The sequence below is a fragment of the Anguilla anguilla genome, chromosome 5 (assembly GCF_013347855.1).
Source record: "Anguilla anguilla isolate fAngAng1 chromosome 5, fAngAng1.pri, whole genome shotgun sequence".
NCBI lineage: Eukaryota > Metazoa > Chordata > Actinopteri > Anguilliformes > Anguillidae > Anguilla > Anguilla anguilla.
The window spans coordinates 17,597,603-17,885,960 of record NC_049205.1 but is presented as its reverse complement, the minus strand read 5'-3'; the positions used below and the strand labels follow the sequence as shown (position 1 = coordinate 17,885,960).

The 288,358-nt window shown below is 44.8% G+C and overlaps 11 protein-coding genes across 17 annotated transcripts; 3 read left to right on the top strand and 8 right to left on the bottom strand.

The window, feature by feature from the left end:
* Window positions 1-3,000: 3,000 nt before the first annotated feature.
* Window positions 3,001-14,019, top strand: psme3ip1 (proteasome activator subunit 3 interacting protein 1). 3 transcript variants are annotated; one of them, XM_035419939.1, is made up of 9 exons: window positions 3,001-3,129; window positions 5,584-5,654; window positions 6,416-6,544; window positions 6,692-6,790; window positions 7,921-8,042; window positions 10,897-11,027; window positions 12,087-12,157; window positions 12,913-13,074; window positions 13,650-14,019. In XM_035419939.1, exons 3-9 carry the CDS (start codon window positions 6,424-6,426, stop codon window positions 13,652-13,654), a joined length of 711 nt encoding a protein of 236 aa, XP_035275830.1. In that variant the 5' UTR covers window positions 3,001-3,129; window positions 5,584-5,654; window positions 6,416-6,423; the 3' UTR covers window positions 13,655-14,019. The 3 variants fall into 3 exon arrangements, with proteins under 3 accessions (XP_035275830.1, XP_035275828.1, XP_035275829.1); XM_035419937.1 differs by having other exon boundaries at window positions 3,003-3,129; window positions 10,894-11,027; XM_035419938.1 differs by lacking the exon at window positions 3,001-3,129 and adding an exon at window positions 4,054-5,252 and having other exon boundaries at window positions 10,894-11,027.
* Window positions 14,020-16,693: 2,674 nt separating this feature from the next.
* cpne2 (copine II) lies at window positions 16,694-64,164 on the bottom strand. Of its 2 annotated transcripts, none has more exons than XM_035418474.1 (16): window positions 63,509-64,164; window positions 48,896-49,098; window positions 43,896-44,075; window positions 43,250-43,324; window positions 43,081-43,152; window positions 42,618-42,701; window positions 41,736-41,825; window positions 40,111-40,209; window positions 37,559-37,645; window positions 36,951-37,010; window positions 34,809-34,942; window positions 34,164-34,218; window positions 31,746-31,797; window positions 29,375-29,508; window positions 20,867-21,103; window positions 16,694-17,245 (listed from the first exon to the last, which is right to left on the bottom strand). In XM_035418474.1, the coding sequence occupies exons 2-16, from the start codon at window positions 49,067-49,069 to the stop codon at window positions 17,138-17,140; spliced, it is 1,641 nt and encodes a 546-aa protein (XP_035274365.1). In that variant the 5' UTR covers window positions 49,070-49,098; window positions 63,509-64,164; the 3' UTR covers window positions 16,694-17,137. The 2 variants fall into 2 exon arrangements, with proteins under 2 accessions (XP_035274365.1, XP_035274364.1); XM_035418473.1 differs by lacking the exon at window positions 63,509-64,164 and adding an exon at window positions 55,999-56,077.
* A 1,309-nt stretch (window positions 64,165-65,473) lies between these two features.
* Window positions 65,474-98,583, bottom strand: nlrc5 (NLR family, CARD domain containing 5). The gene is made up of 49 exons (XM_035419350.1): window positions 98,442-98,583; window positions 97,019-97,323; window positions 96,422-96,463; window positions 94,954-95,016; window positions 92,378-94,124; window positions 91,793-91,876; window positions 91,480-91,563; window positions 90,472-90,555; window positions 89,623-89,712; window positions 89,027-89,086; window positions 88,462-88,509; window positions 88,204-88,287; window positions 87,671-87,760; window positions 85,886-85,948; window positions 85,576-85,611; window positions 85,319-85,402; window positions 85,087-85,170; window positions 84,555-84,644; window positions 83,840-83,887; window positions 83,643-83,714; window positions 82,779-82,862; window positions 82,143-82,226; window positions 81,154-81,243; window positions 80,907-80,966; window positions 80,170-80,253; window positions 79,273-79,356; window positions 78,795-78,884; window positions 78,371-78,436; window positions 76,953-77,036; window positions 76,528-76,611; window positions 76,183-76,266; window positions 75,732-75,818; window positions 75,484-75,552; window positions 74,772-74,822; window positions 74,126-74,209; window positions 73,919-74,002; window positions 73,648-73,731; window positions 73,295-73,378; window positions 73,062-73,148; window positions 72,572-72,655; window positions 72,033-72,137; window positions 70,481-70,564; window positions 70,142-70,225; window positions 69,814-69,897; window positions 69,274-69,357; window positions 68,858-68,935; window positions 67,914-67,997; window positions 67,446-67,529; window positions 65,474-66,655 (listed from the first exon to the last, which is right to left on the bottom strand). Exons 2-49 carry the CDS (start codon window positions 97,308-97,310, stop codon window positions 66,574-66,576), a joined length of 5,622 nt encoding a protein of 1,873 aa, XP_035275241.1. The 5' UTR covers window positions 97,311-97,323; window positions 98,442-98,583; the 3' UTR covers window positions 65,474-66,573.
* Window positions 98,584-102,928: 4,345 nt separating this feature from the next.
* On the bottom strand, window positions 102,929-114,073 carry cetp (cholesteryl ester transfer protein, plasma). The gene is made up of 16 exons (XM_035416973.1): window positions 113,672-114,073; window positions 111,494-111,608; window positions 110,556-110,687; window positions 109,864-109,934; window positions 109,484-109,571; window positions 108,910-108,979; window positions 108,416-108,476; window positions 108,086-108,177; window positions 107,673-107,852; window positions 107,219-107,269; window positions 106,357-106,512; window positions 105,927-105,994; window positions 104,696-104,738; window positions 104,550-104,619; window positions 104,226-104,311; window positions 102,929-103,377 (listed from the first exon to the last, which is right to left on the bottom strand). Exons 1-16 carry the CDS (start codon window positions 113,802-113,804, stop codon window positions 103,300-103,302), a joined length of 1,494 nt encoding a protein of 497 aa, XP_035272864.1. The 5' UTR covers window positions 113,805-114,073; the 3' UTR covers window positions 102,929-103,299.
* A 3,362-nt stretch (window positions 114,074-117,435) lies between these two features.
* herpud1 (homocysteine-inducible, endoplasmic reticulum stress-inducible, ubiquitin-like domain member 1) lies at window positions 117,436-128,725 on the bottom strand. Its single transcript, XM_035419165.1, has 8 exons — window positions 128,243-128,725; window positions 127,597-127,674; window positions 126,476-126,553; window positions 125,412-125,584; window positions 124,523-124,633; window positions 120,831-121,163; window positions 118,947-119,058; window positions 117,436-118,739 (listed from the first exon to the last, which is right to left on the bottom strand). Exons 1-8 carry the CDS (start codon window positions 128,399-128,401, stop codon window positions 118,521-118,523), a joined length of 1,263 nt encoding a protein of 420 aa, XP_035275056.1. The 5' UTR covers window positions 128,402-128,725; the 3' UTR covers window positions 117,436-118,520.
* Window positions 128,726-129,205: 480 nt separating this feature from the next.
* On the bottom strand, window positions 129,206-145,664 carry slc12a3 (solute carrier family 12 member 3). Its single transcript, XM_035416611.1, has 26 exons — window positions 145,317-145,664; window positions 144,507-144,650; window positions 144,005-144,080; window positions 143,169-143,264; window positions 142,718-142,857; window positions 142,393-142,503; window positions 141,855-141,966; window positions 141,428-141,558; window positions 140,652-140,736; window positions 140,088-140,245; window positions 139,175-139,282; window positions 138,946-139,069; window positions 138,125-138,226; window positions 137,267-137,422; window positions 136,752-136,851; window positions 136,287-136,398; window positions 135,969-136,106; window positions 135,328-135,434; window positions 134,930-135,012; window positions 134,769-134,834; window positions 134,347-134,448; window positions 133,751-133,862; window positions 133,109-133,195; window positions 132,393-132,528; window positions 131,588-131,655; window positions 129,206-131,240 (listed from the first exon to the last, which is right to left on the bottom strand). The coding sequence occupies exons 1-26, from the start codon at window positions 145,602-145,604 to the stop codon at window positions 131,099-131,101; spliced, it is 3,084 nt and encodes a 1,027-aa protein (XP_035272502.1). The 5' UTR covers window positions 145,605-145,664; the 3' UTR covers window positions 129,206-131,098.
* A 5,193-nt stretch (window positions 145,665-150,857) lies between these two features.
* nup93 (nucleoporin 93) lies at window positions 150,858-190,680 on the bottom strand. 3 transcript variants are annotated; one of them, XM_035417731.1, is made up of 24 exons: window positions 190,423-190,680; window positions 190,214-190,279; window positions 189,212-189,847; window positions 188,225-188,416; window positions 181,222-181,339; window positions 169,866-169,928; window positions 167,854-167,982; window positions 163,793-163,867; window positions 162,419-162,511; window positions 161,066-161,205; window positions 160,546-160,678; window positions 159,913-160,070; window positions 159,275-159,440; window positions 158,864-158,957; window positions 157,411-157,602; window positions 156,447-156,573; window positions 154,514-154,586; window positions 154,129-154,173; window positions 153,810-153,926; window positions 153,122-153,240; window positions 152,508-152,625; window positions 151,959-152,042; window positions 151,706-151,834; window positions 150,858-151,151 (listed from the first exon to the last, which is right to left on the bottom strand). In XM_035417731.1, the coding sequence occupies exons 4-24, from the start codon at window positions 188,401-188,403 to the stop codon at window positions 151,041-151,043; spliced, it is 2,463 nt and encodes an 820-aa protein (XP_035273622.1). In that variant the 5' UTR covers window positions 188,404-188,416; window positions 189,212-189,847; window positions 190,214-190,279; window positions 190,423-190,680; the 3' UTR covers window positions 150,858-151,040. The 3 variants fall into 3 exon arrangements, with proteins under 3 accessions (XP_035273622.1, XP_035273623.1, XP_035273624.1); XM_035417732.1 differs by having other exon boundaries at window positions 150,858-151,148; XM_035417733.1 differs by lacking the exons at window positions 181,222-181,339; window positions 188,225-188,416; window positions 189,212-189,847; window positions 190,214-190,279; window positions 190,423-190,680 and adding an exon at window positions 174,210-174,294.
* A 658-nt stretch (window positions 190,681-191,338) lies between these two features.
* Window positions 191,339-210,590, top strand: bbs2 (Bardet-Biedl syndrome 2). Its single transcript, XM_035417734.1, has 18 exons — window positions 191,339-192,407; window positions 194,221-194,349; window positions 195,766-195,993; window positions 196,617-196,742; window positions 197,046-197,108; window positions 198,162-198,239; window positions 198,393-198,497; window positions 199,375-199,461; window positions 200,161-200,296; window positions 200,813-200,952; window positions 201,315-201,459; window positions 202,156-202,327; window positions 202,893-203,022; window positions 203,795-203,914; window positions 206,891-207,028; window positions 207,765-207,877; window positions 208,447-208,595; window positions 209,968-210,590. Exons 2-18 carry the CDS (start codon window positions 194,233-194,235, stop codon window positions 210,072-210,074), a joined length of 2,154 nt encoding a protein of 717 aa, XP_035273625.1. The 5' UTR covers window positions 191,339-192,407; window positions 194,221-194,232; the 3' UTR covers window positions 210,075-210,590.
* A 90-nt stretch (window positions 210,591-210,680) lies between these two features.
* b3gnt9 (UDP-GlcNAc:betaGal beta-1,3-N-acetylglucosaminyltransferase 9) lies at window positions 210,681-218,537 on the top strand. The gene is made up of 2 exons (XM_035417735.1): window positions 210,681-211,208; window positions 215,297-218,537. The coding sequence occupies exon 2, from the start codon at window positions 215,641-215,643 to the stop codon at window positions 217,120-217,122; it is 1,482 nt and encodes a 493-aa protein (XP_035273626.1). The 5' UTR covers window positions 210,681-211,208; window positions 215,297-215,640; the 3' UTR covers window positions 217,123-218,537.
* A 4,559-nt stretch (window positions 218,538-223,096) lies between these two features.
* Window positions 223,097-238,384, bottom strand: c5h16orf70 (chromosome 5 C16orf70 homolog). The gene is made up of 16 exons (XM_035418789.1): window positions 237,321-238,384; window positions 235,629-235,711; window positions 235,072-235,155; window positions 234,107-234,150; window positions 232,860-232,939; window positions 231,968-232,062; window positions 230,640-230,704; window positions 228,522-228,634; window positions 227,128-227,261; window positions 226,701-226,784; window positions 225,945-226,027; window positions 225,664-225,707; window positions 225,116-225,159; window positions 224,690-224,748; window positions 224,299-224,371; window positions 223,097-223,930 (listed from the first exon to the last, which is right to left on the bottom strand). The coding sequence occupies exons 1-16, from the start codon at window positions 237,382-237,384 to the stop codon at window positions 223,841-223,843; spliced, it is 1,239 nt and encodes a 412-aa protein (XP_035274680.1). The 5' UTR covers window positions 237,385-238,384; the 3' UTR covers window positions 223,097-223,840.
* Window positions 238,385-243,443: 5,059 nt separating this feature from the next.
* Window positions 243,444-278,435, bottom strand: cbfb (core-binding factor subunit beta). 2 transcript variants are annotated; one of them, XM_035419187.1, is made up of 7 exons: window positions 277,968-278,435; window positions 277,117-277,203; window positions 274,623-274,739; window positions 250,617-250,733; window positions 248,846-248,941; window positions 247,787-247,834; window positions 243,525-243,633 (listed from the first exon to the last, which is right to left on the bottom strand). In XM_035419187.1, the coding sequence occupies exons 1-6, from the start codon at window positions 278,043-278,045 to the stop codon at window positions 247,805-247,807; spliced, it is 525 nt and encodes a 174-aa protein (XP_035275078.1). In that variant the 5' UTR covers window positions 278,046-278,435; the 3' UTR covers window positions 243,525-243,633; window positions 247,787-247,804. The 2 variants fall into 2 exon arrangements, with proteins under 2 accessions (XP_035275077.1, XP_035275078.1); XM_035419186.1 differs by lacking the exon at window positions 247,787-247,834 and having other exon boundaries at window positions 243,444-243,633; window positions 277,968-278,434.
* Window positions 278,436-288,358: the final 9,923 nt, after the last annotated feature.

The following is a 288,358-nucleotide window of genomic DNA, read 5'->3' as shown; positions in this document are numbered from 1 at the left end:
CACGTGGGACGCTGTCGGACTACGCCTCCCTGGACTTCCTCCAGTTCCTTGTCATCGCTAAGATGTCTGAGGCATTGGGGATCTGTGGCATAGTGTGACCACTTGATTGCATCTCTGCAGGCAGCAGCCGTTCTCCATTACCTGTCAGCCTATCTTTACAGTTGACACCAGGCCAGCCAGCGGAGGATGGGCTCCCCCTCTACAACCGGGTTCCTCCCGAGATTTCTTCCCATTGGGGAGTTTTTTCTCGCCAGTTTTGAGTGTTTTTCATTCCACTGGTGATCTTACTTGCTCATTGTCTTGGGGGTTCAGGCCTGGTGCCAACTGTCTGTAAAAATTGCAATTCAAATAAAATGGAATTTAACTGACAACTGCATTTTGAAAGTCTTTCAGTTGTGAGAGCATAACTCCCTTCTCCTTGGAGTGTGCTTTTACATAGCCTACACGCTGTCGCTCCAATTCCACAGAGCAACTCACAGCTTTGGTGTGACCACATGCACTCAAGTCAGGCTATTTTTCATATAGTTGCCATGTAGGTACTCTATTTAGTTCATTCAAAGTCTCAGTTTCAGTGAAAACCCGAAAGTATCTTAGTGGTGTTATCTCCTCAGAGTTTGAAGACTTATCATTTCTGTAACTCCAGCGTCCACAATTATTCATCCCCACCCTAAAGGTTGTATCACCTTCATCACATGATTGCAGTGAATTAATTTCTTGTGATACATGTTACATAATTTGTTTTCAATACTTTATTCCAAAATGCCCTCACGATACCAGAGAAATGAGCCGGGAACAGCAAGTTGCTAAAATAACTGTTTCGTTAAACCGCTATTTAGCTTAAATAAAATAAAGTTTTAGATATCTTGAAATACAATTTCTACTAGTGAGAATGTCATTGCAGATATCTCTAATTACCATTCTGACTAGTGAGAATACAATTTTGACTAGGAGAAATGCTGTTACAGATATCTACAGATAGGAGCGTGGTTCGGTTAAATGTTAAAACGGCTTGCCTTAGGACCACCTCTGACTTATTTGCCGGAACAGAAAGAAATCGCGAAAGTAGCCTACTGAAAAAATAACCACCAGGGGATAACAAGGACATTTTTCCTACATTTTTCCTTGCAACTTCCTATATAGTTGCAAATCAGTTTACGTTTTCCTGTCTGTCGAACGAAGGTGGTCGATAATAGGTGCTCTCACTCTACCGGGCGGAGTGTGGCTAAAGCCCACCTGCCCTTCTCCCTCTGCTGTTTGACGAATATTAATATCTGCCTATTTTGAACTGTTTGGTGTGTTGAAGTGCAGCGTGGTTTAAAATAATTTTTTAAGAATTTGTGTTGCACAATAAGAAATGCTTACAAGCAGACCTACAAAATGTGTGATTTGAAATGGTCCCCATTACCTGATTTGGCTACTACCACACGAGATGTCAGTCAGTATACTCATTCTGAGAACAGGCCTGGTTGTTCTGCTACTATGGAGGCAACTGTAAATTAATAAGACTAGCTTCTAGAAAAAAATTCTAATTGCATAATTACCCTGAAGCACAAAATCAACAACGTATGTAATGAATGCCAAGGTTTGTTATGGAAGCTGTGGTTGTTTTGTGGAGTCGTGCGAAAGTGCCAGTGTCGTGAAGCACATTTGTGCCCAGAGCAGCATGTACACATGGGCTTACTGCAGACCTAACTCACAGAAAAATTCTGAAATGTTCTGAAACAGCACCGTGTGCTTCCCAAAATAGGTGCTTCCTCGAGAGGCAATCGTTTCTTTCAAGGAAACGGTTTGATGTTTTGCAGCGCATGGGGCGGAAGTGCCCCTCTAAGCACGAACATAGGACCATCTTACTTGAACCCATCAAGAAAAAAAAGACGAAACTTGAGTTCATGCCATAGACTGTATAAAAATAGGTTCATGCATGCCAGCACTAACGGGGTCATCATTTACAGCTACATAGCAACAAGACAGTCATAAAACTATTCCAGCGTTGGGCGCGGCTAAGTCTTCAGTTCACAGTAAGCACATGTTTATCCACTAATCTTTAAACATAAAATGAATGGATCTGGTAAACGAACAATCTTCGTCTCGTATCAATCTTTCCTGACTATATTAAGATAAATGGTCTATATGTAATGCAGCCTACGTAAACAAGCAGATCATTTTGGATCGTTCGGTCTGAATTGAGTTCAAAGTGCACACATTGAGAAGCACTTCACAACCACGCAGATAATAGAAAGAGGTTCCCATTTCAAACTTTATTAAGTACAGCCATCTTTGAACGGAATCTTCCGTCAAGGCGTCTGGAATATTAACACACAGATTACTCAAGAGCAGCGGCTTTCATCATTTTCTTCTCCATAGACCCCCACCCAGGTTCAAAGGTATCCAGGGACCCCCAGCAAAATTTTAAAAAGTTGTTTTTTTTTTGTTAAAAAACGATTTTATATTTAGAAATATTTTCCCAAATTAATATATAGTCATTGCATATCAAGTCTGGACAGGGACCCGGGTAGCTTGGCATGTACCTGTAGCACGTAAGTTGGAAAATACAATGGGTATGAAAAAAAAAGTACAACATCCTGTTCAGATCCCAGACTGCTTTTGAATGACTGCAGTACAACTTAAACACGAGAACATTTGCAGAGAATGAAAATACAAACCTCAACCGTCAATGTCTAAAACATAGGCCTATCCATTTTGGCCGTCATTTGTAATGTGATTAGCCGGGGTTTAAATCTCAGCTTTAAACGCCTACACCTCAGAACTGCATTACAACTGGAACAACAAAACTATGGTGAAATTAGGATTAGCTGTTCCAGGTGGTATGCAGTTGTGTGGTCTAGAGCTTTAAACCAAACCTGCAGTTGAATCATACAGTTCCATATTGCGGATGTCAGTTTTCACACGTGCATAATTTTGTGCAGCTTATTATTATTATTATTATTATTATTATTATTATTATTATTATTATTATTATTATCATCATTATTATTATTATTATTATTGTTGTTGTTGTTGTCGTTGTTGTTGTTGTTTTTGGCCCAACACTACATTTCCCACAATACTTCACAAAATGACAGGAAGAAACGGACAGTGTTCACAGTGACACAAGGCTACTTGGATCAGGTAAAGCTGATGTTTAATGTATTTTTTTGTCTAGGATTAGCAACACAGCTGTTATTTATGAGTGATATAATACAATATTTGCACTTTACGATTGAATGCAATAACTGCTTTGATTAGCATTTAGGAAATAGACCTGGTCACTATTTTCTAATGTGTTTGACTGTCTATTAAGTTAGCTAGCTACTGTAGCTTGCTAATGGTTTGTAGCTACCTCGTTGCAAGAACGCAGCTAGACTAACACTGGTTAATACCGACCTAGCTAACGTTAGCTAATTTACACAACATCAAAATGGTGTTTGCTTTTCAGTAACCAGTTAATAGCTAACTAGATAATTAATTTATCTTGGGTCAAGGTGTTCTAGAAATATTGTCGTGGGCCCAAGATGAGCGATTTGGCAAGGCAGTCAAGTAGCTTGCAGCTAGCCACTAGGCAGGAGTGGGCCATTCAGATTATGTTAGCTAGCTACTTCTACTTGCTTGTCAATATAGGAATATTGCTAGCTGTCAAAAATGCACACACACTATTGGCCCAGTTATCTACAGTCGATACAGAATTTTACGATTCAGGTGGTTTTGCAGGGTAGAGATCGATCGCTGATCTGTTTTCTTGTGCCTTATGCAATTGACAACATCTAGCTAGATAGCTCGGTAATCCCACCGTGTTATTATTTTTTGGATAGCTTTATAAATTGTATTTTTTTAAATTAAGTTATTCTTCTAGCTATATAATTATCTAGCACAGATGTCCAGTTCTCTGGTCAGTAACGACATCAGATTGACATATTTGTTTGATGATAACAAAAATTTTAAAGCTAATAATACTCGTCGTCTCCAATGGATTTTATGAGAATTTGCGTCGTCTTAACATGAAACTGAAACCAATTTCTCATAAAAATCCATTGGAATATATGTATTGGCTTGTAAATCTTAGTTTAACCTACCAAAGTTCGAAAACGTATTCAAATTCAAAGAACTGTGACTACAGTGCTGTTAGGAGTTTAGCCTATTTCATATAAACATGGTTATTATTGTTATTACTCACTGAGAGTTGACTACTAATCCTGTGGACGTTTAGTGCATTGCCACCAGGCACAGGTGTTCATTTTATCTATACATAAAGATAATCTGTTTCGCGATTACTATATGTACATAATTTTACAACAGCTGGTACTTTCCCCCCATGTACAGCTAAAAGCGAACGTTTATTTCTGTTATGCATTTCCTAAATGAGTCAGGAGATGGCGACATACACCTTTAGATTGTATGGAGTATTCTGAGACTGATGCTGGGACAGGGTAGGTTATATTGCCTCATAATGACCATCTTCCATACAATATGTGTGTTTGCTTTGACGATACACCGGAGTATTTGCAGTTGTGGTGGGCTTCAAGAACTTTTGCTGGAACAATTGATTGCAGGCGCATCTGTCGATTGCAGTGTCCCAGCGCGCAAGAGATGTGGTTCATAGCCTCGGCCTGAGGGCATTCGAGAGACTTTAGCGTGCACGGGGGCGGTAGTGGGAGGGAAGGAGCGGGGAATCTGTACACCGCCGGCGTTGAACGCGGAGCCTGTTTGCCGCATATGCTGCAACAATCCTGGACCTGCTGAACTGTCAGGACCCCCGTTAGTGGGCGTGGAGAGCAGAGCGAGCGGGAAGGATCAGGTTTATTGATTTCATTTTTAGTTATCTCTCTAACAACAAAGACCTTTTGTGCCATGAATACAACTGTAATTTAGTTCTATAAAATGAAAATAATGCAAGTCAATTGTTACTCCCACAGTCTAAGTTAGGGGCGCAACATAAAAAGTGTAGGTGTGAATTCCCTCTCCCGTCCCAGCACCGACCAGACCAACAAAATTTGTATAAAAAACTTAACATTTTTATTTAATAAACAGAAAAGAGAAGCAATTCAGGTCTATGGGAGGGGGTAGGCCAAAACAAACAAAGCACCGCAACCTATTGAGGAAGGAATAAATAAAAAAAACCCTAACAAACCAAAAGCGCACAATAACAACAAAAATGTAACCCAGCTTCCTCCCTAACCAAGCACGGAAGAAAACGAAACATTCAAAAGAAATTGCTCCCGACTCCCTACTACAGCTTCCTTATTTAAAGTTAAAGGGTGAGTCATTTGCAATATTTACATACTTACAACCTTGCAAAGCAAATAAAAAGACTAAGGACTACGACTAATTATCATTATTATTATTATTATAAGAAGAATAAACAACATTGCGCCCTTGGATGTAACACAATTCATTATTCTTCTCTCTAAATGATAGAGCCTCTGCGATTTGTACAGCGATTTGTATGGTGAAGGAACAAGATTTTTAAGCCTGTTAAATGGGAACTATTAGGTGGGCTGAATGGATTAGTTACCGCTCCACTCTCAAACTGGCGAGCAAACTCTCGATGTCTTGTCTCTGATCTCGCCCCCTTTCTCACCCGGACAGGACGCCCAGATTCTGCATAGGACAGCGGACCTCATGAACAGCACCCAGTCGTTCTCATCGGCTTGACTCCAGTGAGTGTGTTTCTCCAGCTCAACTCAGAAACGCCCAAGATTCCAGTCCCACCTGTTAATTCGGAGTGGAGAGTTGCCTCTAGGGCAGTTATTGCACACTTGTTTCAAAGGGCAGTTCTCATGCGGTCCCCATACAGCCATTTATAACTGAAGACAAGTGATTTGAGGAAGGCAAATTGAGAAACAGCTGCGTTTGTACGGATGTCATGATGTATTGCATCTGTTAATGTAGGGTCTGCAGTTACACTGATAGCTGTAACTTAAGAGTTTGTAGATGCTCTCTGTTCCTCTCTTAAGTGGCATGGAGTTGCCAGGGGTCTCTCCTGCAATGTGCTGGTGTAGCTGCAAGCTTTGGCTTGAGCCTGGCACTAAAAAACCTGAATCAGCTAACCCTCTAATCATGGTCTTTTGCTAACCCTGGTTAGTCGAATCAAGAGCTTCATTGTTGGAACAAAAGCCTGAATCTTCCCTGACCTTTCTTGGCTAAGATCGGAGACCTAGTGTAGAGTTGCCATTTTGCAGAGAGAGATGAAGTACCAGTGTGTGTGTGTACAGGTGTGTGTATGTGTGCGTGTGTGTATGTGTGCTTGCGTGTGTATGTGTATGTGTGTACGTGTGCGTGTGTGTGTGTGTGTATGTGTGCTCGCGTGCGTGTGTATGTGTATGTGTGTACGTGTGCATGTGTGTGTGCTTGCGTGTATGTGTCTATGTGCCTGCGTTCGTGTGTGCGTGTGTACACATGCGTCTTTCATGTCTGCCAGGTGCTGTGATGGCTGAAGCGGGGGGTGTGGACTTTGGCCGCAAGTTTGTGTCAGAGTCGGAGATCGAGGAGAAGAGGAAGAAGAGGCAGGAGGAGTGGGAGAAAGTCAGGAAACCTGAGGACCCCGAAGGTTAGACCCCCTCTATATGAATGCCTGATCTCAAACCACTGTCCTACCCCTATGAAAACCCGTCCAGAAAAGCCTTTACTACCTTCTGTTTGTCCGTTATAACCTTTGCTGTTTGTGTGCGTCCCTGAATGTGGTCCCCCTGTGCAGAGGCTCCAGAGGAGGAGTATGATGCCAGGTCTCTGTTTGAGCGACTTCAGGAGCAGAAAGACAAGAAGCAGGAAGAGTATGAGGAGCAGTTCAAATTCAGTAAGTCTCTCTCTCCTTCTCTACCCTTATCTCCCCTTCCTCTCTCCCTCACCCTCTCTCTCACTCCCTCCCTCTCTCTCACCCTCTCTCTCTCTCCCTCACTCTCACCCTCTCTCTCACTTGTGAGACACAGACTGGACTCAGTCACACTCAGAATGACACCTTCTCTATCACGCCCACTGCACACCTCAGCTCCAGAGTGTGGAGACAGTGGCGTGACAGTAGGGCCTGAAGAGTGTGTGTGTGTGCATGCGTGCGTGTCTGTGTGTGTTTGTGTGTGTGTGTATACTGCAGAGGGCTGGTTGTGTCTATGTCTATCTGTGTGTGTGTGTGTGTGGGCGCGTGGGTGGCTTTGTGCGTGGGTGTGTGTGTGTATTGCGTTGGTGCATGCATGTGTGTGGGGGTGGCTTTGCGTGGGTGTGTGTTTTGTTGGGTGTCCGTGCGTGCGTGTGTGTGTGTTTGTGCGTGTGTGTGAGACGGAGAGAACAGATGGGGTCTGTGGCTGCCTCTAGATCAGCAACAGGTCTGTTCCTGTGAGCGATGACTGGAGTCTGGCTTGGTTACAGCAGCCTCCCTGTCTCCCTGGTGACCACCCCCCCCCCCCATCCCCCCATTTCTTTGCTTTCAGCTCTCCATACATGTGCGTCTGTATCCCCTGCAGGGTCCTTCAACTACCATTTTCTGGGGAACAGATTCTTTTTTTATGATGACGAAAATGCGGGTCTAATATTTTCCGTACTTTATTAATGAAACAGTGCACTAGTGTGATTCATGCGTGTAAACAAATTATGTGTCTTAAAATGTGCATTTAAAAATTTTTTTTCGCTAGTTGAAGGAGTGCTGATTCCTGTGCAGGCGGAGAACTCAAAGCAGTTGCAGTTTTTGACGCATCTTAATAGGTCCTGATGCCTCAGAACAGCGATTGGCAACGGCAGCCGTTGTCTTCATTCCAGTCCCTCGATCTCTCATTAGGAGTCTGACAAGTGAGGTGCTCCTGTTGCCAAAATAGTCAGCCTCGCTGTAGATTTCGCGGTACACCGTCTCCACAGCGAAGCGCTGGAGCGGCTGGTTAACCTGGTTCGTTTTTCTGCTTTTTAATTGTCGTTATTTTTTTTTTTATCACTGCGCAGAAAACATGGTGAAGGGTCTGGACGAGGATGAGAGCCACTTCCTGGACGAGGTCTCCAGGCAGCAGTCTCTGGTGGAGAAGCAGCGGAGAGACGAGGAGATGCAGGAGCTGAAGGAGTACAGAATATCCTTCCGCTCTCTTCCAGTCCTCATCGCCTTCATTCGCTCATTCGTTGCGTCCATTCAGGCATTCGCTCATTCACATTCAATCAACAAAGAATTCAGAGAGGCTTCATTCTTTGTCACAGTGAGAGGAGGAGAATTGCCTTCGGAATGCTGAGTTGATTAAAGTGAATGCGCGATAAAAACAGAGGGGAGAATTCTTCAGGTCCTCACTAGTACCTGAAAACGTAATCAAATTTAATCTGTGTTTAAAATGCGAATTTTACACGCGCGACAAAATCTCTCTCTCTCGGCATTCGGCATGGGATGCGGGCGCAGTGGGGAGGAGCCACGCAGCGCACGCGGGGGCTCATTAATTCGTTTAATTTCGCTCGCTCGCTCGTTCGTTCGTCGTCAGCCGGGCCGTCCGCGCGCGGGCGCGCCGAGTGAATCGGCGGGGCGCAGGAGGGCCCGTTCGCCAGCGCGTTCGCACCCCCGCGGACCGTTCACACGTTAATTTGCCGGTTCCTTTATTCATCAGTCTGCGCTTTCGCGCTGACGGGAGCCGCTGAAGAGCCACTGAAGAGCGCCCTTGGCCATTTTGCCGCTGTCGAAAAAGCGCAGCGCCTCTCGCTGCCGCCCGATTGGCCGAGCCCCGGCAGTGGGCGGAACAGCTTTTTTCCAGTCGGCTGTCGCCAGCCTCGCTACGGCGGGATCGTAGCAGAAGAGGCTTCGTGCCGGTTTGTTCTTGTTCGGCTCCATAGGAGGGGTGGAAAGCAGTCCTGCGTGATGTTTCACACTTGCATTCTGGGAAGGGTGTGCCCAGATTAGCATGGTCCGCGTGACTCATGCCTGTTTGTTCAGTGCTCCCACCTGTGCTTTTTGGGGCAATGTGTTTATTTGTTGTGTTTACAGAGGAAGATGGGACAGTCAGTATAATTAGCATTAGCCTGTCACCTGCTAGAATTAAACTGGAGATGATAACTCCACCCCCTAGAGTAGGGCATATCAGCGCAGAGTGCAGGCATGGGGTACAGCCAGAGCCCAGAGAAAATTAAGTGGGTAAAGCAAACACCCTCTGTCTCTCTCTCAGTCATTTTCCATTCTTGCTTTCAGTTTTTCTTTCTCCCATTTCTCTTTCCCTCGCTCTCATCTCATTCCTTTCCCCACCCTTTCTCAGTCTTCCTCCTCTTTCTCCTCCTTTCCCTCCCTCTGACTGTTGCTCCACCCCCTCCCCTCAGTCTCATACTCTCATACTGTAAGGATGCGAACAGACTCTCTCGTCTCCGCCTGCTCTGGGACCCGGAGGGTTCCGCCGTTACTATAGGAACTGATTGAGTCATGAAGAGCCGTACGATGCCCCGCCGCCCCGGAGACTCAGAGCAATTACCTAAGGAGGGGGAAAATGTACAGAATTAGAACTAATTAATTAGCCCTCTTTTTACAAGATTTTTTTTTGTATAAATAGCCAGCGTATGGTTCCCCAGATCTTATTCTAATTCTCACTGAAAGAGCTTTGATGGAGCCCAGATCTCCAGGCGTGGCAGCACAGCAGTTCCCGTACAGGCGGAGAGAGACCTTCCCTCTGATTTAACTGCTCTCTGCCTGCGCCTGCAAAGAATGGTTCCCTGGAGACTCGCAATTTATGACCACACCTCCCGCTCTCTGACCGGCCCTCTGCCTGGACCAGTGTAATGTCCTGATGGATGGGGGGGGGGGGGGGGGGGGGGGGGGGGGGGGGGGATTGGGGTTGTCAACCCTTCTCACACCACACAAGCCTACATGTACATTAATATTTAGGCAGTTTTTCAGTCGCCTGTCCAGATGGACTCGGACAGCTAAATACGGGAGTATCAGGGCAGCGAAAATGTTTTGGCTCTGTACTCCAGCACATTGCATGTGAAATAAAATGATGAATATGAGGTTCAAGTGCAGACTGTCTGTTTTAATTTGAGGGTATTTACATCCATATCTGGTGATCCGTATAGGAATTAAAGCCCCATGTAAATATAGCCCTTTATATACACGTCTATGCACAGTCCGTATCTGCGTCCATTTGTACATAACTAGGAGCAGACGTTGTCACGGCAACTACACCTCACGGACAGGCTGTCTGCGACGACGGGCAGGGAAGGTTAGTAATCTTGGCGCGGGCTTGCAGCAGTGAGCCGTAGTTTTTTTTTTTTTTTATCTCCCGTTTGTCTGCCTCGCTCTCTTCTGAGTCGCGTATCACCGTGTGCCCAGAAGTTGTCCGAAAACAGAGGGAGACACTTGGAAAATGAATGGTTCTGGTCCTTTGCATGTGCCTGCTTCTGTGTTGCTCATGCCTGCTTACAAGCTCTGTGTGTCTGTTTTTATGTGCTTTCAATGTTGTACTATGGCTTCTAGTCTGGTCTGCTTGTTATTAATGTGTTGACATCAGCCTGCCCAGGGACAACAGATGGAAATTAGCGATCTAGCTAAATCTGGCACATTTACATCACAGAATAGTGATGTTGATCAATGTGTATTGTCCCTGTCAAATAAATAAATACCAATAAATTAGTAAGGAGGATTGGATCGGTGGTTGTGGTTTAGTGGAGAGGGACGGGTGTTTTTGGATTAGGATGGCTCTGAATTTGCGGCAGCTGATTGGTGGTTCTGGTTTAGTGGAGGGTAATTGTTAGTTCTGGTTTAGTGGAGGGTAATTGGTGGTTCAGGGTGATTGTGTCAGCTTTCTGAGGCGAACACTTTTGTGAGTGGTAGGATAATGGGGACCCTTCTTTTGGAGTACGTGCGAGTATAGGTGTGCTATTCGGAGTGCGGTTGTGTCCGAGCGGCGTCGTGTCTGTGCTGCCCTTTCTGTGGTCCTCCCCTTAACCCCGCCTCCTCACAACGCCCGGAGCAGGCTCACGGCCCACAGCGAGAGCCGGAAGGAGCCGGAAAAGCGGGCGGCCCCCAAACCGACCGAACACAAGAGCCACCTGTCCCAGGCTCACCTGCTAGCCGGGGCGGTGAAAAGACGCAGGTGAGGCCCGCCCCCTTCTGCTGCAGATAAGGGCCCCGCCCAAAATCAGCATCCCCCCTGCCTCCCTCTGTCCCTCCATCCTTCCATCCCTCACTTCTCTGATCTTGATTGTTGTTGACTAGGAGATGTTTCTACCACGTTGCTTGACCTTGTCCATACTACATGCAGTGCTGTGCAAAAGTCTTAGGCACCCTAGATTTTTAAATATAATATATAGTATATATTTGGTCTTAGATGTTTATTTTTTGTTTTCTGCATTAATGTGTCAGTAGAAAAGACCAAATTTGAGATTTCCAAACATGAATTTTCCAAAAAATGAAATTTTACAGATACATTTTTGGATTTTGTTAAATAAAGTAATATTTTAAGTAACAGACTACTTTCCAGATAAAAACTTGATCAAGGGTCTCTGGGATTACCTGGAGAGACAGAAGCAAGTGAAACAGCCAAAGTCTGCAGAAGAACTGTGGCAAGTTCTCCAAAATGCTTGGAACAACCTACCAGCCGATTTTCTTATAAAACTGCAGGACAGTGTACCTAAGAGAATTGATGTAGTTTTAAAGGCGAAGGGTGGTCACACCAAACATTGATTTTATTTATAAATATAATTATTTATTGCTCTTTATATTATTTTTTCGATATTTATAACCTTTCATTTAATTATTTTTGAAAGCATCTTAGCTGTACAGCATTTTTTTTTTTTTTACAGGTGCCTAAGACTTTTGCACAGTACTGTAGGTCCGGTGAGGAATTAAAAGATGCAAGTTGATGGTTTTTGGATGCAACTGTAGAGCCACTACGGTGGCCTCCATTCTCTCCCCTTTCAAATTAAAATTCACATATGCTTTATTGGCACAGCTGTTCACGGTGAAACAATGTTTTCAAAGCAGTAAACATAAATGCACGATAATTGGAAAAATATGGAACATGATAACAAAACTAAATAAAAATGGCAACAATAATACAATGAAATAAATATTAATATTTTTATTGTCTGCATCCCTTCCTCCCTTCTCTCTCCTCTCTTCCTCTCCTTCCCTCCCTCTCGCTCAACTGAAGCTCCTCACAGTCGTCAGACAGCTCCAAGAAACAGAAGCAGGAGGGGACCGAGGTGATCGTTAACCGAACAGGTGGGTTGTAGGGGGCGGAGTCAGAGGTCTGAGGAGGCGGGGCAGTGGGGCGCCTATCATGCATTGGGTACTTTTCTAAAACCGTACACTCATGCTCAGATATTTATTAGCCGTCACACAAAACTGACACTACTGCTGTGGGAGTAAAACTACAGTAACACTAGCACAGGCACTTCAACATCCACACTGTAATGCAATATAACAGCAACGCTCATTATATTAATGACTAGAGTGGCTATCGGTTAAATGCAAACTACCGGACTATACAAATACACAAACTTTAAGTATTTGCTGGATAGACAAGTGTTGTGTAAATGGTGTATGCTGTTGCTGGATGTGGTGCTAGTGTTCATGGTTATATACTATAATAATTTATAATACATTTGCATGGTACCTTTCAGGTTCAGCAGCCCGGAGTTCCTTTAGTAACATTTAAAAGGTATATAAAATACAATTTAGTAACCAGATTTAGCTATAATAACAACAGGAAAATTTGGATGTGGGAAATGACACCAGTGTGAGAAGCTTGAGGTTTTGTGAACCCCGTGATGGCTGAAGCTCCAGCGAACTGTCAGTCGCAGACCTGTTAGAACGAATCAAAGACGTCGGTCTCCGCAGCGGCGCACAGCGATTGGTCCCCATCAGTGAGCGTGCGTTAGCTCCTCCTACTTTGCGCTGGAGGAGGCCCCGCCCGGCCGTCAGGGCCGGGTGAAGCGAGCTGTGTCACTGTATCTGCGTGTCTGTTGTGTCCTCAGAGCAGGAGGCGAGTGAAGGCGAGAGCAGGCGCCCCGTCTCTGCGGGCGCCGCCCGGCCGGGCGTGGTCCACCTGCCGTCGGCCGCCGTCTGCGTGGGCATACTGCCGGGGCTGGGAGCCTACTCCGGCAGCAGCGACTCCGAATCCAGCAGCGACAGCGAAGGTAGAGAGGGCGCGCATGCGCACACAAAAACACGCACACACATACATATACACGCACACACGTTCTTGCGTCCATGGTTACGTCCGTGTACACGCGCAAAAATACTGGCCTGAGTACATGGTAATAAGGAGTGAGAAGCGAGATTTGCACCCGTACCTCTCACTCGCCCAAAGGCTCCTAAGGCGAACACATTACCAGTCGGCTAAAGGCAAAAAAAATGGCTCTAGCAAAGGATAACGTTGTTATTCCGACCCTGAGGCTTGTGTCGCCTGATAGTGTTGTCATGGTAACCTGCTACAAGGCCTTAGCCTTACTGCACCTCACTGCGCTTACAAGCTAACTAGCCAAGCTACACCCAGTAAATACACACACAAACGCATCAGACATTACATTGGCACACACAAATTTCAAATGTACACAGTATGAGGCTACTTTAGGCAGCTGCAGTGTGCTTAACAGTTTGACATTTTTAGACAAACATGCATGAGCTCTTCTGAGGTTGAGGCTAACCCCCCCCCCCCCCGCCTGCCGTGTGATTTAACTCCGCCCCCCTTGCCGTGTGTTTAATTCCACAGTTTAACCCTCAGCAGCCCAGCCTCCAGCACGCAGTGCCCCGCCCCCTCCTTCTGCTCAGCCAATGAGCGAAGGGAAGACATGGGAGCGGAGGACCAAAGGATGACACCTCCCCCCTTCACAGAAAGACCTCGTCTTGCGCAGCACCAGATGATGCTGCGCAAGAAATTGCTGCAAAATGTTCTCTACTTTGGTTTTATTTTTATTTTGTTGGTGTTTTTGTTCAAACTGGGGGAAGAGAGTGTTTTGTTAGGCGAATTTTATCTTCTTTCTTCAAGAGTGTTCTCTCTGTGTGTGTGTGATGTGGAAATTTTATGCAAGTCAAGTTTGTGGTGGGGGGAGCTGAATAAAAGGAACAGTTTTCAGAGTGGCTTTGAGTTGTGCGTGTGCTTTTTTTGAAGACTCTTTATAGCGGGTTTCAAGCTGCAGTGCTGGGAAGGCAGCAGTAACACCCTGTGTCATCTTGATTTATTTCAGCACTAAGTGATTTGCTTAAGTCACTGACTGGCTAAAGAGTCCACACCTCGCGTTTCCAAGGCATAATCAATAGTCGCATTAGCTTTCCCCAGTGAAAAAAAAAAAGATGGGCGATCTAGAATCAAGTCTACAACCTTATTACTGTAGTCCAGTTCTCCGACCACTGCACCACCCGCCCTGCATATCTGAATCTTACCCAGAAGCACAGGTTGGCTTATTAACAGCAGTTACACCTGCTGTTTATTCAACATAATAAATGCATACTGCACAATAAAATTCACTCAGAAATGCAACTGCAATTTCAAATGCGCACATTACAAGAAATTAAGTTTTTGCTGACCTAGGTCAAATAAGAATTTGAACCATTTAGATTCTGGTAAAATGTGAAATGCTTCTGCAGTTCTTGAAAGAATGTTATTAAAACTGGTAAAAGTAGATGTATCCATTATATATTTACAGCATATATGTATATGTATATGTATATATATATATATATATATATATATATATATATATATTTACTGTGCTATGAAGTTAAAAGTACTTAAAATATATTTATTTGACCCTGGCCTAGTTTTCCAGTGTCATAAAGGGATTATAAACTGACTGGATAAGAACCAACCCTTTCAGCTGAGTGTATCGCAAATAAACGTTATGATGGCGGTGTGAAAAAGATCATATGCACCACAATGAGTGGGTCAAAGTTGTGCTAGTGTGTGGACTGACACAGCCAGAGGGGTTGACCATGTATGCCTGTGTCCATGAGTGTGTGAGTGTGTTACTCTGTAAGTATATTTTTGTGTTATTTTCAGACTTCGATTTAATATAGTTTCATAAGGGGTAATAGGCTAACCTGCTAGCTATACACAAGGTGATAAGTGGTTATGCATCTCCTCCAATCGGCACAGCCCTGGACGTTGCAGCTTATCCATTGGTCAGGTGCTCAGAGGGCGGCTTGCAGAAGTGTGACATTTCACACACGCCTCACGCTATTCAACCGCTTCCCTTTGTCTCACATTCTATGTCTGAATCGCAAGTTTGAATTCCCTTCAGCTTGCACAGAATTGATGCAATTGGTTTTAAAATTTTAGTTACATCCAAAAAAATGGGGCTGGGGGGGGCACATAACGCTGGCTCTCCTGTAGTATGCTGGGTGGGTTGTAGTATGTAAAAAATGCATGTCTGGAACTGGGGGTAAGTTTATCAGTTTATCAGAAGAGTGTGTGTGCTTCAGTACAAACCATGATTATAAAAGGAGTAAAAAGGTACAAAATAGAAGCGTATTTACCTTTCCAATCTGAGTGAAAATCTAACTGGTGTACTTACCAGTGTGGTCATAACAGCACCCGCTCCATCTGAATGGCTCCACTGTTGAAATGCACCACTGAACCTCCTGCAATGGTATTTCTGCTGAATACCAACATGTTATCACGGCATGGACACACGCTGTGCATGCTCAGTCTAGACCCACTATGCATATTCTCTAACACAGTGATTCCTGTAGACACACACACACACACACACACAACCTCACAAACTGCTGTCTTTATACAAACATTTGCTTACCCTCTAACCCACTGCTCTCACACATACAAACAAAAACATCTTTTCAGAAATACACACGCTGCTCTCTAATATAATAACCCCCCTATACACACACATGAAAGCATAATAGCTCTAGTATGGACACTCACACTAAAGCTTAATGACCTCTACACACACCAACTCAGTTTAAAGAATCTTCTGACTAACTCACAAAGTGGGTCACATGTCCATGTGTACGCAGACACACACTGGCACACACGAACACGGATAAACTTGCTCGCTCGCTTGTTTGTGTGCACATGCATATGCACACACACACACGCATTCACACTCTTACGGTGAAGTAGGAAGCTAACATACACATACACATTCACAAACACATGTATTTTATTATTTTTCTTTTGTTTGTTGTATCTTATCCTATATTTAGCAAACAATATTTCTTATTTATTTATGTTCTATCTATTTTTGTATGTTTTTGTTGAGTTGTCGTTTTATTTAGGGTGAGGCCATGTATAAGCCCCTTGGGTTTCTTGCCTCTTCCTGCACTATTTCACTGTTTTTGTAAATCTCTTCTGTTTAATATTTTAATTGTGCTAAAATCTAATCTAATCAAATCAAACTCTTTTTATGTACAGCACATTGAGTTGCACCCGCTGTCGGAAATGTGCTTTATAAATAAAGTTGATTGATTGAACTCACAGGCACACATAATGACCCCTATATACTCAATACACACTCTAAAACATAACAACTCAAGTACTTACATACACACAGACAATAACATACTGAAAAATATATATTTAAAATTCTCCATCATTTGCACATGCACGCGCACGCACGCACGCACGCACGCACGCACGCACGCACGCACGCACGCACGCACGCACACACACACACACACAGTGTCTATTCACACAGACACAGTTCCTAATATTTTAGTCTCTGTGGCTGATGAGTTTATTGACCTGAGTGTTAACAGAAACTAACAAAGTAAACCGTAGGAAATCACCAACGTCACACCTTGACAAGGGTACTCATTTTTTTATCACAGATTTTACAATGCACTACATAAGAGATACATAAAACATTATTAACATCATTTTATTATAAAATAAAAACAACAACGGTAATAAAACAGATAACATCAGTACAAAGGTACATTCAATACTTTTTTTCTTGTTTCTCTCTCTTTTTAAGCCTTGGAGCTTGAGTAGTGTTCCTTGTTTTCATTTTTCATTGTTTTCTAAAAAGTCTTGCATCTGGACTGGGCCGGGGTGGGGGGAGGGGAGGTGGTTAGCGGGGTTAGAGGGGTCGGTTTTAAAAATCGTACAAGGTATTAAAAACGTATTTAAATTTTTCATGCAGTTTGCTTTGTTTGTTTGCGTGTCTTTTTATTTATTTTTTTATTTTTGTAAACAGCGAGGAGATTTTGGCAACATGCAAATCAGTCCCAGGCCTCAAGCCTTCACTCTGGCGCTTTGTTGCTAGGCGACAGGTTCCTCTGCTTGAAATACTGTGTGACCTGCTGGGGCAACTCCGCAAGCACCGATTTGGCTAAAGTTTCCTTCGGCGCCTGAAAGACAGTAAAACCCACAAAAATACCAGTATCAAATTAAGCTTTTTTCTTTTAGCCTTTTCTATTGGGCTGGATTCCTTTTAGCTGAGTCGTGTAAACTCAGCTAGGGGCCGCATTCCATCGCTTTAAAAACACATTCCTTCTTTCCCTGTCCGGTTGCCTTGCTGTTGACCTTGCTGTGAAAGGGCTAACTGGTTGCTATGACCGTACGTTCAACTTGCAATGAATGATGAAAACCTAATCTGTCTTTGGCCAACGATGCTTCCTTTGTAAAAACAAACTGCACTGTGCATAACTGAAAGTCTCACAACACTTTGGTCTAAACATATAAGTGAAATAAATATCATTGCGTAAGTGTAAGTAAGGATGAAAAGAATGAACAGCAGACGCATTTTGTAAATGTCACAAATAAGAAACGGAAAGGTAATGTAAAATGAAGCTTAACGATACCGAATATAATAATGAGCCATTCAATTATATTTAAAAATATTATTTATATGCAGTTGTCCCAAAAAGATATTATAATTAAAGTCTTATCAAAGCAAAACAAAGTTAGAGTGTATAGGTGCTGAGGGTTTCACTCAAGAAAGATGTTGACTCAAAATTGTGACCTTCACTTCCTTGTTTAATTGTGACATGTTCAGAAGCAACTGAGGAAAGGAACAAGGAAAATTAAGATTTCAATGCTGCCGGATATAAGCATTGCTTGTCTTCATTCCCAGAACTCCTGCGATTGTTAACTGGAGATCAAAGTGTATCATGGCAGATTCCCTCATTAGTTGTGTTGCAGGGAAACCTGGCAGGGGCAAGCATGTTTTCTGCCACCCCGCACTTCCTGTATGAAATTAATTTCTCATTTCCTGTGGATGGGCTGGAGCCAGGCTTTGGTGTCTGCTCTCTCCTCCTGTTGAGGAAGTCACATGGGGCCCAGAACGCCCACTCCCACTCCCACTCCCACTCCTGTTCACACAAGCGCAGCAGAACTGTTGTGAGTCCAGAGCAGCCACCAGCAGCCTCGTCTCCAGGCACTAAAAGAGCTCTGATCATGTGATCTCTGACATCACAGAGCTGGACTCTGTGACAGACCTCAGACCTGTCCTCTTAAGCTTCAGCACTATTGTCAGAACTGTCCTCTGATACCACAACACTGATTCCAGAACTGCTCATAATCCATCCTCACAGGCCATATTATGTGTGATAATCGTGCCTTCTGTTTTCCTGTTGACCCGCCAGTCATTTCTATCACATATTTGACAGAATTTAGATTAAAGTGGCCAGGTTCCTGTGCAACTACATATGTCAGTATTATGTAAGTACTATGTAACTACATCTTAATACACAGTACTTACTTATGGAGACCCCTCAACACCTAATGATGTTGTATGTGTATATTTCAACAATGTATTACATACATTTAAAAGTTTTTTTATATGCATTATTTAGTATTATCAGTACTTATTCCAGATATTATCTTTCAACACAAAATTGTCAGTGGCAATTTCATGAGTTATGCAATCTCCATGCCCTTCCTGGGAACTATTCTTCAAACTAATGTTCATGCTATGCTGAAGAATGTCACAGTACACACTTATTTTCCCTTAAAATGTTAATTAAAATAAATGCTAAGCTTCATGGCAAATTGGTTTAGCTTTTTCCGGTCCATGTAAAGACGGAGCCAGGTGAATGACCTTAATAAAACTAGAAACACCGCCTCGCGGTTGTATGCCTCAGCCAACCAGTTTGGATATAAAATGTCATCACTTCACCAAGGCTTCATGCATGTGATAATTCACTCCTTCCTTGGTTCCTTTTCCTGGCTAGATCAATGACTCTTCACATATTATAATTTCTAGTCACTCAGGGTTGCTTTCCAATGGCTCTCAGCACCTAAGTCTCGGAGGAGAGCTTTTATTTGAAAGGGCACAGCTTAAGTACAATCTCTAAACAATGGGGTCTAGCCAGGAGGAAAGGCTTCATGCAAGTGATAATTCACTCCTTCCCTGGTTCCTTTTCCTGGCTATATTGACCGTTTGGATATAAAATGTCATCAAGTCATCATTTTATCCTATTAGACATCTGTGTGAAACTTTGTCATAATTAGCATATGAATTCTTGAGTTATGGCCAAAAATGTGTTTTGTGAGGTCACAGTGACCTTGACCTTTGACCACCAAAATCTAACCAGTTCATCATTGAGTCCAAGTGGACATTTGTTGCAAATTTGAAGAAATTCCCTAAAGGCAAAAACGTGTTTTGTATTCCCTCAAGGTAAAAATGTGTTTTGTGAGGTCACAGTGACCTTGACCTTTGACCACCAAAGGTCCTGAGATATTGCGTTCACGAGAGAATTTGGGACGGATGGACAGACGGACGGACGGACAACCCGAAAACATAATGCCTCCGACCGCAGCTGGAAGAGAACATCATGATCACTTGACCACACAACTGAGCATTCGAACCATATCTCACATAGTTTTCACCTCTCAACCTCTGAAGGAAAAATGAGGGGGAATGGAAATAATCTATAAAAGTGAATGGCAGAAGATCTTCCAGAGCACTGACAGCCTCTGAGCTCTAATTACCTCTAAAATGACTGACAGGATGAAGAGAGCACAGTGATTGGTCCACAGCTGTCTGTCTATTAATGAACCGGTAGGCCCAGACACTTTTAGTGATCGCGAAGGCCAGCTTTGATCCAGCCACAATCTGCCGTGTACCGTTAAAGAGTAAGACCATTAAAAATGTGCCGGGGGACAGGCCCCACTGCACTGGACACACTCCTATTGAACACTGGCTTTTGCCGAAGGACATTTCCAATGAAGAGGAACATCAGAAGAGTGGACGGACGCGGACTGATAGCTAGGAATCCAGTAGAATGCCAATAGAGTGAATGTACCTTGGGGAGCCAGAGACAATTACATTTACCTGTGGCAGACCGATGCGCTGACACTAAAAATTGTATGGCGATTATAGCCTTGCTCGCTGCGGCTGGCGAATACTGAAATTTATCAGATACAGGCGCGAAAGGCCGATTCTCAAATGTGACTAAGGTTGCAGAGTGAAGTTTTGTGTGAATTACAACTGCCTCTCCTTGCTATGCTGTGTACGACTAAACCAGTTTTAGACCATTTCTCATTTACCAAAAGCCGAAAAATGTGTGCCAACACTAATTTCTACAAGACACCTTAGTCACATAAAATTGGGAACAGAAATGCCTTTGTAGTATTTCAATTAAAATATGTATTTGAATCTGTCCACCATAATGTACGTAATACAACCTAGGTTGTTTGCCTGTTTTCCCGTATGGTTTCACACCTCTGTGCCATCATTAAATGAACTCTTAAATACATGCTCATGGGCTGCTGGGTGGCTCATTCAGTTAAAACGACATGCTGTAGTGCAAGGAGGAGCCCCGTACTTTCGAGTCTCGGATCGAATCCAGACAGTGCCAACATCGACTGAGGCTGGCAGATCCACAGAGCAATGTGCAATTGACAATTCTCTTTTCTATGTTTGTGTGGCTTTTTGTATGATAAGTTGCTGTAAAATAGTGCATTATTATTATTATTATTATTACTGAGACTGCGGAGGGGGGGAAAGTAAAGGGAGGGGGACTCACGTTGCGGAAGTCCCGGAAGGGGACAAACTGCACGATGTCCCTGACGGCCTCCTCGCCCGTGTACGACCGCAGCACGCGGTTGTCCCCGTCCAGGAACTCCATGGCGGCGAAGTCGGCGTTGCCCACGCCGATGATGATGATGGACATGGGCAGCTTGGCGGCCTGCACCACGGCGTGGCGCGTCTCGTCCATGTCACTGATCACGCCGTCCGTGATGATCAGCAGGGTGAAGTATTGCTGTAGAGGGGGGGGGAGGAGAGAGGAATGTACCATCAGAACAGACCGGGGGAGGGGGCCTACAGAGTAGTTACCATGAGGGGGGCACAGAGCAAGAGAGGAAGTGAGACTACAGACCAAAACAGAGAAACACTCCCACAAAGGGATGTTATGGAGCAGAAGTGAGTAGATGCCACAAAAAGGTACCAGTCCAAGTTTGTTAAATGAGCAAACAAACAAACAAACAAAAAAAAAGCTGATTTCCCATGACGCCCACGTGGGCAAACAGCAGCGTTCTCTGTAATTTCTCACCAATTTAAGGGCACAACCACAAGACTCCACACGAGAGCCTGCCTGCAAACCTGTCCCCCTTGCCCCCAAACCCTCCGTCTGCCCGGGACATATGGGACCCTGTCTCCAGGCAAGCTGAGCCCTGCAGAGCTTGGGCCGGAGTGGCGGTCGCACAGATGCAGATTTAGCAGAGTTAAAGAGTGACATTCGCATGCATGCAGCCAGCACTAATCTGGAAGGACAGAGTGCAGGTCTGTGCGGTTTCCTTTCAATCAGCAAGCCAATTTCACTCTTTAGCCAATTAATTATTTAAATGAGGCACTTAAGCGCCAAGACACTCTGAAGACCAGCAGGCACCGTGCGGCCATACAGGACTCAGCCTGAACTCCAAACCATCTAAACCGTCTGCCCCTACAGAACAGGTACAGCCATTCCAGAGCATTCCACGATATTCAGCACGTGTGCTGAAGTCCTGCAGGAGAGGGCGCGAACCGCAGGATCAGGGCTGAGCGCCTTCAAGGCCACATCCTTTCAAAAGATGAGGAGTGGAGTGGGTTTCGCTCGAGCGTGAGAATCCAGCGACGCGTCCCTGCGTAGTGGCCCCATTAACCAGGCTGTCTCATCAGTCCTCTCTGTTGACCTTGGTTTGCTCGCTGTAGGCAATGACTTTCAGGAAAGATCCTCGCTCAGTCGTTTTAAAATGAGATTCAAACATTTAGGCGTTTTGCTGTGTGCTGAAGATGGTCTTATATACCAAACTATATAGCGTCACCACAGGTGTACAAACTAATTTGAGAGGAACACTATCAGTCCCTCGATTACAGGCAGAATATTAATGAGTACTTAATTTAAGCTGGAAAAATCCAGAGTAAAAGACATTTTAAATTAATTAAAAATTATTTCAGCCCTTTGGGAGAAAAAAAAACAATTGACTAGAGCTAAAAAAATTTTCTCTACCAAAGAAATAATTTAATAATGTTTGTCTATCCATCGGTTTGTCCATCTCTCCTTGACAAAATACTTTTGGAAAAGTAATGGCTGGATTGCCATGTAATTTGCTGTTCACACTGATACTCCCAAGAGGAAGAAACCTATTGACTCTGGTGACCCCATGCGCTTTCCTTTAGCGCCACCATCAGGCTAACCATATCTTAACAAGTGATGACAGGACTGGTAAGATATTTACTTTCATGCGAGAGGACATTGTTGTACCTTGGCAGAAGTTGGCACTCTACTGAGTCCATTCTTTCTAGTTAAGGGCTGAGATAAGATGGCAGTCCAGTGCTACAAACCTACAGCCTCCTCAGTACCCATCATGTGTCCTAAGATGCTAAGTCTTGGGAATATGAAAAGGGAGCCAGGCAGACAAGAGAGAGAAATTTACAGGGAGAAAGAGAGAGAGAGTGTGAGAGAGAGAGAGATGGAGAAGGAGAGGGAGAGGGGGGTATGGGGACCTGGAGAAAGTGATGAGAAGAATGAGAGGATCAAGTGTATGTTTTTTTTCATTTTCTCCCTCTGTTGCTCTTTTTTGTCATGCCAAAAATGGTTTTAATTGAATTGAGCTACAGAGATAGCGAAACAGAGGGAGGAGAAAGAGAACAGATGGAATGAGAGTAGAGGAGAGCACAGAGGAATAGAGAAAGGGAAAGGCGAGAGAACCAGAGAGAATAGCAAAGCCAAAATAAGAAGAATTAGCTGCGCTAACCGCTTACCCCGCCCCCCCCCCCACCCCCCAACAACAGCTTGTCAATGCTAATTTTAACATGAAGAATATGCTCAGACCCGCAAGGCAAGTTGAACTGAACATCGCTGTGCCCCGCCCCACCACCGCCTGAGCAGCCACAGTGAAGCGCAGGGCTTTCATAACACCAAAAAATTTACACAGCTACAACATGCCAATCAGTGACTCACTGCTCTGGACCAACCACGATGCGCTGCGGTGGAGAGTCAGGCCTTTTCATTCGCTTGCTCAGACAAAGCCAGAGACTGACAGCTCACTGTAGCTCCGCCTATTATGGCATTCACAGAACTCCTTTTCCCATTGCTAGTGAACGATCTTCTCATTCTATCCTCTTTCCGGAATCATGCATTAGAGTGAACGGTGAATTGATAAGATCCGACCGCAGCAAAGTTGCCCTGACTTGACAGCTCTACATGAGCTGCCGGAGGACAGGAGGGGGAAGGCGAGGGGCGGGGGGAGGATGGGGGGGGGGGGGCTCTGTAACCAGCCGTGGCATGACAGAGTGAGGGCCCCGGGTGGCCTGTCTGACACGGGCCCTGGGCACTGAGTGTGCGCTAGCAGGGAGCTGCAGCTGCTTGTGTGCAGGGCTCTCCAGATACAGGTTGCATAGCGAGTGGCTAAGCTAATGAGACTAGAGCTCGGCTGCTCTTTCCTCCAGCCCATCACTGCTTTTTTTTTTTTAACTGAATCAACAACAGCTGGGTTCGGTGACTGGTAACCTAGCAGATTCCTGACCATTGTGATGACTGAGCTTATGATTACTGTGCCCTGCACAAGTAGATAGGATGTGTTGAATGCAAATTACCCCACTTGGTTCAGTACTGTATAACTTACCTACTTATTACTGTACCCTGTGACGACTGTGCTGGTGACTGTTGTGCTCTGTGCGCTGTGACTGCTTCTCATGAACGCGGTTACCCGTGCTGTTATCTGTGGCTGCTGTGCTCAGGAAATAGCATTACGCAAGAAGAGAACTCTTCCGTTGTTCAGACAGATCATTGTTCTAAATGGGAAGCAAGTTGATACCATGCGAGCACCAGAACAAGCCACAAGACATGGGCAGAACAAAAACAGGCCCAAATTCTACACTCCTGTCACTGGGGGGAAAGGAGTGTGTTCTGACAGGAGAATCTTACTCAGGGTCTACCACACTGACTCCCCAAACTCATTACCAGAAATCAGCATCAGTATGGTTTTACAGACAGAATTACGCTCTCTCTCTCTCTCTCTCACATATACAGACAAACACAAACATAAACACACACAGACACACACCCACTCCTGTGCAGACACACATACACACACAAACACACAGCCACTCAGTTATAGCCCACTGTTGCTTCCTTTGTGAAAGCCCAGTCTTTGCCTAGTGTACATGACAACCCGCCCCCACTCCCCATCACTGATTGGTTGGAGGGGCCAGCAGCACTAGCTGGTGTTTGATAGAGGCCCCTCCCTCCCCTGCTGTGCCCTCAGAAGTCTGTCCCTTTAATGTACCAACAGGCCTGCTTATTAGTGACTCATTAAGGGACAGGGACATGCACACACACACACGCACACAGACACATACACACCCCAGACTCTTCCCCGCTACAAATGCTCATTCCTCACCCTCTCATTAGTGTCTTTTATTGACACTAATTTTCATTCCATTGGAATTCCAGTATGACAATTCCTTTTCTCTCTCTCTCTCTCTCTCTCTCTGTCTCTGTCTCTCTCAAGCACTCAAAAGGCACCACACTATCGTAATTTCTCAAACGCGATTCCCAAAGATGCACTCTGCTGCCCGCCATAAAAGCACGGGTGGTGCAGTGCTGTGCCACCACAGCGGTGAGCTACGTGGACACCGTGCCAGTCAAGGCCTTCTCCCCTGACCGCTGACCTCTACGCTCACTGTGGGGGGCGCTAGTGCTAACATGGCTCCCGCCCCTATGTTAACACCTCACGACACGCGGCGCTTAATTAGAGACCTCGAAGGTCCGCTGCGACATCATCGAACGCGGAGAAAAGCCGCGACGCTCCCCTCGCCTCTGGAGAACACGAGAAGAGGGAGCCAACTGCCTCCGTCTGCAAGCTGACAGGGAGCAATTAAGGACAAAAAAGGCTCCGCGCTGTTTTCCCGAACCTTCAAAGGACGCGCTTAGTAACGGCACGCTATTATCTCCTCCGCCCAGGTTGGCTCGGCCTGTCTGTGCGCGGAGACAAGCTCAAGTATGCTAACCGGCTGGAAAAAATTCTGTTAAAGAGCCAGAAATGAAGAGTTGAGCTCATTAATTACCCCTCATATTCATCTTCAGGTGGTGAGTTTCGTATGCAAAGGCCAGCTTCTGTCTGCCTGCACTCTGAAAACCCCCCTTTGAGTTCTGCCTGACAGGCGGGGCATCAGCACCCCCTGGAGGAAGGGCGTGGAACAGTTTCCTCTGGCTCGGATCGAGCGGCAGTACAAAACGGTCCAATGAAAGTGATGATGCCGAGCAAGAACATGAATTTTTTCCCTGATAATGGAACTCGTCTTCGTAGCAGAACTCTTGTTCCTCTCCCCCTGTTTTAACTTCTCAATCTGTCTCTCTGTTGTTCTCTCTGTCACTCACCCTGGGCCTGCTTTCTTGCCAGTTAATTTACTCTGCATCTACACATGTGGAATGGGTTCCCATGACAACCTCCCAGACCGTAAAACGCAGCCCCCCCCAATCCCCCCATCCCCCACCTGCTCTTCTAAGATAATAGGGCCCCCATCAACCCCCTCTTCTTCCCCAGGGAAACTGTCAGTCCCATGGGTTGCCACCTTCAAGTTGGGCAAGGTCATTACCCCCAAAATCCCCCCCAATACAGTAAAAAGGTCACCCGAGTCACTAGAGCCCCCTCATCTTTTCACTGTCAAATCCTTCTCTGAGACACTTCTCTTAATGTCTTGCTGCAGGCAGGAGACCATGTTGGTTGTGCCTTTGAGCAACATCTCATTAGTGTTTAAAAACAAACGAGGGGAACGGGGGAAAAGGGTGAGAAAGGGAGAGAAAGAGAGGGACCATTTTGTGCGCTGAGCCTATTCTCTATAAATAAACCATAATTGGAAGGAAATTTTAATGGCTGCCTTTCTCCAGGCTGATAAAATGAGTGGAACAGCGAGTGTCTTTCAAAGCAGCTTCGGTACACTTTGAACTGATAACACGCCCGCCCATTCCTGCTCTTTCACATAGTACAATTAGGCCCCCCGTTTGCCCTGCTGTGTCTCTCTGTTCAGCCGGTTTCTGCCTGCGTCTCCCTGTGCAGCCTGTTTCTCCCTGAGTCTCCCTGTGCAGCCTGTTTCTGCCTGTGTCTCCCTGTACAACCTGTTTCTCCCTGAGTCTCCCTGTACAGCCTGTTTCTCCCTGAGTCTCCCTGTACAGTCTGTTTTTGCCTGAGTCTCCTTGCACAGCCTGTTTCTGCCTGTGCCTCCTTGCACAGCCTGTTTCTGCCTGTGTCTCCCTGCACAGCCAGTTTCTGCCTGAGTCTCCCTGTGCAGCCTGTTTCTGCCTGCATCTCCCTGTGCAGCCTGTTTCTGCCTGTGTCTGCCTGTACAGCCTGTTTCTCCCTGAGTCTCCCTGTGCAGCCTGTTTCTGCCTGAGTCTCCCTGCACAGCCTGTTTCTCCCTAAGTCTCCGTGCACAGTCTGTTTCTCCCTGAGTCTCCCTGTACAGTCTGTTTCTGCCTGTGTCTCTCCGTATAACCAGTTTCTGCCTGTGTCTCTCGGTATAACCAGTTTCTGCCTGTCTCTCTCCGTGCAGCCTGTTTCTGCTTGTGCCTGTGTGCCAGTGGACAGTGGAGGTGAGGAAACTGAGATGGGGTTCAGCTCTTAAAGTGAAATAGTTGGTGAGAAATCCTGCCACTAGGGGATGGCTCCTGTGCTGATTTGCAAAATGCTCATTCTCACGCATGCGAACATGTGTGCGAGGACAAGCATGCATTGTACACATGCACACACACTGTACACACATACACACACACGGGGCCCCACTCCCTCCCTCAGTTACTGTACCCTCCCACTGACACACTGGCCTGTATCCACAACAGCAAGGAGCCTCATTAAAGACTACATCCACAGAGGAGTCACACGGCAACCCCTGGGTGTGTGATTGATCGTAGTGCATGTGTGTGTGTGTGTGTGTGTGTGTGTGTGGGTGTGTTTCTGTGTGTGTCTGTGTGTTTGGAAGGGGGGTGGTCATATGCAAGGGAGTGGTCAATTCCATGACCACAGAAAAAATGTGAGCCACAGCACCATGAGTTGAAAACACTAAGGGTCTAATAACCCTTGACTGTGGTCAAATAACCCAACTGCATTTTAACCGCCTCTTCCTGCACCACGAAACCAACACAGAGCACCATTGTCACCGGCGTTGAAAAAAAAAACCAACTGGAACACGTTCAAGTAAAGTAGCACGCTTTTTCCATTTGAACATTTTTCTATTTTTGCGCTGCTTCTTCCGGAACCCGACGGAATCCCAGAGGTGATTCAGCTGAGAAGAGGGAGCGGCGAGTTTTGAGGAAACCTCTCTCCTTTACGAATGCGAAGGAACATTTTAATAAGCGCTTGAAAATCCATCAGCCATTGGCCGAGGAGCCCGCTGTCGAATGACCTCACCGCTTTCCCCTTTCCATCAGTGCAAAAATACGTAAGCCTTTCCTTCTCTCAGTGCGAAAGGCTTGGGATCGACTCATATTATGCAAAACCGTTGAGCTACTCACTGGCTGAGGGATTACAAGCCTGCTGTTAGTATATTTTCAGGAAGATGGGGATTTTTTTAACAACCTGGGAACCAGCTTTAAAGTTTAGAGCACAACAGCAGGTGTCTCAGCTGTATTACAATATCAGAACTCTTTCAAAATTGTCAGCTACAGAGCTACATAGTTCTTGTGGAAGATCTGGACTAAGATTAGAACTGTACCAGAACCCGTACGGTTCAGTCTGTTTGTTTAGCCCTATTAGTTATCTGGCTACCCTGAGATAGCAGAGATCACGTAGCAATTAAATATCCCGTTCACTTTGAGCAGATAAATGGTATTCCTGTCAGGTCGGATTATGGTAATAACTGCAGTCTGAAGGGATGGGGGCTGCTTTTTAAATGACACAAACGGGTCCCTCTTCCACTTGCCTAATACTGCTGTCAGAAATGGACAGGATTGTTGTCAATCTGGAAAGGAAAGCCATTTCTGATACTCCTGTGAGAACGGCAGCGAGTGCGTCACAATCGGCTTACCGTCACCATGGACGATGGCGTGCGCTGGTTGTTACGGTAACCGCAATAAACATTTCATTCCCGTGGGGGAGTGATGCTCTGAGTGTGAAGCCTGAACGCGGGTCAGATATGGAATTATGATCACGGTCTCAAAGGAGAAGCAGGAAACGAAGCGGTGCCCAATGTGGCATCGCAGTCGGCATTCCCAGTGGGAAAACGGCGTTCTGGCTACGGATCAGAACCTCGAGCCCTTTGTGCAGTGATCTTCATTCCTGGTCCTGACGGGCCGCTGGTCCCGGTGGGTCTGCAGATTTTTTTATGTTACTCGGCACTTAACTGATCGATTAAAGTAGTCGATTAACGCAGCGAACTCACCTTACCCGGTTTTTTGGGTCTGAAATGGTTGCGTGGTATTAAGGCGAAAACAAAGACCAGCAGACCCTGGGGCTCTCTAGGACTAGGAACGAAGATTGCTGTTTTAGTGGGTCAGAGGAAACTAGCCAGTCCTTCCCTTCAAGACCGGTTCATACTACATGACTCAAGGGAGCTGAAAGGATGCCTCTGCAATGTAGGCCGATGCCAAAGAGGCTGGCCACAAAGCCTGCAATCCAATCCAGCGCATGCAGTCTCAGTCCTGCTGCTGCACCGTTTAAAAATGAGTGAAATCAGCTGGCTGGTGTTCATGGGTGGAAGAAAGACATGGCAGGACCATTACTACCTGACCCCAGGACTTTCTGCTTTTTGTGGTGGCAAGTTATGAAGCATATTGTGATATGATGATATGACAACTGCACAATGTAACAAGACCAGGTCAAAACCTAGTATATGGCTGGACCTAACATACTTCATCCGGCCGACCAATGGTGTAACTTCATAACTCGGCCAACCAATGGTGTAACTTCATCACTCAGTCACTCAGTCACAGACATTTGCATTTATAGGGCTGGCCCCACTGTTGCGGTCCAGCCAAAAACATTTTGTTATGGTTTTTTATTACTACACCCCCACCCCCCAATTCAGCCCTGTTCCGTCTTCCCCCCCCACTTACAGCAGCAGTTGCCTGCTGGACGGCCTGCGAGGCGAATTTGGCCACGTGGTTGATGATGGGAGAGAAGTTGGTGGGGCCGTAGAAGCGGACGTGTGGCAGGCAGGTGGAGTAGGCCTGGACGATCCCTTCCACGCCTGTTGCCGTGTGGAAACAGGAAATGCGTTACATCACTATGGAAACATGCACATACCTCAACGTCGCACAGCCCCGCCCCTTCAGTCACTGGACCCTGGATCAGTTTATCCGTTTGTGACATAATGATGGGGGCTGAGATCTGGGTTGAATATGCTGATCCAGGGTCAGTCTTCGAGAGGCAGAAAGCAGCAGGAAGCTTAGGCTCTGCTTTACTCTGCTCTGCAGGGACTGTCCCAAACAATTAAACCATATCTTCAAACCGCCATTCCAGGAATCAGGAACGCTGCCCCTGTGTAAACAGACCCCTGACTCTCGCATTACCTATAGCATGCATGTTTTATTCTGGGACCCTCATCTGAAAACCCGGTATGCTGCATTCAGCTGCACTGCCAAGTGCTTGGCGTTGCATTCTGAAAGTCCAAGTTTTCGAATGCAAGTGTAAAATGAGAGACATTGCATTATTGACGACTGAGGAGAAGGTTTCAAATGAAAATTTGGAGGTAAACCAGTAAATGACGTGATGACGCAAAACTGTTGATTTTTCCCTTTCCCCATGATTTTTCCCTCTAATATTTTGCATATAATAATGCACTGAGCAAGGCCAGAGATTCACAGCTGTCTTCCATAGAGGGCCTGGAGTGTGTATTCTGTCTTTCATTCCAACCAGTTGTTCCGGCTTCATTTTCCAAACTGCTGCACGCACTGATGAAAATGGTTCGCTCCTATATTGGACCACAACAAATGAGCCTCTCCAAGGATACATGCGCAATCTGCAGGACGAATCAAACAAATGGCTGGAATCAAATCAACTCCGCAATCAAGCGCGGGATTTGGCAGGAAACCCGTGCGACGGCCCGGGTCTGGTCCCGCACCCCAGGAGCGGGGGAACGGCACGCGTCTCTCCCGCCCGCACGGCGGCGGCGGTAACGCCGGCCGGCCCGCCCAGCGCGCCGCCGTCGGCGTGTTCAGCCTCGCCGAGCGCGTCCCAATTACACGCCGTGACTCAACGCGGCGAGCGCTTAACGTCTTGAAAAGGGATTAAACCTTTGGACGGCAGGAGGTATTTAAAACCGCGTGTCTGTCAGCAGACGCGGGGCGCAGGGGAGGCGAAAAGCACATTTTCGCTCCGACAGTAAGCGGAGAGGCGCTTCTTCCTGAAGGCAGTTAAGACGCACAAGAGCCCGCCAGGCTTTGCGGCGAGCTCAGAGATCCGGAGATCTCTCCAGACGGAAGCCGACGTGCAGCGAGGTTTGGTGCAGATCGCAGCGATACGACACGCCACAGCCCGCTGTGGCCCCGCTGAAGACCGCACTCCTTCTGCTTTTTGTTTCCTCCTCTGTTTTGAAAGGGCAGCTCCTTTACACTGCCCGCACCGGTGTAAGAAGCACAGCATCTGAACACAAACAGAGCTTCTTTATTATTTCTATGTTTTGATTTGCTCAGCAAGTTACCCAAAGTGACCTGCACTGCTTAAAGTTTCACATGCTAACCAATTTATGCGACTGAATATTTAACAAAAGAATTCAGACTAAGTGCCCAAAGAGCGCAACAGCAGCGTCTCAAATGAGTCACAAGTAACTTTTCCAAGAATAAGACAATTACCCTACACTGCCACCCTGATGGTCTTCTCCAGCCTAACCATCTGCGAGCCAGCGGCCATTTTCTATGCAACAGATGACACACTGCTATAAGAAACCAGCAGTAATTAAAAAAGAAGCGCTATCTCTCACTGACAGCACTGGGTAACCTGTGGGCTCCTGGTGTATTGTTGAGCCTAGCGAGGCACACACTATCCTTGGGGGAGCCAGGTCTGCCCACCATAGAGTCCTATTGGTAGTCGGCTCAGTCCTGTCATCCTTAAGCTATGTGGCCAAGCTCATACATGCAGTGAGCACCCTAACCGACAGACAATTAGGAGCCTGTCATTTTCCCTCCCTCATTTCTTGCACTTCTGAAGGACTATTTACAGACTTCCTGTGGACTATTCACAGTCTTTGACTGTCAGGACAACTCCCACTGTAGACAATAAAAAACATTTTAATTAATCTACATTGTTTACAGACGTACATATTATTCATGCACTGGTTTATAAATAGTGTGATGAAAATGTTTGGCACCTTTGCACCATTTAAAGGTGCAACCCCCCCCCCCCCCCCCGGCCCCCCAGACAGGAGTAGAATGTGAACTATTTATGAAACCTTTGCTAAACCCCGCTGTGTCAAACTCACTCACTCACCTGAGCAGAAGGGGTTGGTGGGGTCGAAGTTGATGGCGAATTCGTGCGACACCTGCGGGGGCGGAACAAAACAGAGCGCCGACGGCGGCCGTCAGGGCGAAGGAAGCGGGTAGAGAGGTTGCCGTGGCGACGGCGAACGCTCACGACGCGGGGACAGATCGGCCGCGAGGCGCGGACGGACCGAGAGGAGCGGAGGCAGGGACGAGGGACCGCTCCTCGAGACGTTTCCCGACGTCTACAAGCACCCTATCCCCGTTCCCGTCGCCGAAGGCCTGTCATCACCGGAGCCGTCCGCGACAGAGCCATTTCATAGCAATTAATTACATGCATCCGACGAGGCTGTTAAGTGTACAGCATGTGGCAATAACAATTATCTGCATCACACAATAGGAGAAAACCACAGTGTTGTCAGTTAACGGTTGTGCCAAATCAATGCCACTTAAAAGACGGTTTAAAAATGTTCTTTTTTTACAGCCACGCGCTTGTACAGTCACAGGAATTTCCTGCGGGGAGGGCTCCTGCCACACTGTCAGTCCTGTTCCTCTCCCCCTTCTTTTCTTTGCTCTCCCTCTTTCCCCCTCCTATCATTTCTTTCCCCTCCCTCTTTCCCCCTCCTATCTTCTCTTTCCCCTCCCCTTTCCCCATTCAATCTTCTCTTTCCCCTCCCCTTTCCCCCTCCTATCTTCTCTTTCCCCTCCCCTTTCCCCCTCCTATCTTCTCTTTCCCCTCCCCTTTCCCCCTCCTATCTTATCTTTCCCCTCCCCTTTCCCCATTCAATCTTCTCTTTCCCCTCCCCTTTCCCCATTCAATCTTCTCTTTCCCCTCCCCTTTCCCCCTCCTATCTTCTCTTTCCCCTCCCCTTTCCCCCTCCTATCTTCTCTTTCCCCTCCCCTTTCCCCCTCCTATCTTATCTTTCCCCTCCCCTTTCCCCATTCAATCTTCTCTTTCCCCTCCCCTTTCCCCATTCAATCTTCTCTTTCCCCTCCCCTTTCCCCATTCAATCTTCTCTATCCCTTCCCTGACTCTCAGTGGCATGTTGTCCCATCCCTTTGGAAAACCAGCTTTTTTGTTTTCAGTATTAAAATAAATATTCTTGTTCCTTGTGTTCTTTCACAGTGTTTGGTACATTTTAGCAGTCAAATTTTGGTTAAAACTGTCAAACACTCCTCCACTCTAACCCTCCCATCCTTCTCCTCTTCCTGCTCTTCCCATCTTTTCCCCACTCTCCACCTCTCACTCTCCTCCCTCCGTCCTTCTTCTTCACTTCTCTTTATTTCACGCAGTTGTTCAGCCCAGTACAAAACTTCGCGGAGCAACACGTTCCTCTGTCGATTGCTGAGCCTCCCCTCTGTTCCCTTTCTTCCTCCTCACTTCCTGCTCTTCTCTCCTTTCTCCACGATGCGCTGCCATGGCAACCCAACGGAGACAATGAACCCATTGCATAATCATGGAAATACGGATATATTCGTTGCATTTTTCTCTTCCCTCTCTCTCTTTCTCTCTGCCCTCCCCCTCTCTCCCACCCTCTTCTCCTCCCCTCTGTCTCTCGCTCCCTCCATCTCCCTACCCCCGACTCTTGATCAGAGCCTGCGTTCTCTGCGAGCAAAGTGTGACAAAATGTACACAGAAGTGTGGTCCATATAGTACGCCGACATCAAACAGAGTGCCCTCAGGACGTCAGGGCGCGGTGATTAACGGATTTATGCCTGTAGGGCGTCAGTTATATGGAAGTGGGGAAACGTGCTCGCTCGGGGGGGGGGGGGGGTGTTGATCATGCCTAGCATTTATTCTGTTCCACTCTGGTTCCATGCTACAAATCAATACGGTGTCTCCTAGAACACCACAACAATAGTGTTTCACAGCACACAAAGAAGTACACCATGTTCACGTCCTCAGTTGTTATGTCTACAATTGAGTTAAAGCAGTATCGATGTGTTCTAGTGTAGTATTAACTGAGGTGGAAAGTCCAGGGGGTCAGAAAATGAAGGTCCTACCACGTGTTTCTTCCACCCATGAACACAGCCAGCTGATTTCACTAATTAGTTTTACCTCCTGGCTGAAGAATTCTCCTAATTAGCAAATCCACATGACTGGAACAAAATACTGGGGAGGACTTTTAATTTCTGAACCTGAATTTTCCACCTCTGAGTATTAATTATTAGTACAGTACATACTACTGCATATTACTTACTGCATATTATTGCACAACAATCATAATAATAATTGTTATTCTTTTCTGCCGTGGTTGGTTCTGCTAACTGGTTTCATTAGTTCCACATGGAACCCATATGATTCCTGCCTTGCCATGTAGCAAGTAGGTCATGAAAACTTGTGACTCGCTTTCTGAACATTATATCCAGCAGACCCTCATTTCCTGCTTATTATCCATTTCCTGCTCATGATACTGAAAGTATTTACCTTCCAGTCAGGAGGAAGCTGTGCACCAAACCCCAGGGCAGGAAACATCTTATCGCTGAGGAAGAGACACCATCAGGACGCGGGACGAGGGCGAGCCAGAGGAAAAAGAGGAAAAGTGAGAGAGGAGAAGGAGCAAAGGAGAGGGAATGATAGCGAGTGAGAAGAGTGAAAAAAGAGAGACGGAGAAAAAGTGAGGTGCACAGGTCAACAAAATGAGGCCTGAAAAGAACAAAATGTGCAGAATCTAGCATTCGGCAATGCTTAAAAGCCGGTGAAGTTGAGCTGCATTAGCAGTGCACAATGGAACTGAGTTCACAGATGTGGCATATAACTTTCAAATTAGTGTATATCCATAATGTGTCTGTGGCCTATAGACGGAGAATACAATCACAGTATAGCATGATGCTGTGGTGTGTCACTGTGGACTATAATCCCAGTGTACCCAGATGTAGCAGTGTGTTGCTGTGGATTATAATCCCAGTGTACCCAGATGTAGCAGTGTGTTGCTGTGGATTATAATCCCAGTGTACCCAGATGCAGCAGTGTGTTGCTGTGGATTATAATCCCAGTGTACCCAGATGCAGCAGTGTGTTGCTGTGGATAATAATCACAGTGTACGCAGATGCTGTAGCTATGAGCACTCACCTGTCATAGTCCTGGATGATCTGGCCCACAGCCCAGATGGCGGACAGGTACTCGTTGGTGCCCATGGGGTTGATGTAGTGCAGAGAAGACGGCTCTCTCGGGTTCCCGTTGGAGGCAGTAAAATCAATGCCCACCTGAGATTCACACAGAGATGAAATGAATGGAGGGGAAAAGGAAATATAGGCACGCAAGCACGCACACACACTCAATTATTCAACAAGCTGAAAGAGAATTGGGTTCAAAAAGATATAAGTTAATCCTTAGGCACAAAGATGTAACATGGCATTCTTACATCACCAATAGAGCAGATATTATTACTTCACACTGCTGCTCTGACCACTGCTCCACACTGCAGCTCTGACTGGTGCTCCACACTGTTGTTCTGACCACTGCTCAACACTGCTGTTCTGACCATTGCTCCACACTGCAGCCCTGACTGGTGCTCCACACTGCTGTTCTGACCACTGCTCCACACTGCTGCTCTGACCATTGCTCCACACTGCAGCCCTGACTGGTGCTCCACACTGCTGTTCTGACCACTGCTCCACACTGCTGCTCTGACCACTGCTCCACGCTGCTGCTCTGACCACTGCTCCAGACCACTGCTCAACACTGCTGCTCTGACCAGTGCTGCTCTGACCACTGCTCCACACTGCTGCTCTGACCACTGTACCACACTGCTGCTCTGACCACTGCTCCACACTGCTGCTCTGACCACTGCGCCACACTCCTCTTTGCTTGTAGGACCTCTGATCTCTGCATATGCTCTGGTCAGAACGGAGGGAGGCACTGCATTGGGAGCAGATTATTTCCTCCTTCTAACAAAGCCAGGGGGAGCACAGGGGAGAAGAGAGGCACGGAGAGGGGACAGATTTCAGCCTCAGCAAGGCCCCTTTCACAGGCTCAGCACCGCAGGAGAGGGACTGGCAGTCAATGCAAACGGGCACTCCAAGTTTGGAGGGGGAAAAAAAGGGAAAATGCATAAAAAAGGACAACTGATTAACGCATTCAGGCTTAGCCAGGAATGGTGCTGCATCAGAACCATCCAAAGGACTGAAACCAAACTTGGAGAGAGTGAACAGCTTCAGCAGTACAATGAGACGAAAACAACACCTCAACAATGGCATCTCAGATGTTAAAGAACTTCAATTTGGCTTTGAAGGACGGAACTGGATGTGTTAGCATTTGACAGAAACAGATACCCCCCTACTCTTGAAGAGGCTTCCCTCCAAAAAGGTAATGTGCACTGCTGCGTACTTGCACAGAGCTCCTCAGAAACAGACTCAGTGGAAGTGTGCCTTAAACCCAACATGCAAACACATACAGGCCACTCTTGACGCAGCTCCCACCTGTTAGCATTATGGCAGCGCAAGAACAAGCTGCAGTGTACCAGAATGATCTCAACAGGAGCTGTATAGACCGGCAATGTCTTCACAAGTGAGTTTTTGTACTCCCCCCCCCCCCCCCCAGTATCACCAAGGTCTCTCTCTCTGGTTTGTGTCTGAATGCTCTTTCTCTCCCTCTCTCGCTCCCTCCTCTTCAGACATACAAACCGCTTCTACACAGGCTGCGGTAACTATAGCAACCTCACCTTCTCTCTCAATCTGCGTCTTTCCGACAATCACGCAAGTAGAAGGAGAAAAAAAAAAAAATCTCCCGTGTTATATATAGATCCTGTTCACCAGGACAATGCCATGTTTCATAACTGGAAAAAATGAGCAAACATGACCATAAAAAACAGCACCGCGTAACTGGAGCAACAGGGAGCGCGCACGTAATGTGGGAGAAGCTTTGCGTCTGTTGTTCGAGGGCTACAAAAGAGCTCGCGTCGAACCGGTGTAAACAGGAGGGATCAAAAACGCGCCTCGCACTGCATTCGGATGATGTCACCTCCCTGGCCTCCGCTGTCGCGTTCGATCACGGTCGCCCCGTGTGACGGAGCCGCTGGCGGGGTCTGTGTGTGTGTGCGGCTACGTGCGTGTGCGCATGTGCTTGTGTGTGCATTTTTTCTTTTTTTTTTTTTTGCAAAACATATAGGAGTGGGCATACTGATGTTACTGAAGGGCCGGGGCGTAAGGGGTCGTGGTGAGGGCCAGGGGTCAAAGTTCACCGGAGAGGCAGGAGGGCTGAGTTCATACTTACTGTAAACATCAGCTGGCATCCTCCCAGAATGTAGTCCAAGAAGGAGTAGTCTCTCGCAATCTGAGGAGACACGACCAGCTGTGTCACACACCCGTTGCCCCCGTGACTCATGAACAAACGATTAGCGACGGCTCGGTCCGCCCCTGTGACGAGACTGCCACGCCTGTGCCAACTGGCTAATAATGACATTTTTAGCAGAAGGTGCCAGGCTTCGACGCGGCCCTGTGAAATAAAGGACTCTTGCTTTGCAGCTACACAGCGCACGCTGCCGACTCAGGTGAGTAAGAAACAATGAGAGAGCCGCAGGCCATTTCCCACCCAAAGTTATTGCTATGATAGATTTGGGAATCGAAGGTTATTACATTAATCTGGCGGCAAAAGGAAAATTAAAATCGCTTGCAGCAAAGCGACAATTACAAGCGTTTACTCCGTAATAACATAAAAAGAATCAATTAATAGGCAAATCAGCAAATGTACACATGGTGATTTGTCATGCATTTCTAATACACTTAGCGAAGGTTTGTTTAGCTTTCATTTCCTCTCCCATTTGCATAGCGAAATGCCTCATTAGGAAATGGGGGGGGGGGGGGGGGTGATGAGCCGCTTACCCTGCATGACTTCAGAATAATAATCCCAGAGTTTTTGTAGCTCTTCTTCTTCCTCTGCTTCTTGGGATTGATGCACTCGAATTCCACCTGGGAGGATCGGACGGCGAGGGCGTTACCACGGGAACACAAGAGAAATACTAAGAGGCTGCTCAAGTTAAGCCAATATCAGGCTCATCCGGCTAATGCACTGTTCTAGTGTGCGGATGGGCCTACCGGCCTAGTATTGAGTCCTGATTGGGGCATAGGCATAACTGGTCTTGCCATTTTCCATAGAGGGAGGGATTTAGATGGCTGGAGGGACCACATCTCATCTCTCTTTGGAGGAGAGCGTTTGCTTCTCTGCCAACCGATAATAGTTGCAGCAATGAGCACAGCTAGTCAATGCAACTGGGCATTCCAAGTTTGGAGGAAAAAAAAAATTGGAAAATGCATAAAAAAGGACAATTGATTAACGCATTCAGGCTTAGCCAGGAATGGTGCTGCATCAGAACCATCCAAAGGACTGAAACCAAACTTGGAAAGAGTGAACAGTTTCAGCAGTACAATGAGACGAAAATAACACCTCAACAATGGCATCTCAGATGTTAAAGAACTTCAATTTGGCTATGAAGGACGGAACTGGATGTGTTAGCATTTGACGGAAACCGACACCCCCCCAACTCTTGAAGTGGCTTCCCTCCAACAAGACCTCAAAACAACCAAAATCGTGTGAGTGCCAACCGTGATGTGGAAAACTTGACAAACTGTAAACCACTCTAGTCATTTTAGGGGAAGCGTACAACCATATTCACAAGGAAGTGGAGATTTGTAAAAAAACAAAAAAAAAACAAAGAGATAACAACGTGAGGGTGAGTTCCTGTTCCATCAAATGACTGACCATGATCTAACAGTACAGCAGAGAGACAGGGAAGCCTGCTAAGCAAACAGACAGTGTAAATGGTGCGAGAGAACGCATCTTCCATTTTGAAATGATCAACAGCAGTGTGCTGGGAGGCTGAATTGAGCAGCCTCGCGGCGAGGAAGGCCTTCTTTTGACAGTAACGCGACGCGAGGACCGCGTGAAATGCCGATCGGGAAAGAAAAAAACAAAAAACGTGTAAGCGCGCTTGTGATTCCGACTTCGACAATGAGATGCAAAACATTTCGTCGCAGCCACTGCACAACAAACGCACCGTTAAAAAAAAAAAAAAAAAAGAATTATTCCCGCCCCCACCCACAACACAGACCACCATCTCCACTGCACTGAAACGCATCCTAAACCCAGTCTTTGTCTTTTATTTAAATGAGTTCATCAGTTTACTTATCTGCGCTTCTGTGACAGGCGGCAACAGAAGTGCCAGAGCAGGAAAAAAGAGAGAGAGAACTGTGAAGCCAGAGTGATTTGCATCTCAAAGACAATGCTCTGCTTATCTCTCTTTCACCCTCTCTTTCTTTTCCAGCATCTCTCCCTCTCTCTCACTTTGTCTCTCTCCGTCGCTCTCTCAATTACACGTATTCTTGCCTTGAGGAGAACAGGTTTGCTGTCTAATTATTGGTCAACCGTTACAGGCTGACCAATACACTTTCCATCATGTACTGTGCAACATCACTCCTATTGACTAACTAATAACAGCCTAACAACAGCACAGCACTTCAATTTACATTAGATCATGAACTGAACCGCCAATCCAGAGTAATGAACAGAGAATAGGACCAGTCAACCAATCCAGAGTAAAGAACAGAGGATAGAATAGGTCACCCGATTCAGAGTAATGGAGTGTAGAGCAGGTCATCCAATCCAGAGAATTTGAGCATGATGTTACAAGATAAGTTGACCTGCATTACCTTGGGGGGAGAAACTGGACAAAACCGGATATAAGAACCAGCAAGGTGAGGAAGATTATTTTGGACTAAACGGAATAATTTTTGGACAAATGTGAGTTTCATTATGTATAGCCTATACCTTGGGGCATCAAAATTGGACCTGGCCCAGCTGACCCGATCACAGGCCCTGGGGGAATTGCCCAGCAGGAGGACTCTAGCTTGTCGTGAAACCAAGAGGACGTTGAACAATCCACTCAGAGGGGGAAAAAAAAAATTGAGGTGGCTATGCTCTGTCGCTTAGCAACGCGCCGCAACAACATTCTCAGAGAAAACCCAACACATTCAGCCCCGCTAAAACCACAACTGAACTGTGTGATTACAGGCAAACTGGGTGAGTGAAGAGTGGACTTTTCCACCAGCTACTGCGGGAGAACAGGGTTGTCGACAGGGGTGAGGGGTGGTGGTGAAACTGTGGACTCTACCACTGCCTACTACGGGGGGAGAACTGTAACGTACAACGGGCCCTCTGTGCAAATACTGGCAGCTCACAGGAAATGACTCGATAATCTCCTCGTGGCTGCGCTGCACAGACAGTCCGTAAAACCCTCAGCTCAGCCAGTTGAACTACACCACACACCAGTCAGTGGCAGAGTGCTCTACCCCAGCCCTCTGGCCCCACAGTAGCTGGTGACAGAGACCACTCTTCTGCCCCCACCCCACAGCAGGTCAGTGGGAGAGTCAGCTCTCACCTCCAGGGAGTTCTGGGCTTCGCTCATCTTGGCCACAGTGGTCTGGAACTCCCCGATGAAGTCGTGGCCTCCATCGTTGTCGTAGTCATAGCATAGCACCTACGAGAGAGGAAAGCAGGAGAGCAGGGATATAGACCACGCTCGAAAATCCCAGCACTATCCAAACAGAGCACAAAAAACAAAACTTTCTTCTATTCCATTCTACTCACATAGTCATATTACTCATTATTTACGTGCATTATTTAAGTACTCGACTTAGGTGCTTTGCAGCCACCCACCAGAGTGACTTACAGAGCTTACTTTTCTTGTTGGCGAATTATTCACTTATACAACTGGATATTACCCGAAGTACTTCATTCAGCACCTTGCTAAAGGGTAGTGCTTCACTTTGGAATGGACCCTGCAACCCGAGTTACAAACCCAGGTTCCTAACCACTACACAACAGTAACACGCAACTTTCATGCCACTGACTGAGAGGTACAATGTGCAAACTAAGCCGTGCCAAACAGCGTAAATGATCCCTGTGCAAACCTACAGTCCTACAGCCCCTCTTACGATGAAAGAGATTTTCATGGTAACAGCCCACAAACGCTTGTTTTGGGAAACTTTCAATTTTAAGTACTGAAAATTAGGAATAACAACAGTTATAAAAACAGGATCGACCAGATGCTGGTTAGTCAGGTGGAAATGTAAACGCGGATGTGGAAAACTTCCTGAAGGCTATTCTCGGCTAGCGTGAGACAATGGGCACACCAGCGGGTGACCGTGCGAGAGAGGAAGCGGTGGGCTGGCTGCCAAGAGGGTGCTTGTTGACCCTGTTCTACTTTGCAGCCACAGAGCAGCTCACATTATATTTGAGTGGAGGTTCATTTTGCCGTAATGGTATATATTTATTAATAATAAATTAATCTTATATGCGCCTCAGTATCACTTAACACTGAACATGCTATTAAGACCCTGCCTGCCATTCATTCCCCGCATAAGTAGCCAATCGCAGGGCAGGAAACAGAGACAGGAAAGCAAATTTTGATGTTCATTTCATCAAAGAGCTCTTTCTCCTGGGAGCTCTCACATCTGTAAATCTGCAAATAATGAGAAAAAACATACTGATGCTCCACAGCTGTGTCTGCGCTTATTAATTATTAAACTGGGGTTTTATTAATGTATCATCACCTATTATCAATTATGCAGTATTTTTCGATTATACTGAAGCTCTTTTTGCTTATTGCCCGTACCAGACTCCATGGCTCCAGACAGTGCCAACATCCCGACCACCCAAACAAACCTCAAAAGGGTCCGCAGCTAAGAAATTTAATTGAGCCCCATCAACCTTCAAAAAGACCAACAACATATAATGCACAGGTAGCCCCACTTCTCAGATCAGACACCCTTGAAAAGGCTCAATGACATACTTAGGAAGCCTAGCCCTCAATGACCCATGCTTAGAAAACCCCGCCCCTCAGTGACCAATCTTCAAGAAGCCACGCCCCTCACTGGCTTATCCTCAGAAGCCACACCCCTTGCTGACCAATTCCCAGGAAGCCCCGCCCATCAATAACCAATCCTCTGGAGTCCCAGCCCTCTATGACACATACTCAGGAAGCAGAGCCCCTGGGGGACCCACCTTGATGTTCCTGTCGACATCTCCATTGCAGAGGGAGATAAGTGGGATGGTGAAGGGTTTCCACACGGGATCCAGAGTGTTCTTAATCACCTAAGAGGGCACACATATATATATAGTTACATACAGACACACACAGGCACAAACAGACACATACTGTGCACACAGACACACACAGGGACACACACACACACACACACACACAGAAACATACTGTACACACAGACACACACACAGAAACACACATACTGTACACATACTGTACACACAGACACATACACATTCCAGTCGGAAAGAAAACAAGGTGGATCACCTAGGCTACAGCCACACAAGACAGTATCTCAGCTAAGTTCACATATGAACTCTGATCTCCTCCAGTCTACTCACATATTATTTCTCTCTTTAACCAATGGGCTCAATTCTCCCACTCCCCTTTAACAGTATACTTTAAACATTGTACAGCATTGTTAGAGGTGAGGGGCAGATAGGCTCTTAGACTGCTGAATCTACTAACAGTTAACTCTATCATAGATTAAAGCAGAAGTTTTAACCGGACGACTGTACCGTAATCGGTTTATCTATGAGAATGCGTGTGCGTATGTGTGCGTGAAAGAGAGCAAGAGAGAGAGCGTGTGTGTATGTTTTATGTGTTTGTGTGTGTGTGTGAGTGAGAGAGAGAATGAGAGAGAAACAAAAGATCTGAGCTGAAAGAGTGTCATGAGTATGCAGATAATTTGTTTCCATAATAAAATGAGGTGTGCTCACCTGTTAAACTTTGTCACTCCATAAATAAACTGAGCATACACTAGCAGGCGTTCAGGCTGTGGCATCCCTCCCCCACATCCCACACCCTCTCCACCCCCAACCCATGTGACAAACACTTACCTCCGTCCTGTGAACCAGCATCCACTTCCCGTCCTCCCCCTGCTTGTGAAACTCTAAATAAGGGTCTGATTTTCCAAAGAAATCCTGGAATCAAAAAAGTTTAAAAAAAGGAGGATCTGTAAATCTTGTTATTTGGGGGACAACATTTCACAGACACCTAAGTCTCTCAGTCTGCATATTGCAGAAATATTGTGTAAAAATGTTGTCACATACACTTCAACAACATGAAAAAAGGTTATATTCAGTAGGTATTGTAACAAAACACAAAGAAGATTTTGCATAAATTAATGAGTGAAATGCTGGGGGGAAGTAGAACTTTGTAGCAGAAACAGATTGAGAGATTAATACAGGGAAGCATTACCACTTAAAGTGACTGATTACACTATTCACTCAACTTTCGGTGCCAAGGGCTAAATACAGAAAGAGTCAATTTCAGACCCACGTGATCCATTTTGTCCCTCACCTTTTTGTCTAACTTTCTCCCACACATGTTCATCGTTATTATTCTGTTGTCTGACAGCTCCTGTGCAGTTATCTGCAATAGAGACCAAAGATGACAATGTCAGCAGTGTTTGAGCACGTGAGCGAATGCGTGCGTTCCTATGTGATGTGTTTTGCACATCATCTCTCACCGTGATAGTTCCTTTGCCCGCTGGCTTGCCATTGGCCAGTATGAGTGGCCGATGCAAGTTCTTACTGGACACGATCTGCGGGAGGGAGGTACCAGAGAGGTTAGACAGATGCGAGAGAGGGGCAAACTCAAACGGGCAGGAGACACATGAGAAGCACAGAACTCTAAGTCCTCTGAGCTACAATAAACCTAAACTGCTCCTCAAAGCCTGATTTCAGAGGAAATTTCACAGCAGAAATCCAAGCTTTCTAGCTGATTGTGCAAGCCCCACTATGCTAGATAAGGAACAGAGAGAGGAATGGAGTTGATATAAGTAGAGTGCAAAGGAGTACACAGTGCTGAAGACCCTGGGAATAGTGGGTAAGACACAACAGAGAAGTCATGGGCAGGTGAGAACCAGGTGAGATGTCAGGTCACTGACAGGTGACCCATGAGAAAGATCAGAGAGAACTGGAACTATTAACAGGCCGAAGCAGTCAGCTGAGAGTGGTCACAGGTTAAGGTGAAAGCCGGGTAGCAGAGGCCATGTACAGGGGAGGGAAGTTTGAGAATTGAGAACATGGTGTGAGGTCATAGAGCAGGGGTAACAGGTGAGAGACGTCAGAGGGCAAGGACAGGTGAGAACCAGGTGAGAGGGGACAGCGTACCACCCCCAATGTGCAGGTGAACTCTCCAAGGAAGTCGTGCTCGTACAGCTGAGTGCTGCACTTGTCCTCGTCGAACATGGCGAACTTGAGCTTCTGGATCTCCTCAAAGTGGTAGTCAACCTGGAACTTCACCCCAAACACTGGGTTCAGGTTGTTCACTGCTGTCTCTGTTCGCCCAATCTGGAATAAACACACACACACGTGCACAGGCACACACACACACAGGAGAGGACTTTAGTCATGTCTTCTGTCCCTTTACAAACTAGAATGCCTTTACAGGCATAACAAATCCATAAATCCAATAGCCCCAAATCTAGGTACAAATACACCCAGAAATACAAATGCACACATATGCAAGCAACAAAACAGAAAATCATGCACACAACAATGCCCAATCACACAAACACACAGAACCACATACAGCCGAGTGGGCTGGACCCAAACAACCCTTCTAGTGTTTCCAGCTCAGGATAAAAGCTGTGGGTGTTTGGTACTTGAGGTCATGTTGATGCTCCAGATATGTGGATGACATCACTTCAAACTCTGGGTTCTAAAACTACAGCCGGTGCCAAATATTGAAGTAGGACAGGCAGGTGATTCGTAATTTATGTTTTTGCGTCCTCTCTGGATCCATGCAAAATCATTATATCACACCAACATCAGTAAAAATAGAAAATGATATGACCTCCTCATGGTTTCAGGGTTAAATCAAAGCATGTGTCTATCAATTATCTAAAGCCCTATTGACATGGGACTAGTTTTACTCCTGGATGTTCCGTGACTGTATTCACTACCCATGCTAAACCTGTATGAACAGATAACATAATGATGAGAACAGGCCATTCAGCCCAGCAATGCTCACCATTGTCCTACCACTAATGAGTACCCAGTGCTCACCGTTTAGCTACAAACAAGACAGTTTCTAGCACCGTATCAAGTCTGGTCTTGAAAACGTGTAATCCTTCCTTATGCTTTTATTTCCCACATGTAGAACATTTAGCTATATTGAATTTCATTTGCCAGGTTTCCACCCAAAATATAGGCTAGGTACAGTTAACATACCATATCAATTCAAAAGCAAATTTCAATACTGGGGAGGCCTCATTATAGAGCACTTTTGCTTCTCTCCCAAATGAATTCAAAATGATACAGTAGTTTGTTGTATAGAAACTAATATGAAATAATATCAAATCAAATCACTGTTATTTGGAAGTTGACAAAAAGTTTAGATAGTGTAGATAACAAATTTGTTACACAGAGGACTGTTTTTCTCTTGTGAATGTTAGCAGATTCAAAATATTTAAAATCTACACTGAAATACATAGTCTGTGGAAAGATGTAAATAGTGATTTTGGCATTGAGTACAGATCTAAGACCCAGTTCACAGTGGCAATAAGAACAAGTGAGAACAAATGTAGACACTTCTCTTGCATAACGGGGATATCACAGACCAAAATGCACTCAATTTAAAATGAGTGGAAGTTGATGTCATTCACACAAACTTCTAACAGTCTTGAAAAGGTGTCAAGCCTGTAACTTCAACTGCACTTCAAATGTGTCTGCATGAAAGCTTAGGCCTACTTAAAAGCTGTGTGAATTCAAAACCATTATTCTCATAAAAATCAAACATGTTGCCATCAAAGTCTGAAAGCTACACAGTAAATTAACAGCTTTTAGCTTTAATGCATCTAGCAATTAGAATCATGAAATTGCATCCAATCTAAAAATAAATCAATAAGTGGTCTTGTTACATTTTCAGTGACAGTGTTCGTGCTCTTGAACCTGAAAACGGTGACTCATTCTGCAAGCAATCTTGTTTTGCACTGAGCATGTTTTGTATTGTTTTCACACTGTGTGCAACAACCACAACATAACTCCACCATACATACAATTTACGACTTCATTTTAACACTTTATGTGTGTATAATACCTCAGAAATGAATTAATAGGTCCCGGGAGGTTTTAGGCAGGGGAATAAGTTCAGGTCACATGGTTCACCACTTACAGTAGCAGCTTAGCTTGTACTAGATGGACTGTGAAGGACTGAGCCTGCAAGCCCACTCATGCCCTCAATGACAGAGGGAGAAGAAATGTGGAATCTCACAAGGCCTGTAACAGCACTCAGTGAACACAATGCAGCCCAAATCAGAAACAGCAGAACATTTCACAATAACTGCCATAATTATAACAGAATTATTATTTGGCACATTCTCATTTTCGTGCAGTGCAATTTGGCATGAATGGCTGTGATGATGTGAAGCCTGGGGTATGGGAGGGGAAACTGGGGTGGGCCCCGCCCAATTCATTGATAATGATAAAGGCAGTCAGTGGGTGACTAACGCATGGTCGCTCTGAACTGATTGTAAAATGTCCCTTTCCTCTTCTTCTTTCCCGTTTCACTCTCCCGCCGTGTGAACAGGGATGCGCTGCACATACGGCATCACCCCCCACTTCCTATTCATGTCCCACAACCCCCCCCCCCCCCCCCCCGAAATACCACCTCCTGACCACCAGTTACATCATCAGTAAGGTGTCATCACACTTCACTCTCTGTCCACAAGTGACACAATAAAAAAAAACACCTATTCTCAAGTAAGACACATGAAACGAGCAGTAAGAGACAAGGAGCCGTGTGGCTGTTCTGCTTCCCATTCAGGCTTGTGCATTTGAGGGATGAAGTGAGATTTCTCTGGGCCTAACCACCTCTCTGTGGTGCTCCATGGCTCAGAGGAACCGGATCCTGAGCCTGACCTTGCAGGCTCACGACTCCAGCAGCCCGGGTTTGGCAGAATGTTCACCAGGCCAGTGGCCTCATACAGCATTGGCTGGTTCTAGTTGCTTAGAGATGGCAGCGAGGATAGGGGTTACTGGTTCTGGTGATCTCTTAATGTTCTGGGCGAAGAGTTTGCAGTACACAGACAAGCAAATGCACACACACACACACACAGACACACACACACAAAAGCCACAGACCCAAAAACATGAAAAAGTTGAAAAAAGGACTTATACAGATGTACACTCTTTTAATCTCTCTCGTGGTCACATACACACAAGCTCACACACCAACTTAAAAAAGCTGCACACTCATACAGATGCAGAAACGGGGGTGCAGACAAACACACAAACAGACATACACAAACGCGCACACACACACACCGTGTGAGTCACACTCGCAGCCTGTGGGGCTGTCATAGAGACAGCCTTATGTGCAGAGCGTGGAGGGGCATTTCGAGAGCTCTTAGAAATGGGGGCAGGGATTAGACAGACTTCTGCCACAACAGGAATAGGAGAACGCACTGCAAGCACCACACATGCACAACACACATTAGAGTTAAATAGGGCTGTTTCTTCAAAATATCTGAACATACGTTGGACTACAAGGGATGGGTCACGGGGAATGTATTCTATGCATTCAGTGGGTTATGTAGCCAGGAAAAAGTGCATGACCCTAGCTGCACAGCCCTTATAAGGACATATTGCATCTTCATTGTGGTCTTGCTACATCATCGTGTTGTGCGCAAAATAACTCAGGCTACAGCAAACAGTAATTAAAATTTCCCTTTGTACGTTATGACGACAACTGTAGCGCAGACAACAGCTTGATAAATAGCTGGCAAAACTGTGTTATAATTTGTACTGCTTTTTTTCTTTGAAGGAATACCACTGGGTTTATTCTTAGAATGTTCAGACAATACATTACAATAGCACCAACATTTCACCCACATGCACTGGAAATGTCTGGTAATCTCTCTGCCTCTTTTTTCCTTACTCTTTCTCTCCATCTATCCATCTCTTTTTCTTTCCTTCCCCCCATTCACACTGTTCACTCACGGCCCGCCTGTCTCTCTCCACCCCCCTCCTTCCCTCTTCCCTGGGTGTAATGTCATTCAGATGAGTGACAAAGCTACCTTCACAGGGATTATTACACTGGCATCTAATTCATGCTAATTTATTTTTCCTTCCCCATTATCTTATCCCTTCTCTGTTTGTAATGACAGCACCCTCCTCCCATGTATGCCCACCCCACTCTCTCTCTCTCTCTCTCTCTCTCTCTATACACTCTATCATAGGCGGCTGGGATAGGTTTGAAAATTCAGAGTTTCAATAAATGAACATCAAAAGTCTCACGCTATATACACTACTCAGTGAAAAATGCAGGATTTTTTCTTTCTTCAAAGGACTTCCTTCCTGTTTCAGCGTTCTCGCTCTCGCACATTCTGTGCTTCCACCGTCACCCAGGCAACTGTGGCACCAGTTTCCTGTTCAGGCTTGCCCTATTGGCCAATAGCAGGAAACTGTAGTATTCATGCTCTGCATTCTTACAAATGACCCTGGGTCCCCAGCCCCAAATCTTACACTATTAGTTTCACAATCTCACAGAAGCTTATATAATACATAGACACTCATTTAAAAAAAAAACAAACAATCAAAAAAAAAATAAAACCTGCTGTCAGTTACATGTAGCCGAAAAAAATATGTATGTAAATATGTCCATGGGCACAAGCCCATAAGCATATTATGTAAGCTTTAAAGCATTTGCATTCCATAAAAATAATTGTTCATAAGAATGTCTTTAGGTTCTGTACACTGTTACTATACCTTTCATTTGTACAGTTTCAGTTTAATTTAATTGATTTTATTTGATTTTACTCTGACTCCCCCCACTCACCCTCAAAAATTCTCTCCCCTCTCAGCCTCACACAAATTTGTGCCCTTTTCACAGACCCCCCACTACCTCCAACCTCAACACCACCTCCCCTCACCCTGCCTCATCTCCACATCCTTCCTCCTCCCCTCCATCTATCCCTCACCACCACACCCTTCACCCTCTGCTCCATCTCTCCCTCACAGCCACACCCTTCCTCCTCCCCTCCATCTCTCCCTCACCACCACACCCTTCACCCTCTGCTCCATCTCTCCCTCACTGCCACACCCTTCCTCCTCCCCACCATCTCTCCAACACCTCTACCCCTTCCTCCTCTCCTCCATCTCTCCCTCACCTCCACCCAGTTGCTGTCCACCTCCAGGAAGAGCACGCAGAAGGGGTCGGACTTTGAGGTGACGTCCCGGTCCAGCAGGTTGGCGCCGCTGACGGACAGCTCCACCTTGGTGACGCAGTACTGGGTGCCGACGGCGGGCCCAGGGTCGGGCCCGGAGCCAAGGGTGTAGGCCATGGGGGCCACAGAGGCTGCCCTGCCACAGCCTGGGAACAGACAGACAGACAGACAGACACATATCAGCACTTCATCTTACATTCTTTATGATTATGGATTAACATTTCAGATCAGGGACCTGAGCTCCCAGAGGACCCGAGCGCCTGCACGATTCCGCAGTTTCCTTCCAGCCGGCAGCCACATTCAGCCTTGGACACATGCCATGTGGAATAGCCAGTTTAGCCTTTCCCATAAATGACTGAGATTAAGCACTTAAACTGACTGTAAACCAGGAGACACAGAGGCTCAGGGCTGCAGTCTCAGATCCTGACTTTAAGCTACACCACGCAAAGACACTCTGATGCACAGCAAAAGCTAAAAGAATACTTCTCTGTACCCTGTACAGTTCACTGTAAGGTCTGATACATTGAACACACAGTACTACACCCTGGAAAAAGCTCTAATACACAAACCTATTAGAAAACGACACCCAGCAAAGCTCTCTACACGTGCAGTATAGGGCCATATTTACTAAGTATGCCGCAAATTACCTTCAGAGCCACAAAATTATAAATCACCGCATGTTTTCAATTTAGCGGGGTATTTACTAAGATGGGTTATGTAAAGGAGCGCAGCCGCTGAGAGTTCATTTAAATGCGCTGGCGGTATTTAAGATGCGTCTTGCGCATGCAGGAAAGCAACATCGTTGTACTGCTCCATCTCGGGTGAAGTCGGGTTTTGGACAGGCGTCAGGATCCATGAATGCAATGGACAGGCACTGTCACCTTGAAATGTGAACAAAGACAAAGAACCCTTCAACTAGATAGGATTCTTCTATGGAGACACAGAGGAGCCTTGTGGAACCCTTGCTTCTGGGAGCATAACATTGGTATGTGCAGAAAAAAAACCTGCATGCACATTATAGGGCGTTTTAATTTACTGTTACAATTATCCAGGCCTCTGATACATTCATGCCGACTGGCATGAATGTAACATCAGATTGCATGCATCTCGGTTTTAATTGTATCCGACTCGATTAAGTTATGAATGTAATTGAAACGGCAAATGGCTAATGATATGACAAAATTTGTTTCAAGTAAAATTTCATAGTGCAAAGATAAATATTTTCTGAATAAATTAGCAAAATTTCGAAAACTTTACATTTATGGCGACTCTTCCCTACTCTAACACACCGATGAAGTCTCCTCTTAAGAAAAACAGATGCAATTACCGCAAAGACCACCAGCCATGATAAATCAGCTGCAGCAGGTCATGTGGATACATTTCCATCCCCTCCTCCAATATGTTTGTGCTTTACCATCAGAACGCCCTAAAACACACATGCATTAGCCTAACCCACGCAAGTACATTTTAGGGATGCTGAAAAATTACAATTTTCTCGTTAACATCTATAAAAGCCCCACAAGTCCATGGTCCATCTCTGTACATTCGACACATTACTCTGGAGCATGCAAGGCTCCTCTGCAGAACATCACTGCTCAATTACATTTTATTGGTACAGACGCTTTTGCAGAGCCACTGTCACGAAGAAGCAGAATTGATAAAGACAGGGAAAGACTGAGGCTGATGTAAAAAAGTGATGTGAAAGGTAGGAAGAAGAAACACCGAGTGCATTAGAAATGATAAATGGGTATTGCGACAGATAATTAATCTGAAAACACAGTCACACTTACTACACAAACTGTATCAGATAAAGACACTGAGATGAGGGAAGGGCTTCTTCTTGCTAAGACACTGCTGATTGCCTGATGTTCTCTCTGAAGGGATCCTTATTTCTTTTGAATCCAGAAACACCTTAGCCTTGCTTGCCAAGCTTTTTTCTATCCCTGCAGATATAACATCTGTCAATTTTATTTGAGGATAAGCCCACCAAAAAGTGCAGCCCAGCTGACCAACCTATGAACAATGAAATGCAACAAATCACAATTGGGGCAGGAAGTTCACAACAGGCTCGCTGGTAATTTCAGATTTTTAAAGTTTTGACTGCTCTTAAATTTGCCTGCAACCTTAGACACACTAAATTAACTACAGTAGATTCTTAGGCTACTCACATTAAAGAATGAGACAGACAGACTGCTAATGACCGTGTGCGCAACTTAGGAGTCAACCATACTTATCACTAAGTGATGTAATTGTACATACTGTAATCTCATGAAAATTTCAGAAATATGTGCCAATGGTTTATCTCTGGAATGAATGGAATGAATGGGAAATGGTTCAGGATTTGGCAAGTCTATGCTAATACCAGAATTATGCGATAATCTGTTAAGCAATTAAGTGGATTCTATCGCATTTACCTACACTGTTCTGTGCAGATTGAACTTCTGAAAAGCCCTTAATGTTGTGCAGGGTACAAGTAACACCAGTGACAAAAAGAAGGGTGCAAACATTCATTGAGTAAATGTATTAAAATAATCTCAATAAAGCAAGCAGGCATTTGCGCAGATTCATTAAGTTAAAAGGTTAATTCATATTTTCTCTTTAGTTTTAAAGTGACAAAAATGGAACCCATTTAAGACATATGACAATTCCAATTACTACTATACCTGTAGAATGATGTGATGTAGACTTACAATGTTTAAAGCATTTAGTATAGGCTGTAAGCCTTCAATAAATATTTACATTGTTCCAATTTATTTGTTTATGTTTGTCACACGTTTAAATTTTTTTCATATATCAATGCATTGTGGTGGTCTCTTGAAGACTAAAACTTTACATCCTTAATGAAGCTAAATATAGGCAGACCACGGGACAAGGTGACAGCTGTAAAGCCGAATCAACCACAGTCGCTGTCACACAAAGTCACCACCTAAGCCCTATTTTGAGGAAAACCCCTGGCTAACTTCACAGTTTATCAGAAAAGCAAGGCAACAGAAAACTGAAAACATTATGCCTGTCATTGCACCATTTTCACCAACCCCACCAAATGACAGGTGGAAAACAGGATTCAATACTACAAAGTAAAACCTCTGCATACTACGAAGGTCTTGAAACAGGTTCCCCGCCACAATGTTCTTGTCAAGGAGACGTATGCAACTTAACTCCTTGAGATTTCAAGCACTTCACAAGATCTTTTATGACTGACAGTAGATCACCAACAGGATAGCATTTTCTGGCCATTGGTACCGGTTGTGTCTTTCTAGAAAACTGTGAGCCACGCTTGGTAAATCAAAGCCAATAATGCTACGTCTAAATTCTACACAGCAGTGTTTTCACGACTGGATAGAGTGAACACTGCAAACCTGGACGAGAGCAGAAGCAAACAACTTCTTGTAGATGCTCATTTGCATCTTTATCGAGACACAGGTTAACCTACACGGATGGCAAACATGGATAAACTTTCAGGAAGTGAGAAAAATGAGGCGGTTCTTATTGAGCGACCTATCTGCAAGTCAATGAAAGTGCTTCAGAAGATGCTGAAGTAGTTATCCAACATTTCTGAACTAATTTTAACAGACGGTAAGCTGGCCCCTCAAAAACAAGACCAGAAACAACTTGATCTCAGTCCCTACTGCAAGACCACACCCTGAGAACGATAGCTTCTGTCCAATAAACCAGACAGATTAAAAAACCAGCATTGCATTACAAAGCCTGCTACTGCTGGTACTGCAGACTAGCTGAGCAGCTTCCAGCTGCAAGAGTAAACCACAAGCACCTGGAAGCTCTACTGAGCATTACACAGACACACAGGCATGGCTGTGACTGGTGCAGTGCACACCACTATTGCACAAAAAATATGATACCACAGTACAAGACAGCAGATTAAAGACAATGAAACACATTTCTGTATATTTCTTTTTCTTTTGATTTCTGTTCTTTCATTTTAATTCTTTTTATCATATTTCGGTTCAAACAGATAAAAAGTAAAGTGAGCCTGAAACACACTACAATGTTCCAAACGTTCAAGTTGAGTCCCCCCCCCCCCCCCCCCCGCCACAAAGAAAATCTAAACGCTGGTAAAAACATTAGCGCATTCATTCAGCTTTGCTGATTCACATCTGGGAAAGCCCATCTTGTCACAGTGTGAAATCAGAGACAAGGACTGGAGTCAAGGGGGAAAGTGGGTATCATGTTGGTGCACACCATGCAGACGCACGGAGAGAAAGATGCTCATCTCTTTTGCCTCCGTCAGCCAGGGCCCGCACTGCGGAACAGTGCGCTAGGGCTGAAATCTTCGGTGTTGGGTTTCAGCTCAACCACACCCTCGCTACACAGACTCTGTCATCTCTGGCTGTACAGAGAAAACAAGCAGGCCGCTCCCAGGAAAGTGGCATATCGCTCCCCCGTCACATGATACTCAGGTCCCAAAAGGACAGAGCGCAGTGCTTCAGTGCAGGTATTGATCAGGACAGATTCTGAAATGCCCTACAGGTACAGTCCAAAACACACAGCATTCCATCAGCTAGCGTGAATACTTTGTCCTTTCTCAACTGTAACTTGGTTATCAAAAATCACTGTTACAGCTTTATCATTCATTCATTTCTGTACCAACGCATGCTTACAAATAACTAACCTAAGCCTAACTCACCTAAAATTGATCATTCAGTAATACGTACATTGAGACTGAGATCATCCATTGGCACAATGTGTCAATCGATTTGAGATATTTACTCTTAAAATAAACAGCAATTTACTGAAGTAAAACAATAATGGTAGCTATCTATCCAACTCATATACTTAATTTATTGCCAGCAAGCTAAAAGAAATTTAGAGAACAAACTAACTAGATATTAGCTGAAAATATTAGGCTATTTCTGCTGTGATTGTTTTATCCTCAGTTAAAAAGCAAGCTTCTTGTCTGTTAAATTTGACAGCTGGTTTGTAATTAATTTTTGTCTCCACAGTTACATTTTTTTCCTGCACAACCATAGCTCTGTACATATTTACAGTATTTTGTAGTATACGTTCCATTTGTGAGAGAGCTATAAAACTACACAGGATGAGGAACTGAAGTGTATGGGAACAGTGAAGACCTGCATAGGATGCAGTAAGGCCATTCCACCTCAGATGCACATTCAACCAGGCTTCATTTCTAACCAATCAAATCCCTCCATTCTACACACAAGAGATTGAAGTGCCCCCTGGGCTGCAGGCTGTATGACTGCAGGGCTACAGCCATAAGCACTTTAAATAAAGTGGTTTAGTTCCCAGGCAGTGAACAGGCAGTGCCCACTAGCTACCAATGGGCGGCCCGCCATTAGTACAGCTGTTTTGTGAATGGCCCTCGCTGAAAGAGCCACAGACCACTTGGGGATCGTTCCCCTTCCTGCGGACTACCGTAGCAGCGATTTGCAAAATGCTGGCCAATCGACAGCTGGCACCAACAGTGGTCCGACAGGTGCTCGCTCTCTGGGTGGCTAGCTTCTGACAGTGCAGGGGTAACTCTCCAACGACAATCCCCCAATCCAGGGTTTTCAGAGCTGGTACATAATGTACTATAGGAACGGTTAAAGGTGGTTACACATAAAACATCTGAAGCGAGTCAAGATGGCCCAGTAACCTACTTCTGTAACAGAGCGAAGTCTCATATCACTGCCTGCTCCCGACTCCTTGGCCCCGTCTGCGGTTGTGCCATGCATGATAACTCTCACACAGACACTCACTCGCAAGTTCTCTCTCTCTCACACGCACTTATTTCACCCCCACTGAATACACACTGTTTCTCTTAGCGACAGGCCTACCCAAAAATTCACAAAAACGCGCTATCACAGACACAACCGCACATGCAGACAAAAATACACTTGCTCTCTTCTTCTCTGTCACTCTCTCTCTCTCTGTACCTTGCACACACACTCTCTCTCTCTCTCTCAGTCATACAAATACACCCACACACATCCACACACACACACACACACACACACACACAATTACACTCGCTCTCTCTCCCCCTCTTTCACCCACACACCGCCACAGACATGTGCATGCATGTGCACGTCTGAAACAGACTATAGGAGCTCATTATTTTACTCCTTTGTCATTATTTTCCCAACTGAGGAGTTTGAATGCATGAAGAAACTCAACCGCAGCATTGTAACAAAAAGCACGCTCCATTTTGTTCCATCACTGCCCGGGCTGAAATGAATGAGTCACTATCTTTTCCACAAAAGGTGGACAGTTCTTGGCAGGAGGACACAATGACAGCATTGGTACAAGGCGACAGTCTCATAGCTTTTTTTTAAAGTTGTGTAATCCTTTTCAGATGCCTCAACAGCACATGTTCTTAAATGATCAAATCTGGAACAACGTTTCCTGGGGCTAGGGAGAAAGCAGTTTGAAGCTGTCCCAAGCAGTACGTACACTGCGCGCGGTTCATTTCAATTATGAGCGCACGTCTTTTCTGCATTCTCATCGGTACATTAAAAATCAAATAACCATAGCTTTAATGAAATACAAAACACAAACAATCAAATTAAAAATACGCTAACAAAACTTTAAAAAGAGATTCAAATTCAACATTCAATTTCAAATCCGCCATGATCAAATGCACCCTTTGTACCCCCAGGGGACATGACCAGTGCAGACCTGATAGGTACCCCTACCTGGTCTGGACCAACAGGGTCCAGGTAAACAGAATTGAGTTTAAAAATGATGCTCAAACATTGCATTGTGATGAATGTTGAACTGGGATGCAGAAGCCAAAATAGCGATAAGATTTCAAGTAAAACAGGTCAAAACGCAGTGTATTCAAATCTAAATTTCAATGAATTTATTCAGTCCTTTATTAAATTTATTGTAATCAAAATGTATTACATTTTTGGTTGAGTGCAGTCCTATCTTCCTGGAATCTGGGTGAAAAGAACAGAGTGACCTGGCATATTTGTGTGCTGAAGCAAGAAAAAAAGTGTGAGAGTTGGTACGTGCGTGCAAGTGTGTTCGTATGTAAAATTTTATTTGCCGTAACAAGATTAAGGAGGCAGCTAAATACTCACCCCAAATCCCCCAGCATTCTCCCAACCCACGCAAGGTCAGTGTCCCTCCTCGGTCTCTCACCATCCCTGTCCCAAAGCCCGGCCCCAACCCCGCATATATACCCCCATTCCCGTAAGTGCCACCTGCGCCACGATAGCCACGTTCCATCCCGCTTGTCTCGAACCGTGAGCCTGACGTGGTGGAAAAGTCTAGCTCAGACACAACAGCCCGATTTGCTTTTAAGAAAAAAAAAAAAAAAAAAACCAGATACTAGTGGAAAGTCTGGCTCACCGTCATGTGACACAGTAAACACCACTTACCGGGGCAGTATTTTTAACGCTTAATTGCCTGTTACCTGTCTCACCAGGTGCGATAAAATGTGGTTGGGTTAGCGGAAACAGTCTGGTTTCCCGAGTGGGTGAAGTGTGGTGGGTCGCTGGGTGGGGGGTTTTGGGGGGCGGGTGTCTTTAAGGAGAGCAGCAGAGATTGGCTGAATTGGAATGCTTATCCGCCCTTCCACGTGAACCCCTGATGACTTGTATGTGGACCTCAAAAAAGCTCCACCCACAATTCATGTCCGACCATTAACATCATGCGCTGCCTATAGGTGCAGTTCCCCACTTGGACCAGGCGGGTAGAGCCAGGCTGCTGTCCGACTTTCGTGTCCACCATCAGGCGTCTAAGGAGCCAACATTGCTCCACATACCTCCCACACAACTTCTCCTTGGTGATGACATCATATTCCCGTTGAATGATGCCTTCCTGCCTTCCATGTTCTGCCTTCCAAGCTACCTGTTATAACCTTGCCCCTTGACCATGACCACACCCATTTACACCCATGACTGACCCGAATGAGGACCAAGGGGGTTAGAAGGGCCAAAACTGCAGGTTTGACACAACAAAAAAAACATGCAAACAAATAACCATCAAAGTCAGAAAGTGGCTGTGGAAAAGCAACAACTGCTTGGACTGGTTTGGCGAGCAGTGATGTCATCGGTTGTCAGGAGTCAGTGGCAGGCCTGCCCATTATATGACTCGTGAAACCTCTCTCTCCCGTCACTGTCAAAGGCAATGCCACACATGTTTCCATGACAATGCCTGGATGTGGTCAGGCAGAGTAGGTGATACAGTTCCACCTCAGAATCCACCTTTTCACCATGGCCTCTGAGTAGCCCTGAGACTCATGCAGACCCACACATATCTCTAAGTGCCTCAAACCCTAAAGCACCTGTAAATTAAACACCAAAGACAGCTGCAAGGCCATAAGCATGCCAATTTCACATTTTTGTATTTACAAACTAAAACTATGCAATTGTAACCTTTTGAGCTGTCTGGAAACCAGGTGCTGTAAAGATTTACCGCAGAACTCCAGGACCTTATCCAAGAAGTGCTGGTGTGTGTGCCAAGCACAAAAACCCCTGAGTCACCTAATGAACCTCTTGACTGATGACCACAACTAGTTGATTAGTTGACTTGGCTGTTTTCATGCCAAGCTACAGCAAAAGCCTGCACCCACGCCAGCCCTCCAGAGAAAAGACTCAAGACAACTGATCTTTTTTTTGCCTTCCAGCTTGATAAGATACCAAAAAAAGAAAGATCTAATTCTTGGAACATTTGAGCAATAGTGCAGCTGTGCTGTTAGGGTGCTGGAACATCACAGCAGCACTGTGAGATGATTATATGGTAGCGAAGTATTACTCTGATTTGAGTGAGTGTGCGTGCTTGTGTTTGTGCGTGTGTGTGCGTCATTGTGCGTTTGTGTGTGTTTGTGTGTGTGTGCTTGTGTCTGTCACCATTTCTACACAATCAGATACATTAACAACCAGCACGCAAACATCATTACCCATCAGCGATGCACACAAGTGCCTCACCCACATGCATCTCCTCCCACTCCTCAGACACACAACCAGCCTGGATATGGGTCAATAATTCTGGATGCTATAAGCCCTAGTTCATTACAGACCCTGCACCCTCCCCCCCCCCCCCCCCCCCCACACACACACACTCAGTCTCACAGACACACACACTCTCTCTCCCTCCCTCCCTCCCTCCCTCTCACTCTCTTTCCCTGCTTCCCTCCCTCACTCCCTCCCCCCTCCAAATCTCCACCATAAATATGGTATTTTTCTGCCAGCCCAGAATCCATGAAGATTTCCCATGCTTAGCGATTTGAGAGCCTGGTATTCTAGTTAAGTCAATAAATATCTTAAATCGGTTCTCATCCAGGGAACCATTTCCCCTAACTTCCCAAATTACAATAATATGGAAAAACTCCTCTATATACAGGAGGACAAAACAGAATGTGTAGCACTGAGTAGCATTATGTGGCCTCCTGTTACAAAATCAGGAACAACCAGAAAGGCATCGTCTCCATTATTTGTTTTGTTAGTAGTTTTTGTTCTTGTTAGTGTTTGTCACTCAACTTGTAGGTTGTCTGTTTTAAAATCATATATTTATTTTATTTCACTGTATTAATTATTTGTCTTGTGTATCATGTGTGAACTGCTTTGGCAACATCGTGTATGTACAGTCATGCCAATAAAATATTACTGAATTGAAAAACTGAATTGAGAGAGAGAGAGAGAGAGAGAGAGAGAGAATGTTTTCATACTGGAATTCCAGTGGAATCATTACAAAAAGAGATAGATCTCTATCTAGAGAAAGAGGGAAAGGGAAAAGGAAAGGAAGAGACAGGGAAGAGCCTGAGAATGGCCTCTTTCCGCTAGGAAACTCAGCTAGGAGGCCTCTGCCACACTGGCTCTGAGTGACTGAGCAAAAAAGCAAAAAAAAGCAGATGTGAAAAAGAGCAGGTGTACATGTGTGTGTACATGTGTGAGTGTGACAGAGTGAGAAAAACAGCAAGAGTGTGTGTGCGTGTGAGAGTGAGAAAAACAGCATGAGTGTGTGCATGTGTGAGAGTGAGAAAAACAGCATGTGTGTGCATGCATGTGTGAGAGTGAGGAAAAACAGCATGTGTGTGTGTGTGCGCATGTGTGAGAGTGAGAGTGAGAAAAACAGCATGAGTGTGTGTGCATGTGTGAGAGTGAGAGTGAGAAAAACAGCATGAGTGTGTGCATGTGTGAGAGTGAGAAAAACAGCATGAGTGTGTGCTTGTGTGAGAGTGAGAAAAAATGCATATGTGTGTGCGCATGTGTGAGAGTGAGAGTGAGAAAAACAGCATGAGTGTGTGCATGTGTGAGAGTGAGAAAAACAGCATGAGTGTGTGCTTGTGTGAGAGTGAGAAAAACAGCATGTGTGTGCATGCATGTGTGAGAGTGAGGAAAAATGCATATGTGTGTGCGCATGTGTGAGAGTGAGTGAGAAAAACAGCATGAGTGTGTGCTTGTGTGAGAGTGAGAAAAAATGCATATGTGTGTGCGCATGTGTGAGAGTGAGAGTGAGAAAAACAGCATGAGTGTGTGCATGTGTGAGAGTGAGAAAAACAGCATGAGTGTGTGCTTGTGTGAGAGTGAGAAAAAATGCATATGTGTGTGCGCATGTGTGAGAGTGAGAGTGAGAAAAACAGCATGAGTGTGTGCATGTGTGAGAGTGAGAAAAACAGCATGAGTGTGTGCTTGTGTGAGAGTGAGAAAAACAGCATGTGTGTGCATGCATGTGTGAGAGTGAGGAAAAATGCATATGTGTGTGCGCATGTGTGAGAGTGAGTGAGAAAAACAGCATGAGTGTGTGCTTGTGTGAGAGTGAGAAAAAATGCATATGTGTGTGCGCATGTGTGAGAGTGAGAGTGAGAAAAACAGCATGAGTGTGTGCATGTGTGAGAGTGAGAAAAACAGCATGAGTGTGTGCTTGTGTGAGAGTGAGAAAAACAGCATGTGTGTGCATGCATGTGTGAGAGTGAGGAAAAATGCATATGTGTGTGCGCATGTGTGAGAGTGAGTGAGAAAAACAGCATGAGTGTGCGTGCATGTGTGACAGTGAGGGAGGGGGAGCACCATGAACAGAAAATCTCATTACAACTAACTGTTCTAATTATTCAGTGTTCTCTCTGATTCTAAAGGGCCTGCACAAATTTTGTCATCACAACAAATTTTAGTGAAACACATTATGACAAAAGTGGATCTTCATATAAATGAAACACACATTTGCGTGCACACAGATAGATAGATATGTATACATCTGTCTATCTATCTATCTATCTATCTATCCATCAGGGTTCGGGTCAATTCAATTTCAATGCAGTTAATCCAGGAATTATTCATTAAAATTCAAATAATATTAATTCATAATTTGAAAAATTGACTGCAACCCTGACTGATTACCCTCTGTAGATATCTGGGATCCCCTTTGTTTGTCATTATTTGAAAGATCAATAATAAAAAAACATTAATAATAAGCCACTAGCTTTGTCTAGATGGCCACACTCATTTGTGTACAAATTTCAAAGACAAATCATACCTGATAAAGAATGCTGAATGCTGATGCATGCCTGTGTAATGTCCAGGACGGATTAGGCCTATCCAGCAGAATGCCTGATTTTTCTTTTTTGGGAAAGGAGTGGAGGGAGTGGTTCACAGAATCTACACTACAGCAGTTCCGGTTATTAAATTTGCACACACACACACACACACTGCTCGAAACACAACACCCTGATCACTTGTTCTCCGAAAAATTCAGGCTTGAATTCAGTCTTGCTTAACGACCGCAGTATAAATCTCTTCGCGGAGCTGTACGTTTTGTAGGAGGATCTGTTTGAGTCTTCTACTTCCTCGGGCGCTCTGCTGTACAGGAAAAGCCGATTTTCTTTGTGAATCCCACAGTCAGAATCACCAAAGAACAGGTGGGGGGAGAACTTTGAATTGTTCTGAAATCAGCGCCTTGTCTTCGGAATTAAACTCCAAGCCACAGGGTAGTTACAACTGAATACTCTTAATTGGTATAAGAAATAGCTTACCTGCACTTAGATACTTATTCCTCCGATTTGGTGCTTTCAGCGGATTGTGACTTTAATTCATGTTGAACATGTGCTACATAGCATCCTATGGCACTGTTGTTATAATACTGCTAGTGTGCTCTGTTATGATCTTCAGCATGTGTTTTACGACAGGCTATTTTATTCCACAAACAATATTTGGGCTGTATCGTAATCTTGCTTTTTCTTTTTAAAAGTTTACGCTGTAATGGCATAACTCCATTTGAGGCACTTGGTTGTGAAACTAGCTCCCAAGAAGATTTTTTGGGGGTAATCAATGAAGGGGGTCAAAAGTCCTAATATCGGTAAGTCCTGCATGCAGTAGGCTACATGACAAACGACAATAAACTAAAATATCTGTATGCATGCTGGTTGATATTTGGGTCTTTTATCAAGACGTCACTCTGACTGATGCGACAAGCCACAACGATTGGGCGGCGGGATTCCAGAGACTTCACCGTGGGAAGTGACCACGTTGACGTCGGTGACAAAGTGATCTGCTTCCGGAGCGACGGCAGTTGACAGTCTGACCCCCGGTCCACTAACGGCGCTCCACCGGACGGTCAATGGGAACGGAAACGCACAGCAGAACGTGCAAACAGCCACGAGACACACCGTGTTCACTGCCTCGCATGCGCTGTAGACCTAGAACAGATCAGCCTGTTCTGTTCAGCTACAGCAGCAACAGACAGCCCACAATCAGCTGTTTGTGTGTGTGTGTATACATGTGTGTGTGTGTGTGTATACGTGTGTGTGTGTGTGTGTGTATGTGGGGGGGGGGGGGGGGGGGGGTTACTTATCCCTTCTTTAAAAAAGGTCCTGTTTTGTGTTCTAATTGAAAGAAAGTTGAGCGCACATCTCTGCTGGCAAATTTGTTCACAGAGAGTACAAATTGTAAATTGAATGTAACAAAACCAAACTCTGATAAGAGAAAATTTCACTTGACAGACAATCTGCACCTGAGACTGTTTACAGCAGACAACAGGCATTCATGGCTACAGGCAGACATAGGCCTCTAATTCAATCAACATGCGTCCTTAACTTACAAGTTAAAGCAAGAACCTTTTCTTACCAAACTCGTTTTGGTGAGTTTCGTAATCTACTGAACTCGCCAAACAGTGTTTGTGAAGGAAAATGTTAATTCTGCTTTTAATTGATACTCATAGTTAAGGACATTTTATTTGTTGATGGAATTCCAACCCGAGACTTCAAAGTCGCAGGGTCAAGCAAGAGTATTCTACCCAGAATGACAGCTTATCATCTACTTATCTCCAGAATGAGTCCACATCATCTGCTGGACAGTGGTCCCCTCATGTAAAGCAAAATCTCACATTATCCAACTACCCTGCATATAATCATAACAAAGATGAGGCCTACATAACACTGGATGTATGAAATACTCGACTTCAAAAATATAACCAAGTCCCTTAGATCATTTAAAGTTAAGTCGCCACTGTATCTCGCCAAATATCCAAAAACTTGCAATCCCGTGAACAATATTTGAACATACTGTCATTTAGGACTACCGCACATTTTTTTCCCACTGCATGTCACAACAAGCTGTGACATTCGCATGCAAAAGCTGAATGCAAAGTTCACCTCCTGAAGCTCACTCGATGACAGTAATTCTGTTCATTCAAACCCTCAAAGTAGAGTAACACACATTCAGAGACATGTGCTATTGTGGGAGTGCGCTACGTCTTATCTGTATGCTCTCAGTACTTGGCCTACGACCAGCTAGTGCATTGCGAAAATTAAAGCGTCCCCACCCAAGCACTCAAGATTTGGAACGTGGCAGCGCAAAGGGTTCTTCTGACGTCACCTCGCCCCAACACCCTGTACAGAGAAGAGTAAACTAAACCATAGTGAAAGTACGCCGCGTGTGGCGCAAATGATCGAATTCAAAAGGACAATCAAGTTACTTAACAGTACTGAGGGGAAGAAACAGAAAATTAGTACTAACACTGCTCCGCCCGTCCGACTGACGCAAAGCATTCCTGGTTTTACAAATTCAACAACACGTTATCCTACCATCATGACATACGTGGACTTGGGGCTTAACTGAAAATAGCACAACAACGTTATATCGTTTTCCCACATCAAGCCTACGGAGACATTACCATGTATTTAATTAACAGACGGTATATTCCTCGCGCCGCGATTGCATTAAAGTTAACCGAAGTGTAATTACGCACGACTTGCAGTACCGCAGCTACTGGGATAGCAGAAGCCGTAAGGTGTTTACTTTCTTGCAAAACGAAGAAACTAGTGACCGAACCCAAGTAAGACAGCGATAATGGTACAAATCCTTCGAGAACGCTTCACCCTGGGAGACTTCTTTTAACAGCCATTTTACAGCAGGAAGCTTGCACTGAATCCCTGCATTATATACCTCGTTATTGTATTTTGCATATACAATCACTACATATACCCAATCCCACGAACTTTCATTTGTTTAAGAAAAAGCAGTTATACCGATTTCCACCGATATTTCAATCTATGCCACAGATACTGTCCGGCGACTATTTTAAACTACAATCAAGTACGAATTATATTCTGGAGTCATATTTCAAGATGTACATCGGACCAAAATCACTTACCCTATACTGTCGAGCGCTGTTCTGCTTCGAGTGCCTTTCCTTCTTCGAGTTTTGAACTCAAGTTCCGATGTTCCAAGATCGTGCACGGCGTTGTTTATATCCAATATAACGGTGCCACTACCAACCGAGACGAAGCTACGTGCTGATTGGGAAATGAATCCTACCTAGATTGAATCTACATTTGACAATGTCCTCTCGTGAGTAACGTGAAAATGGCTAGTCCAGCGACCCTTCACTTTCCAATCGGAGAACTCCGCCCTAATCGTGGCTATTCTGCCAAGCAGCGTACACGAATAAACGCACATATACTAGTCTACTAACACACTTTCTGAAATAGTTTCTTCGTTCCTGCGCACATGTAAGTGCAGCTGATGTAACCGTGCAGCGTAGACACACCCGCCTGAGAAGTGCTGTTTGCAAACAGAATCACTACCAATACCCGCACAGGCAACATCTCAACCACGTGGTTTTCTCTTTATGAAAATATAGATTGATCTCGTCACCCATGTCTTTGAACGCATGCTGTACTACGGCATTAAACTGTTGCATTTTCTGTTGTTGCCCTAAAGGCGCTGAGAACACGAATGTTCTTCCAAATCATTTACAAAACGTTTCTGAATATAATAAAAACGAGGATAATTCCGTGAAATAGACTAACCAAACGAGACATTGTATTTCCCGTATTACTATTTGCTATTTGAGATTAATTGCTTTAATGATTTGTTTCTTTTTTGTTGTTGTTGTTCCTCCCCCCCCCCCCCCCCCCCCGCAGAAATTACCTAACGCCGAGATTTTGGGTGTCTGGTTTCTACACGTGATTTAATTTTATGTTTATTGGAATGTGTTTGTGTATTTATGTATTACAGTATCAAATATTAATTATTAGAAGCAATGTCGTATTATTCATTGTTGACTACAATTGATTCTGTGTTTACAAGGGTAGGCATGAATGATTAGCTACGAGGAAAGATGGAGACAATAGGAGCAGCCAAATAAAATAAAAAAATAAAATAATTTAATTCAGGTGATTGTTCTCCATTTTAATTCGTTTTATTTTATGACGTAAATTTTGGACAATGTTCATATTTCTCAGTAGCAGTCGTGTGAAATATTTAAAATAAAATTTAGCGACAAACATAAAGCCGTTTAAATTATCCGTTCACAATACCAAAGACGCTGAAATGACCTAGATATCAGTCCCCATTTAATTCCACCTAATTCTGTATTTATTTACACAATTATTTATTTGGTGCGGCAATGGCTAAAGTGGGATTGGCGCTATGAGCTTTGGCTTTGTAATGACAAGAAGTGAAGTTTTGTCGAGCATTTGTAGTAGCTAGCTACACAAAATAGGCTATGCACAGTGGTTATCCTAAAATGTTGTTTTAGATGCACTGAGCTCTCTGACTATACACAACCTCGTGATATATATTTAGAAGAGACACATCCATCTTTTAGTAACATAACACGATAATATTTTACTGTATCTGCCCTAGGAAGCTGAAAACTTTTTCTCACGATCAAGATATCTTTATGAATATGTGCTACCATCTAGTGGCTAAGAACAGCAGTAGCAGCAGCTACAGTATTTCCAAATTCGGATCACATTAGTCATCATCATTTGTGCGTTATGAAAAGCATTCACACGTACTGTATGCCGTTTCTCTTGCACAAAAACACTTCTACAACGTGAAATCACATTACCATTATGCATTAAAGCAGACTGACCTCCCGTCGACCACTGACCCTCCAATACCTTCTTCTATGTATGTTGAAGATGTCATGGCCCACAAGACCACCCTCAAGGCACCACAAAAAACAAACAAACAAACAAAAAAAAACAGCAAGTATCTCTTGTAATATAAAAACAATATTTGTTTCACAAGATGTCGATCAAATAACCACGTAACTCACACTGATAAAAAAAAAGGTTCAAATCCCAAAACAGAAGACTACCACACAAAGTGTCAAGCAATATTTGGAATTTATTATCGCATTGCAATTGGCACAGCATACAGCATTCCAGAATGTAGAATGCTTACAGTTATTTAAAAAAATACAAAGAATGAACAAAAACAACAGGCACAGAAGGAAATACAATAGGAAAGCAGTCAGAGAAATGGATTATGGCTTCGAGTGACAATAGTATTGTCACTCAAAGGGGCCTGCTCAGTCCTTATGCATCTGTGTAGATGAGACTTCATCAGGCAGCAGCCATTACAGTATTGCCACTTAAATGGATTTGTCTCCAGGGTTAACAAAATTAGGTGAAAACAAGTGAAAAAAAAATGCATCAGACATTGATTAGAATTTTACTATACAGAACTCGAGATATAAAAATATCCAATCTTAATGCCCCAGCATTAGTTTTACGTCTTGCTTTGACAACTTTGGAACAGTGTACTGTACAGGTAGATCTGGAGACTATCCATAAGAGATGGCAACACTGGTCATTATCCTGTATGTCAATATGAGGATGTTGTTTCATCATAAATAACGGCAGAAAGAAAGGGAAGGGGGGGGGGTAAGGATTAAAAAGAAATGTCAGAAGGAAAACATTTTGATATTGCAGCTTTGCCTGCTTCTGCTATATTAACCACCTAACTGACTGTTTTGGAGGTCCACATTTTATTTCAATTTATATTGCATTTTCAGGGGATGTTCCATTGTTAGAAGTCAATGCTTCCTTTGTTCCCTTGTTACAAGGAAGCAAAATAGTGCTTCTTATCATACCTCTCCCAATCTTACCTTCTCCAGCAAGCAAGGACCTGTCTGACTGCCAAGGGAACTGATGTTGGCGCGTCAGTGGTCTGAAAATCGGCATTACGGCAGACCACCGGTGGCAGGACCATTCACCACCCATTTTGCCTTCACTTCACAGTTGGTCCTCATCTCCACAGCTTCACCTGAACAGTCCACCAGTGGACCGACGTAGTGCCGATTTGCAAACTCCAGCCATTGCTTTACTGAAAGACTGCACTTAAACGAGGTAGTGTGTCCCTCACTGCAGAGTTCCTCTGGGTTTAATGAGCGTGTTCTTTGTGTGGGCCTCAGCAGACTGCAGCCTAGGTGGAGGAGAAGTTCAGTCTCGGCTCCTTGGTCCCCAGACGTTCAGCAGCTTCACTGCCGATGTGGTTTTTCCAGAGTCTAAAATGCGCACACGGGGAACACAGGAATCAGAATGTGCCCACTGATCAAGTAAAACAGCAGAGACTAGTGAGAAGCGAGTGAGGCTTCATGGACTGCATAATGGGTGAAGTCACTATGAGCTGTCAATCACTGGCATGTCAATCACTGACAAAATCACAATCACACAGAAACACACATTGACTGGTTCGCATCGTCCATTTTTGGTTGTTTGAAACCTCATCATCCCAACACAATCAGTAACATGCAATTGCCAGTAAATACAAATTGTGTCATCTTTTTATTGAAAGCAATTTAACCCAAATATATTCTTTTTCATCCAATTATGATTATGATGATGATGATAATAATGATTATTATTATTATTAGTAGTAGAAGTAATAGCAGTAGTAGCAATAATAGTAGTAGTAGAAGTATTAACACAAAGAAAGAATAATAAGAATTGAGAATAATAAAAATGCTAATTTAATTTACAATGTGTTTTCATCTAAATGTTGTACAGAATACAAATGACCATCAAGGAACATAATCAGTGAATGTTTCTATATCACAGTTCCACTCTGGTCTCATCAGCGCATCTAAATCATGTGCTGCCAGCTGTGTCCTTACATTCACTCTGCAGTCCGACAGCTGAGCTGCAGTCTTCACAGTGAAGGAGAACACGTCATGCACAGCTGCCACAGACAGACAGCTGGTGCCCATTCTACCAATGTAATGCAATGCACCAGAAGCATGACCAGGGGTGTAGAATGGACAAACCCACAGGCTGAGACCCCACAATAGTATTTACCTGATAACTTCAACAGACGGGCAGGATCGTAAGCTTTTAGCCAGTTCCTCAGCTCCCGCTAAGCTAATCTTATTGCACTCCAAACTGTGTACAGAGATAAGACAAGACCGTAAACTCCAACACTGGGATTATACAATACATAAACCTGCAGAACAGAGATCATGTTGCACAATTCATATTTTAACCAACAAAGCAGGTTTTGCGCTACTGTAATTCTCCAAACAAAGATATAGATTTTATTACATAACAACCAACAAAAGGCGGGTCCTATTTCACTTCAGGAAGCAAATGCTAGAGATCTGAGCTGGAAATCTATCACAAAAATAAATTCACTGGTAATTTAAGAACAACAAAAAGCACTGCATAGTATATCACGAGGGGCAGGTTTTGGAGAAACTGAAAACGAAAGACTCCTCTGTAAATGGGAAGTGGTGGAAAGCGGGATTGTGGGAAAAAGTCGGAACTCACTCCAGACATTTCAGCTTCTGACACTGAGGCAGGACCTCTGCTAATTTCAAGGCCACCGAGTCATCACAGCCATTCCAGGCCAGACTGAGTGAGACAGAGAGAAAGAGAGAGAGAGGGAGAGGGAGAGAGAGAGAGACATTATCAGTCACAGAATCACTGTAAAAGTTGAATTAACCCTGAATTAACCTGTAACTCCGTACAGTAGTGTGGCAGGGCTCAGTCTGCGGGAGGAATTCAGGGCAATTAGAGGACCATGCCTACTGGTTAAGCAGGCACACACCTGGATGATATTACGTATCAGTCCAGGATTTAAAAGTGTGCTTCTTCCCACAGTAGACCGGGGATCCCCTGAGACACAGAGAGAGAGAGACCGAGCCGGAGCCGGAGTTTGCCGCCACTGAAAAGCGAAACTGTATAAGTTCCTTTTATTTTGTCTTTGTTGTTTTAGTTTGTTGTATTTGCCTAGATCCTGTGAGGGTGACGGGCGAAGGTTTTTTCATTAGTTTTTTCCGATTGCTCTCTCTCTCTTAACCGAAATAAAAACGCCGGAGAAATCCGTATATCCGAGCTCTTCTGTCCCTTCTGTCACGGCATGTGACAAGTAGAAATATAAATTTGTGCAAAATTACATTCCTTTTCTTTCAGTTCAGCAGTTTATTCTCTGAAGGGATTTGAAAGATCAGAATACAGAGAGAGAGAGGAAGGAGAGAGGAAAATGAAGGAGTGGGAGTGAGGTAGATTAACAAAGAGAGACTAGAGTCATCAATGCATACAGAATGGAGGGGGCGTGTGACCTTGTATTCAAAGAGGGGCGGAGCACAGCAAGATTATGGAAACTCGTGAGTTACACAATTTCCTTTCTGTCTGGGTCTGTAGTGTGGGGTCAGGCCAAAGGTCACTGTCACATCAGCCTCAGACTGCACGTACAGTACGTCTGCGCCCACCTGACTTCCTCTGCACAGACGCAGTGTCTCAGCGAGGCAGCCAAACCGGTAAGCTCCTGGGTCCCAATGGAGATCAGTCTGCAAAGCAGACGCAGAGCACAGGTTAAAACTGTACAGCCCCACGCGCAGCGACAGGTCTCCCCAACCACAAGTGTGCTCTGCACCCAAATATAAACACAAACATGCATGTACGCACACGCGCATACATACATGTACGCACACATACACTCACACATGCAAACATGTACGCACAGACACACATACACACAGAGACCAGAGGCCCTTGACCTAAGACATTTACTGTTTCTTCATGTTAGCACAGTCTAGGTCCTGGGAGCCCTGTTTGGCTCTCGGAAATTAGCAGGTGGTCAGACTTTTCTGTAAACTGTAGCCTATAGAAATTGGGCATATCTTACTTGAGTTTCTGTAAAGATTTCATCTGGACCAGAGACTCTGATAGTTTCACAGCTCCTTCTGCCCCAAAGTGGTTCTCTGACAGGCTGGGGGGGGGGGGGAAACAACAACAACACAAAAGCAACATTGTAAATCTAGAATTCAATGGACAAGAACGGAATGTCACATGAATTGGCTCAAAAAAGGGAATTACATATCCCCTCTTTTGTGAGACGTTAAACTGAGGTCCTGACTCACAGTGATCAATAAAGATCCACATGGCACCTTTCAAAAAAGTAGAGATGTTAACCCGTATGTTCTGGCCAAATTCCGACAGAATTAGCTCTCTACATCTAGCCACCAAATGACCCCTAACATTTGGCTACACGATCCCTGGCACCCTGACCCACAATGATGCTCCAGGTTGTTATCACTGCAAAAGATGATTGTGTACTCACTTGACATACCTGACTAAATAACAGCAAAATGAAATGTGTATAGGTACCCTATACCTTCAATTTATTGCAATGCATTCTGGGAAAGTGTAAAGGTATGTGGCTTACTCCAGAACTCTGAGCTGAGGAAGCACAGGGAGAACCTGACCCAGTTTGGCTGCACTCAGAACCCCAAGGCTGTTTCTGGAAAGACTAAGACACAAGGGTGGGGTTAGACTGGAAGAAAAAAATAAAATACAAAATAGCGCATTGCATTGTGACAAATACTCCTTGGATGTACTTTATAAGTATTGTGTCCGACCAGAAACCACCACCACGATTACCATCAGACCCACGCAGAACACCATATTTCTGCTCAATCTGAAAGGGATCATGAAGTGTCCCTCGGCTATTCTGCATAATATGTATGACAGGGGGTTGCTGGTTTGATTCTTACATGATTTCCTCCAGTGTGGTACAGTGGCCCAGGGTCTCCACAAGCAGCTCTCCTCCTGTATCACTCACAAAGTTCTTTGACAGGCTGGGAAGGGGGAGGCGGAGGGACAGATGGGGAGTGTTTAAACTGGGGGTTTCCAATCATATCCCAAAAGGCTGGTGAGGGTGTAGGATTTGGTTTAGCCCAGCACTATCACACCTGATTCAACTAATTAACTGATCATGGTATTCAATCAAGACCTTAAGAAGTAGTACCAGTACTGGGCTAAAACAGAAACCTGCATCCGCATTGGCTCATTTTGGATAGAATTCTTATCTTTAAAACGGTCGTAGATCGCACCTGATCCTCCTGAGCCTTAGCCAAGTTCGGAGGTGTCTGACCAGCTCCTGGACCCCATGGTCACCCATCCAAATCTCGTCCAGTCTGCAGGATGCCAGGAGAGAAGACAGCGGGTTCATGAGAGTCACACCGATGCATATGAGGATCCTGATCCATGGTTATTATATTCACTTACACTGACAAGTCAGTAATAATTTAGCCGATTTAGATTAGACAGAGATAACTAAGACCTTTCCTTTTCCAGGAAGGAAATTCCTTTGCAATTTAAAAAGTACATAACAAGGAACAGCCATCCCATAAAAAGACACTGAAACACCAAATAAGGAATAAAAAAATATACAATATGCAATAATGATGATAGTACTCTTTTTAAAGCTTTATTTAACCAGTAAAAAACCCCAATTGAGACTGAAATCTCTTTTGTAAAACACAAAGTTACACAAGAGAGTACACAAAGGAGTCAAATGGGGAAGGAGACAGTATTGAAACAGTAATTAAAAGGAAGAGCAGAAGTTAAAAACAGGAACATATTTCATGAATTACATACTTGAAGTCAGCAATTGAAATTAATTTGTCAAGTTTAAGATTTTTTTGAAGATTGTTCCAACTGTACGGTGCAAAATATCTGAAACTCAACTTTCCAAATTCATTACAGGAATGAGGGATGAGGGACTTTCAAGAGCATCACATCACTAGAGCGAAGGTGATAACGACATACGGGGGTGACATAGCTCAGGTGGTAAGAGCGGTTGTTTGGCAGTCGGAGGGTTGCCGGTTTGATCCCCCGCCCTGGGCGTGTCGAAGTGTCCCTGAGCAAGACACCTAACTCCTAATTGCTCCGAATGAGCTGATTGGTGCCTTGCATAGCAGCCCTTCACCGTTGGGGTGTGTGTGAATGGGTGAATGAGAGGCATCAATTGTAAAATAAATGCAGTCCATTTTAGTGAATTTCTAATTAGCAGATAGCTGAGGTAAGAAGGAAGTAGACCAATTATTGTTTTACAAATGAATATATACCAGTGGATAAATTTTTGCAAATGTTCACAGGCATTTTAGCAGACGCTCTTATCCAGAGCGACTTACATTGTATCCAATTATACAGCTGGATATATACTGGAGCAATGCAGGTTAAGTACCTTACCGGTACAACGGCAGTGTCCTACCGGAGAATCGAACCTGCGTCCTTTAGATTACAACTCCTTAGCCATTATATTACACTGCCGCAAAGCTCTATGGTAAACGGGGTCCAAGGCATGTAAAATAGTGAAGGAAGCATGCAAGTAAAGTATGTCTCCATAGTCTAAACTGTTAAAAAATCAGCTAAAATTAGTTTCCTCTTGATTTTATAACGAAAACAAGATTTAGCCCTAAAATAGAAGTCTAACTCTGTCCTCAGTTTACCAAGTGATTCATACATTTATGGCAATACATTAAAATACGTGTTACAACCACTTGATACATATTTGAAGCACTACCGATTCCTGTCTCGAGGTGAAACCTGGAGTGGATCTGAAGCAGGAGCAAGCAAGTGAGGGGGGGGTGGGAAACTCACTCAATCTCCTCCATCCTGTGGAACCCCTCCAGAGACCTCAGCAGAACCATTATGGCCTCACCCCCTTGCTCTGAGCTGCCTGTCGTCATGGCGATCTTGTTCAATCTGGGGTTCAAATGCATGGCGTAAAAAAAACAGCCTCAGTGAGTTGAAGATTCTGTATTACATTTTCGCAGGGTCAATAAATCCTCATGTTGTTAAATTTTCCAGAGGTGAAAGGATCAACAGTACATAATGAGATTATGATGACAGTGATGATGACAAATGCTGATGATAAGACAGTGAAGTCCTTATTGATGGACTTCTTGAATCAAAAATGGGTGTAGGTATCACCCGTTATCAGCAATTCTCTGACATGAACCAATCATAGTGTTTTCATATACTGAACAAATCTTTTTGATTGGTTCATATAGGACTGAGTGATTTATTCCCCATGGTAGCTCCTCCCATCCCCATCCCTACTAGTCAGGCCCATGGTGAGGTATACTACGTACAAGGAATGAGTGGAGCGTTGCGGTGTATCAGTAAACTGTACTCACATCAGTCTCCTGACAGAAGCCATGTGCTGGAGTCCAGCAGCCAGGAGAGAGATCCCCTCAGCATCCAGCTGAACTGAGTCCAGGCTAGCACCAGGAGACAGTCAGTTAATCAGTCAAAATTACTGTTCCACCGGGGAAATTCATTAGGCCACTTGTGTAAAACAAACTAAAATAAAACCATTCCACAGTGCCATAAGAAACATTCAAATGCAATATGAGAAATAAAACAGCACAGCACAGCACAGCAGTATGGGGAAACCTCTGTATCGCCATACAAATTCATAATTAAAACGGGCTTTAAAAATGAATATGGTCAGGTGTGGTGGGGGCTGCAAAGCACCAAGCCCCAGACTTCATACTGCTCATATATTTTTTTGGCCTTGGCAATTTTACCACATCACAGTTAGCTAGCACTGTTAGCACCATCTGCAACTACAGGTAGTGCAAAAAGAAAACGAACAAAAACTGAAATAATGACAGTGCGCCTCACCTGATGTCCTCCAGGGCGGCGCACAAGCGTAGCCCGTGGAGCAGGTCATGTGATCCCACAGTGGTGAGGACGGAGCAGTAGGACAGACTGAAGGACAGAGGGCGCAAGAGAGAGTGAAAGAAAAATGATTTCTCCGTCCATCCTTGCAGGAGCTGGAGGGGATTGCTGAGGCAGAACTACATTTTTATGTAATTTTGTTATTTTGAATGGAGGGGAAGGGACCGGATGCTTACTCGATGGCTCTGAGGTTCTGAAGTCTGGGCAGCATCCTGCTCAGGGTAGCGGCACCCCTGTCGTTGATCACATGATGAGCCAAGCTGAAGGAGAAAGAGGGTGGGTGGGTGAAGAACAGGGTTAGACAATAATTCAAAACATGACATCACACATAGCGTTTGTCCATCTCACAAGCAGTATGGGAACCCATCCATATAAGAAGCTGTCAGGAATGGGTGGTTCACAAAAGGAGCAAAATTTACTGCCATCTAAAAGAGTGTATTTAAAATAAGTGCTTGAGATTTATCAGCAGGCCACTTACAGTGAGTGACAGTTGTTACTGCAGTGAGAGGAGGAACAGGTCAGGGCTTACCTCAGGCTCTCTATGCTGTGACAGTGGGACAGGCCCTGTGTGAGAATCTCTACTCCATCCTCAGAAGTCTGTTTCGACCCTAACCTGAAAACATTAGCATACATAAAAAAATTAATGAATCACAATATTCTTGAGACTCATCTACCGAGAACTTCATTTTGCTTTGAGTTTTTGTTTGGTGACAGTTTTTGAGTGAATTATTATGGTTGATTAAACCTCGGCATTCCATTATTTAATCCAGAGGCAGTTGGTGGCAAGCATAACAACCCACCTGAGTCTCCTGAGATCGGGTAAACTTGGGAGGGTGGCGGAAAGAAACTCTGCCCCTTCCCTACTCATGCTATTCTGGGACAAACTAAAGGTGATGGAGAGGAAAAGATACATGAGTGTAAAACAAACACACATATACACACCACAAACACAATTGCACACACACACACACACACACACACACAGACACGTCTATGAGTGTTCTTACTCTAGCTCCTGCAGTACTGGGCAGTTTTGGCTGATGGCTTGTAGAAACTGGAGGTGATGACCTTGAAGATCACAGTCAACTAGGCTACAGGGCAGAGTAAGAGGATAAGACAGTGACATTTGCATATGAGAGACCTTCTAATGACTATACTGCTAGAAGGACTACATAAAAATACATTGTGAAATTAGCTCTCCAAAAACGAAATGAGGATAAGGTCTCAAAATAATATACGCTGGTAGGAACCCTCTAAAATACAAACCTCTAAAACAGGGGTGTCAAAACTGCCTAGAGGGCCACAGTGTCTGCAGGTATATGTGATTTCAATGAGCAGCCAATTACGGCATTGAGAAAAAGGTGTGAGTACTCCCTAGCCAATCAATGACTTGATTACTTTTGCTGAAACACCGAAAACCAGCAAACAATGCGGCCCAGGAGGACTGAAGTTTGACACCCCTGCTCTAAAATTACAGCACAAAAAAGTAATTTTCCAGAGACTGACTTACACCATGCCAAGCCTGGACTTGAATACTCTAAGGTGCTATCAATATAGCACAGCGTGCACTGGCTACCTTTTCATATAGCAGAATAACAAGCCCTTGGCTTTTCAGTTGATTTTCAAAATAAACTGCAAGGCCCAATCTCTTACCCAATGGATTTCACAGGAGACAAAGTTGAAGTTGCCTTCATGGAGTCATCTCTGGAAAACAAAGCAAGATACAACAGGAACTGTTTCATTCACTCATCGCACTGAGGCTGTTTTCTTTTTCTCCAGCAAGCCCAAAAAACTATGGTAACAGTAGAAACTCATTTGGTTTGTGCTAGCAAAATTCCTTACCAGCTAGCAGGAAACTTCAACAGTTCGCTACTTGCAAATCTCAACATATTGCTCCGGAGATACTCCTCCAATATGTATGTAAAGACAGGATCTTGGCTGATGCTTCTGTACTTGCAAATTATTGCATTTTTGCATTAGCTTGCTAGCTAACTACATTAGATAGCATTCTAGGAAGACTAAAAACTCCAGAACAGATTAGATAATAAATAATGTCTGTATGGACATTCCAAAAAGATATAAAACCTGCATCTTACCTACTGGATGCTATATTTCGCTCACTTATTTAGTGGTCACTCATACAGAAAGGTTAGAAAACAATCCGTTTCTGTCATATACCTCAATATCATCCGAAACACACCCCACATCAGTGCTGACCTTTTTTTTTTTTTACCATAACATACTTTCAGAGAACAAGTTACAAAATGTTACAGCTGTGGTTAACCCCACACACATGCCTCTGTCTAACTACGGTGGGTAGGCCACCCAAAGTGGGGCATGTGGGGCATGTAGTGGGGCATTTTACCGGGAAGGGAGCGGCGTTGTCATGGTGTCCTCTTTTTCCAGCGTGATGCTGACAGTTGTTTTATAGACTCTGCAGGAAAGTAAAGAGATTGTCATTTCAATGATTAACCACAAATTAAATCTGAAAGATAGCTGGGAAGACTTGCTGGACTATGGCCCTCCAGGACCAGGAACAAGTACTCCTGTTCGGAAGCAGGTCAGCCAAAGCTAATGATGTCACAAGGAGGGTATGGGCATATCATGAGACACCTGATCTTGGTTATGCTGGAATTCAGGTCCAGGCAGCTGGACACCAGCTGGACCGCTGCTTCCTCTTTGATCCAGGGCTCCTCGATTCTGAAAAGAAAATACACCATTACTGTGACATCATCAACCTTTGTGCATGCATCATTTATGCGACACATCATGCCCCTAACTCAAACCTAAAAGGACTGCACACATTTGTCGTTATGATGTAATCCATTCAATTTGATACAGTGAACATGAACAGTGGTCACAAACACCTTGTTTCCATATTTGTTTTCATCTCCAACATCTCCCTCCCTCTATAAAAACCTCACTTCTCAGAGTTGTCCCTCATTCCCAGAGTTGAGAACTCAGCCAGACCTTTGTAAGTTCATGGAAACAGTAAATTGGGAAACTGGTTTGACACCCTTAAAAGGTCATTGGGACCAAAGGGACACCTGAACCACGCCCTCACCTGATTTCCAGGTGGTTGGTAAGGCTGCCCAGTTCCTTCAGCAGTTCCTTGATCACCTGAGCACTCAGCCCATTCTTCCTAATCCTGAAGGGAGGAAATATCTGGCTGAATTAACCAATTTAAATCATGAGTCTGTTAGTTTTATAGAGCCACAGAGTATCTTTATGGTGAAAACATATTGACCATTTGCACAAAAGTCTGCGTAATGTGAGTTTGAGACTGGGAATGTGTATGCTTCACACTTCTTTTGTGTGTGTGCGTGTGTGTGTGTGAGCGAGGGAGAGAGAGAGAGAGTGAGAGAGAGAAAATACAGCGCATTAATTCAGTATATGTGAGTACACTAACCCCAGAAGCTGCAGAGAGGGAAGTCCGCTCAGAGCTCTCTGCAGAATCTGGAACCCCTCATTCGGCAGTGTGTTACAACACAACCTGAAAGAGGTCACCATTACCCAAGGAGATTAAAAACATTACATCACTATCACCACCATAATCACCATTATTACATCATTGTCATCATCAGCAGTGTCATTATTACAGTCTCAACACATTAACACTGTCATTACGGTCATTAGCAGTTTCATCTTCATTGCCACTACCATCCTCAACACTTTATGACCCAACACTTTATGTCATTATGACCCTCACCCATACTGTTGCTGTCATCACCCTCCCCACCACCGCCATCACAGTCATGAACACCCCGATCTCAAAACTGTCACCACGATAGATAGTGATAGATGTCAGGTAGGTAATTTCTCCCACATACTCACTCCAATCTGTGCAGATGGGGGCAGTTTTGGAGAATATCAGCCAATTTCTGAAGGTGGGAAGTTCCAAAGCAACACTCTCGGAGACTAAAGAGAGAAAGGGACAGAGAGAAAAAGAGAGGGTCAGAGGGAGAACTTCAAGGGCCCTGTTTCACAGTCATTATCAAACTCTAGTGGCAAACCAAACCACAGCCCTTTAATTATAACTTGTAGCAGGCCAACTAAAACTTTATAGACTGTACTACTTTTTTAAGTTTTTTCCACTTCAATTACATTTCACGGATGCACTTGTCATGCTGCTCTGCAACTAACAAGTCCATCACAGTCAACCGATCCTGTGAGAAATCTGAAGTAGCACCAGAATTATGCTTATCAATATCAAGCTCTGATGCAAAAAGATGGACATTAAACTGCAATGAACCATGAACCCCCAGAACCATAAAAACAGACAAAACAGCATGTCTAGGACTATTACTAAACAATACAATTAGGACATTAAGTTTGAAAGTGAAACAGTTTAAGTAGTCGTGAAATACCAGATGTATTTTTATTCAATTTATTTGAATATTAATCAGCTAACGGTACATAGTAATATTATTATTCATATGCATTTGCACTACCATTGCCACCAGAATAGGGCCCAAAGTGTAAAAACTGAATTTAAATAAATTAATACAGGTACACAACCATACGCATACACATACACATACAGAAGCATAAACATTGAGAATGACTCACATACGCATGAATACATGTATGCACACATATAGGAACTGTCAATGCTGACCCTGGAAAATAATACAATCTGTTGATTTTTGTTTTCAAAATAAATAAGCCACCAATTTAGCCCCAAGAAACCAGGAAAGATGAGTTAAATGCTTAATCATCAAATTTTTGCTAATGTCTGCAAATTGTTTAAATTTCTTTAATTAAGTGCTGAATAACACCAAAAAGAGGGCACACTCTGTCTACCCCGGTTGAGTGTTGGCCAACCCAAGTGCACATAATAAGAAATTAATTCTTATTTGCTATTTCCTTGCAGACCTGGGTCAAATACATATTTGTTTTGGATTCAAATACCTTTCTAAGCTTTACTGATCTTGTCTGGTGTATTGGAACCAATTAAATACTGTCAAAAAGTGCAAACCCCACCTTCTGGTCATATTGGCAGGCTCAATTACACCAGGCAAGATCAATAGAGCACAGAAAATAATTTGAATCCAAAATAAATACGTATTTAACCTAGGTCTGTTTCCTTGACACAATTCCAGCATTCATAGGGTGAAAGAGAATTGTGAATACTCCTGCATTGTACTACAGACATTCAATTTCTCAGTTGCTTGCAGACTGTGTAGGGAAGGATGTGGTTGTTTAAATAGAATAGTTATTTCTCTTCCAGGAGGGGGTTTCGCCGAGCTTACCTGAGTGCTTTGCCACTGTCGTTGTCCTGTATAAACCGAATGAGAGACTTCATCTCCAACCCTAGGCTACAAGACAAAATTATGAAACTGTGTAAACTGGAGAAGCCTTGCATGGAAACCTTGGTGAAAGCAATGTAGTTCAAAGCTATGGACCTGCAGGATGCAACCCACATTTTCTATGAAAATCACATGAATTCAGTGAAGGCAGAGCTAAAGTTTATGCAAGCTAATTGAGGGGCTGACCATTGTCTAAGTAGGCACATTCCTTGGCATGGCCATCTCTTATATGGGCAAAAGCGTCTTGAGATCTCTTGAGATCTAAACATTTCTAGACTATGAAGAGTGGCTCTTAGCAGAGAGACAGCCTAACTGACAGGTATTTTGCCAAGGTTGCATGTTGTTGATTGGTAGCTGATGGCCTCACCTCACTTCCACTGCCATGACACGCTTGCATACGGTTATGGAGTTCGCCAAGCAGAGAGCCCCAGTCTGGGTCAGTCTGTTGTCATTGAGCCTGTGGAGAAAAATTCAGATACCACCTGAAGAAAGCCAAAGCCATAACTGTGTTACATTTTTCTTGGCTGTCTTCTTGACATTCTGCCAGGTCACAAACACATCTTTAAAATGTTTTCCAGTGGAACAAGAAAGTATGTGAGAATCTGAGAATCTGGAGTTGTGGTTAGGGGGAAGGTGGTGATGGTAAAAAAAAAAAACTGTAAAAATCTTGCTACGACACTCTTTACCACCGACACAACCTAAGTTCAATGCTGTAAACAGCTACAATAGATATTTGTGTCAGATGAGATGCTGCTTCAGTACTTAGGAGACATAAGAGCAATGCTTTGCCAGCAGAAATCACATGCACCGTGCTCTCCGTGGAAACTTCTGGAAAGCCTGCTTACTTCACAGAGTTGGAGATCTGTAACTTGGGTAAGAACTCCACAAAGCACCGCACGCCTTCGTCTCTCAGCAGGCTACCAGACAGACTGAAAGTTAAAAGGAGATCAGATGAGCTCGCGCAAATACATAAATAAGCAAGAAGCTTTCGATGGCATGATGCCACAAAACTGGGACAGGTGTTTCTGTAATGATGAACCACGTTCCAAAAATATCAGTGTCTACCCACACATCTGATAGGTGTGAGGAAACAGAGAGAACACCTGACACAGAGAGACAGAGAGAGAGAGCGAACTACTGTAGTGCAGAATGAGAATTACGAAGCCCCGTTCACATCAAAGCTGCAACAACAGAACAAGTCATGAATGAACATAGATAGTCACTGAGTAAAGACAACATGTAAGTGATGGTTAGCATACTAAAAGTTTTCCCTTAGAGAAGGGCTCATCCCTGTTCTTGGAGATCGACCATCCCGTAGGTGTTCACTCCAACCCTAACAAAGCAGACCTCATTCACCAGCTAGAGACCTTTGTGAGTTGTTGCTATTAGTAGAATTAGTAGAATCAGGTGTACCAAATTAGGGTTGAAATGAAGACCTACAGGACTGTAGATCTCCAGGAACAGCTGCTGCCTGCCTTAGAGCTGTTGGAGAAGATCAAACTCACTGTTAACTCTGGACTGAAAGATTTGACACATTGCATCTCACAGACCACAACATGAGCAGTCCACAGTGAACAAAATTTTCCAGTGAAAATGTTGAAAAAAACTACATTCATGGCCGATGACTTGATCGGAACCCGCCTTTCCGCTGCATTTGTGCAGCTGATGTAGTCTTAACACGCAAGTACTGGTAGCTGGAGAAAGCTTTAACACACATGGTGGGGGGGGGGAGGAATGCTTACTCCAGGTCTGAGATTCGGGGGCACTGTTGCAGGATACCAGACAGCTTCTCCACATTTCCACAGGTCAGCTGGTACTGCGTCAGCCTGGAGGGGCCCACAAAGAGCAGGAGTCAGGGAAACCACAGTGCAACCCCATCCCAATGAGGGGACCACAATTTGACCAGGCCAGGTTCAGGGGGCTGTCTTAACAGGTTGCAGTATTCGGGGGGAGCCACAATTCAAACAGATCACAGATCATAGTGGGGTCCAAAGTTTGACCAAGAGCTACACCAGGGGACAGTGTCTACAGTTTGACCATAAAGCGCTGGGGGCACCACAGATTGATGAGATCACAGCTGAAAAATTATCATTATGCTGTAGGGTGGTCAGAAGTACATCATCTGGCGCAACCTCCAGTCGGGCACTTACTAGTCCGGCATTTGTGAAAGTAAATATTTGTGAAATAAATATAAGTACAACAGCATGTGTTATATTCCTAAATCTTATTGGCTTAGATTTACATCAAATAAATTTGCACACTTGCTATTTAAAAAACTAACCTCAGCTGGTAGCCACCCTTATAGCAATCTCTCTCCCACCCTCCCCATCGCCCCAAATCAATGCTACAGCAAAGTTTTGGGGTAGTAGAAGTGTTTATGAGAGACAAATGGCTCTCAAAAAAAGCAAAAGTGTAAAATGGAAAAACAGAAGAGGAAAACAGCTAGCTAAGACTACAGTTAAACTGAGCATTCACTCACTTGCATGCCACCTCTTCTGCTTTTATTTGTTGAAACTTGATGCAGGCTTCTCCCTGCGACCTGGGAAAATGCATCAGAAGGAAGAGGAAATCTAGACAATGATTTCAAAAAATGAGCGATGATGGTATAATGTCATTCGCAGCTCCCAAAATCTGTAGTAGCAGCAGTGCGATGAGGGTAGCCTGTTACACAAACCAATGGATTTGTGGAAAAGTGAGTTTGTTGGCACGATGGTGTGCTACTGTACCGGAGTTCCACTGCCTTGACGCGTTGGCAGTCAATCAGTGATCTGACTAATAGCAAGGCACCCTCTGTAGACATCTGGACATGATTTAATCTGAGCAAAAGAGATGAGACAGTCAGACCTGTTTCTACAGAAGGATAAACGTGAGATTACTATATGTTATATTATTTTATCAGTATCAGTGATATCAGGTGACCAATAATCAATATTAATGATATCAAGAGTAATAATAGCGATATCAGGAGTTAGTGTAAGGGATATCAGGTATCGCAGGATCGTTATTAGCGATGCCAGGAGTTAGTGTAAGGAATATCAGGTATCGCAGGATCAGTATCAGCGATGTCAGGAGTTAGTGTAAGGGATATCAGGTATCGCAGGATCGGTATCAGCGATGTCAGGAGTTAGTGTAAGGGATATCAGGTATCGCAGGATCGGTATCAGCGATATCAGGAGTTAGTGTAAGGGATATCAGGTATCGCACGATCGGTATCAGCGATATCAGGAGTTAGTGTAAGGGATATCAGGTATCACAGGATCGGTACCAGCGATGTCAGGAGTTAGTGTAAGGGATATCAGGTATCGCAGGATCGGTATCAGCGATATCAGGAGTTAGTGTAAGGGATATCAGGTATCGCACGATCGGTATCAGCGATATCAGGAGTTAGTGTAAGGGATATCAGGTATCACAGGATCGGTACCAGCGATGTCAGGAGTTAGTGTAAGGGATATCAGGTATCGCAGGATCGGTATCAGCGATATCAGGAGTTAGTGTAAGGGATATCAGGTATCGCAGGATCAGTATCAGCGATGTCAGGAGTTAGTGTAAGGGATATCAGGTATCACAGGATCGGTACCAGCGATGTCAGGAGTTAGTGTAAGGGATATCAGGTATCGCAGGATCGGTATCAGCGATATCAGGAGTTAGTGTAAGGGATATCAGGTATCGCTGGATCAGTATGAGTGATATTAGAGATCAGTGTGGGAGGTCTTACTGCAGCAGCTGCAGAGTAGCCATGTGTGGCAGACGCTGCAGAAGCTTCTCGATGGACACGTCACTCAGGGAGCTGTGGGAAAAACTGCAGAGAAATGGGAAAATAGATCAGAAGATCCTTATAACAGCAAGAAACCATAGTTTAACCTGCCCATACCCAGAGCACAGGCTAGGCTGCACTGACCTATCCTCGTGTGCTAGGCTCCACTGTAAGCCTCATGAAAGAAGTGCAGTTAAGAGCAATGAAACTCAATTTTGTAAGACATTTTTGTGCCGGAAGCAATGTTACCTCACCAATGACATCAACACCAAGCCAGTTTAGGACAAATTCAAACATAAACTATGAGACACAAGGGAGTGAACAAAGGAGTGGGAGAACAAGAGGAGGCATGCATCACATATATCACATATTCAGCAAACCACCCTCTGTCCATTGTCAGATGGTATGGCCTGGTATGGCTGATTGCTGCTACAATAAGTGACTCTTGTGGTCTGGCCATTTGCAATCTGAACTAATTTTAGAGTCTGAAAAGAAACATGATTCACCTCAAGCGGCCGCACTCTGTTAACCCAGCGCAATGTTATTCTCACACCGTCCACCTCACACAGTCAATACTCGGCCTGCTGGAAAACTCACTTGAGCTCCAGTTGTTCTGGACAGTGTGACAACTTCCCACAGAGCCTGTCGATTCTGGAAGGCTGGACATCGCTGTGAGTGAGGCTGCAACGCAGAGAGGCCTCATTACCTCAGAGTACGCGAAGCTGGGCTGGCTCGCGTCGTCATAGCGAACCAGACTGGCCTCGAGTCCGTGAGAGTTATGGCAGATTCACAGATTTATTATGGTGATATGAGGAGGACTCAGACGGAAATTAATTATAGTACATGGACTCAATGTAAAAGGCACATGCCAAACTGTGTTTAAGTGTATGAAAAACATTTTTTGCAGTAGTGCTTTAACATGTTGCATTTCAGCTGATGAATGAACCAAAAGTAATTTAATACTAAGCACTTAACAAAACACCAGCCAGACACATTCTTTTAACAGTCATAACCAAAGGAATGAGAAAGGAATGAGAAATGTCTGGATGAGACATTAAAGTAGCTCATGTAAGCTATGGAATGCATTGCCTAAAAGAATAGATAGCAAGATAACCAATTACTTTTAAAACCACACCTACAGTAGTAAATCTGCTGTTAGCTGTGTAAAACTTTTATAACTCCTTTATCTTACGTTTGATCTTTAATTTATGACCTTTAATCTTCAATCTTTAATTTATGACTTTCATTGTTGAATGCCTTGATGTATCTTTTCACATCTTCTTTCTGTTTTAACAATTGTTTTGTTCCTTTTAATCCAGACGATAGTTTGAGAAGTATTTACAAGAAACTATTAATAAATACAGTTTATTATTTAGATAATGAGTCACTATAAAGGTAAAACTTTGAGAGAACAGTGAGAGTGCTGGTGTCTTCTCTCTGTTTAATATGCATATGTGTTACCTGAATTTCTTAGACAGGTGTATCCCGTTCTGCTGTGGGTGTGGGACATCTGGCCGCTCCCCAGACTGCCTCCTGATAGGACAGCAATTACATGAAACATCACAAGATGGTGTCCTGTTGAATCTCTTCACTAAACTGAGTGTTGCTTGTACAGTAGCTTATAAATAGAAATTTGACCAAGCCAAAGTTCACATTACCTTACACTGGAGCGAAACTTCATCACCAGACATTTCTTACCCCCATGACTGATTAAAAGAGAAAATATAATCATTCACAAAACATGTACCCAAATTGGGCTTCACAGGTGTTTCTGATTAGTCAGGTACAGGAGAATTCTTCAGTCATAAACTGTAAAGGTCTTCCTTGATCAACCAGGCCCTTTGCCATTACTGAGCTCACTAGTGCTCTCTTCTTCTTCATGATGTTCCAAACTGTTGATTTTGGTAAGCCTAAGGTTTGGCCTATGTTTTTTTTTTTTACATTTCTCAGCCATAATGTCTTCCTTGACTTCCATTGGCACAACTCTGGTCCTTATGCTGACAAATGCAAATAACAGACTCCAAAAGAATCAAAAATACCTGTAGATATTGAAAGCTCTCTTATACTTGCACTAAAGAAGCAATTGAGCACACCTGACCAATCAGAAACACTTGTGAAGCCATTTGTCCCAAACATCATGGTGCCGTGAAATTAATGGGCTATGCATAAAATGTGCTGTAATTTCTACAAGGTGAAATCAAAAGGTTTTTTTAAAAAAAACACTTCAATAAAAAGCTGTGTTTGATAACAAATCCAAAATTCTTGAGTAGAGAGTCAAATCAAGAAAAAAAAAGTATTTGTCCCAAACATTATGGAGCTCACTGCATGTGTTTCTGAGCTGGTGTGCGTTTGTGTATGTGTATGCATACATACCTAACCTCCACCTTCTGTAATGTTATACATGTACAGAGGGTGCCCGCCAGGAATAGGACCCCCTCCATGGTCACTGCATTCTCGCTGACACTACAGGGACACAGAGAGGACAAACGCAGCAGCACACTTTCTCAGAACAATATTCAGTTACACTGTGAACTCATTCAGTCCAGGCTGTGAAAAAAACAACCTCCACCAGAAGAAATGGAAATCAGGGCAGGGAAGCACAAAGCAAGTGTCATGAATTATCAAAAAAGAATAAAGCACAAATGCTGCCTATGTAATGTACTGCACTTTCTCAGCCTGTCATACTGCTAAAACTAAAGGCTGACACCTGGTCCATAAAAAGGGTGAGGTATGCCAGCTATGCCACAGAAACACCCTCAGGTGTGGCTCCCTTTATTTTTTTAAACGACATTTTATTTTCATTTTAATTGGGGAAGGTGGCAAATCTATGGACAAGTATCTCGGGCAAACTCATTTCCTGGGACATAAGTGGCACCTGCCAGCAGTAGTCACGGCAACCTCTTACTTTATTTCCTGGATCACGCTCAGTTGAGGAATGAAATCTACTAGTGTCTTCAGTCCCTTGTCCCCAAGTGCATTGCCAGACACACTGCAGTGAGAGAGAGGGAGAGGGTGATGAACAGAGGGTGGAAGGACAAATATAAAACTGTCTCATTAAGATCTGGCTTAATTTCCGGCCTTTGCTGGACTGTGGAGTAGTCAGTGTTCAGTGCTGGAGTATGTTTACTCATACTTACTCCAACAGAGTTAGTGCAGTGCACTCCCTCAGGGCCTCACACAACCTGGTTAGGTCAGGAGGGCGAAGTCCACAGGACACCAGGCTGAAAAACATCATTGGTGTACGGGAGGCAGCACAGTCACCACACTTAACATCTTCATCAGCATCGTCATCATCATCGTTATCATCCTCCTCCTCATTATCATCATCATTATTATCATAGTCCCAGTAACTCATTATTAGTAATACTGAGCTGGCAGTGTAATGAGGACTTACCGAAGTCTTTTTTCAGTTTTCTGGACTGTCACCGTACTACAGACAGGAAGAAGTACAGAACAGTATGCTAGATTAACATTAATCAGAATTGACATATGTAATTAAATCTGAGATAATACACAGTCTATACGTACTTAATTAACCTTGGTTCTAATAAACATACAAGCATTGTTACTATTATTGTTATTAGTATTAGTCGTAGTAGTACTCCTGGTCATAGTATTCATATAATTATTATTTTATTGTTGTGGTTGTTGTTAATAATACTACTAATAATATTAATAATCCATTTAGGGAGTCAAGCTCTTACCCAGGTGTGTGTCTCTGTGTCTCTGGTGAGTACAGAACAGATATCTTTGTTGGCTCCTGAAGCCTGAGGGCATTAAAGAGAAACAGCCGTGAAAGGCCTGAAAATCATCAGTGTCTCTCTCAACACCACCATTCTTTCCACATCAATACCACAGGAAGCAGCCAGAGGGGACTGCATTCATACACTGCCAGGGCCTAATATAAAACTGCAATATATGATGCATGATGCAATGATATTACTGTGTGTGTACGTCTGCTTGCGTGCATTTACATGCATCAAAACCCCTTTCCCCATCACAGAGACATACAAAAACGAGAATAATACAAAGAGTCCAATGCCATTGAAACGAAGGGATGGAACAATAATAAAACAGAGCAGAATCAGAAACTGACACGGCCTGATAGCACAGCACTGCTTCAGAGCTTCAGATATCCGGCGCAGAGAGGAAACAACCTTACACCACTTCGCATCACAAACCCAGCGCATGGGACAAAATGAGTCAGCACCAGCTGACTTGCGCAACAAAAAAGACCGCGTCTTTACAGCAGCCTTACCACAGCACTGCAATGAAGCAGGCCTCACTCAACACCCGGCTCAGATTGGTATGTTAAAGGGTAAAATGTGAGGATTGGCACTGGCATTCCTTTACAGAGTTAACTTTGTGATATGTGAGGACAGCCCGGACGAAGGCTAGCTGAATCCACAGTCTGCAGGCAGTGATCCACTCTCTGCCCTGTTCTTTATTTCATAGATATGCCAGGAAAACGAAAGGATTGAATCATTTTTTCCCCATAGATACAGCTTTACATTGTTTTCTTAAATAATGTATTTAAGATTTAAGCTTTTTACGTGCTGGTAAAGTTTGGGGGTTGGGAGGGGGGGGGGGGGGGGGAGTATGTGGTGTCAGGGGGGGTTGGATGGAGCACACAGCCCACACTGCACAGGCTCTTTGCAGGACAGACATAAGCAAATGATGGGCCAAAGTAGGCTACACTAAACTATACCAATCACACACACTCAAATTGGATTTGTGTACATCTGACATACAGTGTCCTCCATAATGTTTGGGAGAAAGCCACATTTATTTCCATGATTTGGCTCTGTATTCTATAATTCACGTGTGCTTCTCAGCTTTTATTAAAAGGTATTTTTATACATTCTGTTTTGTTTTGCTTTAACTTCGACTGCAAATTTAAAATTGTGGAGTACAGAGGCAAATCAAGAAAAAATACGTACCTAACATTATGGAGGGTACAGTATGTGATTGCCTGTTATTGCCTACTCATGATTTTTTCATTTTTAAAGAACAGCTTAAAAACTACAACAAAATGGTGGATGTGCATGTTGTTTTGCATATGGCACAGAAATACAGGTGAAAAACACATGTAAATATAATTTCAGACATATGTAAATACATGAAAATGCAAAGGTAAATATATTCCATGGCTGCGTATACATGTAGTTGAAATACTGCCCATCTCTGTCCAGGTCTATTTAAGTTATACATCCTGGATTTTTATTCATTTAGTTTTATATACAAACCAGCTGAATACTTACAAAAGATGAATCCTGGGAGATTGCCTTACTCAGGTACTACAGAATCTGAGTAAGGCACCCCTCCTAGGCATTAAACCTACTCATGTCTGAGCAAAAGTTCAGCTCATTACTTTGACACACTGTCGCTGGTTAGGTTAGTTTTCAAGTCAATTATTTGCGTTCATTAATTCTAAAATAAAAATAAAAGAATCAGAGAGAAGCCCTTCCGGGAACTCTGACACGGCGCACCTGACGTCCATCTCGCTCACGTCGGGACGCACAGCCAGAGTCCGAGTCAGGATCTCCAGCCCGTCCAGCGACACTGTGCTTCCGCTCAAACTGAAGGGGAGAACGACACTGTGATGTCACAGGGCTCAAATACACACGAGAAAGCACCCAGCTGCCTAAACACGGGCACAGGGATCGGATGTCTCTCCTCTTTGTAGTGAAGCCTACAAAGGTGTGCTTGTGTTGTGATACTGACTCTTTGGCTGAAAGCAGCGCATTGCAAAGATTATGCAAAACCATTCTTATTTGCAAAAGTGCCTTCTAGTCCGTTCAGATTATACTTTAGGTGCACTCCATTCAGGAATGGAATACCTTGCAATATACTGTCAGTGGACCTATTTTAAAATGTAATGTTAGATATATTCCACAACTGTGTATTTAAGAATATATAATATTTAAGTGGCAAGGAAATAGAAACAGAAATGTCATAGAAATAAAAAAAGGAAAACATGTCACCATCCAGTTTATGTTTCATGTTAACTGAAGAAACTTACTCAATGGCAGACATGCCAGGACATTTTGTCAGGACCTGACAAAGCTGATTCATCTTTTCAGCTGTAAAGCCGCAGTTCAGAAGCCTGAAGGAATTGAACAAAATAACATCTTAAAAACACAGTTTTGAGTTCAGGTTTCCTTTCACCTTTTTACAGTTTTACTTATCTTTACACAAAAACATCTTAAGGACACAGTTTGACACATCACCACCGCCTGTGAGACAGCACATCCCTGGAACCAGTAGCTGTGTCACGTACCTGACAGTGCGTCCAGTAGGGGTCGAGCCACAGTGATCTGCCTGAGCACTGAGAGTGTCAGAGAGATGAGGGCCATTAATGCTTGCTTACGTAAAGCGTTTTTGACAGTACATGCAAAGGCCAATGAAGCATCTTAAATTTGAGACAGAGGAAAAGAGAGAGAGAGAGAGAGAGAGAGAGAGAGAGAAGGGCAAGGGAAAGAGATAAAGGAAGAGAGAAAAATACAAGGAAGGAGAACAGGGGAGGAGCAAGACAGAGAGATGTAGAATGACAGTGTAATGTCTAAAGTCTCTTATTCTCAATCCTAAACTTAAGCAGACAAGCTCTTACTCCAAATACCTGGCAAGCAGTATTCAGAGGGATACATACAGTGAATGAAGGTGTGGCTGAGTTAATAGCTAGTCATAGTTTGCATACAGTAGTTGTAAATAAAACATCTTTTTTGAGTTGAGCCAGGTCTGGAGAGTAATGAGGATCTGATGCAATGCGGATCTGCTCAGACACAGGAGAAGCAGAATTCAGGTTCCTCTTCTCCACTGCTCTCCATAAGACATCAAACGCTCACCTTAAAGACTTGGATCGCTGAGAAAATAACACTTTGATTTCACTGAAGTCCTTCTGGCCACTGAAAGAAAAAATATTTTGTAACTACTTCGTAACTGGTCAGATAATTTTCGAAGTATTTAAAAAAAAGTTTACAATAGTTTTTCCAGCCTTGTTTATAGCCTGGGGTTCAGGTCAGAAGGTTGTGAGCCAAAAAGAGGATTCTAGAACATTTTCTGAAGTAATTTTGTTCAGTTCAGTTTTAAAATTCTGCTGATGGTTGCTATCACCCCCACAATTCACCAGATCAAAGTTCAGGCTGACAAGACAGATACACTCAATCAGTGCTTACCTCATTGTTATGGAAACAGTCAAGTATTTTGTTAACCAACTGTGCAGTATTTAAAAGTTTTTAAATGAAAGATCACCATTTTCCATGTATTCTCACAGATTTGATGTTAATTGAGCATTAAAGTTATTTAATGTCTAATCATTTCTGAGATGATATTTACACTTGTTTGCAGTCTTTTAGATTTTTTTTTTCTATTTTACTAAATAAGAGATATAATGTAGATTAAGAACAGAAAGTAAACAGGAAGTAGAATGCTCCTGACTCACTCAGTGTGTATGGCCTGAATAGTGGGGTAAGCCGCCATCTTCTCAAGGAGGGTGAGGATTCCATCCAGACTGCAACTATTCTTCCCCAATCTAGGAACGAACACAACACAGGCATCATTGGTATATAAGTGAGTTGTCATTCTTTGTTTCCTAATGCATAATTTTGACTCTGCACCACACACCAAACACTTTCTGTATGGTGTATGTATTGCCCTACCAATTAACGCAACACATGCATAAATGTATGTGCACATGCATGTACGTGTATATACACATTTGTATGTGCATGCGCACATACATATTCATATGCATGGACACACACATATACATGCATGCAGGGCCAGCTCTTTTATCATTCGTGCAGCCCAAGGTGAGAGATCGACTATCATGCAACAAGTTTCATTTTCCCATTTTCTTCCCTTTGTTTGGTGCACTCCCCCCTCCCCCCCCCCCCCCACAGATAACCACCTTTACCAGCTATGCCTAAAGCCATAAGCCATAAATGCACACATACAAACACACAGGCAGACAAACAAACGCCCACACGCGCACACACACAAAGACAAAAACACACGCAGTCTCTCCATGGTGCTCCACATTACATTAAGATCATGATCGCAGTGAACCCTTTCATATGTGTTTATTATCACACTCCAGTTTGGATGAGACTACATACTGTACTAAACAAATGAATAATTTAGAATGACAGTTTGTGATTGTCATTACCATATAAGGTCCCCGCCCCACTTTCCCACCATCTTATTTCAGGCTTGTTAAACCACAGGAAGCTGTTGTGGAACTATTTGGTAGTTGTGGAAGGCCTGGGTTGACAGGAAGTCGCATACTCACGAGACCGAACGAAGGGACGTCAGCTTGGGGAACTTGTCTGCCACTTTCCTGAGGCCGTCGTCTCTGAGGTGATTATCGCTGAGGCTGTCAGAGGGAGGTCACATGACTGCATGACCATCATGCCAAGTCTGGGTGACTCAGCTCAGTGCCAGTACTAGAGAGCCAGAGTCCAACAGGCCTGCCAGCCCACCACCCAGTGCTGAGAGGCTAAACTGTTCCTGTGCTTAAACCTCTTTTAATGTTTCTATGCCTACTTTACAAAGAAGCGTTTAATCCATCTGTTATTTCTGAAATAATATCATTTGGCAGAAAAAACTGGTAGGAAATGCTTTGGTGCAGTCCTCCAACGACCAAAAAATGTTTTCTGCATTCCACTCTAGCCCTGCCCCATTCTTGATGTCAGAGTACAGAACCAAAAGTATCTGGGCACCACTTGAACACTGCTGGCACCTGTTTGGCTAGATTGGTTTTGGCCCAACATTTTCAAACCGGAGAAACATGGTGAGCTGTTCATAAACTCATATTCCACTAAAATATGATGTGAGAAATAGGCCATACATTTGCTGAATCTTGATTCATATTTGATCTGCAATGCTTAGTTTGACTGTATGAGTTTCATGAGCCAGGTGCACCAACAGTGTACAAAGTCATTTGCATAGAGAATAATTTATGCAAATGAGATGGACACACTGCACCCACCCAGGCAGCATTTTTCAAAATTGTGAAGTAGGCAGAGGCAGGCTGAAACAGAGAGTGCAATTACTCTTTAAGGGCCTAGCTCGAGTTTAAGCCAACCGACACTGTGATCATTCCAAGACCAAGGATGAGTTACTCAACACATTCTATGCCTCAAATATAATAATAACAAAAAAAAAAAATAAAAAAAAAAATAATAATAATAATGGTTATATTCTTATTAACATTTATAATAATGAATTCAGTAACAATTACATCATATTATTATTCATAATTGTTAACATTGTTTATAATATTGGAATTGTCCCATACTTGAGTTCACTGATCTCTGGGCAGCTCTCCAGAGCAGTGGTCAATTTAGCAGCTCCAACCTCCGTCAGACGTCCACATATCAATCTAGGGGTCAACAACACACTGTTATACATACTGCACAAATACACACAAACACACACACACACACACACACACACACACAAATAAATTCAGGTCAGTATCATGAACGAGTACACTCTCTTCCTGTTGGTATGCTAGAGACTGGGGGTGGTATAAAGAGGAACACAGAGGAACAGGGGACGGGACAGTTTAGGGAGAGGACAGACGTGTTACAAGTAGGTGTCAAACTCACTCAAGCTTTCTCAGGGCAGGTAGTCCGGGAAGGACGCCAGAAAGCACTTCTGCAAACGCGTCGCCATACTTCCTGCTACGAAAACTGAGAGCACGTACAACAAGATTAAAAAATACACAGAGGAATCGTAGGCACAAAGACAAGAAAATAAATGCACATTCTCTTACGCACCCTGCTTGCTTAAAATATGTTAATCCAGACAGGTTACTTTGGTAGGTTTATCAGGAAAGCATATTTTTGAGAACTCATGACAACTTCTGTAATCTAAGCTTCATTTTCAGATAAAGTACTTTCGATTTCTTTCTGATGTTGCAACATAAGTGTTGCTTCTTTTGAAGTTTGTTTTTTTCCACTCACTTTGGCACTAATTTCACTAGTGTGTACACAACCTTCAAAACTCTAAATGCAAACATCAAAATTATCATTAAAAAGCCACATGGTTGAAATATTTGAGCACATCAATACAATACAAATACAGCACAGTAATAACCTTATTGTTGGAGCGAGGGAATAATTGAGAGTGGTTTATTGTGTGATCAACTGAGCGACTCGCTGAACGGCTCACTGATTGACTGACTGACTCACATGAGGTAGTCGATGCTCGGGCAGCTGGGCAGGGCCTGCAGGCACTCCGTCTCCATGGAGCACCCGGCGAAGTCCAGGCCCACGGGCGCCGCCGCGGCCGACACCACGAAGGCCAGGGCGTCCATGTCGGGGGGGGCCAGGCGGATGTTGCGCAACTCGAAGCCGGGCCTGGCCGCCACCGCCCTGGCCAGGGGGACGTCCTGCGTCTCCAGGGCGCAGCAGCACAGCTCCACCAGCTTGGGCCCCGTCAGGTGGGGGTTCCCCGCGAAGCCCCGCAGGATCCTCAGCACCGCGCCACGCCGCTTCTCCACCCGCCCCTTGGCCCCGTCCCCGCCCCCCATCAGCTGGACCAGGGAAGGGGCGCAGGCGGGAGCGGCCAGCCCGCACACGAACAGTTGGAGGGTGTCGGTGAAGACGGTCTTGGGGTCGGTGCGGGCCGTCCAGCGGGACTTCAGATTGAGATTGCTCCTGAGCTGGGGCTCCTCCACGCTCTGGCTGGTCATGAGGTGCAACGCGCCCAGGAACTCCTGCATGGCCAGGTGGGAAAAAGCACACCCCACCCCCTGGGACCCGTCGTCATGCGTCAGCTGGAACTGGGACAGGAACCCCGCTCTAGTGGCGAATTCCAGCAGGTGTGGCGAGACGCTATTGGTGGAGAACACAATCCTGCTGCCGTCCAGCCCCTCCATGGCTAGCTGACATACCTCTTTTAGCTCCACCTGATCCCTCTGTATAGGGGGCGTGGCCTCGTCCTCCGGCCTGCCTCCTGATACCTTGCTGAGGAAGGCGGTGAGGATCTGGAGGTAGACCTGAGTGACAGTAGCAGGTAGCTGAGTGGTAGAGTGGGGCCCCTGGGAAAAGTGGTGGTCAAGGCAGACGCAGCACAGGTGGCAGAGCGCCGGCACATAGCACATGGTGAGGATATGATGACTGGCCAGGAGGTGGCGTACCGAGTCCTCCTTGTGACCTTTGCCCTGGAAGTACTGCTCGGCGTACTCCTTGACCTGCTGTCGGTCGAACCCTAGCAGCTCGCCTTCCATGGCCCTTTCCGGAAGGTCCACTGTGTTCCGGGGCCTGCATGTCACCAGCACCGAGCAGCCACGGAGGATCCTCCCGCTGCACAGCCCCGAGAAAAGTTCCAGGACCAACAGCGTACGCCAGGGGTCCCAACTGGCATCCGACTTCCAGCGGGTGAACTTCGAGCGGAACTCGTCGTAACCATCAAAGATCACACAGACCTTCTCAGGGTTAGCCTGCATGTAGGCCAGCACTGCCTTACGTGCCTCCTCCTCCTCCTCTCTGTGGGTGTGGCTGCAGGTGTCATCAGACCAAGGGAAGAAGTGGAAGAGCAGCTCTATCAGCGTCAGCTTCCGTGTGACCAAGTTGAGCTGACGGAACTCCAGCAGGAAGAGCAAGTGGAAGTCCGGGAGTTCCCCACGGGCCCATTGCTGGCCCACACAGTGCATCAACACAGTCTTCCCTGACCCGGCTGGACCCAGCAGCACAGTCAGGGGAGATTTGGAGAGGGAGCTGAGTAGGGACTGTACTGTCACCACATCCTCTGTGGAACTGTCCTCACTGTCAAGAGACAGAGACTTCGATCTCTCCCTCTGTCTGGACGTGGTCCTGTGCTGCAGGATGACCCTGGCCCTGTCCAGCCGTACCTCCCTGGCCACACCCTTGGTCACCCTCTCATACTTCTGCAGCAGCGTGGTCTTTACTGCAGTGCTGTAGCTTTCCACATAGTCTGAATGCATTGAAAAATACATACAGACATTATATTAGATACATACATATTTAACATGTATTTACGTACCATAGATATAGGGTTGTTTTCAACAATTTTGGCACTCCTGGTCAAATGAAGGGCTAAAATGAATCTTGAAGGTAACAGAAGCTGATCCGATCTCTACATGATACAATGACAAACATGACATCTTCCTGCAAATTTTAATGCATGACTAGTATTTATTTAAATTTATTACAGATTCAAAATACTAAATACAACTAAACATGGAACTTAGAAACTGCTCCTTTGGCTGATATACAAAAGCTTCAAAATATTTCAGTCTTTGTTTTACAAGTCTTTCTATTCATGCTTTTTGAACTTTTTATCACTCTAGTCTTCCCAGTAGAACTCCTCTAACTCATAAATATTCTTAGTTGCCTGCGCATGCTCTGGATGTCTGAGATGTCTACACTCTCCTGAATCGGCATCAGGGGTCACTGCACGGATGCTGCTACAGGCATTGAATTAGGCATTCCAAACTAGGGTGGGAACAGGATGTTTCAAATTTACTTTTTAAAAAAAGGATGTCATGACTAAGGTGAAATATTGTGGAGGATCTTCGATGTAATTAAAACATCAACTCCCCCCAAGGAAGCTCAAACAGATAAAGATAGATTAATTATTCTTAATGTGATAAACATATAAATATATGATATAAATAATATATATTTATATAATATAATAAATAATATATGAATATATTTTTTCGGCTAGATGGAGTGCCCCCTTAAGAGCAGGCAGTGCTGAGAGCAGATGTGGGTTGGGCTGTGCTTGGTGCCATTTGTACCTCTTCTCAGCCGTTTGCCAGGGTGCTGGGGAACATGCTCATCTGGTTGGTCAATGATGCGCTCTGTGCCAACAGCATAATGATTATAAAACTTACATGGAAATCCATCTCAAAAAAAGCAATACTCTCAAAAACACATCGCCTAATGTTGAAATGAACGCTAACTTCTTTTTCTTTCGTTTTCAAAAAACACCTCCTGCCTTTCATTTCCTTATTTGGCAGCCAATGAAGTCTCCTGGAGGGGTGGGAGGGTGGGGGTTCTGATAGGCTGTCACGTGTCTAAGCAACGGATTACAAACGGCTTTTCAAATTATGCACGTACTGTATCTCCTTGAAATGTTAGGAAACAGGAACACGGACATATTCACACAGGCTGAAGGGAAACATAAATGCCGTGCTACTCATATCATGTGCTAAAACTGCAAAAATGTACACCAATGTATTACACGGGCAACAGGGCAGCAGACTTTCAGAATTAAAGTGCATAATCCCCTCTAGTGTTATTGTAGCTGGGTGCCATCCGCAGTGTTTACAGAATTGTGTTTGTCGCCAGGTCTGCCACCTGAGGTCAAGGAGCCGGGCTGAGAACAGAGCAGTGTGTGTGACTCTGTCTTTCCCCTCCCAGTATTTCCCAGGCACACACACTCTCTCTTTCACACAGACATATACACACACACTGCCCCCCCTCCTCTTTTTTAACCTTTACTAACTGTTTGAATCTATTGTTTGAATTTTAAGGGATGTGTGGTTATTAGGAAGTGTGCGGACTAAAGGTTACTTCAGATCAAAAATCCATCAGTCCCTGAGACAAATTGAGGCTGTTTTCAAAAAAAAAAATGTATTCAGCATGAACTAATGAGTTTTGAACCTATCACGTCAAATTCAGCATGTCAAATCTTTACTCCAGAATGAAAGGAGAGATAAATCTGCTCTACTAACTCATGACTAATTGTTATGGAAATACTAATTTCATTTGTTAACCATTGTTTTGATGTGAACAGCATCATCTTTAGTCATGAGCTATAGTCAAATCTGGTCCTAAAGGTCAATAATACTGCTGGTTTTCATTTTTACCCTCTAATTAGGACTGATTTAAAACTGGGACACCAGGTGTGAGTTAAATCCCTGGCCAATCTGTGACATTAATCGATCAATTATCTACATACAAAATGTATGACACAATACTTAAAAATCTACAAAGGCGTGTGGTACCCTATTGGTACATACACTGTGACTATAGCCAGCAATACATAATTAATATGTACATTTTTTTTGCTTGTACAGGGTACTTTTTAACACCTAAATAGAATTATTATACTTTCAATGTTCATTTGGGAAAATTGTTCCTCCTGCATTGGGTAGAAAAGTAGAAAACCAGCCGTACTACTGGTCTTAAAGGCCAGATAAGAGCATCTCTGCTGTAGAGTATCACATTTAGGAAGCCATGCAGAGGTGTAGCAGGGTTTACCAGGATCAGCATGGTCTGGGGTCTCCTCATTTGCATGGCAACCTGGAACAGACAAAACCAGTGACCTCAGGACCAACCTGCGACCTTGTGATGTATTCATTCATAAAACATTTACTACCATTATACATAACCTTATAAAGGATTAGGCCATGTTTGCTATGGAAAATGGCAAACTGTGCTGCTCTATAGATAAACCGTCCTGCCCTAAGACAACAGAACATATTTTATTTTAATTATCTTGAATGGTTTATGTAGTCTGACTGAAGTCAATGCAATATTTCTTCATAAGTCCCTGTTGAAAGTGCTCAATTAAAAAGATGGCTTTGCTTTAATTTAATTATGATTTCAGTCAGTGTGTTTTTTAAATCTGGTCATGTTTCAAACATAAACCCAGGTAGCAAATTGTTTTCTCAAATAATGAATTCACACAGCTGGGTATTTACAGAAGAAATTGTGATTATTTGCTTTGCTCAAAGGACACAAGAGACTGGGATATGTCTAAATATTTCTAGAGCTAAAAGACAAGTTTCGGGCCCCAGGCTACATCATATTTCAGATATATTTCACGTCAATGTGAGCGGGCGCTGCATATCTTACCAGCTGCAGAAAGCAGCCGAGATTCCAAGTCCAGGGGCAGTTCGCATTGCATTGATGCGATGTGTACAAACCGGGCACATTCTGGCCGCGTGCTTCTAAAATGATCCACCAGCAGGGAAATGCGCTCTCTCCTGTCTGTCACGCGCCGAAGGCGCTCAGAAGCTGCAGGTCCCGCCAGTTGCAATAAAGACTCAAGTCCCGGGTCTGGATTTCTGTACAGGACCTCGACCAGCCTCGAGCGCACTTCAGCTACCACCGTGAGGACATCTGCCTCCTCTGCAACCTGTTCCATCCCGAGACATCAGCTGAAAAGATGCATATTCAGATTGTGGTTGGTACCCACAGTTTCCTGACCTAAACCCCATTGAAAATACAGCAGGTTATGTAAGGACGGTGGGCTGCAGAGAAGAGTCCACAGGAGAAGACCAACGAGTCTGATCTCTCTATAGAGATTCTGTGAGAAAGGAATGGTCTCAGATCCCTTGCTGAGTTTTCCCACCTCATCAAACATCAAAGAAGGCTCAGTGTTATTAAACATTAAACACTGCAAAGGGAGGATGCACAATGTAATACATGCAGGGGTGCTAATAACTGTGGAAAACATTTTTTTTTTCAGAATAAAATTGTTTGGTGTTAAAGTTTTTTCTCTGAGCAATAGTATCACACGAGTATTGTTTTCTCGTGTTGCTGAGCATGAAGGTCATTTAAATAAGTACATTTTAGCCAGCATTTTCTTCAAAGTAAATGAGGGTGCCAATAATTCTGAAGAGCGCGATATCCATAATAAACAAATACATACACGAATGCAATAAAATCTTTTCCAAAGTAGCCGATATCTTAATATTAAAATTATGAATGCAAGATGTGAACATTCCGCGGTGCCGAGCGTTTCATTCATGAACCTATAGCCTATTTTCTCCAATCTATGAACGTGAATCGAAACCCCGTACAAGACCATCAAATTCATAGCATTTGCTAACACCATCGCCCATCAATGTGTAGCCTAGTCGTTAACGATAAAAAGAAATTCGTACTGAACATGGGCGGGCTGTATGGTTGCCACAGCCGAGATGTGTTAGTTGAAATATTTATTCGTGCTGGTCTTTGAATTGGCGTTTTATTCTGTAGATCCGCAGCATGCATGTTGTAGGCTATAACCTGCATAGCCCCGTTTTAACAAACCTACAAGTAAGTGACATGTAGGCTAGGCTACGACAGAATCTATTGAAATCTACGGCAACACATACACGAACGGAGGAGTGCACGCCTTGTCCTATTTGTGTGTATTTTTTGTTTGCCACTACCCCGTTCCCACCCAATGAGCAAACAACACACGAAAACATTAGGGAACTATCATTAAATTAATTTCTATAAGCCAAATATCCTAAACATACAAAAAGGTCATATTTAAACACAATCTTACCGCAGATGACAGCGCATCACAACGCATTGTAACAGAAGGCGAAAGTGAAAGTTAAGGGCATGTTGGTTTTATTTTCGGTTATTTTCGGTCTGCAGTAAGAGAAAAAACAAAACATACACACACTCACACACACACACGCTCGCAGAGGACAGTTCAGTCTCCGCAGCGTACGTATTCATAAGTAGATAAATGAACTACATGTGGTGAAAAAAGTTTCAGTAGGCCTACCAATGACGTACATTTTCCCACAAAATTCCAAAATTTAATGCCAATTATATACAAACGTGCTATACAAGTTCTTCTTCACTTGGATCATAGAGTAATTCAGTTTGACCTTGTGGTTTCTGATTTTCTGCACCGAACAGCCGTTTGAACTAGAGGGTGAAAAGGATCATGATGGTGGGAGGGGGGGGGGGGGGGGGGGGGAATAAAAATGGTCAGATTTGAATTTTGTAAGCATGCACACTGTGGTAGGAGGGTCTCTTTTATTAGTAATGGATGCCATTATGTTGTACATTTAAATACTGTGCAGATCATATAATGCCGTTTATACAAATGTGATTCCAAAGCATTTTACCACTAAAAAATAGGGACATAGTTTTTTGGATCTGTCTATGTAAAATTTGAAGTAGGGGTAGAGGTAACCAGCTACTTCATTCATACTTCATCAAATGAAGTGGTGTTTATGAAATGCTCAGGGGTGAGATTCAATCTTGAGACATTGTACTGCTCCGTCAGTATATGGTTAAAGGGTGTCCACATTGAATTTAGGAATATAGTCACAACTTCATGGTCGGTGCACAAATTCCTGGCAGGACCACATCTCCACTGGTGTATCTATTTACAAAATGGTTCTGGGCAATCTCCTTCTTACCTCCCCACCCTCTTCTGAGTAAACCAAAATAGTTATCAACTTCATTCCATTTACTGGTTGCTTTTTATGTGCAGTACCTACTGCGTGGCTCGTCTGGTCTTCAACCTCCCCAGACACTCCCACGTCTGTCATGGTTTTGTGTTTCCTGTCTGTGTTTCCCTGTTGGGCCGCCAGATGGCGGCACTTCTGTTTTGTGTCCTGCTCCCCCCTGCGTACTGTAAGGCGGCTGACAGGTGTGGATCCAAGTGCAGAAAAGAAACTGGCAGGATGCAGATGAAGCTTAAACCCAATTCAGGGGTATTTATTGTATCACAGCAGAAGGCAGGCAGTTTCAGAAGAGCACTGAGACAGAGATCTCTGGCTTACTCAAAACAAAGAAAACTGACAGGCAGAAGTTTAGCTACGACACGTAGCGGCTCAGAATAATACAGACTAGGCAGACTGACAACTAAGCACTGACTGAATGGGGGAAACAGACCTAAATACAAAAAGGGGGTAATGACTGATTGCAGACAGCCAGTGACACACAGAGGTATAGGGCTACACATGAGGGAAACAATCAAACAATCAATTAACCAATCATTGCATTAATTTAGCAATTATACCCCTGGGTAGAACACCAGAGGGAGAGACACTAGGGAGGAGAGAGGGAGACGGGGTTAGTAGAAGAGCTGGGTGTCACAGCCGTGACAACGTCACTCCCCTGCTCATTACCCTCCACTGGCTGCCTGTTATAGCTCGCATCAAATTTAAAACATTGGTACTAGCATACCAGGCAGTCAAGGGATCAGCCCCAGCATACCTCCACAAGATATTCAAACCCTACATGCCAGCCAGATCCCTCCGTTCTGCTACCTCAGGACGCCTAGCACCTCCCCCTCTTCGCACCTGCACTTCCAGAACACGTCTCCTGTCTGTTCTGGCCCCACGATGGTGGAATTACCTCCCCGTGGAGGTCAGAACAGCTGAGACACTGACCCAGTTCAAACGACGACTGAAGACTCACCTTTTCAGGCTGCACCTGTCCCCATCCCTCCCTACCCCCCTGTAAATGACTGTAAGCTTAGAGTTGTAACTAGGCAGCTGTTTCGTAGGTGACTTAGGTGCATTAACTGTCCTAACTACTGCTTGTATTTTTTCCATAGACTGCGTTGTTGCCGTTCTCGTTGTGTTAGTGTTAATCAGTTTAACCTTCAGGGTCCAAGTTGAACAATGCGGTTGTTCCCTGCACTTGGACCGGTACTTCTCTCTAGGGGTTTCGTCATACTTGTTCCTGGTTATGGGTATATACTTTGTTGTACGTCGCTCTGGATAAGAGCGTCTGCCAAATGCCTGTAATGTAATGTAATGTAATGTATGAGAACAATGCTTGTTCTACTGCACAACATGGGCGTGGAGTAATATAACAAGATGCTGGCATATCCCTGGGTGTGTTTTTGAGTTTACAATGTAAAATACTGAATCGGGGCTGTGTGGTCCTTTCACAGTTTAAGATAGCAGGTTCTAATGAGTTTGAATAGCCTTTTTCTTTGTATTTTATGTGCTGCTGTGATCATACATTTCAGACCCTTGCTGCTTAGGCACTGACTGTGGAATGAGTTGGTATTATTCTGGCAAAGAATATGGATGGGCAGGGTTAGAAGGAAGCAAAGGTCAGATCTGAAAGACACTCAAGTATTTCTCTCTTCAAGATGTCCATGCCAGAGGTTTATTAGTTCTGGGCTCAAGCCCGTCTCTGTTAACCTGCTGATAGGTCAGGAAGGACTGTTCCTTCACTCCTCACTAATTAGAAGGAAGAACAGGAAAGAAAACAAGTCCAGAGGTTGACTGGTACCTGTTAGATCTGGAACGGCATCTTAAATATAATTCAGTAGCTAGATGCCTTCAGCTTTAGGTCTGCACCCTTGCTAAGGTCATTAGGTCATAGTGATTTGAGTTGTAGGTGTACTTCATGACAATTTTGCCTCTTGCTGTCATACCTGCTTGCCCCAGTAACCCCACGTAATATGGCTGATATCAACAGTAACTCCAAACCTCTGGACCTGTGCAGATACAACAACTTCCTCTTTGACCCCCCCACCTCATTTCACGAGCCAGGCAGAAAATAATGAGCAAAGAAACAACTTCCTGCTGTGGTCATAGCCAGCTATATAAGGTTACAACTAGGCATGGGTTATATTCGAGAAGAACAAATCCATATCTGAATGTTTAAAAAAAGAAACAGGAGGGAACTGAGCATCTGTTTGCAGAACGTTTCAGGGATGGTGACTAAGAGGACCATTTTCAGTGGCTACTGTACGCCAATTACATATTCTAACATGTTACAGTGCACCACCAACCTAGCAGAGGTGACATTCCCACAGCAAGGAATGAAACATCTCATGGGAGTGCTGAAAAGAATAGCAAACTATTCTGAGTGAACTTTCTGTTCAACAGGCACAACATTCAACACATCCTGTCCAAAAAATTCTAATTAAATCCATTTATATGAGCAGTAAGTATTTATTTGAGAAAAAAGAAAATGCGATATAGCATTGATGTAAACACAAAGTGTTTATACAACATTAATACAATGAAAAGTAGAAAAAGCTTCTTGCGTTTTAAAAGTAAGTCAGTATTTTGCATGGCCTCCTTCAGAACGCAAAACTGAAGCAAATTACTCGAGTAGATCATCTTGCAGCTGAGTGAAACTATTTCAAGCTTTTGCGGGCCTTGCCATAACTCTTATTTCAACTTTGCCTGCTTTTAGTTTTTTTCCGTGTCTAACCGTTCCCACACAGCTTCCATTATTTTGAATTCGGGGTTTGAGGTGGCCAGTCTAATCAAAAACTGTGAGTGTTTCATCAGCAGATTTTCGCTTCAAGTCATCGTATATAAAAATAATAATAATACTATATAACATTTCAATAAATACAGATAAACATTAACTTGGTAAAAAGTAACAAGAATTTCTTGAGTTTTCTGAAAAGTTATTGATATCTTTTGATATGGGTAGAAAAACACAGGCTTGCTTTCCAGATCTCTCCTCAACGCACCCACCTATTCCATATGTTTGGCAGATTATAACACCAGCACACCTAGTTTATCTAATCCGTATCTCACTAAGTTTAATGAGCTGTGTTGGTGGGGGAATTGAATAAATACAGGAAATGACCAGGGTGCCTTGAGGAGAGGCTTGGTAACCAAGCCTGTGCTTTTCTAGCCATTAATTGGCCACCTTAACTAATGTGTGGTGAGCGTTCTGGTGCAAAATGGCAGCCGTGCATCACCCAGGTGGGTGCTATACTTGGTGGTTGGTGAGGTGAGTTCCCACTCATCACTGAAAAGCACTTTGAGCGTTCGGAAAAGTGCTATATAAATATTAATTCATTCATGCATTCATATAGCATTGTATGGTATTTGCTTGGGCAAATAAACACTTACTGCCAAGACAAATAGCTTTAAATATAATTTTCTTTGTGTGGCCAAAGAGTTTTGCACAGTACTGTATATATACTGCCTTCTAGTGGCTGGATTTATAAAAGCAGATATTGGCAAAAGGGGATGTTCACATTTTACAGTAAGCGCAATGTGAAAGTGTGGTTTTAGGGGATTTTGTCACTCAAAAACTCCCTATGATGAATTTATTTAATTTTATTTTTTGTCGTGAAACTTTTTTATTATAAATTACGCAATACCATACACAAACAAGACTACTCAGGTTTCTGTGGGCTCCTAGCAAGTCAGTAACATCATTACACAATAACTAGGACAAAAAAGTTCAGATATTTACTGGTTCTGGTGCTAGTATAATTTATGCTGCTATGCATATTAACAACAACATATTGAATAAATTCATAACTAAAACATTAAAATGAGCTGACAAATAGTTACATTTGTACACATAACAGTTAAAAACAAAGTGTAACACATTGCGCACATCAACACTGTCCACATGGCCAGACACTGTATCGGCAGACTTGTATGTGTATATGTAACATGTCATCACTCCAAAGTTCTTTTCAGGAAGTCTACCAACAGGTGATGAGGGAATCCAAAGTCCAGCTGAACAATCACATACCCCTGAAAGAGAGGGAGAGAAAGATATATAATTATTATTACTATTGATAGTAGTAGTAGTAGCAGGAGTAGTGTTATTAAATATGTCACACCATATCTAATCATATGCCCTGTTTATACCCTTGTTCAGTTGCCCACTAAAGCATATCTGAATTAGAGTTTCAGCAAGAGACAGAGAGAGAAAAAGACAAGTGGGGAACAAAAGCAGAGATCAGAGACATCGAAACATAAATGAGAGGGAAAGGGGGAAGATGATGAAAGAATACAAATGGGCTGTATTGTAGGGCTCAAAGTCTGGAACAGTGTTACAGTCTGATAGGCCACGCTGTCTCCCTCAAACTGGTGAAGCACCAATAACAGTGGTATTACAGTACAGATTTTATGTCCTGTTGTGTAGGACTGGGTCATGAGACTCACAAAACAAACATAACCTGGGTACTAATGTGTATTCACTTTCCACAAACATTAACACCAATGGTCACAGTGTGCTTGCAGTTTGGTTGACATGATTCCATATCTGTCCATATGGTAAATGCTAGATTCTATCATGGGGTAGGTCACAGAAAACAATTTTTGGTCATTACGTGGGTTGTAGGGTCAGAGAATATAAGAACCCACCTGGGTTGGGATTCAATTGTAAGTCATTGTAAGTTTCTCATATAGACCATCATGGCCATTTTCAATTCAAAAATTGAATTTAAATTAATTTACTGAGGTGGGCCAAACCCTGGGACTCATTAGTGTAGGCTACAGTGCCAGTGCACTGCTGCTGCAGTTTGTGATCAGGCTCCAGGTGTGAGACAGGTATACTGACAGGTGCACACAGGTGTGTTCAGATGAGCTCACGCTACCTGGTGGAACAAAACCTCAGGATTTATGATCTCAAACAGGTCCAGGCCCTGTCTGTTCATCACAGTGGTGAGACCAGGCTCCATGTCTATATGTGGGAGGATTACATGATCGATTAGAGACACACACACACACAGACACACAAACATGTGCAGACACACACGTGCACACACTCAAACATACACACACACTCGCACACACACACATAGAAACACTAACACACACTCAAAAACACACATACACACACACACACACACACACACACACACGCATGCACACGCACACACACACACACCATTTAAGTGTAGTTTTGGTGAGAGACTTACAGGATATTACTTTTGGAATGCCAATTTTCTCAACTGCCTCTTTCAGGTACTCCACCTGACCCTCTGACAGCTAGGGCACAAATATGCATCAGACAAAAGTAATCAAACACAGACACAGATCAGGCTTTCACATCACTGCCACGCACCTGCTGTTTCCCTGGGGAGAAAGAACCCGTCAGGATGGAGACTCTACAAAAATCAAATTAAAAACAAGTTAAAGCTCACATATCTATACGCTCTTTAAGTGAAGAATAGCACAAGATTATATATGAGAAATTTTAGTTGCCATTGACAACAACAACAACAACAATAATTATAATAAATGATAAGTATCCTCATTGTGCATAATTAATAATAATTTTATTTCTAATGCATTATTCAAGTAATTGTTGTAACCCAAAGTGCAAACTGTAAAACAAATAAGACCAGTCAATCAAAGAGAAAAAAACATGTAAATTAAAACATAAACAGTTGATTTTTTAAAAAATGTAACAATGCAATGACCAAAACAGGAAAGAGGTAATGTTATGATGCAACAGAAAAATAATATCAAAACTATTTTAAACAGGTCTTTCAGCCAGGTCTTCAACTTGAGCTTAGCAAGCAAGAGGAACTTACATTCAATTCTAAAATTTGAAAATGACCAGTGCAAAGACAGATCAGCTCAGAGATCAAAACAGATGCAACATGTCCTATCATATTGGATATTGTCAAAATTTGTGCTTTCCCCTCTGGGGAAAATGCTGAGGCATTCATAGCCTTACATGTGCCACGCATCTGACTACGGTGCTGACTGAGCATTTATCCTCGGGTAACACAGAAATATGCACTTCAGTATCATTGGCACAACGGTGGAAATTAATACCAGTTTTTTGATGACTCTGCCAAGAGGATGTACAAAGAGAAGAATAGTAGGCCCAAAATAGAACCTTGTGGAAGTCCAGAAGGAATTTCAAACATTCGTCTGTTTAGTAATAGTATTGTTTATTGGCCTAGTTTAAGAAAGCAGAGTCCGTGCAGTCTTGCTAACTCCAAAAATGCATAATAACCACTGTGTTGACAACCTCAGCATTTTCATTGGAGAACTGAGGCTTTTAAAAAAATCAACAAATCTTTCTATTTCATTTGTTCCTTATTTAATACATACAAAGTTAACTGCCTTGTCCTAAAAAACACTGATACAGTACATTTTACTCTCACAGAGCATGTTTTGTCCCTTGTGGGCACTAGTAAAAACTGCTAGATGGTTATTAACGCTAAACATTTTAGTATATAGCTTAGCAGCAAACGTGCTGTTTATGAGTCCCTGGTTACGAATGAGGAAATCTGCATTGCGGCCCTGTGTGCAGCCATTGGTCAGGCCTGCGTCACACTCACTGTGTTGCCGTGGCATTCAGGATTAGCTTCTTCTCAGCATAGTCTGCTCTGACAACCACCTCCACTTCCTGGAAGAGAGTGAGTTGTTAATGAACTGGTATCAGTTATCAGTCTTATATTTGTGTTTAAGACACGGCACTGCTTAAGATAGCTAATTGTGTGAAGATGTTAAATACCTGTAAAATTTTGGCTTCTAATGTTAACCCACCCCCCCCCCCCCCCCCCCGCCATGTTTATACGTCCGAGGTGGGAAAAAAAGTGTTGTTTGGAATCAAGCACTGTTCTGTGTGTATAACTATTGTGGTGCTGAACCAAATGGTTTTTTAAATTAAATCTGTGGTGATGTCATATACTGCGACGAGCAAAAAGGGTGACAGTCTGCTGGTATATCCCAGAGGGGGTCACATGTCACAAGATGAGGTCAGCTGACCGCCTCAAAGTAGAGAGCGGGGGCGTCCAGGTCATCGGAACCACTGGTCCACTCCACTGCAGCCACAGAACGGACAAATGTGCCCTGGGGGGTCGTCCAGAGGTGGGGCACGGACGTACTCCATGCCTTCAGCACCGAGTTGCCTGAGGACAACAACTGATACCACACAGACATGCTCAGACACACACAGAGATACTCAGACATACCTAATCACACACAGATACATACACAGACATACCTAATCACACGCAGAGATGTACGCAGATGTGCCTAATCACACACAGAGCTATACACAGACGTGCCTAATCACACACATTAACACACAGACATGAACAACCTGATACTCTCATGCACACATATGCTCTGTCATGCGTACAGATATACACATATATGCAAAATCACATTTTCTTATGTTGAAGTAACTGATTGTCATTTGATTTGAAATGCAGTCTATTGATTTTGAAGTGGCATCAAATATTAAGAGTATGTCACCTTTTCAGCAGGATTTGGAGCCAACTATTTGATTTTGTTTGCTGTTAAGGAACATTTGTTACCTTCACATTGAATACACAAATTTACTGGAGCTGAGCAAGTCAGGATTTCCATGTTTCCATGGTGCCTGTGCCCAGCAGGTTGATCACATGGCCATAGGCAGCTTCTGTGATTGGCTGCCTCTGTCCCAAAAATATTCTATTTGTTCCCTATATATTCAGTACTGCAGTCCTACAAAACTCCAAACAAAATTATACCTCTCTGATTCTTTACACTACAACGTTTATAATTTGCAACCTCTATAAGTATGCGTGAAGGAGTGTAGCCAGACAGACCAACCCCACGTAGGTTAACCAGCCAATCAGCATACCTGGTCCAAGAGAGTGGGCATAGGTGTAGATAGATCCGTCTCAAAAAGGCCCTGAAATCACAGTCATAAACCTGTATCACAATAATGTAATAATGCAAAAGAAAAGGCACTCATGACATGTCATGACAAATTAAGTAAATCAAAAATCAATAGACTGTGGGGAAAAAATCATGTGTAGATCATGTTCAATGGGTTTTCTGACTGTAACTGCCAATATTGTATGTTCTCATTGCATTATGTACACAGCCTTCTGGGGAATCTGCTCACACTAGGAGTAGATTACAATTTGTTATTGAAACAATAAGTCAAATTAAAAGAGATATTATTTACAGTGACTCTTTTGTCTTGAGACCAGAACTATCGCTCTTCCACATAGCTACTCAGCTGCTCCACAGTACAGCTCTGACCACTGCTTCTCTGACCATTGCTCCACGCTGCCCTCTAAGAGACATACTGCCAGCTCTTTTCCTGTGACGTTGCAGAAAAAGCGGCCATCTTGGTGCGCGGCAGTCACGAGGGGACCCAGCATGTCATCAGACACCCAGAAGTACAGCATGCGATGCTCGGTCAGCTGGGCGGGACTGAACACCGAGGCATTGATGACTGCAGTGTGATTGTTGTAGCGGGTCAGCCCCTGGGAATCATGGGAAAGGAAGGTCATCACAACCAAACCAAACAAATATAATGTGCATTATATGTATAATTATGTACAATATGTATATAACATCATTAACGTCAATCATACACAATGGGATGGGAACCATATAAACATAGGCCTACGCTTGAGCCTGCACTACACTCAAAAGGACTGAAAAGAGTGTCACACTCTGGTAGCAGACAGACAGACAGACAGATGGGGGATGGTACCTTGTGGTAAGACTCGATGTAATTGGACGTAATGAAGGGGGCAGAGGTGATAGACACGTCCATGCCAATGTCGCCATCGCTCAAAAAGTGCTCTGTGGGATCGATCACATAGATTGGCCAAGTATGCATACACAATGAATGCTACGTGTACACTACACGCACAAATTCACATGCTAAAGCTTCCTTAAGATCTGATAGTGCTTCATCATCATCACCATCATCATCATCATCATAATTATTGTCATTGTCATCATAAATCACCATACACATCAAACATTTTATTTTCCATACAGCTTTAGATGCCAGTAAACCCATAATTCACCCTCATACCTGCTGTCTCTTGGATGAAGTCAGCCAAAATGGTTGCCAGATTGTTTATTTCTTTACAGATCTGAAATAAAACCAAAAAGATAGAGCACATACAAAAATTGTATATATACTGTATATTGCAACCTTAGAACTGAAAGAATATCTCTTTTTGACTGTGCATATGCCTGGGATTCTAAAATCTGGCTCCTGAGGTCAATCAATTAATGATCAGATAAAAAAGAAAACCAGCCGTACTGCTGGCATCGAGAGCCAGATTCGAGTATCCCTGACTTATGCCATTGTTCAGCTTCAGAAGCGGAAAATTGTTCCTCTTATGATGAGACAGCAGGGGGCAGTGTTGAGCCACATATTTGTGCTTGTAGAGCAACAGTCCCAGGTCAGCATCTGTGGTCAGGCGTGACTTCATGACCCATCCCTGCCATTTGTGTTCATTCCCTCTCTCTACCGCAAGCACTGGCTCTTGGTCACCCCCCCCCCCCCGCTGCAGTCCTTACCTGGCTTTTGACGACCATTTTGATGGTAAATGAGAGAAAGTCTGTGAAAACTCTCTTCAGCCAGTTCGGGCTGTATCCCAGCAGCAACCACAGAGAAAAAGACAAACAGACGTATTCACATATGAAAGCAGGCATACAGTGCACAAACACAGATACAATTTTGAAACTCCCTCATTAATTAAGACATCCACACCACGAACACACACACACACACACAAACACATGCAAACGCACATGCACACACACACACACACACACACACATATATACGCACACACGTGGATGACTGTAATCTGTGGATTTGGTGGGTATAAAATATATTCTTCAATTCTGTATTTTTTGATCTGGTTTATACTTCTGTAACATCTTCGAAGCAACATAGGCCTCCATCATTTGGGCTGTACTTTATTGATTATATTCATTTTACATTAGATTACACTTTTTTGATAACACTTGGTTTTTTGTCATTTGTAACAAAGTACAATGTAATGTATTTTGCCCATTTTGGTGAACTCTGGGGTCTGGAGATATGGTGGTTTGTACTGAGAGATGGGTGGTGGCAATGCTCACTCACTCTCTGTCTCCCTGTAGTAGGAGTGTGAGCTTGTGGAAGGTGAGGTAGCAGTCTGAGGTGTCTGCAGCAACTTTTCCATTACTGCAATCTGAGAGAGAGAGAGGGAGGGAGGGAGAGAGAGGTGAGAGAGCAAGAGAGAGAGATAGAGAGAAAGAAAGGAGAGCAAGAGCAGATAAAGGAGAGAGAGAGAGAGAGAGAGAGAGAGAGAGATGGGAGGTGGTCACAAGCCTTCAAGGGACATGGCATGTATAATAACAAAGTCTGTCATTAGATAAGTTCTGTAATGATGTTCTTGGAAAGAGGTGGAGTGAAATCTCTTATAAATGTTGTTTCACATTGCCCTTTGACTTTACTCATGATTGTGCTGGCATGGTACTTACATAGCCTTGGGTTAATGACCAGATCAATATGGGTCTCGATCTCAAAAGCCACAGATTGCGCCACCTTGATGCTGTCCAACAGAGATGACATCAGGACTGATGTAATTTGACAGTGCCATATTACGCCTGTTTTCCCATTTCCCCCCACCAGCAATTTCCTCTACTTCCTTTCTTTGCTCAAAGAACAAATAAAGACATTTAACACTATTGTGTATTATTGGGTATTCATGTACAGCAAAGGGCTTGCCACATGCTTAAAAACACACATTCACAAGTCCAGTTAACACATAACATAAAATTATGTTGCTTTGATATTGTCCTAATGACATAAAGTTCTGTCAAAAATCATGGGAGAAAATATAAATAAATCCCAATTTAAACAACAGTGATGAACTACAAGCACACTGAGGTGAAAACAACCAGGTTCAGAAAGTCCTCCCCAGTATTTTGTTCCAATCACCTGGATTTGCTAATTAGTACAATTCTTCATCCAGTAGGTAGACTGACTTGGAAGACTGGGTGGAAGACACACAAAGCAGGACTTTAACTTTCTGATCCCTGGACTTTCCACCTCTGCTGATCATAAACTATGCACGTTTCACAGGTTTCGGGCAGGCTACCACGCAGTGGACTACAGTATGTTAACTTGATTTAGTTCCAGATGGGGTGTGATGGAAAAGGACATGACTCACAGCCAGTTTCCATATTCATATCTGAGGGTTCCCTGGAAGGTGGCGGAGACGTTAGCGATGGAGATCCCGACGACATCATCTTCCCGCAGCTCAACTTCGCTCCGCCCAATCGCTAGATTGTAGATATGTAGACTGAGAGAGGTAAGAAATCAGTGAGATATATGCAGTCCCAGTCACGGTTAACATATTGGGTTTTATCCATGGGATCAAAGTGCAGGAAGTGGTGGTCTCATGTGCCAGGCCTGTAGCCTTACGGTGACATGAGCCTGTCTGGGTTGACCAACTTAAGTGAGATGAATGAATGAACATTGATTTATTAACTGCTGAAATGGTGAGTTTTGAATTATCAAGGCATCAGCCATGTAGTGTGCAAGATATGTGAGTTTTGAGCATGTAGTGGATGACCACAGTGAGAGTTAAACAAGTAGGTACAACAGAATCATTACTGGGTTGGCTGTGAGAGTACTGGGTGATCACCCGACAAGCCATTAAGTACTGAGTAGTGAGTATTGGCCAAATGTTGTGTATTTACTAAGTAATGATGAGTGCTGAGCTGGGTAGAAATGAATGAGAAGTGGATGGATGTTGAGTAAGTGCTGATTGAGTTGTGGGTACAAGCGTAGAACTGAATGGGAAGCGGATGGATGTTGAGTAAGTACTGATTGAGTTGAGGGTACAAGTGTAGAAATGAATGGGAAGCGGATGGATGTTGAGTAAGTGCTGATTGAGTTGAGGGTGTAAGCGTAGAAATGAATGGGAAGCGGATGGATGTTGAGTAAGTGCTGATTGAGTTGAGGGTGCAAGCATAGAAATGAATGAAAAGTGGATGGATGTTGAGTAAGTGCTGATTGAGTTGAGGATACGAGCGTAGAAATGAATGGGAAGCGGATGGATGTTGAGTAAGTGCTGATTGAGTTGTGGGTAAGCGGCACACTCACTTCTTGAGGTTGTACTGAGCCCTCCCTATTACGGGCAGGGATTTCTTGCCCTTAACATCGGGGTATTGGGCGTGCTGGAAGACGGCCTGGATCACTTCAGCGGTTTTTTCATTCACTGCAGAGAGAATGAATACCTCAGTGGGACAAACGATGACGTCACCAGCTCTAGCAACAGGGGGACAGAAGAAAAGACTGACCCAGTTTTCCATATGAGTAGAGAAGGAATTTTCAAGACCTGATCATCTTGCCAAACATTGTAGAAAATGCCCTCAAATCAAATTTGCACTGCGGGAACCCTTACAATACTTTGCTCAGAAACTCTGTTTCACCACAGAGGAACACCCACCCCCATCTGTAATGTTCCATTCATGTTATCTCCTGGATGCTTTTCAGAAGACAGCCATATAACATTATATTTCTAACATAACTGCAAATCAGCTTAACATAACTGCGTGCTACACATTGGGGCAGATGTGCATGTTTGGCACATCAGGAAAGACAGTGCAAGGATATGTCCCAGCTTTGCCATTCACCATGGACTTGCACATTTGGGTGGCAAAGAAAAATTGTCTTATACACAGCATCTAAATCAGGGGTGGGCCATTCTGTTCCTGAGGATATGTATACAGTGTATGTTTCTACCAAAATACCCTGGTTCAATGAATAAATTTAGCTTCACACATCAATGAATGTTCACTCATAGAGTAGACCACAGTAAAACATTACATATAAGGATGCAAGGACAAGCATTTTTGTGTCATGAGGGCCTTATTAAGAAATGGAGCTAAAATGTCAGTTTGGGTAAATGATCAGGCAAAGGAAATGAGTATGGGCAGAAGTTGGCATGAAATTAAAAAATACAGGCAAGACTGTAATCTGCAAAAGTCCTTATGCCTGTATGCAACATCAGCTCTAAACATGGATATTGTAGTCTCCCAGAGGCAGGAAGACTATAGCATACTACTTGGAGGCAAAACATAAATGTGAAAGTTATGAAATGGTTAAGGAATCAAACTGCACAACATATACAAAATAGACACACATTTACTGATTAGTTGCAGAGAATTTGAGGCAACAGAGAGAGACTTGGTCATTAAGAAAGAAAATACAATTATTAGGAAGCAACTGTCACCGTAGGATTCAGTTACAAAACCACCAAAGTACCTTTCATGTTTTGTAAACTTATTGTCTCAACACCCCAATTAGATGCACAGTTCAAAGCCAAAAAACTTCCATTAGCTTTTGGTGAGGAGCCCAGCTGAGCACAGCTACTGTGGAATTGGCTCATGGATGTTTGATTTAGATGCTTTCAGTGATTATCCGTGAAATCAGAGAACTGTGCTCAGAAAGTTGCCATGGCGAGAGAGAGGGTGAGAGAGGCTGAGGGGGAGAGAGAAAAAAAGACAGAGAGTGGGGAGTGAGACAAAAGGGGAGACCTCTGCTATCACAATTTAAGTGGCTGAGACAAGTGAAGAAACTGTTAAAGCACGATAGCGATCACAGAGAGAGTCATACTGTAGTTGACAGAGTGTTACAGGGGTATAGTGAGTTACATTGTGTTACAACTTAATTACAGACTTAAGAGACGGTAAGAGGTTAGAGAAAAGATGAAAGTTATAATTAAACTGAAATAGTTGCTGTTTTTGGGAAATATGGTGGAAATGAGGCTCGCTTACTCTAGTAAGTTATCCACAGTGAAGGCTATAATTCATTAAAGAGAGGTAATGTTCTATGAGGCTTAATTTACAGTTCATTACAGCGAAAGAGTTTGTTACTGTGAGAGTAAACTATAATTTACATTTAAGGCCAGAACAGATCCAAAAGTCACCAGCTGCTGAGAGATGAGCAGATTTGTTCAATGTGAACTTCAGGGTTTTGGAATATCTACTGACGGCTGCTGTGGTCTCCAAGATTTAAAATATCAAATTTTGAGTTTAAGACAAGATCAATCCACTCAGCCAAATCACAGCTCAATCCGTTATGGGAATAGATTTAATTTATTGACTGGTGTCCTGATGTAGACTGGTTCCTGTCTCATGTGCTGTTGAATATTTGAATGTGGATTCAGAATAAGAGGAGAGATGCTCACCCTTAGAGACTTGCATGCAATAAGAGAGAGAGAGAGAGAGAGAGGAGACAGGGAAAGAGTTTGATGGACAGACGGACAGCTGTACTCACAGACAAGTGCCGCTGGGTAGGTGACTCTGCAGACGATCCCAGTGCGCGTGTGCGCGGAAGCCTGATCCACACACGACTGCGTCGTCCCAATCAGGCTCCCCAGCAGGAGGGACAGGGACAGAAGCATCGCCATCGCAGCTCGTGACCTGACAGCCGGCCGAATGAACTCGGGACGTCCCGTTGGCTCTTATATTGAGTGCGTAGTTCTGGGAATCTTTCCCTGTAGATCCGCTTTGTTTGACTCCACCTGGGTGTGGAGGGAGAGCTGGAGAGGAGGTAACAACAGGGCAGGGGGGCTGTCCCATCCTGGGTGGGGGTGGGATGGGAGTTCGTAGAGACATAGATGCTAATTCTTTAACCAACAAGAGCCGTGTTTGTGTGTGCTGTTCTTTTGTTTGTGTGTATGTGTGTGTGTGTGTGTGTGTGAGAGAACTGGCCAACCTTTCCCATCAGTATTCACACCAGGACGGGGTTATTATAGGGCAATAAATAGCTGGGTGGGTCAGAGGGTCTCTCTGCTGGAGGGGGCGGATGCTCCACCCAGTCCCTGTTCTCCTCCAATCAGGAAGCCAGCTACTGAAGCAAGTTCTCTGTGAGAGTTCCAAAACAAAACAATCAATCCCTCAACTCAAAAACAAGTCAGTTCAAACAAATATTTTTTGTAGAACAAATGTGTTTCAGTGCCAAGACATCGTCAGTGCAGCCCACATTTGTGTATTGAGGATAGCTCTTCCCTTGGGTGAAAGTTTAAAAATTTAAAGTTTTATATTTTTTGTTTTCATCAGGTGTGAAATTACCCCCAGAGCTAGAACAATTATCTGGCAATCGTGGAGTTGCCAGTTTGAGCCCTGGCTCGCTGGGTAAAAAATGTGAAAGTGTTCTGGAGCAAGACCCAACCCCTAATTGCGTTCAACAAGCTGGGGGGCACCTTTTGCTGTTGGTGTGTGTTACGAGCGGGTGAATGAGAGGCTGACAGAGAGGAGTGCAGTCTCTGTCGAGTGGGCAGGCCTGAAGCCGGGCTGGTGGGGGTCGAGCAGGTTATTTTGGGAGAATGCATTCATCAGACAGGTAGAAAGCAGAGAGGCCAACAGGTGAAACGAGGACACCATCTGTTCACTGTTAGATAGCACCAGTGGGGCTATTGCAACTGGAGGAAGACCATATTGGTTTACCCGCATTGCTGCTTTACCATGAGTGCAAGTACTGCAGGCACTGTACAGTCATTGATTGTTGGGTTTCTTTTGAAGTGCTACTTGCAAATTATTATATATATATGATATATACAGAATATATATATATATATATATATATATATATATATCCAGTGAGCTTCATAATGTTTGGGACAAAGACATATTTTTTCTTGATTTGGCTCTGTACTTCACAATTTTAAATTTGTATTCAAAAAATTCACTGTATTTTTTTACATTTTTGTTTGACCATACAGATGTTACAGCACTTTTTATAAATAGTTCCCCATTTCAGACCATCATAATGTTTGTCAAATTGCATCACAGGTGTTTCTGATTAGTCAGGTATGTTCAATTGCTTTCTTAGTGCAAGTATAAGACTTCAGTATCAATTGCTTTCAGTATCTAGTTTTGCTTCTAGCCTTTTAATTTTCTTTGGAGTCTGGTGTTTGTCAGCATGAGTACCACAGTTGTGCCAATGAAGTCAAGGAAGCCATTATGAGGCAAAGAAACAAGAAAGAACAGTCAGAAACATAGGCCAAATTTTAGACTTTTAGAAAATCCACTGTTTGGAATGTCATTAAGAATGTGACCTTCGTCATCACAACGAGCCTGTGGAGTACAGGGCCAAATCAAGTAAAAATTCTGTTTTTGTCCTAACCATTATGAAGCTCATTGTATATGTGTGTGTGTGTGTGTGTGTGTGTGTGTGAGAGAGAGAGAGAGAGAGTGTGTGTGTAACTTAATTCCAAATGTAAACCATTTACAATTTTTTGTTCCAAAAGCAACGAAGCGTAAAAGGGGGCATAGCTTCTTGGTTGTGAGACGCAATGAATCCTGATTGGACAACTGCTTAGCTTCATTCCAGAACAACAAACCATAACAATATATCTGGGCATACAACCTAAGATGAAATATTGTAGGATAATGTGTAGAATTTGAATAATAAAGGCAAAGGGAGATTAATTCTACATGTAGCAATTATTGAACTTGCGTATGGAAGAAAAAAAAAATGACTCAAAAGCTGACAGATGGCTCGGTTCAATTTTAGTCATGCTAGAACTCAAGGAAGAGTTCATCCAAACCATCCAGCTGAAAAAAAGAGGCTGATAATAAAACATTTTTCCTACCGGACTGACAAAAACACAGTAAAAAAAACTACCAGACATGGCTAGGTCACCACCATATTTAGAAAGTGCATTGCGTTACATTGTTTTCACTTTATTTCTGTATCAAGTTGGAAACTGTATAAAGTTTCTTTTCCAAGGAAACTATATATTGGACTGGGTCTGTACGTAATGACTTAAATTAGGACAAAGGTTGCTTTTTTCTGGAAACTGTTTATAATGTGCAGTAAACAGTACGCAAGGAGCTAGCATGGACCTTATTTGGCGGGACACTGTGTTCTCTCAGTAGATGCTGGGTCAGGGGATGGGGCTGAAGAAGTTTTGTAATAATCATTAGTTTTGTTTTGTAAAGTAAGTAATAATCAAGAAAAAACTGATGACCCATTTCTGCTTTAAATCAAAAGGATGTGGTGGTTGTCTGGTGTGACTTCAGAGACTTCTTGAGAAACCCCTCTCACCCCACCCGCCCCGTGATATTTTTACGACTCTCAAAACCGTACAAAAAAAACATGCCGGGAATATCGGTTCCAGGAATAAGCTGTCCGCACCGACCTGAACGTAAGCAGCCAAAAAAAAAAAAAAAAAAGAAGTATCAGATGAGAACGTGACTCAACCAGTAAGGACACGAATACAAAACAGAAACATCCAGGCCTGGGGAAGTCACCTATCACACATGCACCAGCCCCATTTTCCAGATTGCCGGGCAACAGTCACTTTAAAACTGGACAGATGAGTTCTGAGTGGTTCAGCCACATGCTGGAAATATTTATATGATCTTACTACTCTCTCAAAACAGATCAAGGATCATTTTGGGTAGACTGACGCTGTTTGTTATGGCAACAGGTGGATGTCGACTAAAGATTGAATGGATCTTCAATGCCCTCTTTCCTCATGTTATGTGAGCTGTACTGACCAATATCGCTGTGGATCAACCACCACAGGAACAGAAGTTCCTTCAGGACAAATAAAGTTGAGTGTCTATCTATCTATACGCTAAAAGGTGAATGTTTAAATTGTGTGCATATATTTGCCACAGAGGAAATATTCTAGCTGCTCATTTGCCCGGTAAAAGAAGATTATAGATCAGCCCAATAGAAAATGGCTGGCGCACCAACAGCTCCAACACTGCGTACAGTAAATTAAACACAAGGCTTGGACTCATGCACTATTAAAGGGCTTCGATTCCACTTACAGTTAAAATTACATTTTGAACAACCAAGATTTTCTCAGGACAATATTATTTCTATTATTTTTATTGCGAGAACAGTATAGTAATATGCAAGCATTCATCCGCTGACATTTTTTTTTCAAAAACAGAAATTTGGAGGTATATACAGTATTACATTCCATGAAGGTTAACACGACCACTGTTCAAAGAAGAACCTTGGGTCTTTGCACGTCATCCTCGACCCCTCACGACAATGACTCACACACTCGAAACAGAGGCCAGACTGACAAAATAAATAGATTTATTTAATAAACCTTCACGCGAATACAGATTCATTTCAGACATTTTCTCAACAGCGTCGATAAAAGAGCTGGTCTTTACAATAGAAAGCATGGAAATATATTAAACAGACTGATTTAATTGGCAGAAATAATAAAACTACACTCAGTGTATGTGGGTACCATTAAAAGGAACCATCCCAAATGGGATTAGTATTGTATAGATTATTTAATGTTGATACCAAGAGATACATTAATATTAAACTACATTTAGCATGTGCATGTTAAGGATTAATATCCACAATGCTGAGAATTATTACTTCAAAACAATTGTGGGTCACAAGACACTTGATCAAGAGAAACTTCTTTTGCATCTTCACCTGCAGCTTTGGCATAGAAAGGGAAAGGAAAAGCGAAAGAGAAACGAGTGCTCCCTTCAGCCTAATCTCTCCCCCTAATTTCTCCCCCTCTCTCTCTCTCTCTCTACTGCATGGTCCTCTGACTAGGACCCATGAGCCCCCATCTTTCCCCTACACACACGGACACACTTAATACCTCCCAGTGCACCAGCATTCGGGCACACGTGCGCGCTCGCGCTCGCACACGCTCGCTGCGCCGTCACACCTCAGGTCCAATCACAAATCCTGGAAGAGGGGCGTGGCTTCGTTAGGATAGGAGGACGGACAAACCTCGACTGAAGATAGCCGCGGCGAGAAGCAACGTGCATAATAATATTAAAAAGAGGAACTCAACCGTATACAAAAGTGCTGCCCTTGAGTCACGCAGATTTACACGTCTCTTACGCATCCGCAGGAGTTCTGGAGAAAAGGGGCGGTGCTCAGTTCCCTGACCACGGTTGCCGGGGGCGACACAGCTGGATTGGCAACTGTCCTTTGTGAGGGGACAGGAATGTTTATAAGTTAACAGACAGCTTCTCCCTCAGCGTGAATGCGTCAGAAATCACCACAGACGGCTCTCCTCCACAGGACATCCCAAAAACGCTCTCCGACCACGTAAAATCTCCACCCCCACAAGGCTTGGCCCCGCCCCCACAGTGATGTCATGGTGCCGCCGTGCCGCTGCCGTTCAGTTGGCCACGCCCTGCGGAATGTCGGGGATCAGGGAGGCGAAGAAGCCCTTGAAGAAGACCCACACAGTCCAGGCCAGAGACACTCTGTGCGGGGGCACGAGCACCGCGTTTGGGAGAGCGGCGTCTTCCGGTACCGCCCCTTCCTGCACCGCCCCGCCCTCTTCTTCTGCACCCTCATCTGCATTTGCATTGCCTCCACCAACTGGGACATCCCCCTGCAAACAAACAGGCTTGTGAACTCTCAGATCCAGAACAGTTACACACACATACACACACACACACCTACACACACAAACACACACACAGGGTTTCAGTGACTGTGACAATGGAGAAGTGGAGAAAAAGACTATAGCAGGTTTAAATCCATTACAGTTAGCCCACTAGGCACTTCACAAATGTCCAGCAGGAGGTCCGGGTCTTACCAGCTCTGGGTTCCTGTTCTGGTTCTGCTGGTTCTGGATGACCTCTGGCGCCTGTTCATTTGCAACTGGGACTATGGGCCTCCGGCGGAAGGGGAACCAGCCAGCCGTGTGCCTGAGGAGCAAGGAGAGGAACAGGTAAATACAGGTAAATACAGGCAAACCGTGACACTCCCAAATACAGAGAGAAAGTTGGAGGGGTCAGTATTCCGACATCTTAACTGCGCAATCCACAATGAAGGACAAGAGCCACAGGGAACACGGTTAATGAAACAGGGGTTGAACAGACCGTGACATATCCACATAGTGGAGCCAAAGAGGTCAGCCATGCAAAGAAATGTAGTGGATTAGTTTACTTTCGCCACCAATGCATGAATGTGTCAGGCTGTGCTAATCTTCCGCTTTTAACACTGCATTGAAAGCAATCCCCAACATTCCCAGACCAGCTAAATCAATGCCAGAGACAAATTGACAGATTAGCCGCTGCTATTAAAGCTTTGGCAAAGGTGTGCTCGGCTATCCCAGCACAGGTCTTTTTTTTTTCTTTTTTTTTTTTAAATCAGCGAATGCTTGCGTCCTTGAGCGCGACCTCCAGCTTATCCTAAACCAACAAGAACAGAGCGAGACAGCCAAACAGCATGCAGAGCAGGGCTATCCCTGTTCCAGCTGAACAGTGGAAAATACCAGGGCCACGTGCTTTAGGTTAGTGACCAGAGCAGTAAAACAGAGTGGCCCGAAATGGTGACTCCAAATGGGTTTTGACATTATCGTTGGGGTTAGGATTAGCACTGAGCTTAGCGTTCCTCTGTATCTGTTGTTGCGCCCAGAAAATGAAAGAAAAAAACAAACATCCCCTGAATTGCCAACCAGTGAGCTTTTGATTTTGAACTATTGATATTGTTCGGTGTCCACTTTGAATTAGTGAGAGTAACTGGATAAATTGCTAGCTTTCAGCCAAACTGTAAAATCAATAAATGCTTCCTCTAAGTGAAAGGTTACCCTTCTGAACAGTTCTGTTTTTTTTCCTGCCTAACCTTCTGTGATTTACTGGTATACTGGCATTTACAGACACAAACACAAGGAAACATTCATTCTAGGAGTGATGAGTGATGACACACCGCGCACATATGAAGCTCCGCCCCTCCTAGTATGTTCTAGAATGAGCGGTTAAGAACACCGACTCGGCACTGTTTACATAACGCTCAAGGACAGGTACAGTACAAGCAAAGCAGTTTCCTCGGGCTGTTCAAAAACCACACACACACACACACACACACACACACACACGATCCCGGACGAGCCCACCCCAACAACAAACAACCGGTATCCTGGAGGGTACTGCCTAGCACCAAAACCTGCTTGCTTGCACCTGCTAGCACAACACAGAGCCCACATACTGCAGCTGTGAACAGTGACCTCCCAGTGCAATTCCACACTGACAGGAATACGAAGGTATATTTTAAAAATACAAAAGCACAATCAGTGGTACATGTGGACCAAACCGATGACTCAACTCAGTTCAACTGCAGATAAAAACACCGATTAGAAAGAAAAGTCCACCTATTCGTAAGAATGCGATTATGTAATATGAGCCAAGTACAGTCAAAGGTACATGAATAGACAAATTAACATTTTACCGGCAGATACTAATATGGATAAGAATATGACTATGTATATGAGAATAAAGGCGCAATCACAGGGACATGAGTAGCAGACTGACAAATTAACATTTTACCAGCAGATATTAATACAGACGAGAATGTGAATATGTATATAAGAATAAAGGCACACTCACAGGTACGTGAGTAGCAGACTGATAAATTAACATTTTACCGGCAGACATTAATAAGAATATGAATATGTATATGAGGATAAAGGCGCACTCACAGGTACATGAAGAACAGGCTGCTCATGACCAGGACGAAGCGGCTGAGGGTGGAGTAGAAGTACACGATGCTCAGGAAGACGGTGAAGCGCGCCGCCGTGTACGCCCAGTCCAGCCAATCGCGGTTGCCGTCCTCCTCGTCCTCCATCACCGGCCCGCCCTGGGCGTTCATGCGCAAGTTCGGGTTGGCCCCGCCCGGGTTGATGAACTGGGGGTCGGCCACGTTCTGATTGGCCGGCAGGTTGTCGATGGGCGCCGGGTTGGGCAGGGCGGCGGGGTGGGGGGCGGGGGCGGGCGTCACGGGGGCGGAGGCAGCGGCTGCCATGGCGGCCTGGCTAAATGGTCAAATTGGGAGAGGGCAGGGTGAGCGCGGGGAAAACGAGGACAGCACCAGCAAAGCATTATGGGAAGTCTGCTCCTCCATATTTCAGTGAATCACACTGGCAGATAGCATGGATTCTACCTCCAAGCACTGATCCTGAATCAGTATAGTCCTTTAACTCTCAAAGGTGATGATGGAATTTTGTGCAAGTAACCTGACCCTGGATCAGCACTTGGCAGCAGAAGGCATCCAAAACAAATCCCATGGGGGAGAGGAGCAGAGGAAGGATTAGCATTCCACAGCTGCTTGTTGAATTTATTATGCGACAGGCAGCTCTTACACAGAGACATTTTTACCCACATACATGAGTCCACACATGTATTACAGTAGTAGAGAACAAGTATTCACTAATGCATGGAGTATACAGGTAGTAGTAGCAATTACATAGTATAGTAGTAGGCAAGTGAGTTCTTACTAATACACGCAGTAGAAGAAAATGAGTGCCACTACTGCATGCAGTAGGCAGTACAAAGTGTGCCTTTACAAGTGAGCTTGTTCATTTGAATTTCTGTTGTATATGACATCAGGTTGTTATGTGTATTGTGTCCAGTCTGTTTTTGATGTTGACTGATGATATGCCCAGCAATTAATTTCCCCGCAGGGATAAATAAAGTTTATTGAATTGAACTGAATTACTCAACCAGGTGCCAGTAGAGAGTGAGTACTTACTAATGCTTGTAGGAGAAAGGACCATTCACTCATGCAGGTAATAAAAAGAGAGCACTTACTAATGCATGTAGTACTGGCGGTAATGGAGTGAGCACTTACTAATGCATGTAGTACTGGCGGTAATGGAGAGTGAGCACTTACTAATGCATGTAGTACTGGCGGTAATAGAGAGCGAGCACTTACTAATGCATGTAGTACTGGTGGTAATGGAGAGTGAGCACTTACTAATGCATGTAGTACTGGCGGTAATAGAGAGCGAGCACTTACTAATGCATGTAGTACTGGCGGTAATGGAGAGTGAGCACTTACTAATGCATGTAGTACTGGCGGTAATGGAGTGAGCACTTACTAATGCATGTAGTACTGGCGGTAATGGAGAGTGAGCACTTACTAATGCATGTAGTACTGGCGGTAATGGAGAGTGAGCACTTACTAATGCATGTAGTACTGGCGGTAATGGAGAGTGAGCACTTACTAATGCATGTAGTACTGGCGGTAATGGAGAGTGAGCACTTACTAATGCATGTAGTACTGGCGGTAATGGAGTGAGCACTTACTAATGCATGTAGTACTGGCGGTAATGGAGAGTGAGCACTTACTAATGCATGTAGTACTGGCGGTAATGGAGAGTGAGCACTTACTAATGCATGTAGTACTGGCGGTAAAGGAGAGTGAGCACTTACTAATGCATGTAGTACTGGCGGTAATGGAGAGTGAGCACTTACTAATGCATGTAGTACTGGCGGTAATGGAGTGAGCGCTTACTAATGCATGTAGTACTGGCGGTAATGGAGAGTGAGCACTTACTAATGCATGTAGTACTGGCGGTAATGGAGAGTGAGCACTTACTAATGCATGTAGTACTGGCGGTAATGGAGAGCGAGCACTTACTAATGCATGTAGTACTGGCGGTAATGGAGAGTGAGCACTTACTAATGCATGTAGTACTGGCGGTAATGGAGAGTGAGCACTTACTAATGCATGTAGTACTGGCGGTAATGGAGAATGAGCACTTACTAATGCACGTAGTACTGGCGGAAATAGAGAGCGAGCACTTACTAATGCATGTAGTACTGGCGGTAATGGAGAGTGAGCACTTACTAATGCATGTAGTACTGGCGGTAATGGAGAATGAGCACTTACTAATGCACGTAGTACTGGCGGAAATAGAGAGCGAGCACTTACTAATGCATGTAGTACTGGCGGTAATGGAGAGTGAGCACTTACTAATGCATGTAGTACTGGCGGTAATGGAGAGCGAGCACTTACTAATGCACGTAGTACTGGCGGTAATGGAGAGTGAGCACTTACTAATGCATGTAGTACTGGCGGTAATGGAGAGTGAGCACTTACTAATGCATGTAGTACTGGCGGTAATGGAGAGCGAGCACTTACTAATGCATGTAGTACTGGCGGTAATGGAGAGTGAGCACTTACTAATGCATGTAGTACTGGCGGTAATGGAGAGCGAGCACTTACTAATGCATGTAGTACTGGCGGTAATGGAGAGTGAGCACTTACTAATGCATGTAGTACTGGCGGTAATGGAGAGTGAGCACTTACTAATGCATGTAGTACTGGCGGTAATGGAGAGTGAGCACTTACTAATGCATGTAGTACTGGCGGTAATGGAGAGCGAGCACTTACTAATGCATGTAGTACTGGCGGTAATGGATAGTGAGCACTTACTAATGCATGTAGTACTGGCGGTAATGGAGAGTGAGCACTTACTAATGCATGTAGTACTGGCGGTAATGGAGAGTGAGCACTTACTAATGCATGTAGTACTGGCGGTAATGGAGAGTGAGCACTTACTAATGCATGTAGTACTGGCGGTAATGGAGAGTGAGCACTTACTAATGCATGTAGTACTGGCGGTAATGGAGAGTGAGCACTTACTAATGCATGTAGTACTGGCGGTAATGGAGAGTGAGCACTTACTAATGCATGTAGTACTGGCGGTAATGGAGAGTGAGCACTTACTAATGCATGTAGTACTGGCGGTAATGGAGTGAGCACTTACTAATGCATGTAGTACTGGCGGTAATGGAGTGAGCACTTACTAATGCATGTATTACTGGCGGTAATGGAGTGAGCATTTACTAATGCATGTAGTACTGGCGGTAATGGAGAGTGAGCACTTACTAATGCATGTAGTACTGGCGGTAATGGAGAGCGAGCACTTACTAATGCACGTAGTACTGGCGGTAATGGAGAGTGAGCACTTACTAATGCATGTAGTACTGGCGGTAATGGAGTGAGCACTTACTAATGCATGTAGTACTGGCGGTAATGGAGTGAGCACTTACTAATGCATGTATTACTGGCGGTAATGGAGTGAGCATTTACTAATGCATGTAGTACTGGCGGTAATGGAGAGTGAGCACTTACTAATGCATGTAGTACTGGCGGTAATGGAGAATGAGCACTTACTAATGCATGTAGTACTGGCGGTAATGGAGAGTGAGAACTTACTAATGCATGTAGTACTGGCGGTAATGGAGAGTGAGCACTTACTAATGCATGTAGTACTGGCGGTAATGGAGAGCGAGCACTTACTAATGCATGTAGTACTGGCGGTAACGGAGAGTGAGCACTTACTAATGCATGTAGTACTGGCGGTAATGGAGAGTGAGCACTTACTAATGCATGTAGTACTGGCGGGCGTACATCTGCTGCAGCCAGAGCAGCTGCTGGGGGCTGTAGAGGGAGTAGGTGGGGAACGTCGGGTGTGTCATCTGCGCCGGGGAGGGCCTGCGGGAGGGACAACCAGGACGGTCAGCGACGTGGCGACGCGACCCGCGCTCGCCATAAACAACATTCCAGCGTACGCGCCGATGGCCGCCGGGGACGCTACGCGGCGCAGGGGGTCAGCGTAAACAACATTCCGCCGACGGGGCGCGCGGTCGGGGATTAACGGCATTCCGGCACGCTGCCGCGGACCTCCGCCGGCAACATTAGGACGGACCTCCGCGGTCGCCTCGCGGTAAACAATGTCCCCATGGGCGCTACGGTCATCCGTCAGCAAAGTTATAAGTGCAGGGGGGTCACAGTAAACAACACTCTGCTAATATATCACACGGTCAAGATCAACAAAATTCCTATATACAGCACTGTCGCTGTAAACAACACTATGATATATACCCATCAGGCCCCATGAATATCATTCCAAAACCCGGTCACCCTTAGCAACACTATGATGTGCCCTACAGTCTCATAGTACACCACATGGTCAATATCAACAATATCAAAACACCATGTGGCCAGCGTCAGCCACGTGAGTAAACAGAGTGGTCTAAAGTGCAGTCACTATTAAGAGCAAAGAACAGAGAGAGATACCACACAGTCAAAAACCTAATGGAGGTATACCACACACTCACCATTACCTGACAGAAAAGTCACCCCCACTTTTAACTGGTCTTATTTTTAATGTACATAATAGACCCTCGGTCTCTGAGTCTCTCAGGAACCCGGAGGTGCAGTGTAACCCCAACCGTGTTTTGGGGGGGGGGGGGGGGGGCACATTACTCACGCTGTGGCACCGGTCCAGGGGGGCGTCGAGCCCGCGGGGTGTCCTCTGCGTCTCAGCCCATCTGCTTGGGGCCCCGACGGGGGTGACGGAGGGGTCGCGGGGGCGCCCGAGTCCTCTCCGGTCACGAGGGGCGAGGGACCCCCCCTCCGCTGCTCCGCCGGCGTCACCTGAGCCTGGGAGCGACAGGCGGATACCGTTCACATCTGAAACCGCGAACTCGCGCACACCAGGAAGTGCCACGAACGCCGCACCCGTGCGCGCGTGCGCACAAACCAGGAAATGGTTTTCTGCCAGCGCACCCTTCTCGCGCGGCTGAGCATCCAAAAAATAAAACCACCTGGTGTGAAACTGCGGCGCCGTCCCTAATCGAATCTGCAACTTAACGGCTTCCTTTCAGAGAAAAACACATCGAACCGAAACACAGCCCCCCTGGGGAGGGGGCCGGGCGGGCATGGCTACGGAGCGCTGGATGCACCTGTCTCGAGTCACAAAAAAAGGGGAAACAACACCTCTCACACAGTCCTCTCACACAACACAGCAGACAAAGGAGCGTCGCCGAGCGGCACAGGGGAGAAGAGGTTTCTGGTGACAGTGCTCCATTTCTCTCCCGATCAGACCCTATATTCATAAAGCATCTGGGAATAGGAGCGCTGATCTAGGATCAGGTTTCCCCTGTCCCCCGTGCTATCCTTATCCACTGTGAGCTAACAGCCCAAACTGATCCTAGATCAGCAGTAATACCTTGAGACGCTTTGTGACTACAGGCCCGGCACTGTGAGAACTGAGGAGCTGAGAACACACCCTCTGCCTTTATACATATAGCTCATCTGCAGACTCATCTCATTTTTGTTCTTTATCAAAGGGTGTGCTTCATCATTTTAGGGAAACAAGTGGCCTGGGTTAAGTTTCTACCGCACATGCAATGGAGAAGTACAGCTTCCTCTGTAGATAAGCATCCGGCGTGTAGCATTTCTTGCATTTTGCTTCAGAAAAGCCCAGGTCATTAACATGAACGACAACAAAAAAAGCACCAGGGAGAATTCTGGAAAGGGGGAGGGGCCTACCTTGGGCTGAGCTCCCAGTTGACCCGCCGGTAGAGCCCTGAAGGTGCAGACCAGGTGAACGGTGGGCATTGGGTCCGACTGAGAAGAACACAGAACATTCAGAACACTGAGCACAATGTTGGAACACAGCACACACAACCCAGGGTCAGAACACAGAACTGAGAACACAGAATCCAGGGTTAGAGCACATAACTTACAGCACAGAGGAAAAACCAGATGGAATCTGAAGGCTCAGGTCTCATAAATCTCATTCTTTTCAGATATTTTCTTGTGAAGTGGCCCACGACACTTTCTGGATCAAAGTTTCCCGTTCCTGGCAATACAGTGGCCCTATCTATGATGTTTTTCCCAGTTGAGCTCACCGTTAGTCAGGTTTGACAGGCTGATCATTGATAACTGGTCAGTCAGATTGGTAAACACAGCTCCAGGGGTATATAGGATCAGGTTTAGTTGGTTTAGCTGGAATGTGATATCCTGCCAGATACCCGGACAACACCCAACTCTAGTCAAAACTCACAATTTGGATGGAAGCTAGGCTTTGAATTAATGCAAAACTGCAAGCAGTTACTGTGGCTAACGAAAAAGAAATATAACTGGGTGTTTGGAACAGGAAGAGGAGAAGAGCTAAACTGAGGTGCTTCTGTGAGCTGGATTCACCAGGGAACTCTGGGATGTCTAGGGCCTCCTTTGTGCTATTCATCTGAGCTCCCATTGTGTCGTTCAGGCACAGTAACAGAGGGAGGCACCACAGCTTTTACACATCCAACACTGGCCAGAAACACTAGCCAAGCAGGACTCCAACAAATAAACCTAATTTGTTAAATTCGAAACACTGGATCCTACATCATTTCAGTGGATGGTGGAATGTTACATGTATTTTGGAATGTTGGGGACACAGGGTGACAAACAGAGAAACTAGATTTAACCTTTTTAGCACATCAAATGCTAAATAAAGCAGCTGCAAAATGTTCCTCCAGTAAAAGGAAAATCCCACCACTGTTTGTTATGGCATTCCCTGAAACAGCCCGGATAACAACCCAGAGATCCAGAGGAACAGTTTAAGAGATGACTAGAAATAAGAAATGAAAAAAGCACATGTTTGAATGTATGAATGGTTTTACCCTTCTGAAGGCATCTCGGATTGGCAGGTGGTCCAGGAGCAGCTTGCCTGAGTAGATGATTCTCTGGTCTTTCTCGGGCTGTTGTGGAGGGTGGAGATCAAAGGTCAGAAGACAGCAGGAATTACACAACATCAGGGTCCACTTCTGTCAGCCTGTGGTCGCCAACACCTGCTACTACTTATCTACAAAGCTCGAGCTCCGTACTGACAAGATAACTACTCAAGGTTTCATGCACTCAGTCGCCAACTGGAAGTAACATTCCCAATGTCACAAAAGGCGGATTTAAATAGTTAGTATCTATTAAAGGCTCGACACGTTTCACTATATTAAGAGTACTCAGAACGTCAAGCACATCAATTATGTCACTATGCATTTGAGAAGTGTGTCCTGGTCAGAGGGGCTTTCAACAAATGCATATTTAAAGATTCTAGCTAAGAATTCTATAAACTGCGATGCCACGATTGCGTCACACTCACACGGATATTTTAAGCAGCTTTAAAAGAAACTGGGTTCGAATCAACCAATGTATATTTGTTAGCGGCACTGTTGTTCTACTGCCCATGGCCTGTCTTATGATATCGAACGAGTTGTGACACGAGGTATCTGCATACCGATACATTGTTTCAAATGACCGTGTTCCACTTACCGGGTTATTTGGGTATACTTGGAATAAGTGCTTCTTCAAATCCTTCACCGTCCAGTTTATATCAATACCTTTGATAATCTGATCGTGGTGGGCTTGATTCGGCGTTTTAACAACGATCGTAAGCGTCCTTTGTTCCGGAGAACTACTCGGGTTATCCATTTTTTTGCGAATGTACTTTTACACTTCCTCCCTTTACAAAAAAGTAACCTAAATCTAGTGAGTTGTGTAACCCAGCAAAAGACGACAACCAACAGAACAGTACGTTGATATGCTATTCGAAATTTACACAAAAGTAAAAACAAAGACACACGGTTTGTAGCACTTATCTACTCTAATTGTAACGCGTCAGACGATTCCGAATCTTTTACAAACACCAAAAACAACGGAATGAACACCCGCACAAAATAAAGTTCTGGGTTGTCAGATGCGAAATAGGAAGTTTTGGTCGGCTGATATAAATCGTAGGGAGGGTTGTTTCCAAATACAGTGTGGCCGCCTCTGATTGGCTAATGTACACTCGCGCTCAGACGTGGAAGCTTTGGAAGAATAGCACATCATTGCGCATACTCCACGTAAATACCGCTAGCTATGAGGCTGATGTAACAATCTAGAAGAAATCAACGGCTGAACATGAATTCAAAGATGTATTAGTTGGCTGCTGACAATGCGTATTCATATTCACGTATAAACAAAAACTGTTATGATTTTTCAATGAAAGCACAAGACATCTGTAGACAGAAAGAGAAAAGTGTTTGACCTGTGAATTCCGGGTCTGTAATTTGACCGCCTTGTTGTTTTACTTAGTGAGATTGCCAAACATCAGTTGGAACGAAAACAACATGCTTTTTTAACATATACTCTCGTTATAGTTTAAAAGCATTCATAAAATAGCTAGACACATATTTGCTTGACAGACACAACTAGTTGTTCTGGGCGTTTTAGTAAGAATAGTTTAAGCACATGAGGATTTCAGAAAGGTTTATTTGAAGTCAAGTCATTAAAATGATCTATATTGCAATAACAAACCAAGTAAAACACCAGGCTTTAGTTAAATATACCATTATCATGAAATTCCAGGGCAACAACAGGAATGCGGAAGATACAAGGGCAGTTAGCCTACAAAATATATATATTTTTTATAATACAGTAATCAAGTATAAGATAAACAGTAGGCTATATACTTCACAAATGCAAGTTGATATGTACCCAAAAGCACAAGTAAATATGCGTGCACAGCTTAAAATCAATTTAAAATAAATTAGAAATACCTTGTATCAATTTTAAACCCATAATCCCCTTCAGAGACACATGGGGACGAAGTACATGTACTGCATACAAAACTCCGTCGGGCAGTTTTTGTTCGGACATACCAAGCATTTGTAAATCAATATTCACTGGCTGTGCACTTGGTATATTTGATCCATATTTGCTTTTTAAATGATTGACTCTTCCTTCAGGAAATGTTAATTTACTTTTAAATTCCAGTACTCATTTGGTACAGGTCCAAGTTGGTTGAATCCATATACTATATTTTCAGAAGAGGATAATTTTCAGAGGGAAAGAGAGGGTGGTCAGTTGTTGCTATGTATGAGTTATCTATACAGTACTATGACTTTTGTATAGATATCTTCTTATTATAAGAACTGTGTGGCACAAAATACCTAAAATAGTGTGTGAACAGAGATAAAATGTAGCCTAATCCATGTGTGTATGAGTTCCAATTGCTGAATAATAATAATTATTGTTATTATTTTGTGCTTCCTTTCTGTAGCCCTCAAGAGTGCTTCATAGAGAGCAGGAAAAAAGATTAAATCAGGAAAACAATGCAAAACAAAATACATCAAATGACAAACCGTCAGGTAAAGTGTCATGTGTAGCATATGCTTATATGTAGAACTTCAACAAGAATTGTTATATTGGTACAATTTTTAAAGAGCAACAATTCAGTTTGCTCACTGACATACAACACGTGTGGCTCTGTTCTGAGTTCTCTGCTATCTGACAGAAACGCTAACGAAGCGGTGTGTGGTTACAAAAATAGCACAAAACCAGCTGCCCTCCGTGGCACTGAATCACACCTTTTTGGTGGCAGCATTAGTAAAGTGAAGAAACAGCTGGATATTAACCAGTTTTTAATAAGATGGGGAGGCCTTGCGTTGACTGTATTAGTTCAGCCACATACTTTTTTAATTGTAAATTGTCGCACGCACCATAAAACTTGATTTATGATTCCTCAGCATATGAATTTCTAGTGAAGGCATATTCTTGGGACTCCACAAACTGTGGCAAATATAACAAATATATTTTCATCCTTATTTGACACCATTAAAATAGTTATAAAAATATTTCACACTTAAACATATTTTCCCCAATATTCATGACAAAATTACATTCATCTGACTATACATTTTGGTTAGTTGCACATTTTCATTTAAATTGGCTCAGCAACTGTTGCTGAATTTTAAGATACTTTCAATTCCATTTAATGAACTTCCATACCCAAGAGCTCACTGCACTGTTACTATAAGCAAGCACAAGATGTACAGTAGCACCATGCATTCCATTGAGTGCTAGTAGTTAACATTCTCCTAAGTGCACTAGAAAAATGAGCAAACTGTAGCTAGCCAATATAAACGAGATTATTTTAAATCAATTAAACTGTATCTAATAGGTACCTTTACGCAGCAACTATAAAATATAACCAAGTTTAATTTAGGGAGGTTCCTGTCTTATAATATAACCAGTAAGTAGACCGGTCTTCAAGTGTTGATGGTCAGTATCAGTTAGCTTTAAAGTCAATGAGCTGTTGCCCTAGCTGTTAGGAGGCTCTTGATTGGTTGAAAGGGTAGTCCAGGGTTACTGGCAGTATAAGGTGAGAACGTTTTCTTGGTTCCCCCTGACGAGCAGGACAGGGGGCCGCAGGTCACGTGATAGGGTTTCCAACCAGGCCATGTAGAGGGTACTGGGACACCCCCCTCTCCGTCCCACAGGCATGGTCCTGCAGGGGAGGGAGGGAGGGAGGGAGAGAGAGAGAGAGGGAGGGAGAGAGGGAGAGAGAAAGAGAGAGAGAGAGAGAGAGAGAGAGAGAGAGAGAGAGAGAGAGAGAGAGAGAGAGAGAGAGAGAGAGAGAGACACGCATAAAGGTGTCGAAGTACAAACTGTATTTTGATTGAACAAACCCTGAACTCTGAGCATTTATTCCAGGTTGGACAACTGTACTTTTCTGCATTTACAGGCTGTTTCAATAATTTTCCCTGACAGAGCCAATTAAGTACAGTTATTTTCAGTTGAGTTAATTTGACTAGTAACTCTCAGTCTGTTTTTGAGCTACTACACAGTACTTACAGGACAATCAAGGCAGCATCTCTGGAGTAATCCAGTAGAATCTCATTCAGACGGACCTGTCTTTGGGACTGATACACATAAACACACACACAAGTGTCAACACACAGGCATAAAGGCACAAATGCACCCACACACACACATGCACACACACTTTTGAATATGTATGGTAATCTGTTTACAGACAATAATTTTGTGAATTTGTCACTTCTTTCAAGCATTAATTAATCATGATTAGCTGGATCGGACACTGTGGCAAACACGCCTGCCACAGGCCACCGAAGTGGCTTTCTTTGGGGCCCTCCAGCACAGAGACACAGGGAGATGATGTTAAAACAGTCCAGATTTATTTTCAAGAGGGTTTGGCAAGATGGTAACGCCAAAGTGAGCAGATGTAACCCAGTCATGACCGAAGCTCCCCGTGTGAGTGGGGATGGCAGATTTAACCTGTGCGCAGTGATTACCTCACTACGCACAGGTGCAGCCACTCCTGTTCCTGGGCCCAATTAGCCTGGCCAATTATCTAATTCTTAACCAATTATCCAATTGGCCAGGTCTAATTAGCTTGACCCAGGGCAGGTGTGGCTGCTTAAACCAGCCATCCCCACACCACAGACACCTTCCCTGAGGAGTTTACAGTCTCACTGTACAACAGTAAGCTGCTCAAAACCCACACACTTGTGACCTGACATTTGTGTGTGTTGGTGTGTATGTATGTGTGTGGGTGTATGTGTGAGTTTGTGTGGGTGTGTGTGAGAGAGAGAGAGATACTGTGTGTCTGTGTGCTACACTCCTGAAATAGCGTCACCTTGGCCTTGTTTCTCTCCAGCTCCTCGTCAGATATCATCCAGGGACATCCTTCCCTCAGCTGCTCCACTGCGCTGCTGTCCTTCTGCCCGTCATTCAGCCTGTAGGGCCCCAACATGTCCTCAAATCTCTTCATACTGGAGGGAGAGGACAAGAGAGGGTGAGAGGGGCACAGAAAGAATGAGAGGGAACAGGCGGCCGCTCAGTGACCCCTGCTCATTTTCATACATTTCACTGTAGGTGATGTCATTGCCTTGTCGTTCCTTGTTATTGTCGCTCTTCATATAATAAGCTCATTTTTATGACAGCTATGCAAACTTTGGCAATGTGTATACCCAAATATGTCATCGCAATAAAGCATAAGATGTGAAAAACTGAATAAGAGGGAGACCAAATGAAGAAAGAAAGAGGAAAGGGAGAAGAGAAACAGCTAATGGAAAAGAGGCAGAGAGGGGGTAAGAGATACAGGGAAAGACTGAGTGAGTGACTCCTGTACAGGGACATAAGACTCTCTGAACTATAGATAAAAGAGTATGGGTATGCACAGACAGACAGACACACACACACACACACACAGAGGGGTTATGCATTACAGAGGATTTTGGTTATTCTGAATGGCGTCTTGTGGGAAAGCTGTAGAGTGTTGCCTGTGTACTGCTTTCCCAGAGAAATATGGAAGAACGGTAGGACAGAGGAGTCAGAACAGTGATGCCCTACTGTTCAGTCTGCGGCTTCCCGCCAATGTCAGGAAGCACCTCGACATCATGGAAACCGAGGCGGAACTTGCTGATGAGGGCCAATATCCTGGAAGAGAGACAATGGTCATGTGACCATGCCCCATTTTTTTCCAATGAAGAGAGTTATTTTAGGACAGAATTGTACAGATTCCTTTTTGTGGTTGGCTACTGTATGGATTAAAATGTAATGTTACAGAAGAGTGATATTCCATTGGCTGTCTTGAATGAAAAATGTTCATAAATAGCAACTTACAATGATGATACAAATGACTAAATCATTGAAAGAGACATACACCCAGTGGATATGTCTGGGACCCACCTGTGAAACTCTGTAAACAGTAATTTCCCCCTCCCCCAGTAAAGCATTGTTTCCCTTATAATCTCCTGGCCAGTCCTATTAACCTATCTGACCAGATAACCCAGATGGACCACCGGCAATGAACTGACAAGGCACCAGCTGATTGGTTTATTGCTGACACATGGTAGGAGGGGGAATGGTGGGATTCACACAATCACAGGAAGGTATACCAGTCATGTTCGTAACAGTCCTAAGAAACTGGACAAATTCCTTCCTCCTTTGACTACTCAGAATGTGCCACTGGGGAAGAGGGTCAGCACTCACTCCTGCTTCTGCTCCTCCATTCGCTGTCTCTCTCCGCCCACAAACACGCGCACCTTGCACCTTGCCCAGCGCTTCTTCCGGCTTAGCAGGTAGGGCAGCATCAGCGTCAGACCTGCCGGCGCACAAAGATGACATCACTCTGACCCAGTGACATCACAGAAGCATCACACCCATCCCAATCTAATTAAACAACTACTGTAACTTTCCATCACACTCCTCCAATTTCATTAGCTTTTAACAAAGAGAACATTTAACAAGTGAATTTGCATGTTGTTCATGTCAACGAGGGAGGCAGTGAAGCACAGAGAATATCCTTCATTTCAAGGGGAAATGTGTTGTGGAGCAAGTGAAAAAATGGTTTGGGTTTAGCCTCACCTAATGTATTGTCTAAGTGGAAACCAAGATGGCTGAAGCTCCATTTTGTACTTTCCATACTGTTACTACATTGCTGGGCCATAGGTTCCATCCCTGGAACTCCTTAGCACCAAATAATTGAGCAGCTCCCCAAGTTCACAGTTGAGGGGGGTCTTTGGCTATCCTCTGCGGAGAAACCTCCAGCCTGATGACCTTACTGTGTATCTATGGCAACCTCTCACCTCCATCATCGGAGAGCCAGTAGACATCTATGGTCTTCTTCCCCTGCTTGGACTGGAACCCTGTGCTGGTCTGCGGGGCGGCCACCAAAGCGTCAGGATCCACTGCCAACAACATGTTTCTATCAGCTGTATGTATTTATGATTTCAGCCAATCAGATAATGAGAAATACCCATCCCCACCACATTGTATATACCAGAGATCTATGGTCCTGGTCCTGGCGAGTAGCAGGGTCTCTAGTTTTTTGTTTTCATCTTAAAATCAGCAACTAATTCAGACTGAAGAAACCAGGTGTTTTGCATGAACTGTATAATCTGATTGGATGATCAATTCAGTTCTGAGCAATAAAAAGGCTCTCCAGGACCAGGATTGCAGACACCAGGTGTAGACCAATAAAATAATGCTATAGAGCTCTAATACGTACATATGGCATTGGCAGGGAGTGGTGGTGGGGGGCAAAGTCCGATGTCACTCTCATAGACAGGGTTGACTGTAGGGGAGAGCAGTGTAGATTTAGGGCTTTAGGAATCGTGTGCAGACACAATGCAGGGTTTCTTTTTTTTACATTTGACGTGTTCACCTCACCGTGTGCCTGCAGGCTGTGGGACACATCCAGTCCCTCCTTCATCCGTAGAACACACACTCCGTACTGCAGGTCGAATGCATCACTGCAACATACACACATAAACACACAGACACACACATAAAACACACACACACATGAATAAATGTACACTCACAAACATACACACGTGTGTACGCAAGTGTTTTTACAGACTGCTGAAATGTGCAGTGCACACAGTGTTGCATGTTCAGTATCATACTCTGTTCCATAGGTCCAAGGCATCACTGAAACACACACTTACAGTACTATGAATGGTACTCATGTAGGAGTTAGATGACTGAACTGTAAGATGCATGCGTGCACTCACACACACACACATACACTCGCACACACATAATAAATAATTGTTTGAACTCACTGTAAGATGCCCACATAGTTCTCCACGCAGTGCGGCCGGTCCTGGTTCCAGTTCTGTTTGTATCCCATCACCAGGACGTTGGGCTTCATTCGACCCAAACCAGAGGCCTGGCGTAGAAGCAGAACCAGCAGCAGTACCAGAACCAGACACCAAAGGGACCGGCAAAAATGAGAAAAAATGGAATGCTGTCCCTCTGTTGTGTTTCTATGCAGCAGGCTAAACACCTGAAATTGCTTTAAAAAACTGAAGTAAAATTGACCAAAGAACGAAAGGAATGCAAATAGAATGAACACGAAACAATACAGTAATTTGGGCCTTTTAACGCTCAAAACGCACATCTCAAAATTATACTCTCTACAACCAGAACCCTGTAATTCGAAGCTCTTGACAATAAAGTCTACTTTGTGTATTTAAAGAGATATTATGTTCAGCTTTACCACATTTCAGTGATCAGGGAAGAACTTTCCTCATATTGGCTTAATTATTAGTTTTTTTTTGATTGCCTCCACAAAAAACCTCAAAGAAGTGCTATACGACAACCCGTTTGTAAATGGTGCCATGCAAAATGGAAGATTGATTTAATGATTCCATAACTGCGTGTGGTAGGGGTGTGGCAGAGGGGGGAGGAGTGACTGGTTTACCTGCAGCAACATCTGGACTCCGCCCCGCAGGTCATCCGCCACCACGCCACGGTAGAAGGACCTGACATGTCGCTTGTTCAACCAGGCCACATGACTGCTACTTCCCGCCGATTCCGTGGCTGCAGGGGAGGGGCCAGCCTGGATGGGGCGGGTTTAGGAGGGCAGGGTCAGAAAGGGACAGGGAAGGGGGAGAGACAGAAGGAAGGGAGATGGACAAATTAGGAGTGAGACAGAAAGGTGTGTGTGCCCGTTAAATACATTTATCACGATTATTGTATTGTTTTGTGGAATTGAATAGTTAAATACAGAACTACTCACAACAACCACGTTCCCGCATATCATTAAGCTCAGGTTCTTGGTGAAGGTGCTAACAAAGTCCACCAGGGCTGGGCGGAGGCTGGGGGGGCCAGTGAGGACCAGACACTGGGGCCTTGGAAAGGGGGAATGGTGGGGTGGGGGCAAGAGGAGACAGAGAGAGAGATGGAGATTTAAAACAGGCAAAATAGGCAGGTAGTTTGGGTTTTTCATTTTTTTTTTGGTTGGTCAGTTCATTATCTTGTTTTTAACAAAACCTGAACACTTGTTTGATAGATAAGCATACCTATTTAATGCAATAGACTTTAAGCAGCAACTTGATGCAAATCTATTTGCTTTATAAAGCACCATATCTTCAATCTACTTCTTACACCTACTATGAAATTTAACGTAAGTCAAAGCAATGACCACTCTTATCATTTGAGATACTGATGACTCAAGTTGGTCTGTGGACGTGCCCTTGTTTACCTGTAGTTCTTAATGTGGTCGTCTACATAGTTTAGGCTGACAGAGTGGGACAGGGCCGTGTTGTAGGAGCTGGCCTGGACAGAGGACCCCCAGTTCACAGCTAGGAGTCAGATACACAGTTGGCATGTGAATCCCACGCTATTCAAGCATAATTTATAAAATAAAATTATTTAAAAGTAACTTAATTCACATGGTATTTTCAAATAATTTACGCACAATTCATATAGGCACACATATTTTACGATTTGCAAACAAATTCACACGATTCACAGAAACTGTACACACAGTTCTCATATGCAAACAAAAAAAGAACCATATACTGTATGCAAACAAACATTTATTATTGCATATGCATTGTATATTTGCTGTCTCATAAAGCATCTTTCTGACAGCGTTTCTGTAAGCGCTAGACGAGAAATTGAGTTGAATTGGACGATCACTGATTTTAGAACAAGGTAAAACTGCTCAATGGGACTGAGAGAGTAAAGGTAGCTATGGCTAATGGCTTCACTCACAGGGCTTTTTGTACAGTACGTATCCCAGCAGGAACAGGACGATGCCGATGGCGATGAGCGCGGCCCACCAGGTCAGCAGGAACATGATGATCACAGACACCACCGATCCCAGCAGCGACAGCCACTTACTGTAGTACCGGAAGGAGGGACGCCAGCCTGAGGGAGTAACACCCCTGTCACATGACTGTGTGAGTTTGGGTACGAGTCCTCTGTCACATGACTGTGTGTGTTTAGGTGGGAGTCCTCTGTCACATAACTGTGTGTGTTTGGGTGCGAGTCCTCTGTCACATGACTGTATGTGTTTGGGTGGGAGTCCTCTGTCACATGACTGTGTGTGTCTGGGTGTGAGTCCTCTGTCACATGACTGTATGTGTTTGGGTGGGAGTCCTCTGTCACATGACTGTATGTGTTTGGGTGGGAGTGTCACATGCACTATAGACTGTGTGTTTGGGTGTGAGCTGTGTATGTTTGTGCTTGTGTCTGTGGTATGTGTATACTGTATGTCTATATACATATGTATGTTTGTATTTGTGTGTAAGTTTGTGTCTGTCTATGTGTATGTTTGTGCTTGTGTCTGTGGTATATATATGTTGTATATGTCTATATACATGTGCATGTGTGTTTGTGCGTGTGTCTGTTTATGTGTATGTGTTTGTTTGCACCTGTGGTGTGTGTGCATATACGTTTATTTACATGGGTATGTGTGTGTGTTTATGTGTCCATGACTGTGTGTTTTTCATGGACATAAAATATTATTTGTGCACCAAGCAAAAGTATAACGTCCGCTTATTTTCTACAGGCTTTTCTCCAAAAGTAATTCCCCCTCTCTGCCCTGCCCCACCCAGGTCCCCTCCTCACCTGGTGAGTTGGTAATGGAGGCGTGGAAGCAGCTGAAGTTGATGAGGGCGTAGGAGCAGAGGAAGAAGTTGGAGATAATTGGAGCGATGGTGTTCAGTTCAGCTGCATGGGCGGAGCCAGAGAGACAATATCACTTTATCACATTACCCTCGGAGCCCACATAGTCACAGAATCAATGCCGTCATCACAGCCCTGGTTCGTTTGATTAATTAGACGCTATTTGTCGCGTCCCAAAGAGAGACGGTGTGTTCATGGCTCTGAACTGCACTTCTTTGCCAGGCTTACAGCAGAGATCTACGACCCTGAAGAACGAGGGCGTCCACAGCTCCCTCACAGACTGTCTTACATCAAGGGCACATTCAGAAATAGCCACTCCTTAGTCATTAGGATGAATAAATGACCAAACAATGGTAATAAATCCATGTCTTAAATGACCAAACAATGGTAATAAATCCATGTCTTAAATGACCAAACAATGGTAATAAATCCATGTCTTAAATGACCAAACAATGGCAAGAGAACCAGCTCTTAAAATCTTGGAAACCGTTGTGTTAGTGAGACATGTGGTGCAGTCCGTGATGCGGCCAACTCTCAAGCCCTACATGAATCCACGCCACAGTTGGGAGGCTTGATTCCCCTGTCATGACACTTTCCGTGCAGATATCCCTTCTCTTATATTATTCTTTCTGTTATCCCGTCTGAATAATGTTAAAAAAAATATGTAAGGCAGGAGGACGGATCTCTCTCCTTTTTATAAAAGAGCGTTTCGTTTGGAAGCAGGAGGCATGTCTGAGTTTATATAGATAAATGACGAGACGTACCAATAAGAATGAAGCAGATGGCGATGACGTAGGTCAGAACATAGCCTCTGATTGGCTCATCGTTCTTCCCGTAACCCTTCGCAAATATCCCAATGAAGGGATACAGCCGGTCTTTGCACAGACACTGGAAGAGAAAGGGATACAGAATGAATAACAACACACACACATGTGCAAATCTTTTTTATATGGAAATGTGGGAAATTGGGTAAGGGGGGAAAGGAGACAGTACCTGGAAGACTTTGGGTGCAGAGACTAGGCAAGCCAGGGCTGAGGAGAGCGTCGCCCCAAAAATACCAGCTGCAATGAGGGGAGCAAACCCTGACACCATGCTCATACTCTGGAGAGGGGGGGGGGAGAGAGTGTGAGGGGGCAGGGAGAGAGAGAGAGAGAGAGAGAGGGGGAGGGAAGGAAAGAGGGAAAGAGAGAGAGGGGGGAGGGAGGGAGAGAGTGAGTGAGAGAGAGAGAGATGGAGGGAGAGAGAGAGGGAGGGAAGGAAAGAGGGAAAGAGAGAGAGGGAGGAGGGAGAGAGAGAGAGAGGGAGAGAGTGAGTGAGTGAGTGAGAGAGAGAGAGAGAGAGAGAGACATCTTAAGGAATTTCACAGGGGTGGTGAATCATAAAGCAGATACAGCAGGAGTCATTTGCATTAGAGTCAAAGCCTTAGATATATTTTGTATAATATTATTTACTACCGAAATGTCTGCTCAAAATGGCCTTCATTACATTTATTTTGATTTATGTATTCATTTATTTCTTTGTCAATATTTCTAGTGCAAAAGCCTTTACAGATCAAATGTAAAATACACATATTGGGCCTCATTCACGAAACGTGTATGACCACATTTGATCGTAAACTGCATATAAGGAAGTTTCCATTTTGGCATCCATAATTTTTTTATTATATGTATTTGTTCATGCCTGTTTCCTTATGCAAATCACATGAACAGGATTGAGCATAAAATGTACACAAACAGCCAGCATTCATCATCTCATACACCGAGGATATGCACAAAAACAAAGGTCTACACACGTGTCATGATTCCCATATTGGTTTTTCGTAGGAACATTTTTAAGAACAAAAGTATGAATAATTTAAGAAAAGTTTTGTGAACGAGGCCCATTATCATTATAGAGGATCAGTTACCTGGTAGTAGTTACTGATGCCGAAGGCGCAGGTTTTGTTATTGGTGCACTCGCTGAAGTCCCAGCCGTAGCGACAGCCCAGTCCAACGCAGTTGCCAGTGTCAGAAATTGGCACGGAGTCGTTCATACGACCCGACGCATCACGTAACACGCATGACGCTGACAGACGCACGCAAGGTCCCATGCAAACGTGTATACACACAGGCCCACACGCACACACACACACACACACACACACACACACATTTCAAGGTTAAAATTTCACCAATGTCATGCGTATACATAGATGTGTTTTACGTTGCTTTATAACACGTATCGCAAACTCCGGTCCTGGAAGACCACAGTCTCTTGTGGGTTTTTGTGGCTTCCTTTCAGTCAACAACCAATTTAGGCCATGGAAATAAGATAGGCAAACTCCAAAGAAAAACCCATCCCACCAGGACCTTGATTATGAGACGCTTTGACAAAAATATATATTTGATGACTCCAAAAGAACAGGTTTGACTCATGGCTGATTGGCAGATGTTTCCGGACAGACGAGGGGGGCGGAGTGCTGTGAGCTCACCGATGGTGGAGGAGATGAGGAGGTAGGACATGGTGGTCCAGAATATGGCCATCAAGGTTCCTCTGGGAATGGCTACCGCTGGGTCCTACACAACAGAACCAATGTTGGAATAACAGCGAGGGGGATGGAATGTAATAATTAATTAAAATAATTAATTTAATAGATAATTTAATAAACCTATAAAAAAACACAACAAAGCAACAGCACTAGATACAATATTCCCACTGCTCTTTGATAGATGGTCCTCCGTTAGGCTCTCAATCTACACCTATCGTCTCTGGTGATATAATATAAACCAGGGTTGAATTCAATTTCAATTTATTCAATTCAGGAAATTAAATTTAAAATCAATTAATGAGCTCAAAAATGCCCAGAATGTTGTATGAGAATTAAAAAATGAATTACATTTCAAGTTGTGTTCTGGATTGTCTGAACAGAATGAAGTTACATGCTCAATTCTGGCTCATTGAGCTCGTAAGCTGAGCTTCATCAGTTAACATGCAGTTACTGTACATGAATATTTTTGGAAAGAACATCAATATAGTCAATATCTATGGGAGGCAGGGATGGACAGTATTTCAAATGCATGTATTTGAAATATGTACTTGCATGTATATATGTCATACATAGTATAGGTTGCTTTCCTTGTTTATATCTCAGAGCCATATGCAAAGCAAACACTTTTTTGGGGAGGTACACTATTTATAATTTTTCTCGTCACTGACGATAGGTCACCCTAGGTAAGGACATGTGCCAAGCCAAATTAATGAACTTGCCCTCAGGTCCCCAGAGATGTTGGCACCGGCGAGGATGCCCGTCGCCGAAGGGAAAAAGATGGAGAACATGCCAAAGAAGCTGCCATCTGGCCCACGCCATTGCGGCACAAAGTTGGCAGCAAAAATATCCGCTGGAGACACAAAGGCAATGCGGGGGAAATGAGCCTTTTCTTAGGAATGATCCTATTTCAAGAATCCCATGACATGCAGTTCAATAATGGCTTGAAAACAAACTCACAATGATTGGCACTGTCTATTTAAATGGTTTCCAAACAAAAGACAATGTAATTGTGTAATGAAGCAAAAGAGTTTCACAAATGGAGTAGATGTCAATTAGTAGCTTATTATGACCCAAGAGGAGGAGTGATATAACTCAGAGCAGCAAATCAAGTTTGAAATGAACATAATACAGGAAATGGCCACTGACCTCTGTAGCTGAAGAAGCCTCTGGCCTGCTTTTGTGGCGTGGCTGGGATGACGGTGCCCACAAAGTAGTTTACGAAAGAGATCATGATGACCAGGAAAAAGATCACCTGGGCCTGTGAGTGGAGCATTCAGGTTAAACGCCAGCAATGCTAGGGCAGGGGTCTAAAATTTAGTCCCATCTACACATCCACTCAACTTGTGCTAACAGAGATGTGCTGAAGGCTCACATCACAACAAAAACTTCACTCTGAAAGACAAAGGTATGCCTTCTGACAGTTGGGAGATCTGTAGGGCTCCCCAACCCTGGTTTTGGAGGGTCAGCTTTTTTTTGTTGAGAAGTTCAGCAAGCTCAGAGCCAAAAATCTAGGAGAGGCAAGTTAACTGTATTAACAACAGTATTAGCTATTCAATTAAGAGTGGAGCAACAACAAAAATGAGAAAAACCAGTACATCCCTGGGGCCCTCCAGGTCCACAGTTGGGGAGCCCTGATGTGATGTGTGACATATGAAACAGAGCGCCCTCTAATGACCAGACTGACCTTAGACTCCCATTCCATCCCAGCCAGAGATATACCTAGCAGACATGTGACAGTGATTACTCCAATGATGCGGATGTCATTAATGGGGTCCACCATGCTGGCGCCACTTTCCTGGAGGGGGAGAGGAGGGCAGGTGTGGACGGAGAAAGTTCCTCAAGGATCCTTCGAGGCCCAATTATTGAACTATTCAAGTCCAACTCTTCAAGAACACTCCTGTACAAATCTGTTGTAGAAGGGCCAAGTGTACAGACCTCCACCCAGCCTCACTCCCATGCCTGCTTTTTACCTGCATGAGTGACTGCACGGTCTCATGCCTGCTTTTTACCTGCATGAGTGACTGCACGGTCTCAGCGAAGCCCACGGTGTGCATGGCGACCGCCACTGCGTTGGCGAAAGCGAAAATCAGCCCGATGGACCCGCCAAGCTCAGGGCCCAAACTGCGTGAGATCAGGAAGTAAGTGCCACCTACAGGAGGAAGAGGAATTTGCATCACCACGAGGTCCAATACAAGAAGTACCAACCAGTTTAGCAACACACATTAAGTACAGTACTTAGTGACAGGAAGTACAGTCAAACAAATGAAAAGACAGTAAGTACAGTCCCGATACTGAGCAGACAGGAAGTACAGCAGAGTAACTTTCAAACAGGAAGTACAGTCCAGGCAAATTGCATGTAGCACAGGAGGTACACACTACAAGACACACAAGAATTCCAGTTTCAGAGAGGGAAGTATACAGCCTTGTATACTTTGTCCTTGACAGATGGGTGTGCTGTACCTCCTTTGACCTTGCCATTGGTAGCAATAGCGGAGGTGGACAAGCCAGTGATGCCAGTGATGCAGGAGGAAAGAATGATGATGACCCATGTAAGACCTGAGGAGAGGAGGGGAAAGAGCGTTTACACAAAGTTGGACACCTTATTCAAGTACACAAACAAATATATATAATATATGGAATTACTGGGCTATATTACCTTGACCCCAAAGTAAACAATCATCTACAATCAAGGCAGACATGTGACTCCTGATTCAAATCATGAAGTATCATAATTTTCAGCCAAGACATTGATGAGTACAAGCGTGAGTTTTAGTGCCGAGCTAAAACAAACACCTGCACCTGCATCAACCCTTTCCTCATAACAATGGACACCCCTGATTTAAAGTATTTGAAGTAAAACCATACATTTTACTCTTTCAAATTAAATAGTAACCAACACAATTATGAACATTTACAAAATTGGCATTGAAATCACCCTCTTGCGAAGCATTCTGGTTAATTAAAATAACAGAATAAATGAGGAAGATGGGGTGAAAGTTCCAATAGTATTATGTCTTAGCTCTTTTGAAACCAACCGTCAAGCTATTTTTGAAGTTAGCAGTGGCCTATTTAGCCTGACCACCCCTCAACACATCTACTTTAAACTCACATGCACTTCCTCACTTATACACTTCAAAGACACACATGCACGCACACACGCACGCACGCACGCACGCACGCACGCACGCACGCACGCACGCACGCACGCACGCACGCACGCACGCACGCACGCACGCACGCACGCACGCACGCACGCACGCACGCACGCACACACACACACACTTTATGTTACTTACCAATACCAGCCTGTGCTGTAATCCAAGGCAGGCGTAGGTACAGGATCACTCCCCAGATATTGAGCATACAGCGAATCTGGAGGTGTCGGCGGGATTCAGAAACATGAGAGAGGGCACAGGTGCTGCAAGCCATTCTCATGTTCATATTACACTTTGATTGATTAGGAAACAGGAAGACATGTCGCATTCTGGCTCATTCTATCAGTATGCTTAAAATGCCTTGTGAACCTGCCCAATGAATGCATAACCTGCAGGAAATCTACTGGCATTTCAATTGCAAGTACTGCGTATGACAAGTATTTGAAATACAATATTTGACCCAGCTCAGGTAGAGATGAAGTACACAATACAGTTCTCTGAATTGCATTCTGGAGATCGTACTGATATCGAGTATGAAACTAACACCTCGACTGGTTTGGCTGTGTTTTTGCGGTTTTGACTGTTGTAGCAGTGTTGCTACAGTGTGAGCAGTCATTGTTTTGTTGCGGCGCTGTTGCCTCACCATGACCCCTTGCACCCACCCGAACCTCGTTGGCTCCACTTCAGGCTCCATCTCTCCCTCATCCTCTGAGCTGTCCTCACCATTAATGCCCCCATGGGCCGCTCGGTTGGCCTCCTCATACAGCGGTGGGGGACTACTATCCTCCTGTAGGGCGGGAGCGGGGGTGACCAAAGTTTTGTTTTTTTGCCAGTGGTCCTCAGCTTTGGCTCTGGAGAGCCACAGGGTATGTCTTTTCTTGGTGTTACTCAACACTAAATTGATAAATTAAAGCAGTGGATTACACAGTAACCCAAATCGCCTGGTTTCTTGGGTATGAATTGGTCGTTGGCATTTAAAGGAGAAAACGAAAACTGCCAGACCGTCATAGCTATCCAACGCTAGGATTGTGGACCACCCATTTATACTGAAGATTCAGTAATTCACTACTATGGATACAATCCTACTAACCTGGGCAAAACTAATTCTTACTTCAGTTTCAGCAAAACTAAGACAGAAACTTAAATAAGACACCAATTATCAAAAAAAAATTTCTACATTTAATTAAACACCTTCCTCCAAAACCATAATTTGTCTTACAGCACTCAAAAAACAAACAAACAAAACAAAATCTCAAAACAATATAGACAAACACAGGACCGTACAATATCCAAAACGCATTGTTCCATTCAACAACAAGATGTAGTCCAACATCAGGTTATTAAGTGGTTATGTATTTTACAATGCAAAACACAAAGTTAATTTAACCAGCATTCTGAAATTGGATTGAATGGTCTACAGTCCTGTATTCACTTTCCAGTAGCCTGGGCTCACCTCAAGTACTGATTGGAGTTGGAAGAGAGAAGGTCTTGACTTGCGCACTTTCCCTCGGACCACAGTGTTGGCATAAAAATCGTAGTTTGGTGCCTCATCTAAAGTATCGTAGCCTGAGAACGGTGCAGAGCTTTGAGAGTTTGCTTCACCGTTGCTGTGGTAAGTACCGTCTTTCGAATTGTCATAAAGGTACCTTGCATAACTCTCATCCGAACCTGCCGGCGGCACTTTCAATTGTTTGTTAAAAGAGGTCATTTTCACGGACTCGATCGGCGGTACATCTGCCATTACTGGAGTGGACGCCACAGATGATTTCCACAAAAACTGAGAGATCCATATAGTCAGCTGAGGTTTTATACGCCACAGAGCTGGCTGTAACCGCCTTCCATTGGTTTCAGGACCAGCAGGCCTACATGTATGGTAATGTTGGATGGCTCAAGAATTTTTTTTGAAGGTTTTAAAAAAAAAAAAAAGATCACCTCGAGGCCTTTTGCAATAACACTGTTTGTACAACACCATGATTACGCGGAATAACTGCTGATCTATGGCCAGATAACCTTAACAGCAAATCACAAGGACACAAGAAGTCTAAACCTGCTTAAAATTAATGGGATTTTTTTGACACTTGGATCAGGAAGTAACATTTCAATGCACCTTGATTACCATGTCAAACACAGCTCAGCCGTGTACTGACTGTTATCCTTTCACTACTGCTGGGCTGGCTAATGGATAACTCTCTTTCTTTGTGGGGAAAACAGGTGTTCTGATCCTTTAAATAAATAGTACATTTTGTATTTATTATTACTAATATTATGCCATTCATAGTATTAGTAATAATAAATTCTTTTAGTGAAGACCTGAGTAATAAAAGTGCGAAAATTATTGATGTAGCTATACAGCCTTGTTGATAAGTTCACCAAAACAGTGACCTGTAGCCAAACTGGTATTTATTTCTGTAACATAGATAGAACTTTAATACAAATGACAGAAGACCAGACATAATCAATATAATAATTTATTTCTACTTATATTCTGAGAAACGTTAGCTGACATAAGTTTACGGGTGTGTTTTGAGTTTGAGGTTTTCTTTGCAGCAATTACTTTGTATTCCAGCCCAAATCCTAAGAGTGTCATAAATTATAAACTAAATCGGTGTTTGTAATCTGCCGCAAAACATGAAATAATCACAAATAAACTGACAGATTGGCTGTTATGGATGTCATGGCACATTGTCAAAGCAAATCATGATAACCCTATTACCTTACCCTTAGTGAACAGTTTTTGGATAACCTGGAAACTCTCATGATTTACCACACAGCCTGAAAAACTCATTGTTCTCCAACAGAGAACTTAAGCCTGTTCTTCTTCTTTGTTCAGTTCCAGATCCTCAATATAAACTATTTTATTTTATAACTGAGCTTCCTGGTCAAACACTATTAATGAATAAAATGAATTTAAGTGTTCCAGATGACCTTAATACAGATCCACAAACACAGGTCTGATTTATATCTTGCCACTAAAAGACGGCATTGTAAACTGCATGAGAATACTGACAGTAGTTAGGATGACCAAAAAGCTGGGACCCATATACTACAATACCATGTAATAATATGTATAATGTAAATCAACCTTGAAAACACTCTTGGTCATGTTGTGTTAAAGACAAAAGACACACCTGCTTTCCTCAGGGTGACCTTGTCAGTCCTGTGCGTACACCGCGTTCTTTCATTAACCTGGGCAGTCTATAAATTTGTTAATTCATGCTGACCTCAGAGCAGGCCCAAAGCCCATGCTGCGGGGAGATACCGGCCATTATGAATGAATAATAGAGCGTGAAATCCCAAAATGGCCGCCCTTCACCTTTATGTGGTTAGCGGCCTGGGCTTGTGATCATAAAGTGTCTCAGAGCAGGAATGGTGATCTAGGGGCGGAGTTTTCCTGTCAAACAGGTCAAAAGGTCAAACTGATCCTTGAATACTGCAGTTCTTTATGAATACAGGCTCTGACCAAAATAAATGAATAAATAAGGGATGTCAAGAATGTCTTGATGTAGTCTACAGATGCACACATTGAGGGTTTCTTCATTTCACTGTAGGACAAATTCTTGCATTTATTTGTTCTTACGTATATTGCACGTACTGTAATTTCGATACTCATTTATTTGTAAAGTCATTGTGATTGTACCAAGGTAATGTACATGATTGCAGGCTCCTATATTTCTAAATGTTTGTTTACCCAGTTATTGCCAATGAGGTGACTAAGAATGATTCTCACTTCTCTTGTAGATCTATAATGCTGTAAAGGCTGGTATTGCTATTATACTGCAATCCCATGGTCTGAATAAACAGCAAAACAGTGAATTTACCTTCCCAGAAAAAAATCTAATCATTGTGAGTCACATAGAGGGACTGCAATAAAAGCAGGGTCATTGATGTGTCCAAGGACTTGATCCCATGTAAAATTCTGTGCTCGATTAGCTAAAATTTACATCACTCAGATAACTTGTCCCTATTTATGAAGCCCACAAAATCTGACCATGCATTCACTATTGAGATCAGTGGTATTTCTAGAGGTGACTTGTGATTTGTAAAGGGTGAAGGTAAAAGTTTTAAAGATACAGTCAGTTCATTCAGTCATTTTATTTCCGTGAATTTCTCATTTTGAGAGCTATTAAGTGTTGGGTGCTTTCCAGCTTTTTTTTCTGTTTTTAGCAGCATGTTTTTCTTCACACAACACACACATACACAGGAGTGCGATGCAACAGATTAAAAAAGTGTTTATTGAAACAAAAGTTGAAGAATAAGGTTTTTTTTTCATGTAATACATAACGGCAAAACTGACAAAATAACACCAGAAAACAATTGGAAGCAATAAACGACACAGAAGACGAAGAGGCACTGTGGTTGTCACGGTGATGTCCTGCGGCCCTGGAGACCCGTTGGCAGTGGCACGGTGCCACCCTGGTGTTGTGAAATAGCCGGGTTCTAGCAGTCGTGCGGCATCGGCCTGATTCACAACACCAGCTGCGGCACCCATGCCCGTTGCGTCTCCATGGCGACGTGGGCACGGAGAAAACATATCCTCTTCTGAAGTTCCAGGAGAACGAAGCAGATGAGCATAAACGGCTACAAAACTTCACTTTAATCTCCATGACAGCATGTGGGCGGCACACTTGGCTGGTCTCCATGGCAGCAAAAGCCCAGAGCATATCCTGTTCCCAAACTTCCCAAAGATTTGATTTCTATAGGAACAGTAGTTTGGGGCGAGGAGAGGGGGGGGGGATTAGTGCTTTCTCAGGGCTGGGTCTCCATGGCAATGAGCAGCAGAGTATTCAGTATGCGTCTATGTGTTGGGTGTGGTAGTGTGAATCACAGGCAATTTTAAGGGGCGGGGCTAAAAGGGGGAGGGCAACAAAGCAGCTTGATCAGATTTGTTCCAAAACTGCGCCAAAACCACCTTCTTTATTAACACAACCGCAGGGCAACAGTGTCCCAATAATCTACAGTCCGGAAAAGGCTGTACAGATTTCCTTATAGTTAACGTGAAGATAGAGCTTGATATCACAAGTACAGTGAAAGCTTGAACAATAAAGTAGATAAGGATCGGTGACCGGTGGATCGGTGACCATTGCAAATTTGCATGGTGTGACCCCAAAAACATTATCCATCGGGTGGGCAGGTACAGAACTACTAAATTGATGTGTATCCTTTCTCTTTGGCATGTTTAAGACCACTATGCAAATGTAGGGGAGACTTTAGTATGACGTCCTTTCATCACGTGCATAGAATCATGCCATCGAAGCTGGATTTTAGTCTTGTTCCATTTCTATCCTTTGGAAGCGTCCATTTCTTGCAAGCTGCATAGGACAGACCTAGCAATCCTATGCCCATGGGGCAAATTAACTAATGATTAACTGCCAGAACCCCTCCCCCCCACTTACCACCAATTTACTTTCTGAGGTATAGAATATGGAAAACAAAACCTGTCAAACGCTCGCAGTGAAATGTTCCATGTTAAACCAAGTCTTACAGAATACGTATGGGCCCTACAGGATTCATGTACTCTGTTAAGAGTTGTATTAACATGAAACATTTTATTGTGTTACAGTTACAGGGGAAGCGGACATGAGGTGTGCCATGCAGGGAGTGGGAAAGAGAGAAAAGGGAGGGAGGGCGGGTCCCACAGGCCCGTCGTCTTGGAGACTCACTGTCCTAATTGGGAGAACCCGGCCAATCACAGCCCAGCCTCCTGCTTTGATGCGGCCAATGGGCTGAGATCATTCTTGGGGGGTTAACAGATGGAGAGCGTCACCAGGGTAAGCTCAAGCTGGGCACTTGCATTGTAAAGGAAATGGGTGGCACTCCTAAACTCTAGCCACCCATACATTCAACTAAAATGATCTAAATTTGCCGTTTTGCTGAGAAGTTGTGCTTTCCCTTTTCGACAACTGCCTGCTTCCTGCGGTAATGGCCTACTGAGAGCACTGCTGCCAACAGGGCATTATGATATGAGTCCTCGACCAAAGCCTGTATTTAGAGTAATTTACTAGTTGAAATATTTGTATATCCTGTACTACCTAGTACGGTCCTGTATTTCTTCCAGGATGGAACACATTACAAAATGCCTGACAGAATAGTAGTGCACTATTTAGGAAATAGGGAGCCATTTGAGAGCGTTACCAGGACAAGCTCAAGATGGGCACTATCTTAATAGGGAGAATAGGGAGCCATTTGAGACAGCCTGAGCAACTGAGGTAAGTGTGCTTCACTCAGCAGGGCTCCACCTGCAACTTCAACCCACAAACATCAGTTCCTGTGTTAAGCCTTCCACTAAAGCGATTTTGAAGTGCCTTTGTAGTGAGCACGTTTGAGCAGGAGAAGGACTTGCTTCCTGGCTTCAGGAAAAAAAAAGTAAAAATCCAGTCGGCCACTCGTGACATTGCAACGTCCAGAGGGCCATCACTAGCAGACACTAATGGCTCTTAAAGGTACAGAACCAACTCCACACCTTTTGAGGTCCATTCACCTACCACTAACTCACACAGAGGTCTTTAATATATCCATATCTTAGAATTGCAACAGTGCCATCTCCTGGCCACATGGTTAACTAGCATGTGGTTTTCCCCATATGGGTGAAAACCATCTTAGTTGGCTTATTCAAATCCTGTGATGAGCATAGCATTGAGGTGTAAACATAGCACTAAGCTTGCAATCCTACAGAATAAAATCCCATATGGGACATGACTGTTTTATATTACCTCAACAGTCTGAGGAAAAAAAACTAGCAATCTAAATAAGCCAAATGGGTGATGTGAAACATTAAATAAGGCAGTGTGTAAACACACAAATAGAGTGATGCAATTATGATGACTCAGCATTTCTGGGAAAAAGACATCTTAACTGAGAGTGCTACTTAAAAATGAATTTCAATTGCATTCACAGGACAAGAACACAAACTGAGACGGGGGGAAAGAAAAAACACTGACAAGTAAACAACAGAATGTGATTTAAAAAAAGAAAACAAGCAAACCAAAAGGAAAAGTAAACTTAATTTCTTTTTTTTTTATTATTTCAAACGTATGAAAAATACAAATATAAAGGAGAACAGAGAAACACAACATGAATGGGGGGGCATGGGGGGGGGGGGGGGCAGTGGTAGATGCTTGAGGATGGGAGAGGAGGGTGGGTTGAGGGGCTCGGGGAGGCGGTGCTGGCTGACGATTGGTCAGTTCATTAAGACTTCCATCTGGACCAGCCGGGCGTTGGTGTCCCCCGCCATGCGGAAGGGGATCATCCCGGCGAACGTGATCAGCGCCCGGGCCTGACTGCGCAGCTGCTGCGGGAGAGAGGGACAGAGAGAGCAGACGGGGGCGTGACCCTCACGCGTCTGAGCGCGCTCAGTCGCAGCGCTGCGGGGAAATCTCAGCCGCCGATGAAACGTCTCCTTCTCTCCTTCCTGTTCAACGCCTTCAGACCGGAGGCGGGCATCGAGGACCACGCCCATTTCGGGGTTTTCATGCCAAGTTCTGGCCTTAATTAGTTAACTCTTCCTGAACATTTACGGTATCCGACATTTCAGCTACATTTCTTCATAAGCGCATGAATGACAGACGAAGGCTCTTCTTGTACCCGTATATGAAACGTTTTACTGTGATTGACGAGTGAACCAGGGTTGGTGTATGCAGCCAATTAGCTCACTTAATAATTCCTTTCAACAAAAACTAGCAAACACAATATAAATACATACAAGCTACTACTGAAATAGCAAGGCACAGGTTATTTTGTATGTGGCTCAGAAGGGTACACACAGGCGGTTCAAACGCGTGCGGTAGAAGTACTTCTCATATCAGACTACCCGTTACGCCTCTCCCCAGCCCCCCCTCCGCTCACCAAATCCTGGTCCTCCATGGAGCGCTGCGGTCGGCCCGGGGTGCCCGTCGGCGCCCCCTTCAGGCGTTTGTACTGCGTGAACAGGATGTTCATGGTGGCCAGGAGAACCTCCGACAGGTTATGCCGCACCTGGGACAGAGAGCAGGCGCGTGCGTGTGATAACTCCGGGAGCTCCCGTAAGAGGAGCAGGAACTGATGACATACTGAACCTCCTCCAAAAAAACCTCAGAAAGAACAGAGACACGCGACTCACCTCGTCGCTGAAGTTCCGGAAGGCCGCCACCCGCTCCTCTACGCTGTCCTGACTGAGAGGGACCAGCTTGAGCCTCTCCATCACCTGAGAGAGCGAGAGAGAGAGGAAGAGGGAAAGAGAGGGAGAGGGAGAGAAAGAGAGAGAGATAGAGAGAGAGAGAGAGAGGGAGAGAGAGAGAGAGAGGGAGAGGGAGAGGGAGAGAGAGAGGGAGAGAGAGGGAGAGGGAGAAGGAGAGAAAGAGAGAGAGAGAGAGAGGGAGAACAAGGAGTTGGAGGAGACGGGGAGAGAGAAAGAGGATGGGGTGGGGAGCATGTAAAGGGGAGAGGGAGGATAGAAAGAGTTTGAGCAACTCCCGTAAGTGAAAGAGGGGAGAGAGTGTGTTGAAGATTGGGGTGGGGGAATGGAGAAAATAAAAGGAGAAATCCAGAGAGGGGAGAGAGAGTGAGAAACAGAGCAGTGGTACGACAGCCCTCGTGCTCCCCTGAGACACACAGACACACTGTAGCACGGTGAGGTTTCCCCGCAGAAGGGCGTCCACGCGGCACTCACGTCATACGCGCGGTCGATGTGGCCTGCGTGATACTCGTCGAAGAACGTCGTCAGGTCCAACAGCAGGTAGAAGGTGCAGTCCACGGACTTCTCCCCGGCGACGCCGTGGGTCCGGTAACTGGGGCGAGAAGGAATGCGCGTCTGTCATCATGGCAACACGTCCAGCCAATGACCACTTCTAAAAGTGGTCATTGGCTACCATATGCTAACTGGGCCTTCCCATATAAAAATTTTTTTTTTTCTAATTTGGTTTTGTGAGTATCTGCTTGTCAGGAGGCAGAACCCTCGCAAAGCTGTGTGATGGGTTTACAAGCTTCTACAAGTCTTCCCACAATGCACCACAGTGCCCCCCAAGTGTGTAGATTATGACGATTATGCTATGATGTCACTGTTAACTAGTGATGGGAAAATAAGGTACGACACCAACATGGGTGAAGATACCACATGCTACCAAAACCAAAGTTTTTTTTCTGAAGAGAAAAAACCTTTTGCTTAGTCCAAACAAGTCAGTAGCTGACAGCTAACAGGAGCTCTACCTCATTCTCCCACCACTATTGTTAACTGGGAGGACTATGGCTTTCCCATAATGCACAGGCTCTGTTCTCCGGTCTCACCGTTCGGCGATGGCCAGGGCCATGTTCTTCAGCCGCTCCTTGTTGGACTGGGGGGCGCTGATCTGAGCAACCACCGGACTCAGCAGCCTGTTCATCAGCTCCAGAACCTTGTCTGGGTTCTGAGAGAGAGAGGTTGTTTCATTTTTACTACTACATTACATTTTATTTGGCATTATCACTAATTACTATTGGTTTTATTCTTAATATACCAGATCATATTATTTAACTCGCCAACACTTTCCCTTTCCCCTTCCCTTTTCCCTTTCTATTCTTTATTTTTAATTTTCTTTATTGAAACTGTACCAGTTTTGCCTGTTGGATATTTTTTTTCTTGCCAATTGCTTAATGGCAGTATCTATTTATTCAATTGTGCCAATAAAGCATTACTTAATTGAACCGTAAAGACAGAGAGGAAAAGGGGGAGAGAAATGAGACAGAGGTAAAGAGAAGAAAAGTACGAGACACGTAAAGAAAGAACAGGGAAAAGAGAGAGTGATGGGGAGCGATTAACAGGAAACTCCTTCCACATCTTTCTATTAAGCCCTCGTACACTAAACTTTCGACAGCTAGGCTATGAAAGTTGATGTCGCGGAGAGCGTGAAATGACGAACTTTATTTACGCAAGGGGTTTTACGGCATTACAAACAGCACTACAGCGGATGTCTCCCGGTGTGGAAGGGCTCCTTACCTTGGCCAGCTCGTACAGCTTGACGGCCTCCTCGAACAGGCCCTTGTTCTCGGCCTCCAGCGCCACCTTGCTGATGATGGCCCTCGTGTCCCCGGCGAACTTGTCGATGGCCCCGGGCTAAAGGAACGGGGGGGAGGCTTGGAATACCAGACACATCGGCACACGCGCGGCCTGACCGGCATTCCGTTCCCCCGGGTTACGGGTTTCTGGAAAGCTTAAAGCTACGTGGAGTTCCGAGAACTCCTGCATCGTGTCAGAACGTTCTGGAACGCTGCGAGGACAAATGAGAGCAAGCGGCCCGGAGGAGCGGCGACCTTACCTTCCTGCTTCCGTCTTTCTCCAGGCGGCCCAGGAGCATGTCGAACTGTAAAATAAAAACAGGTTGTAGCATTACGCCTTCAGGACAGCTGCTACAGAGCGAATCTCTCCTAGCTCACACACACAACTATATCTGAATCCACAACAAAATATGCATCTCAGTCACATACAGGACTTTGGCATTCTAAGTCATTACATCTTTATGTTTCTCAGCAAATACACGTACGAGTCTGTTTTTTATTAGCGAAACAGTACGCAGTATCTCTCCTGAACAGTGATATGGAGAAATATCTCCCAAGCGGTTTAGCCACTATGCGCATGCCCACCCACACGCCCAACCGCCCGCCTGCTCACCAGACCGCCCGCCCGCACACACAGGGACCCACCTCTCGGCTCTCGATGACCAGCTCGCTGACGCAGCGCATGAACATGTTCTCCCCCTGACTGTCCTTCTCATTCCTGGGAATAACACGAGGAGAGATGGGAACACACACACCAATCAAAAAGGATTTCATCAGAGCCCTGCAATATAGTCTCCAATCAGAACCCTGCAATATAGTCTCCAATCAGAACCCTGCAATACAGTCTCCAATCAGAACCCTGCAATATAGTCTCCAATCAGAACCCTGCAATATAGTCTCCAATCAGAACCCTGCAATATATAGTCTCCAATCAGAACCCTGCAATACAATCAGAACCCTGCAATATAGTCTCCAATCACAACCCTGCAATATATAGTCTCCAATCACAACCCTGCAATACAATCAGAACCCTGCAATATATAGTCTCCAATCAGAACCCTGCAATATAGTCTCCAATCAGAACCCTGCAATATAATCTCCAATCAGAACCCTGCAATATACAGTCTCCAATCAGAGCCTTGGAATACAAAGTATTTAATCAGGGCTATGGAATAGTCTCCAATCAGTACCCTGCAATACAGTCTCCAATCAAAGCCCTGCAGTACACCGCATCTAATTAGTCATCGTGCACTATTTTCATACATTATATTAGATTTTGTATATTTATTAGATTTTATGATGTGGTTTACTGCTATGATTAAAGTCTTGTCTTTTGTATTGCTCTGTGAAGCACTCTGAGTTGTCTGTTTCTTTGTATGAAAGGTGCTCTAAAAAAAGTTATCTTCATTTATTATCATTTATTAACCCCTTGAAAATAATGTTTTTTCCAAATTTTTAGTCAATGTTCTAGAACTGTTGGTTTCAAGTACCAGTAGTGATTATTGCATCAGCATTAGAATGTTCCGTTAAGAATTAATTTATGTTATTCCGATCACAAGTCTGTTTTTAATCAGTCATATGATAATATACAGTGTGTGTTAAATCTGTTTTCAGAAGCACGGGAGCATCACTGCGGCATAATATTCAGCCACTGGAACTTTAAATATGCCATCTTGTGTCCTCAGCACGCCTGAACAAGCCTCCCTGTGCGATTCATGAGGCGTTCATAGGCCCCGCCAGGTTATTTATGAAGACCCGACGCTCTGCTGTCACCAGAGAATCCTCCCGGTTTCTCAGCCACCAGAAAAAGAGAAGCGGCCCAACTCCGCTCTGCCGTCGAGCGGCAGTCCTGAACGCTAGTCCTGAACGCCGCGGCCGTCAGCCTCCGACACATTAAACAAAAGGAAATCAAAGGCAGATAAAAGCAGTCGCCGGGGAACATCAGAGTCGCGCGCGAAGCCCTCGTTCTCGCTTTCGACTGCGTCTTATCTTTATTGGCCGGTAATCGTTCATCGACGGCGCGAGATTTATTTATGGACTCGAAGACAAAGAGATTCATAAAATGACAGCAAACCCACAGCGAGAAAGGAGAGGCTTCTCTCCGTCATTTTCCTGTCGTGCACACTTGCTGTCACAACTCTATCTGCAGAACTAGACGTTCTGCGTGCTCGTGACAGTGTGGCAGAGAGAGAGAGGAATTACGGTGAGTGCATTCCAGGCTTCAGACTGCGGAAAACGCATTCAGGGGCCATTTTGACTAACCTCAGCTCAACCCAAAAGCCTGCACATTTAAAAAAGGGTAAGAGTGGCACTTTACAGTACATTCAAAGACGCTCTCATCCAACAAATTAGGTTTAAAAAAAAAAATGTATTAAAAATACAATCGACGCACACGCACACACACACAGATACTTGCTGAAGTATTTCGGATTAAACATCTTGCTTGAGGGTACAGCGGGAGCTTACCCCACCTAGGAACTGAACCCGCAACCTCTAAGGCAGGAGCCCAGTACTCTAACCCATAAAAGTGCGCTGGCGCTCTCGGTAAAGACGGGGAAACGGAGGGGTCGGACCGTACCGCAGGAAGTAGAAGTACTGGAGCGCCTCGCGCGGGTCGGTGGACTCGAACTTGCGGGTGTAGAGCATGAGCAGCCGGATGAAGTTGAGGCGTCGCACCATGGGGGGGTCCCCGGGCTCCTGGCTCACTGAGGGGGGGGGGGACGCGAAAGCAGAGAGAAACGGCTCAAATTCAGCCGGTACGGCGCTACGTGATTCACACGGGGGAAAAAACCCTTTAGTTTACATGCGTTTACATCACTAGCCCCCAAACCTGGTTCCAGAGAGCCACAGGGTGGGCTGATTTTCACCGTTACTCAGCACTTAATCGACCAATTAAAGCAGTTTATTGCCTAATGTAGCTCACCTCACCTGAGCTCATGTTAAGGTCAAAACAAAAGCCAACAGAGCCAACAGCCCCGAAGAACAAGGTTTTTTTCTCACAGCAAAGAACCCACATGGTGTGAACATGATTATCTACCTTAAAGACAGGCAGGCAGAGCCACACACAGAAAGACAGACAGACTGACACAGACAGACAGACGCAGTCCTCACTCGCACAGCCGGGGAGTCAGAGTCAGACCCTTACAGGCAGACAGACAGACGGACATTAGTACTCACACAGCTGAGCGTTCTGTCTCCTCACAGACAGACGGACATTAGTACTCACGCAGCTGCGCGTTCACAGACAGACAGACGGACGTCAGTACTCACGCAGCTGCGCGTTCACAGACAGACAGACGGACGTCAGTACTCACGCAGCTGCGCGTTCACAGACAGACAGACAGACGGACGGACGTCAGTACTCACGCAGCTGCGCGCTCACAGACAGACGGACGGACGTCAGTACTCACGCAGCTGCGCGCTCACAGACAGACGGACGGACGTCAGTACTCACGCATCTGCGCGCTCACAGACAGACGGACGGACGTCAGTACTCACGCAGCTGCGCGCTCACAGACAGACGGACGGACGTCAGTACTCACGCATCTGCGCGCTCTGGCCCGATGACTTGAGCAGCAGGCGCAGCTCGTACAGGACGAGCGCCACGTGCACGGCGTGACTGCGCAGACGCTCCACCCGGAACAGGAAGGCCACGGCCGCCTCGAACTGCGCAGTCAGGAACAGCACCTGGAAGTACAGGAAGGGCTGCTGGCTGGCTGAGAAGTGCGACTCTCCTGGAGGGGGGGGGCAGAGCAGAAACAGCATTAAAACAACGTTAAAACAACATTAAAACAATGTAAAACCAACATGAAGTCCATACACAAAATGTTAAAGGCAACATATAAACAACACATCCATGGAACCAATAAACGTAAAGCATAACATCCAGCATGAGAGCAACGCAAACTATAAATGTTATAAATAACTTGAAACATCATATCAAAGTAACTGATAAACATAAAGCACAAAATCCAGTGTGAAAACATATCAATGAATCCGGTAAATGTAAAATACAAAATACAGTATAAAAAACATTTATGGAATCCACAAATGTGAACTGTAAAATACAAAGAAAAAAACAAATATATGCATATCAGAAAAATACAAAAAACACAGCCTTAAGAACAACTTCAATGCAATGTGAAATATACTGATGCCAATCACAGACAAAATAATTTAATTTCAATGCCAAATAAAAAAAAAAGATCCAGCAATGAAACGAACTCCAATGCACGCACAATATAACACCATGTTGTGCATATTTCTTTTTTAAAAATACAGGGAAAAGACAACACTCTTGAAAGTTGAAAAAACTTTCTTTAAAAAAAAAGTTTTCTCCTGGAAACTACAAAGCTGCCATTGAAGCAGGAACCAATTTGCATAAGGCTGATGCGTCTTAACGGTTCGATTTGAAGCAGCCTATGGGCTCCCGGGGCAATTATAACCGCAGAGCCGAACGCGGGGGGGGGAAGCAGAGCCTCTTCCGAGAACTGCTGATGCACTCAGTCTGGCTCGCACCTCCAGTTCTTTCATTTCAGGGCACGGACGAGATTAAAAAAAAGTGACTCACGCTTTTTTCAGGTGAAAAGAGAATTGTGAGGACCGAGGTTTTTAGTGCCGCGGCAACGCCTCTTTATCACAGTTCAGCAGACTGCGGGGAGGGGGGGAGAGGAGGAGAGGAGGATAAAAAAAAACGGAGAGAGGGAGAAAGGGGGGGAGAGCGGGAAAGGTTCGAAGGTTCTGCCGGCTTATTGCAGAACCCGCAAACCTGCCCATCTCAGCGTTTCCAGCACGGCGAAACGCCGGTATCTGTCTATGAGGCCAGACGAGCAGAACGCTGTTAATGGAGACTGTAATCTTCAGCCTAGCAGGGGCTACAGGATCCAGGCTTCCAACAGAGCGGAGATGGGTTTGTGTCAGACACACATACACACACACACAGACACACAGATGCAGACGCACACATGCGCGCACGCACACACACACACGTCTCACCGTAGTCTTCCAGCAGCTGCTTCTGAAGCTGCGCGAGGGTCAGCCTGTCCTGGGGGGCGCTGTTGCTGTCGTCCTCGAAGCACACCTGGTTCAGCTGGGCAGGTAACAGGGGGAGACGAGGCTAAGAAGACCTGAAGCGCATCCACCTCAATAGCCCACTGCAAACACAGGTGCGTACACCTGGACTACAGACACATTCTCAACGACAAAGCAAACACAGACGAGCACGTCTGATACCGTAATCAAGGGCATTTAAGGATGCAGGTGATCAGGGTCTTCAGGGGTACGTATGAACTTCTGTCTCAAGCGCTGTAATGCTGAGGACCGTTGATGAATCAGCTGAGCGCCTGTGAGGTCAGGTGATGACAGGTGGCCGCGGGGGGGGGGGGGGGGGGGGGGGGGGGGGCTCACCTTGAGCCACAGGTAGTCCTCCGTCTTGTCGGCGACCTCCCCGTGGTTGTCGGCGATGTCGCACTTGCCGATGAGGCAGTAGACCGCGCGCTTGTAGGGGTCGGCGCTGTTCCGCAGGACGCGGCGGTAATGGAGGCGGAGCTTGTTCTCCGTGGCGGGAGCCAAACTGGAGGGAGGGGGGGAGAGGTTTTGCTACGAGACTTTTCTCTGGCTGTTTAGCTTGTATAACCAGAGAATAATCCCTGACTGTATATTGAGGACTAATCTCTGGGCTGTATGGCTAGGATACTGGGGACTAATCCCTGGTTGTGTATCTTGGATATTGGTGACTAATCTAGTTGTATAGCTAGGATAATAGGGACTAACCCCTGGTTGTAAAAATAGGTTAGTGGTGACTAATCTTTGCTGGTTTAGCTAGGAGAACAAAGACTAATCCCTGGTTGTGTAGCTTGGATACTGGAGACTAATCAGTGGCTGCACAGCCAGGGCATTGAAGACTAATATCTGGTTACATGGCTGCATCAGTGGGGACTAATCCCAAATGGGCGGTAGGTGCCAGGGATGAGTGCTGGATGCTGAGGCAGGGTGGGGCCAGTGTGGGGCAGGGTGCGGTCCAGTGTGGGGCAGGGCGGACTCACCGTCTGTCGGGGCTGTTCATGTACTCCTGGAACCAGTTCTTGAACTCGCCGATCTGGTGCTGGGCCCGGTTCACCACCTGCATGGCGGCAGACAGGTCCCCACAACGCAGGCAGTAATAGACCAGAGCCCAGACCGGGTGGCCCTCCACCTCTCCGTCCTGTATTACACACACACACACACACACACACACACACACACACACACACACACACACACACACACACACACACACAGACACACAGACACACAGACACAGATACACAGATACACAGATACACAGATACACAGATACACAGATACACAGATACACACACACACACACACACACACACACACAGACACGCGCACGCAGACACACACAAGATGAGACAAAAAGAGAAGGCTGCTTTACCCAGAGATATTTTGTGAGAAGTAATATCAGAAAGAGAATGAGGATGTGGTTAGTACATTTGGTAATACAGAGCGCTCGGGTTAGTGTTTCTGGTCATATAGTGTAGTGATCAGCATTTCCACTTGTATAGCCTATTTTAGTCAGCACTTCCATTTAGGTAGACTATTGCTGCAAGTATCTTCTCCACAAAACGCTGTGGTCAGTGTCTGCGGTCGTATAGCGTTCGCAGCGCGGTCATTACCTGCATGCCTGGGAGCGGTCCTGGCAGTTTGATGTTGAGGAAACTGTTTACCAGCTGCAAGGTCCCCGGGACCCCGCCCAGCTGGGCCTGGTGCAGGTTCCCAAACACGGTCACCATGGTGTAGTTCTTGTAGCTGTTGGACAGAAGATGGACACGAGGAAGCCACACGTTTAGGACACGGTCACTGTGATGTAGATCCTGTCGTTACTGTAAAGCGATCTCAGGCTGCAGCCCAGGAGGATTTTTTGGACGTTTGAGATCTTAAGTGAATCGTTAAAGTCACCGATTGGCTGAAAAGCCCACACATTGTTCCCATGAGCCATCTTCTTAACCTCTCTTCTTCAAACTAAACCACTGTCCAGATCTCACTCCCCCCTCCCTCCTCCTCTCCCTCTCTCCCCCTCCCCCCTCTCTCTCACACTCCACCCCCCCCCACACTCCTCCCCTCTCCCCCCCCCCCCCCCCCCCCCGTCTCTCACACTCCTCCCCTCTCTCTCCTCCTCTCCTCTCTCCCTCTCACCTGTTCTCCAGGAACTGCAGGGCCTGCCGGACGAAGGCCATCTGCATGTTGACGGCCACGCGGCTCTTCAGGGAGTCCTTGGCCGGGACCAGCAGCACGTCGGTCATCTGCCTCACCATCAGCCACATCTCCGACACGTTCTGCGCAGACACGCATGTATACACACAAACACACACACACACGCAGACACGCACGTATGCATACAGACACACACACGCAGACACACACGCACGTATGCATTCAGACACACACACATACAGACACACAGACACACACACAGACACGCACGTATGCATACAGACACACACACGCACACAGACACACACGCACGTATGCATTCAGACACACACACATACAGACACACAGACAGACACGCACGTATGCATACAGACACACAGGTGCATTCAGACACGCACGTATGCATACAGACACACACACACATGTGCATTCAGACACGCACGTATGCATACAGACACACATGCAGACACGTACATGCACACAGACACACACACACACACACAGACACACACACGTATGCATGCAGACATGTACACGCACACAGACACACACACACACACAGACACACACATGCATTCAGACACACACGCACGCAAACACGTACACGCACACAGACACACACACATGCACACAGACAAACAGATGCACACAGCCACGCAGACAGATGTGAAAACAAACAGACACATGTAGACACGGGCATAGACAGGTGCACAGACACGCACACACGCAGAAAGAAAGCAAACAGCAGGGATAAGGAGGTTTCAAAATCCATTTTCACCCTTTCTAGCTGTTCCCTCCCTACTTCCCCCAATCAGACTCGCTGTACACAAGCTCTCTTTTCCCGCTTACAAACATATAAAGCCTGGATGTAATCACCAGCATGCACTGCGCACTTACTCTCAATAACTAGTTACCACCAAGGCCCAAAAATGCCTGGGAAGCTAACAGCTCTGAAATAGGCGGAGAATCTCTGGAGAGACTGACTTTATGTTGGTGCAGAAGGTCCAATTCGCCACATCTCTGTCGGTGGGTGGCAGAACCTTCCAGAAAGGTCTCATAAATGATTTAGCAATGGTACGATGGCCTCGCCCTGCCCTTTCCCCAGCACTGCAGAGCTGGACCCAGGCCAGCTCGTTTTAGTTCCTGTTCTTGGTGGTTTTCCATTATTTTTGTACCCAGAGTACCCAGCAGACCTTACGCATCTCGGTGTTAAAGCCAATGCAAGCTCCACACGAGGGGGGGGGTGGGGGGGAAGGGGTACTCAAACGCCAGTGCTAGAGGGCTGAGACTCAGCTTGTCGGACACCGGGGCATGCAGGCTGCGTTTCGGGCCTACCTTGTCATCCAGGCTGTCGGCCACAGAGGCGCACAGGTCCCCCAGGTTGGGCTGCACGTGCCCGTTCACGATCTTCTCGTTGAAAACGTAGATCTGCAGGGGGGGGGGGAGGGAGGGAGGGAGGGGAGGGGGTTATTGATGGACCACGGAAAGGCAACCCCCCCCCCCCCCCAACTGAAGCAGCTGGTCGGGGCGCGCTACGACGACTGCGACGTGAAGCGATGGACGATGAAAAACAGCACAAACAGGACGAAGATGTTGAGGAGGTCCTCGAAGAAGAACACGAAGATGAGGAGGATGACGCCGCACGCGATGTGGCGGCACATGGCGGCTCCTGCGCGTGCTGACTGGCGGAAAAATGAGCGAGAGACAGAGAGAGAGGGAGAGAGAGAAAAACAGAGAGACAGAGAGAGAGAGAGATAGAAAAAGAGATACGGATAGAGACAGAGAACAAATGCAATGCAGAAAGAGCGTCCTCCCTATTGTGCTTTCAGGCAGATAAATCTCCCAGCATGCTCTGCTCTGCATGCCCCCTGGCCCTCTTCGATCCGCTACTGCGTTGAGTGACATGACCCAGTTTGGTCCTGGCTGCTCCCAGCATGCCTCCAGTACAGGCCACGCCCACACAGAGGAAATGGGCATCTCGGGCGCTCTCTGCTGATTGGCGGAGGCAGAGGCTGTCACGGTCGCCAGAGAACCACACCGTTATGCCAGTTTGTGACTCCTGTCGACGAACGCAACCCCGACCTTTCTAATTACAACTGACATTTTCTCTGGATGTAAAGAGGAGCACGGGGAGTTTAACCTTTTCATGTACTTTGTGTTTTTAACTTTATTCTCATGGGGAAAAGCAGAAAGGGCTTTAGTTTATCGCAGTACAGAAAGTGCCACAGAGGGAAAGTGAATTTGGCCATAAATGAATTTTAAAATGCAAATGTTAAAAAAAGAGCAGAAGACAACAGCAAGTGCTTCTGAACCAGGGACGTTGAGGGGCCAAATAACATCCTGTACCCTCCAAAAAAAAGGAGAATAGAACCGCCACTAACAGAAAAAGAAAAGAAAACAGTGGTCCTTTTATCATAAAAGAACTGGGGTGATTTCATTTGTTTAAAAAATTAAAATAAAATCAGTGATAAAATCCAGTCCTCACTATACTTTGACATTGTTGAGTAATAAATATGCTCTGTGCTTATGATTACCAGTGAGAGGCCTACTAATAGGCTAGTAATGGATTTCCACATTCCCTGATGAGCTCTATGAATGGAATTATACCCCAAGAAGCTTTCCTGGCCTGACTTGAACTGAATTATGGGAATTGTAGGCAGTTCAGAACACTGCATCACACGACGCAGCTCGATTGGCTGAGACACTCACCTGCCGTCCATAGGCCACCTCCACGCTGTCCAGCGCGCTGCGTCCCGGCGCCCCGACGTCGCTCACGAAGCTGGGCTGGAACACGGAGCAGACAGGGGTCAGGTGACAGGGCACGGCTATGACACGTATCACACACAATGCCTCCAGTATCTCTCCATGTCTTCTAGCATCCTTGTCAAGTGTCGACAGCACCATACACTAAAAGGTGTGTGAGTGCGCGCAAATGTGTATGTGTGTGTGTGTTCGTGACTGAGAATGTCTGCAGTGCACCTGTGTATGTGTGTGCATCACTATCTATATGCTATGAGGTTTTGTGAATGTGTATGGTATGTAAGTGCATGAGTGCATGCCTGTATTACTGTTCCTGTGTGTCTGTGTATGTTTTAGTGTGTAAGTATCCGTCTGTGCAGGTGTGTGTCTATGTCTGCATGCGTACTTGTGTGTGTTCACGTTCTTGTGTGTTTGTGTGTGTGTGTGTGTGTGTGTGTGTGTACGTATGTTTGTTTGTGTGTGTATGCGTTTGTGTGTGTGTGTGTACGTATGTTTGTTTGTTTGTGTGTGTGTGTGTGTGTGTGTGTGTGTGTGTGTCAGCCTCCGTCTTCATCTCCTCAAACATCGCAGCTGTTGGTAAAAATCCACAGCATGATGGCCATCGTAGCGTGAAAGCCTCAGAGAGGAACATTCCCCACGCCCGAGCGCTCATATTTAACTGCCAACAGAAAAGCCGCTAACCACCCCACCTCAGGGCATACAACACACAGTTTCACACTAATACGGGCCAACATGGCAACACACGGTTCATACATTTCCACACTTATGCTTAGGCTAAAAAAGAATATAGATTAAAGTGCAAGATGATACTGCAACACTCTACCAAAAAATACATAATAATATATTACAATAGAATTTACCTATATATTATAATAATGCCATGTATATTTTTTGATGGAATAAAGATGTTACTAATTGCCACTGCGATGTAAGACTTCACTGAAGATGACAGTGATGCTGAGGGGAGGAGTGATGTAATGGGGGGAGGGGCCATCAGATGAGACCCACTCTCAACCCAATGCATGTGTGTGTTGAAAAGCCACAATTACAAACCAGAGTCAGTGTTATACTCACTCACTCAGTGGCCAGTCAAAGAATACGATGGTGATGTGAGACTGAGATGCACATTAAACCAACTGTAAACCTAATACTGCAGAATCACGATGCATCAAAAATACAAAATATCATTGAAACTAGTTTGATAGGAAAGTTCCGGTAGGGGTGTGGCAAGTAGGGTTAGACTGTGTGGGCGTGGCAAAGCAGGTGTAGTGTATGTTGTGGACTGGGCACTGAAGGCTGAGGGGGCGTGGTATAGGGGCGAGAGGGTTGGGCCGAGGGGTCGTAGCTCAGATGGCCAGAATTAATTTTTTTTTCTTTTTTACCACTGGACAATAATTAAAGGAGCCAGTAAACATGTACCGTGTGCAAGCACAAAATGAATCATTATCCAGACCCAAGTCATTTATTTGTAAAATGCATACCAACATTGCAGGCTAGTCAGCAGATACTCCTGCACAAAGACATGAATCATTTTCCTATGCAGAAACAAAGTCGGCCCTCATAAAGGAGGGAGTGTAAGCTCACAAAAGGTGCAATGTTCTGTTCTTCTTCTGAGAAGCTGCTTTGCCCCATGGATTCTCTTTAAGATTTGTTATCTGGAGGGCTATACATTTTTGATGGAAGTAATGAGAAAGCCTTGTGTACTCAAAGTCGGAATTTTACTCCTGACTGAGTCATCCTGAGAATGAGGTTCCTTCAGAGTTCATCGCAAGATAACAGTGCGAGTGTGTGTGTGTGTGTGTCTGTGAGAGTACAAGTGTGTATGTGTGTGTGTGAGTGAGTGTGTGTGAGAGTGCAAGTGTGTGTGTGTGTGTGTGTGTGAGAGAGTACAAGTGTGTGTGTGAGCGAGTGTGTGTGTGTGAGAGTGCAAGTGTGTGTGTGTGTGTGAGAGTACAAGTGTGTGTGTGTGTGTGTGTGTGTGTGTGTGAGTACAAGTGTGTATGTGTGTGTGTGAGAGAGTACAAGTGTGTGTGTGTGCGAGTGTGTGTGTGTGAGAGTGCAAGTGTGTGTGTGTGTGTGTGAGAGTACAAGTGTGTGTGTGTGTGTGTGTGTGTGTGTGTGTGAGAGTACAAGTGTGTGTGTGTGTGTGTGTGTGTGTGAGAGAGAGTGAGTGTGAGCATGTGTGTGTGTGTGTGTGTGTGTGTGTGTGTGCGTGAGTGTGAGAGTGAGTGTATGTGTGTGTGAGAGAGAGAGAGAGACAGAGAGAAAGAACCAGCAGTGCAGCATTATGGGTACTGGACTGCTCCTTGCGGGGTGAATGGGATCACTGCAGACAACAGTTCTTTAGCCACCGTGCTCACCAGGGTAGAATAAACATTCCTCCAGCTCTGAGAACTACAGCGAAAAACGCCTCAAATGTTTTCCTCAGATAAGGGGAAAGGAAGGGAGGAATTTTCCCTGGACTGTTACAAATAACCCCGAGTAGTGGGAAGGCGTATTTACCGAAAGTGATTATGTAAATGTTCACAGCCGCAAAATTATTCCTTATAATGCTGGTGAGAAGCAAATTTGCACAGAACTGATGAACATCCCAGTGTTGGAGTTTGTGTGGTTCCAGGTTGCCCATTCACACTTAGCAAATTCTCTTGTGTAGAGCAACTTACACGGCTTACATTGTTTTATACATACAATCCATTCGCAAATTCGCATGACTAGATTTTTTTTTTCTTAAGAAATTCCATTTGTAACTGTGTCGTAAGAACCATCAAAAATTTTAATATGCACTGAAGATGACTTGCAAAATTCAGTGGCTCTGATTTTAAGATTTAACCACATTTTATTTATGCTAAATACAGTGGTACAGGTTCTTAAATGTGGACCAGTGCTTTATTGCATACAATGATGGCTTTGAGAGCAATTTATTATATTATAATAACAACACTATATCATATTACTTAATAACTGCATAGAAGACGTTCTTAGTCAGAGTGACTCACAGAACTGGAAAACATTAGTGTTCATTTCAGGAATACCAAAAGTGCAATATCTCCAAGAAGGCACATAAGGCCCATTTACAATCATTATGTAATGTTTGGATCGTAGCAAAGGTAAATATCAGCATACAGCTAAAACATGTTTACATAGCTATACCGGAGCTATAAATGATCCCAAAAGGAAATCCAAAGAAAGAAGGAAAAGGATGGTTATAGAGAGTCAGGGGAACAAAGGTGCAAACTGAAGATCTGAAGGGGGGTCTTTAGTCTTAGAGGAGAGGTATGGTTTCTGTTGTTCTTACTGCGGTGCAATAGCAAAGTCATAGCAATGGAAAATCTGGCCTTAAGTGTTTTAACTGTAAGGTAACTTGAGGATTCTGGTCCGGTTAAATGGATCTCTGGTTGCTATGGAAACGGCGCATTTTTTGGCAGAGATGGAGGATGACGGTTAGCCAAGTTTATTAATATTCTACGGCGGTAATGTAGTTTGGCGAGGAAATAAGCATTCAAAGTGTAAACTGACAAAGAGAGGCCGACCGGTACGATCAGGACAAAAGCACTTTACCGCCAGGTTCTTCCAATGACCTGTTCAGGTACGCAGCTGAGTGCAACAGAATGTCTTTCTCACACAGAGTGACGCATTTCAGAACTCTACTTGAGGACACATTTTGAGGGACACTACAGGCGGCTTAGAGACACTACAGGTGGTGCGTCTAAAGATGTCTTTACGGACACAGAGAGCTAAACTTGCGTGTTTATTTGCGATATGGCACGTGTTTTCACCGGCGAACTTCAGGACTAAACGGCACAAAATGATTTTAGAATTGTAAAAGTGTGTCTGTTCTGGATCCTAGCAGACGGTAGTGTTTCAGTGAACAGTGGTGCGTTCATTGAGTCTTGTCTCGGTTCCGGATGCTTGTGTGCACTTGTGTTTCAGTGTTCAGGGGCGTGCTTGTCACTGAACACGCTGAACTTGAGCGGGAGAGTGTTACTGAAGGACACGCGGCGGGGACTGACCTCCACATCCTGGGTGAAGTCCAGGGCGTCCTCCCCCGCCCCCAGGAGGGTGTGGAGCACCCGTTGCTTCAGCTGCTCCCACTGCACCAGCATGGACTCCCTGTGGTACTCCTCCGCCAGCAGGAAGGTCTGAGAGAGAGGGAGAGATGGGGTGAGAGACAGACAGAGGCAGGAAGGGCAGATAAAGACAGTGACACAGATAAAGACATGAGAGAAAGAAAAAGATGGGGAGAAAAAAAGGAGAAAGCAAGGCAGGGAGGAGGGAGAGGGAGAGACAGAACATGGAAGAATGGGAGAAAGACAGAGAACAAGAGAGAGCAAGCATGAGAGAGAAAGAGTGTGAGAGAGAGGTTGAGGAAGATAGGGAAAAAGAAGACAGGAACAGAAGAGAAAAGAAACGCAAGGCTGAAATGAAGAGGAAGAATGGCAGTCTGATTGGCTCACGTCTCAGAAAACGAGGTCACAGAATGCTCTAGAACAGCGGTCTGCAACCCTATCTTGGAGACCCTGCTGCAGTTTTGGTTTAACCTCAAAATCACCTACTAACTCAATACCCAAGAGTCCAGGTGAGGTGAACAAGCCTAACCGTGTAATAAACATATTTAAATCCGTCTTTTGGAGACGTTAAACCTTGGCCCTGACTCACTGCGGTCATTAAAGATCCCTTATCACAGAATAGAGGGTTCCATGGTGTCTAGGCTATGTTCCCAACCAGGTTCTCCCAACCTGTGGCCTAATCATCCCCCAGTTTATTTGGCTAAAAACCGTTCTCTCTCCCTCTCAACCTCAGCTGATATGTGGAGACCCTTCTGGCGCAAGATGGCCGCCGTGCATCACACAGGTGGGCGCTACACATTAGTGGTGGTTAAGGAGAGTTTCCACTCATCAGTGTAAAACTTTCTGAATACTGGAAAAGTGCTATATAAATGCAAGGCATCAACATCATCATCACAAAGTTTTGTGTAACGGGCGTGTCAGAGCCGCACACGATGCCGCTGGGGCGTGGCGACCCGGGGACGCGGTGACGGAAGCCGCTAAGTGGGTCTCGCCCTTTGGGCGAGGCCGCGGAAAATGCCGGAAACTGGGCCCGGACCCTTCCGCCGCTCCAGATTTAGGCTGGAGCCCCATTAAGAGTCTCAAGGCCTCCCTCTATTTTCTCTCCCGTCAGGGGAGCGCTAGGTAATTGAAAAGATCTCTCTAATTAAACCTCTTCTGAACTTCTGCCGAGGAGAAACCATTAAAGAAAAGCTAATATTAGCCCAAGCTTAGCGGTTAAACACAAGGAGTGAGGAGGGTATGACAAAGGACCAGGGTACGACGTGGCTGCGTTCTCCTTCGTACGTACAGGAGTACTCAGGGAGGCTCACGGGGGTGTTCCTGAACAATGAACACAAACAAGTCGAAAAATAAGCGAGAACGCTTCGTACGAGAGCGGAATGCTTTAGCGGAGCAGATGCTAGCCTTGGGCTAATCGCTCTCGTCTGCGGCGAGGTGCGCTAGCTACGAGGAGACGGGAGCGTTAATGTTAGCCCGAGGCCGGCGGGGGCTATATTTAGACGCATATCGACGGACGGAAGGTGAGCGGCGGCGGAGCGGAGGCATTGATTGGAAGGAGAGAGGGAGAAAGAGAGAAAGGGAGAGGGAGAGAGAGCGAGGGAGGAAGCAGCCGAGGAGAACGGAACCCCACCGTCCCCGTCGTTTCCTGCCACCTCTCCTCCCACCAACGCAAAATGGAACGACCAACAGGAGAAGCACGGGGGGATTATGGGGGATACAAAAGCTACTGGAGTTACGAAGGTTACTCGGGTTATGAGGGGTTACTATGGTTATTGGGGATACGGGGGGGTTGGTGAAGCTACTGGGGGTACTGGGTTTACTATGGTTAACGGTGTTACCGTGGTTACGAGGGTGTTCCCCCAGAAGCAGCAGGCATTGCGAAGGGGAGTGTTTGTGTGCGTGTGTGTGTGTGTGTGTGTGAGAGAGAGTCTGGGGAGTGCGGAGGTGGTACTTACCCTGCGTCGTGACTCCTCGATGGTCGACAAAAGCGCATTGTCCCTCTCGTTCTTCAGAAAACCCTGCGAGGACACACACACGCGCACACACACACACACCAGGGGGTTAAACTCTCTAATAACCTACTTTCCACAGTGCACACACCTGCCACTCCTGCAGCCAATCAGAGCACGGAGACCCTCCCCTTCCTCAGAAACGAGGATCACCGTTGGTTACAAAAGCTCAGAAATGCCATCATCTGAGATCTGTAAAAAGGGCACCGAGGAGGAGTGCTGGGAAATAGGCTTATAAAAGTAACAGCGCAGACAGAATATTAACACTGCTGACATATCGGCAGAATCGGCAAAAAGGGTATTCAGATGCACTTACTGAGCACAGTTTGATACTGAAGAGACGGTACCTTTCACACACAGGCACACACACACAAGCACACATCCACACACACACGCACACAAGCACTCACACGACTGCACACACACAAGCACTCACAAACACACACACACACACACACACACAGAGTGCTGGTCTAAAAGTTGTACGAATGCTGCACAGCCTGTATATTAAAGACAGAAGCAGTCGGTGTGAGTCCTCCTGCTCCCAGCTGGATTCTAGGCGATGCAACCCTTGCGCATGTGTGCGCACACGTGTGTGTCCGTGTATTCGTGCGTGCTAGCATGTGTGTGTCCATTCACACGCATTAGGGAGGTGATGCAGAGAGTGTGCACTACGCATGTATAAAGGTTGGACAGACAGCGATTGTATGCAGTGTTGCGTCTGTGTGGGCGAGCCTTTGGCACTGTAATAGAAGGGAGGGTTGTGGGAAATGGAGGCTGGAACACTGTTGGTCGGGAGGGCAGCGGGTTGGCTGTGAGCTCTCAGTGGGCGTGGCTTCTCAGGATCGGCACACTGCAGTAAACGCAGCTGCAGGCTCGCTACTGGAGATCATTGGCCACGATGCCCACCTCCACATGACACATGGCTCCGCCCCTCAACAGACCACCGTCTACTTCCAAAGGACCGTGCCCCACCCCCCCGAAACCATGACCTGCCCCCAAAGCGTCATGCCCCACCCCCAAAAGCCTTGTGCACCACACCCAAAGCACCACGACCTGCCTGTAGAGCCATAGCCCAACCCAAGAGCATCAAGCACCGCTCCCAAAGAGTGATGGCCCACTCCAGAAGCTTCACCGCACGCAAAGCACCACAACCGTCCGTTTACAATACAGCCCTCTACTAGCCAAACCCTTACACCACATACGAAACGAAAATCTGTCACACCAACACACGCTGCGAACAAACACAACCGCCACACTGAAAGACACAGGAATACTGTACCGCTCCACCCCGACCCCACACACACATACAGGCACGCACACACACACACACACACACACACATACAGGCACGCACACACACACGCGCATACATACATACACATACAGGCACGCACACACACACGTGCATACATACATACACACAGACACACACACACACGTGCATACATACATACATACACACACAGACACACACACACACACACAAAAGCGCACACACACACGCTCAGACACACACACACCCAGACAAACACAAACGCACACACGCACGCAATGCTCACACAATCGCCGCGACGACAGACGAACAGCAGCCGCGCCGCCCACTTCGCTCACGCGGTGAACATGTTGCAGCTAATTAAAGACACGCAGAAGGGAGCAGAAAAAGCCCCGAAACAGCCCCCCCCTCCCCCCCTCCCCCCACGTACTGCCAGCCAGGGAGAAAAAGCGTCTCACGCGGGCGAAAAGGACCACGTCTGCCTCCGAGCCCGGGCACGCACCGACACCGCCAACCCGCCGAGAGGAAGGAAGACAGCACCGCACGCACAGAGTGTGTGTGTGTGTGTGAGCGTTTGTGTATGCGTGCGTGTGTGTGTGTGAGTGAGTGTTTGTGTGTGCGCGTGTGTGAGCGCGTGTGTGTGCGTGTGTGTGCGTAAGTAAATGCGTGCATGCATGTTCTTTGTGTGTACATGGGGCGTATGAGGGTAAGTGAGTGGGGATGGGTGGGGTAGTTTTTGGCGGGGAGGGGGGCGGCTAATACCTCCGTGCACCGTAGAGGGGGTTACTTCAGGTCCCGTCGCACCCTCCCCGAATCGAAAAGCGCCTCACCTCTACTCGCCGAGCCACCTGAAACCGAAGCGGTCAGACGCAGCGGCGCGGCGCACGCCAACGAGAACAAAAGAGGAGCGCGAAGCGTCCTCCCCAGTCCCCTCGCCTCTCAGAGACAGACAGGGCGTCTACGAGGACCCCTCACCTCCACAGACTACCCACCGTAAACACCCCCATTAATCAGCGCACCCCCCCCCCCCCCCCCCCCCCCCCCCCCCCCCCCCCGGAAGGGCGGCCTACGCCCATCTCCCGACGCTGGGCGTCCCGGAGACCGCTCCCCATCCCCCCCCCCCCCCGACGCCGAGGCTGCGGCCCCTCCCCCCCCTCCCCGCCTCCCCGCTAATTACATCGCATTACTCGGAGATAGGCGGGCCAGCCGGACGCCCCCCCTGCGTTCGACATTGATTGACATCTGTCACACGCGATTTCCTTCCCCCCCGCCCCCCCTCGCTTGTTCTCGGCAGAGGGAGCGCGGGAGTCTGGGTGGGGGCTGGGTTGTAGAAGGGTTGGGGAGGGTTAGGGTTGGCGCTCAAGGCTGTGGGCGGCTGACTGTTGGAATTGCCTACGCAGCAACGCTACGGCTGGAAAGTGCTTATGGATCAAGATCTCTCTGAGCCCCGTGTTAAATTCCGCCTCGCTCCCGGAACGTCGGAGGAGGCTTCCGGAATCGCAATCGCCACCGCTCGTCTTCGTTATTGCCCAGTCACGGGCACGTCGACGTTCGGAGCGCCCCCTAGAGGTCGACCTGCCCGAAAAAACTGGTTCAGCCCAGTTAATGCCCGAGGCTGCTGGCAGCACGGCCATTTTGTTCCCTGAAGCCTCGAACCCATTTCGCCACCACCAAACCCTAAGACTGATCTAAAGGGGTGCGCGAGTCTCAGATCCGGAGGGATCTTTTTGTACGTCGCTTTGGATAAAAGCGTCTGCCAAGTAAATGTAATGTAATGATTAAAAAAACGGCAAGGTTCGTCTCCGAACGCTTCGCGGTACAGGAGACGGCAACGGACAAAAAACGGAAACGCCGACCGCGTCGGTCCTAGAAAAAAACGAACAAACAGCCGAAATAAACAGACAAAACCGAATTCCGAGGGAACCCTGGTCGTTTTGTTCGCGTTTAAACAAACTGGCAGGTTACAGCCGCTGATAGCACGCCCACGTGATTTCGCCGCTGCCAGTGATTGTTCGCGAGTAGCGGGCGAAGACGACCAGACGCCCGGGTAAGCGCCGGCGCGTCCGATGTTCCGGAAGGATCGGAGAACCCCGCCGTACTCGGCGCGTTTTCGGAGAAACGGACGAGGTAGAGCAGGTTTGGAGGAGTCATTAGGAGACGTTTCGCTCGCACACAAACGCACACACACACACACGTGTGCCCATACTAGCGACCCAACTGCGCGTTAAAAATAATAAACGCGCACACATAACAGAAAACGGCGACAAATGACACGCACAACCATTTTCCGCGTCAAACACAAACGGTTAGAGACCACAGCCTAAAAAGGAAAAAAGACAGCTCTTCAGTAGCCTCAGAATGTCCTTGTCCCTGAACGCTCTTTCCCAAAACGCCGTTTCAGACCTGAATAAAACGGTTCGACATGGCATGGCACGGAGGAACAAACAAAGACAGCAGACGATACAGAGACCCATAGGACCCAGCACATTCTGTGAAACCACCCAGCCAATCAAAGCACGGACTGCTCAGGTTCACAGTTCTAGAATCCTACGGCGACATGCTATAGTTCCGTACGGACTTGCCTTGGGAGCGATCCCGTAGGGGTGGGGGTGGGGGGTGGGGGGGGTCGCTGGAATAGCTGTCAGACTCCTGCGTTTAGTTATGAGCGATGACCGCGATTGAGGAGGGGTGAAACCCCACCCTTCATCCCCCTGGCTTCCACCGACGATAAGCATCAATCACCACCGCCAACATCGCCATCGACCCCACCGCCATTACCATCACCATCACCATCACCATTATCATCATCATCATCATCATCATCATCACCTTTGTCGTCTGTTCCACAAACCGGCTAGCGCCCGGCGTCGTCAGAGAGGAAACGGAGACGGTGAAAGGAGAGGGAGAGAGAGAAAGAAGGAGAGAGGAAGGGAGAGAGAGGCGAGAGGCGAGAGGCGGACGGAGGCAGACAAAAGGCGGAGGTCTGAGCGGAGACGCGTGGAGGCGATACTCACTCTGTGCCTGGAGCTCCGACCGGGAGGGCAGAGCCGCCCGGCTCGTCAGTGATGGAGGGAGAGAGAGATAGAGAGAGAGGAGAACAGGAGAGAGAGAGAGAGAGAGAGAGAGAGACAGAGAGAGAGGAGAACAGGAGAGAGAGAGAGAGAGATAGAGGGAGAGACAGAGAGAGAGGAGAACAGGAGAGAGAGAGAGAGAGAGGAGAGCAGGAGAGGAGAGGAGTTGCCACACTAAGTTTCCGCGCTCCCCCGACGCCGCCGTGTCTTGCGCTCCGGAAGGCTCCGGCAGACCGAGGAGGAGGCCGGATCGGGCCGGTTCCGACCCGTCGGGGGCCTAACCCGGACTCGGCTCGGCCCGGGTGGCCGCCGCCGTCCTCCGCCCGTAGCCCCCTGCCACCCCCACCCACCCCCCTCCACACGACCCGCTCCAGGCCCAGGCCTCCCCATGGTGGCCTACCGGTCGGAGCCCAGTGAGATCTGTGCCACACGAGGGGTTACAGTGGGTCGTTTTATTGTTGGGAGGCGGACTGTACCATGTCACTCCTCAGACTCGGGAAAGGGGGGGGGTTTCCAGGAGAAGGATGGGATAATTTAACCGTGTTGCTTTCTCTCTCTATACCCCCCCCCCCCCACACATACATAATCTTGTCATCCTCCTCCTCTTCATCTTACAGGCCCGCACACATTTCTTCTTTTATCAACAAAAAAAAAACCAAAAAACAAAAAAACATTTCCTCTCCCTTCCTCCACCCCCACCCCGCAGATCCTAGTGCAATGCAATTATGATAATGGATTTTTGCTCTCCCCTGATGGCTTCCGACATCCTGTCCTGAAATTGGGCTAATAATCCTTTTAAGAGTCATGTTTAGTTAATGAGCAGAGGGGCTGCGGCTGCAGGGGCGCTCGCAGGCCTGCGCAGCCGAGGCAGACGCGCCGGCTGCGAGGCTGAGAGGCTGCGCGCGCCAGAGCTCACTCCGGAAGCTTCCGGAACTACAGCGCGAGACAGACAGAGAGAGAGAGAGAGAGAGAGAGAGGGAGAGAGAGAGAGAGAGAAAGCAAGGGAGAGAGAGAGATAGGGGGAGAGAGAGCAAGAGAGAGAGAGAGAGAGAGAGGAGTGAGAGAGGGAGGGGAGAGAGAGAAAGAGAGGGAGGGGTGGAAGAGGATGGAAAGAAAGAGCAGGAATAAGAGAGACGGGGGTGGAGGAAGAGAGGAACAGACAGACAGAGAAAGAGAAGGAGATGGAAAGAGACGACGGGAGGGGGGAGGGAGGGAGAGAGACAGAAAAGAGGAGATGGGGGAGGGAAGAAGAGCGCAAAAATGAAGGAAAGAGGGGAGGACGGAGCTCTTCAGCCACTCTGCTCCGCTTCCGCCATCTTACCGCACTTATTGCTCTCCCTCGCTCTCTTCATCTCTCTCTCTGTCTCTCTCTCGCTCTCCTCCTCCTCCTCCTCCTCGCAGTGCAGCTGACGTATGAAAATTTCCCCGTGGCACACGCTAAGAGGAGGCCGCGGTCACGCGTGTGCGGGGGGGGGGGGGGGGGGGGGGGGGGGTGAGGATTTGACGGCTCCTTTGTCTCCAGACTCCGCCTCTCGCGCGCGCGACTCCCGTCTGACGGGTTAGCGGTTCGCGTTCGCGGTCGACGTCGCAGATGACCGGGAGACCCGGTCGGCCCCGTTTCGGTCCTACGCCGCGCTCGGAACAAAGGAACCGCCGCGGAGCGAGCGGGCTTCGCGGGAAACGCCACACGCTTCGAGCAGACATGAAAATGCCCGGCAGTAATACTCTGCCGGCGCTCAGCGGTCCTTTCATACAGACATTTATTTAATGTGTTATACGTGCATAAATCTATGCGCATGCATATTACATGCACAGCAAAACGCACCTGCTATGTTTCCATGGCTGGTGTATGACTATGAGCAGCAGCCTTTATTTTATAGCAGAGGCATTTTCTTATTTCAGTACAAGTAGCAGAATGGAAGGAAAGTGCCGGTGGGGGCTGGGTAGCTCTGCTCTGATTGGCCGGTTCCGAGGCCCAGTAAGGACACACACACCGGCACAGAGGGAGCAGTGCTGACGCCTTTTAGGAGCCAGGACACACGCACGCAGGGGGGCACACGCACGCCGTGTACACACACACACAAGCATACGCGCACACATACACGCACATGCTCGCAACACACCTATATTTATGCATATATGTACCGTGTGAAATGATTAAATGAGGCATTAGTGCATTAAACGAGGTGCTTGTGCAGGAGAGATTTAACGCCCTGGATTTTTACAGCACTCATCATGGGGGTACGGCACCAACACCCACTCTGCCAACACAAGGCCACAACAGGAGCATCAGCTTTGGGACTCAAACCTACAACCCTCCTCCAGCATGTCCATTTCCCCCTGAAAATCAAAACTGATTCACGTAGACCCCAAATCAATGAAAAGCCCCAAGATCCCTCAAAACAAGCAGGCTCCATGTTACAACACGTCTAAAGTACAAGCCTGCAGCACATCTCACAAGGCTACTGTTGAAACACAATGGGATGTCCAGTAATTTCTTAAGAAAGTAGGAAATGATACTGCTGGAAAAATGGATCCAAGGTGGAGTCACCATGGCAACTGCCCCACCCCCCCTGTTGGTCATGGTCAAGATACCGTTTTGTAGCAGGGGGGCCAGAAGAAGCACACGCAAATTTCTAATAAGCAGTCATGCATGAACACACATGTACGCATTTACGCGCGCGTGCGCGCACACACACACACACACACACACGGCTCTCTGCGAGGCAGGAGAAAGTGCAGTGACCGCTGCAGAGAGCACTTAAGTGTCCAGTAAAGCGGATGGTCAGCGGCAGAGAATGAGTGCACTTCCAGTAATACCCCTCCCCCGCGGTCGCTGGAGGCCTCCGGTGCATCCGCACGCGGTGAGGCCGATGGGGGGGAGAGGGGGTCAGGGCAGAGGAGAGGGTGGGGGGAAGGGGTGAGGTCTGCAGGTGAGCAGAGGAGCAAAACGAATGCAAATCCGGGTCTTCCTTTTCTGGGTCTTCCACGATGTTTGTCGTGTTCCACGGCTCTCTGACATCACAAAGGACAAAGAGCGAGGCAGAAACTGACTCAGATTTTTACACGCAAAACGAACATCACCTACAATCTGAGCGCTTATTTTTTGCCACCTCATCTCTGCACGTACAACAGGACTCAGGCCCGTGCTGCCCATACGTTCAAAATGTTTAAAAAGAAATAAAAAACGAATAAGCTATTAATAGCGATAACAAAGAAACAACAAAACAAAAAAAGACGATCCTGAGGGGCTGAATTGTATGCAATGGATCAGATCGTCCAATTGCGTACGGGTCCGGCGTCTGGATTCACGTTTCCGTGTTAACGACGGCGCGGTTCTCTCGGCCGTCGTGCTCGCCGCGGACATCTTAACTCCGCTCCGCCGCCGCCGCCCCGGCTCCAGGCGACATGGCGGCGAAACCCCTACAGACGCTGTCAATCAGACCGAGCCTGACGGAGACGGGCCTTTGACTGACAGCCGAGGCCCGACTCCCCCAGCCCGGTGGGGGGGGGGGGGGGGGGGGCTTCCTGTGCTCAGCCCTCTCTCTCTCTCTCTCTCTCCTCGTCCCTCTCTCGCTCTCTCTCTCTCTCTCTCTCGGGGGGAACGCGGGTGTCTGAGAGGGGAGCGGGGCTCTGGCTCGCCGGAGAGAGCGCGCTCGCAGAACCATCAGCGGTTTTCGCGAACGCGAGCTGGCAGCAGCTGTGGGCTGCCATTAACTCATTAGTATGCGTTTACCATCCCCCCCCCCCCCCCCACCCACCCCCCCTCATGCAGACAAAGGAACGCCAGCATTGCTCCGGCGTCTCTCGCTCCCTCCCTCTTTATCTCTCTTCCTCCCTCTCTCCATCGCTCTCTTGCTCTCTTCTTCCCTCCATCTTTCCCCACTCTCTCCCCCAACCCTGTGCTCTCCCTCCCCGCCCCCCCTCCCCTCGATATAAGGAATGTCGCTACCGTGTGGTAATTGTGCGTTTATTCTTACAGAACCCTGCTGCCGTGACGCCCAGCCTGGAGGCGGGGCTTGAGAAACAGAGAGAGCTGATTGGTAGGACACTGATGCGTCCCCAAAACTCAACCCCCCTCCCCAAACACAGATGATCCCGTCCTCACATTCCCACCCCCAGACCTCTTTTCTTATCTAATTACTTCACATTACATTGCAATCTTTACAGTGCGCTTCGTGTCTTTGCATGGACGTTAGTGGTATGAAATTATCATTTGTTTATATTTATAAGTATGCATTTGATTTATATTATGGTTTTTATTATTTTTATTTCTATTATGCATCTAGGCCGGCATAATGAACTTGCATTTACTTCTTTAATGTTAACGTTGGCACATAAACTCGCTGGTCTGGGAATGTTGCTCGGGTAATGTAGTTATCTTCCCTTACACTGCAAGTCACTATAAACAAATGAATGCAGTGTCAATTTTAATGTAATGTACTGACCCCTGGAGCTAAGGCTGTGGGCTCAAACGTTAGCGCAGGGGTGCACAACTCCGGTCCTGCAGAGCTGGTCTGGAATAACTGGTTGGTTTTTGTTCCAACCAACTGCATTAGGTTCAGTTTTCTGACAGCTCTGTAAACCACCCCGCTTCACTCCTGTGCTGGAGCACGGTGAGATCTACAGGCTAACCCCGCAGTCTTATCGCTGTAGCTGGTACTCATACGTGCGTCAGGGCGAGGTACGACCGAGCTAATGAGACGATTAGGGGCGCAGGTTCACCCCCCCCCCCCCCCCCATTACACAAGATTCTCAGCAACGGAGGTGTGGACGGTAAAGCTTCAGACACCGTGACTCACTAAATAAAAATAAAAAAAACGATGAAATACATTTTTTTAAGCCACGGCCTTGAAGACACCCAACACAAGACTGGTTTTCCTTTACAGGGGGGTGATGAGGGCAACAGAGACCTGGATTGACGTCATTTATCATCGTTATTTTTTTACCACAAAATGTCTGCAATTAACAAAAGAAACATCGGCGTGAAACTGAAGCGGAAAATAAAGCCCAAAAACGAAATGCCCTAAAAAAAAAAAAAATCTTCCACAGTTCGCCTGGCCTCGTTATGGTTCCTTCCCGGTCTTCTTAAAGTGAAATATTCACAAATGTCAAGCTGCAATGTTCTACTGCGAAATGGTCATTCAAAAAAGAGCAGCCTCATTACACCGATGGGGTTCTGGAAGTTTGGGGACGGGCGTGCGTGCAAAATTACATCCTTCCCTTTCGAGCGCGTTTCGTGTGATGTCATGTCCCTTGTGCGCACGCCCCCGCGCCACGTTGGTGACATCACGGATGATGCGCTGGGCGGGTGAGACGAGACTAACACACGCAGCACAGTCTTTTTTTGGCTGGACCGCAACAGCGGGGCCAGCCCTACAAACGCGAATGTCTGTGACTGAGTGACTGAGTGGTGAAGTTACACCATTGGTTGGCCGGTCCAGCCATATACTAGGTTTTGACCTGGTCTTGTTTTTTTTTTAACATTACTGTGAAATACAAGCACATGTACAAATATAAAACACGCATGAACATGAATATCTATCCACCACAATGGAAATCAGGTCTCTTATTTTTACCACCTATCTGCATGTACAACAGGAATCAGGTCTGTGTGGAAGAACCTTAAAAAAAACAAAACAATAAATTAAAACAAATAACAATCATCTTAATTAAAATTTTGAACTGATTATGATCCTAATGAGTAAAGGTAGAAAACTGACCAGTAAACAGAAACACCTTGTCCAGCGTCCATTAAAACATTATATGAAGAGTAAGCATGCCACCCTGATTCTTCAGCATGGTGAAATTCGACCACCAGTTTCTCACATTTGCGACGACCGTTTGCATGGTAACGTTTTGCGGGCATCTCTGAGGACGGCTGTGACTATTTCACGGGCATCTCTGAGGACACCCCAAGACTATTTTTGAGTAGTAGCCCAGTTAAGGACCTATTTCTTGAAGTGATGCTGCACAGTGAGTAGACCAAATATTTCCACCAGTCACTTCAAACCTCAAAATGAAGACTATAGATCTTTACTCACAATGAACTCATCACAGGTAATTCCATTGTGTAGTTGGCTTAAATGGTAATAAATACACAATACTAACTTGTGGTATAATATAGGAGTGCAGGGTGCGGGTATAAACATTCAGTTCAGTACACTTCAGTTCAATACGATACTCCAAAACCATGATGCAGTGCTGAAATAATTCATGCTGAAATACATGTGATACAGTGTTCATTACAAGGCCCAAACCTATACTATCCTGGGCAGAAGTGTATATATAGTGGTTAGTGGTTAGTACTGGGCCTGTAACTTCCAGGTTCGATTCCCAGGTGTGGCACAGCTGTTGAACCCCTGGGAAAGATATTTAACCTGAACTGCCCAGTAAAATATCCAGCTGTATAAATGTGTAGCTTGTTCCAGAACATTTTTGAATTTCTAAAATGTAAAATGTGAAAGTGATTTAATGAATCTTGGTATTTGAGTCTCAATAATGTCCTTTGCTTCTGCAAGTGCAAAACAGCACAATGATTTATTACACGCACCATTTGAATGGTTTTTAGGTAAAGTGTTTGAAGACATTCAATGCTGAAGGACTTCCCATCAATGGTTGGAAGTGGGCGGCTGTTTTTTTTGTTGTTGTTGAGATTCTGCCTGGAGGGGAGGTTTACAGGGACAGCTTGTTCCCATGTGAAAGGCACGAGGTCCGAGCTGCCAGGGGTACGACCCAGTAAACTTTAGAGAAAGAACACGAGCTCAGCCTGTTCCAACACGGAGTCGGCAATGCATCTGACAGCAGGGTGGATGTCGTATGCAGAGAGGCATTCTCACAAAAACCCACCCCCACATCCGCCAGCCTCTCACGTCCAGCTGACCTCATTCCCTCTCGGAGGGAACAGAGAGATGCATTGTGGGTAACGAGACTGTGACGTAGCAGGACTCCGTACCTGAATGTCCGTGTCCTTGACCGGCTCCAGCGGCTCGAAGGTGGTGGCCGCGCTCAGGCTCTCCAGACGCTGGGAGATGTGGAAGATGTCCAGGCCCCTCGAACCCAGCAGGATGGACCTGTCAATCACGCAGACAGATACGAGACCAATCAGAGAGAGACGGCGGAGAAAACTCAAAACGACTACAGTCGTTCAACCACTATCATGAAAATACTCTAAAAGTTAAACAACAATGTAGTAACCGTGACCCCCAGAAATAGTTTAAGGGTTGGCTGAAAAAAGGAAGTGTTTTTTGTATGGGGGGGGGGGGGGGGGTAAAAATAGAGGCATGTTACTGAGATACCTTTTTATTATTTACAAGCATAATATAGCTAGTTACCTAACATCTGTGCATTTTGCAGTACATTCTAAACTTCTTTCAACCCATGAGATTCTGACACATACCACCTAGGAGTATTTCAGTTGTTTATTATTAACGTTATCCAATCACATCAATTCAGGACTTGTTTCACAGGACACTATCGGCTCAAATGCACGTCTACAAAGTTTTATCAGCGTTACCGAATTCGCTGCTGTTTTATGCTCTGTTAGAGGCAATGGCGTGCAAGGTCAGTCACCGCATATGCCTCCATTTCCCATGGTCTCCTTAGAGTAATCGGATTCACACTCTTTTGACACGGTTAGAATCTCCCCGGTGTCTTTCATCAACAGGCTATTTAATAAAGTTGTCATCTATAAAGTTCATATTTTAGATTGGCAAGTACAATATCAGTTTGTTGTGAAAGAATTTAGCTGAAACGGGTACACGTGACGCTAGTCTCACCCAAGAACCACCTGTAGATGGCATCAGAGGCTGCTGTATTTGAGGAATGAGGTTGAGCAAAATGGTGAGAAAAACTAACTTTAATCCCCTTCTTTGGCCACTTGACTTACACAAAAGACTCACATAGCCTAAGTGCTGTCAACTATGTTATGCAAAAAGTCTGTTTTTGTCCCATGTTAGCATCATTTAGAATTACTTTCGAATTATTAATAATAAGTTAAATAAACAAGAAAGTAATTATTTATGTGGTCTCCAGTGTTAATTATTCACGATAAGACAGCAGAGGAAATATTTAGGGGGCATTACTGCGTCGTCTTCAGAATGTTTGTTCCTTAACATTCTAATCGCGTGTGTGATAGCATGCTGCAGGGTCCACATGCACTGCTGTTACGTTCTGCCTTCTAATGCTGTGGCCAGGTTAGCGTTTGGCATAATTAAAAGATGGCGGGTGGTTGTTGCATCGTAATTTCACCGTAAGCCTGTTTTTAAATTTTTCTTAATGAAATGCAGCAAGTGGTGCCGGGTTATACGTGGGAGGCGTACCACCTCCCCTGTAAAATGCTGGGGGAAGCCCTGAGTAAAATCCGAAATTTTCCATCCCAAATTCAGCCTTTTGTAATGTTTTCATCGTGTGCGGTTTGAGTAATGAGTGAGGTCAGTGAGGTCATACAATTATCACATTCTAAATGTCAGCTGAGCAATGATACAATTTTGGAACGACTGCACAAAGCAGCAACACTTAGGAGTGAGAATTGTGAAAAGGAAAAGATTAACTTTTCATATCAAAAGTGTGACATTGTGGAAAAACTACTTGTTACCGTTTGCAGCACTTAATTAACAGAATGTCTGTATGCACTTATCTCAGAAAACATTTCATTTCAAACCGACTTGTTTGTTCCCTCAATACTGAATATTTATTTTACTTGCACTTCTCCCAATCAGATTACATGCATATGCACATGCATGCTGACACAATGAGGATTAGATACGATATGATACGATAATACTTTATTGTCTGATTACTCGGAAATTTGTCTTGTGTTGTGCCAACAGTTCCATAAAATCACGAAAGACAAGCACAGTACTACAAAAGACATTAAATAGAAATACAACTAAATACAATCAAACCGAACTGAACCTATCATTTAGCATTTGAATAGACATTGGGATAAAAGCGCATTTATACCTTTTCAGTCTATGCTTCCGTACCCTATACCTCCTCCCTAAATGTAAAAGTTGGAATTCAGAGTGCAGCACAAGGGAACTATTGTCTGCCAATCTCAATATTCTCTGATTGTGCTCCTTTTGAAATATCTGTATCACCGAAAATCTTTGAACGTACATTAAAAACTCTAAAAGGCTTTGATTTAAATTGAACTGAGATACTATTGTACCAACCGGTAACACCATAAAGAAATATGCTCTGAATAATTGAGCTATATAATAATAATAATAATAATAATAATAATAATAATAATAATAAAATCTGCTTGCTTGCTCCATAGGATCTCAGTCTATGAAGAAAGTAAATGTGGTATTGCACTGTTACATAAACAGTCAGTATGTGCAGTCCAGGATAGAGTGGAGTCCACACAAACACCCAGGTACTTATAAGATGACACTTGTTTAATCCTCCGACTATGAATCGCCACTGGAGGAGGGCACTCATCCTGTGGTAGGCCAAAAATGATTTATTCTTTCTTTTCGGTATTTACTACTAAAAAGTTTGTCACACCAATCAATGAGCTTATCCACTTCTTCTTGGTAGCAAGAAGGGTACAGACCTGTGAAGAGGTTTTACCTGTTTGCAGACCATGTGCAATGAGGAAATGTCACCTTGTTTTGGGATTTTAATGAGTAAACGTTTGGCATTGGGCCACAGTGACGGATAAGGCTCTACAGATTGCTAACACACTGATAACTGGACAAGTCAAACTGGCCTTATCCTCTATCTTATTTAAAGTTTCGAGAGTGTTTTGGCAATTTTGGCACACATTCCCACAGTACAGCACCTGGCGTTTTGGCGAACGTTTAGTCAGCAAAACCCGCGGCTGGAACGGAGGATCAGCAAAATATGACGGACGCAGGCAGCGTGCAACCGGAGGGCCGTGGAAGGTCACAGTGAGCCGCGCGTAGAAAGACGAATAAAACAAAACTCGGCCAGGCCCGAGCAGACAACAACCCTGCTGTGCGGCGTAGGTGGCGGCAAGAGGTGTCCGGGAAACGACGTGTTGGGCACGGCCTCGCCCGAACGCTCACGTCTGTGGTCACGCCATTCAGGCTCCGAACTTTCATTTCACGCAGTCAGCATCTTGCAGGATTATATAAGCGCTATCGACTGTTGCGACACCACTGCGCAAAAACATCGATCCAAAATGGCAGATCTTCCATCATAAAGTGCGCGCGCCAACTGGTTACGCTAGTGACGTGTTCGAGCGACCGGCGGCACCCTCCATCCGTCAGTCTCTCCCGCACGCACGTAGGAGGCGACGTCGGGATGAAGCCCACCGAACAGGCCTCGGCCGAACGTCTGTTCAGCGTCCGGGTTAATGCGTGCACAGAGGATGAAAGCTCGTGAGCTTACCAGCACCAGGGCTGCAGATGCCTCTTTGAGGGGGTGGGTACACACCCAGCATAGACTGCACATTTCACATGCAGGGAAGACCTAACGTCACAGTACAAATTACTTTCCTTCTAGGAAGACGGGTCTGCATTTACTTCAGTGCATTACACTGAATTCACTTAGCAGATGCTCTAGGAGGACTAAACTTAATTTTATTACACGTAATTATTTAATTATTAAAATATTCTTGAACATTCACATCTCATGAATGTCCTTTTCACAATAAACACAATCTAAACTTCAAAACATGTACTTTTTGAACGGCTTTTTTCATTTTATAATGACACATTTCCAAATGACTTAATTCCAAATTAATTTTCTATTTCCGAAATAAAATGATTTAATTATCTACCTAACTGTTTACACATTTATTTATATAATTCCATATTTACTTATATAATTAATTATATCGTTTTGGCATGTTTTGTCCTTCATACTTATTCAGAGCAACTTACAATGAAAGAGACCGTAAGTACATCCTCATGTATTATGTGAACAAAGCCAAATCTGGCTAGCAACATTCCCAGACTAGGGAGTGCAAGCGCTTTTGTTTTCCAAAATAATTTTTTAACAGGTTATTTTTGAACCTAAGCATTATTGCAAGTATACCAAATGTATAAACCAAAAATAAAAATAAAAACATTGCTCTGTGCATTGCAACAGCTTCTGTCACAATAGCATTGTGAAAGATAACGAACTAGGCCTATATCCAACTGATGTAGACGGATTCATTGACTGACTGATAAGGTTACTTATTGGACTTATCACTTATCAGACTGAAGTTACAATACTTGCAAGCTATAGCAAGAAGTGTTGATAGTCTGCTTGGGCCTATCTTGGCGACTATAATTAAGATGCCATAAAGTAGGAATGAACCATGCAACGCTGGTTCAACAGTCCACTCTTAAATTAATGGCATCATTTAAAATATTGCTTAATGGCATAACTAAATGACCTGAATAATCTACTCATGTTGCTCTTTGAAGTGTGCATGCATAGGCCCTGCAGACTTATTCTGAATGATTTCATGACAGTTCACATTGGCTTGCATTCATTTTTGGATGTCAAAGAAACCCTGCGTGTGCTATTTTCTGTTCCAACCAATCTCTTTATTAAAACACTGCTTAAGCCCCTAAAATTGTGCCAAAATATATTATGACCAGTAACATGCTCAGCATTAATAAGTTCACCGATTTTAGCTGTAGGGCTATCAATTAAGCCATACAAAATGGAACATCTTTCAAATGGGACCACTCGGCACTGAATTTCACAGAAAATTAAAGCACCAACTTAGTCCAAGAACCAATCTGACTGGCTAAAAATCCATATGTTCATATGAAATATTAATTATGTATGTTTCAGACATACCATGGCATTAAGAGAGTAGAACATCCCTCAGAATAAAATGTCAAATTAAAAAAAGGAATTCTAATTAAGGTTGGAAAGAAAACCAGCATACAGAGTGGTTTCTCCAGGACCAGGGCTGGAAACCCTGAATGTAATCTATTGATTTGCACTTGTCTGAGGTTCTGGTTAGCCTCACTACCCATCAGAATACCGAACTTGGGAGAGTGCGCTTGAAGTGACACAGGAGCACACAGCATCCTGTTACTGCACATAATACATGCCAGTGCTGTTCCACTGACATTCTAATGCCTGGTCAGCCAGTACATACCAGTGCTGTTCCACTGACATTCTAATGCCTGGTCAGCCAGTACATACCAGCGCTGTTCCACAGACATTCTAATGCCTGGTCAGCTAGTACATACCAGTGCTGTTCCACAGACATTCTAATGCCTGGTCAGCCAGTACATACCAGTGCTTTTCCACAGACATTTCTGGACTTTGGCAGCAATTACGTCGCACCCTCTTGTCCCTGCACTTTTGGTCGTCTGAACCGCTTGACACTCTTTGGGCATATTTCAGCACAAATTTAAGGGGCAAAGGGGCACAATCACCAGTGTTTCCCACAGGCTGAGCGTTCATTTGTGGCGGGCGAGTCCGTGTACGTGCTCGGGGGCGGAGTTGTTTGTGCTGATAATTAAATTGCACAGACAGAGTTCACATTTTGAGTCCGGGCAATTTATTTATATATATATATATATATTGTGTGTTAGGGCACTTTTATTATTTTATTTTACTGTGGCTGCGTCTCCAGATGAAAATGAAAGCTGTACGGCACTTTTCGCAAGAAGTTGTACCGACAACACAGAGAATGAGCAGAATGCAAAAGAAACCCAAAATAAAACTATTTTTGCAGTAATGGTCTCAGTAACAGAAAAACCTTTATGCTATCAGGATGATTTGGATGATAATATAATCACATACAAATTCTAAACATAAGTTAAAGTCTTTAAAGTGCCTGATATCCAAAATGCCCTCATTTCCAAACACAATGATTTTCATCTATTTCAATTAGAGTAAGTAGGCCTAACTGTTAACTGTAACTGTTACTAACTAATGCTATGGTAACCTATCTATTGTGCAGTTTCTCCCTCCTCCTCCTCTAGTCTAATTTTTTTGAAAGAAGAATTTTTATATAGGCTACTCATCTGTCAGGAGAGAAAAGTTAACATTTTCATAAGAAAACTCTAGCTATCTAACCTAACGCAAGCTGGGTGAAAGCTGATGCTAAATGCTAGCTAGGTAACATTAATCCAAATAATGTTGATAACCTTGCAGTCTCGGTTAGGGCAGAGGACACGTTCTTTTGAAGAAACAATACATGACAACGGCTAAATTTTACCGATTTTGAAAAGCTTGACATATTTTGTTACCTGGCACAGATAAAGTTGCAAGACTGCCCTTCTAATTATATTTGTTTTCAGTCACTGATCTGTCCTCCCCGCCAGCTACGAGAGGGAGGGGGCAGGGCCAGCTCACACAGCAAAATGAGAGTCGGCTGTATGTCACTTTGACATTTAAAAGAAAAAATAACAAATACAAAAGTATAGTGTGTTGCCTATAGAAATAAGCAGCTAAATACCAAAAAATCTTTTTGGGTAAGCGGAACTCTATTTGGGTGGGCCGCCCAAATCTATTCATGGTATGGGAAACACTGAGTCACTGACATTTCACGTTTACCTTTAGCAGATACTCCTAACCTGAGCAACTCACGCAATTTATAATATTTACACTGAGATTGACTTAAAATTACATTGGCCCCTCTGAGACACCTCTCGGGGGACAAGCAAATGGGCTAGCAGGCCCTTGGCTTGACCTGGCTGGCCTGACCTTGGAAATGCAGCTATCAGGTATTGCTGACCAATGTTTCTTGTGTAAAATCAGCTGTCAGGGCATAACTGATGGATTTTCAGAGATGACCATCTTCATGCTGACAGTCAGCTAGATATGTAGTGAAACAAACAGATTTTACATGGGTGTACATTAATTCTTAATGATTTTCCAGGAAAGTCACAAAGCTCAGAGGATCCCTTTCCCTCTTCCACTAGAAGATGTGTAAGAGAACTGGCACCTAACCTCGTAATAGTGGGTTGCAAAATTACAGTTAGAATATGGTGGCGACGTTATTTCATACATCATAGCCTGGTACTCACGCTTTGACGTCAGCAGTGTCTTGTGACGTGCGGGTGAGGGTGCGGGAGCGCAGCCTCTCGCCAGCTTGCTGGATCTCCTGTAGGTTTCTTTCCACATGAGGCAGCTCAGAGATTGCCTCGGTCTCCGCCGCGAGCTGCTCTGCCTGCTGCAGCAGCTCTCCGAACCCCTCCGCGTCCATAGCGTGCACCTGACTGAATTAAATCCCGATATCCTTACGTCAGTTCCTTCAAAAAACCAACTGTCTGAATGTAATTATAAGATCCAACAGATTCCATAAGAAATGTCTTACTCCAGCAACCGATACGCCAGCTAGACAAAGCAGCAAAATTTTGTTTAGCAACCAATAAATAAAGCTAACTAAGGTATCTATGAACAAGCGACTGTCAAAGCATTAGCTGTATAAACTGGGCGAAATTGGCAAGCTAGCTAAAGTATGGATAATTTTGAAGTTTTGATGGCAGTTGCATACTTAGCAAATAGCCAGCTAAAAAAACAAACAGCAAACCCGAAGCGTTCATGACATGCTTGCGATCTTTAGACACAGGAACGAATAGCTAAAACGGACACTTCTCTGATCTAAAGGCAGGTATTTCACACAGTTAAGTTAGGCGTATCGATATGATCACAAATATGGAGCCCATTTAATAAGAATGTTCTTAACTGAACATTATAACGCGGATATAACAATCGAAAGCAATGGAGTTCTAGAGCATTAATTCGGAATTTTGGAAGGACCATTAAACGTATTCGTCTAAGGATTAACTTGCGCGATGTTACGATTGTTCATTGTCCATTTTTGGTTGTGAAACGGAAAGCTGCTGTTAACATCTTTTTCGCAAATTGAAACTAATAGCAAGTAGCGGCTAACTACACGCTGAATTTAGTGTGCCAAGACAAGTTGCCCTATGGAGCAGCAGTAGGCCGAGACAGACGAACAAGCTGCCGTATTCAAGACATGGAAGCCACTATTACATGCAAGAACGTACCTCAAGGTTTTGTACGATGTGTGAAGATTCGGTATTGTGATCCAAATGTAATTATTTTGATCGTTTAGACCTCATTTACTGGCGCCTTCTTTCGGTTTTCACAACCAACCATTCAACACACATTACTCCCGGCTCTTGTTCAACTCAACGCTCATTGGACAGCCATAGATCTCCCATAAGCCTCCGCGCCTTGTAAAACTTTATTTAGATTGACAGTGCAAACAAACTGATTTCGAATGTGCGTCACATTAGCCCATTTCACACAGGCTCTCATTCATTTCAGTGTTCCATTATAGAAAGGTGTGATGTGTTGAAATCAATTACGCATTTAAATAAAGTTCCTTAACTCAGTTCAGTTCATGTTAGACAATTTTACTGACAAATATTCAGAAAATACAAGCTCTGCATGGATGACAAAACAGTTTTCATTGTTACAAAATGTATTTTCAGTTCACACATACAATAAACCCAACACAAATGATGGATCAATCGACTTCATGTTCAGGCAGGAATGAAAATAATCTGACAATGGCCATCATCATCTTCACTGACAGCAGCTCGTGTCGCAGGTTTTGCCTTTGCAGACGCATCCGGAGGCGCACTTGCTGCAGGTACTAGGGCAGCAAGAACAGCAGCCTGAAAAAAAAGGAGAAAATGGTTTAATCTCCTGGCCATTAGATGCCATAAACATACATCGGTGAAACGTACGCCACCTTTAACAAAGATTTACTTCATTTTAAAGTTTCAGTCGCTACATTTCAAACAAACTGGTTTTATTGATCGCTTTGGATTTAACGGTAATTAAATACTGGGAACACCTGCCACCTGTGATCACAATTCATGGTCAGGCATTCACGTTGTTAGGCGAGGAAGGCAAATCACAAGTAAAACTGCGGTTTCATTCACACTACAAGCCATTATGTGGCCAGGGAACAAAATAAGCATATGAAATGCTAGATATGCATTTATGAAGAGTGTTTTCGAAAAATACCACCCACTTACTTTTCTTACACGTAGTGCACTTGCAACCCGTGCACTTACAGTTGTCACCGCAGCTGCAAGTTCCAGCTAAAATCAAACAGACAAAACAAACATTGGAATTAAAGTCAAATAGTGACCATATTTATATATAGCCTATCAACCATTAGATATACAATAGCGCAAAACACACTCTCCATATGTTTCGGAAATAAAAAATACTATATACTTACTCTTAGCGCAGGCACAAGGATCCATATTTTCAGATTCCCTTCTTTTTCCTTGACGAATGTGAACAGAAGTATTGTCAGTTAGACTGCTGCCTGTACGCTTGCCGGAGCGATGGTTTTATAGCGTCACTAGCCAGACAGACCGCGTGCAAAAGCGACACTCCCCGTAAACATTGTCTACAAAGAGGAAGCAAGCCTGCACACGGCCTTCCCAAAATCACGCTGATAACAACAGTGTGCAAAACCATTTCCCACAATGAGAAGCCGCCAAAGACATAGAGAATAGTTGTTTACGGACTTACGTAACCACAATAAACATGCCAATCTTTATTTCACACTGCTCCACGGGGCAAGCACTAAAGGAAATCTTTTCGCGAAGAACATTACGTAATTGATCGAAGGATGGAACAAACTATGAATACATTCATTGCGCGTTGTTATAATTGTTTTTTTAACCGAGAATAGACTATAATGCCATTTATATTGTTGGAAACCGAGCGAACTGGATTATTGTGTGTTTGTCAACACTGGCTATATGTTTTAGCAAATAGGTTATCTTAAATATGTTATTGTTTTAAACAAATCGTTGTAATACAACTTCTTAGTAAATTTGTTTGTAAATGGAATCACTCGTCATATCAATAGGAATGGAGTAGGAAGGGAGTGTAAATCTTGACATGCTTAAAAAAACGGAACAGCGCATAATTTGCATAAAACTAACAGTTAATCGATAAATGTGTATTGTCTGTCTCTGTCCAGTAAACGTTCTTATAAATTTCAGTGAGTAAACGTAATTTCAGCAAAATCTGGCAGCCGGCCGCAACAAACTATGCACACGGCACTCCGTCCACTCCGTGTGTACAGTCTCTGGTGTAAACATTGTTGCACTCAAGAAACGAGAAGGCGCGCAGACCAAGTCCACGCATCTGCACAACAGTCAATGGTCTGCACTCGGTACAGACTCGACCACAAAAAACCCAGTGAAAAAAGTTTGCACCCGGCGATAGTGAACGTGTGGCGTCCAGAACGGGAGTAATTTTCCGTCACCTAAGGCTCCTATTATTGCGTGTTCTTCTCATGACTGTGCTAGCCTACCTCGTGGGTGGTCAATTATCAATACTTGTTTAAATTGGGGAAAGAAAATGCACTGTCATTATGACGATTACAAAGTAATCCCTTAAACTAGCTGTAAATCCCCTACACCTACGTAAGACCTATGTTTTGGCAGTCGCTTCTGAAAAACGGAGGTAGATTACGTCCGTAACTGAACGTTATATAGAACATCAATGTATGCAACTTTTAGATTAAGATGACGATAATATAGTGATTATGTTTTGTTTTATAAACTGGAAGCTATCAGCATTTTGGAGCTTCTACTGTGACCGTACTAAAAATCTGAAAAGTATTTTAGGTTAATTTGCAATAAACAATTTTATTTATTCAGTTTAAAAGCGAAACAGAATTTACCAGTCCTTTCATTTTACTATACGTTGATGCTGAAATTATGGGAATATGCCTATGCAATTATCAGATAAAGCCCGTTGCAATAAATAGCCTACCGATTCTGTACCTTAGAGTAGCCTAAATAATATGTAGAGACAGCCACGCAAATAGAAACCTTATAACCTCTTGTATATCGATGACAGAAACCTGAGAAGCATACTCAGAGCTCCGGAGGCGCTATTTAAGAAGTAAAACGTGGTTAAATCTCTATGGTAGCTAGATGCCTCTGTAACTCTACGCAGGCGGTTACAAATATCATATATTGTTAGAATGTAAAAGTAATATGGGTGGTATTAAAAAGTCTACGAATACCAGAGAAGTTCTAATAGCTGTGTTTGAAAAGCGAATCCCTCTCCAAGACCTGACTGCTTATTTGTGTATGTGACGTCATCGGTGGTAAGGGACCGTACGCTGCTCACTCTTGTGCTAAGCTTGGCTGAAACGGAACCCGGAGAAGACCGAATTCTTTTAAAATCAGAAAACAGGTGAGAACGTGTTATAATGTGCATATTAGTTTTTTTTGAAAAATGCAATACATTTGTGCGTTGATCAGTATAATAGAGGAAGCTCAAGTGAAAAGAGCGACAACTTCCCACAATCAACATTAGACTATCCTAGTCTACAGTGATGCTTTTTAAACTATTCTATCTATGTTGGATTGGATAGCGATTCTATATGACAAGAATCAAAGATCAACATGCCATTTAAATCACCCATAAATACGTTATTAAGGACAATTCAGTAATTTTTAGAGCTGCTTTTCCAGTACTTTTAACGGAGGGGGTGAAAAATAAAGAGCAAACAACACTAGATGTAGCTAGCTAGCCAGCTACATAGATTAAAAGGCTTTGACAACCTGCTGTGCGTTGCTAGGTAACGGACGATAGCGCGAGAGACAGAACTCGGGCAAAGCCGTTTAAAACAACTAAGCTCTTGGAAAGACCCACAGAAAGATCACAGTATGTGAATGTGAACTTGCTATGAGATGAAGCAGTACAGAACCAGCTTTAGCGATAGTCAGCTAACGTTATATTATGTTACGCTGTTAGATAAAGAGCTATCTAAAGCTAGCTACTTAATATTAGCTTCCTAGCTGGCCATTTACAAGCGGTTTTGCATGTTCGCTGGTTCACTTAAAAGGCCTTTCTGATCACAGGTTACATTAGTCTAGCTAAATTATTGTTTCTAGGGTGAATGACTGTTGTCGCTCATCTCGCCTCTTTGCATAGCTCATTAATTTTTCTTGCTTCACATATTAACGTTTTAGTAGTATTATGGTGTAATTCAACATTTTATTTGTAGAAATATGTAGTTTTTGTTAGTATAATGCATTTTGAGTTCAGGTTTTATTTGACATGTACAACAAGTACATGCAACGTTAGTCTACAATGGAATTCTGACTCCAGCTCTTCCTGCCAAATACAAAGATTACCTCCGAACATTATTTAGGCATTTTAAGAAATCTCCTACTCAATTAACATATTTTGAATGCATTGTCCCCTGCCATGATGCAATATTAAACTCAATTCATCATGGCGAAAATAAATATCTTGGTCTACTACTGCAAAGGTTACACTCAGAGGGTCCCACATCAATTTCAGAACATTCCACAGAGCCATAAAACATAGAATTGTCTACATCAATGAAACATTGAAACACAATAATCTTGTCAATAGAGTGGTGTTATGCATAGACTGATTCAATGCCCTAATGAACAGTGACTACTTTATTTAAAGATGCAGGTGGACTAAGTAACAGTACCATCTGACACTGAGACTGCACCAGTTTAGTTTCTGCTGGGGTACAGGGTCATAGGAAAGGCTCAACACCAGCACAACATTAGCTGTTGTACAGAGAACAATATCAAAGCAAAAATATAATTTGAATAAACTGGCTTGAATACAAAGAAAGAGGATAAATAATGATTATTGCCCTGGGTGAGCACGCATATTCAGATTGGAGAACATGTTTTTGGAATCAGTGAACAAATTACATTAATCCATTTACACAAAAGGATTAGCTAGGAAAACAGGAAATATGTATGCAAAGACCTGGTGTCATGTGTATACATTTATTTAGAAGTTTTCAAAACTTCCCTTCAAGATCCAAAAAACACATTTGAACAAACAAGTCTAAATGAGCTCCCAACATCAGCTGCAGTGATATTGACAGTTACGACAGCTAGCAGATGCACACACACACACACACACACACACAGACACTGTCACTGATAGAATACCTTACACACGCACACACAGACAGACACTGTCACTGATAGAATACCTTTCTTCTCCTCAGGGACAAGCCAGCATGCTGGTGCCAATCTTCACTCTCAAGTTGAACCACAAAATAAACCCACGTATGGTGACTGTGGGCAAGTTTGACGGGGTGCATCCGTGCCTCACAGCAGCCACACAAGCGGGGAAGGTACAGTACACTCATCCTCCACTTTTCTGTGCGGGGGTGGGGTGGGGGTACAGTTCTGCCAGATTAGCAATTGTGTCTCCAGACCCAGAGACATTAGTGGCATCCGTCTGCAATCACTTTTCCCCTTGCATTCAATGTATTTGTTGCTACAGAATAACAGTGTATACTTACTTTTTCAAACTTATCAACAGGTATATAATATAAATTCCTTTTGATTTAAAGTATATCACCTATAAACTTGTGAGCTGGAGGTCTGCTATGTCTCGTGTGTTCTGAATGAATATTCACTTAAAATATTCTCTTCTGATTGGCAGCCCAGTCAACAGCTGCACCACTGATTGTTTAAAATGTAAATTCCATGTTAATCACACAGCAACATGGTTTCCAGAATAGCCAATACCCAATCCTCCTTTAGAGGGTAGTGTAAGAACTTTTCAAGACTGAAAAAAAAAAAAACTAATAAAAATGAATCTCATCTGAATAAATGTATCATATTTGATTTCTTTGGTTCTTTATGTATAATATTACATTTTAAAATGAGTGTTTTTACTGTCCAGGGAATTTTTTTCATTTATTAGCAGTGATGTTGGCCTTGGAATGCTTCTCTGCTGGCTGACCTTTCAATGTCCCTCAATACAACTTTGTTTGGCAACTAAAGAGAAGGTCTCCAGAAGATGTCCTTACTTTATGGTTTCAGCTAATACATTTTGAGAAAGCTGTTCATAAGTCTGGGAATTACTGTTTTGGATAATAATTTCCCTGTCTCTAATCTGTTTCTATTCTATCCTACTCTCTCGCTTACCTACTGCATGTTATGGCTGACAAAAATGTCTGGTGACAATTGTGTTCATAACTGAGAGCAAATGAGCAAAGGGTGAGCAATCAAAAGTAGTGGGTGATTCACCCGCTCAGTCAGCGTTTATCATTTCTTAAGGTTAGAAAGAGAATCCCTCTCTGCTGTTTGGGGTTGTGGTTGCACACTTAACTCGAGCGCATGGCCATCCCTCATTCTGGGACGTATGTGATGCTGGGCACTTATCTTGTGAATGTGGTCACTTGGTTTGATGTTTAGGCATTGCGAAGCAAAGCAAGACTGATCAGGATTGCCCAAGCTAGCAAAAAAAAAAAAAATGAAGTTCAACAGACATCATTTGCAGATCTTCACCTCCTAGCAGTCAGAAGGAACTTGTCTTTATATTTTATTTTATTCTCTTCTTTGAGCCAAAGACAAATTTCCATTTTAACTAAAATGGGCAATATAGTTTGATTCAGCCAAACTAGGCAGGCTCAGCATATGGTTGATAAGCAAGGCTATTTTAGCCTTGGACAGTATACATCTTGCTATCTAAGAAATCATTGATTTTCGCTGTAATGGCTTCAGTTGTAAATGTAACGGTGGCGGATGCGTTCGTCCAGGTGTTCATCCACAATCCGCACGGGCGTGGCCAGCGGAAGGCGGCACACCGGCTGAGCCAGAGCGCGCAGGACTCGGACATCTCCCTGCTCAACATCAACCAGGCCGTCAGCTGCCTTACGGCCGGAACGCTGGGGCCCGCCACCACCGGCGACTCGCTGCTCGTGGGCTCCCAGACCAACCTGCTGGCCTACGACGTGCACGACAACTCCGACATCTTCTACAGGGAGGTGCGTGCGGGGCTGGGGTCAAAGGTCAAGACAGGGGTCAGAGGTTAGGGGTCGGGCTTAGGATTAGAGAAGGGCAGGCTGATATTAGGCTTTGATCTGTTATCGATGGCTTGGAGTGGAGTGGCATATAGACAAGGTCTTGAGGGGCGTGGTTATGCTGGGGGTGAGGTTGTGGTCAGAGCCAGACGAGGAGTGAGGAAGAGGAGTGTGGTAGGTTGAGGGATGTTGGGAGTCATTTGATCTATGATATGGTACTACAAATGTTTTCAATTAAATGAATGTCAATTGTAGATAGCTGAACACATTGTTACTGTACTTATGCTTTTGGTTTTGTACTCAAGAGTTTAAATCGGTCATCCTGATTCCTGGTCCCACAGAGTCACATGGTCGGCTGGCTTTCACTATTACTCAGTGTTTAATTGATCATTCAAACCAAATGACCTCATTTGAATAGACCTCATTTAATATATTAATAATATATTAATATTAATTTCAATTTCAACAAAAGAGTAGAATCTGCAGTTATCCAGGACCTGGATTGCGGACCACTAGATTAAACCATTGAAGTTTGAACTGATAGGCCAAGAAAGTAAAACAAAGTGTAATCACCCTGCCTGTTGCAGGTTACAGATGGGGCCAACGCCATTGTGTTGGGTAAGCTGGGAGATATCCCTTCTCCCCTGGCCATCATCGGGGGAAACTGCGCCCTACAAGGGTTCGACTACGAGGGAAACGACCAGTTCTGGACGGTGAGTTCACGGACATTCCGGGGTCCCCTCTCTGCAGATGAGGTGTCTTTTCACCTCACAACACCACTGCACCCACACTGCTCAGTAAGAGCAGGATGGCGTTGCGACATCATCGGGAGAAACTGCCTAAAAGTGTTTGAGTATGGGTTTGTGTTTGTTTTGAATAAGTGCAATAGTAGGGCTGTGCTATGGCAAGTGCCCAAAGGCCCTTTTGGACTGATGGTAATCACGTTCTGAAAAAAAGTTTTCGGTCTTTTAACTTTGTACTTCTTTTGTATATTCATTTGTTATTTATTTTGAAAGGTTACTGGGGACAACGTGCGATCTTTGGTGCTCTGTGACTTCACTGGTGATGGGAAAAATGAGGTTTGTCATATTTATTATCCTTTATTTAACCAGGAAGGTCCTGTGCAAATGTTAACACGCACATGCACACGTGTACTCACTCAAAACAGAAATTTTGTACACTACACGGACAAAGGTTTGTGGATAACCCTTCTAATTAGTGGGTTTGTCTACTTCAGCAACATCTGTTAACTGGTGCATAAAATCAAGCATGCAGCCATGCCATCTCCATAGACAAACATTGGCAGTAGAATGTACGTCTTAATGCTACTGCATACATTGACATTTCAGAGAATTGTGTGCTTCCAACTTGGTGGCAACAGTTTGGGGAAGGGCCTTTCTTGTTTCAGCATGACAATGCCCCTGAGCACAAAGCAAGGTCCATAAATAAATGGTTTTCTGAGTTTGGTGTGGAAGAATTTGACTGGCCTGCACAGAACCCTGATCTCAACCCCAATGAACACCTTTGGGATGAATTGGAACGCTACCCTGAGAGCCAGGCCTTATAGCCCAAAATCAGTGCCTGACCTCACTAATGCTCTTGTGGCTGAAAGGAAGCAAATCCCCACAGCCATATTTCAAAATCTAGTGGAAAGTGGAAAGCCTTCCCAGAAGAGGGGAGGCTGTTGTTGCAGAAAAGGGAGGATCAACTCCATGTTCCTGGCCATGGTTTTGGAATGAGATGTTCAACAACCACATATGAGTGTGGTGTTTGGGTGTCCATATACTTTTGGCCACGTGGTGTAATTGGTCTTTTAAATGTGAAATAGCAAATTAAATGTGTAGTGCAGTTGCTGCTTTCTGAAATATGAAGCAAAGCAAAATCTTCAACATACAGGTTACGAATTCTGCTGGTATTTACATGCCCATTTTGGTAGTAAGTTATATGCAGAGGGAAATGTGACTGTAAAAAATAACTCCTGACTCATCAGGCTCATGGTACATAACATTACGCAAACAACTCTAAATTTCAAGGTAACAGCAATGAATGCATCAATGAGTGCACACATACAAATATAAATACGAGAAATCTGTGAGAACTGAGATGTCATATGAGTGGACTTGTTCTTGTAGCTTCTCGTTGGATCAGAAGACTTTGACATCCGTGTCTTCAGAGAGGATGAGCTTGTGTCAGAGATGGCTGAGAATGAGGTACTGTACTCTGTACACTGGCTGCTTCCAAATAATGTTCTTACAATGTCTGAACAGCTTGGTACCATTGGTGCAGTGTAGCAAAAACACAGAGAATGTGATATGTGGCGCTGACTACTTCCTTCCTTCCTTCCTACTACCTCTGTCTCACAGACTGTGACCTCTCTCTGCCACATGCACGGCAGTAGATTTGGGTACGCTTTGGCCAACGGCACAGTGGGAGTGTATGATCGCACTGCCCGCTACTGGCGGATAAAGGTACTGCTGGTTTGACCTCTTCACCCCACTACATAAATAAAGCATAGCTCTTTCTCACTCAGGTTTTTTGTGTGTCGATAGTGCAGTTTCAAGGGGTTTTTTTTTTTTTAAACAATTGTTTCAAGTTTTTGATTGTTTTTCAGTTAAATGAAGGATACAAGCGTATTTTTATGTATAAATGTGAATAAACACTATACAATACTCACATGTAAAACCTCTGGACATTTATGCAGTCTAATTTCGCAGTACAAACTTTGTTTTGGATTTACTTGTTTAGTGGCTTTAGACCACAAACGTTACAAATGCCCCCCTGCCAACCACTGTACACAATGTACCACTGCCAGGTCATCACAGCCTTATGTAAATATTTGAAATACTCTTCATTGCACAAAAGACTGTCTGGGTCAACAGACAGTTTTTGTGGTGCTTTGTCTAATTTCAATACTATGTACTTTTATCATTACTACTCCTGGTTTCATACCTGCTTGGTTGACCGTAGTCAGACCGCAACTCCACGGTTCATATTTCATATGATGTACTGTGGCTGGAGTAGAATGTGGTCAGAGAGCATTCATGTTTGTTCTATGATGTAATCCTGGATGTACACTGTGCCTTTAACGTGCAGGAGGTTTCAGAGGAGCAGTATACTGTGCATACGTTCCGTGACCTCAGGAGTTTAGAATGTGTGGTCTGCAGTTTAGCTGAGGTAGACTTCCTGGATTTTTTTTGGCGCGGCACGTTCGGGTCCCTAGGCTTGCAGGAGTACAGGAGTACCGCTGCTTGTGTTTCTCGTCATTGTATGAGAAACTTGTGTAAGTTTTTTGGGGGGGGGGCACGGGTTTGTCACTAATGCGGGTCTTCTCGCATGCTTCTGCAGTCGAAGAACCACGCAATGAGCATCCACGCTTTTGACCTGAACGCTGACGGAGTTGTGGAGCTCATCACCGGGTGGTCCAATGGGAAGGTACGGCACTACTTCCAGTATTCAGCCCTGCCATTGGCCCTGAGCCAGCCCACCCACCGCCCCCCAGAGACATGGCTCTACAGCAGGGATCTCACAGAGAGGAAATTTTCAGCCCTTCATTAGTAGCCCAAAGCAGATGGAGTTGCATACAATATTCCACATAACGTCATAAGACTATACAAACAATTACCAGTAAATTACAGAACAGAGCCAGATACATAATTTATATGAAAAAGAATGTTGCGTTATTGAAAGTAAAACAAGAGGTGGAAAATCCAAGGGTCAGAAAGTAAAAGTTCTGCCATGTGTTTCTTGCACCCATGAACTCAGACAGCTGATTTCACCTATTAGTTCAACCTCCTGGCTGAAGAACTGCGCTAATTAGCAAATCCAGGTGTTTGGAACTAAATACTGGGGAGGACTTTTACTTTCTGAACATGGATTTTATACCTCTGACTAAAACACAGTTGGGAAATACAATATTTCAAAGGATATATAGTACTACATTCTTCAAATTCCTAGGCTGTCCTTTTCAAGTATTTCCAGAAATTTCAGTGTGCATGCACATGCAAAAAGACTAGCATTGGAATCTGGCCAGGGCCAGATTTTTTGTGTAGCATTGTTCTATAAATGCTACACAAAAGATTGTATTGGGAACTTAGTGGCTGTTGCCGTGGCATTGCCGACCTCCTGTTCCAGATCGACGCCCGTAGCGACCGCACTGGTGAGGTCATTTTCAAAGACAACTTCTCAGCGTCGGTGGCCGGGGTGGTGGAAGGAGACTACCGCATGGACGGCCAGGTGCAGCTCATCTGCGCGTCTGTGGATGGAGAAGGTGAGGAGGGAGCCGCACCTGTTACTGCTCACATGACCACACCTGTTACCTCACACACAACACTCCCAGGGTCAATGCAAGTGGATTAGTGTGTAATGGTGCTGTTAGTCTCTCAGTGCTAGTGAAATACTGTATAATAGTGATGTCGTTTTTCAGTGTTAGTGTATTAGTGTGTAATGGCAGTGTTGTCTCTCAGTGTTAGTGTATTAGTGTGTAATGGTGCTGTTGGCTCTCAGTGTTAGTGTATTAGTGTGTAATGGTGCTGTTGGCTCTCAGTGTTAGTGTATTAGTGTGTAATGGCAGTGTTGTCTCTCAGTGTTAGTGTATTAGTGTGTAATGGCAGTGTTGTCTATCAGTGTTGGTGTATTAGTGTGTAATGGCAGTGTTGTCTCTCAGTGTTAGTGTATTAGTGTGTAATGGCAGTGTTGTCTCTCAGTGTTAGTGTATTAGTGTGTAATGGCAGTGTTGTCTCTCAGTGTTAGTGTATTAGTGTGTAATGGTGCTGTTCTCTCTCAGTACGGGGTTACCTCCCAGCCAGTAAGGAGATGAAGGGGAACCTGATGGACACCAGTGTGGAACAGGACCTGATCCGGGAGCTAAGCCAGCGCAAGCAGAACCTTCTGCTGGAACTACGCAACTACGAGGAGAATGCCAAGGTAACCACACCTACACCAACCATACATACTCTACGTACATGTACACACATAAATATCATACACAAAACACACACAAACCATACAGTACATATGTACATGTACACACATGCACATACATACAGTACACATACGCACACTGACACAAACACACACACACACACACACACACACACACACTCAAACCATGTACACAGATTCGTACACCATGTATACAGATGCAATGTACACATGAAACCATTCAAACTCATGCAGACAAACACACACACACACACACACACACACACACAGCCATATAAGAACAGACACACACTATACACATAACCACAACCACTCACAGAAGATGACTCTGTCCTTTCCCCCAGGCCACGTCTGGATCTCTGTCCTCAGAGGGTGACACGCAGATGGGCGTCATCCCCGCCAACACCCAGCTGCAGACGGCCCTCTCAGTCAAAGCGGCCACGGAGAGCCAGAAGGCCCACATCGAGCTCAACATCTCCACCCCCAACGGTAACACCCCCCCCCCCCCAAATGCCTGTTAACAGCTGGCGCACTCTCTGTGACCTTCAGACCGTATATGCTTCTTACGCCTTCAAAGTGACTCTTCGTCATTACACTTCAGGACAACAGGGGGCAGTGCACACCGGTTATGAACTGTCGACATTTAAGAAGAGTTAAGAAGGAAGTAGTGATGGGAGAATGAGGTATAGTGACACCTAAAATGGCTGTTTGATTATCTGTTGGCCGCTGACATGTTTTGAATTGCTGTGTTTTGTTGTGAAGAGCACAACCCTTTGAGTGGTTGAGACATGTCAGTGGCCAACAGAGAATCATAAGGCCACCATTGAGTGCCCCGTTTTGGTGTCACGACACCTCATTGTTCCATTGCTATTTAGCTTACAGAAGTGTGGTTATTAGCATCGAACCTCCCACGTCTTTTCAGTCAGCCAATCATAGACGACACGACACTATTGCCGAACCTCAAATGCGGACAGCGTGCACTGTCATTAAAAAAACGTTTATATGACTTTACATCACGTTCACATCACTGTTCATGTGCGTCACTTTCTGCAGAACGCATGAAGGGTTCCGCGTGTAGGCCCTACAGATTCATTATTAAAGTAACATCGAGCTGTAGAGTCTCAGTCCTGTCTGTGTGACATTCAGAGGATACTCCTGCCCTGACTTACCCCCAACTCCCCCCAGAGACCATCATCCGGGCGGTGCTGATTTTCGCCGAGGGGATCTTCGAGGGAGAGAGTCACGTGGTGCACCCCAGCGCCCAGAACCTGTCTGGCTGTGTGCGGGTTCCCATAGTTCCCCCCAAGGACATCCCCGTCGACCTGCACATCAAAGCCTTCGTCGGTGGAAAGAGCAGGTAAATGGTGTCCGGGTCTGTGCTGCCCCCTAGAGGTTGACAGGAGGAACGAGCAGAAAGTCCACAGAGGAAGACATGCATAAACCCTGAATAAGGAAAAAATACGGAAAAGAGAGCGAGAACGCGTAAGATACACGCAGAGAGGAAAAGAGAGAGAAAGACGATGATCAAGGTGGTCTTTTTAAAAAGAGAAATCAAAGTTCGAAGAGGGGAATGGAAGCAATTACAAGATAGCCATCCAATAACACTTTATTAGGAGGGATTATTACTAATGGCTTGTTCGGCCTGAAGCCAGTAAAGCAGATGGTACTCCAATCTGGCACTTGGCAGCCAGTCACACTTCTGCTTTTCATTCGTCCCCTCCAATCAGGGACTGATTTAGACCTGTGACACCAGGTGGGTGGAATCTCTGGCCAATCAGTGACATTTCTACTCTAGCATTGATGTTGGCCTCCAGGGTCAGATCTGCAGCAGATTTCTCCCTGTGCAGGAAGGTGTGTTTTTGACTGTTTTATAAGACCGTGCAGTAAGGAGCAGACTGCCCTGCCCCTCCTCTTCTTCCCAGCACACAGTTCCATGTGTTTGAGATCACGCGCCAGCTGCCCCGGTTCTCCATGTATGAGCTGAGCCCCAGCCCCGCAGCAGCCCCGCCCACAGGAAGGGTCACCTTCAACATCAACGACCGACCGCAGAGAGTGAGGAGACACACACACACGCTGACATATGCACACACACACACAGACATATGTACGCTCGCGCACACATGCACACACAAACAGACATATGCATACACACACACACACAGACATAGGAACACATGCACACACACACTGACATATGCACACATGCACACACACACTGATGTTTACACACACATACACACTCTGACATATGCACACGCACACTGAAATATGCACGCATGCACATGCACGCACGCACACCCACACTGACATATGCACACACACACACAAACATCTGCACACACGCGCAGACAGACATATGTAAACATGTGCGCACGCACATACACAAAGCACCTCACTAAATCATTACATTCATTACCACTAGGTCCAGTAACATGGAATCTTTGAATGAAAGTCCACAGCAGAGATTGGTGGCAGTGAGTGACTTACTTAAGATGTTGCCCGAGCACTTACAGCTTCCAATTTTGGCAAATCAGCCATGCACTTTCACACCCTCCAACCAATTATTTTGAATTCCAGATACTAATGTTATTAAATAAAGATAGATTATATTAACTGCTGTTTTATTATATAATGGAGCAGTACATGACATCCCACATGTTCCTAATCTGAATATTGATACTGAGAATATTGACTTATTTTGGGTCCTGCATACCCAACCAGATGTGTTATTTGGAATTGTTGAATGTTCTGAGTAATAATGGAGTGTTGTAAATAAGTGTAAACGTGATGCTCCTGTGTACCCCCCCTGTCTCTGCTCTCTCAGGTGGTCATGTGGCTGAACCAGAACTTCCTGCTCCCTGAGGGAACGGACACCCCGGATGTGTGCTTCACCTCCCTGCGCCAGGGGGGGCTACTGCGCATCAGCATGCAGTCTAACGGAGAGGTACAGGCTATCTGCATGCTTGTTTGGGTGGACAGAGAGCTGTGTGTGTGTGTGTGTGTGTGTGTGTGTGTGTGTGTACGCAGAGAGCTGTGTGTGTGTTTGTGTGTGTGCATGCACGCACATGTCTGTGTCCAAAGAGCTATGTGTATGTTCAGCAAACTGTATGTGTGTGCTGTGAGCTCTACCTGTGTGTGTGTGTGTGTGTGTATGTGTGTACAGAGAGCTGTGTGTGCGTGTGTGTGTTTGTTTGTGTGTGTATGTGCACGCACATGCATGTCTGTGTCCAGGAAGTTATATTTATGTTCAGCAAACTGTGTATGTGTGCATTGAGCTCTACTTGTGTGTGTGTGTGTGTGTGTGTGTGTTTGTGTGTGTTTGTGTGTGTGTGTGTGTGTGTGTTTGTGTGTGTGTACAGAGAGCTGTGTGTGCGTGTGTGTTTGTTTGTGTGTGCATGTCTGTGTCCAGGAAGCTATATTTATGTTCAGCAAACTGTGTATGTGTGCATTGAGCTCTACTTGTGTGTGTGTGTGTGTGTTTGTTTCTGTAAGCCAGTCTGTCTGCGATATGGACTTGTGGACATTTACCAGATACCAGATTCCATCCTGCAAAAACTGCTGAATTTTAACATGTGATGTGTGATAACTAGGGCCACCAGTTTGTCTCCCTTTGTTTTCTCACATTGGTACTTCAGTCCTCTGCTGGCTGGAGGCTGCAGTAGTCTCTTTGTCAAGCCACTTCTCAAACAATTATCCCGTTTGCACTACAGTACCTTAGTAATCTAAGTCAATAAAGTAATTGCCACTAATTAAGCTCAGACAATGACTGACGGCGATGTTTACTAGGAACACTCAAGTTAAATTCAGTTAGTTTACATACTGTTGCATGTCCACAGTAGTATTTAAAAATGTTGTACAGGGCAAATTAGGTTTTGTTAGAAGCAGTGGGAAATGCCCAAATTAAAAATGAGAGCAGTTATATAACATTTTACTTGCACAAAAAAGTAAAAATAAAGTCCTAATTCAATTAATTAACTAATCATGGTCTTGCATCAAGACCTTGAGTAGAATCAGGTGCCTTAGTGTTGGGCTAAGACAAAAACCTGCTTTATATGGATGCATTTTGCGTTTTACTGCATCGATACTCAATCCTGGTCCTGGAGAGCCACAGGGTCTGATGGTTTTTGTTTTTTTCCTTAATATCAGTGACTGATTCAGACCCAAGAAGCCAGGTGACCTGAATTAACTGTGTAATCAACTGCTTTAACTGCTGTGCTACTCAACATCTGAGTAACAACGAAAGCCAGCAGACCCTGGGGCTCTCCATGGACCACTGGCTCAAAGACCTGCTTTTCGCTGCATTTAAACTTCCACCCGTGTTCACTTTCCTTCCTGACTCTCCCCATATTAGATAAATGAATTTTTAAAAAATAAATGTCTCAATTAGAGACTCAATTGTATGATCGCTTGACTGTGCTGTTGGAGTGCCGGTGGGGACGCCTGGAGGATAACCATTGAAATACAAGTTTAAATCTAAGTAGGTCACATGGTGGAGACACGCTGGTGGCCCTAGTCATAACAAATCATTGTGTAATGGTAATCCTGGCTGAAATTTCCAGTTTTGCTATGTTAATATGTAGTTACCAAGGAATTGTCAAAGTGTACATAAATAATTTTGGGGAAGACTATGCGATTTCAAAGAACAAACTCGTTGACATTGCATCCCAAATACTCATTTTATACTCATCAAGATTTTCCTTTTCACCATCAACCTCTTGGAATGAAAAGCTGTGCAAAATGCTCTGTGAGAAAGAGAAGGCAAAGTGAGAACATGCCCCATGTTGTAAATTTCAATTACTACCATTCTCTACACTAACTGCTTTGAAGTAAATGCAAACTTGCCTGGAAGTGCAAGGGAAGGCTTGTTATTAAATTAAGGAAATGACATCATCTAAGTGCTCTCTGAAGTTGGTTGTTTAGCCACTTACAAACTCTTCTGAAAAACAAATGGTCAGCAACAAGTACATTTAGTTATGTTCCTCAAATTCTAGCCTTTGCCACTGCTTTTATTTAGGAAGGAACTTGTGATTTATGGACCCATATGACCTGCAGCTGCGGCACAGTTCAAACTCTGCTCTCAAGTCAATAGGAGGTCCTTTCTTATGCATGAGTTCATATATCAATTAAAAGAGCAATTCATACACTTAGTGCAAGGTTCACATGTTTAAATCCCACTCCAATTTGGTATGTCTAATTTGCAAAATATATACAAGCATGCTCATACATACACTTGCTGCCAGCTTGGGAGAGTTAAGGTAATCTGTGGTTCTCTTTCAAAACACACGCCTGCCTGCCAGCTGCTTATCTTCACTCTGCTGCACACGTGCAGAGCAGGGGCGGAGGAGACGCCTTCATGCGCGTGTGCCTGGACGGCCAGCAGGAGTCGCTCGAGCAGTGAACAATGCTACGTATCTCTACCGACGCTACTCCTCCCATATCCCTGAGCAACGTGAAGCCAATTTCGCGGCTCTCCTGTGGAGCTGGCGGTCGCATTTGGCATTGGCACGGGTTCCGATTCGACCCGAGACCGTGGCGCTCACTCTTTCACCTGCGCTTTTACCGAGGGAGCTACCCCAGGTTCACTTATTTTTCTAATTTTTACACATATGTTTAAGCACCAATAAGTAATAAAAACAAGACCTCTGGTATACCTTAATCTTCAACCCTTAACAGCTAAGGTTGTTTCTATGACTGTGATTGACTTAAACAATGACTTTAAATGTTGGCTGGTGTGCAGGGAACCAAAATGGCTCCCCTGCATTGCAAATGTAGGGGTCTGCATATCAGTGAGAGCATGTCAGATGATGAAAGGCCCCCCCTCCCCCCAACATGCAGTCCTTTAAGGTCCTTGAAAGAAATAAAGAAAGCATTATAATGCGGTGTGATTAATTTACATTAACTTCCCGTCCTGTCCAATCAGATCACGTTAAAGACCGATGACATTGACCTTGCGGGGGACCTGATCCAATCTCTGGCCTCCTTCCTGGCCATCGATGACCTGCAGGCAGAGGCCGACTTCCCGGCCTATTTTGAAGAGGTGCGGGCGACTCTGACCGAGGTGGGTTGCGACGGACATGTACCTGCTCCTGTAAGATGTGACAACTAAAAAACGTATTTTTCAATTATTAAGTTGCCTTTTGTTTGAATTCGGTGAAGAACAGGCCATTTTTAAGTCCAGCACAACTGAACAAGTTGACAAGTTGACTTCAGAAGCACCAAGTTCTCCCATACACAGTATGGGGTTTATAATGCAGTAGTTTTTTATTTTTATCACATCATCTTAATTTAGTGACAAGGTAAACAAGATTACCCCTGATAAATGTTCGTTTTTACCTTTAATTCTCTTCAAGATATATTCTCTTCCTAGTCCCATGCTCTGTTGTGTTCATTTTCTATTTACTAAATCCATGCATCTGCATGTTTGAGGACTAGCGCAAGCCCCACCCGTAGGGTAATAACTAAGATGGGGAAAGGCAATTCCATTCAGGGCAAGCAAGTGTGTATGTGGGTTTTTGTTTACCGCTCGTTACCCTGGATCAATTAGTAAATTAGTATTATACACCAATGCCAAGTTTTTTGTGGATTTGGCCCCTGGAAAATGCTTCACAGAGGGGCCCATAAACAATTATAAAACAATTTCTGACTTCATCAGTACATTTAATGTCAGATCACATAAATGGATAAAGCATTTGGGGTGATTGAATATTAATATTGATGAAAGCTAAGAGCGGGAGTTGGCATGAAATCCAGACCCAGATTTGGGCCTGAATCCAGCGCTGCGCTGCCGTTGCCAGGTGGACGAATTTCACTCGGTCCATCAGAAGCTGACGGCGGCCATGGCCGACCACTCCAACCACATCCGCAACATGCTGGTGCAGGCGGAGGACGCGCGGCTGATGGGCGACATGTGAGTGACCCCTGACCCCTTGACCCCCTGACCTCCCCAGCCCCAGGTCAGGTTAACATTTGGATGACTGAGATCACAAACCCATATACAATTTGCTGCGTTCCAAACCAGCTATAGTTTCTTTATTGAAGTATTCGGGCAGCCGAATGACTGGGTGTTGCAGTGAACTAATACCCCCGTTCACACAGAAAAACCAGGATTGACACAGGATATTGAACACAGGCATGCTTTACGCTCATAAATGTGCTTTATGAGTGAATACTAGAAATTTGAACCAGCTGTTCAATTTGACCACATATCTGGCAATGTGTGAACATTGTAGTACACACTTATGTAGAGTGCACTTATTGGATAAGTGCGTTCTCCATAGTGTGCCGTTGGACCCAGGTTAATCTGGTTCACTTACTCTTGGTACGTGCATAATCTGGGTAAGCACATAAACTCAGTACACTTCTGACCATATGAAATTTATGAAGGATGATGTGTCTCACTTCATCATAAGGGAATCTTCATAGGTTTGCATGATAAATGATCATTTTCCCCTCTCCCCTGTGTGTGGCCCCACTCAGGATGACCATGAAGAAGCGCTACATTGAGCTGTATGACCTGAACAGGGACCTGATAAACGAGTACAAGATCCGCTCCAACAATCACAACGCCCTCGTCACCTGCCTCAAGTCTGTCAACCAGGCCATCCAAAGAGCAGGGCGGCTACGAGGTAAGGGCGCTGCTGGGGGCGCTACGCTCACCTTCACATTTAGGTCAGTGGTTCTCAAACTCGGTCCTGGGGGACCCCTGTGTATGCTGGTTTTCGTTCCAACCTCAACAGCAGTCCCAGAATTTGAATTTTTCTTAATTAGGTGCTTTTCATGTTTTAGAGCTGGGGTCCCCAGCCTTATCCAGAAAGGGCCAGTGTGGGTGCACACACCTGATTCTACTAATCAAGGTGCTTAACAACGACTCTAGTGGTTTATTAGTAGAATCAGGTGTGTGCAACTGTGTTGCAGTTGAGGTTGGAATGAAAACCAGCATACACAGTGGTCCCCCAGGACTGAGTTTGAGAACCATTGATTTAGGTGTACACCTAGGCAGCAGATGCTCATTTTAAATGTGCACATATAAAGACAGGAAGTGTGCCAAGTCATCAGACATGCATCCGGTAGTAATAGTCAGTACGTAAACTGACAGCATAATAGTAAGTGCCGCTGTAGATGCAAGTGGAAGAGGATATAGTGCTTTAAGATTGAGATTAGGATTATATTGTTGACCGTGCTGTGTTATCTGTCCTGTGTGCATAGTGTGCTACTTGGTCTATTGTAATTATTTATGTCTTTGTAATTGTTGTTTCCCTGTCTGGATTAATAAAGTAATAAATCAAGTAGCAAGTGGGTTTGAGAATATTGTGTTAGATGCACATGGTAATCTCAAATAAATGCTCAGATTTATGTGTTGTTTCAGCCAAGATGCAGTATAAACGGGTGTTTTTTCAGTCTGTGGCAGAAACTAGACAGTGACGGCTCCTTTTTTTTATGTGAAACAATATTTACTGCTGAGTATTTACTGAAGCAATTAAGATAAAGTACTTTGCTCAGAGTCAAAATGGCAGTGCCCCACTTGGGACTCGTACCTGCAGGCTCTTGAGTTACAAGCTCAATTCACTAATCATAATAATGCTACCCTACTGACCTCTCTGCTCAAAGCCAAATTCAAACCTCAGCTGTGCCTGCAAACCTTCAGAGATAGAAAAGATCTTTGTAAAGAAAAGGAGTCTGGATTGGTGCCATTTTTATGGCTGCTCACTACGCTACGGCTGCATTCTTCAGGATGTGCTGAGCCTGTGTGTGTTTCCCTTTAAGGGGAACATAAACATACTCGCTCACTCTTCCCTGTTAGGAGGTTGTTACAGTGTCACAGCATAACATAGTGGCATATATGGTATCCAGGGCATGTGTTTAACTGTGTGTGTGTGTGCATGCATGCATGTGTGTGCGTGCGGGCGAGTGTGTGTGTGTGTGTGTGTATCGGTGGTGTGTGCGCCCACTATTGGTCACAGCTGCCGAGGTCACGCTCACCTTGTCTTTGCTTTTCAGTGGGCAAGCCGAAGAACCAGGTGATCACTGCGTGCCGAGATGCCATCAAAAGCAACAACGTCAACGCTCTCTTCAAAGTCATGAGGGCAGGGACCGCGTTCTCCTGAGGAAGACCGCCCACTGAGAGGCCAAAAATCCAGGGGGGTGGGGGGAGGGCAGGAGGGGAACCTCAGCAATCCCACACACCCCTGGCCCCTGAGATAAGAACAAAACCCATGGTGGGGAGGAGGGGGGCACTAGGTCTGGAGTTTTTGCAAAGACAGTGAAACATTCCATAAGGCAGGATAAGGGATATTTCTGTGGCATTCCTCGTACAAATATGAACGATTTCTCAAGGCACCAGCCTTTAATGGACTGCCCCGCCTCTTCTCCCCCACCCCCAAAAGGGTCATTGTGACTTAAGTGACACATAGAAGTGTGACTGAGAGAAAATATCTGTCAAAAGATGGCAAATGTGTTTTTGTAGCCAAAGAAAAATATTTTCAATGTTTACTTAAAAATCCTTGAGGGTACTAGTTGTATACCGTGCTTTGCTCTAGCTCTCGAAGAGGCAGTGGACTTCACACTGTGTCCTGTGTTTATATATATAAATTTAATGTTAAATTAAAATTATACAGTGTAAACTTTGAGCCTTGGGGTTCATTCCAGTTTGAAAGAATGAATTGTTTTATGTAAGACAATAAGGGGGAACATACCGTATGGTCAAAGACATTTTTTCCCGGATGAGGCCAACTTGAATGGCTGTGAAAGTGGGATGCAGTTGTGAGGGAACACTAAACATATGGAACAGTACTGCGAGAACATCAATCATAGCTTTGAAAGTACAGAACCTCTGCAGCTGGAAACCATACTTGCAGCTCATCAATATTCAGTTTCTTGGTGCCGCTCCTCCAGGCGCACAACCGTCTCCAGTTGCTTCGCTGGCATCTGGCTCGCGGCTGGACTAAACTCCCCGAAGTATCACGTGAACAGTGGAAAAAGCAAGTCTTATAAAAGGTAAGCACTGCCAAACCTGCACGCCTTTCTCTTCAAAGCTTAAGGAAAAAGGGACGCTATCGCAAAAATGGCGTATTATACCTGAATACGTCTTTATTTTACTTCTGGAATGAAACCCCTAAAACTTCGTTGTTCGGGAATCTCCGCCAGTGCACTGCGAACGAGTAACTTAATATAGAATCCAGATGTTGGAGTTTGGCAGAGGAGTCTAGCAGTTGCGTTGCTGAGTCGTCGTTTCCAGCGTGGTAAGTGTGACGGATGATGCCCACGATTCACAGCACGTATAAAATACGTAAGTTCAAATCAGGATGGGTGTCGATGCTTATTTTAATTACTAACTCGGGACTTACGATCTGTCCGTTGTTAAGCAGCAGTGCGCGCAATATTGTCGTTGTTCAATATTTGGTGCCAGCTCACGCTCTGGTTCTGACTGTTGCTCCCCCTCAGTTTGCCTGCAGTTTGGTGTGATTGGAATTAAATGCTTTCTGGCACATCAAACGTTCTGGTGCGATTTTATTAAGATAAAACGTTGGCTCTTTGTGTATAACATTTATGTTTAAGTTTAAATATTATAATGGCCTGATAGCAACAGCCAAACGGTCTTTTTTATATCTCGTCCAGCCCCCGTCGTGAAATTTGAGCCTGTCTGCTTTCCAACATCGTCTGTTCTCAGTTTTGCCAATATAGGATAAACTGGCATTTATATATATATATTTTTTTTTTTTCTTCGAGATCTTTTTGTTTCAGTTCGTCTTGTTGCAAAAAATAACTTATTTCCAAACTCCACGCGCAACATTTTGTGTATTTACATAGCTCATAGAGAGAGGTAAGAACATAGTGTATATGAAGTACATTCGGTTTTTGTTAACATACAGACCGTTACATAAGATTGCAATTACAGAACAAAATGTTCCTTAAACCATCTACACATGGGCGGGATTTATTTAACATTATGTAATGTAGTTATAAATACATACATACACAAAACATTTGTGCTTTAAAAATTTTAACAGTGCTGTCTTTTTGTTGAGCCCCGGAATGGCCAGAGGGTTAGAAGTCGAGACTTTATTTCAGACGTTTTGATTTGCTGCCAACAGGACACGATGACCATGCAACAAAATGCAAGATGTGTGTTGCATTGGAGAAATGTTAAGTTTTGTCCCTGCGCCCTAAAATAAACAAAGGAGAATAAAAATGGCCTCGTCCCAACAAGCAGTGCTCACCTGTGACAGGTGAGGCGCTCCTTGCAGGTTTTTTCTTGTCTCCCTAGTGAGTAGTATACAGTATGATATTACAGCAGATACCCATAACTCCAGTATTATTCCATAATTATGTCAAGTATAAGTACATATTTGTATTTGGCGCTTCATACATATTACTATACATATTATACAATTAATTTAATTTTAAAAAATTGCAGTTGTGCATTTGCACGGCTGAAGAGATATTCTACTTAAAAGGGAAATACACCTTAATAAATAACTGGGTAAAAATAAACTGGTCTACTGAGTGACTCAGTCAGTAAAGTGCAGACTGGGTGGCACCACAACTAGGATATTATATGTTAAAGCCTGGAATATGTCCAGTTTGACAGGACAAAACTAATTTTGTTATACCAGAGATAGTGAGGTCAGCATGGGTTTCTTCGGTTACTGCTGCATTTTGTCAAAAAAGATGTCCTCTATTAGTGATACGCCCTTCCGCTGATTCATGTCTGCTTTCCTACTGAAATATGTGACCTTTAGTGTGGAGAATAGTTGTTGGCATATGGTCCATATCAGAGGAGTTTACACATCTCAGTTGTAGTTTTTAAGTCAGTTTATTTGGCACAGTGATTCCAAATTGGAGACAAAAAATGGCCATCTTTAAGAACAAGTGCAGTAATGTTTTTCCTTGTAAATGCAGAACAAAAGTACATAACTGAAACTCCTGACAGATTTTAAATACAAATTTGTGCATCATTGCGGTGAATAGGAATGTCATGACCTATGTGCATTTCCTGTAGCACTGTCAAATCATACTATATATATATATATATATACACACACACACACACACACTCATGCTTTGACTATGCTACAAGTATGTAATTGTATGCAATTGCTAATAATTGTAGCTTCAGGTTTAAATTTACTATATACTATATACTACATTTAAACCTAAAGTCACAATTCAACTACCTACCCAGCTTTCTGCTTAATAGGTGGCTTGTTTAGTATGTTGCTAGCTTGCCACGGGTAGAGTTGTGTGTGCTGAAACCAGATCTAGCTAGCTGGACATCTGGAAGATGAATGTAGCATGAAAGTAAGCCTGCGCACTAGCCAGTCCAAGTTGAGCAGTCGGTCTGGAGTTTGTTTAGCTATAGATAGCTGAGTGGTAGGCCTTTCTGGAGATTGTCTACACGTATTGTGAAATACATTTAAGTGGTTGAAAGAATTTAAATCATATTTCTTGACTATCTAATTAGTATGTCTGGCCTGTCAATGCATTGTGACTAGTAATGCTCATGATCTATGATTTGAATATATTATAAATGCAAAAAAAAAACATACCATACGTGGCAAAGAAACACAAAGGTGATGTTATATTGCAGTGGTGGAAACTTTTCACTCTCTTGCTCCTCATGGATTTGAGCAGTGTAATGGATTTGACTGTATAATTACTGTAAGATTCTGGTTTCAGGAAGGCAGCCAAAGACAATTCAGTTCTTGAAATAACAAAGCACATAGTCAGAAAAAAACATGCAGAGTTCAAAATGCACAGAATTAAAAAATTGCAAAAAAGCAGTATGATTGTACCTTCATTTGAATGGATTAAACCTGAAAATTATATGCAAGTAGGCAATCACTGGAAAATGAAGGATAAAGTTATACCATTTGTTACACATCTGCAAATATAATTCTGCCGGCCTCTGCAATTGGTTATTTTTTTTTAGCATTTTTGATAAATGGATCTTTAGGGTAATGTTCTTTGTGTAAGTCTAGACAAAGTCCTGGTAATATGATATGCTGTGTATATAATATAATATAATCTTCTGGTGACGTGTACATTTCCCTGGTCTTTCCTTCAACGTCCCAGACTCTCACGTGACTTGCATTTTGCCTATAGAAACAGAACCCTGGAGTACAGTTCTCTCAACTGCTATAGAAGTTGTTTGGGTGACGTGTTTCGTTCAGTTGTACATCAGAGGTGGCCGCCGGTCTTAATCCCCAAACCTCGACTTCTCACAGCTGCTCAAACTGTAGCAGTTGTGGGCTGTGTACTCTCTCACACTCTATTCTGAGCTTATTTACGCTCGTGCATGCACGTCTGCTCTTTGTATATGTAGACTGCCTGGTTATGTAGGATTCAGGAACGGAAACAGGAAAAGGACGGCAGTTTCCACTGAATGTTAGCTTGAGACCAAATATTCGGTTAGCATCTCAATTAGAGCAATGATTGATTATCTGTCTACTTTAATCATACTTGTTAATGTGTAAAATGTATTTTTTTTAACTTAATATTCATAAATGAGAAACTAAGAAACTTATAAATGAAGACAACTTTTGGATGAAAATGAAGACAAACTTTTTATGCCTGTAGGTAAAAATGTGATACCCCTAAAGGGAAGAAAAATGAATAGTTCATTGATATTGTCTTTCTGATCTAAAGATCACTGAATGAGTTTTGATCTGCTGCCTTGCAGTTATTATGTGCAAAGAAAGAGTTGGGAGATTCATACAGTCCTTTGGGGAAAATAAAGGCTTGTTGGGTTTTGAATATATGAATACTGAATTTTGGGGGCCATAGAATATTTTGACATGAACTTAATAATACTACTACATCCGTAGTATCCACAGGTATTGTATGTAAGGATAGAACGTGATATGAAAGCTGAAATATTACACACTATCAGCCCAAAATGCACCTTGTTCTTTTTCTTTTTTTACAGCTATGCAGTTATGTTAAAAATGTCCTCTTATCTTCCATACATCTATCAGATAAGGGAAACCCTATCTCTGTTAGAACATAAAGAATAATAAGGTAGCCCTTTGCCTACACCCCCTTAAGAAGTGTAATACTCCAGTATAGTCAAACCTTCTTAAAATACAATAATACATAGATTTCACAGTGGTGTATTTTAAATACATATTGCAATATTTAAAAGCAACATTACATTATACATTTGCCTACATATTGTTAAGTGGTGCGCATTCCATGTCTTACCATTATGGAATTAGTGTAAAGGTCAGTTTATTTTTTCTGAAGCTTGTGTGGGGCTGTTGGCTCTGGTCGCAGGGAACAGTGACTTCTCCACTTAAGCATGCCGTAACTCATCTACGTTTATTTCCAGGCCAGCCCCGGGTTGCCAGCCGAGCACCAGAGGGAGGACGTGACGGCATGCTCTAAGGGGGCCGGGAGGGGGAGGCCCTGTTTCTCAAATACAGTCCTTCAGCAACAACTCGACAAAGCACAGGCAAAATGGGAAGACGGCCTGGTGTCACGGGGCCGGACGAGGAAGGACATGTTCGTGACTGAACACCGGGGACGGAACGCAGATCCAAAGTGTAGATCCAAAGAGGAGGGCTAACCATCATCACAGTTCCCCAGAAAGGAGAGAATAAATCTTGCATGGGAAAGGAATAGTGTGGGTTATATTAAAGGGGAAATTCAAAGAGTGGTTTTCACCCAGACACCATGAGGAGGTTCCACCTCAAAGGGGACCTTCTGTGCACCTTCCTCCTGCTGATCCTGCTCTGCCTGCTCCTGTATGCCCACCACGCCCTCACACCCGACTGGGAAACTTGGAGACTTGATGAAAAGGCCACCAGCTCCCGGGCACTCCTGGGGGCTGTAACCGAGAGCCAGGAGGTGAAGTTGGCCCCTACCCAGGGCCCAGAGCGGCCCACCAACCAGGCTCTCTTCCAGTTCCACTTTCAGTCCCATTCCCAGTCCCGGTCTCAGCGCAAGCTACAACCCAGACTGCAGCCTAAGGCTCAGGCAAAACCTCAGGCAAAACTTCAGCTTAAGACCCAAGCTAAACTCCAGCCTAAAACCCAGTCTAAGACCCAGGCTAAGCCTCAGTCTAAACCTCAGGTGCAGGCTAAGCCCAAGGGTGCTCAGAAGGTCGAGCCACCGCCACCCATGGTAACCCGTCCACCCTTTGACTTCCAGCAGTACCTGCTGGACAAAGACAACCGGGACTTCACCCTTCTAATAGACCAGCCATCGAAGTGCGTGGAGAAGACTGGGAAGCCCCCTTACCTGCTCATTGCCATCAAGTCGGTGGCGGCCGATTTCCACAAGCGGCAGGTGGTCCGCCGCACCTGGGGCCGGGAGGGCACATTCCAGGGCGGAGTGCAGGTGGAGACAGTCTTCCTGTTGGGCGTGCCCCACAACAAAAGCGCCCTCCCTCTGTGGGATCGTTTGCTGGCCTATGAGAGCCGCACCTTCCGAGACATTCTTCTGTGGGACTTTGAGGACACTTTCTTCAACCTGACCCTGAAGGAGACCCATTTCCTCAAATGGGTGAACACCACCTGCCCTGAAGTCAAGTTCATCTTCAAGGGTGACGCCGATGTCTATGTCAACATCGACAATATCCTGGAGATGCTGCGCGAACAGGATGCCAACGGGGACCTCTTTGTGGGCGACATCATCTTCCACGCCCGGCCCATCCGGCGTCGCAACAGCAAGTACTTTGTTCCTGAGATTGTGTACGGCCAGGGGATATACCCATCGTATGCGGGGGGCGGGGGGTTCGTCATGTCAGGGTTCACGGCGCGTCGGCTCCACAGGGCCTGCCAGGAGGTGGAGATCTTCCCCATCGATGACGTCTTCCTGGGAATGTGCCTCCTGCGGATTGGCCTGGAGCCGTCGCGCCACGAGGGCTTCCGCACGTTCGGCATCGTCAAGCCCTCGGCCGCACCCAACCTGCAGGTCTTTGACCCCTGCTTCTACCGGGAGCTGATGGTGGTACACAGCCTGACCGTCCCTCAGATTTGGCTCATGTGGAATCTGCTGCATGACCCCCAGTTGACCTGCCACACCCGGATCGTCCCAACCGCATCGCCCTTCAAGTGGAGGGGGAAGACCACAATCCCACCCAATGTGCAGCGCACAACGCCCCCTCCCCCACAGCTAGCTGACTATGGAGTAGAGGTGTTTGTGAAACACTGAACGCATAGGTCTTGGATCTCAAACTCCATTCCTGAAGGGCTGCAGAAACTTTATTCAGGATTTTATAGGTTCCTTGTAATGAGCAACTAATTTAAGCCTTGGAAACAAAGTGTGTGGACTCTAGCCAATCAGTGACTTAAATTTAGACACTGCCGTGGCCATCCAGGATTTGAGTTTAAGATCCCTACCATTGGAGACAGAAAGAATGGAGCTGATTGAGGGCCAGCTTGTGTTACCCACAGTTTTTTTTTTTGTTGGCCGCTACTTAGAAAACTCAAAGACGCTTAATGAGGTAGTGAAATTAGAAGCGGAGTTTGTAGCCACATACAGATAGCTCTTTCTGTCATTTCTATGATGTTATTATTTATCACGTCCTGAAGCACACTTCATTAAAGGCTGAAATTTTTTTCCGTCCTGCCTGACCACTGAAGTTGTTGGTGGTGAGCCCTTTACCTGAATAAGGATGAATCTGAGAAAACAAGCTGTGATTTAATTAACCCCTCCGTCCCCCCAACACGGTATATTTTCAGAATTCAGGACCTGACATGCAGATTTTCCTTAAATCCTTTTCTTAAATATTTCATTTTTGTGGAATTATTTTTGCTGGCAATAATGATTTCTGTAGTTGGGTGGGGCAGGGGCATTTATTGAAACGGCAACATTAATACTGGTGGAGTATATGCACTAATTCGAAGATCATCCTGCAAAACAGTATGTGAACAACTGCGTTACTGCAAGACCTCCTGGGTGAGGCCACAGTTTTGGAGCCATCCTCATGCTGGGAACATCAAAGATGTAATTACCATTTTACAAGCTTCTGTGAATTCAGCGAGTCGCTACACAAAGTGTCCAACAATCGTTTAACATAGCTTCCTCTCTGTCAAGTCTTAAGCATACATTAGAAGTATGTGGGGGAAAGGGAAATGTGAAAATTGGTGCACCTGTGACCAGTAGTACCCAACGAATTCCATTCCACTGTGATGTGTTCAGAGATGACTCCATGGAAGCGTTTCCATGACACCTGGGGAACTCTGCTGTAAGGATGGAAATCATCAGGTTCTTACCATTGTTGGCTTCTCACACCTAAGGATTCGTTTTTAAAATGAGCAACACTGTAGAAGACAATCACCAAGGAATGAAGAACTGCTGGATTTTCACCTTAAAAAGCCTAACTGGTGTGCGTTCAACTTTTTTCGTTTATCAAAAGAAATCTGCTGTTAGAATTGAAAAAACTAAACAAGGAACATGTAATTGATTTTTCTACACCACCTACTGTAGGTAGATTCCATTACTATCAGACACAATTAATGGACAAAAAGAAAAGAGTGAACACTGAAATTTTTCATGATGGAAACAGTGTGCATGCGTTTCTTAGACAACTCTTAGAAAAAGAAAAAAAATCAATGCAAATGTTTCATGGTTTGGTTGTTTCTTTACATATTTAATATAATTCATTATTATACAGTGATGTAAAAAACTATTTGCCCCCACTCTGATTTCCTCTATTATTGCATATTTGTCACAATGGTTTAAGATATTTAGACAAAGTCAACCTGAGTAAACGCAAAACATTTTAAAAATTATTCTTTAATTTAATTTTTAAAAAGTTATCAAACACCCATATCACTCGTGAAAAAGTAATTTCCCCCTCAAACTGATTGCATTACCTTTAGCAGCAATAACTGCAACCAAACACTTCCTATAATTTGATATCAGTCTTGTACATTGCTGAGGTGGAATTTTAGCCCACTTCTTTTGCAGAACTGCTTTAATTCAGACAAATCGGTAGGTTTTTGAGCATTAACTTTTCTGAATTGTTTCTGGTCCTGCCACAGCATCTCTGTTGGGTTCAAGACAGATTTTGACAAGGACACTCCGAAACTTGAATTTAGTTTCTTTTCAGCTATTCAGACATTCAGATGTGGACTTGCTTCTGAGTTTTGGGTCATTGTCTTGCTGCATAACCCATTAGACTTCAGCTTCAGCTCATGGATAGATGACCGGACATTCTCCTTTAGGACTTTCTGGTACAGAAAATAATTCACAGTTCCTTCAATGATGACAAGTTGTCCATGTCCCAAGGAAGCAAATTATTTCCACACCGGATGAGTTATTCCTGCGCTCTTGGAAATTTTTTTTGGGAGGCTGGCCGCTCCTGGAAAGATTCATCGCTCAAGTGTTCTCCTTGTGGAGATAATAGCCATCACGGTGGTTTTGTGGCATCCCAGAGCCTTAGATTCGGCTTTGTAACCCATTCCAGACTAATGTATTTCAATAACTTTCATCTCTTCTAGAATTACCTTTAATCGTGGGATAGTGTGCTTGTAGAAACCTTGTAGTGACTACCTCACTCTGATGGTAAGGTTCAATATGAGTGAAGTTTAGATTCAACAGGGCTGGTAGCAATCAAGCCTGGCTGTATTCAATCAGCTAAATTTAATTATCAATTAAATTTGTTTAATTGGTTGATTAAATAGCTAAGGGGGAAATACTTTTTCACATAGGTTATATGGGTATTTGATAACATTTTTCATTAAATAAATGAATTTTAAAAATGTTTTGTTTATTCTTTGTCTAATATTACATTTTGTCATGAAGATCTGAATCCATTCAGTGTGACAAATATGCATGAATAAAGGAAATCAGGAAGGGGGCAAATACTTTTTCATGGCACTGTATTTATTATATTTATCATTATTACCACAATTTTCTTCACATATCAACAGGGTTCCTGGGATATGAAATGAGAGGACTTCATAGCATGTATAGTACTGGTACTTAACGCAAATGCCAAATGCTATTTCCATAATCACCATTGTGAATTTCTCGCAAGTCGGGATGTTCCTTAGCCCAGGGGGGCAAGTCGCTACATCCGTATCATGAGGCAGCCAATGGCACATCCCTGGGATTAACTCCAGCTGTGTTTATTGCTTTTGGACATGCCTTTTGTTGAGTTCAACCTTCCCCCAACCTCCCCCCCCCCCCAATCACACACACAAAAAGAAACAAATAAAACCAAAAAGTTACTTACACGACAGCCTCAGTGGTCCCAGTAAACACAAGTCAACATTATCCAAAGTACGAGACACAGCATGGCACTAAATTTGATTGACAATTTTTAATCAAGGATCAGCCCATTTCCAGAAATGGGTAAAATGTACTGAACCCACAAAATAATATTTTTGTTTTGCTTTTTGTACATTTTTTTGTGGGGAGAGGGGAGTTATGGGGGACAGGGAATGCATACAATACAGAGAGAATACATAGCATCAATAAGAACATAACTCTGGACTATACAAATTTGAGTTGCCCGTTTCAAATTACAGTCTTGAGGACAACACTCATTCCAATGCAAGACAGAGCCAAATCCAGAGAAATAAAAAAACAAACAGCCACAAACTGACCTGATCAAAGTTAAGCATTCATTTTCTTCTAGCTTTCTTTAAAAAGAATTGTCAGCATAACTAGTTATTTGTTCATTCAGACACTTCATTACTATAAATATAGACACAGAGACTGCTTTGGGTAAGGGCCATGTGCACCCATAGAACGAGCAGTGTTCTAACAACAATGTTGCTGCAATGTTACACCAGTTTGTGAGAAAGCTGCATGTCAGCACAGTTTGGGTCAGTACCACGATAGCCAGCCTCAGTTTCTCGGTATTGTCACGGAGGGGAAAAACAGTGGGCGTGGCAGGCTCAGTCCTGCTAAGAGGGTGTTTTCTTATTGGAGGAGGGCGTTGTGTGACGGACAGCGGCCAGCAGACGGGCGTGTAGCTGTTGCATACTGATGGTCACACAACAGGGTTCCCAAAGCTGGGTCGGCAGGAGATTGAGAGGCACGAAGTTAGTTTTTTTTTTTTTTTCTGTACACTTGCAGCAAGCAACCGATACAAGGAAAAACAACAGCACAGGCTTCCATTACACCCATAAAAACAATAAAAAAATGTAACAGCGAACGACAAAGTCCAGGTAAGCCCAGAGTATTCACAAACTGCAAAGCCGAAGCAAGACGAAGGGCTGGCCTGAGGCTGAGCAGGAGGGGCCACACGCAGGAAGTGGGAAGACAACCAGGTGACCTACATCAGGGCCTCCCGTCAAGTTAACCGCACCCGTCTCCTGTTCCGCACCCTCAAACGGCACCCCGAACAGGGCTACTCATTGAGCCCTGGTCCTGTTGGGGGGGTGGGGGGGTGGGGCACAGGGATTTCAGGGTGGATAAACCCTGGTCCTGGATAGCCATGGCTGGGCAGCTCATCCTCGGTTATGGAGGACCACAGTGCCTGCTGGGAAGCTCGGCACTTGTTCCATTGGGCCACGGTGCCTTTACTGTAGATAGACCCTTGTCCTGGAGGGCCATGGTGCCTACAAGGCAGCTCATTCCTGGTTATTGAAGGCTGGAACACAGTTACCGGCAAGCATTCTTTAATTCAGCACTCACGACTACCCTCATGCCATCAGTCGTAGTCATAGCTGAAACTTCTATCACTCGGCAGAACCTAAGGCCCAGTTCAGACCAAAGATTTGTGATGTGACAAAGTCGCAGGGAGGAGTTTCAGCGGTGCAAACTACCAGTCTCACAATGTCTGATGCCAGCGCTTGCCAGTACAAGCGATTCAACTTGTCCAATCACAGGCGGCGAGTTTTAGAACGTTGCAAAGAGTCGCCGGTCACAGCTCGTCGCAAACCTTCTGTCTGAACTGGGCTTGAGAGGGGCGTGGTGCACTGGGACAGCTTGCTGGACGGCTCATTCGCCCTCCTCTAAAAGTCACCTCAGACTCGCTGTACTGTGGTTCTCCTTCGAGAGGCAACCCCCCCCCCCCCCCCTCCCACCCAGAGTGAGTCAGGTTTAAGCAGAGCCCCCTTTCTAAAGATGGAGGGGGTTGAGTTTTCTGCAGGTCCAGTCAGTGATTAAACAGGCTTACATTGTACACAGCTGTTTTTTTTTTGTTTTGTTTTTTTGAGGACAAAAAAGGAAGGGGGGGGGAATACAATGCTGTATTTACAAAAACATCTGTACACACTCTGAGAATTACCCAGCAGCAGCTGGGCACAGCTCTACACCAACCTGCAGCAAATGGGAGCAGGTCAGATCAGATCAAAAGTCTTGGTAATGTAAAAACAGATCAAGTCAAAAGCTTCGTTTCATAATTTTCCTTAAAAGCATGAAGTCACAATAAGAATATCATTTAAGAATATCATGTAGAAGAGAGATTAACAGAGTTAAGATTATCATTTTTCCTTGCGGGGTTAGAGCATGGGATGATAGAAAAGGAGTAATGTTCACAAAACAAAAAGCCAGGGAATGTCAATGATATCTCCAGTCATGTGGATAATATAAAATTATCCCAAATTATTAAAAACAAAAAGATTTGAAATGTTCTTTGGCTGAAATTTTGGCATTAAAAAGTACTGAAAAAAAACGAAGATATAGAGAAAGTGGATTTGAAGGTGCTGTCGTGGCAATGAGGGGAAGGGGAGAAAGGCAAAGAAGAGGGATGTGGGGGGGGGGGGCATGAGAGGGAGGGAAACAGAATTCAGTTTTTAGGAGAGGTGTGTTAATGGTAGAAGTGTTAACAGATCTCCTCCCATAGGAATAGTACACAGACTCCTCTCAGTGAATGTAAGACAATTGTCAAGTAAATAAGGTGAATTTTAGTGCAAATGTTAAAACCAATGATTTCAATCTCTCCTTTAACAAAATTAAAAATAACCCATGCTACAGTTAATAAGCCAGTGCTGCACAGCCTCTCCTAATGGAAAGTGCTGTGTGACTCTGCACCCTGGGGACTCCGTGTGTGTGTGTCCGGGCTGGGTATGTAGGGACGTGTGTGTGTGTGTGTGTGTGTGTCCGGGCTGGGTATGTAGGTACGCGCGTGTGTGTGTGTGTGTGTGTGTGTGTGTGTCTGGGCTGGGTATGTAGGTACGTGTACGTGTGTGTGTGTGTCTGGGCTGGGTATGTAGATACATGCATGTGTGTGTTTTAAGCGTCTGTGTTCGGGGGACAGAGCCACACTGTCAATCATAATGTGGCCAGTGCGGCAATCTTGTGCTTTTTATCTCCACTCTTCTCGAGAAAACGGAGTAAAACCTTAAGCATGCATGCGTGCATGTACTACGCGTGTGTGTGTGTGTGTGTGTGCGAGAGAGAGAGACGACCGAAGACGAGAAGCTGGTGTGCAGTCTGACAGTGTGTGGCGTCCAGGCGTGTGACCGTGCACCACCTTATGCTGTAGAACGGACTGAGACTGTGGGGGTGGGGTAGGTAAGGGGTGCTGGGCGTGGCATGTCTCTTCATGATGGTGTACATATGAATTAAGCACCCTCTGCTTCCTAGCCAGAGCGAGAACAGCTGCACGCAAACTGTGTGTGTGTGTGTGTGTGTGTGTGTGTGTGTGTGCGCGCATGCGTGCGAGCATGTGTGGGCTACTGTAGAAATATACACAGGAGGGGTTCGAGGGGAAAGAGCCTGGGGTCAGTATCAGGGGAGGGGGCGGGGTTAAAGATTTCCTCACGGCTCCTGTGAACACCAATCGAGCCGCCTTCACGGAGGGGCCAACCAGACTGGAACAACGCCCAGAATCCTCTGGTGCAACAACGGCGTCAAATCAAGGCGCGCTGCACTGAGCGGTCCTGCTGGAACATCTGTAGTGTCGGGGCAGGGCGGGGCGGGGCAGGGCGGGGCCAGGCTGTAAAGGGACGCAGCCGCTGGGCGCGGCTCAGTGGGCGGGGGGCTCGGCCTGGGCGTGGCCGCTTGGCCTGGGGACGCCGTACAAGGTCACAGACGCGATGTGGTTGTTCTGCATCACCTGGAACACCACAGACAGAGTGACAGTTACAGACCGCAGTCAGCACAGTTACAGAGCATCTAATATGGACTGTGCCCCATTACAGACAGTGGTCTAGCCCTTGGAATGCTGCATCTTTGGAACGCAGGACCAATTTCATGATCTGTGTTTTATACTTGTTTACTGTGTTCTGATAAAAATAACTATTTTTCCCATTATATGCCTGGGATGTGGGAATCTCAGTCGACCTTAGCAGGCTGCCTGCATGGCTAGGGCAAGCCGTTGGCTGGTTTGAATCCCGCAGCAGACCTTGCCCATCACAATACCGCCACGAGGGACTAAACCTACAACCTCATGGTTTCACGACACTTTCGGTGCACCTCGGTTACCTCGAAAATCATCCTCTGGAGCCCAAAGCAGAAAGTGGAGCCGAAAGGATTTGTATTATTAGCGGACGATGACCTACGTTAAAAAACAAACAAAACAAAAAAAAACAACAACAAAAGGTCAAATTGCTTTCAGACAACTTAAAACCCAATTTCACAAAATATTCCATAAACATAATCGCTGCAGGGGTCTCATATCAAGGCGTACGGACACTAAACAGGTACACAGGTACTGAAAGCCCGTGACAGAAATAGCTATACCTTTGTGGATGAGGGGATTTACTGCGTACACCTCTTTATGGTCACTTTGAACAGTTTTACCCCTTGTGTCCGTATCAGAACCGTGAATGAAACTTTTCTGTGATGGCGGATAGAGAGAATGAAGGACCCTCACCTGTGGAGTACAACTGGCTTTTCCACAGGGTGACCCAGCAGCTCCTGAATCTGATCCCACTGGAAAATGAAAAGGAAAAAGACAGGTGGTCTTGTAAACCACCTTGCAACTCATGCACGGCACAAGAATCTTCGTCACATTTAACATCGTGACGCAAAAACACCTTTACAGTTAGGAAATGACACCACTGGCGCATTTTCCATAAAGCAGAAAATAGCTTGGTATGTCTGAAATGGACTTGAACTGAACTAAAAAAAGCCCCCCCACAAATGAATACTCATATGGCAAACACCAGATGCAAAACAATCACAGCGAAACATTAAAACACATTAATATGGACAAAAAAATTTTGCTCAAAAAATATTTTCTAAATATAACAGAGGATATCCTAAGAGAAGATAGTAGGATGGGGGTGGGGGGTCTTACCTTGCTGTAGGAGGTCAGAATACAGTCCCCTCCCTGAACATCACCTTCCAAAAAAAAAAACACAATGCAAATAAGAGACGGCGAGAAGCTCAGCTCCACTGAACAGGACAGATTGTGAAGTTAAACACAGATGCTGTACTCAGACGAACAGCAAAGACATTGAGGAGGTCAGCTCAGACAGGATAACGAGGATCAAAACGTAAATAGACAGAGAGTAGGGAGCTACAGTAAACTTAGACACTAAAGAATGAGAAAATGAATTCAGCCACAGATTCTATCGACCAACCAGATGGGTCAGCTCTTTTTCTTAACACTGAAAGTTATGGCATCGTTTCGCTGCTGTTGAGGCCAACACTTCCTAGTGCCAAATAGTTTACAGATGTAAAACATGTTAAGCACCTGTGCTCAAGGGTAGGACGAAAGAGTCCTATCTGGCATGTGAACCAGTAACATTCTGGAAGCAATCTCAGTTGCTTAACCTCCAGCTGAAAGTCATCAGTGACATTTAGCACCAGAGTACCAGTTAACTTGCAACAGGGGAAGCTTACCTTTCTTAATGACGAGAGGGATCTTGAAATCACATCGATGGTATCTGCAGAAATACGGCCAAAATGAGGAACACATTTACGACTCAAAGAATTGGCAGAATGAAAAACCCAACTATGAAGGACTTCCATCCACTACAGTGATTATTTTCTTGTACGTTACACACAAGATGATACTTTTTACCTGAGCTCAGGTGAGACCAACAGACACTCCTCTCTCAGGCCAGTAATGCCTTCACTTCCACAGTGGACACACTCATGCAAGTAAACCCAGGAACACTCACATGTTGAAATTGTAATGACCGGGGTAGTTGGTGTGAAGGACAAACTTCTTCACCAGGTGTGTAGTGGCATCAAACAATATGTCCTGGAGGGCAGAGGGAGTAAGAGAGGGATAAAAAGTGAGGGAGAAAGAAAAAAAGATATTATATATTAATATTAATAAACGGTGGTGCCACGGCAACCATTCGTCATCCAGACTCATTTAGACCATGGCCGATAAAAATAACAGTAATTATTTATCAGCAATTTGTGTCCACAACGATTAAGCAGTCAACAGTCATGTGCCTTGTGTTTAGCAAAACCTATAAGAAAAATATTCAAGTAGCCTGATTTCCACATTTTACAGTCGTACCATAAAACACACATACTAAGGGAAGAGACTACCAGAAGTAGCTACTAGAAATTGCCTGGGTAGTCCGTTTTTTATTACCCAATGATCACACAGAATGTTTGCAGTTCCTGAGATTAACCGCAATTGTAGATGGCAGATGAGCTTCCTCATTAACATATTCTTGATACTGGAGACATGGGATCATAAATGCCACCTGACTGGGGATTGTTATCACTAAGTCAGTGTGAACGGCCTGCTGTACAGACCGGTGTTTTCCACAGTATTGCCCAATCAAATGCATTTCTGTCTAGAAACAAAATGGCCAGATTCAATTCATGGCTGTGAAGCCCTTTTTCCTTCATTTGATGGTCAAAAGTTTCACAGGTAGCCTCCCAATTAGGGCCTAAATGGCAAAGCCAGGACTCACCACACCAAGGGTGAAGTAGTTGAAGAAGTAGTCGTTGCATTTGGACGGGACCTGCTTATGAGGGGAGGGGGAGTGGATCTTCATCTGAAGGAGAGAGAAAGAGAGATTGAGAGAGAAAAGGAGAGAGCGAGAACAACTGCTTTAACCTTACAAGACAAGAGAACGACAACGCAAAACAAAGACTGTGAAAGACAACAATGTCCTTGGCATGGAGGTAAGACATGTTAAAATACAAAGTTGCTAGTGGGAGGAAGGGAAAGAGTTACAGAGTTACTGAGTTATAGAAGATGACAGGAACAAGGCAGGGGAGGAAGAACGTAAAGATTGGGGGGGCCAGAAGACCAGAGCGAGGGAGAAAGATGAGACGGTGGAAGTGGGGGTGAAGACAGGACAGCCTGGAGATGGAGCCAGGGTCCTGGGGGAGTACCTTGTCCTCCGACTTGTAGAAGACTTTGTGGGGCGATCCGAGCGCGCTCAGGACGTCCTGACAGGAGTCTCCGAAGTAGATGTGGCGCTCCAGCGCCCGCACCTTAGCATCGGCCATAACCCCGGGACCGCACCCTGCAGTCACGTGACAAACGTACGCACGCGTTTAGCACAAAGCAACACTGGCCGCAAATACAAGGCAGACAGGTCCTTCAGAGTCCTTTCCACAAACAGTATTCCTGACACGAATGCAATGCGCACATTTCTTAAAATCTAAAAAAGACCCAAAAAAATATACAAAATTAAAAAATTAAATATACAAGAATGAAGCCAGATAGCTAAGCCAGGTAGGTAATTTGGTGAAAGTGAAAATATAATGTTTATTTAGACAACCCCTTTTCCCTGAGCCAATATTTTCCTCAAAAGCAAAGACGGCTTTTACAAACTACGGCTCTGGTTACACACTCAAAACGTGTCCACTAAATCTAAAGTTTCAGCTGGGGGAGCGGAACCACGACTCGGCCACAAAACGGAAAAGCTGGCGTGTCATCAATCTCTCCCTGGCGACAGGATATTTATCGGGAACAGCCTGACCCCGAAGGAGGGGGGAGGGCGAGCGGCCCGAGCCTCACGGCTCATTGACCCGCTGTTAAACTGCACTGCGCTGCCTCGCTCCTAAGAGCCGATTGGCCGACGGGATTCCTGCGCTACCGTTTCCTGAGTGCCGATTGGTTGAGGGGGGGGTTGTTGAGCGTGCATGCTCTCGTGGGATTGGCTGGGCTGTGGTGATCTATGGTGAAGGGCAGCGAGAGGGGGCTGGCGCAGGGGTTAAGTAAAACAGTCCACAAAGATCCTCCTTCATACATCCACCTACTTGTTGGCAAAAGCAAAACAGCTGGGCTTCAGCACTGAAAGCCAATAAAAGCAACAGGCTCCCAGCTTTTCAATCTAAAAACCTACATGCGTATCGTCCTCATAACAGAACGTCAACCTCCTGTGGACGGGCCTTAAAGTTAAACCAATTACAGAGATAAAAGAAGTCCAAAATTATGTAATAAAATAGAACGAAAATAGAGTTCTTCTGATTTGATTTGAACAAACGTTTCAGGTCGCGAAAGTGCTGTTCATGGCATTTGCTCAGGACATGAAACACTAATAAAATAATGGTTGTATCAGTAGGATAAAATTCAATAATCATGCACCAAAATACTCCACAGATGTTACAACTGAGTAGCAAGCATAAAATGCATTCTAAATAATATTATGGACTCTCAACAATCAGCCAATACCACGTAAACAGTATGAGCAAACGATTCTAGCAATAGCCTAATAATTTATCCCAGCGCTGAATGCTGGTGTTAGGGCAATGAATGAAAACTGCAAGTGGCAGAGTACCTGCAGTAAGGAGGCGGAGTCTCAGTCCAAGTGGCCCCGCCCCATCCCGCAACACGTCCACGCATTCTGCGTACACGTTGCCAAGGAAACAGGCCAGTGGCATCACAGGGGCCCTGAGATGGGAAGGGGAGGGCAAGAGATTAGGTTTCACTGACACATGTTCATGTATGAACCCCAAAGAGACATGCACACATAGACAAACAAGCATGCATGTATGCGTACATATTTATGCACACACTCTACACTCCTGGTAGGGTAAACACCCACGAGGACAGCCAAAGACAGAAATGACAGTGTCAAATTTCAGGTTATTTTAATAGCTTAAATTTAGCTGTAGCTTAATGCAGTCTTGATATCTCCCAATCACTTGCCTCAAAATGACCGAGTTTTTTTTTTTTTTTTTCTTCTTTTGCAGGAATTCCTTCATTCTCCCACTGACTCGCTCACTCATTCACTCACGTGACCGAGCCAGGAAGGAGTTCGTGAATTGCCTTCACGGTTCTGGCGTTTGGTCGTAGATCACTTTCTAAAAGGGCACGCGGGGAGGTCAAGCGTGCGAGGCGCGACCGCCCCTGCGCGGCTTATTTAGGAGATTTAGCGCTCCCCGAACGGAGCGCGCCGAGCGCCGGGAGCGCGGAGGACCGTGCCTGAGACCCGAGTCACAGCGTGCGCCCCGAGGTTTTAACCTATGACCTCTGACCAACGCAAACAAACAAGCTATCGCCGTTAACAGGGAGAGTTCGCTCGTCCCCAGAGCGAATTCCTTCATTGCAACGCGAGCTGAACGTGTTAATGGTCAAGGACTTGTCCTCTAATTGCCAGATTAGCGGTCGCTTAAGAGACTTAACCTCCTTTGCCTTCCTGTCCATCTGACAGCACGTTACTGCATTTCAGAAAGGAATCCCACAGCTGTAAGAGGACAGTCCCCCCAGTACCCTGCTATGCTAGCAACTTCAAATGTGCTGCTGGCTTGCCTGCTTACGCACGCGCACACAAACACACACACACACACACATACACTCTCTCTCTCACGGTCTCTCTCTTTCTCTGCCAAAACATAATCCCAAGAGTAGTCCCCATTTGTGAAAACAGTGGTGTTCCTCCACACAGAGGAGTCTTTGTACGGTTTCAGTTTACAAGTCCTTTCCGGAGAGAGGATTTCCACCCATCAAAACCTTGATATACTGTAGAGTGGGTGGCAAAAAAACAAAAAAAACTCTTCCAGTCTTTAACCACATTTCACAACTAATCCGGAAATGCACCCTGTCGATATTTCCTGATTTGTCAGGAAGAACGAGGGAAAATTACATCCTTCAATTCTGAAGCCCATCAATCATGAGGGATGTGTGGGTGTGTCCTGCATACTGATTCGTCCTCTTACACAGGTGGGCGTGGTCTTACATAGGATGCTGTGGATGAGAAGTAAGAGTGACATCATTCTGTCACAGAAAAGCCACAGATTCTCCATGGTAACAAAAGCCAGTTCCTATTTCCTTCCTCTCCCTAAGAAGTTCTGGGTGATAAAACTGGATTGTAATTATGAATATTCATGAAGGGGCAGAATGCCCAACTGCTGAAGGGATTATCCTTGGCCAGGCCCAGCTGTAAATTTTCATAAAAGCCATGAAATTGGAATATTTCAGCTTCAATGGTAGCACAAACAGAACTTTCCAAATTAAGAATCAAGAGCAAGCCATCTGGTTGTTCTAAACTCGAGAGGATCTGTGTAAAGGACCCCCCACCTTTAAAAATGTTTTAAAAAGCAGGCAGCTGAAATATATTCCTGAAGAACTTCAGCAATAAAACAGAGAGCAAAAAACATAAATATAACACAATCCTGAGTGCCACGCTGCGGGTTCCCTGACCCACTGTGAAGACGGCCAATCGGGAAACGTTCTAGCTGTGAGTCAGCCAATCAGGGTGGCTTCTCTTGGGGAAGCCATGTGGGCGGCATGCAGCGCTAAGCGCTAACCTCCACAAGCGCTATATCTGCAGACCCGCCCCCAGACCCCTCCCAGCACCGTTCCCTGGGCTGCAATCGCACACTCACTCCCCCCCATACAGGCCCCACATGCTCCCCCCCCACCCACCCCCCACCCCAGGCCCACGTGCACTTACTTGGTGTCCTGCAGGCTGTTCCCCGTGTAAATGTACATGCGCTTGACTGTCGCTCCATGGGGGATCTGCAGAGAGGCAAAATTAGGTTGTCACAACAAGGCAATTGGGGCCAAACCAAAACACGCACGTACAATTGCGTGTGCGTGTGTAAAAACACATGAAAGCACGCGAGGCAGACTTGGGAAAAATTTCAATTTGTAACATCAGGCTTTGTTGAAAAATTCTCAGGGACCTGCAAGTGTCATAAATATACATATTTGACCCTGGTCAGATACACATGAACACGCACACACGAATGGACATGGACACACACACACACACACATACACAAGTCAGGCGGGTCCTCCAGGAACACTCTCACCATCAGCATTACTCTTCATCGCTAAATTCACTTCACGCAGTTCTCTGGGAGCACGCAAGGCATCGGTACAGGGCGAACACGATGAAAGCAGACGGGCCGGCCTGACCCTGCACGTAGCAGTGTGTGCAGACCCGGCCCCCGCGGGCGCACCGCGCATTAACAGCTTAACGGCGCCCAGCTGGGGCTCTGCATCGCGGGCTCCAGAGAGGCTGAGGCACATCTGGCGCCGCGGGGCTCGCGAGCACCGCCAGGGACGGGATGGAGAGCAGGGCTGCCCAGCAGCGTACCGTACGACAGGGCGTTAGCGTCGCCGCGGCGATTCACACAGCCGCGTACAGCAGCTAGGCCAGGGATGCCAAGCAGAATAAAGCAGGCGACCAGCCAGGGCCTTTTAGGGAATTCAGGTGCAGAGGGTAGGCCAGGTATCAAAGATAGGGTACAGCAGGCAGGAAACACAGGTACAGTATGTAACCCTGGGGTGTGTGGTGAGGAACTAGGTCAGGTGACTCAGGTACAGGGATTAGGGCAGGTATCACACCTACAATACTTTAGGTAAGCCAGGTGACTCAGGAACAAGGATTAGGGCAGGTATCACACCTACAATACTTTAGGTAAGCCAGGTGACTCAGGTAAAGTAATTAGGGCAGGTGTCACACCTACAATACCGCAGGTAAGCCAGGTGACTCAGGTAAAGTAATTAGGGCAGGTGTCACAGCTACAATACTGTAGGTAAGCCAGGTGACTCAGGTACAGTCATTAGGGCAGGTATCACACCTACAATAATATAGGCAACCAAGGTAACTCAAGTACAGTTCTTAGGGCAGGTATCACACCAACAATACTGTATGTAAGCCAGGTGACTCAGGAACAGACATTAGGGCCGTTTTCACAGGTACAATAACACATGTAAACCAGGTGACTCAGGAACAGCAGTCCTGGTCTGTGGTAAGTCAGGTCACACTCTCACCTCATACTTGGGGGCTTCGCTCCAGGAGTCCAGCTGGAAGGAGAAGGACAGACCCCGAAAGTTCAGGTGGAACAGCTGCTCTGCGGCATTGTAAACTGGAGGGAGAGAGAGGCAGGGAGAGAGACAGCATTACACACACACAAAACATATTCAGTACACATAAATTACACACTGTAGGGAGCAAGACTGGAAAGAGAACACACATTCTACACACATAAAATTTTACACTGCGGGGAGGTAGATAGAGGGAGGGAAGGAGAGCGGGGAGAGAGAACATTACCCACACGCCCTATACACATTAAATTATACACTGTCGGGAGACAGAGGGAGGGAGGGAGGGAGGCAAAAGAAAGAGAGCATTACACGCACACGCAGCTGTGTACACATAAAACTACATTGGAGAGAGACCATCACACACACTATACACTACATACACACTGTAAACACACACACACACACAGTATACACAGACAAACACTGAAGCCCATAGATATGTGTGCAACCCCACATAGCAACCTCACTTCAGAACAGTCTGGAAGGCCACATAGCTAGTCCATTATAAATGAAGGTAGTCAAATAAATCAATAGCCAGTCGAGCTGTCAGATTACATGGTGTGTACATAGGGTGGCTGCAAGTCAGAGAAGGTTTATGTGTAAATCGATAAAAAAATAAATAAAACGCATCGCAGACATGAAAGTGCTTTTACGTCATAATCAATGCCGCTCGTCCGACACAAAGCTTTTATGGTGCAATCAACGTGACGGCCTATCGAGACGTAAAACGGACAATTTACAGGCGAATCGAAGTTGCCAACGAGGGCTGGGAATCAGTTTTTTTGTGTCAATAGACGAGGCTGACTCGGGTTTCCCCGGAAACCGTGATGCCGCTTACCTCCAGGGTGTGTGGCTCCAAACGACTGGTCAATCTGCTCTATGGTAGGAGCTATGGCCTGAGAGTTGAAATGCACACCACTGTACAGCAAAGAAACAGAACAAACATGCTGACTGCATTCTGTCCTAAAACAACATGGAAAATTCTGGAAGGACAAGCCATGCTTACAAATGAAAGGCACTACGTTAAGTCTATAGCAGTGGTTCCCAACAAAACACACCTCATTCAACAGCTCGAGATATAACTATGTAGATCTCCAGGAACGGGGTTGGGAACCACTGGTCTACAGTATTTAGTTCTTAACTTCCTGCTCCTCCACAGAACAGATTTGTACCGACTGCTTGAGAGAGGGGCAGTTATTAACCTTATGTATTAGCAGCACAATTGTTTACCACATACTACACTAATTAAACTACAAGCTAACGTGAAATAAAAGCTTGTGATGTGTGCAGTATGTACATGTTTTGTGTCACTATGTTGTCACAACTATGTCAGGTTCAGCCACCATTACAAAAAAAAAAAAAATTCAAACTCCTCCAGTTTGCAAGGCATGATGGGATATAGTCGTTGAAAATAGTGCAGTGTTTTCAAATGCAATTTTTCCAACACGTTTTGGCCCTTTTATTAGAATTCACTTTTGAACACTAGGCCATTTGTGCACACATTCTGGCTACACGTACTTAAAGGACACCGCAAGTGAGCTGTAACAGCAATTGAGACGCATGGTCAGTGACACAGAAGCACCCAATGTGCACTTGACCTTTGATGGCATCTTGTCTGCTGATTATCTTGACATTTGAGTTGTTAATGTCAGCGCTAATTTAACAACAGACCAGCACACGGGATTACAGCCAAGTCGTAGGCTACATATAATCACAAAGCCACACGGTGGGCCACTGCCTGCTTCTTATCATGATAATCACTTGTCTCGCATAGCTGATCTCAACCACTAATTACAGTCGGTCAAAATGGCTTGTTAGAGCACTTCATTATCACACCAGAACAAGAGGTGCGGAGTCAAATGTTTGACCCAAATTAAGGCGGGCAGGGCAATCAATTATCTCTCGTGCAGGTTTGCTATCGTATCTATCGAATCGCTCGCTGTGATAGGGCGAACTCCCATCCATCATCACGAGACAGGGCGGCTGCGCTACGTCTGAGGGGTTCAACCGACCAATGGCCACACGAAACACGCATTCACACCACCGATAATGAACAGAGAGGGGGAGCGGCGAACAGTCACTCACCAGTATTTCAACTTCACTTTGCTCAAGTCATACACTTCGATTACCTAAATGTGACAGAGCGAAAATCCAATTACTGCCAAGACGAGAAGGAAAGCAGGAAATTCAAAAACCAGCTGCAAAACAAGCAATGAGAATGAAGGAAAATGCCAATCTGAAGTCTGCAGGGAAATCATAATAAATCCTCTCACACTGTGGTAAGAAATTACACAAATATTGCCTTTGACAGAAAAAAGCATGCCTTTCTCCCCTTCAGCAGTGTAGTGTAGAAGGGTCGATTCTGGTATAGGGTCTTCACTGTGAATGATAGCAGTGGTGTATGCCGTGCACTGCAACTGGTAAGGCCGTAGGCTGCATACTGTGACTGACAGAGGTGTACAATGCATACAGGTAATAGCTGGTGTAATGTAGGCTATGACTTGCAGTGGGCTATGCTCCAGATTGACTGGTTGCATTGATATAAGCTGTCCATGGTAACTTCTAGTGCTGGATGCTGTAAACTGTGTGCTGCTATATATTGTGACTGACAGAGGTGTATATTATACAGTGTGGCTAGTAATGGTAAAGGCTGTACATAAATTGGGATACAGTAGGTGCACTACAAACATACATGCTGTATACGATGACTGTTAATGGTGTATGCTATGAATGATGGAGGTGTAGCCTGCTTGCTGTGATTGGTGGTGGTGTGAATAGCAGAGGGACATGCTGAATACTGTGATAGCAGACATGTTGTTTGAGTGTTGTGATTGTCCAGTAGTACGAGATGAAACATCGACAATATATGGAGCTATAACTCCACTACCAGCATCTCCATGAGAACTGGAATAAGTCAAACAAGTAGAAAGAATCTCCCAAACCAGCCACAGAGCTGAAAGCAAGGGAGGAACTCTCACCTGTCAAACAACCAATACAACCAACCAACCAACCAACCAACCAAATGGATCTAGTAGACCGCTCTGTCTCACCTTCAGTCTCTGGTTGCAAGCATCAAACAGCAGTTTAATTCCATCCTGAGTCAGGCTGAGAATGAGGTCATGGCTGAGGGGCGTCTGGGATTAAGGGAGGCAGGAGGGAAAGAGTGAAAGAAACACGCAGTCTATTGAGTAACATTAACGCTATATTTTTCCACAACTGGACCACAATGGGACCAGGTCAAGGTGGTTTTAGGGGAAATCAAGCAGAACGAAAAGAATGGATTCAGAACATCCATCAACATTTAGTGGAGACTGCAGTCCAGATGAAAATAGAACCAGATTTCAAACATTTTTGCCTTGGATTTTCTCATTGTGACTTCAGAAATACAGAGAAAACATCAGATTTATGCCATAATTTTCTATTTCAAAAAACGCTGCACTTCAGGTCAATGACAGCAGTTGGAGTTATATAACAGTGATGTCACTTCAAATGGTCTTTTGCAGATACAGACAAAAGATCTGGTTAGGCTATATCACATGAATACAAAAATTCCCCTTTAAGTCAGGAGGGACAAATAAGATGGCATCTAAAGAAAACACACACACACCTGTTCACTGTAGAGAACCTGGACATTCTTGATGATGCGGCAGTGTTTTTGCAGAATTGAGATGGCCTGGGCCAATGGCATCCCTGTAGACAGAAAGATTGGCAAGTCATAAGCTCCGCCTCCCATTCCCAGGACTCTCCTAAACAGTATCCTAGAGATCAGCTAGCCCTGGACTCGGAAATGTATAGTGGATACCTAATAGTAGACCTCAATACAGAACTGGTCACATTTAAGGCTGTAACGCTGCAAGAAATGTTGCATGGTGTGTATATCATGGGTATGGTGAATGAAGGATCACCAGCTTACATAAAACTCAAACAGCCCTGCAATTTTATTCAGAAGCAAAGCCTGAATCCTCAATCCACCATAATCCTGTCCAGGACCCCAACCACTGATCTGAAAGTTGGCAAAAATTAAAAATAAAATCTGCCTTGCAAAGTCAGTTGACCATATGACCTGACTTTAACACCTAAATTTGTGCATCGCTGCTCTAGGTTCAGCAAGGGCATGAGACAAAAAGGTTCAACTAGACTACATTTTTTGATGGAGGCATTAAAAACTGGTTATTTGTGTCTGGATAGAACTGCAAGCATTATTAATCTGCTTAATCGTTAATTATAAAATAAAAATAATTTAGTGGGTAATAACATGTTTTTCTCAATGCATATCAAGGATGCCTAAAATCTCATTACCATTCATTTATACAGCCAGAACCAAATGAATTTGGAATCCTTTCAAATGGGTGCAAAGTATTTCAAGTATCTGGATGACAAACCCAGTTCCTTCAACATTGCTAGACACCATACTGCGTCTGTTCCTGTTTTAGGAGGCAGTGTAGTATAATGGGTGAGGAGCTGGTCTTGTAACCCAAAGGTCACAGATTCAATTCGATTCACAGGACACTGCTGTTTTACCCTTGAGCAAGGTACTTAACCTGCATTGCTTCAGCATGTATCCAGCTGTGTAAATGATGGATACATACACAGTGTAAAAATAGTGTAAATTAAATGCATGTAATGTAATGGTTCTTACTGGCTACATTACAGGATTAGCGTGGGAATACCCCCCCAAAAAAGTGTTTCAAAGAACACAAGGAATGCCTACTGCCTAGTTTTTGAGCAGATGTGTATACGTGTAAGTTACATCAACTCTCTACCAAACTGAAGGTCGTTAAATTCACACTGGTTGATTTACACCTGCCCAGACGTCAGGAAAGGAAATGGCCAGATCCAATGACATTCTTGAAGGACTGACTTAATAAAGCAATGTTCCTCCCAAAATTAATTAAGATTAGCATTAGGGTTGGGGAAAAGATCGTTGTTGCATATGTACCCGGCGCAAAAGATTGTGAAATAGACACAAGAGGAAGAAAACAACAAAGAGAAACTAGAGCACGTGGCATGTCAAACAATCGAAGTATTTGGCAACAATCGTTAGCTTGCTAGCTAGCTAACTTTAGCTCGACTTTAAACAGTCTGTTCATCGATGATACTTTTTGAAAACTATAACAAACCATAACATTCATCTGAATGGTGATTGGTTTTTACTAAAGCTCAAGAAACAAAACGGCCATTGCAGGCTATGACAATTTCGTTTGCATCCTAAGGTTAGCTAGATTCGTCGTTAGCAACCTGTGTTAGCTAGCTTGTCAAGTAGTTAGTTAGATAACGTAAGCTAGTTATACTGGCTTACCTAATGCGAATTCCCATTGTTCATTTCCCAAAGATCTCTCAGGAACTACCTCCAGATCCAGCATTGGCGAGGAGGGCTTTGGATGTTCAGTTCGGTCCTCTGACAGTGCCAGAAAATTGTTTTCTATTTGTCAATACTGACGAATCTTTCTGGTTCGTTATCAATTATATACACAGCTTGTGACCAAGTTAAATTACAATGCAACAGTTAGCTAGGTAGTTACAAAATAATACTTAAAACGACTTTGTTAAAAACACAATATATATAGATCTAGCTAACGTACGCAAGTCGGGTTAGTTGTTATTGTGCTGTCCCCGTTGCTTTTAAACTCAGTATAATAAATAGAGCACACGTAGCCAGCCAGCTACCATTCCTTTAGTTAAACTTGGTAGCCAGAGCTAAAACACACAATTCACTCGAAAATAAAACACGACAAGCTAAAATCCTAAATAATTACCCATAAATTACATGAACGGATATAATTTCAATGCATAATACAACTCAGTACTCAAATGCAGTTACAAAGCGTATACACAGCTGCAGCTTTGTCTCTGCTTCGATGTCACTCGCTTGTACCGACAGTTTCTTGATCAAATCGCGTACTGGCAGCACTAGCTAACGTACGTCGTGATCCAACTACCGAAGACTACACCGGTTTATATAATTACATAAAACGAATACATTCACACTCAGTCGCCTTTCTTCAATAAATAAAGAGGTGTTCTTTATCTTAGTTCCATACAAATACTGCAGTTTGATCTGGCACAATATAAATACAATGTCTAGCTAGCAACATCCGACTGTTTTCTTTCTTTCCGTATTCAGTAAATAAGCCAGCAAGCTAGCTGTTCGTGATCTGACGTTGGCTATACAATGCTTAAATAACTTCGTTCTCAACCGATTGTCGTACGTGGTTATGGGCAACCACAGATTTCCTTATTTGTTTATTATGTCTCTATCGCGTTTTTTAAGGAAAGAGTGGAAAAAACACTCTCCTACAGCAGCAACTTCCATTAAAAACACCAAAAAACAGCTGATATTTCAACTTCCTGTGTAGATGACGGAAGCACTTCCTGGTCAGGTGGCTCGAGCTGCGTGAGCAGCAGCCCGTTCTGTGGTAGTGTGGGCTATAGTGTTGTTTTGCGGCAGGATCCAGGTTGGTAGTATTAGGCCATATCCCGCTATTGGACTTGGATTACGAAACCTTTTCGAAAAGACTGCTGGGGTTATTTTTATTCTCGTAAAGCGCAGTCACATTGCGCTTCGAATTTTAAAGCCACAAGTGTTTCGCAAGGATTAGGTAAATGTCAGTTGACGAGTTCGGCTGTCATTGTTTGATTAGGATTAATGTAAAACTATATACAGATTATAAATTACATTTGATTCATTTGTCTTGCAAGGAAGTTTTAACCTGTTCGTTTTTGGATTTCATTCTACCTGCTCCAGCTTTCCCCCTGAAATCTGAGTCCTCCTGAAACAACTCACACCGGTAAAGTGTCACCTTGTATCCCACCATTCTACTACCGTCCCTGAATACGATGGTCCATAAGAATTAGTAGTTAGTGGAATAATTAAGTGCTTACTGTGGAAAACTATAGTACTCGTCCACAACCCCAACCGTTTACACCACTTTGTAAAAACAACCTAAGATAATGTTTCTACTTAAATAGTATGGAACTCTTATATTATTCATTTGTTTATTTGTTGGTAACAATTAATTTTTTACAAGTTACAAACGAATATGTGACATACCTAAGGCAATGCTAATATCCGTTTTGCATTTGTGTTAAAATATGCTGCGTGAAAGTGATCAACCCCCGCCCAGAATCATAAGGATCTTTGCAACAGTTTCCATTTCAGTCCTTTATTGTGGACACGTTTTCCTCAGCCGTAGGCTACTCAGTGTCCCCTGTTGAACATCTCATAAAACGAAATAAAAACGTCAGAGCAAATCACGCGACATCATTCTTATTAAATTGGTTTAACTCACATTGCCAATTTAACAGTTACTCGTTACAGTTTATCGTTTACATAACAGCAGTTAAACTATTTTAACATTTAGTAGATATTTAGTAGTAGCCTATATACACAATAGCCTATTGTCAAGAAGTAGCAAGAAGCATCCGATGTCCGTGATCAGTGAAAAATTAGAACGTTTTTTTAATGAATAAAATGAAAAAACGACTATTAGGTACTAATCAGGTTTTCACAATTTGCATCAAAATGTATTCATTTTCATTTTTAAACAATAGAAAATACAATCATTCGAAGTCATCGTTAATTCCCAAAGATTAGGTGTCAAGAGTGAATCGTCAATAGTCTTTTTCTTTTAAGGACATGCTTATTTAAATATCCACCCCTTCTGCTCGTGACTTTTTCTATCCTTACGCATGGCAATGCGTCTCATGAGTGCAGACTCCCATCTTTTAAAATATGTTGCGACCAAATGTATATGAAAAACAAAATTAGGAGCACAGTATGTTACACGGTGAGTTATAAAAAATACAGATTTTGTGCAAAGTTACATATGATGCAATGTCAAATTTTAGTAAAAAAAATAAAAACTAAAAAATGCTTTTTTTCCCCTCCAGCATTTCACTTTATCATTAAACACAGCAAAACATGTTCTTGGACATGGAGAAGTCTTGCCTTTTGTTTGCCACCTGGACATCTAGTTGTAAACGCTTACCTGTACGTGTAGGCCCTTCAGGTTGGCAATTGCAGAAGTTCCACGGCATATATATACTTGAATTTACAGTGAATCTGCACACATTCATTTACTATAAAACCAATACAGTTCAACAACGTCCAATATACATTTTGCCAGGATGACAGCAAATATGACAGAAATGTTGGACCTGTACATTGGGCATGCTTTTCATTATTTAATGTCTTTTAAACAATGCAAAATGCATCAAAATACAATATAGGTTATGGCCAGTACTACATGAACATAATACAATCCTTATTTGATTTTTTCATCACAAATACATGGAGATACTGGGTAGAGGCCACAGACATATAGTCAATTCCAGTGACAGGCTGTTTGTGCCATTTTCAGGTCAAATACGTGTCCTTCCATACAAATGTATAATCTATCATTACATTTTTTTTTTGTAAAACTTTGTTAGAGCACTTCTCATAAATTCACAAGTTTGGAGTCTCTTTTTAACCATTCTCTTTTACAGTCCCTGCTGAAAATCTCAAGATCCTTGTGAAATACATAATTCCACTGCCAGTCAAAGAGGAAAGACTTAAGATGTGTATACCCTACCATGCAACTACATAAAATCAAATATAAAATTGTTTACAAAGCCTGAAGGTTTACTTTTAAGTTTATCACCTGTGCATCACTGGTTGTGTTTTGTATGCATTTTGTGCACTAATTCATGCTATTCAGAACGAGACCACACAAAACGTTTGATACAAGTTTATTAAGAAAAAAAGTAAAACACTTCCGAATTAACAGTCCTTTCCCCCGACAAAAACGAAACACAAAGTAAAACGTAGCAAAAAGCAATCTCGTCATGTGACACGTGGATAATTTTAACACAGACACACATTGCCATTTCTTCATAACAGAACCTGAAATTAAAACAAAACTCCACTGGCATCAATAACTTAAAAACACAAGAAAAATAAATCGATAAAAAAGGTAACATGAGCGAACCAGCTGACAGTTCTCTGTGAGTTACTCCCAGTCTTAATGCCAGCATTAGGAAGGGAAGAGTGGGATGCATGTGGGTTCCAGAGGGAGGCGCTATGGAGCACCTGATAAGGAGGCCCACACCCTGAAAAGTGGGGAAGCGCTGCACCCCGTTCCAAGGGCTTTGAGGGGGGGTACCTGGATTGAAGCGCTATTCCAATTCTTTGGCCAAGTACAGTACCTTCCCCTCTTTATGTAATACCAGTAACTGGTAAGGGGAAGGAAAACTGGGGTTGAAATCAGTTACACTCCCATGATCGCAGTTTTACAACATTGTTGTATAATTGTGGAAACATTACAATATCTGCTACAATGTCCCACACATTTACTGAGAAACAATCCCGAACAAGTTTTAAAAAAAAATTTGGTAGCAGCTGGAGGTAGCCCATGGACAGTGCTGCAGTTTTGAATGAAAAAAAAACAAAGCAATAATCTAGTTTTACCATATAAATTACACGGGGATGACAGAAGCATTGACAAGCAATAACAATACAGAGACCCATCAATATGAGGCTGGAACTCCATGCAGGTTCCACTATGACAGAAGGCCGAATGTAAGCAGTTACAGAAAGAGAAACCCTCAGAAAGCAACTGAAGAATGTGCTGTTTGACCTTAGCGATTGGATAACAGTTTTCTAAATTGAGGCTTTTATCAAACAAGACCGATTTAGCGTTCAAGAGCGCATCATCTTTTTTTGAAAAAAGAAAAAAGCAAATGTTACAAGTTACTGTTCCTGACGTGGGCAACATGTGCAGTGTATCACATACACTTTCTCAAATTTAGGGTGTTTGTTGGCCATTTACTTAAAAGAGCAACAATCTCTCACAAAACCAAATAAACCCCTCTCACTGTGTGCCTGCGTGAACACTTGCCAAACGCTGTCCTTGCCGAAGGCAAACCAAGATGCCTGAGCGTCCATCTTGGACATGCTACCCAAGGATACAACAGGCCCCTCTCCTCTCCCACTCCTTCCCCCTCCCCCACCCCTTTCCACAACACTCGCACTACTTTAATAACTGTCCCCTCTTCTGGGAAATTTCGATACAAGTTCCTTAAATAGACAACTTTTTAAAAACTGACATAAATGTTGAAAAATGTCAGGAGTAAAAATAACATTTATGTTCGTCCTCACCTGTCAACATTGTAGTTTTTTCTTTGCTGACCTGAACCCATATGTCATCTGCCAATCAAATGATTGATTGATCCACTTGAGATCCAATCGATGAAAAGAATGAGCCTTTATGAGTTATTCCTTTGCCAAGGTTAAACACCAGGTTTACCTGTACCTATATAACTGTATAAAGAGTACCAATAGCTGACAGGACACTTGTCATCCACCTGTTGGACTACGTAATTCATCATAAACTTACATGGGCTGTCTTTGTAACTGCTGTGCCCTGTGTGTACATAATGCTGGCCAAAAAGAGGACGTTTAAATTTTCCAATAACCAGGAATCGCATAAAAACACATCTGCAAATTTATCCTTTCTGCCGATTTCCAAAGTCTGGCCGTAATTAATGCTAATTGTTTGCGCAATCCTGAGAGGACGAACTCCATTCTGAAAATGGAAACCGTTTTTTTTTTTTACTGATATCATAAAATCACGTTTCTTGTATTTTGCACATACAAGAACAGCATAAAGGAGCATGCGAGGATACAGCTGTTGAGTTCCAGGTGCCCGGCTGGTTTCGCGATGTCCTCACAGTTTTGCGGTATCACCACTGGAGTGTGTTGTGCTGGTTAGCCACGAGAACAGAATGAATGCAAAGGGGGGGAAACCGTATATGGAGGAAGCCGCTGCAGTTCCACTGCAAACTGAGCGCGCTCAGTGGCCTCACGCTGCTGGCCCAGGCTAACATCAAAGACGAGACAGAGGTGAGGAAAGACTGAGGATGAGGGCGAGGAAGGCCAGCAGACGAGCAGCTTCAAAAAAAGGCCTTTTCCATAAACAGATTTTCTTGCATCTCGAAAACTTCTGAGCTTGTTATATTTTACCGTCATCCAACATCAAATCAGGAATTTGACCGACATATATCTATATATCAAAAAAATACAAAAAAGTAAACATCCTGACTTTTCACACAAAATATTAATAAAATAATTAAAATGCAATTTTTAATTATAATAGTGCTTGAAAAATAAAATTAAAAAAGCTTGCATAAAGCAGGAAGAAAACATAGAACAGGTGCTAGGAGCTCCATGCATACAACAGGTAATGTGGGAACTGAACTGTCTAATACATAGTGCAAACCCCCTCCCAAGGAGCAGAGGGGCCTGACCCCACCCCCCAACCCCACCCACCCAACCCCACATTCCCCCCTTTTCCCCAAAAATAACCTGTAATGAAACCCCGCCCCTTCCCCTCCAACCCCGCCCCTTCCCCTCCCCCATGGACTTTGGTCTCTCCCGTAAACAGCTTGCTGTCAGAATGAAAGGTGGGCGTGGTGATGGGGGTGGGGGGGTGGGGGGGGGTTGCGCCCACCCCTTCTCCTCTTACCCCTAACCCCACGCACACCTAGCATGTTGTCCCACATTGTTAGCGCATCTTGTGGTCGTCAGCATTGCCCATGTTGGACCCAGGGCTGGGATCCTGCTGTCGTCTCGCCTGGATGAGGGCGAGCAAGAGAGAGAAGAGAGAATAAAAATACCATTAAAAATGCTCTTTTCTCCTACAAACAACACCCTCATCCCAGAGAAACTGAGAGAGAGAGGCAGGGGGAGAGCGTAGTGTAATGGGTGTGTCGTTGTCCCCTTGAGCAAGGTACTTAACCTGCATTGATACAATGCAAATGCACTGGATAAGTGTGTCTGCTAAATGGCTGTAATGTAATGAGAGGGAGCGTAGGCAAGGTAGAGGTAAACTTTGTATATCCACATTTGTTTCTGAAATATTCTACAATATCAAAATACAGTACACACAAGAGGCATAAGATCCAGAACATCAAATTAGTAAGAGTGTGTGATTCGTCAGTGCTGGTAACCAAGATGTGTGGCCCTGACTCAAAATGTGACTCAGAGCACACGGTTCACAGTGCAGAAGACTAAGTGTAGTGAGCACCAGTGTCCACCAGGGGGAGGCAGAGCACTTACTCTGACCAGGGGCTAAAAATTGCCATTCTTTTTTTGGCGGGGGCCCGGACAGACAGGCTCGTCAGGAGGAAATCTTAAACATTACCCGCTTTAAAAATAAAGAGATGACCACCTGCCGGTCACAGATATGTGTGTTTATGTCTATGATTTAATCTCTCCTGACGTAGACGTTAGGGATGGAGACAGACAGGCAGGCAGACAGACAGACAGACAGACTTAGGCCCCCAGCAGACAGACGGACAGGCAGGCAGCAGACACGGGGACGTGTGGCAGAGCTGGTATGATATATGCGTATATGCGGTCATTCTGCCCTTTATGACAGCACCCTCCCTCATTTAACTGCACGCAGGGTCAGTGTGTCCCCCTGCTGGGGACGGAACCGCCCAGCCGAATAGAGCCAATTAATCAGTTTAAACTAACAGTGATAAAACAGAAGAAGAATATTCTCTTGTCAAATACCTTTAATACCTGCTCAAGGTGCTCTCTCTCTCTCTCTCACTCTCTCACACACGCATACGCACACACAGCTTCGCATCTGCTGTAATGATGACTATCATTATCGACAGACTATCAAGAGAACCAAGACACAAAATGGCGACACGCATCAGGACTAGGGAGGCGCAGCTGCAGAACCCTTCCCACATATTCTCAGGATCTAACAGAAACTGAGCGTGACAGCGTGGGCACGTTTGTACAGGGCACGTACACCCATAATGTAGTAAGACTCCATGATCATCCCAAGAGGGTCTTGTACAATGGGAGTGCCAGGAGACGCAGACTGACTAATAAAAAGCAGAAACTTATACCGAAGCACTTTGGAGAGAAGCAGCCGCTTGTTTTGTTTTGTTTTGTTTTTTCTGCTTTAAAATGTCTTCTTTGAAGATAATGCCGTGGGTCTGTCTATTGTTTGCTGTTTGGTTATACAAGGTGCGTGTGAAACAGAAAGATGACACACACACACAGAAACTCTCCTGAGGTACGTAGATGCAATAGGGTAACATTAAATCATTTATAAAAGAAGAATCTGCAATTAAATTAAGTTTTTTCAAATTCAGTAGCATTTTTGTGAATTCTCCAGTCTGAACTTGTAATTTAATAAAATAAAGATAAAAACATCAACATCCAGCAGGCGCCAATTCCCACAGACACACACACGTACTTACACACTCACACATACGCATGCACGCACACACGTGTGCACTCGCATGCATGCACTCACTCACACACACTCTCACTCTCTCTCAAACACCCTTCCAGTGAAGTAGACTTATGGTTCTGTGCAGAGCTTTTTGGGCCCATTTTTTGGTGGCTTCAGTTTTAAAAGTTGTAAAATGTGTTGGTTGTTTCAGTTGCGAGTGTTCAGTTATTTTAGGTTGTGCTTGTGCTTGTTTTGGAAGGCCGCCCTGCTTCACTGCATCGCATCTCCGTGTGTGGCCTGGGATAGGCCTTTTAACTTTCTATAAGTTTCTTTTTTCACTCTTTATCCAAAGTGCAATGAGGAGCAGTGTGTTTTGGCACCAGTGGGCACCCTTATACACAGAAGCTGCTTTTTGCTTACTGAGCTCCAGAAGCACAGGCTAGTTTTTATGTTTGTGTGTGCGTGTGTGCGCGCGTGCATGTATATTTGTGTGTATCTGCTTGTGCGTACGCATGTATATTTGTGAGTACGTGCGTGTGTGTGTGTGTGTGTGTGTGTGTGAGAAAAGTATGTCTAAGAGGGACATTATTGATCGCAGGCAGCCAAGCGGATGGCCTTGGTCCCCGCCAGCGGTCAATAACGCTCAGATTGGACTGGACAGACGGAGGAGCCAAATCAGTGAGATCAATACTAATGATATATTAATACTTTCTCTGGCAGCCCATATATCTCTCACTAATCCCATCCGAAGAACGATCCATTGTGCCTTCCTCCATCACGCGGAATGCCATTACTGTCCTGGGCCACTCCCAAACCAGCTTCCCCAGCCGCCCCCCCCCCCCCCCCCCCCCCTCACCACCGCCCCCCGCACTGCGGCTGAACACTCCCTGCAGACCAGCGGACGTGGCGGCCGGCTCTACGGATGGACTACGGACACAAAGGAAGCCGTTCATCGTTTCAATGTGCCGCTTATACGGATCTTAAAATATTTGAATTATGCTTCTGCATGAACTAGAGTAACCCAGTTATTATCTACAGTGGAAACTTCTGACTGCGGTCAGATTGTTCAATAATGAATGTGTGTGAATGCAGGCAAAGAACGAGAATCACAGAATCATAGTTTGAATAACTACAAGGTTAGAGTCTCTCCAACAAATTAGGCAGCACTTTCTTACTGATATTCCATCCATTTCTTAAGGAATCAAAGTGGACTACCCAGACATCACTGGGCTCTCTACCCCTATCTCTGGCTCTCTCTCTCTTTCCCCCATCTCATGCTTAGTGTGGTGGACATTGGCATCACTATGGTTACCTAGGGGGCGGGTGGGCAGAATTAAAGATAAACAACTTTCTCTGCAACTTCTCTTTGGGTCTGATGGGTGCTGGCATGGCTGTGGTTACACTGGACGAGTCCGTTTGAGTTTGACTACAGTTAGATTCAGAGGATGGTGTCTATTTTTGCCTGTGACTGCAGGAAGTAGGACTTCCCTCCCTCCCTCTCTCCCCCCTCCATCTCTCCCCTTCTCCCTTTCTCTCCATCTCTCTCTCCCTCTCTCTCTCTCTATGTCTCTTTCTCTCCCTCCGATCATGTGGTCCCAAGCTGTGGGCCGTAGGGCAGCTTCCGCCCGCCCCCGGGGAGTGGGAGAGCGGAGGCTCGGTTTTGGGGGGCGGGGCTGGCTCGGTGGGCGGAGCTGGGCGGGATGCTCGGTGCGGAAGCCTGGTCTTTATTAGCGACAGCACCGCCGGTGGAGGAGCCCCGTCTGCCTCCCGCTGGTGTCCTAAAGCGGTGGCGCCTGCCAGAAACCCGACTCCACAAAGGGCCACACAGGAAGTCACTTTTCCTGGACGGAGTGTCCGATTGGCCAGATCAGCTGTCAGTCTCAGTCCAGAAAGCCGCTGGACCAATGATATGTAATATCTCTCTGTTGTGCAGAGAACATTGCCCCACCCCCCACTCTCCAAAGCACACACTGATTCTGGATCAGTTTCTATGATTGGGGATTTGCACTGGGAGCAAGTAAACTGATCCTGGATCAGTTGTTGGCGGCAGTTTGGCTGCCTTTACTCTAAAACCTCTATCACTTTTCCACCAACTCAGCATTCCCATCAGCGCCCCCCCACCCCCAATCCCCAGCAGAGCCCGTGCCTGGAACACTCCGCTCTTAATTATATGCTTTACATGTCTTCATAAGAATTAATAATATAACGTTTGTGTGTGTGTGTGTGTGTGTGTGTGTGCATCATTAAACTTGCCTTCAATGACTTGTTGACATCACCTCTCCCCCCATCTTTCAGCCAATTAAGTAGACATCTCCCAAGGGCATGCACGCACTCAAACACACACAGCAGAGAAGCAGCTACTCACAGCCTCAATCTAACAGTTTCACACACACATGTAAATAAGTACCCGCACACACACATACTCACACTTGCATACACGCACATACATGCATATGTGCACACGCATGCTCACACACACACACACAGGGTTTAGTGCATGGTAGAGTAACAGTGAAAAGCAGAGACAGACCCTGGTCCTTGAATGCCATCAGTCCCAGATTTTTGATGCCACAGGGTCCTAAAAAACACAATTTAGTTTCTTTCAGCTGTGGATGCACTTTGGATCTCTGGAAGTTCACTTCAATTCAACTCTTCATGCACTGAACTGAGAACCCTATCAATGAGTCTTAAACACACTCGCATGTGGCAAGCACACATGCACACGCGCGCACGCGCACACACGCACGCGCACACACACAACACCAATCTCAGGAGACCACATGTTACTGATATGCCTGATATGGATTATTGTTTGTATCAGTTTTCACCAAACCTGCTGTCATGCAAACAATTTAAAATCATTAGAAAACCGTTCTGCTTCAGATCTATGGTGGTCCAGATCAAAGCATTAATAATGAAAACCAGATATTTTCCGTGATAGAATATAATCTTAATGCAGACCACAGTACAGCAGAAAATAAATGACAGGCATGCAAGTACACACACACACACACACACACACACACACACACGCACACAAAAACAAGCACACACGCATATACTTATAGAAACAGATAAACGATAAACAGAGCCATAAACACACATCCCTGCAACAGAAGAAAAACAGACAAAAGCACTCATCCATATTATTCTTTAACAAAAGAGACAGACAAAAGCATGTATGCACATACTGAAAAAACACACACACACGCACGTGCACCCACCCCCACACACACACATCGGTAACAGAAACAGACAGACAGACACATAAAAAGGCACACAAACACATTTCCGGTGCAGAACCGCCACAGCCACAGACGCATGCACACACGCACCGGCTTGAACACAGCACCGCACGTTTTAAGCGGAAACGGCAAACACGACCCCCATTTTGACAGACAGTGCCTCGCCCCGCCCACTCCCCTCCCCTAACCACCTGACGAGAAACGACACAAACTGGACACCCGGGCAGGGAACCCGTGACGCTGCGCTCAGACTGACGGTTAACACGGAAACCTGTTCCTTAGCACGCGCCGCACGCGAGCGTGCTTAACACACCCGCTCGCCCGCCCGCCCCCTCCCTGCTTACCTCCAGCTCCTCGCGGTGCGAGCGGTCTCTGTCCTCGAAATCCCGGTTCCTCCTCCGCGCGTCCTCAAAGGCCTGCTGGGCCAGCGCGTCCTCCTGCTGAGCGCGCGCGCGCGGATACACGCGTGTGCACACAAACACGCACGCGGATACAGATACACGCGCGTGCACACAAACATGTGCACAAAGGCAGGCGTGCAAGCACACATGCGCGCGTGCACACAGACGCACGAGCGCATGAATGTGTTTACACATTCACCCACAAGCGTGCACGCACACACAGGCAGACAACAAGACAGGGACAGACAGACAGAAGAAAGGATTCAGATAGACAGAGATGGAGACACAAGGACAGGACGCAGGTAAGTTAAATGTCACAACGAGGCACAAAAATTACAAATAACCACGGTACTCTGCCATGTGCACTGACACACGCCTCCTGCAGGTAGGAGGAACACACAGCACTTACAAAAGACATCTGTCAGAGTAACTGCTTGTCAAAAACCAGGCTAAATATGCACCTTGACAGAAAGTCCCACCTTTCGTACCCGAGACCCAGGACAGCAGAATGACATGGAAGCATTCACAGTACAGTATCACGAAAACATTTTTTTTTGGGATCTTTCAGGAGAAATATGTCATTTTTCTTAATGACAGTGTCAATGAAAAAAAATACTAATATAGTTTTTAAATTTACTGTTTCGGTGAGATTAATAAAAACTTTTTATCCCCACGGTGACCATTTTAATGTTCTGGGTCACAACTACTCTCCAACATTAATGCTAAGAGGACACAAATTTAGTTCTTCAATCTGAGACGAGTCAACACACACTGTCACAAATTCTGATTCAGCTGTCCCCCAGATATTGAAGTAACCAGCTTAGAAAATTATCATGCATAAATTTCACAAATTCTTGCGGGTTGTGGTGCACACCAAGCTTAATTTAATCCTAGCATTCCTTAATTAACTCGCATGGTTAAAAAGGAATGGACTAATTATGATGTCATAATGTATGTTTAAAGACTGTGTGTCATCAACTGCAAAATATTTGCAAATGATTGCAGTGCAGTGCTACAGTCGCTGATTACGCCCCTCCACACACCCACTCAGTTTAAAAAGTTCAACAAAATGATACATACCTGCCATATACCTCCAATTTCACAACAACTCTCTTGTGAGTGTACTCTCCTGTGCTATAAATGCTCTACTCCACTAAACTCTGTCCTATTCTATTCTACGGTATTCTGGTAAAAGCAAGCGTACAGTCAAGTCAAAGCTATTTTTACTTCAAACAGGCTCCACTGGCAGCTACTGTACGTCATGATATATACTTGACCAACTTACATTAGCTCATACTTAGCTAACCGGCCAGCCAATATGTTCTTCTCAGTAAAAAGGATTTTAAAATCAGTCACACTAGGTAGAAACTGTGCTCACTGCTAAAACACAAAACAAAATAATGAAATTAAATTTCACAGTACTTAAATTCTATTTGTGTCAAATAAGTGTTGAGTACCTGCAATCTTGTAATGTTTTTTAAAGCAGGGCAGACAAATCATGCACTGACACCGGCAATGTGTTTTTTTAAGAAAAAAAATAGTAAGAATAAAACACAATCAAAAATGTAACAAACTTGGGAACAAAGTAGTCATCCAGCCTCATATCAGTTCATGATGCCTAGCACTTAGGGACCTCTCTCTCTCACACTCTTACTCTCACTCTCTCTCTCTGTCTCACACACCCCCACACACCCACACACACGGGATACCGTACCTGCGCTCTCTCCTCATCGTACTCCAGGTACCCCATCCCATCCAGCCGCTGCAGGTCAATCCAGCCCTTCCAGAGTACACACACGCCGTTCAGAATCATGGGAGCCTTCAGGTACACCTGCACAGAACACACACAGGGTTCAGACACACCTGCACAGAACACACACAGGGCTCATACACACCTGCACAGAACACACACAGGGTTCATACACACATGCACAGAACACACACAGGGCTCATACACACCTGCACAGAACACACACACAGTTAATATACACCTGCACAGAACACACACAGGGCTCATACACACCCGCACAGAACACACACAGGGTTCATACACACCTGCACAGAACACACACAGGGTTCATACACACCTGCACAGAACACACACAGGGTTCATACACACCTGCACAGAACACACACAGGGCTCATACACACCTGCACAGAACACACACAGGGCTCATACACACCTGCACAGAACACACACAGGGTTCATACACACCTGCGCAGAACACACACAGGGTTCATACACACCTGCACAGAACACACACAGGGTTCATACACACCTGCACAGAACACACACAGGGTTCATACACACTGCACAGAACACACACAGGGTTCATACACACCTGCACAGAACACACACAGGGTTCATACACACCCGCACAGAACACACACAGGGTTCATACACACCTGCACAGAACACACACAGGGTTCATACACACCTGCACAGAACACACACAGGGTTCATACACACCTGCACAGAACACACACAGGGCTCTTACACACCTGCACAGAACACACACAGGGTTCATACACACCTGCACAGAACACACACAGGGTTCATACACACCTGCACAGAACACACACAGGGTTCATACACACCTGCACAGAACACACACAGGGTTCATACACACCTGCACAGAACACACACAGGGTTCATACACACCCGCACAGAACACACGCAGGGTTCATACACACCTGCACAGAACACACACAGGGCTCATACACACCTGCACAGAACACACACAGGGTTCATACACACCCGCACAGAACACACGCAGGGTTCATACACACCTGCACAGAACACACACACACACACACACACATACACACGCATACCCACACAGTTAATATACACCTGCACAGAACACACACACAGGGTTCATACACACCTGCACAGAACACACACATGGGGTTCATACACACCAGCACAGAACACACACAGGGTTCATACACACCTGCACAGAACACACACACACACACACACGCACACACACACACACAGATACACACGCATACCCACACAGTTAATATACACCTGCAGAGAACACAGATATACCAGCACCTGACCTTTAGTATACTGTTACTAAAGGACACTCATTACAACAAAAGGAAATTGATCATGTTCTGACACTGTGCGCTGAGCACAGTGTGTGGTTTCATCACCAGATACCTCCAAGAGGCATGTAGAATGCCTGCAAGCGCTAGGAGAGATACCTTCAAACAGGCATCACTCAAACTCACAAGCTTGTGCACACACGAACACACTATTAAAACTTAACCATTCACCAAATACCCACGGCTGTCTTATCTCACTATATTTACACCCGTTTTACTGTGTAATAAATTCTGAACTGGCAGAAAAATGTCCTAAAAAATGCATTTCCTAAAAAAAAACCCCCAAAAATAATAAATAATGCAAAACAGTTTCCCTTTAAAATCCCAACAAGGTAAGCATTCTCTGTTCCCGAATAACGCAAAAAGTCAGACACCCCCCCCCCCCCCTTCCATTTTAAACAATGCTCTGCCACTCAAACAGCCACAGCCAGGCGCCTCCTGCCCAAAACCGCCATCGCACCCTGGGCCCCCCGCACACCCCAGCCCCCGTCCCCGGGCCCCCCGCACACCCCAGCCCCCGTCCCTGGGCCCCCCTGCCCTCTCTCTCCCCCCGTGCCCTGATTTCCACATTTAGCAGGATATTTACACCCTGTGATGGGGCTGTTTATTTATAATGAGGACAGCGGGGCGGCAAGGCGGGAGATGTGTGAGTGAGTGAGTGAGTGAGTGAGTGAGTGAGTGAGTGTGAGTGTGTGTGAGCGTATGTGAGTGTGTATGAGTGAGTGAGTGATAGAATGTGTTTGAGTGTGCATGGGTGAGTGAGTGAGTTAGTGAGTGGGTGGCTGAATGCGAGCATGAGTGTGTGTGTGTGTGAGTGTGTGTGTATGAGTGAGTGACTGAGTGAATGAGTGAGTGTGTGAGTGAGTCAGTGAGTGTGTGAGTGAGTGAGTGATTGACTGAGTCTGTGGCTGGGAGACGGGGGGCTGCTTGGCCTCAGGGCCACGTGTGGCAGCCATGATTATTTCTGTGACAGTGAGTGGGCTTGGCATGGGACTAGGAGGGTAGGAGGGTGGTGAGACTGTAAACACAGAGAGCTCAGTTTTGGTATCCCTTCCAGGTTGAGAGGTGTTCACAGACACACACACATATGCACGCAGGCACGCACACACGCACACACACACACACACACACGCGGCATGCACCCCCCCCCCTCCTTCCACACACACCACATACACACAAAGCCTTTAGGGAAGTGGTCAGAGCCCATACATAACTCAAAATCAGATTTATATTTGAAAAATGACATGGCCATAAAACTAACCTAATACCGAAAAGCATTTTAAAAAATAAAAACTCCTGAAAACAAAAACGGATTCCTGTGCCACAAAAAATAAAAAATCACAACTAGGTCTGATATTAAGAAATCCACAGAGCTCCTTTTTTTAACATTTAATTTTAACAAGAGAAAGTAAACTCAGTGTTACTTCAAAATTGAATCCTGATGAAGTGTTGGACCACTGTACGTATATACTAAAGAGGTGACCCTTACAATGCAATTCAATGTGAGGCACTTTATGTACACACACATGGTAAAATCATCCTCCACTCCCAAAAATGCACTTTCACACAGTGGGTCCCCCTGCTGGTCGGCAGAAATAGCCGCACTTCCAAAGAAAAACATTTTTCAAATGTAAAAACTCTCAATTGTGCGGCCCAGTCGGAAATACACAGAGTCCACCGCCCCCGTACAGCAGACTGCCGTGGCATCAGGATAAGCGAGCCTTCCAGCATCACTCAAGATGGGCACGGTAGTTCTACCGGCACTTTCCCGACATGCCCCCTCCTCCATAATTCTGCTCGAAAAAAACATTTCTGGGAAAGAAGAGGACCTTGAAGCAAAATGACAACCAATTCTCCAGTCGAGAACCAGCTCTTGTGATTCTGTTCCAATAACTCGGTCATGCTGTGTAACAGCACAATGGACTGTTACCCAATCGCATTCAATGTATTTTTCCTACTAAACAAACGCAAGCCGCAAAATAGTCACACAGATGCCTCCCTGAAGTGAACACATGCTAACAGCACTGGTGTGGGTTCTGCTTCTATACGTTTCATTTCCAGTCTGTAAGCTGGAATGCCCCCCAGCCCAATCCAACCCATAATATGCTTGTGTACATCTACCCCACATATGTTTGCATCTGTGATTGGCTGAGGCAGACCTGACCCGTCTCCAGAATACTATTAGTTGAACTTCGGCAAGCAGATCCTGTAATTTCCCATTGGCTTCCAGCTACTCAGCTTCACTGACTGATCAGGGCTGTTGACATGTGACCAGCCTGGCAAAGGTCCTCCACATCCCCAGCCAGAGAGAGGCAACTTGGGGTCCTTTCTAGATCCCATCCCCTCTCCTCTCCATGGCAAACTGTTTGGCTGTCCTCCACCTTCCATTTCTGTCCACTTTTCCCCACTCCACTCCTCTCCCCCTTCACCCTTCACTCCTCTCTCCCCCTACACCCTCCCCTCTTCTCTCCCCCTAACTCTTCCCCTCTTCTCTTAAAGCCTCCCATCCTACCTCCCTCTACACCCTCCTCTCCACACTCCCCCTTCACCCTACCCCTCCACTCTCCTCTTAACATCCTCCCTTCCTCCTTCCCAAACTGGCAGTCTGCAGCGGCTCCTGTTGCAGGAAGTCCAAAGGCTGTGATCGCTCACGTTTCTTTTTCTTCTTCTAACTACTGCATTCGCTCTGCCAGTTGGAAAAAAATAAAAGAAAAAGAAAAAAAAAGAAACAAAACTAAAGTCTTTCCAGACCTGAAAACAGGCCAAGCATTTTAAACAGGACCCAAATTAAACAGAAGCACACATGCTACCAGCTATCAGAAGCTATCGACCACTGAAAGCGTCATTCAATGGAGTGCAGGAAACTACTCACACATTCACACGCACACGCACATATTCCAAAATTACATGCCTATGCACAAAAGTGCATGAAAATGTACACACAGGCATGCCCATACACATACACTGCACAGGCAATAGTCCTACTGGCACATATGTACCGAATAAGAGTTCCAGGAACTCAAATCAAAATAGCCAGTGGACAACTTTCACTTAAATAAACAGTGCCGAAAGGGGTTTTCCTCTTATTTTTGGATTGTTCATGTACTTTTTTTCCCCTAACCCTTCCCCCCACCCCTATGCACACAGACACACACTCTAACATGTACAATTCCCTGAATAATAATAATAATAACTCAGTACGGATCTCCGGGCCATTAATAACAAATTTAAGAAGTCTTTCTGGGGCCGGTCCACGGAGAACATTTATAACTCCATCAGGCTAAACTCACAGTTTGGACTGGGAGAAGGCCAGCAGGCCCTGACACATGAGAATAGCAGCAGAGCTCAAGCACTGCTCTCTTCCTGGTTATTCTGAGGGGAGGGGTTATATATAAACATGCGTGCGGACACACACACACACACACACACACACACACACACACACACACACACACACACACACACACACACACACACACACACACACACACACACACACACACACACACACACACACACACACACACACACACGCGCACACACACACACACACACACACACACACACACACACACACACACAGCCTCTCTATACTGTGAGCGTTTTAATGGCCGACCTTGACCGAGGCCGGAGCGGGGAGACTGTGGTCAGCTGACCGTGGGAGGCAACGACTCACTGCACCGTAAGCCCTTCCGTCTTTTATTTTTTATTCAAATTTAATTTTTTTGTCAACTCTTTTCATTTTTATCACTGTTTTGTTCCCGATTATTGCCTTTTGCCCATGATGTACATTCTTTTGTCCCTTTATAGAAAATAAATTTGCTACACGCAATACGTTCTTTAAAACAATTGTGAAATAGCTGTGTTATAAATTTAGCATATTCCAGTTCTTCATTCCAGTCACCCTTTGTGCTTTAAAATCTCTGTAAGGCATCCTCAAAAATCCTGCAGGAAAGTTCTGAATAAATTAAGGTTATTAAAGTTATAATTATTTTCACAGGTTGTCAGAAGGGCCCAGGTGCATCTACGCTTAGAGGCTCCATTGTGTATTGTGTGCATTCTTAATCAGGCTGGCGGCAGCGCTGCCAGATGGGTCTTGTAGGCAGTCCCCCACCCCCAAAATGTTCTTTTCACAAAAGTGAAATGTGCTCCTCGACAGCTAAAGGGCAGGGATTGGGTACAGATAATTCAGACTGAAGGAGGACAGTGGGAGGTGTGGTTACGGGCGTGGCTGTGTACTAGCATAATGGTTTGGGAACTGGGCATGTAAGTCAGAGGTTGCAGGTATGAATCCGCAAAGGAAGCGCTTCTGCTATACCCCGCCCCTTTGATCTCCTTTGATCAAATTTCACACACACACACACACACACACACACACACACACACACACACACATACACACTGCCTTCAGAAAGTATCCATGTCCTTGAATTTTTTTGTCGCACTACACTGTAATTTTAAATAGTCCTAAAGCATTACACATAAATTCACCATATTTACAATGAACTGAAATGTTTTTTTTTAAGGCTTGCATTTCTCATTTACAAAAGTATTCACCCTGTAGAGTCATACTTTGTAGGCCTTTATATTAGCAGGAATTTCAGAATTTCTTTAGCATGTCCGTATGAGCTTTGCACATTTATATAATTTTTGCCTATTCCTAAATGTAATCCAACATAGTCTGAGGGTGGACAACCATTTCCAGGTAATACCACAGATTTTCAATGGGATTTAAGTCTGGGTTTCAGCTGGGCCATTCCAGTATACTGACCTCCTTGTCTTTATTCTATTCCTTTGCAGTTTTTGCCATGTGCTTTGGGTCATTGTCTTGCTGTACCATTAATATTCTCTCATAATGAAAAACCCTTCCAGATCAAAACAGGTTCCCTCAAGGACTTGCTGGTATTTGGCTCCACCCACTCTGTCCTTGATGACAACAAGCTTCCCAGTTGCCATGACACTGGAGGAGGGGGGTGTCACATGGCTTCTGGTAAACTTCAGACATGACTTAATGCTGGCCTTTCTCAGAATTGGCATTCGTTAAACCTCTCTTCAAAAGAGGCCAGATCTGTAAAGTGCTGAAGAGATTGTTGATTTTGGTTATTCCAACTCAGTCCATGTTGTAGCTGGACTCCTGGTCATTTCTCTTATAATTGTCCTTCTCATCCCTTTGCTTAGTTTGGTAGGACACCCTGATCTTCGCAGTGTTTGGGTAGCGCCATTTTTTAAATTCAATTTGTTGCTACAGACTTAACAGGGCTCCTAGAAAGGTTCAAAGCTTTGCCAATCATTTTATTTTATAGCCTCCAAGTTTTTTCCTCATAAAACTTTAATATCAAAGTTTCACAGACAGGTACCTGGTTCAAAATCAACAATGGTGGATCTGGTTTGCTTATTTAGTGGGATCTATTTAAATAATGGAATACACCTGGCCTAAAATAGGTTAATACAAAGTGAGAATATTTATCAATTCTGTCATTTTCCGATTTTTACCTTCAATAGAATTCTGAAGACTTCTAAATATTTTATTTTGACATGATAGAGTTGCTTATATCGGAGTATAGAGGAAAGTTCAGTCTAATTACATTTTAATTTTTTAACACAACAAAATGTGAAATAATCAATGAGGGGTGAAAACTTTCTGACGGCACTGTGTGTGTGTTAGCTGTGGAAGTCACTGTAATTATCTAACCTGCTAAACTACTTTACATCACATTCATTTAGCAGCTGCTCTTTTCCAAAGTGACTCACGAAGTAAGAGCATCAACCTGGGCTACAGGGGGCTCACTACACGGGGATGCTGGGAAGGAATGCAGGGCTACAGGTACTACAAGGCCGCACTGGAGGAAAGGAGGGAACAAGGGAAAGAGATAGAGAGAGAGAGAGAGAAAGAGAAGGGAAGAGAGAAACACTCCCACACCCTCCCCTGCGTAAGACCTCCACACCCAGTCTTCACTGTAATCGCTCAATTGCCAGCTCATTTGACTGACACCATTCGCGCAAGTGCGCACGCGCACACACACACACACACACACACACACACACACACACACGCAGTAAAGCCGGCTCAGACAGTGAAGTCTAGACGCTCCCTGGGAGCTTAGAGTTGAGCGCGGCGCAGCTAAGCTAGGTGGAGATGCAGCGTTAATGAGGCGCATTAGCTCACAGACTGAAGGTGGGTGGAGGGGGTGGGAACTGACAGCGGCGGCTTTACCGCACATCCACTGGGGGGCGCTCCCCGCGCGGCCCACACCAAAACAGCAACTGCAGTATTTATCACGACTCCCCTCAACACAGACCCCAACCCTAAAAAGCTACTCAGTAAAATGTTCAGTGTTAAGTCAACTCTTACACAGAACACATAGTCCCAACTGGACTCATACTGTATGTACTCTGTCAACACTGAACATTTTACTGGGTGTATACTGTGCCAAGCACCAGGGGTCAATTCCATTCCAGTCAATTCAGGATATTAACTGAACTTTAATGAATTAAAAAAATGCCTATAATGCAAAACCATTCCACTCTAATCAAGCACAAGCACAACTTCCTGTCCACAAACAGCCACCTCCACTTCCTGCTGGGGGAGGGGCACAAGCTTTTGAACTGGCGACAGAGATAGCGACTTTTCCATCTTTGACATCAACATACTAAGCTCTACAGCTGTTTCACTAGATAAAAACTTGCCCCTCTAAGACACACACACAAACACAAACATATATATACACATACACACACAAGCGCGCGCAGAGGGCTACTTCCGTCCAGCTACAGAGACCGGGGGCCACACACAGTGAAACCTGCTGCTCTTGGAAGTGAAGTGACAACCCCTTCCACACTAAAACAGTTTAGTGGATTTCATCATCAAATACCACTTTGAACTGCAATGTGGATGCAATCAATTCTCACTATTAGAAACACCCAAAACAGATGAGGAGAGAGAGAGAGAGAGAGAGACAAAGGGACAAAGAGGTAGAGAGGGAGAGAGTGGGAGGGCGGAAGCAAAAGAAAGCTAGAGAGAAAGAGAGAGGCTCACCAGACTGGCTGAAAGTGTGGTGCGTGAGGGACTGCATGTGTTTGTGCATCTGGATGTTTATTTAATGCTGCTGTATATGAAAGAGAGATATGAAAGAATGAAAAGTATGCGATACTATAGAAGAAACACACACACACACACACACACACACACACACACAAAGGGAATGTGAGCTTCACAGACAGGGCAAGCAAAAGCTTGCTAGAAAAAAAAAACTTACAAAAATAAATAGTTAGAAAAATATTTAAACCCAACATTCTGGAGAATTTGTTTTTCCGTCAAATGCACAGTTCGTCCCACATCCTCCTTTTTTTTTTGAACGATATTTTGAGCTGCCATCAAACAGGAGCTTCATTTATGAGCGGACCCCACCCTTCCTTTCCCATGCTGCACTGGGAGAGCCTTCTTTTTGCGTGCCCACGGCACAAATTACCCACAATCCCTGAGGGTGGGACCCCAGAGCTCCAGGCATTAAAGCCTTCTGCTCTGAGTTCCCGGGCCCTGTTGGAATGACTTCCACATCTGCAGAGGCTTTTTAAAGTACTACACGGAAAAGGGGGGGGGGGGGGGAGGACGTGGACGCGAGCACAGAAACAGTTTAACCGCAAACTTCCTCCCGCGAAATAAATGTCAAACCCCACATCCCCCACCCCTCCGACGGGGACGTGCGCACACACACAGCCGCGCACACACGCTCGCGTGCATACACGCACGCACGCAAATCACTCGCTCAAGAAAAATATACTCCAAAGAAAAAACACACAAGGACAGAAAGGTTTCGAGAAGCGAACTTTCTCTGGGACGGAGCTCAAGCTGCTTTTACAAGCGTAAACTGTTTGGGGCTGCAGCAGAGCGTGTAATCCTCCGCTGCTTCTCCTCTTCCTCTCTCCCTCTCTACCTCCCTCTGTCTCCCGCTCTCTTCCTCTATCTGTCCCCCGGCCTCTCCCACCCTCTCCGTCTCGCGCCGGGGTCGGTCGGTCGCTTGGGAGAGCGTGCGCGAGCCGCGAAGCGAGCGTCCCACGGCTGGAGAAGGCGGCGGTGGCCAGAGCCTGCGGAGCGGACGGGAGCAGAGGGCCCAGGGTGCAAATTAAGCAGCGGTGGCCGGAGCCTGCGGAGCGGACGGGAGCAGAGGGCCCAGGGTGCAAATTAAGGCGGTGCCACAGGCCGGGGTGGTCAGCCGGCCGCGCGGTCGCTCGGGAAGCGGGAGAAAACCGCCACAACCGTGCTCCGTGCCCCCCACGGCCAAACGCAGCGGCCAAGCAGACCTCAACGCCAACCAGCGCTGAGAGAGAGAGAGAGAGAGAGAGAGAGAGAGAGAGCGAGATAGAGCAAGAACGAGAGAGAGATAGAGCAAGAATGAGAGAGAGAGAGATAGAGCGAGAACGAGAGATAGAGCGAGAGAGCGAGAATAAAGAGAGAGATAGAGCGAGAGAGAGAGATAGAGCAAGAACGAGAGAGAGATAGAGCAAGAATGAGAGAGAGAGAGATAGAGCGAGAATAGAGAGAGAGAGATAGAGCAAGAACGAGAGAGAGAGAAATAGAGCAAGAGAGAGAGATAGAGCAAGAGCGAGAGAGAGAGAGAGGAGAGTGGGAGGGAGATAGGTGAGACAGGGAGAAAGAGAAAGATAGACAGAAAAAGACTGTAAGGAATGAAGACGGTGCTTTTGGTCTAGTTTGGTTTGCTTCCACAGTGGTTTCTCACTACAGGGTGTCGAGACCAACACACACACACACACACACACCCACGCACATACACGCATGTACACGCACGTACACGCACGTACACGCACACACATGCAGACTCACACACACGCATACACACACACACATACTTGCAGCCCCACAAACTGCAAACAACAATAGACATCTGTAGCTCAGATTAGCCTGGTCTTGCTTTTTTAGGTCTTCATATTTAGCTTGTCTGTAGCTGGATGCCCTTGGGCTGTATCCCCACGCATACCAAGCACGCACAAAGACAATGTCGCCGCAGGCCTCGTCAAAGAGCATCAGCATCACCGACGGCTCAGTCAGCTAAACGCATCACTGCGGCTAAATGAATTAGCAGGCTAGCTAGTTAGCTGCCAGACTTTCCTGTCAAGCCACTTCATACACAGGAGCTGGACAACAGCTACAATTTCGACATCAATTCAGATACACTTATCTTTCACACGCAGTGCAGATTAGCTGGCTGTGGGAGAAGTGTATAGCAAATGTAGCAAATGTTAGCACAGAAGCCATGTCATTTTAAAGGCCTTGCACAGAGCGTGCTCACTTCCCACAGTAGGGCTGGAAACAAAACTGAATGAAAAAGTTCATATTTCAGGCAGATTACCACCATAGTTCTCACACAGCTAGACAAAAAAAAAAAGAAAAAAAAAAGAAAAAAAAAAGTTGTGTGACTAACCTTGGCTACACAAAAAAAGCGAGAGCAGTCACTAAATGCGGAAGTACACAATCCATTTGTGTCAAAATAAATATTTTCTCTTATGTCAATAAACCAAACCGAAACTGAATTGAAATGAACTGAGAGAGGGAGAGAGAAATAAGGGGGGAGAGACAGCAAGAAAGAGAGGGGAGAGGCTGAGGAGAGAGAGGGCAGGAGAGAAAGAGAGAGAGAGAGAGAGAGAGAGAGCGATAGAGAAAGGGCAGGAGGGAGAGAGTGAGAGAGACCTCTCTCCAGCCAGTGACCAGCGCCTCACGAGCAGGCGCCTCCACTCGCACAGTAAAACGAAACATTTTAAGAGCCTGTGAACCCCGCGGGAGCAGAGCAGGAGCTGGGGCAGTCTCACGTCGAACCCCCCCCCCCCCCCCCCGACCCCCCCTCCCCCGAGGGCGGTGTCTGGGCCATGCGAGCCAGGGCAGGGCTGGGTGCATACACACAGAGGGGCATTGTCCCACCCCCTCCGCAGCCCCAACCTCGTGAGCAGGGCTCTGAGGGAGTTTCTGTCAGCCGGATCATCCTCCTTCCAGTGTGTGTGTGTGTGTGTGTGTGTGTGTGTGTGTGAGCACTTCATAAGTCCGCTCAGATTCATCTGTAAAGGAAACAATGGGCACCTGTGTGTCTGTATTTAAATTTGTGAGTGGGTATGTGTTTATATGAATGTGAGAGAATGTGCCTGAGTGTGTACGTGTGTGTGTGACAGAGAGGGAGAAAGTGTGTGTGTGTGTGTGTGTGTGTGTGTGTGTGTGTGTGTGTGTGTGTGTGTGTGTGTGTGTGTGTGTGTGTGTGTGTGTGTGTGTGTGTGTGTGTGTGTGTGTGTGTGTGTGTGTGTGTGTGTGTGTGTGTGTGTGTGTGTGTGTGTGTGAGTGAGTGAGTGAGTGAGTGAGTGAGTGAGTGAGTGAGTGAGTGAGTGAGTGTGTGTGTGTGTGTGTGTGTGTGTGTGTGTGTGTGTGTGTGTGTGTGTGTGTGTGTGTGTGTGTGTGTGTGTGTGTGCGCGCGTGCTTAACACAAAGCCCCAAACCCAAGAATAATCATCTAGCAGCAGTTGCTGAGCTCAGATCCAGAACCTATGGTTATGCAGCGGCTCCACGGTGTGTTTATGAGCGTTACTCACACAGGGGACATGTGCAACTGTGACTCAGAGCCCAGACAAGGGCCCCATTAGGGCTCTAAAGGACTGCTGCCTCATCACAGGCTCCCCCTCATGCCTTCAAACAACCCTCACCCCCTCAAACCCCGAAACAACAAGGAACCATAAAAAGCCCCCCATGCCATGTCATGCGGGGATGAATCAAACCTACGGAGTCATCCTACGACAATGCCCCAACCGCCCCCCCCCCCCCCGAGCCACCGTCCCGGCAGACAGCTCACCGCTTACCCCTCGCCCTCCAAACCACAGCGCCCCCTTTCCGCCTGGCCCAGTCCCCCGTCAGCTCCCAGCGTCCCAGGAGGCTCTGCTGTAATGCGGCTGAGCGGGACCCGTCCTGGCCTGACTCACCCCTTCCGGGACCCGGTGAAGAATCACACAGGCACTTCTGTTCCCCCCCCTAAGGCCTGCCGGTGCCAGCTGCCAACCATTCCACCCCCCCCCCCCCCACACCACCACCACCCACACCCCAAAACTCTGCCCACACACCCACCTCTGGGCCCCTCTCCATGCCACTCAACCCCCCGCCGCCACCCGCGCCCGCTCGACCCCAGCACGATACCGCCACCAGCAGAGCAGGTCGGGCGGTGGGGTGGGGTGGGGTGGGGGGGGGGGGTGCAAAAGCGAGCGTGCGTTCCGTTGCTTTTCATAACCGTGGCTTTGGATTCGCGACCGCTCGCACAACGCCCCCCTCCCCCCTCCCCCCTCCCCCCTCCTCCCTCCCCCCTCCCCACTGCGACACCACCGTACTCTAGTCATTTAGGGCCGGTCAGCGAGCTCCACCGCAGGGCAAGGCGCTAAAGAACACGGGGCCTGAGCGCGTCGGACGCCCGCTGCTCTGGGATCGGTAGCGACTGCCCGACTGACCTGAGTTTCACACCGGGCGGGCCCAGCCTCGCCCGGGGGGGGCGGGGGGCGGAGGGGGGGCGCAGGGGGGTTCTGTAAGGGCGGGGGCGTTGCGGTAATGCTGTGTCCATGCTCATTGTCTTGGCCGCAGCTGCTTTTCCTCTGAGACCCCCTACCCCCACCCCCAGCCCGTCTCACTTACTCTGCTGCTGCTGATAGGGCAGCAGGCAGGAAGTCCGGAGAGTGAGACCTGACTCAGCAAGACTCCCTCAGCAGGAGCAGCGCGATCACACTTCACCTCGGCTCTCACAATTCCCTCTATCCTGCTCTTATCCTTATCCTCTTCCCTTCCTTTCCACCGAGTCCCCCCCTCCCTCTCTCTCTTTCACACACACACACACACACACACACACACACACACACACACACACACAGCTCAGAGGCCTGTGTGACTTGTGTTAGCAGGGTACAGGTGCCCCCAGGTGCAGCTGCAGGTGGCAGGTAGTCTAGGCAAAGCTGGCTGGGATAGATAAAGCATGCACTGCGTCGTTTAATCAAGGGGGGGCGGGAGCCAGGAGCTTAACGTTCGCTCCATTGTCTGTGTCTCGCGAGTGCACACACACACACACACACACACAGGAAAGCCCCTCCATCTACAGCACCTGTTGCAGAGACAATGAGATCGGTGTTTAACCCATCATGTCACCTACACTCCCCCCCCCCCCCCCACTAGGCCCCCCCCCCACACCACCCTGTCAGAAATCCTGTAATTACCCACCTACTGCACGGCTTTTACACCCTGCTCCCCTCATCAGAGCCAATGGAACAAAAAAACCTACACAGCAAACAAATATGTAAACCCCAGCTCTCGCAGACGAAACCCTACGCAGCAAACTACTGTGTAAACACCTCTTTCACAGACGAAACCCTACACAGCAAACTACTGTGTAAACCCCTCTTTCACAGATGAAACCCTACACAGTAAACTAATGTGTAAACCCCAACTCTCACAGATGAAAGCCTACACAGCAAACAAATGTGTAAACCCCAACTCTCACAGACAAAAACAACACAACAAATGTGTAAACCCCAACTCTTACATACAAAGCATATACAGCAAACCCATGCATAAACTCCTATTCTTACACATTGAAGACTACATGGCAAACAAACGTGGAAACCCCAACCCTTACAGATCCCAACAAATCAGACAAATGCGCAAACCCCAGCTCTCACAGACAAAACCCCATAACAAACAAATATGTAAACCTGTGAACCCTTACAAACAATACTCCAGAAAGCAGAAAGATGTAACCTGGCTCATATAGGCCTACATAAAACCCGGTTCTTGCATACAAAAGCATACACAACAAACAAATGGACAAACTCCAGTACTCAGATGAAACCATTCCCAGCAAGCAACCTTAAAACCAAAACTCTAACAGACAAAACCCCACACAGCTAACAAATGCATAAACTCCAACGCTTACAAACAAAACTCTACACTGCAAACCCCAGCTCCCGCAGACAAATCCCTATACAACAAAGAAATTATATATATATATATATATATGAATAAGGATAAAATACTGCCATAAAACACTGACTGCAGAAACCGCATCAAACAATTATCCTCAAGAGTAACAGACCTGGATCATACGACCGAAAAAAAAAAGATTAGTTAGATATCATCGCAAATCAATCCGACCTCGACTGCACAAACACGACCCTCGGGAAGACCAGGAGAACACGGCGTTTCAAAGGAGCACCGGACCCCTGGAGATCAGCGAGAGCGACCGGAGATAAAAGACGACATTAAACGCTCAAGAGCTCGCAAAATTTGCAAAAATACATTTTTATGGGACCCGGGCTCGGAGAGGCACGGCCGGGCGGTTGGCGTGGCACCGCTTTTTCGGCAGAGCGGGGGCCAAGTGAAACATACTGCAGATACCAGAGCCGGCTCCACAGGGCAGGCAAAAATATCATTTTCCGTCCTCCATGTTAATTACATAGCAGGGGGCTGGGGAGGGGGAAGGGGGAGGGGGAAGGGGGGTGCTCGAATGCAGCCAGGTGATTTTTTTCCCCCCCTCCCCTCCCCTCCCCTCCCCTCCCCTCCCTCTCCTTTAACGTTTTGCCGATGCTAAGAATAGACGAAGCGGCTTTACATTTCGCGGTCTCGGCTTCCCGCCGGACGCGCCGGGAGCCGTTAGCGCCGAGCGGGCGCGGCGTCCCTCCTCTCGTTCTCACGTCGGAGGTGCGAAGGTGGCCTTTCAACCACGTCCGGCCGCGGCCAGGCAGCAGCAGCCGGACACAAACGAGGGCTAGCGCAAACGCTGTCAAACCGATTCAGAAACACACCGGTATTTGGAAACATTTTGGTTAATATAAATTACAACTTGAAAATATATTCTGAACGTGAAATATTAAATAGACTGTCGTGAGCTTTTTCTTCCTGTCCTCTGAACCCCCGCTTAGACCTGTCGCTATGGACTGGCCTGAGCAGGCTGTGTGCCCCCCCCCCCCCCATAAATATATCTGATCATTTTCATATAAAACCGCGATCACTAACCCACCCCGATCCCAGGGGTCTGCGGTCGGTATGTGACCTCCGTGTCATTGTAGCACAAATACAATATTGGACTATCAAAATATACAAATAACTTAATCATGCCCACCCCTGACAGGTCATCTGCCCCCTAAGACTGTGGCCAGGCAAAGGGTCTACCTCTATGTGTAAGCAGGTGATGGAAGGCTTAGTGCAGTCTGGCTGGCATTGTAGCTAAATGTATTTTTAGCCACCGGCCCTTGCAGAAATTCAGGATGAAACCATAAATCAGGGCAAGCTTTTCCTTCAACAATGGGAACTGTCAACGTTAGGCACACAAAGCTAAATATCTGCTGAGGACACGGAATACCTGTGGTTAGAGACGCCCCTGCACACCACCCTAAACGCTAACAGAAACAAAGAACAAAATAAGACAAAGAATAAAAAACCTGCATTATCCTGCCAGTGTGCGCTCAGCGCTAGCCCAAGGCAAACTTCAAAGGCACTCATGGTGCTTATCAGGTGAACCAGGCAAGACAATCTGAATAGATAATCTGCTGTAGTCCTCACCACAGGGATGTTCATTCACGGCGCTCGAAAACCACCAGAACTTCACCAAACCAGCACAGGGCCAAATACGTACAGGTGATGCCGACATCGCAGCGGCCATGTTGGCGCCTCCCAAAAAGGCACAGACAGAATTTCTTTCTCTTTCACGGCAAAAGCAGGAACGCTTGGAAACGATGCGGCGGTCGGGCTGTCGCACACGAAGAATCTCCACCGGAGGAGCCGCGAAGCAGCCTTCTCGCGAGCGCGGAACAGCGCGCGCATACGTCCGTCTGTTTGCACAGATGGCGGTAAACACCGCGCAGGAGAATGCAGCTTGGCCGACGCGGCGACCGCGCTCGTATCAGAATGCGACCGAGGGCAGGAGGGAGGTGCCTCTGGAGGAGCGCCCGGAGATTTAATATCGAAGGTCAGCAACGGTCGCGGTCAGCGCAGACCGAGACCTCGCAATTGAACTCCATTCATAAACACAGCTTGACCATTGGCTGGGAGACCGCGAGCCAAAACCTTGAGCACAGTTCTTATATTTTGCTCTGTAAGCCATAAATTAAAAAGCAGGTCCATATTTTCTGTTATACTGGGACACCGCATGTAAATATTATACTCCTAAAGACATAAAATCATTAATATAGCAGAAAATAAATATTATTCATATTAATTAAAACAGTAATAGTTGTTATATCAACAGGAGTATTGGTAATTGAAAAGTTAGTAGCAGGTCAAATTTTTAAATTGAACCTATCTATCTATCTATCTATCTATCGATTTACAGTGTATCCATCTATCTATCTCGCTACAAGGTGTCCCAGGGCACTGGCTGGTTGAAATCAATTAGTCAAGTACAAAAACGGCCACAGTCCAATAAATTACATAATTACTTTCCAGACCAACAATACTGTTTATTCCCCGTTCAGGTGTTGAAAACTAATCCAAAAGAACATCAGGCCATTAAAAAATGTTTGGAGCTTAATGTATTGTCTGGGACATAAATGACAAGCCTCGTTTACCACTTACGCCCCAGACAAACACCACCCCAACTCCCAGCTCAGGTGGCCTAGCTGTCCCCTCAAGAAGACTGAACAGTTCCTGGAAACGGTGGCTAGGAATGTGGTTCAGCACATACATGTTATATTTCTCACCCGTTTCCTGACATTTCTGGAGAATAAAAAAAACAGTTTTCCTAACCCACACGAAACAAAAACTGCAATGGAAATTCAGGAAAGAGACTTTCGGACTCACAAAAAACCACACAATAGAGCCCCATGCACAATAAGGCCTGTGCATCTATATCCCGTTCACGTTTGCCCAAGAATATGCACCACTTTACCACTACCTGTGTATTAGCCTATAAAGTTCTGCATTTATTCGAGTAATTAGTATGCCGTGGCAAAACTGTAGCCTACCGCCAGGGATTAAAACAAACAATCCCCTGGCGATGAGCCCATACAGTAGACCCTATAAGTCAATCTCTGTGATGTTATTTACCTATAACTCCCCATGTCAGTATGGATTTTTGAAGATGGATCTCTTTGGCCTTCTGTATGTAGATCTATCAATTAGTCCCGAGAAGGATCCTTTTTTGAGCCATGCGAAGATCTGAACGCGGCATTGATTTCTGACCCGTCTCTGCACTCGTGCAGAACTGCTGTCGGCTTCATCGATCTTTCCTAGTGAGCATGTCTGCTATTTTAATAAATTCTGGTGCATTATCAAATTCGCATTTTTTTTCTGTGGCTTCACGTCAGGAGAAAAAACGGGTGAAAATCTGTCGACTATCAGGAGAGAGCCACGGAGCACAAAATAATCATCTGCAGCGTCAACAAAACGGGCACGAAAGAGTAAGATCGGCAGTAATATAAATAAATAAATCAATAAATAACATCACAAGATCTCAGATGACAAAGCCACGTATTCCCTTACTTCCACTTCTCTATTCTCAAACTTCAATTGAGAGCATTGCGCTCAGGAAAAAAAATTCTCTCACAGATCTGAGGATTGGAAGTCGCGTCGCACCGGTTCTCCATCCCAGACGGCTGGAGCAGCGCGAGCTCTAATTGCCTGCCGCTTAAAAGACGCTCACTTGTTTGTCAGTAGCGATTACCGCGCATTAACACCCCCGGCTTTTATTCGCTTCGCTCCGTTAATAAGTCATGAACCTCATCACATTTTAGAGTGTAAAAAACACTTTCCGGTGCAGAAAAGTCCGTGCTTAATCCTGCTATATGGCAAGATTTTCAACACACAGTAAAGTTGACGTGGCTGACTCAGGAAATGTGATAATTGGAGACATTTCAGCGATGTCAACGGTAAGCATCGGTCTCGATCCCCCAGACGCTCCATCACTAAAGGGAAGTTCGTTACATTTTTTGAGACTGGTTTCCAGCAATCTGAGCAGCGATGTCTAGCAAGCAGCTTTATGCTGCTGCTCAGAGATTTATTTGGCTTCTGCAGCCAGCTCTGGCTGGAGTACCGCCCACTAGACCTTGATTTGTCAAAGAAGCCATTAGTTTATCAGAAAAGCACATTCCCAGAATTTCGGGGAAAGATATCAGACTGTCACCCTCGCCAGGTTTACAGTAGCCTACTGTATGGTCGTGAGTCTAAGCTACTGTGGCAATGAATGGGTCCACAGTGGCAGAGACACTGGACTGAGGTAACTTCTATTTAAGCCTGAAACTGTCCCATTCAACAGAGAGAGAGAGAGAGGGGTGGTGGGAGGGATAGTGAGAGGGAGAGAAAGCTGGTGAAAGGAAAAGAGGCAGGGGTGTATGGTGGGAAAATGATTGAGTGGTAATGTGGTAAAAGTGGTAACATTGACAGGCAGGGAATGGAAGCATTTTGTTCCAAGCGTGTATACGACCTGTGCCATGTGTGTTTACATGCCTTTGTGTGTGTGTGTGTGTGTGTGTGTGTGCGTGTGCGTGTGTGTGTGTCCATATGCATGAGCATCTGGGTGTAGATTTGTCTGTCTGCCAGCACATATCTACTCCAACGCAGCATACAAACAAGGATGATTTCCAGCATTCTGTGAAAAACCTCAACGGGGCTGGATTTCGCAGTACAGAAATCATCCTTTTTAATTACAGGGCCAGCAAGATGACAGAGTATACCAAGGGCACGTTTTTTCCATAAAACAATTTACAACAATCAGAAGAACAGAATGGGGGGATGGGTAGCTGGGTGGGCGGGGAGACGTCTCGTGTACAACGGATATGACCCAGCAGCAGGAATCAATTAGAGGGCTCGCTTTGATGATGTCATTGACAAGTGATCCGCTGTGTTTGAGGGGCTTCCGTTCAGCGCGCGTGAAAAACAAGGGCCCCACTGAGGAGCAAACCAGGCGACCACATTTCTCCTTCAAACACTTCCCCTTCATCATCCCCTTCTTTAACTCGGTCATGAACGCATTCACCCTAACACATGCTCTCCCGCGTGTTTCAGAGCTCCCCACCATGGTGCGGCGTGTCTGTGACTCCCCTTCACGGGGGGATTTCGGCGGGCTAAGGCAACCCCGTAATGCCGCTCTGATAGAAGCGTCAGGCGATGGCTGCCGCCCTTCCCTGCGACGGCTCCAAGAGCGGGAGAACTTCATCTGATCCTAATTTTGCTTCCTTAAATAGCTCCCCAATGACAAGAGCCCAAATTAAAGCCTTCCCCTCCCTACCCTTTCTGCGCATATTTCATCCCTTCTTTCAGGGGTTAACTGTCAAAACTGGCGCCGTCCTGTCGGGGGGAAAAAAAAATACAAATAAAAAAAACACAACAGTCATGAATATGCAGATTTGAGCCTCTTCTAAGCGGCATGCTCGGGGTCCAGGCGCATAAACACGCACACGTAGACCCGCTCTGGTCCCAGGAACAAGCTTTAACACACAAACTATCAGCTCCAATTCCTGTGGTGAGGACTCAGACGGCAGTCATTTTCAAAATTGAGCCGGTTACTCAGAGAAAACTCTTCAACGTCTGCCTCCGAGCTAAAATTCTTACCAAGAGAGACAGAAGGAGATTTATAGCGTCTACGCCAAAAAAAAAGTGAGTTCAAGGAGAGGGGCAAAAACATATGGGGAAACAAAAGAGTACAACACAAGTCACTCGATCACAACATTTCGAATTTTGAATAGGAAAAATAACAAATGAATCGTCAGAAGAGGTCCAGTTTTACGCTGTCAAACCATTTTTCTTTCGATATCCGTAGCACACGGAGAGCTCACCCTGCAACAGAAATTTTCAGGAAAGAGCCAGTCGATATCAAGAGCACAAAAAAACCCCGTAAAAATCCTACATCAAGCCGTTTGAATCGCGATGCTTTCCAATCTGAAGAGACACAGAACTTCGGCTTCTTGGTCTGAGCGTCTCGAGTGGGTTTTTTTTTTTGTGTTTTTTTTGCACAGAGGAAACCACACACGGGCCGCTCAGAGAAGAGAGCCTCAGAGACTCTGAGAACAGGCCCGATGGCGCGGTCCCCTAAGCCTGCAGAGAGGGGTGGGGAGGCCGCCCGCCAAACAGAAGATTCTTAAAGCTTCCGTGAGCCGAGGGGCTCGGATTTCAAGCAGATTGGGTTAACCGGACCAGACGTACACAACACAGATTAAAGCTTCCTCTTTTTTAAACAAAAAAGGGGAACGTAAACATGGCTACAACCCCTCCTTCCCTGAGGATTCTGGTTGGAGCCGGGACTTGGATGCCCCCCTTGCCCCTTTTCTGCCCCCACAAATCATCACCAAGTGAGCAGAGATCCGGAGAGTGGAGACAGAGGACGGTAGATCACCACTCTGTTCCTGGACTCATAAAAGGTCTCACGGAAACTAAAACTAGGCCAAACGAATAGTGGTTGCACGAGGGCCGTTCTGTTCTTCTGTTGTAGGTCATGCCTAGTCACTCTCACTAGTCACACACTCACTCAGTCACTCTCTCCACATGAGGTTTACCCATAAATATCTAGGCACACGCCTACAAAACCCCCCCCCCTCCCCCCCACCCCAGCCCCCTTGCCACAACTATGCCACGCAGCCTTCCCTAACTACCAGCATTACCACTGAATGCCCTCAGGGCACAATTGGTAACTTCATCTTCAGACCAGAGTGGGCAAGACACCTGGAGGCAGGGCTATTGTGAAATTGGGACAGGGGATGGACCAGGACCAGAACCAGGCCCAAGCCCAGGGCAGCATCCCAGAGGCAGGATCCGGAGAGCGGCAGCAGGAGCCTGGCAGCTGGGAGGCGCTGGTGGGACAGGGTTAACCTCTCCTCCTCTCCTGGCCTTGCTGCCACCACTAAAATTAAGCTCCCCCACAGCTGGTTCCCATTAGCCTGCAGTGACATTGGGAGCCTGTACTTAAGTTCTACTGTTATACTGCGGGGCGCCCCGTTCAGATACTCCCGCACCCCCACCCTGCCCGCTGCCAAGATTTAAACTGGCTCTCTTCCACTGGCATGGCTGTGTTTTCAGACCGGTTGGGGGGGAGGAGAATGTTTCGGCTAATTCAGCCCCCAAAGAGAATAAACGAGAGCGAGAAAGAGAGAGAGAGTACAAGGGAGTGAGAGACAGGGAGTGACTGAGAGACAGGAAGAGTGAGTGAGAGGGAAGAGGGGGAGAGAATAGTGAGAGGGACTTGGAGAAGCAAAGGGAGAGAGAGGCATTCAAAGGGGAGGGGTGGGCAGATGGACAAACTGACAGAGAAAGAAATAAAAACACCACAACATACTGACTCCGCCTTCTCAAAGCTCTGACTCAGGGCACTGTCACTCTGTCCTTCACTGCTGCGCTGAGCTACAGCGCGACCTCTGACCCTACTGTTACCTTATTTTCAACACAGTGGTCAGGGTCACAAGCCACTAAAACTCCACGCGGAGAATGTGTGGCCTCCCCTGGTCTTGTAGAGTGCAGGCCACACCCAAACTATGTGGTCATTTGGGTTACACACCAGGAGGGGGTGTGTGTGGGGTGTGGAGTGGGGGTGGTGGTGGTGGAAGCGCAGACAGCACCTGTGACGAACAGTCACTTTACTGGAATGCCAAATGTAAGGAAGGAAGCTTGCATCTGAACTCCCCAACAGCAATACCTTGGCTCAAATCCCCTTCATGGCAGGCAGGCTCGGCACACACACCCTTCCAGTTCAAATACGTACTTTATTAAAAAGTTGTACACCTGACCTGTTCCAGCCCCATACTTGGCTTTAACGTCTATGAGCAGTGAAATTAAAGCACTGGCACTGTGACATAAACGAACACAAACTGGGCCCCAGAGGGTGAGAAACCTGAAGCATTTTCCAGAATGTTGAGACTTCACTGATTTCGCAGAGTGTCTCTCAAAGCTTGTTCTGCCCATATGTTTTATGACACAATTGACTTTTATCACTTAATTAACTTTTATGACAAAATAATAGACCCAGTAAATACACCCTTACTGCCCCTCCTCTACTCCAACTGCCCCCCCCCCGCTCCCCCCGGAAAGATTTACATAATTAAGTCCTAGACCTCCAACCTTCAACCAGTATGTGTGTTTTTACCCATCATGCACCTCTTCTCCAGGAGCCAAGCACTGAGCTGACAACCCCGTAACTCCGCCCACGGTTCTGTCGTGCGGTGGAGCACACACTCGTAATGGCTGTGGTGTGCAAAGCCCGAATTTTGTCAGTTTGTGCCCAGAGTCGGCTTCTCAAAACCACATTTCTCCTGACTTTTAGAGAAAGCGGAACTTTCTTAAACCTTGTGTCACGCGGTGACGGAATTAACCAAATCCTCTATGTGGAAAAATGAAGAACGTAACTATAAACTGAGTGAACGACAGCATCAGTGCGGAGCAGAGGAACACCGGCTGACGTTGTGCGTAGAAGGTCCCTGCTGGCACCAACTGTGACATCCCAGGTCTACAGTGAGTTCAACGGGACACAGAGCGAGGGCCAATCGCAAACGCACAGGCCGGCTGCAACTCTCTCCCACACCTCAGAGCTGCGAGACCAGACAAGACGGCGGTTTCCTGTCCAACACCAACAACCGTTTACGAGAGAGGGAAAGAAATATCACTCAGCGAATTAAACTCAAGATCCGGTTAATTGCCGACCCCGTTTCTGCAAACAGGTGAGGGCGGGCCTTCGTTTCGGGCCGCGAACGACGTCGCGCCGGCGGTTCATTTTTAAATAAGCTGTGCCGCAGACAGCTCATTAAAGTTGCATTGGAGCGGGAGATGACGGGGGGCAGGATTACCGCGGGGACCGCCGGCCCGGAGGACGCGTCACTCGCGTGCAGTCTCCGGGGCCACTCCCTGGACGTCTTCCTCCGGCGCTTTCTGAATAATTAAGGGGCCAAAGATTAGCTCAGCCCGTCAGCAGGGAGTGCCGAGCGGCACGTCGATTTCTCCCAACTGCCACCCATTTCTAACAAGTGCGCGCCCCCCCCCCCCCTCCACCCCCACGCGCGACCCCACCGAGACACAGAAACGCGCCGGGGCGCAAACGAAACGGCACAGGAAAGAACCGGCCCGTTACCGTACGAGATGGAACCGTCTCTCCAGTCAAGCACATTCTCCCCAATACACTGAAGCACCAGAATATCACGATCAGATGTTTTTTTTTTTTTTGGAGGGAGGTGGGGGGGGGGGGGGGTGTCCATGGTTATGTCTGTGGGTGATTATGAATTTTGAACCCAGAAGGGTAGCAATAAGCAGGCAGTGCAGGGAAGGGTGCAGGAAAACCGATCGCTTCAGTTTGCCGAAACCTACGGAAGGCCTGAGAAATGTACGTGTTTACCTCTGGAGACTTAATACCAAGCAGCATGATGTGATGGTGGAGAGGGAGGGAGAGAAAGAGAGGGAGAGGGAGAGAGAGAGAGAGCGAGGTGCTGCAAATGTGATGTTTAGAGAGGTGAAACAACGTCCCACCCCACCCAGTGTACAAAACAAAGCCTGCATCAATGCAAGTGTTCAAGGACTCAATCAAGACACCATGATGTTGGCCTTGGAAAAGTTCTTTGGGTGTTTTAGATTTTTTGGGGGGGGTATAATGGGACTTTAAACAATCAGGGTTACCTTTCCCGTTTCTCTCTCGAAATCCACGTACTCCCGAGTCGGCGCCTGACGCTGCTCCCCGTGCAGGTTCGCCGGGAAGAACTGCAGGGAGAGATTGGTTCCTGTCGCCACAAAAGCCTTTTAGAGAGAAATCAATACAAACAGGATCAGAAAGCAGGCCCTTCCATAAATTATGCAGTCAGGCATTTATATTTCACTTCACAAAGGGGGAGGGGGGTGGAGGGAAATCTAGGGAGGGAGAAAGAGAGAGAGAGAGCCTGAAGCAAGGGACAGCATTTAGAACACCAAGAGAAGAAAGAGAGGGTGGGGTGGGGGGTGGGGGGGCATCATTTTCTCAATCTTAAGTATTGAGTTACACACATCTGAATCTGTTTTACCAGCATTCACTGCTGGCAGAACAAGATACAGGATACCGCCTTAAAAAAGAAAGAAAAGGAGAAGGAGAAAAGAGAGGGAGCAGAAGAGATGGGGAAGAGAGAGAAATTTATATATTATTTTAAACAAGCCCTTGCACTGACATTAACAGTAGGGAGAAAAAAGGCTCATTCAATACTGGAAGCAAGATCCATAACTAGAATCAGCAAAGAACAAATGGCATTGTTCCTTTTTAACGATACAAGATTCTAGTACCTTCCATGCCTGGTTGAACCCATCTGAATTTAAAATAAATCACATAGAATAAAAAAACCTAAAAAATATGTATATTTATGCTACCATGCACATTATCCTTAATTTGCCAATGATATTTTTTTTAAACAGTGATACATTGGTTTATTTGGGATGGGAAGATAGGGAGTACATGCAGCTGGCTTCTAAATTATAAAATGCTGAGAAATATCTGCCTTAAAAGGCGACAGTTACCAAAATCTCAGACAGATCTATTGTTTTTTTTTAAAATCACCACTGTCAGCAGGTCACTTACAAGGGGAGAATGTTGACTGGCCAAAAAACGCCATCCTCAGAGTTCGTTTGTCTTTCATGCACAATTTTCATCAAGAAAAATGTGATGAAAAAAATAGATCCAAATGGTGTCTGCATTAAGCAAATTGCTATTATTTCAAAGTCCTTTTAATGGAAACATGCCTTGCCTCTCCGACCATAATGCACTTTCGCCCGCTTTATTATTTTGTTTTGTTGTTTCGTTGCTGTTTCTTATTCTCCGACTTGTGGTTTACAATTCCTCTCAGGGGAAAATTTTTGTTTATGAATTATAAAATTATGATTACATAATCAAAGGGGAACTTTTTTAGAGTGGAATGTCCCTCAACTAATGTAATTATTCCGAGGGCATTTTAATTCACTCACGCAGGGAAGCATTTCGTGGTTAGTGGCACGAAACTATTAAAATCGTGACACTGTTCAACGGTGCAGAAATTTCGGGAATCAACATAAATATTATGTCCGGTAAGTGTTATATAGACGTAGAAGGTATAGCGGATCAGCACTGCTCAACGGTCTTAAAGTCTTAATTTTAAAAACTAAAAAACTTTTTGTGGTTATAAGTGCTATTTTTCTATTCATATGAATGATAAATTAAATTTAAAAAATCAATACCAAGTAAATGTGAGGCTACAAGCACCAGAAATGTATTTGAAGACGCACAAGGAAGATTGAATTTACTGCATAATCATCCAAAAGAAGTTATACAAATAACAGTAACGTGTGCAGTAATGGTACAAGGTGTTTTTAAATCATATGACTAATGCGTGAATAGCAACAAAATGTTTTTAGAACTGGAATAATAAAAAAGCATGTCAGATAAAATTGCAAGCATTCAGATGAACATAAAACGGATGGACCTCCTTGACAGAAAACAGGCATTGTATGCTGAATATGAGTTTTACTAAATAAAGTAGGCCTACACAAATATACCTACTGTATATGGGACGTGAGTTTTATTTCCAGGCTCGCGCACATCATTTGAACCCACGCACATAAAAAGTCAGATGGGTGGTGGGCTCAAACTGATTACGTATTACTGCAAGGTATTTTAAATACTGTATAATTATACCCATCTGACTCCACTACGCAAGACTTCTAAAAAATATCTCGTTGCGGATGACGGATGCGGATACTAGAGAAGGAATGACTACCGGGCGTTAAATTCAGCCACGAGTAGACCTCGAGTCTGTGTTTCCATTCATTGTCAAGAGTTAGTAGCGCTGTACTGATTCACTCATTTTTTTTAAAACTCAGAATGAGGAAAAGTATTAAACTATAAAGATAGCCCATTACTTAAATTGTTTGACACTTAGTTAACGTAAAGCCAGTTATCCAAACACTAATTTGTTATTTTTCTGGCTGCATCAAGAAAGAAATTATAAATAAGGAAGTAGGTTTCTGGCCGGTGTATGACAAACTGTCTAGTTCCGGGTAATTATGTTCAGCAATGAAAAGCATTAACTTGAACACAATGCTGATCTTTAGCTGGTTGTGCTTGATCTGACAGTGGTCTAATTTTTTTGACGGTTAAAATGGTCAATAAACTACTCACTATTTCTGACCGTCCGTCCCGACAGGCATTCTGGAACCTGGCCTGCCTTTCCTCGTGCGGTCTGTCTCGGAACCCGGTGTATTTGATCTTTAAAAGAATAGTAACAACGATACTGTTATTAGCAATATAATAAACACATGGCAGTCCAAACCTTTAAACTGTAACATTTGTTTTGTCACGGCAATGCGTCCCTTCACATGAAGGTATACTGTATAAGTAGGCTGGCTGTTTCATACAAAGTAAACCTTAACCATTGCCAGCAATAAACGCATTTTAAAAATACAACTCCCCTGTTTACAACATTAGTAAACAGACTATTAATTTACTTCGACTAATTTAACGTTAAACATACACTCGTAAAATGCAGCCTATTATCGTAAAACACTGTATGCTACCCTTCATTGTGCATTGGTCCTTGTGTTACTGGAAATATGTTACAATTTTGAAAAAGCCCGCATAATCAGATATTTCTTTTTGTTATCAGAATAATACTATGAGCGCGTAACTATCGCCAGTATACATCAGCGGATAGTGAAGTATGCCTGTCAAGGGATTCGCAAGGCATAGGACCGATGCGCTATGATATGAGCGAACTTCTGAACCATTCTTACTGTTCACATTAGTGGATATTGAAACAGGAAGTTTATTTCAAATACGAAACAAATACCAATGGGTTCAAATTATAATACCTAGCACTCGTGTGTTTTCTTCTTTTCCGATGACACATAATTCTTGCTACTCTATGCAACAACTTCTTTTTGTTCTTGAGTTCTACCAACGCTGAAATAACGTGGCTCGCAAGATACCTAGTTTCCGCCACTTTATACTGTGTTTGAAATTAATCGACTTACCTCACACTCTCGGCTGAGTTTTCTGAAAAACTCCTCATTTTCGAACTTGCTCCTCTGATCCGGGACCACTCGGGGCATCTTAAGTGTTATTTGAGCAATTTTCGTAGTTTTTTGTGTGTGGCTTCAAGAGAAAATATTCTTTTAACTCCCCCCGATCCCGCTTTTATTTTCTTCCTTCCTCTTTTTAAGTGACTCAGAGAGTATCGAAATGTGCTATGGTATTTACGTTTATTATATGGGACGTGTTTCGTTATTCTTCTTCTCCCGAATCTCAAATAGGCTACTGCGGTCAGTGTCAGCCACTGCAAGCGATTTGGTTCGATTTCGCAATTGGCTATTATTCCTTGCTCGATCCCAGCGTGATGCCGTCCTCTGACAACAAACGGTGCTCGCTCTACTTTAACCGTCTCTCTGCATGGCTCGAAGTTACTTCCTGGCTCCTCTGAGTCCGACTTCTGACTGCACACCCCTGAAGACACCCCCATTCACAATTCTCTCCACTACAGACACACAGTGCGCAGGCGTCCAACGAACCAGCACCATGAGCGCGCAAGCGTGTTCCTGGATGAAACTTGCCTTTCTCTGTGCTCCTGTTTGGCGTACATTTTTGACAGCTACTTTTTGCGTCGTAGAAATCGAACTCACAGCATAAATCCGAACCTATTTTCGCAAGACATAATATAGCCTAGCCATAGCATACAGTCACCGTAATGCTGGGACTGCTCGTCATCTTCAGATAGGCCTATCTACAAAATATGATCCGTACCCTGCGTGAAAGTTTTTCAGTGCTTTGTTGGGCTGGCAGACAAGTATTCTGAATGGCATACGTGTAAAGTCAGTTTTGTCTTTCTTCAATGCAAGCAAATGTTCGTGCACTTTCTACATTATTTTACCATGGCTGTGTTGCTTACGATACACTCCTGAATATACAGGAAACGACTGTTTAAACAATATTTGCATGGGTGCATTCAAATAAGAGGCAGGTGATTTGAACTGGTGCCACCGATACAAAGCTTTTGTACACAGATATTTCACAGTATTTCATAATCTGATTTACAGCAATATACTTCAACATGGCATTCACTTGTGTTTATATATATATATATGTATTCGCTTTAAAAACTAAAAATACTTTTAGAAAACACTCATCTACATCTTGGCTGTGGAGAACATTAGAGAACAGATAATCTAACAATGTGAGCCTTCTCTTTCTAGAACTTCATTTCAACAAATCTGCTTTTTTCAGGCATTCCAAAATGGAGTGGATATCATCCCAAGATCATATTTCTACCCATAGAAAGACTGTCAAAACAGCTTAATGTGAGCCAGAAACAATTTCCTAACTGCCCAAACTGATGCCAGAATTTTTGTTTGTTTTTTTCTCTGTCCTTCCATGTCTAGGCCCCCCTCTCCCTTCACACAACTGAGGATGAGGAATTGAAGTTTAATTCTGCCATTCACCCCCTCAGGCCTCGTTACTGCCCTATGCTTGTTTAGAAAGTTAGTTTGCGTATAAGAGGGTGAGTAATGGCAGATTTTAATGATAATTAAAGAGAATCCTCTTTCACATTCTCGCGTACAATCTGGCAAGTCCCATTTCTCTCTCTCTATCTCTTTCTCTCTGTCCCCCCCCCCTCTCTGTTTGTGTGTCTGTCTGTCTCTCCCTTGACTCTTTTTCTGTCTCACACATACACGCTCATATGGATGCATATTAATGCTTGGGCACACAAAAGCACATACACAAACACGCACATACACGTACATATAAATCTAGTTATACATAGGCCTATACATACATAACACACGTAACAGTATCGGCTCGGGTTCCCTTAATTATGGAGGGGGTGTAGAGGGGGCGGAGCCTATATTGGGAGGGCCAAACAAAATAGCGTAATGACTTCACTGCCTAGTATGGTCATTCTGAATGTATTCCCATGGATTGATATCCTTGGTGGGGCTAGATGGACATTTCCATCTTACCCACCAAGGCCTGTAAAACAACAACACACACACACACACACACACACACACACACACACACACAACAAAGCCAAAAGCAAACAATTGCTGAAAACACTTTGAGCTCCAGTGGCCAAATCATCCCCCCCCCCCCCCCCCCCTTAAAAAAAGTGATCATTAAAAAGACTGAGTTCAATTAGAGGGGAATATTTAACATATTTTTGAAATTGCCATGGTCTGGCCTTCTTCTAACTTCATTTTCTGTAACAACTCTGCTTTCCTGAATAATTGAAAGCTTCAGAAATGAAACAAATCATCCTTGAAAATGGCAGAATCACATTTGTATTCCTTAGTGAATAAAAATATTCACCATGAATGGAATTTTACAATCCTCTGTCCCACAAAATAATACTAATAAGAAAAATTATGGTAACTTTCTTAATATTTGAATGCTTCTTACAATGTTTGTAGCCCAAAAGGCATACAGTAAAACAAATAAATTATTAACAGAAATAAACATCAGCACACTTAAGTATCAGATTTAAATAATTTAATAATATTATTTCTGTATTTTATAATAGTGAGCTCCAAAGTGTTTGCAACTTTCCTTTCTAAAACATAGCACATAATTACCTAATTAAAAAGCACATTTCATAATCCGCAGAATTCAGAATGAACATTGTTGTGACAGTCCTCTGGTACTTTTCTGTTTGTGTGTGTGTGCATGTGTTTAAAAGTTGTTTTCTCCTCCTTTGCTCTTCACTGTGATTTCCCTTAGGAAGCTATTACGACGCTGTTAGGCTAGAGAGCGAGAGAGTGGGGGAAATGAGAGCGACAGAGAGAAGGAGCGAGAAAGAGAGAGAGAAAAAAAGAAGGGATGGACAGCGTAAGAGAGGGGAGGGGTGATAGTGTTTGAGAGGAAGAAAGAAGGAGGTAAGATAAAGTTAATAATTACAATAATACAAGAGCAGTGATATTGTTATATCCTTATAGTCCTGTAAACTGGCTTTTCGTTTATTTTAGCCTGACCACTCAGGTGGTTGCGATTGGCTGAGCCAGAGATTCCTTTTGGTTTTTTGTCTGCTTGTTTTCTGCAAGTAAAAGACTCGCTTGTTTTTCGCCCTTTTGTTTTTGGAGTCCAGCTCATTTCTGTTATCTATGATATTCTGCTTGATCATGAGCTCTGTCCTGCAGGGGCTGCTGACATATCCTGTGCTGGCTATCAGGTGATGCTTCATCTTCAGGATGCAGCTGCCGTGACCAGCTCCCCTCCCACCTCTCCAGGCTTCCAGCTCCAGGCAGTCTGGTCCTGACTCCTCTGGGCCTGCTGTGTGTGTGTGTGTGTGTGTGTGTGTGTGTGTATGTGTTGAGGTATATGTGTGAGTGTATGTGTGTGTGTGTGTTTGTGTGTGTGTATGTGTTGAGGTATATGTGTGAGTGTATGTGTGTGTGTGTGTTTGTGTGTGTGTATGTGTTGAGGTATATGTGTGAGTGTATGTATGTACGAGCACTTTGCTTTTCCCCTACTGAGTGTAGCACTCCTGGGCTCCAGGGATGTGAGCTGAGTAAAGCAGTTGAAAGGCAGACCCTTCAGGCATGCCAAATGGAGCATGTAAGAGCTTTCGAAGCACCGCAAAACGCTTATTAATTAATCAAATATTCTGCGGTTCCCCTTGAACACCCATTCTGACAGAGCACTCAAACTCCACCAGTCTGGATGTTTGCTCCAGTTGTTTTCAAACACAATCGTCTTGATTAGTTTCTGCCTCCTAACTTAATTTTTTTATTTTTTTTACATTGTTTCCATGTGATTGTTGCAATTCTTCTATGATGCTACAGAAACATGGTAGGAATGTGCTGGGTCCTACTGCTTCCCTGTGCTCTCCTTTCATCTATCTCTGTTCTCTGTGCATTTGTGTGTGTATTCCTCCTATATGTCATAAAAAATGAAAGAAAATACAAAACCTCTTGCCACAGAAATGACAACAGAACGCTAATTGAACTGCACCACCCTCTATTAGGTATAGGAGACTTTGTGTGCTACTCATTCGGGGGTAAATAGCTCTTGTGAAATCTCGGTTTTGAAAAACTGGCTGTTTATACAGTTCTCCTCCCCGCCAACGCTCCAATTATCAGAATCTCATTTCAGAACGTTACATGTCGGGACATATTTCCTGCGGTTCAGGAGAGGCAGGGCGGCATTGCTGAGTGAGAACTGCTCTAAATAACAACACCGAGGTGTAGCGCGTACGGCTTTAAAGAAGAGAAAGGCGTCTGTGGCGAACAGGGCATATTTGCATTCTCAGCTCCACCACCCACTCAGTGTTAGCATTAGGATTTCAGAACGGCATTAATATACTCACAAACACCCATATACGGTGAGATATAGAGACCTCATAAACGCAGTGCGGCTTTGGAATATTAAATTTTAAACAGTTGTTATTTTTCTTTGAATCCTGCAAGTATTGAAGCTCAAATGTTTCATGTAGGATCCCCTTGCAAAATGTTCACACACATATCCTCCCCTCCCCCCCCCCACCTGTGCACACACACACACCCGCATGTGAACACACACATGCGCGCGCACGCACGCGTACAAGTATGCAAATACACATACACACCTATACACCCCTCCTTTGAATGAACACGAAGACTTATGGGATGTCCAAAATGCAAATGAAAAAAAAAAAAAAAAACATTTTTTAACTGGAAAACCCAGTGTGATTTATGTGTCATGTGCATTGCCAAATATTTGTTATATCACATCACACAAATAAACTAAATCTTCTGAAAAAACAGCAGACAATACTGAATGCACTACTGCAGCATTTATTAATTGTGCAAATATTAAGTGTTGGCTGGAAAGTAATGACACCAGTGGATTTAATACATAAGGTTTGCACACCAATTCAGAAACCTGATATTTTTCATGAAACAGACCAACCTGCATCCTCTTAGCTGTCAACACACTGGAAGAATAGTTCTTGTAAAGTGCTATGAGAATTTGTAGTATTTTCATACAAACACTGCATAATTTCTAAACCGCCTGACTATCTGGGTCATTTTCTTGACATATCAGTTAGTGATAATTAATGATTCCTCATACTTAGCAAACTTTGTACTTATGTCAAAGAGTCTCACGCACACATACAGCTACTGCATTGTCCAATATTATAATTATCAATGACACAGACTGACATTTTTAGCACGTGAAAAACATTGATCTCGGTCCAAAATCGCATGAATCGTGGCCTAGTTTCAACACTAAAGTATTTAATACCCACGCGCAGGTTTCAGTGTCACAAAGACTAAACGCAGTCGAAGCGCACAATCCCCGAATATAGCTGACAGACATGAGCCATAAAATTGGGTATAGCCGGCTATGTCACAGACTGAGAATCGCTCAGGACCAGTCAAAGCACAGAGCCCAGCTCAGCGCCGGCTATAATGAATGATGTTACCGAATATCCCCACCCCGCCTAGCACTTGCACAACGCGCGTAAATAAGAGCACGATAACTGTGTCTGGAAGAGAGCCGGAGAGAGTCACAAGGTCAGACGGCAAGTCGAGACGGACTTGGCCGCAGTGTCCGTCTGACGTTCGCGAGCGTCTGTAGGCTACTCGTGAGGAAACACAATGACGACACTGTCCAGACGCGGCGACTTCGCACTCCTAATCTCCTACAATTCTCGGGAAACGTAGACTGTCCGACTTTCAGAAAGCCTCCTTTATATCTTAAAAGCAAATTCCAAACCTATTTTACGTTTCCTGATTTCTAACTTAGATTTTCTGACGTAGAGCCTTTTGGGAACATTAGGCTTATGTGAAGACACACGTTAAAACATTGGTTTAGCTTTTGAGTTTCTAAATTTCTGCCAGGACCGTTTAGAAATACGGGGATAACATTTATATTTACTTTCACGATTACATTATGAATATTTTTGCAGTATTTGTGATTATTAGTAGTAATAGTTGCACCTGAAAATGTCCCACTAAACAATGGCACAACATTTTATAATTTAAAATGCTCGGTTCAGTTTTAAATTGTGATAGCAAATTGAAATTAATTAATTCTAAGACCTGTAAAATGACTTTTTTCTTAAATTTTTATCCAAAGTCACATTTTGAGACAACATTTTCAGTGCTGTTTTCACAACAATGAAAAGCGCCAAGAGAAAAAGATCTCTAGTTCCATGCCATGTCCAGCAGATGGCAGCCGTTTTACCTCAATCTTTACCATCACCCAGGGCGTGAACGAAGCACTAGTTCAGCACGAACTCAGCACCAACAGCAGACGTCAAAGAAGCATAGAGATATGATCAATAACCGTTCCATATGTTGATGTGAATTCAGAATACCATAAAAGCTTTAAATGATATGGTTCTGCTGAATTCTTGCAAGGCTAGTGCAAGGGGCCAACATCAGTGCTGGCCAGGCGGAATAATGTATTTTTAAAATTCTTTCCGGTTTAAAAGTAAGCACATAAAATTGCCTCCCTTTGCACTTTAAATTCCACCTGTTAACAGCTCCCAGTGAATCAATAAATATATGAATAAGTGAAAATAGGAAAGAAGCAAAAAAAAAATTCTATGCTGGCAGTAATCTTTGCTGCAGGATAGAACACAGGTACACAGCAATTGAAGCGGAGAGGAAGGGACCAGTACGCTGGACGGGGGCAGCTACATTTTGCTACATGAATACCAGCACTTTTAAAAAAAATTTTATTTCTTTTTTAAAATTATTATTATTATTTTTTAGCATTTCCCTACTTCTCAAAAGCTGTGTACCCCCCCCACCCATACACAATCATATTCTCTGCCCCCCAGTCCAAGATTAAACTTCCTCAGTTCCATGATCACAATCCTCCTGTGCCCCCCCCCCCCCCCCCCATCCAAAATTGCAATCTCTTCCCCCACATGCTTTTTCCAGATTTTATTCCCTTCTCATCTGGTCACCCACTTAAACATGCACGCGTGCACACAAACACACACGCACACACACACACACACACACACACACACACACACACAAAACATGCTCTCTCTCTCTCTCTCTCTCTCTCAGACAAGCACAACTACCTCTACACAGAGAAGGACAAGTTCAGAAGCCAGTGTAATTGGCCGATCTGGGTATATGCTGTTTTTTTTGCCACGGTGAAATGATACATATTATACACCATAGCATTTGCTCATTATTATAATGCCTCAGACTGAGGTACCTAATGAGAGATGACCCAATGGAAAAGAAAAGGAAAATACAACAAAACTGGAGCAGGTGGAGCAGGAGGGGAGGGAGGATGACACACTGCAACCTGCTTTTAAACCACTCCCACAACTCAAAGGCCGAGCATCTCAGCTCTTTCTCTCTCTCCTGTCTATGATGAAATATTAACGCGAAGATGAATTCTCCAGTGCTGCTCTCTGTTTCAAAGAGCTTAAGAGGGGATGTCTGGGACTAAGAGACATATAGATAAAGGACGTGATTGACAGCACACATTCTCAACCAATCAGGGGGCAGCTTTGCAGGCAGTATCGGAATCAGAAGGAAGTGACACCTGCCTGCTGGAAGCTCAAGAACAGAGTACAACTACCTGTGTTTATCCCTGAGTTCCTCCCAGTTTAAAGACAGACGAAGACTCCATCCAACCCTCAATACAGGCCTTTCCAGAACTCAGTACATCAGTGGTTCCCTACCCTGTTCCTGGAGATCTTAAAACCCTAATATGGCACACCTGACTCTACTAAGTAGCAGCTCAGTACAATCTCTAGCTTTTGAATGAGCTGTGCTTTGTTAGGGTTGCAGTAACAGGGTTGGGTATCACTGTTGTACATAGATCTCTGTACCAATATCTCTATTCAGAAATCATACATCTCTGTACATTTGTCAATTGTTAAAAACCTCATAGCCATGTTGCCATTCACATAGCCTAGCTGTTGGTAAACCTGCCTATATCCGAGGCAACCTGGAGGTGTTCCCACAGCAAACTGATCCAGGTACTGTATGAAGGCAGGATTGGCCTGAAGCTTCAGAGCTCAAATAGTTTAGGTGTGTTTATCTTGTGTAATAAAGTTATGAAAGCATCAATTATTAATCCAATGTTATACACTCCGGAAAAAGAGGAAAAGGAATGTTTTGTTTGCAGTGTTTTATTTCCTTATTTCCAGACGCCCTTATCCACAGAGATTTAGGTAGCTTATATATCAAAACCTTTTTCCACATTTAGGGCATGATGTGGTATTCAGGTTAATTGCCTCGCTCAAAGGTATTTATTTGGGATCTGATCCTGCAACCATTTCAGTTGGCTGCCTAGTTTCTGAAACAAGCGTTGCCAACACTCCTGTTTCTGCTAGGACTTCCCAAATTTCTGTCAAAAATGGGGCTGCCCCATACGCGGAAAGCACCCTTCGCCCCATATCCCCAGTCCAAACTGAGCACCAACATTGCAAGGCACACTTTGTTCATTCAGGGTAAGATGTTTAGAGTTTAAACTCCCCTTTGTTTTTAATGTGAAATACTGAGTTCATAGGTGTTGGAGGACAGGCCCTCCACTAAGGGGAGTTGAATGGGGTGGCCGTGTCCTCCAACACCTATGAACTCAATGCCCCGCCCCTGTGAGGGCCTTGCGGCAGGCTGGGATTTAGCTAGAGCCTGGGATATGATGTCAGACACGAGCAATGGAGCAAAGATTCTCCAGTAAGTGGTCTGGTGTGCGAATCTGGATTGTGCCAGTGCCCGACTGTGGCTGGCAGCCCTGCAGGGGGCGACGCGCAGTGCTGATTTCAGCCACCCAGGGTATGTGTGAAAAGCTGTGGGTCTGCACTCTCCCGTGTGTCCCGTAAAGTGGGATTCAGATTAGGATTAACTGGACTGTCCAAATTAGGGAGGGAATTGGACATACACAGCCATGCATTGGATGCCAAATTATTATTTTTAAAAAGTTACATAGTCAGCGACTGCAAACCTTTTCCGCCCCATCTATTTTTAGATCACCAGCCGCCACTGGTCAATTATTTAGGCCTAGAAAATCTTGCATACTGGTGGACAATGCCATAATATAACATAATATATTTTCTTACATAATATATATTCGTTTTTGGGCTTGGACACATTTGACACTGGTGTTTTTTCATGGTGCAACAGCAGAAGCTAAAAACGTGCTTATTCAATGTGGGATATGGCTGCTTTATAAAATCCTAAATCATAATAAACATGTTTGGAAGATAATGCAAATACTAGTAACAATAGTATTCTATTATTATGCATTATCTATCAGCAGAGCAGCATAGGGTAGGCTGCGTAGAATTAACAGGGGAGGGGTGCTTGATGAGCGCATTCGTTACAATGCGTTGCGCCTCAGAGAGAAGATCTGCGTGCTCGTTGCTCGTGAATGTCGTGCGTTATGACAAAGGCTTCCTGCTGCTGCCTTCACACAGGGCCTCACATCTCACCCAGAGGGCCCTGCTGACACGGTGTGTGACCTCTTCCCTAGCCCTGCCCACAAACACATGCTGCAGGTGACAATAACGCGCTGTCACGAGGCATCACAGCCCATTTATAAACCCGATAATGACTTTTGTCTCACACTCCGTTCCCTCCCCCGCAGAGAGAGAGAGAGAGAGAGAGAGAGAGAGAGAGAGATAAAAGGCTTGTGTGTCGATATGGAACTGGGACTCATGGCATGAGACACACCCCTCTAATCACTAACATCTTTCCTGTCCAATAGGATGACAAGACACTGTAGTAGTGCTGAGCGATCAGTGTTTTTTGAGTTCAGTTCAATTTTGATTTGGTTTATTCGATTAATTATTTGAGCACAGAAAAAACACTGAAATATCTGTTAACCGCTAAGCCCAACACTGTGGCCGTAAACCATGTGCAGGGCTCAGTCAACTAGAATCATAAATAACCCCCCCCCCCCCTTTTTTTTGGAAGAATCAGTTGCTTAAGATACTTTCCATTTTGAAATCTGAGAATGGCTCCAGCCAGCTTTTTTTAAGTTTAGCTTAAAACTGTCATTATGTCATTCACAATACACAATAGAAATAAGTTATTTAACAACGTGAGTGGCAGAAACACAGTTGTGGCCTTGTGAATGCGTCATCTGCAGCAGAGTAAGCCAGTAATGCCCATTGAGAATTGTAACTGCAGGGATGATGTGAATTGGTAGGGCCTGCTACCCAGAGTATATGCGCTGAAATGCTAATATCATTCATATTGTGGGCGGATTGTTCTAACGACTGGAAATCCATCCATCCATTCATTATCTATACCCACATATCCTGAGCAGGGCCGCAGAGGGAGCTGGAACCTATATCAGCGTGCATTGGGCGAGACGCAGGAATACAGGTCAGGTGACAGGAATACCTGGGCAGGTCTAATGACAGAAAATCCTCAATTAAAATGTAATGTAATGTAATTTAATGTAAAAATGT

Coding starts and splice junctions, on each gene's coding strand:
- psme3ip1 (XM_035419937.1), top strand. CDS start 6,424: ATGGCTGAAGCGGGGGGTGTGGACTTTGGCCGCAAGTTTGTGTCAGAG. Junction 8,043..10,893: donor AGGAGCTGAAGGAGTACAGA/ATATCCTTCCGC, acceptor CCGCCTCCTCAC/AACGCCCGGAGCAGGCTCAC. Junction 12,158..12,912: donor GGTGATCGTTAACCGAACAG/GTGGGTTGTAGG, acceptor TTGTGTCCTCAG/AGCAGGAGGCGAGTGAAGGC.
- cpne2 (XM_035418473.1), bottom strand. CDS start 56,062: ATGGTGAGAGACCGAGGAGGGACACTGACCTTGCGTGGGTTGGGAGAA. Junction 44,076..48,895: donor TGGACAGCAACTGGGTGGAG/GTGAGGGAGAGA, acceptor TGTTTATTCCAG/ATTGGGCGAACAGAGACAGC. Junction 42,702..43,080: donor GGAGAAAGTTAGACAAAAAG/GTGAGGGACAAA, acceptor TTTTGATTCCAG/GATTTCTTTGGAAAATCAGA.
- nlrc5 (XM_035419350.1), bottom strand. CDS start 97,310: ATGGAACAGGTTGCAGAGGAGGCAGATGTCCTCACGGTGGTAGCTGAA. Junction 83,888..84,554: donor TTACAGAAGGTGGAGGTTAG/GTATGTATGCAT, acceptor TCTTTTAATCAG/TCATGGGGGTAAGAAATGTC. Junction 73,732..73,918: donor CCCGATCTCAGGAGACTCAG/GTGGGTTGTTAT, acceptor TAATGTTTTCAG/GTTAGGGTCGAAACAGACTT.
- cetp (XM_035416973.1), bottom strand. CDS start 113,804: ATGGCGATGCTTCTGTCCCTGTCCCTCCTGCTGGGGAGCCTGATTGGG. Junction 109,935..110,555: donor TATGAATATGGAAACTGGCT/GTGAGTCATGTC, acceptor TCTGTTGGACAG/CATCAAGGTGGCGCAATCTG. Junction 104,620..104,695: donor TCTCCCCAGGGAAACAGCAG/GTGCGTGGCAGT, acceptor TTTGTGCCCTAG/CTGTCAGAGGGTCAGGTGGA.
- herpud1 (XM_035419165.1), bottom strand. CDS start 128,401: ATGGATAACCCGAGTAGTTCTCCGGAACAAAGGACGCTTACGATCGTT. Junction 126,554..127,596: donor TCCGAGATGCCTTCAGAAGG/GTAAAACCATTC, acceptor TGTTCTTCTCAG/TCGGACCCAATGCCCACCGT. Junction 121,164..124,522: donor CGCCAGTACTACATGCATTA/GTAAGTGCTCAC, acceptor TTGACCATTTAG/CCAGGCCGCCATGGCAGCCG.
- slc12a3 (XM_035416611.1), bottom strand. CDS start 145,604: ATGGCAGATGTACCGCCGATCGAGTCCGTGAAAATGACCTCTTTTAAC. Junction 139,070..139,174: donor CTGCACCCAAAGTCTTCCAG/GTACTGTCTCCT, acceptor TTTCTCTTCCAG/TGTCTGTGCAAAGACCGGCT. Junction 133,863..134,346: donor CTGGCTCTCCGATGATGGAG/GTGAGAGGTTGC, acceptor GTGCGCCGGCAG/GTCTGACGCTGATGCTGCCC.
- nup93 (XM_035417731.1), bottom strand. CDS start 188,403: ATGGACGCGGAGGGGTTCGGAGAGCTGCTGCAGCAGGCAGAGCAGCTC. Junction 161,206..162,418: donor CCGACAGCCTGGATGACAAG/GTAGGCCCGAAA, acceptor GTGTCTGCGCAG/AACGTGTCGGAGATGTGGCT. Junction 159,441..159,912: donor ATGAACAGCCCCGACAGACG/GTGAGTCCGCCC, acceptor CCCTCCCTCCAG/TTTGGCTCCCGCCACGGAGA.
- bbs2 (XM_035417734.1), top strand. CDS start 194,233: ATGCTGGTGCCAATCTTCACTCTCAAGTTGAACCACAAAATAAACCCA. Junction 194,350..195,765: donor CAGCCACACAAGCGGGGAAG/GTACAGTACACT, acceptor GCGTTCGTCCAG/GTGTTCATCCACAATCCGCA. Junction 200,297..200,812: donor CGCGTCTGTGGATGGAGAAG/GTGAGGAGGGAG, acceptor GTTCTCTCTCAG/TACGGGGTTACCTCCCAGCC.
- b3gnt9 (XM_035417735.1), top strand. CDS start 215,641: ATGAGGAGGTTCCACCTCAAAGGGGACCTTCTGTGCACCTTCCTCCTG.
- c5h16orf70 (XM_035418789.1), bottom strand. CDS start 237,384: ATGCTGGATCTGGAGGTAGTTCCTGAGAGATCTTTGGGAAATGAACAA. Junction 232,940..234,106: donor AAAGTGAAGTTGAAATACTG/GTGAGTGACTGT, acceptor TTTGCTGTACAG/TGGTGTGCATTTCAACTCTC. Junction 225,160..225,663: donor CCCTCTCGTCATTAAGAAAG/GTAAGCTTCCCC, acceptor TTTTTTTGGAAG/GTGATGTTCAGGGAGGGGAC.
- cbfb (XM_035419186.1), bottom strand. CDS start 278,045: ATGCCCCGAGTGGTCCCGGATCAGAGGAGCAAGTTCGAAAATGAGGAG. Junction 274,740..277,116: donor GGGACGGACGGTCAGAAATA/GTGAGTAGTTTA, acceptor TCTCTCTAAAAG/GCTTTTGTGGCGACAGGAAC. Junction 243,634..248,845: donor CGCACCGCGAGGAGCTGGAG/GTAAGCAGGGAG, acceptor GCCCTCATCCAG/GCGAGACGACAGCAGGATCC.